The 243793-nt window shown below is 32.7% G+C and overlaps 6 protein-coding genes and 2 long non-coding RNA genes across 14 annotated transcripts; 7 read left to right on the forward strand and 1 right to left on the reverse strand.

Annotated features, from left to right (window-relative positions):
- The first annotated feature begins 578 nt into the window (after window positions 1–578).
- LOC140443579 (sister chromatid cohesion protein DCC1) lies at window positions 579–13127 on the forward strand. Of its 2 annotated transcripts, XM_072534916.1 has the most exons (4): window positions 579–735; window positions 800–1858; window positions 10613–10685; window positions 12953–13127. In XM_072534916.1, the coding sequence occupies exons 1-3, from the start codon at window positions 716–718 to the stop codon at window positions 10644–10646; spliced, it is 1113 nt and encodes a 370-aa protein (XP_072391017.1). In that variant the 5' UTR covers window positions 579–715; the 3' UTR covers window positions 10647–10685; window positions 12953–13127. The 2 variants fall into 2 exon arrangements, with proteins under 2 accessions (XP_072391017.1, XP_072391016.1); XM_072534915.1 differs by lacking the exon at window positions 10613–10685.
- Window positions 13128–20110: 6983 nt separating this feature from the next.
- On the forward strand, window positions 20111–66863 carry Pms2 (mismatch repair endonuclease PMS2). Of its 3 annotated transcripts, XM_072534918.1 has the most exons (9): window positions 20204–20360; window positions 21563–21733; window positions 38178–38337; window positions 43021–43366; window positions 47817–49046; window positions 53069–53169; window positions 59412–59509; window positions 63481–63627; window positions 66716–66863. In XM_072534918.1, exons 3-9 carry the CDS (start codon window positions 38202–38204, stop codon window positions 66782–66784), a joined length of 2127 nt encoding a protein of 708 aa, XP_072391019.1. In that variant the 5' UTR covers window positions 20204–20360; window positions 21563–21733; window positions 38178–38201; the 3' UTR covers window positions 66785–66863. The 3 variants fall into 3 exon arrangements, with proteins under 3 accessions (XP_072391018.1, XP_072391020.1, XP_072391019.1); XM_072534917.1 differs by lacking the exon at window positions 21563–21733 and having other exon boundaries at window positions 20111–20360; XM_072534919.1 differs by lacking the exons at window positions 21563–21733; window positions 38178–38337 and having other exon boundaries at window positions 20190–20360.
- A 12502-nt stretch (window positions 66864–79365) lies between these two features.
- LOC140443581 (uncharacterized) lies at window positions 79366–103419 on the forward strand. The gene is made up of 2 exons (XM_072534921.1): window positions 79366–79768; window positions 101067–103419. Exons 1-2 carry the CDS (start codon window positions 79525–79527, stop codon window positions 102890–102892), a joined length of 2070 nt encoding a protein of 689 aa, XP_072391022.1. The 5' UTR covers window positions 79366–79524; the 3' UTR covers window positions 102893–103419.
- Window positions 79786–83494, forward strand: LOC140443583 (uncharacterized). Of its 2 annotated transcripts, XR_011951238.1 has the most exons (4): window positions 79786–80612; window positions 80807–80976; window positions 81347–81572; window positions 81657–83494. It is a non-coding gene; the product is annotated as an uncharacterized lncRNA (long non-coding RNA). The 2 variants fall into 2 exon arrangements; XR_011951237.1 differs by having other exon boundaries at window positions 79786–80976.
- Window positions 103420–122107: 18688 nt separating the features above from the next.
- On the forward strand, window positions 122108–153221 carry LOC140443582 (uncharacterized). 3 transcript variants are annotated; one of them, XM_072534923.1, is made up of 3 exons: window positions 122108–122398; window positions 122480–122608; window positions 145161–151358. In XM_072534923.1, the coding sequence occupies exons 1-3, from the start codon at window positions 122245–122247 to the stop codon at window positions 146096–146098; spliced, it is 1221 nt and encodes a 406-aa protein (XP_072391024.1). In that variant the 5' UTR covers window positions 122108–122244; the 3' UTR covers window positions 146099–151358. The 3 variants fall into 3 exon arrangements, with proteins under 3 accessions (XP_072391024.1, XP_072391025.1, XP_072391023.1); XM_072534922.1 differs by lacking the exon at window positions 145161–151358 and adding an exon at window positions 151389–153221 and having other exon boundaries at window positions 122114–122398; XM_072534924.1 differs by lacking the exons at window positions 122480–122608; window positions 145161–151358 and adding an exon at window positions 151389–153221.
- A 4342-nt stretch (window positions 153222–157563) lies between these two features.
- LOC140443584 (uncharacterized) lies at window positions 157564–160241 on the forward strand. The gene is made up of 2 exons (XR_011951239.1): window positions 157564–157930; window positions 158296–160241. It is a non-coding gene; the product is annotated as an uncharacterized lncRNA (long non-coding RNA).
- An 18010-nt stretch (window positions 160242–178251) lies between these two features.
- Window positions 178252–198525, reverse strand: l(2)09851 (WD repeat-containing protein 1 l(2)09851). The gene is made up of 5 exons (XM_072534925.1): window positions 197941–198525; window positions 192892–193110; window positions 186445–186736; window positions 179544–179758; window positions 178252–178417 (listed from the first exon to the last, which is right to left on the reverse strand). Exons 1-5 carry the CDS (start codon window positions 198391–198393, stop codon window positions 178280–178282), a joined length of 1317 nt encoding a protein of 438 aa, XP_072391026.1. The 5' UTR covers window positions 198394–198525; the 3' UTR covers window positions 178252–178279.
- A 223-nt stretch (window positions 198526–198748) lies between these two features.
- Window positions 198749–243238, forward strand: LOC140443586 (ubiquitin-conjugating enzyme E2 W). The gene is made up of 6 exons (XM_072534927.1): window positions 198749–198948; window positions 200148–200239; window positions 211856–211958; window positions 222235–222390; window positions 237356–237431; window positions 242979–243238. Exons 1-6 carry the CDS (start codon window positions 198925–198927, stop codon window positions 242990–242992), a joined length of 465 nt encoding a protein of 154 aa, XP_072391028.1. The 5' UTR covers window positions 198749–198924; the 3' UTR covers window positions 242993–243238.
- The last annotated feature ends 555 nt before the right edge of the window (window positions 243239–243793 follow it).

A 243793-nucleotide genomic window follows, 5' to 3' on the forward strand; every position in this document is an offset into this window, starting at 1 on the left:
ATATGTACTTTTTAAAACATCTGTAACAACATTAATTGCAAACATCTGTTGCAATTTGCAACAGATGTTTGCAATAATCTCGAGAGAGACAAATATTTATAGTAGACTCGTTCTACTCGTTATTGTTTCATATAAATTAAAAATTACAGAATTCATGAAATAGTATAATTGATATATGTACTTTTTAAAAGCTTTCTCTCTTTATATTTGAAGCATACAACACCGGCGCCGGTGTAATTTTATCTATGGCCAAACCAGCCAGAGAACTACGAACATAACACACAACTGCGTTTGTGTTCGTAGTTCTCTGGTCAAACCGAAATCATGAACCGAAATATTTTAATTCTTGGTTGATATTTTCGGTTTGCGGTTATATCATAGAATAACCGAACACACAGTTATATTCCATCTCCATGGTACCATGGTTATATTCAGTATTCAGCTTGTACCACAGGAAACTACACACTAAACCTACCAATTTTCCGCAGCAAGATGAATCGCTGTGAAACTTTTTGCATTCGGTTCGTGAAAGTGTCAGGAGTTCGATGAACAGGAATCATAATAACGTCGATGGTGGTCGTATATGTTGTTGTTGTATATGTGGTGACCAGAAGAAGAATTAGGTTATTAGTGGTCTGTGCTTTTGTACTTTCGGTAAACTCAACCGAAAATTGTTATTGTTTTATATAGTAAACATTCAAACTAAAAAAATAATATGATTAATACCAAAAAAGAGTAAGTTATTGTTACCATTTAATAATTTGTAAGATAAAATAAGTACAATTTTATATTTTTACAGAAGATGTTTAAAAGAAGTTGAAGACATTTTGTCTTTGGCAAAGCTCTCTAAAGATGATATTAAACCTTTATCCCAAGCAATATATTTTACAGAACAAAATTTATACAATCATAACTTTCGTTTATTACAATTGGAGCCACATTTATTAAAAGAAATAACAGAAGGCTCAGAACTGTGTTTTAAAGGAGAAAAAGATGAAGAACTTGTAATCTGTTCTGAAACACAGACATTTCAAGTAGTTGAAGCAGAAACTTCAAACAGTTTATTATTAGTAAATAATATGAAATTTACCAAAGATATTGATGATAGTTTGAGTTCAGCAGTTCATGGAGTAGCAGTAAAAGGGATATTCTATGAGTATTTAGAATCATCATTAGGCAAACCACATTTAAAGAAGTTAGATGATTTACTTAAAACCTTTCCTTACAAAGGTCCAGAACATGAGTTTGAGGTAAACAAAGAAAATCTTTACAGTTTTGAAGAATTGTGTGATAAAATTCAAGCATCTAAAAGTGAATTAAGGGAAGCATTAAGCATGATGACTATTGTCGAAATTAATGGTAAAATAAGAACTTTGGATATTGAATATCATTTTCGAATATTGTCCTATATGTTAAAATTATTAGAAGAAAACTCTTGGGAGACAGATGAAGTTGATTTCAAAGAAACAGTTGATTCTTTAAAAGAATTAGCCCCTAAAGAAGTTGTTTCACATTTATTTGATAAATATACAGAAGAGTCAAAGGAAATTGATGGTATAGCTTTGTATAAGTATAAGGAAGATGAAGTTTGCAAATTTTTTGCAAAAGTTTTACTACATGAAACTGGTAAGTTCAATTTAAATGAATTTTTACAAGCTTGGAGAGACTCTGTACCAGAAGGTATGGTGCCTTATGAAGAAATGCTGTATGGTATTGCCATTATAGACAGAAAGTCTAATCCTAATTTTATTTGGTCATTTGAAGAGAGTAATTTGCCTGAAAATATAAATGAAAGATTCAAAATTTTATTTGCTGCCAAGGAAAAGTGGAGTGTTCCAGAGATATCACCTTATATAAAGTATGTATTTAACTTTATACTTTTTCAGTTTGACTTGATGGTGGTAGTTATTTAATTTTTTATTAATTCATAATTAAAGTTATCTATCAAATGTCATAATGGTGTTTATACATGCATGAATTTGCTGGTGCCAGTAGTTGTTGACAAATAAACAGTTACTAGCGAGTAGTGTTGAAGAAGTTTGAACAGTGAATGCATTGTGTGAGTCAAGTTAGAATTTTCCAACTTTTCATGTGCCTGTTACCATTTTGTCATTTTAAATTGAACTTGCACATGTAAACCTTTGTGTTTTGTGGTTCAGCAATTTTAAGAAATATCAATTAAAATGAGCAGTTCACTAAATAAAAAATGGAGTTCTCAGAATATTATAGAATTTCTCAAAGTGTTTGTGGTATGTTTATTCTAAAAGTTACAAAGACAGGAATTCATAAATAGATGCATATCAAAATATTGCAACAACAATGGCGCTTGATGGATTTTTGTCGTCAGACAATGTTAAAGCTAAAATATGTTCACTGAGGAATGCTTACATCTTGCAACTAGTCTTAATTTCAAAAACTAGAAGTTAGGGATAGGTTCTGATGATGTGCTGCAAGTACCATGGTTCCCAGTTGCTGACAGAATTTTGCATAAAGTGGTTCAAATAAGAGCTACACAATCAGAAGAAATTGTAAGTATTTATCTAATTTTACATTTACATCCAATAACCCATCAGTTAATTTATCTCTAACTGCATCTGCTCTTTTAGAAAAATTATGACTTATTTGTTGTGGTTAAATTGAATAAACCTGTACCTCTTGCTTCAGTTTTCCATGAAACTGTCAATATCTTGTTGATCCCCTAGATAGACTTCCCTATTTATTTAAATTGTACTTGTTTTTCAAAGCTATTTGTGTAGAGCACAAGCTAATTTTAAAATAACATCAACCTTTTCAGGACACAACCTTTTGCAAATACATGAAATCAGGAAACAAGAATACTAAACATATTTTCCACAATTTGTTGTGTGTGTGTGATAACCTATAGTTACATATTTTTTGCTTTATGGTTAACATGGCATGATGGGAATAAGGTTTCAATAGTTACTCTTTTAATGAAAATGCATCATCTGCTAGAAAAACAGTATTATCAGGTATATTTAGTGTTTTATTTTCTAATGCGCTCCTCAAAGTTGACTTTGCATAAATGCCCTCATCAAGTGCTCTTCCATTTGTTCTAACATCTGTATAAGTACTGAAAAGAGTATTGATCATCCACTAATGCAAAAAGGATAATACTAAACAACCCTTTATAGCAGTGGTGCTCAGACTTATACTGCATGGGATCTACCATATAAACTGCAAGCGTCTGGAGATCAACAGTTATACCCTGATTTTAAACCAGGAGGAGTAATTCAAATTTACCTCACCGCAATGTTTGTTTGTAATTGGTCCAACCTCAGGCAAGTTTACTCCACTGTTATGAAATTTTGACACTAATGGCATTTCATAGCTTAATTAAATTATACCAGCGATTTTTTGTGTTTTCTGTGTTATTATTTTAATTTTTAGATTTTTAGTCTGCTTTTATATAGAAAACAGTTGTTTTTAGAACTCTTTAGCGACATATTAGTATAATATAATATTCTTGGATTACTGTCGAGGGTCGATATGATCAACCAAAAAAAAATGTATTTGGTAACTTTTCTAGTGACTTTCTTGGGTGTGAATATGTCTCTTTAGTTTACTCCTCCTGGTTTAAAAACAAAGCATAGTAAAAAAAACGGGTGTGGCAGTCCAGTGGGACTGCCGGTAGAAGTTATACTTCTATACACGCGTTTGTCGTTACAAATTTATATAGGAGTCAATCTGCACAATCATTACATAATGCTATAGGTAAGAGAGAGCAGAAAGAGAAAAAGAATTAGTTATATAGGTATATGGTGCATCGTTTGCTGTATATAAACATTTGACCTGTAATAGGAGTATAGTAAATGAAGGATTGTATCAATATTTTAATGAAAATATATATTTTTATTTTTATGTATAAAAGGAGTTGAATGCAAAAAAAATTTTTACACATACTCTGCAGTAAAATTCATTGTTTATTTTGTTATTAATATAAAAATTACAATACAATAAATACACTGCAACATAATTCAATATAATAATACAATAAATTAAAATGTAATATTCATAAGTATTTCAAACTGCCAATATACATAAAACTTACTTTACGAAGATAAAAATAAAAAACCAACAACTCGGATTATGTTGTAAATTTTCATTTTATTTTAAAATTTATGTTTTTTGCATATATTACATATATTTAATAAGATTAACGTGAGGTTTTTAAATATTTCAAAAATAAAAACGGAAATTCATAATTGGGATTCGAACTCACAACCACCAGCATATGAACCAAACACGTAAAATATTTGCCAATTAGACATAACACAAACGTATTTCAAAATTGACAGTTCTCGGTCATACAGTGATTTATTGAGATTATTATTTTGAAATACAAAGGACTAAAATAATTATGAACGTTTAATTTTAAATAATACAAAACATATCACATAAATAATAATATTAATACATATTATATTATATAATATATATATATATATATATATATATATATATATATATATATTATATATATATATATATATATATATATATATATATATATATATATATATATACAATATTATATATATATATAATATTAAATATATATACAAAAGGAACATTTTTATTCTCGAGAGAGGAAGAGAGAGAAAATATATCTTCTGTCTCTCTCTTACTCATTATCTTACATATGTAATGGTTTCACAGATTCACTCTCATGCAAATTTCCAACGCCGACCGTGCGAATAGAAGTATAACTTCAAAAAACAATTTTGAAAATTGCGCATTTCTAGTTAACAAAAAGTTGTAACTACAGTGGGTTGTAAATAATAATAATAATAATAATACAATGTTTTTCATATTATTTCTATTTGGATGTTGATGCGTGGCACTGCATATCATCCACAAGTATTTCATATGATGGTACGTAATTACGGAGCGCCAAACGCAAGCATGAAGAGAGATGTTCGTCAGTTAGCCGATTACGATATTTTGATTTCACTATCTTCATTTGGGAAAATGCAGACTCACATAAGTATGTTGATCCAAAGAATGCTGTGAGCTACCTGTCTCAAAGACGGATATTTCTCAGACGATATGAAAGACCAAAATTTCGTATCGGTCGCTCTGGATTTAAGTACATATATCCAAAATTATTTTCAGTACCTCATTTTGGACGAAAATGATCTCTATATTGAACGTAACGGATATTTCAGTGGCTATTTTTTCCACATCTTGACAAGAAAATGGATTAGACATGAATGTTACAATATCTGTCAGTTTTTTAAAATCAGCGAAACGTCTTTCAATCTCACCATGAAGTTTTTGCAGCTCCGTTTCGTAATAAACATAATTTAAATAAGCGGCTACCCTTTTTTTCAACGATGGAAAGTTGTTTAAATCCTTTCTGCTAATTTGCTTAATCAATAATTTCAATTTATTGACAAAAAAATGTATTGCGTTCATCATATCGATAATTGTTTTATTTTTACCTTGTAGTTCAAAATTAATGAGGTTCAAATGATTTGTTAAATCTGTTAGGAAAGCCAGATCACTGGGCCATTTTTCGTATTGAAGTAAATGAGTGTCGTCCCCTCGTTCTTCTAAATAAGAAATTATTTCGGAAAGTAGCTCCTGGAACCCATCTAAAACTTTTTCACGGCTCCACTACCTAACATCTGTATGCAGAAGTAAATCACTGGGTTCTGCAGAGTCGCTATCTTTGAATTGCGCTTTAAAAAGACGTCGTTGCAAGCTTCGCGCTCTGATTAAATTCGCAATTTTTGTTGTCATTTTCATGATGTCGTTCATATTTAAAATTTTGGAACACAACACTTGCTGGTGAATGATGCAATGAAATGAAAAAAACGATGGAAAGTCATCGTTAGCTCGACATAATGCAACAAATCCATTGTTAACGCCAGTCATGGATGGTGCACCATCTGTTGTAATCCACACACGAGTTTGTAAATCGATAGCTCGTATTGTTTCACAAAATTTATAAATACGTTGTATATATCTTCTCTGCGAGCTTTTTCTTTCAGAGGCAGCGTTTTTAACAATTCTTCCTTAGCCAACATGTCAGAAAATACCATCCGAATGAAAATACACAAATGGGTGGTATCAGTCATATCGGTTGACTCGTCAAATTGCAAAGAAAAGTACATAAACTTCATAATATAACTTTTAACTTGCTTTGCCCATGATTTCGATACGTCTAGTAACTGTTGGGCGTGATAACTGGACTTCTTTGATGGCGGACATAATATCTGTTTTATTTTTGAAGTCCTGAAATAACACATTCGCAGCCTCAATGAATGCTTCCTTCACTACCTCTCCATCTTCAAATGGTTTTTTATGTTGTGCCAATATATAAAAAAATTTAAACGACGCAATTGTTGCAGCTCTTGATTGTTTAACAGGCCTAGTGAACATTGATTGTTCCGTCTTCAAACTACTTTTCAAGTCTTGTACTTTCCGTTTTCTAAACAAACTGTTTCATAGTTTCTATGCAAAGATTTATAATGCTGTTCTAAATTTCCGCATTTGGACAGAGCAACGGAAGACCGACAAACAAGACAAACACACTTATCTTTCACCATAGTAAACAGGAATTCTTCTTCCCACGCATTATTAAAATGATATGTTTTACTCTTTTTCGCAGCACTCATATCGAGTTTCAAATATTAATGTAAAGAATAAATATAGTACAAAAATGTTTTACTAGTAATAACTTACTAATGAATGATTAATGCTTGACTAACAGCAATACAATGCCGATACAGCACACTCCCAGTTTAAATTTATTTGTGAATGCTGATATGCCGAATCAGCATTATCGCAACTTTCGGGTGAAGAGATAGCATCATAAATATTTCGATCATGCACGTGTAGTGAGTCAGGATATTAGGCATTATTTTAGTTTCGTTTATGTGGACTGTTATCTTCTTTTTATTCTTGGTATTTTCAATTTATATTTTCCCATTTTCTAATATTTGCGTCTAATACAGTTCTCGTATTTTCTCCGTGAATCGCGATCGACTTCAAAAACTTTGGCGATCGACTGGTCGATCGCGATCGACTCTTTGAGCACCGCTGCTTTATAGTTATAATACTCTGAGCCTGAATGAAAAGGGCTTCTTAATATTACATGTTTCCCATCCAGTGTCCATCACATTGTGGAAAGTTCCACCTTGTAGAAAAAGCTTGGATAATTTTTTGCCACTCTTCTTTTGTATTTGGGACCTAGATATGTAAAATTTAGTAGATTTTAGTAGAAAATCATAGCAAAATAAGAAAGAAAGTCGCAACAGTAGGTACATTATAAAAATTTAACATTAGATTTTTTAGAATGTCAGTTTCTGAGCATAGTCAACATTTAACAATATCAAGGAAACTACTAAATCTAGTATGGTTGATCCTACTTCACCAAGTATTTTCCCGACATTATTTCTGAGGCCATTCCTACTACTTTTAAAGGCACCACATCCAACTAACAAAAATACTGTGGAACCTGCATGAAAAAAGCAAAGACATGAACAAGAAATTGGCAAGGCAGTACAGAAAGAACCTTGTTAGAAATAAAGAATATTTCTGCATCATTAAACGAAACAATAGCATCAGTAGAGGAAAACGAATTTGATGTTATTGGAAAATCTATCGTGTGCCAGTTAAAAAAACTTCCAGAACTTTTAGCGTACCAATCAGTGCAACATATTCAGTAATATTTGATTCAGAGATGTTTGGGAAACACTCTACAAACAAAGTAGACCATATTCAGCAGCTTTAACATCTAGCGCTATGGAATATTCAAACCGTAATTCCTATAGTGATATGGATATTTATCACAACCAGTTGAATCCATCATTAGTGTGAAAACAAGTATCAGAATTTGAGAGGGATTTCAACACTTGATAATAAACACTATACTTAATACAACCATTTTATGTTTATGTTACTAGAAATAAATAATATTTCATTTCTTACTTGTATATAATCCTTTAGTGCATTACACATATCAGGTAAGAACTTTGATATTGAAATAGTAATTATAATTATTGAATTTTTTGTCCTTATCACAGTTTACATTGAGTTTTAGATGAAGCTGTAAGCCTATTTTCGTTTCTGTCACATAGTAGATATATTTGTGTTACATTTGCAGTTTTAATTATTTTCATTATTAAAACGTTTTATGACCTTTTCTGACCCGTTTTTTGATTTTTTTTTTATTTATTCCCTTACTATAATTCTACACCCCTGATATATTAAATTTTATAAAGTAAAAATACTTAAAAAATATATTTAATTTACTAAATTAAAAATAGTAAAAAAATTATATATATTTTTAATACGCCCCTGTCACGAAAAATACACTTATTACGTCCCTTAAAATAATTCAAGATTTTTTTACATGTATAATCGAATTATAAAATAAAAAATGGACCATTTTTTTACAGTAAACTCGAAATTAATGTATGCACTAAGTGGTTAAATCTAGTACAAATCTGGCGCCAGCAAATCCATGTATAAACCCACCTTAACGACACAAAGTCTACATAAATCAATCTGTCTCTACAATAGTCCAGTCGTCAGAGAGTTGACCCCTAAAAATCATACGAACAAACTGAATTTTGCAGAGAATATTAATTTTGGGACCCCAAAATAGATGCAAAAAAGTTTACCACTTTTACCCCTGGGCTTCATCAAAATCGTAGTTTAAAAGAATCTGTACACCGTAGACAAAAATGTTTTAAATAAAAAATGTAGCTGAGATAATTTTAAACAAAAATGTTTAGAAGCATTTTTTGTGTAGCATCGCGTTCTCAACCGTTCGAGATTCAAATTGGAAATCTTTTGATCCAAATGTCCTATCGACAAAAATCAAGATGCGTTTTAAAGGCAAATAGTGCAGCTTTCGTATGCACTTTTCGTATTTTGCCGAGAATAAACTCAGTTTTTATAAAGGTGTTAAATAAATTAACGTGGCGCGATTTTTGCCATTTTTTACGATTTTTGTGAAATCAATAAAATTGATCACTTTCATTGACCAGTTGTATTAAAATTTCCATTTTTAGAGATCAAGCTTTAAAACCTATGACGTTTAGAGACCAATGGAATTTTAATTTTGAGTTGTGGTTACAAATATGAGGCATTTGAAATGTGAATAAAAAACGCAGAATTTAATGTTTTACATTACAAACAATTACACGTTACGGTAATGCATTTAAGAAGACTGTTTTGGGTGTAGTGTATTTCATAAGTTTTGTTCTTTTGAAAAACGTACTAATGTAATTGAAAAAAAAAGTTTTAAATGTTTTAGATTGTTTGTTGTGTGAAAGTTTAAATCCAGCGTTTTTTAAGCATATTTCAAATGCCTCACATTTGTTGCCAAAACTCAAAACTAAAATTTCATGCTATAGATTTTAAAGGTTACGCTCTAATAATCGAAACTTCATAGTGGCCAGTCAATGAAAGGCATAGATTGTATTGATCTTGTGAGAATCATAAAAAATAGCAAAAATCGCGCCACGTTTATTTATTCAACACCTGTATAAAATCTGACTTTATTTGCTGAACTCTTTTCCTTTAAAACTGTTTTGTCAATAGGTCACTTGAATAAAAAGATATCGAATTTTTACCCTCGAGCTATTACAAATTTTATTGAACATTGATTTCGCGCTTGTAACTGCCATGCAAAATCGACGGTCGCTTCAAGCGTTGTTTTTAAGAAAACGGTTCATTCAACACAAAAAATGCTTATAAACATTTTTGTTTAAAATTATCTAAGCTACATTTTTTATTTGAAATATTCTTTTCTACGGTGTACAGATTCTTAGAAAATCGATTTTTTTGCGTTTTTACCCCCATGCGACGGGGGTTTTAGGGGGAGGCGCGGGGGTAAAAGTGGTAAACTTTTTTGCATCTTGTTTGGGGTCCCAAAATTAATATTCTATATTAAAATCATATAGAAGGCCAGGAGAGCGATTTGCTCAATGTTATATACGAGAAATTGTGCCATATGGAGACGGTTCTTGTATGTTTTGGGCATGCATTTTCATGGATGGGAAAATCAAGTTAGTTTTCGTGCCCGTTACGGGGGCAAATTTTTATGGGACTATCTTAATTTTTTACTTATTTACATGGGCGAAGCATACACAATAGAAATGGCCCCGGTAAGAATTTACTTCTGAGATTTTACATTGTTGCCCTTAGCACTTCGTTCAATTTGTAGATTAGTCACCTTTGATTGAAAATTGTCGGACTATAGGAACGTCAATAAATATCTGAATGGAGTCAGCAAATTTTATAAAACTGCCGTAAGACTAACTGTGATGTACTGTACTGAATATTGTACTATATTAGTCCAGGAAACGAAGCTTAAAATAGGACAAAACCTCGCAAATTTTTCGGAAAAGACCAATTTACGTAAAAATTTGGGATCAAGTTCAGATTACCCTCTACCTCAAAATCTATATTGTGCCGACGGGCGCTTTTATTTTTAAGGGTGAAACCACTTCTTATCCAAAATCTATAAAAATGCTTAAAAAGAGTGAAATTTGATTCATATGAATTAAATAATGATTGTCTGATACTCTAACTATAATTATTTTCTATTTCAAAACTTTAAATATTCATTTTTAAGGGTGAAAACTACCTCTAATTGCTCAAATTTATAAAAAAGCTTACGAGGATAAAATTTGGATCGAATGATTTAGGTAATAATAGATTGATATTCTTAATATAATTTCTGAGTATTTCAATCTTTCAAAAATTTATTTTTTAAGGGTGAAAACTACCCCTTATTCCGAACGCTACAAAAAAGTTTATAAACAGTGAAATTTGGTTAAGATGAATTGAATAATGATTTTTTTTTTGGTGCACCAAGTATAATTTTTAAATATTTCAAAATTCATTTGAATTTTCATTTTAAATTTTTTTTTCCTTTGAAAATTCATTTTTAAGGGTTAAAAGTAGCCCCTCATTGCCAAAATATATAAAAAATCTTAAGATAACAAAATTTGATGTTAATCGTGGTGGAGTTACGTAAGTATAATCGAAACATAAAATTAATACAACCTTTTAATAATATATATTTACCATTATAATAATACAATTTCACATACAAGTATTTGGAAATCATGTAGTATTTATAAGTCAAATCTCATATTATATTATACATTAATAAATTTCATTTCGCCATTCGTGTCGCTTCTTTCACCATCTTCTTCGTCATCTTCTATTATTGAAGTACTATTACTGCAATTATCACCAGAACAACCAGAGTAAGTCGGGTTACAAAATAACCCTAGTTTTCTGCAACTACATGAAGCATCGCAATCTTTCTTGCAGTGTTAAAATATCACTTTTAAATGTTCTCCATGAGCATGCGACTCTTCCATTTTTAATGGATGCAATCCATCTTTTGAAAACCACCCCCCACTCAGTAGGTTGAATATTGTAATTTCCAAGCCACTGCTGAACCTGAAGGTAAGTCCTTTTTGACTGCTCATCTAAAACATCTACATTAGACACGAGTGAACACAACTGGACAGTGCTATTTTTCATAGTAAAATTTACTGATGCACGCATACACAAACATGTATATATTCCTATCTAAGACGGTCAAACTTCCAGAAGACTGAACATGGCCAACGACTAATTTTAATTAGGATGGTAATTAGGAGGTTATTTCCGCTCACTTTCTCGCTGAAATAAATAGCGACTGAAGTTCTTTTCATCATAACTCACTCAATTTTTGTTCTAGAGACTTTTTTAACGATAGGTATTTTTAAATACTTTAAATCAGTTTCTATAAGTTATCCTCGAAAAATGCATAGTTTTCCCGTCATTTGATTTTAAAACTCTAATAAAATTAAAATTCAACGAAGAAGAGCCAACTTATAATAAAGTATAGCTTGGTTAATATTAGTCTTAAAGAAAATAAAAAAAAATATATTTTGTTCGGCTAATGGATTAAGTCCACAGTAAAAAGAAACCAACAATTATTTTGTTTATTTTTTCAAAAGAAACCAACAATTATTTTGTTTATTTTTTCAAAAGTTACAATTTTTTTATAAAACGAATAATTTGTGTGTTAGCAGAAAACTGTTTAAAAACATTGATTTTTTTGATATTAATCTAACACTTTCGATAGCGAATAAATCTAAAACTATTCATTTTATCAAAAAAATATATAGAACATTTTTTGTTGTAATGAATTTTTCTACCAATTTTTGCGGTCAAAATATAATAAAAAATTTCCACCCTTGAGATGGGGTGGCAACTACCGCCATGGTAAAAGCGCCTTTCGGCATAGATATCTTTTGATTTTCATATAAAGAATAATTTGCTGGCTGTCGTTCTTAAGGTATAGATGATTTAGTTTTCCCCTTTTTTATACTTATCTACCATTCTAACGACTGTTGTGGTTTCAGTCAAACTGGCTGAAACTTTGCAGAAAGGTAGCTTTGGCCATGCTGATCAAAACTTGTCATTGCGCCAACACTTAATCTAAGGCCAACACCCAGAAATCAATTGTTTCTGAGTTACAAAGGTTCAATGTGTCGGTTTTTAATCCTTTTGAATAATACGTATTTGTAAAATATAGGTACAGAGTTTTAGTAAATACGTGCAACTAACTTCATGGAGTGATTAGGCATGAAGAATAATGACAGTTGGCTATATAAACGTACGCTTAAAAATGCTTCCTTTTTCGAGATACGGGATGTTGAATTTTTTTTACAAACTAACGATTTATTTATTGCCCTGAAACTGGATGAGATATGCAAATGAAATTTGGTGGGTTTTAAGCGTTGGTTATTGCACATTTTTTGACATACAATTAGAAATGATACAATGATATTCATCATTGGCGCACATACGGGTAGTGGAAAAAAATTGTAATGAAACAGTTTCTGTAATAGTTATATTATAAATTTGAAAAACCATATAGAAAGATTTATTAATGCCTATATTTTTCTAGGAGATTGGCAACAGACAAAATCGATGTAAATGCACTATTGGCCAAACACGCAAGGGCGTCAAAAATTAATGGAATTAAGTATTACTCATCAAAACATGGAAAATGAAATTACAGGATGAGGATTAAGGCTTTATTAATTATAAAATATTGTTTAAATAAAACTATGGGGACTCTCTTTCATATTTTACATTGACAACAATTATACCTGTGCCACTTTACTCCAGTTCAAAACTTACTGCCAAATAATGATCTTTTAGCGAGAACACATTTCTGGCTTAAAATTTTCTGTCTCAAATCAATACTATACTGACTAGATCTCTTTTGCAAGTTAAGTTTTCTTTACTGATGACACCAGTTTTATGAGTAGAGAATTTTTAATAATAAAAATGGTCATACATGGATTAAAGAAAATTCGAACGATATGTCATTTTCTGTGTGAATTTAAATTAAACGTTTCGTTGATATAGTCAATAACCTTATATGACCTTTCGAATTATCTGAAACACTTAATGGAAGTAATTACTTACATCTTCTCAAGCATAATTTATTTGGTCTGCTATTATAGATGATGAGCTGGTATGTAGGTATGTGATATACACACAGAGTGTAGATCTAAATTATCTCAATTTTTATTTCTGAGGATCCATTGAGTCGCTAGCTAGAGTTCCAAATATTTTGCGGAGTATTTTACGCTCGAATATTCCCAAAAGTCTTTTTGCGTTAGAGTCCATGTTTTTGCCCCATATGTGAGGACCGGCCTCAGCAGTGTTTTGACTGCAGTACCTGAGGACCAAAAGCCAGATCTACTGATTATTTTTTAAAATACTGTGGTTCAAAAATGAAAGAAATAAAATGTCCCAGTATTAAAACTAAATTGGAAACCATAATTTTTGAACATATTCAACAGGCTGTAATGGAAGACAGAAATAATAAATAATTTGGTTGTAATAATTTATGTTTTTTTTTACAAATTATGTGTTTGAATGGCATGCTCTTGAAATTCTACTCTCTTATTTGGAGATATAATCACGAATTTTTAAAGCGGTTATGTATTGTTTTTAGTAATACATCTCCTCCTACTTTCAGTAGTTCCGATGCTATTTGATCCAATCCCTGTGATTTATTGTTTTTCAATTTGGCTACTGTTGTTCTAATCTTGGTTGTTGTTTGTGGGCACTTTTTTCTGATATCTGCTTGGTCTAATTGTATATCAAAATTCTCCTCCAGTCGCCATTATGACAGAAGTTTTACGTTTTTGCTTTTGGAGCTTTGCGCACAAATTGGCGCATTTCTTGTACAAGAAACTGCAGCGGACACAAATTCTTGTATCGTTTCTGGTATAAGAACTTATACGCTTGTATGACACTATACATTTTTTTGTTATATTAGAAACGATATAAGAAATGATACAAGAAAATGCATAGTGTCATACGGCCTTAATAATTTTAGTTCTTCTTTGGGTGTTTACTGAGTGAAATTGTTTTTGGAGTCCACAGTATGCCCTATTTGTAAGATTTATTCGTCTTTTAATTTCTTCGCTTGTTTTGTTGGTAGTAGTCACTAGCGAGTGAAGGTATGTGAAGCTGTCAACACTTCAAAGATATGACTTTCTGACAGATTTCTAAGTATTTGTATCGATCTGTTGTAAATAGTACCTCTCTAATTCCTGTGTCTCGGACTGCCTCTTACAAGGCAATATTAAATAGGAGGCAAACCAGAGAATTCCCTTGTCCGAGTCCTTACTTCGTCTCAAAAGTTCTAGAATTCTCTCACTAGTAAGGGGTCGTTTAACTAATACGTAACGCAATTTGGGAAAAGGTGGTCTTGTAAAACGTTACGGTGTGTTACAGAGTGGTCCAAACAAAGTGTGGAACGCTATGGAATTAAAATCTTCCAAATTGGCAATCCTTTTCGTTAATGTTTTACGGGCATCCCTCGATTGTACTGTACAATATTGTTATTTTGTTCTTTTTGTTTACGTTTTACGGGGAATACTTCGACTGTATTGGACGTCCTTTTTATTTTGTTTTCATTGTCAGTACTACACAGAAACACGTTGCCGTAGTCACTGTTGATAAAGTGAATTCATATTGTAATGTCATCAAAAGTTAAAAAAGAAACGTGAAAATTGACAACTACAATGTTTCGACAGATAGAAAGCCTGAAGATAGTTTGCAGGATCCAGCAGAACCTAATCTGGCATGTTATAGCACTCACGTTCGTGAATCACAAAATTTCTTGCAAATGATTAAATGCGCGGACGAATGCTACTGTTGCCGCTCGAGGAGAGCGTTGAAATCTGTCTTTTCGGATTGCCTGCAGCCATCTTGCCCAATCCTTCAAATCTCAAGCAAGCTCGTAGTACCCTAACCAGATTAAGGCTCATGCAAGTTTTCACAACTTCTTGTCATGTTGTGTTGATCTGTCACCTCCCACTGAAATGATATGTTCAGGTGCCTCATTATTTCTTTTTTCATCACTACAATGCGAACTCATGAACAGAATATGTGCACTCAGTACAATACTATTTCACATCCTAGAATAGTGCATTCCACAGAGACGTCTGGGGATGCCGACAGCCTCGACGAAAACGAAGTTGATGCAAGTGGTTTAATAATTCCGGAACCCTCTTCATTTGCTCTCCGGATGCCAGTATTGAAAGAATCTGAGTGGCTGACAAATCCATGGACAGTGGAGTAGTAACTCCATACCTACCTCTTCCATTATTTTCAACAAAAGATTTAGGAACTTCATCAGTAGAGTTACGTCATACTCTGAAGCAGATATTGGATCTGATCACAACCCTTTAGTCGCCGATGCAAGCTAACCTGAATAGAGAAAAATCATCAGTAAAATAATTACAGTATAAAATAATAAAAACAGTAAAAAAAAATAATTTTACTACTTTAGATGTCAACAAAAACTAAATATCCCTATATGGCTGCCTTCTCATACTGGAATTACTGGTAATGAAACAGCAGATCATTTTGCCAAAGAAGCTACCAACCATAGTACTGCAGTCACCCCAATTCAACTAGCTAACGATCTCAAACTACTCGTTTTCAAAAAGTCAGTAGAGGATACTTGGCAAAAGAGCAAAACCACTCTTCATGAACACCAACCGTTCATTGGTTATCTCTTCCTGGACTTCCTAACTAGAAGAGAAGCATCGATTATTAGAAGACTCCGAATCAACCACACCAAACTTACCCATAGTTTCTTGAAGTCCTCTGGAACTCGTCCAACTTGCCAATATTACAATGTTTACCTGACTGTAAACATTCCTCACCGACTGCAAACAATTCACCATCCTATCCTGTATAAAGCACTGGACCTGAAACCTACTCTTAAGGAAATGCTCAACAACCCTACAGAGATCACAAAAACTATAGTTTCTAAAAACCGCTGAACTCCCCCAGAAGATTTAACCTAATAGACATTAGTTAAAGTGATGTGATATAATTAGTATTTATTTTCATTATTTGTTATATATTTAATATTGTTCTTGTACCACTGGCAATAGTTGTAGAGTGTCGAAAAAAAAAAAAAAATAAACGTCGAAAAACATGAAAATTATTTCGTGAACATATGACAAAGATATTAGAAGAATATAGTGAAACAGATTCAATGGATGATCGAAGAAATACTAGACCTTTAGAACAAAGAAGGTAATACAAGGCCAAGGCAGACAAACAGAAGAAAATAAAGATAAATAAAACAAAAAATAAGAGCGGTTAAATTAAAGTGGATGGCGGGTAGATGTTCAGAAATAGAGAAGAAAAAATCATGACATGTTAACTATAAAATAGTAATTATTAAAAAAGGGATGTTTAATAGATTTTTATTACAAAAACTACATTTTATTTTTGGAAAAAATACACCTATAGGTGTAATCAGCCACTTCGTTGAAAATTTTTATTAGAAGTGCCGCGTACACCTATAGGTATATACTCATTTTTGGTGGTAATGATAAAAACAGTCTACACAAAAAACCAGGATTTCCATCACAAGAACTGCAGACATATAGCGTCGCCTTTCTTTTCTTCTGGCTTCTGCACACTTTACATTCTTTTCTCACAATCCTTTTAGTAAAATTTGAATCTTGATATTTTTCTTCCGTCGTTTTTTTCTATTTTTGTAAGTTTGTAAATTTGTTGAAAATTTTTGAAAGTCAAAATTTCAGGTAACAAGGCTTTCGTAATAGATCGGATATAATTATATAAGGACAATTTGCACTTTTTCAATTCCCCGGAATACATATTATATAAAATATTTGCATTTGTGAGACTCATTTGCAATATACAGTATACTCCCTCTATAGCGAACACGGTTATTACGAGGTTTCGCTTATAACGAGGTACATTAGATGTCCCGTGAAATTTCTATTGAACTATAACCCTCAATAGCGAGGTAAATTTGCTTATAACGAGAAAAAATAAGATTGAAAAACGTGTTTTTTACGTTTTGGCCCGGCCGTAGCTATAAATAAATATCCTGTTTAACTGCGGGCCGCCTGCAATAAACTTCTTACAATTTATGATTCTTAGTCGGAAATGTAAAATTTATGATTCACAAGTGTCATTGTACGGGGTTGACCATTCACACCTAATAATATGGGTCCTAATAGACAAGATGTGGAAAGTGTTTTAAAGGTTGTCAGAAACTTTGTCCAAGGAGAAAACGCAAATGAAGAAGCATAAAACTGTTTCACATCTTTAGAAAATATGATAGATAGAATACTGGACAATTTAAAGCAGCCAAAAATGACAAAATAACTTTATACGCTTTATACATATTTAAAGAATACAGATTTGTTGTTTTAACGTATATCATTGACAATAAAAGTAAACAACTTTGTTTTAAAAACACCATTCAAACAATATTTATTAGCATCTTATATTGCTCCGAATGGCTTCACTATAGAAAGTTAATGTTTTAGAATACTACATATTCATATGTATGCACAGTATTATTGTTGTTGGATATAACGAGATCCGCTTATAACGAGGTAATTAGTCTGCCATTTCAGTTCTCATTATAGAGGGAGTCTACTGTATTAACAAATATTTTTTTCTACCATCGCAAACTTTTACGCACGCAAGGGTAGTATGCCAACATTTGATCATGACGATCAATGCCAGACATAAACTGATTATATTTGTCAATTGCCACCGGCTTTAATTTTTTTTTTCTCCTCTTTTATTTGTCGTCTCTGTCATTTTATTACCAAATTCAATACTTAAATATAGGGCATCTCGTTTATCTTTACATTTTCCAATGTGCACGTTATTATAAAAAAGGGATTTATTCTCACATTTCTTTAATTTTTGTTAAATAATTTCCTTTTGATTCGATTTTCGTCGTTTATCTAAAGTACCGGTACAATAAGTTCCCTGTTCAAGAAGTTTCACTGCAAGTTCATAACTATTGTAAAATCGGTCGGTCCATGTATATCGAATGTCCTAAATTAAACTACTCAGCACGTATTGTTTTACCCCTTATTTATGACGTTTGTTTTTATAGTCGCCCTCGCCAAGACACCATCGACTCGTCCAAAGAAAATTCTTTACCAGGAGTGTAAATTCCTTGCATTTTTTCGTTGAAGTGATCCACTATCCGGCGGATTTTGCACAGGCAATCTATGTTGTTATCATCATCAACCTGTATGCGTCCACTGCTGGACATGGTCTCCCTCAGCTCTTTCCATCTGTTTGTCTTGTGCGGCTTACATCCAGTTATTGCTGGTCGTTTCAGGTCACGCTTCAGGTCGTTAGTCCATCTAGTTAGTGGGCGTCCTCTGCTCCGTATTGCTTCTTGCCTTGGTCTCCACTCTAAAATACGTTTGTCCATCGGATGTCTGATAATCTGGCGACGTGTCGTCAACGAACTTGTTTTTGTTCTACGACGTATTTCTTCGTTTGGGATTCGGTCTCTCAGAGAGACACCCAACACCTTGTTCATATTAATCTTTAGTCCGACCTCCAAGGAAGCGTGATATAATTTTTCAAACATTATTGCATCATCCATACGATCGGCTATAAGAACGATGCCATCTGCAAATCTCAAATGACTGAGCTTATTTCCATTTATGATGATACCATGCTCGTTTAGACGTGTCTTCTGACAAGTATGTTATAAAAGCGTCGTGAATAGCTTTGGAGAGACTGTGTCTCCTTGCCGCACTCCTCGCTGAATACAGAATTTATTTGTTTCTTGTTCAGATAGTTTTTCGCTAGCTGTGGCATTTTGGTAGATATATTTGATTATGTTAGCGTAGCGATGGTCTATTCGGCATTATGTCAACACTTTTAACATTTTCTGGACGTACTGGAAAAAGATCAACATAGAATTTTGTGTACTCTTATTTATAAATGAACGCAAACGCATGACGGAACGTAAGTGAAACGCACTGCAACGGAAGAGTTCGCCAACTTTCATCTTTTACAGTGCGTTAAGCTGGATTTATAGTTTGACGCACTGTAAATGTAGACGCACTGGAAAAAGATCAACATAGAGTTTTGTGTACTCTTATTTATAAATGAACGTAAACGCATGACGGAACGTAAGTCAAACGCACTGCAACGGAAGAGTTGGCCAACTTTCATCTTTTACAGTGCGTTACTTGCGTCTGGCCAATCAAAAGGAAGAATTTTGTGCTGTCAACCAAAGTGAACTGTCTGGTACGCTCACCATTTTGTAAAGTTGTTTGTCAACATATTCGAATTTTGATTTTGTTGATTATTTGTTACAATTAATGTTAAGAATTTATGAAATAATAATAATAAATAATAAAAGGATATTATAGTATCATGGTCACCAACTCTAGCCACTGTTTCTACTCATGCGAAAAAATTCTACTCCGTCGATTTATAAATTGAAATAATATTTACAGTGCGTTTGTTACGTCTGCAGTGCGTCTACGTCTACAGTCCGTCAAACTATAAATCCAGCTTTACTTGCGTCTTGCGTCTGGCCAATCAAAAGGAAGAATTTTGTGCTGTCAACCAAAGGTGGCCGTATGACACTATTCATTTTCTTGTATCATTTCTCACAGTTGTTCGGTGATACGGCCTTAAAAAGTGTCTGCCCTCGAAGTAAAGTGGGTAAATTGTCAAGGACATAACCCAAAAAGAAGAAGAAGACGAAAAACGTTACATTAGGGGGGGGGGTACCCTGACTGGAAAATTACAAAATTTCAGGTTATGTATGGCAATGGCAGTAATGTCAGTTAATATAAAGTGATATAAACAATAATAATTAAAGCCGATGTTGAGAAATACGGATTTTTAAAACAGTAGATAATTATATCGCGAAAACAAGTATGGAAGAAAATTATACTGCAAGCATTAATGACCAAATAATAAAACCAATAAATAAAGATACTGTACACAAAATATGCTCTGGTCAGGTAATCGCATTTTTTTAAAATTTAGTTGATAGTTAAATCACAGTTTAACCACAAATGTTTTCAAACACAGTTTCCTTTTTTATACTATGGTTAAATGCTTAAATTTTTTTATTAGCCGAGTATTTTGTTTACACTTTTGAAATAACTACAATGTTTCTTGTGATGTTGTTTATACACATACAAAACATTTTAGAACCTTGTAGTAATGTACTTTGCGGCACATGTTTGTTCTAGTGTAATTTCGTTAATTTAAGATAATTTAAGATAATTTAAGATTTCAGTATACACCTATTTTGGTTTGTCATGTGTATACTTCTCCTTCTGACTTTCTGAGCCGTGACCACCCTGACCGAAAACCAACTGTTGTTGAATAAAGATGGTACCAAGGGGATATGTTTATTTTTTAATATATATTTCTAGGACCACTCCAGCAATATTATTGTCTATTCTCTTCAAAGAACTACTAATATTGTACTTTGTACTGTTTCATGGATGTCCTCAGTTTACTAACTGGATCATTGCCTGTTGTGCATAATTCACATTTTTGACAATATCCTGTTATGTCTTCTTCATAGTTTTTTCAATAGAGAATGATAGTATCCACCATGTATTATTGAAAATGTGTGTTCATTATCATTGCTCAAGATATTTAGTAGGTCATTTTCTAAAGGTATCTTTCCTGCTTTGTGGAAAAAAGGTATATTATGTCAGTTTTTAAATCAGTGGAAAGAAAGAATAGAAAAAATTATAGAGGAGTTTGCCTACAATCTTCAATTGCTAAGGTGTTTGACAACTTAGTAAGTTCTCATCTGTTTGGAAATTTATGGAGATAATTGAGGGGCTGAAAGAAAAAGTGCTACAAGTAACATTTTGTGGAAAAGTGAGATATTTATGTGCAAGAGTGGCTAGAGGATGTTGATATTTATTAATGTAAAAATGGTACAAGTACAAAACACACTACAGTACAGATATCTGTATGTGATAAGTAAAAGCTTTTGAAAATTTCTGGTAATTATTTTTCTGTATAAGTGGTACAAGTGCACTATCCTGATTTTATTCTAAACCTTATGTAGTTGTTTGGACAGTCACATTTTAAAAGTGTGCAGGGATATTAATACAATTTGTAAAATAGTCTTAAAATAATGCAAGGTTAGTCTTCAATGCGTTTTATAGATTAAGCTAAGTCTTGTTTTCCTTTTCAGAATCTCACAGTTATTCCAAATATGATAATGAGGAGACAAAAATGATAGTATAAGACAAGATAGTAGTAGTGATAGTAATCATGATCTACAAAACGTTGCATATGCTGAATTAAATGTGCCATTAAAAAAAAAGGGTAAAAAACGTTTGAGATATAGCAATTTAAATAACAGGCAAGTAAGAAAAAAAGGAATGCATAAATTTATATACATACTAAAGGAAAGAGCTTTACTATCAAATTGAAAAATGAAGGGTTTGTAAAATGTTTTTCTTAAAATCCTTGGATATAAGCAATGGATGTTATTTGAGAAATTTATTGATAAGGTAAAACAACATATTGATATGTTTCCAAAATATACCAGCCATTACACCAGATATTACAATCCCCATAGACGGACCTTCTAACTTAGAGCACTGTCAAGAAAATAACAAAACTCCTGTCAAGGAATGGTGGTTACAGGACACTCAATTTAATCTGCTGGAACTGAATATAAAGAACGGCATGACTCAGTAGGAAAGATCCTTCATCAAGCAATAGCTTTCAAACTTGGACTACTCCAAACAAACCATCTCATGTTACCAATAGATTCCTGAGATTATGCTTGAGAATGACAACTACAAGCTATACTGGGATCATATTGTGCTCACAGACCAAACAGTAGCACATAATAGACCAGATCTCGTACTAGTTAATAAACTAACGAGACAAACAGCACTATAACATGCAATAATCTGCATGTTAAATATAACAAAAAGATCACCAAGTTCAGAGATCTAGAAATACAAATTAAAGAGACAATAGAGAATGGAAACTACCCAGATGATACATACCTATTATTCTTTCTACTACTGGACTAATTCCGAAGAATCTCCTAGAAAACAAAAAGCTGGGTCTAAATGAACATCTATATAAGACCATGCAGAAAGCTGTGCTACTCTCAACGTCCAATATATATATATATATATATATATATATATATATATATATATATATATATATATATATATATATATATATATATATATATATATATATATATATATATATATATATATATATATATATATATATATATATATATATATATATATATATATATATATATATATATATATATATATATATATATATATATATATATATATATACAGTAGACTCCCTCTATAACGAGAACTGAAATGGCAGACTAATTACCTCGTTATAAGCGGATCTCGTTATATCCAACAACAATAATATTGTGCATACATATGAATATGTAGTTTTCTAAAACATTAACTTTCTATAGTGAAGCCATTCGAAGCAATATAAGTTGCTAATAAATATTGTTTGAATGGCGTTTTTAAAACAAAGTTGTTTACTTTTATTGTCAATGAAATGCATTAAAACAAAAAAGAGTTGTTTACTTTTACTGTCAATGATATAATGTTAAAACAAAAAATCTGTATTCTGTAAATATGTATAAAGCGTATAAAGTTATTTTGTCATTTTTGACTGCTTTAAATTGTCCAGTATTCTATCTATCATATTTTCTAAAGATGTGAAACAGTTTTATGCTTCTTCATTTGCGTTTTGTCCTTGGATAAAGTTTCTGACAACCTTTAAAACACTTTCCACATCTTGTCTATTAGGACCCATATTATTAGGTGTGAATGGTCAACCCAATACAATGACACTTGTGAATCATAAATTTTACATTTCCGACTAAGAATCATAAATTGTAAGAAGTTTATTGCGGGCGGCCCGCAGTTAAAAAGGGTATTTATTTATAGCTACGGCCGGGCCAAAACGTAAAAAACACGTTTTGCAATCTTATTTTCTCTCGTTATAAGCAAATTTAACTCGCTATAAAGGGTTATAGTTCAACAGAAATTTCACGGGACATCTAATGTACCTCGTTATAAGCGAAACCTCGTAATAACCGTGTTCGTTATAAAGGGAGTATACTGTATATATATATATATATATATATATATATATATATATATATATATATATATATACAGACTTTTTCGCAAACCTGTATATATTTTACAAACATATCTGGTAACAAAGCTTTCTTACAAGAGTTTACTAGCGGTAGCAGTGGTAGTCTTGGGTTTGTTTCACTAAACTCTTGTACAGCGCGTGCCATTTCGTTTACCAGCATATCACGGAACTAGTTATTGTCCTGCTATTTATTATCAATTTGAGTTTCTTGTATGAGAAGCTCAGGAATCTGTTCATTAGGGACACAGTCTACAACTAGCTGTTGGTTACACATCTCCTGTTCTACTTCGCTTCTGATCATATCGCCTGTAGTGTCTGGGATGAGATTATTTCCTATAATTACCCGGTATTGGTCTGCTAGTCGTTGTTCAGATACTTCCATTTCTGAGTTATTTTAGCAAAATTCGGCATACAGCTGTTGTCGATAGCCGATCGTTTCTTGATCTAGGTTTGTCACCTTATAATAAAAGCGCAAAATATTTTCATTCATGGACATGGTCCATTTCATGCGCTGCCTAAACATAAATTATCATTCACCATTTTCATGGGTGTGCATTTTATACATACTGCCAGTTGTCAGTTTTTGTTCCACGGCAGGTATCCCAGCTACCCTCTGGGTATTCACGCTACGAATACCCAGAGAGCATTTCCCATAAGCAGGGGGCCGCGCCTGATAGAAGAACTGACAAAAAACTCCCACAGGTTGGATAAAGGTTTTTATTTGGCTTTCAATATATAACACCCTGACAAGAAGTATCCTGACATATGGGTCCGAAAACTGGACAATAAACAAGAGAAATAGAGGTAGAATAAGAGCAGTAGAAATGGAGTTCCTGAGGAGAAGCTGTAGACTTACAAAAAGAGACAGAATTGAAAACGCAGAGATTAAACGGAGAATGGGAGTGCAATCAGACATAATCGACTATATAGAGGAGAAGAGACTATCCTGGTACGGCCACGTCAGAAGAGCGGACAGAGGACGCTGGATAAACAAAATCACAGAATGGAGCCCGATTGGAAGAAGAAAGAGAGGAAGACCCCGAAGGTCATTCAGAGATGAAATCGACGAGGCTATGGAGAAAAGAACCCTGCGAGATGGAGACTGGAATGACAGGGAAAATTGGAGAAAACGGTTGAGTGAAGGAAGACAGTGAAAACTGTGGAAATCCTTAGTAGTAGTAGTATTTGGCTTTCAAATACATACAATACACAAAATATATAAAATATGTACAGGGTTGCGAAAAAGTCTGGCAACAAGGCTTTATCTTTGAAAGAAATAAACTTAAAATTATGAAATTTTGGGATACTAAATGGCATTATATTCTGCATGTTTTACAGGATAACTAAGTTTGTATGACGTCATCCAGTTAGTATCCCAAAAATTTCATAATTTTAAGTTTATTTTTTGTAAAGATAAAGCTTTGTTGCCAGACTTTTTTGCAACGCTATATGCGTATAATACTAATAAGAAAGAAAAAATGCAGAAGATCCTTAAGTAAAGTATTAAAAATAGTAATCCGTGCAAGAGGAACCGAAGGTTGGACATTTGATAGTTGACCTTTGGAAATGTATTGCTGGTCTTAATCAAAATACACGACATCTTATTGCATTTAGTGATTCTTGTTCGGGACAATTGATTTGGGAATCATTGAAAAGTACAAAAAGCAAGTACCTTATATTTTTGTACCCAGTGATTGGATGAAGCTGTGAGAAACAGTCTAAGAAGTTTAAATGTGAAGAAATTAAGATGGAGCACTTCATTTCACTTAAAAACTTCACCCAATATATCCAGGAAAATATTAAAAATAATGATTAGAATAGGCAGATAAAATGGATTCATTTTAAGAAGAAAGAATTATTTCTTTCAAGAAGAAGAAAGAACAACTTATACAACTGTATAGTTCACCTATGACCCTGAAGTACAAAAAATGGAAGAATTTACAAGACCTACTATGCTATGTGCCACCAATTTACCATCAATTTTACAATCAGTTCAATCATACTGCGAAATAGGGAAAACAAGGTCAGAAAAAAAGTCAATGCAATCTGAAGAAAAAAAAAAGAGAAGGACAATGAAGATGCTATAGAGCTAGATGACAAATACAAAATACTTTTGTGTGGCTATGATAATGGGGAAAATATCTAGCTCAGTGGCTAGCAAGTTTATAAAATATCATTTCGTTGTTATTTTTTATGCATTGTTTGTTTAATTTTACCACTTTTACTACATATATATATACTACATATATATATATATATATATATATATATATATATATATATATATATATATATATATATATATATATATATATATATATATATATATATTTATGTATTATACCACATAGTGGTGTAGGGCGACAATACATTATAATACAATTCAATATTAATATCAAACTTAATCTTATTTGTAAACTTAACCATATTCTACTGTATATTTACATTATGTACAAATTTAACTGATTCCTTCTTATTTCTGGCCAGCGTCCTTGCTTCTGTCTATGTTATTCCGCTTTTTTAGATAATGTTTCCTAGGGTTCTATCCCATGTTTTTCGTAGTCTACCTTTCTTCTTTCTTCTTTGGGATTTTTCCAGCCAAATTTCTGATAGCAGTGTGTTTGTAGCATCTCTTAAACATATTCTCCATCGGTTCATGATTTCATTTTCTTCTGTGAGAAGTTCGCCAGTTTTATTCTTTATGTCTTCTATTTTTTCTTTTCTCGTTGTGATTTTTAAACTACATAGAACAGTTTCTGATTCTCTTATTTTCTCCAAATTATGTCCATATGTCCTTTTTTTGCTTGTGTAACAAATTCTTCTGTTAATCTTCTATATTTTTTATTTTGTTTCATTTTGTAAGTATATCCAAGCAATTTCTTTCTTGTAATTTAATGTTTTACTTCTTCATTCCACCATGCAGTTTGCTTTTTTTTATTGCTCTTCTTACTTGTTCCACATACTTCTGTCGCTGTATTTATTATAACCTCTTTGAAGTAGTTCCATAGTTGTTCTATGTTTCGACCCTCTATCTTTTCTTTAGTATTTCCTAGCTTTTGATTTATGGTCATCTGGTACTTCTCAGTAATTTCTTTATTTCTTAATTGATATGACGTAATAGTTTCATATTCTTGTTTCATTTCTTGCAGTTTGTTAATGTTATTTTTATCTGACTTATTTTGTTTTATTTTCATTACTACTAAATAGTGGTCATTTCCTATTTCTGGATTCCTTCTAATTTTGTGTCTATTACGTTTCTCCTGTTATTTTTTTCTACTGACATGTAATTAGTTATCGATTTCTCTTCTCAACTTTTAACTTCTCTTGTGTTCCGTGACCAATGCTAATTCTTCCCAGAATTTATCCTTATTATAAGGCCGCTGGTACAACGGTTTAACGTCCGCCTCTGGTTATTTGTCAAAAAAGTTGACGTTTTTCAATCGTCTAGTTGTTTTTACTTTGATAAATGTTCGCAAAAATATTTATACAATTATACACAAGCAGAATGGTACGTATTCTAGCCGACAAAGTAGCAGCTGTCTTAATTTGTGAAATTAGAAATAATTTCCATGCAGTGGAGTGTCTTTTTATTGAGAGGTAACCCGATTGCTCTGTATCGAGGACAGTTGAGGGAGCTTCTTCTGAAGTTTGAAGAACTAGGTACAAGATGCCAAACGATTTGGTCGACCTAAAATTAGTGATGACAAAAAAATTACATAATTGCAGAAATGGTAGTGAACACTATTTCTTCTACAACCCAAGTTGCGTCTATCTGTGGAATCAGTCAAAGGACATTACACTGAGTGTTGGCTAAAAACAAATTTCATCCATACAAATTAAAAATTGTGCTCCAGCTTTCAGATGATGAACCCGACTAAAGACTAGAATTCTGTGAAAATATGTCCAATCAAATTAACCAATAGCCAGATTACATAAAATTTGTTTTAGTGACGAAAGTTCTCTTTCCCCTTAATGGAAATGTTAATACACACAATTGAGTTATTAGAGTGACACAAATCCTCACGTCTTTCGGGAAAAATATACTCAATTTCCAGAAAAAGAAAATGTTTGGGCAGGTATTTTGGGAAACCACATAGTTGGGCCTGTTTTCTCAATGCTAACTTAACCGGTGAAGTTTATCTGGAGATGTTACAAAGCGCAATTAAGCCATTAATTCTTTAAATTCCGGAACAAAATCCAAATGAATTCAGTAACTTGGAAATAACGTTTCAATAAGGTGGTGCTACTGTACACTACTGTACTGTATAAGAACTGGTTCTTAAATCATTATTAATTAAATCCGAAACTACAATTTATTCATCAAAATAAGCTTAAACCTAAGCAAAATTAGTATGATTGGATAGGTATTTTCAATACCTTTCAAACGAGATATCATTTGTCATACGGTCCCATTTAAAATTATCGGTCACAGTGGATCTGTAACGTCATCTATGACTATTACATCATCTGTTATGACTATTTGTGAAGCGTCTATGTCCGTTTATTTCCTCCCTCCAAATTTCACTACTATAAGCATAACCGTTCAAAAGATACGAGAGGGGGAGGAGACGTTTGGTTAGCACTGTATGTGCATATTTACATACATACATACACACATAAATACATATGTACCTACTATACAAAGATAACAGAAAAAATAAATCTTATAAGTGAAAACTACCTTTTAAATTTCATAAAAAGATACATAACAGAAAAAACAGATTTCTTCGTAAATAAACTTCTATACTACATAAGAAAAAAACTACATGGGTATACTTCATTCCCTTAGCTCGGACATATTTTGACAGATTCATTGTCGGAAACCTACAACACAACAATTCCTACTTCTCAGTATTAATAGCTCAAGTATCCTACTATTGCAGACTTCTTTCTTTAAAAAAAGAAGAATTATTCTAAATAGTGGAAGTGTATACTAAACCCATCAAATTTTGGGTAGTATATATTTAAAAAATATATTTTAGTTGTTATAATTTAACATAACTATTTATTATATGGTGCAGATAAATAAATATTGATTATCGGTAATTCACAAAGTTCTATTTTATTTACTATTTAGTTTGTTTACTATTAATATTGGCTAGGAGTACGTGTGCTTGGTTGTATAGTAATTTCCAGCCACTTTTAGTCTGTCAAAAAGTAACTAACTCGCAAAAAAATAATTACTAAATTCACTAGACAGTTCGGACTGGGAATAGCGAACCGAGTATATGTAGATTAACTTATATAACCTGTGTCCTTTGATTTTTTAAATCTGACATATTCTTAAGTTCAAAATGTCGACAAGGTCAACTGATAAAAATCACTCTATCACTTCAGCCTCCCCTGTAACCAGAATACCGTCGTTATTCTTTATAACAGTTCCAACTCTTGGTTGAAAACCATTTTTTATATTTTTTACTTCCCGAAAGAAATGGCCTTCTAACCTCTAACTCTTAGAGAATATTTTGTTCATATACATTTTTGGACCTTATTTACCTCCTTGGGATGATGCATTCAGCATTGCCGAGCTTGTTAAACTAATTTTAAGACACTCTCGCATTAGTCATCAATTCAGTTCTTCTTTTTAGTATTCTTGTTCTAAAAACAACCTGTATAATATTGTAATCGTATAGTTATTTTATCAAATTGTGCGCTCAGGTCGTCAGCTATCGTGTTAACGTGTGTGCGACTGATTTCCTACATCAGGGACCCGTCCTCCCCTCGTTATATAACTTAGGACAGACAGTGCCAATTTGCCTCTCGGCAAGTGAAGGCCGGGTGTGTGTGATCCCGAAAAGTGCGTGGTGCGTAAGTGATAAATGCGTTTGTAAACCCGGTGTTTTGTGTTAAACGTATATCAGTTTGTTTCTCTCAATTCTATGTATCTCTGTTACTGCCTCCCAGCACTGTAAAGCTAATGATATTTGTATAACTCTTTTTAGTATTATCAGAATTGCGATAATTATCAATGTTGAATTAGCCCTTAAGTTCACTATAAATAAATCAACATTCTTAGATTTATCGCTCTTCGCCGGCCGGTATCAAGTAAAATTGCTGACAAGAAACATGTGATGTGACTATGGATTTATGGATTTTTTACGATTCATTTCTATTTGGTGAGTTCGTTCCAAGATACAGACATTATTTTCCGAGACTCTTGTTTATTATACGGGGTGGACTAAGCTGTGTTTTAGACTCTAAAATTTTTTATTTCTCGTGTATCTCTCATAGATAAATATCTCGCAAAGCTTTCGATACACCTCTAACCGCAATGGATCAATTGAAGAAACAACGCAAACCATTGAAATCAAAAATCTCTCGTATCTCTAATTGGTTAAGGGATAACTCTGCTCAAGAAACGGATCCCTTGCAGTTCCAACTCCGTCGTACTGAACTAACGAATTGTTACGCCAAATATGATGACCTCATGGATCAGATTGAGGAACTGGACGAAGCAAACACTGAAGAACGCGATAGGGAAGAAATTGAAGAAAAATACTTCTCAACTCTAGCAGGTCTTCAACATAGAATGGAGATGCTCCAACCTCTTTCACACCAGTCCAGTTCCACTTCTCCACGTTTAGCTAGTGCTAAAGTGACTCTTCCCGAAATTAAAATTCAAACTTTCTCAGGATGCTTCTCAGAATGGAGTGCATTCTATCAGCTCTTCGAGACGTTAATTATTAATAACCCGGAACTCAACAACGTCCAGCGTTTTGTTTATCTCAAATCTTTTCTACGCAACGAACCTCTCCAGTTGGTAGAAAACATCCAAGTTTTAGAAGAAAACTTCCAAATCGCGTTAGACACTCTTCGAAATCGCTACGAAAACAAATTGCGCGTAATTAGTTTGCATATACAGCGTCTTTTGAAAGTTCCATCCTTAGTCAAAACTAATGCAAAGGCCTTACGTGAATTTTTGGTCACCGCAAAACAGACCTTACTCGCGCTAAAAAATATGAATGTACCCATCGAGCATTGGGATCTCTTATTAATAGAAATATTTTTGCAAAAAGTGGACTTTACTACTCACCGGTCTTTCGAATACGAATTAGGGTCAAAAGATATTCCCACGCTAAATCAATTCTTTGATTTTTTAGAAAAAAAGTGTGACATTATGGAAAAGTTAAACTCCTCAGATAATAACGATAAAAAAGTTATTAAAACTCACTCTAAAACGGTTCTCTTCTCTTCGGCAAGTAATAAAAATAACTCGTACTCCAAAACATGCGTATTTTGTAATAATGCTACACACACTATTTATGCATGCACAAAATTTGCTAATCTTTTCTTACAGGATAAGTATAAATTTGTTAATGAAAACAAACTATGTCGCAACTGTTTAGGAACTAAACACTTTTCTCAAAATTGTTCGTCTCAACGTTCATGTAGTATATGCAAGAAATGGCATCACACACTCTTGCACAATGACCATGAAAATAGCTCTTCTTCTAATAGATCTTTTCAACGACAAAATCACGCAACCTCTCGCAATGTACAAAACACTTGGTCTGATGGTGAAGCCGGTCCAAGTAATTCTGTCTCTCTCTCTGAATCTCAAACTTCTCAGGTCTCAAATGTGATGACTTCTCTCTCTGCTCTGTCAATAAAGCAGGATGTTCTGCTGGCAACCGCTCTAGTCACTATTTATTCAAAGCATGGCGTACCCATACACGCTAGATGTATTTTAGATAGTGGATCTCAGTCGTCATTTGTCTCTAAAGATTTGGTTCAAAAATTAAATCTCTCTCCTTACAGCAAAAGGTTACAAATCTCTACCATCTCTGAACATAGTTCATTCTCGAACAAAATGGTCGATCTAGAAATTTTTCCATACAAAAGAAATGGTAATGGTTTCAAAATCTCCTGTGCTATTTTAGACAACATAACTTGTAGACTCCCCCAGTTATCCATAAACAGAAGTAAATTGAATATCCCCTCTACAGTCACTCTCGCAGATCCCACCTACTCTGTCCCTGGAAATATAGATCTTCTTCTTGCCAGTGACATATATAGCGAGTTGTTATCGGATGGTTTAATACGTTTAGGTAAAGGACTCCCTGTTCTCCAGAACACACACTTAGGGTACATTATGTTTGGTTCTTTACCTCCTTACGCACTTCACAAAGGAATTTATCGCTCACAGTTGTCCCCTACACAGTCAAATGTCTCTTTATTTGTCCAGTCCATATCTGAGGAAGATAAGCTCGATAATATAATTCGACAATTCTTCGAAGTCGAAGAAGTGACCCCCTCTGTTAAAATCCCCTCCTCTGAGGATCTGGCTGAACAAATATTCACTGAAACAACTCAAATTCTACCTTCTGGTCGGTTTCAGGTAAAGCTTCCTCTCATTTCCGAAACAGCACATAAAATGCTGGGCAATTCTTACAATATGGCTAGGAAAAGGTTTATTAGTTTAGAAAATAAACTCTTAAAACACGAAAATGTATACTCTCAATATAAAGCATTCATCAATGAATATGTTTCTCTTGGACATGCCAAAAAGGTTCCTATTTCTCTCACAAATGTGCACTTAAAAAATAAATACTTTTTACCTCATCACTCTGTCATAAAAGAAGAATCATTAACTACCAAATTACGGGTGGTTTTTGACGGCTCCATGAAAAGTTCCAGTGGCTATTCTTTTAATGACATCCTGTTGAAAGGAAAAACTCTTCAGCCTGAACTTTTCGACATTCTCCTTCGCTTTAGATTGTATACCTATGTCTTCACTTCCGATATACAAAAAATGTACAGGCAGGTACAAATTCATCCTGATCACACATTCCTGCAGAATATCCTCTGGCGGGATTCTCCAGAACAGGACATCGAATGTCTTGAGCTTCAAACCGTAACTTATGAAACAAAAAGCGCAAGCTTTCAAAGTACTCGTTTGATGGAATTAGCTAAAACTCATCAAAACAACTACCCATTGGCCTCCGATGCTCTCTTAACAGGCTGCTATGTAGATGACATTCTATATGGGGCCAATGACACGCAAACTCTTCTTAAGGCTCATAATGAGATAACTGACCTACTTAACAAGGCATGCATTTCTCTTCATAAATGGTGCTCAAAATTCAAAAATGTTTTTGGAAAATGTTTCTACTCTCTCTACAAACTCTGCCTATGTTATTTCACCAGAGAATGCTTCTAATAAGGTTTTAGGTCTCTGTTGGAACCCCAGTACTAATACATTTTCAATTTCTGTACCTCAATTATCAATAAAGGATAATTACACAAAAAGGGAAGTACTCTCTATTATCGCTCAAATTTTTGATCCACAAGGGCTCATTAATCCCGTAACTGTTCTTGCTAAAATTATTGTGCAAAAAATTTGGATTTCTAAAATTAATTGGAATGACTCCGTGGATTCAAATATTTTAAATGAATGGTTGAAGTTTATAACTGATCTCGCTGCTCTCAAAGACATAAGCATACCCAGATGTCTTTTCTCATGTCATGAAATTTCTTCTATTGAAATTCATTCTTTTTCTGACGCAAGTTTGAAAGCATATGCTGCTTGTTGTTATATACGGGTTATCTACAAATCAAAAAATGTCTCGTGTTCTCTCATTACTTCGAAAAGTCGTATTGCTCCTCTAAAGACCATAACGCTTCCAAGGCTGGAACTTATGGGTGCTTTATTGGCTAGCAAGCTCACCACAAGGGTGGTTGATATCATAAAGGATAAATTGCCCTCTATTGCCTCTATAAACATGTGGAGCGATTCTGAGATAGTTTTGTCATGGCTCAGATCACATCACTCCAAATGGAATCAATTTGTCGCCAACAGGGTAGCTCAAATTCAAGAAAATTCTTCTCACTCTCATTGGATACACGTAAAGTCTAAAGACAACCCTGCTGACATCCTCTCCAGAGGAATGATGCCCTCTAACATACTCAACTCCACTGGTTTCACGGTCCTCAGTTTTTGCAAACATTTGACCTAAAGTTGTCTGAATATAGTCCGAAGTTTAATTCTGATAAATTACCTGAAGAAAGAAAAATTGTTCTTCACACTCGAAGTGCTCAATTTGATTTCTTTGTCATGCTTTCTGAAAGGTTCTCCAGTTTCACGAAATATGTAAGGACTATAGCTTATGTACTCAGATTTGGTAATAACGCAAAGGCTGGCACTCAAAAATTATCCGGTGCACTTGAAGTATCTGAACTTCAAAATGCCGAAATGAAAATTATAAAATTATTGCAAAACTCAAGTTTCTCCTCAGAAATTGCTGATCTCAAAGGCAATAAGATTATTTCTAATAAGTCTGTCTTACAATTTGCTCCTTTTCTTGACAAAAATGAAATGCTCCGTGTAGGTGGACGTCTTAGGTATTCCGAAGTTACCTTTGATCAAAAATGTCCTCTCCTCCTCCCCCCGAAAAATCATGTTGTTCGTCTAATTCTCAAAAAAGAACATCTTAGGCTCCATCATGCAGGTCCTCAGAATACTCTCTCTCAAATTCGCCTTAGATATTGGCCCTTGAATGGTCTACGGGAGATTAAGAGGATAGTCCATGAATGTCCTGTTTGTTTCAAGTTTAATGCCAAACCCTTAGCTCAAATCATGTCTGATTTACCTAAGGAACGCTTATGCTCTGCTCAAGTTTTTGCTCATGTAGGTTTGGATTTTGGTGGTCCCTTTCTAATAAAGGCCTCTACTTCGTAAAAGTCCCTTGATAAAGTCATACATAGATCTATTTGTCTGTATGTCCACACGTGCGGTTCATATAGAATTAGTCAGTGGGCTCACAACAGAAGCGTTTCTTCTTACTCTCAAGCGCTTTATCAGTCGAAGAGGTCTCCCTCAGACTATATTCTCTGATAATGCGACAAACTTTCTTGGGGCTAAAAATCAGTTATTCGAACTCTATAATTTCTTGAAAAATAAGGAAACTAACTCTTCTATTCAGGCATTTTTAGCCTCCTCTCAAATTCGGTGGAAAACAATACCACCTCGATCTCCTCATCATGGAGGACTCTGGGAGAGCGCTATAAAGAGCGCTAAACATCATATCTATAGATTGTTGGGCAATCTCAAAATTACATTCGAGGAATTCAGTACCGTGCTTACCCAAATTGAAGCCGTACTTAATTCTCGGCCCATTTGTGACCTCTCTAATGATCCCTCCGATTTCACATATCTTACCCCTGGTCACTTCCTAATTGGAAGGTCTCTCACCTCGCTACACGACCAGGAGTATACATCTATCCCGGAAAATAGACTTAGCATCTGGCAAAATCTCTCTAAGCTCCAGCAACTTTTTTGGAAAAAGTGGTCGACTGATTATCTGAATCGACTTCAAAATCGTCCGAAATGGTTTCTCCCATTCAAAAATTTAGAACCCAATGACCTTGTGTTAGTTAAAGAAGATAATCTCCCTCCTCTCTACTGGTCATTGGCACGAGTGATGGATGTCTTTCCGGGTAAAGATGGCCGAGTGAGAATTGCATCTGTTAAAACTAAGGATGGGATTTTCAAACGCACGATAACAAAATTGTGTCCCCTTCCTAGTGAAGGATTATGTTAATGTTATTAGGTTTAGTACTTTTACTCATATGTTGTTTGTATACTATTACTCATATTGTTTTTTTTATGTACTCTTTTCTTTTTAATGCTTTTTATAATGTTAAAGCTAGTGCTTCAACTGGGGGCAGTATGTTGTAAAAACAACCTGTATAATATTGTAATCGTATAGTTATTTTATCAAATTGTGCGCTCAGGTCGTCAGCTATCGTGTTAACGTGTGTGCGACTGATTTCCTACATCAGGGACCCGTCCTCCCCTCGTTATATAACTTAGGACAGACAGTGCCAATTTGCCTCTCGGCAAGTGAAGGCCGGGTGTGTGTGATCCCGAAAAGTGCGTGGTGCGTAAGTGATAAATGCGCTTGTAAACCCGGTGTTTTGTGTTAAACGTATATCAGTTTGTTTCTCTCAATTCTATGTATCTCTGTTACTGCCTCCCAGCACTGTAAAGCTAATGATATTTGTATAACTCTTTTTAGTATTATCAGAATTGCGATAATTATCAATGTTGAATTAGCCCTTAAGTTCACTATAAATAAATCGAAGGAAAAATACATTTTAATTGTTTTATTGCTTCAGTGGTCCTTGATATACCTTGATATGATATACTGGACCGGCACCTGATTTCCTTTTCTAATTGTTCAACGGTTCAAATTTGAAGAACTGTAAGGATGTAGAAGGAAATATCTTAAATGGTATGACCTCAATCTTAAACATATGGATTGCATTTTTCGATGCAAAATTTAATGATTATCATATCGAAAAAGCAGATAACACCCTAGCAGATCGAAATGATTGTAAATAGGAAAATCCAACTGTATCAACTGTAACTGTAATCACCAACAGGAAAATGAAATTTCTGTAGTTGGCTGAATATCATGAATCATAAAAACTTTTATTTAAAAAATCCTTTATAAAAGGTATATATAAATGATTGAAATTTATTTAACTCAAACGAAAGATTACCTACTGTTAGGCTAGAATTAAAGCTATTAAAAAGCTTAAAAATAATAAATCATCAGGAACTGATCAAATTTGCAGTGAGCTCTACAAGAATAATGGTGACGCCCTGCTACAGACACTGCATAAACTTTTTCTTCTTTTCTGGCGAAGTTCTGAATGGATTTAAGGCGTGGTATGCCCGTTACATAAAAAAGGCGACCAGCTCCAGTATGACAACTACAGAGGTATAACCCTGTTAAAAGCTGCTTAAAAAATACTTGCAAATATACTTTACGAAAGACTACAACTTTACACATTGGGCATAGTTGGAAAATACCAGCATCACTTAAAAAAAATCAACAATTGACAAGATTGATTCGATAAGACATCGCCGAGCAAACAGAATTTTACATTGAAACATCACCAATTCGTCGACTCCAAGGCCGTACACGACAGTGTCAAGAGAACACTACTAGACCAATTAATACGTGAGTTTGGTATACCAGAAAAACTTATCCGTCTGACGAGAATGACAATGTCTAACTTAAAAGTCAGTGTTAGGATACATGGAGAGAATTCTAGAACCTTTGAGACAAGGGATGGACTCAGACAAAGTAATGCTCTGGCTTGCCTCCTATTTAATATTGATTTGGAAAAAGCAGTCTAAGACACACGAATTACGAATTAGAGACGCGGTACTATTTACAATAGATCGATACAAATCTTAGCATACGCAGATGACATTGACATAATAGGGCGTAGCAAGCGGGATGTTGAGCAATATTTCGGCGAAACAGGCCTGTCTAGTCATCAACGAAGACAAAACCAAGTACATGGTTAATAGAGATCCTATACCAAATGAGGAACGACCAACAGTCTTTGGAAGTTATATCAAAGAAGAATTAAAATTATTATATAAAAAACGGCTGTCGTCACATATGGGACAAACATGTGGATATTTGGAGCTATAATTTGCATAAAGGGCAGTGGCGCAAAAGATATAATTTCGAATTATACCAACTCTTTAATGAACTAGACGATAACGTACATTAAAGGAACACCTATAGGAAGAAGAAGCAAAGGCCGACCGCGAATTAGGTTGTTAGATGGATTTGAAACAGACTTAGAGATATTAAAAATCAGATGGTAAGAGGTGCCCAGAAACCGAACAGAATGGGACACAAGGGATTGCCGAGCCAAAGATGATGATGATGACAACCATTTGCAAATAATGACACATTTTTAAAGAATACACATGTTTAAAATAAATTAACGAATATTGAATTTAATTCAAATAATATTTTAATAAAATCAATAGAAAGCAAATACCACTATTAGCAAGTCACTAACTATCGAGGATAAATCATTTATGTTTTAGAATAACATTCATATAAAATCGGGAGTTTGATATTAATCATATGAAATATCTTATAATAAAGTCGTCCCAGAAATACAAATGAAAAATATTGACAGTAAATTCATCTACTTTAAAATGTATAATAAATGTCTCTGAATCGTCCATATGAATGAGTCAGATAAAATTAAATTATTAGAAGAATGTTTTTACTAATTAACAAAAGTGAAAGTGGGGCTTATTTACAATAAAAACAGTAACTTGTATTGATATCACAAGAAAATAGCTTCAGAAGAGTATTATTTTTTTTTTATTTTAATCCCATTACCAGTAAATTATGTGGACTATATTTTTACGAAATCAATAATTTTGTAATTATTAAGAGCGTAGGCGCAAAATTTCGGGCCAAGGCTTTTTAAATGCATTCATTTTTTTCGAATCATGAGAAAACTAATAAGTATTGTTGAAAAATTTAAACGCAGAATGAAAGATTACATTATTACTGAGGGCCAAAAGTCCCTAAAAACTTCTATAATGTTTATTTTAATAAGTTACAGGGGTGAAAAAGAGGAGAAAATTTAGTGTAATTTTTAATTTCAAATATCTCATTCAAAAAAACTTTTTGTTTATTCTAAGGGACTTTCGGCCCTCAGTAATAATGCAATCTTTCATTCTGCATTAAAATTTTTTTAAAACATTTATTAGTATACTCAGGATTCGAAAAAAAATGAATGCTTATATGAATATTATTTATGCTTATACCACCCAGTGTTTTATTTTTTTAATATTTATATAGGTTGTGTTAAGTTTGGCAGTCGCCATGAAAGAATTAGTGGAAAACTCCCTTGATGCAGGTGCCACTATTATAGACATAAATTTAAAAGAATATGGCTCTGAATTACTTGAAGTAATTGACAATGCTAGCGGAGTTAAGGCTGAAAACTTTGAATCATTAAGTAAGTAAAATAGTTTTTAATTTTCTAATAAATTTCCTTAATTTTTAATCCAATCTTGAATTTAGTTGAAAAAACACTTTCGAAAACAAAATTACTTTTATATTCATACAACTTAAATTGTTTTTACCGTTCAAATTCAACGGAATGCAATCTCTTTTCAGATTCAGATATTATTCTTTTCACGAACAGGAACAAAGTGACTGTTCGCCGCTTTCAAAATTCCATCAAACATCCTACCATTCTCTTTTTCCAACGAATCACATTTTAGTATTTCAAACACACTAGTAGAATTCCCAATTCTTCAGAAATCCATCCAATTTATAATGTTCTGGTTCTCGATATATCTCCCATAAAAGACAGTTCTCCGGAAGAGTTCTCATTATATGATGGATTTGGTCGTTTTTTTCTAGATAGGTGGTGGGATCGTTTGGGACTCGTTTCTATTCTGTGGAATTGAGAAGTTCGCACATTTTGTCAAAATAATTAGAAGAGTTGAGAACGACGGTGGTATTACCTTTGTCGGCTAGATGGAACAACGTCTTGGTTGTTATAAAAAACTATTTCTTTCTAAGCGCGGTTCTTTCCGAGAACTTAGTTATTTTCATTTACCTGACCGCGGAAATTTATCCGAACATATATAATTATATATATATATATATATATATATATATATATATATATATATATATATATATATAATATATATATATATATATATATATATATATATATATATATATACAAGGTGGTCCAGAATTATGTACATTCATTTCTAGAGCTCATAGTACGTCCAAAAATAAGGGTACTTCTTTATGTACACTTTTTTATAAAACTGAATAATAAGGGAGATACAACCCTTTAAAGGGGTGAATTGAAATTCTTATTTTTTCAAATATCTTCCAAACGGTTTTGAATACGGAGTTCATATTTTGGGAGTGATTATAAGACATTAGGATAATTAATTTCATGTCACCACCTACCACATCCTATATTAATACAGGGTAGTTTTGGAGGGTAAGTGGGGGTTATTGCGTCACATGTTTTTTAATTTTTATATATTTTAAAAAAATATTTTAAAAATTGTTTCCTTAGACTTTTCTACGCTAAAAAGGTGCTCTTGTAATATTTCGATAGATATCACCGTTTTCGATTTATTTAAACTCGAAGGTATACATGTATTTTATTGTAATCATTACATTTCTTAATATTCATCAAGTATGCTTTGGAATTGACACTTGTGTTAGCAATAATATTACAAATTAATGGAAGACTTAATTAATACTCAACAATAATCAACTCTTAAAACTCACCAAATTTCATTTGTATATATCAACCGGTTTCAGCGCAATAAATAAATCGTTAGTTTGTAAGAAAAAATTCAACACCCTGTATCTCTGAAAAGGAAGCATTTGCGGGCTTATAAAAAGTTTATATAGCAAACTGTCATTATTTTTCATGCAAAATAACTCCCTGAAGTTAGTTGCACGTATTTACTAAACTCTGTAATTTTACAAATATGTATTATTCAAAAGGACTAAAAACCGATACTTTGAACCTCTGTAACTCAGAAACAATTGATTTCTGAGTCTTGGCGCACTGTTAACTTTTGATCAGCATGACCTGTAAATTTTCAGCCGATTTAACTGAAACCACTTTTACATATGAAAAGTGCAGGGATTTTTTGTATATCTGGGTTTCTTCATAATCAACTCTGCACCCAAGAAATCAAAAGAATATTAGCAATGACCAAGGTAGCAACGACAAAACTCACCAAAATTGAAAAATCACATCAACATACATACAATCATTAAGCTTGTAAAAACAATCATCTTCTCCATTTTTTTTATAAGTGTCTGAATGCTGCTCCTTAAAGGTAGTTGATAAACGCACTATAGAAGGTTTGGAAATGTTTTTCTGCTGAAGAATGTTGCGATTACCTTGGACTGCAAGAAGAACCAACTAGTCGATCCTTAGACAGCTGCTCGTCAAAAAGGGCTCCGAAACATTTGTTGCGTAAATATTTAATATTTTTATTTAATTTTGTATCATATCATCATATCACACTGTATATTAGTTTTAAATTTATAAAATTCCTTTGTACCATTTAATAATCTTTACGGCGTCGATAGCTTGCATTTAAATAACTTTCTATATATAAGCTTCTAAAACCGTCAAAGAATCATAACAATGAAAGGATTAGTAAATTCCAAATTATCGGTTTGAGTCATTCGAAAATTCCCAACAGTAAGGAAAGTTGAAAAATACGCTTATCAGGTAGTTTTATCAATGAAAGGAGAGTTGAAGGTAATTTTAAATGTAAACATATCCTTTATATACGTGGAGGGTCAGGGGACGATTTCTGAATTTTAAGAAACGATTACGAGCGGAGTGATTCAAGGGGGTGAGTGGACATCAGTTGAAATCCAGTATTGGATGAGCGCTAGGCTCTTGTTCGCGCTAGCCGTAACTTAGAAGGTTTAACACAGTCGGTATATTAATAAGTTTACTCAGTTCGTGTCAATATTGTATCACCGACAAGTTATCTAGTTTTTGCACATAAATTCAAACTAAATTTCATAAATCAGCTATCGTAAGCAAGTTATCGGCGTCCAAAATACGTTGTGGTAATTGTTAAAATAGACTTGTTAAAACTTTTTTTGCGAAACTTTCATTTGTCCCAATCTTCTGGGTGGTCCTTCAAAGAAGTATATAAAGTGAACCTGTTTCCCTAAGGACAAAACTTGTTCCCCAAGGGAAAAAACCAGCGTCCTATGACTGGTGCGTGAAACAAAGGCATCAGGACAAACACACCTGCATCTTTGCTCAACATTATTATCGAAAAAATCGCTGCTTACTTTGGTCATGTGGTGCGAAGAGATATTCTGGAGAAGATGACATTGCAGGAAACAGTGCAAGGAAGAACACCAACAAGATACGTGGACCACATTACAAAAGAAGTCGGAGTCCGACGAAACCATTGCTTCAGATTGCAGAATACAGAGAAAGATGAAAACAAATTACAAAACGTGATTGATAATTTAAGGTGGCAAAATGTCCGAACTGGACGACCGATTAGGATTAAGAAGAATAACTGCCAGATCTTTTTTCATACGCTGCATCATCGTGTTGTTTTGTGATGTAATGGATGTATGAAATTCTGATGTTGAAGATAACTCTTATCTTTTCTAAACTTTCATTCTTAATTTAAACTGCATCCTAGATATGTAACTTTGTTGACTGTGTACAAAGTTTCATTATTCATCCTCAATTCATTCTCGTTTCGACCAGAAAACTCCCACAACTCGATCTGTTGGCATCTCCAGATCGTCAGATATATCAGCCAACAGAACTGTATCACCGCATATCGTAAGTTATTAATGCTCTTGCCATTGATTCTTATTCCCTGTCTTTATTATACTGATCGCTTCTAAACAGTAAGAAATTTTATTTCATACTTTTACAAAAATTTTAGGTCCTAGTCTCTGACTAGGTGTTAATTTCTGTCGTCAAGTCCGTTTTTAAATTAAACGTTACTACTGTGTTCCTTAAGTTTTCTGTATATGCTAAAATGAATCACACCAGGAGCTCTGAAGCTGTGATTGGAACATCTGATGGCACCTTTTTCTTAGGAAGAGGAATGAAGATAGAAAATAACCAGTCTCTAAACAATCCACCGGTTTCGTACATTTTATTAAGGAGGCTTATTAAAGAGTTTGAGTCTGTATGTTATCTGGAACTAGTGCTTTATTGTTTTTTAGTCGTTTGATTGCATGTGTTACCTTCCAATTTTTACAGTTATTTATGGTCCCGATCATCCAACAACATAGCTTTCTATCTGTTGGTCTTCTTCGAATAATTATTCCATGTATTCCCTCTATTTTCCAAGTATTCTTCCATTTTCTCAAAGCAATTTGTTGTGTTTATCCATTTGTCTAGTACATATTGAGTTATTTATTCGCGAGTTGTTTCCTTCTATTAAGGCCTTGATTTTCTTATGTAGATTAAAAGTATTATGTACCTCTTCCAGGGATTCTATTTCAATGCATTGGTTCTGAAACCACAATTCTTTTGCTTCTTTATCTTTTGGTGGATGATTCTATTTACTTCTTCTACTGTCGTTCATCTTTTTTTATATATTTTCTTCGATCTTTCATGATTTCTAATATTTCTTATGTCATCCGCGATATTTTCCCTGTTTTTAGTTAACGGTTTGCTACTGAGTTACATACTTTTTTTATTTTATTCCCTATATGCTGCTGCACTATGTCATGTTTTTAATTGAATCGCTGGTTCTTGTTTTGTTAATCCTTCACATATATCCTACACCTAATCACCGTTTCGGCCAACACAAGACAAGATGGAATTTAAAAAATAATTCTAAAAAAAAAAAATAAAGAGAATTACTGTTTTAATACTAAAATTATTATTTATAAAAAAAATAATTCATCAGGTGATTCCTTAATTTTTAATTTCGGTAATTTTCAATTTGCGTTTTTCTAAATTTTGAGCTCTTTCTATAAAATTTGTTAGCGATATATCAATACAGAAAAAATCATATGGAAATAAAATGGCAAAAGAAGGTGGCCATTTAATCGTTTCGTTTTTTGGTATTATCCGTCGATGAATATTTTTATTAAGAAATAAATGTTTAATAAGTGTTTAATGGTTAAATTTTTGTTGCAGCCTTAAAACATTATACTTCAAAAATACGCGAGTTCGATGATTTACAATCATTAGAGACACTTGGTTTTAGAGGGGAAGCTCTAAGTTCCTTGTGTGCATTATCTGACTTGGTGATTATCACCAGGCACGAATTATCTCAATGTGGAACCAAAATTGTATATGATAGAAATGGCAAAATAGTTGAGCAAACACCATTAGCCAGAGGGAAAGGTACTACTGTTACATTAACTAAACTGTTTTCAACGTTACCAGTTAGACGTAAGGAGTTAATGAAGAACTTGAAAAAGGAATTTAATAAAATGTGTCAAATGTTATATGCATATTGTTTGGTATCCAAAGGTGTTAAGTAAGTTAATAAATGATGTAATTTATATTGGCTCACATAAAGTAGAACCCAGTAGAACAGTTTAGCTAAAAAGTTCAGTTTTATACATCATGTTGTTTTCACACTTTAGATTTTATTACTATCCATGTGCTTTACTTTTCTTCATGTTAGGAATAATCAACGCATTTTGTGAATAGGTATTCTTTGAGTATACATGTAACCACAGTTAAACCTCCTCGATAGTATCAATATATTTATAGTTGCAAAATCAGTATATTTATGTCATCGCCAAAGTTTATAATATTAATATGTTCATTATTTTTTACAATGTCTATTGCTAAGATGACTATTGCATTCACTTAAAAAATAATAAAGGGCAAATAGTACTGCCTTGTGTACTAGTACTACTAGTATAGTGTGTAGTACTATCTTCATAGTTATACTCCTTGAAGTTTTACAACTACTGTATGCTTATGTTCTCTGTTAAATCAGATTTTATCTAATGGGATCAAGCTATATACGAAACATCATATAGGAAATAACCAGCAGAAAACAGAAAAAGAAAGAAAAAACAGTGGTTCGACCAGAAGTATGAACAAAGCTTAGAACAGAAAACCAATAAAAGATTAGACTTCCTAACACAAGACCTACAGAAGAGACACGGAAGACTACAATAGAATTAATGAGCAAACTTTTGAGAATGAAGAAGTCAAGAGAGCAATTTTTTCTCTAAAACATCATAAAACTCCTGTCTCAGACATTCAGGCGGAATTACTTCGAAAAGGGGAAGGAAACTTAATCTGGAAATATATCATAAGCGAAGTTTGGCAAAGAGAGGAAATGCCGAAATACTGGTATGAAAGCCATATAAGAGGGTTGTCTTTTTAATTTTGATCGATACACTTTGCATACTTTCAAACCAATTGGTAAAACAGTTATTCCAGTCTTCAGTTGACACCTGCAAAATAGCTGTTTTCAAGGCATCGATGGTTTTTTTCTGTTGACTGGAATCGCTGTCCACACATTGAATTCTTGATCTTTGGGAACGTGAAGAAGTCGTTAGGACTAAGGTCGGACCTATACGGTGGATGGTTTAACAATTTGATGTTTTGAAGCTCCAAAAACTCTGTTGTCTTTTGGGCAGTGTGAGCACTTGCATTGTCCCGATGTAGGATGATTCGCCATTATGTGTTGCTTTGTCGGAGTTTCGCGATAACTTCCGGTAAACAAACGGTTATATACCTATCAGAAGTAACCGTTCTTCGATCTTCTAAAGCAATTGTTGCCACATGACCAGATTTTGACACAAACGTTGCTACACTTTTTCTATATTTTCATTTTCACTTTGCATTTTCTTTGACACACTTCGAGAATGGATCACTTTTGTTGGTTTTTCCTCAACGTGAAACACCCACACAGCGGATTAGCGTTGTTTGATGGAGTAACTCCGAGACTCATCGCCGCTAACAATATAAATGTTTGAGCTTCCTTTGTTGAACCGTTATAATGTTTTTCGACAACAATTGACACGAACCGCTTTTTTGCTCTTCTGTGAGCAAATGAAGGATCCAACGGAAAATTAATGCTCAAAAATGTTCTCGGCTAAGATCCATTTTTCAACCAACTTGCTAATTGCAAAAATTTACTGTATCTACACGACTTGTTGTATTGCAATGAAACTCTCGATTTATGTCAACAAAAGATTGAGAGTACCGCACTGCCACCATGCTCGTGTCAACTGCTTTTACAGTATGAAGAGATCAGTTTAAAATTCCGCACATTGTAGTCACGCAGTTGTTCTTCTGTTTTCCAGTGCTCACTTAAACAAAGAGCAAACCATTCATCATGATCTTCTAGGATAAAATTAATGGCATCAATACTTGTTTTAATTGATTGCGTGTTTAAGTTGATTACTGATCATTTCTTTTGGTGTGTGCTGTAGACTGTCTTTTGACACTGGGGTGCCTCTGTACATTTTGAAAATGGTTAAAAATTACAACGTTCGGCCATAATTCTTGCTGCATTAAATGAGGTATTTTTAGTTCTGGAACAGTAATTTTAAATAAACTTTTGTACTTATCTGTCCTGGTTTTCATTTTTTAGCAGATGTTTTCATCCAGTTTTTTTTCTTTTAGATAGTTAAGTATTTCTCGAGCTTCCGTTTTTGGATCGAATCCTAACAGGAAAATCGCCATATGTTTTGTGGCCACACGCAGGATACTTCCAGCATTCTCATTGGTTCCCTGGAGTGGATCTGGTCGTTCAATAAGTGTTGGACGAGTTGTTTTGTAAAAACCTCTTTTTTTGGGTTTCCCATTTATCATTTTCATCTTCAATCAGCTGACGGTTGATATCTTTAACAGGCGCCACAGGTGCAATTGAACTGAATGGAAGTACAATTGAAGACAAATCAACAGAACAAAGTGGCTGTTCTGTGACTGCGTCAACTGACCTTAGTCTCTTTCACAGCATTTTGTTTTTTTTTTTAATGGACGGATTGTTATTCTTAGTTTTGCAGAATTTTTTACCCCCATGGAATTTTTTGGTAACTTTTTCTCTATGCTTTCTATTTTTTCCCATAGCAGCTTATTATTTTCCTGTAGAAGTCGATTTTTCTTCTTAACTTCTTAACTCACAAATTAGTTGAATGATCGTATTTTCCATGCCATCCCCACTATTTAAGGTTATGTTAGAATCACAACGAATCACACGCGTTTCATCTAAAATTTGAATTTATTTGTGATCTTTTTATTGGTGCTGTTGAATATTGAATATTCAACAGAATGGAAACCATAAACCCTTTAATAAAGATAAGTCACGTCCCTGGTAGATGGTAATTACTTATCTATCACTATCAATTTGTCCTAATTGCTTCAAGTTTTTGTTTGAAAGATAAAAAACTAAAGCTATAAATCTCATTGCAGTTATTGCAATTTACAAACAAACAAATTGTTTTTTCAAAAAAGAAAGATGATCTTCATATACCTTGTACTAATTATGCATATCTTGATATAACTTTATAAATTAATTGTTAATATTTACTTGTAAAACAACAGTTTTTTTGGGAACAATTGCCAATGACATCCTTCGAGGTTGATTGATTTTTCTGTTTTTCAAGATGAGACAACAGGGAAGTGAAGAAGATAACCGGAAAATCCAGAGACTCTAGGTTGATGAAAAAATAGTAAGCTACATTAAGACAAACCGAATAGATAGGCGGGACATGTACTAAGATCGAGTGATAAAAGATTCTTCGAAATAACATTTTGGAAAAGTCCCGATGGTAGAAGGTCAGTTGGTAGCCCAAAGAAAAGATGGAAAGATGCAGTATATATATGCAATAATACTTCCTAAGTAAATCCTAAATTTTCCTAAGAAAGTGGCCGACGTAAATTCTAATGGTAAAAAAGGGCGTCACCATCAGAGTAATTTTAAAGTAAATGTTTGGGCTTCAATTGTCAGTAATTATTTAGTAGGGCCAGTATTTCTTTCCAATAATTTAAACGGGGAAAATTATTTATCATTGTTATGAAACGATATGTCTCTCAACTTGGAAGATGTCCTTTAGTGATCAGACAAAGTATGTGATTTTTGCAAGATAGTGCTCCACCCCATTACAGCGACAAGGTTAGGGCATTTTTATTTCAATAGTACTCAATACTACTTCAATAGCACGTTGGATAGGAAGGGGCCTGATGCACTAATTGGATTGGCACCGCGCGGTCCAGATCTTAATCCAATGGTTTTTGCTTTTGGGGATTTATGAAAGATTGTGTTTATTCCGTATAGTGCAGAACAATTAAGAAATCGAATTTTGGAAGTTACTAATGTATTTCGACGGAGACATTTACTTTTTCTAAATATTCGATATTATAATACAAAAACGTTGAGAGGGGAAAGAATTAGTGGCCCATTCTAAAGGGGCCTGCTTTTATTGGTCATGGCATGCTAACACTTAATATAATTTTTTTTTGAACAATATTAAAAAATTCGATTTTATTTTGTAACTTTAACACCCCGAACTTGTTCCAGCCTAACCTACCACCCCGCCAAGTGGTCATTTTTATCTCTAAAAATCGTAGTTTATTATATATTTATTTATTATATCATATTATTTTATACGCTGGACATGTAGCTAGGAGCGATCTAAACAAATGGCACAGATCAATTTTAACCTGGAGACCATACCAACACAAAAGGCCCAGAGGCAGACCTCCTATGAGATGGACAGATGATCTGAAAAGGACTGCCGGGAAAAATTGGCTACAAGTAGCGTACAATAAAAAACAATGGAAAGGAAGACTTGAAGAGGCTTATGTTCAGATGTGGACGTGAATGGCTAGACGAAGAAGAAGAAGAAGATTATTTTATTACCAATTTTATATATATATATATATATATATATATATATATATATATATATATATATATATATATATATTAAACTTTTAATCATAGCTTTTTTTTCCAGATTCACGTGTACAAATACTCTCACTTCTGGTTCAAAGAACACAGTTGTAGCTACCGATGGCAAAGATACAATTCGAGACAATATTATAAACGTTTTTGGTTCCAAACAGATATCGTCATTAATAGACGTAGCACTGGTTCTTCCAACAGAGGAAATTCTAACAGAATTTGGAATAAAACAATTTTTAGACGAACCTTTACCGTTTGATTTGGAGTTTTTGATTTCTAGCGTTATCCACGGCTCTGGTAGAAGCGCTAATGATCGACAATTTTATTATATCAATTCCAGACCTTGTGAGCCTTCTAAAATTATGAAGTTAGTTAATGAGGTATATAAATCTTACAATTCTCATCAGTATCCGTTTGTTTATTTAAATATTTCTACAAAGTCAATATTTGTGGATATCAACATAACTCCAGATAAAAGACAAGTTTTTTTAGAAAACGAGAAACTTTTGTTAGCTGCAATAAAGTCTTCATTATTGGCAGTTTGTAAACAGTTTCCTTCTACGTATAAAATGCAAAATGTAAATCTTTCTGTATTTACACCAGCAGATAAGGGTGTCAAGAGAAGTCTGACTGATAGTTCGATAAAACAAGGAAGTATTACAGAACGTTTTAAAAAACGATCAAAGACTGACGAAAGCTCCGAAAAATCTAAATTTTCAATAAAAGATTTTGCAGCCAAGCCCAAAGATAAAGGAAGTATAGGTAGCAGTATGGGTTTTAAAGTAGAAAAGAATATTTTAGACGAATCTCAAGAGAAGTTGGACGAACTTATTGGAATCGCTTGTAAACTTGTCAAAGAAGAAAAAAATGATGAGGGTGATCACAGTTCAAATTCTAGTGATTGTATAGTAGACAATATCGGAATAAGTCTTGATCAACCGGTGAATAGAATTCAAAGAAGGTCTAAAATATTTAATATAACCTTGGATGAAATAAAAAAATGCAAAGAAGTACCTGGTCATACTTCAAAAAAAAGTATTAAAGTTAAATTCAGATCTGAAATTAAATCTGAACAGAACAAAAGTGCAGAAGAAGAGCTGCAGAAACAAATTAGTAAGTCAGATTTTAGAGATATGGTTGTAATAGGTCAGTTTAACAAAGGTTTTATAATCACTAAATTAAACGACGATTTGTTTATTATTGATCAACATGCTACCGATGAGAAATATAATTACGAACAACTCCAGCTAAATACCGTTATAGATTCGCAAATACTTGTGAAGTGAGTATTAATTTGTATTTTAAGTTAGTAAAGTATATAAAAGAATTAGGCAGAGTAATAAATCAAATCACTTGAATAATAAAGTTTGTGCATATGTCACTCAGACATGCTGGAGTTCAAGCTACCCTAGGTACGTTGCTACGGCAACGATTTTGGATAATCAACGGTTTAAATGTGACCAAGAAGGTTATTAATATATTCACACACAGCAAAATTTTCTACTCAAATGATGGCCGATATGCACAAAGACCGAGTTCAAATCTGTAGACCATTTTTTAAAGTCAGTGTTGACTTAATTTTGTGCTTTCCGTATCTAACATTAGATCTTCTATTTCACTGTTTCCTACCACCAGATATTCACACTTATGTTCATGGTAGGACATGGTTTTCTATAATTAATAATCATGTAATTTAAATCATCTTGATCTCCGGCAATTATGATTTGATCGGCAAAGAATAAGAGGAAAAGCATGTCATCCCCTATTCTAAGTTCCGTGTTTCTGCAGTTTTTAACCCATTGGATTATAGCGCATTTAGGTAGATTAAGCGCATTGTGACAACTGTCATATGCTTCTGCAAGGTCTGTTAACTCTACAGGTGTTTCTCTATTCTGCTGTGCCCTTTTCCCAATGCAATTTTTAGTATAAATATATTATCTATAGTAGGCCTCCCTGTGCGAAATCTTGCTTATTCTTCGAATTGTTTATTTGAGTGTCTTCCTAGATAAATTCCTTTAAAATTTAGTATACTCCATTCCACGAATATACGACTGTTTTAAATTCGCTTTAAGGTATCGATTTAAATGGTCCAATGTGCTGAATTGTACAATAGTAAATTCTCCCCATTTTTAAAATACTGTTATGACAGGATATAAACCTTAGATTCTATGATTCGTCCCATTTTCGATTACAGTTGTCATTTATATGGAACTGCCGCAAACACACATTTAAATAAATTAGAAATACAAAAAAATAAATGCCTTCGGCTTTGTCTTGGATATTTGAATTCTACACCTGTTAATATAATGGAAGTTGAGGCGATAGAACCACCTCTGAAATTTCGACGGGAGTTTTTAAGTGATAAATTCATTACTAGAGCCATAGGGAAAAATACTAACTATCTACAGGATATTCATATTTTATCAATTTTAGATCTAACTCATAAATATTGGACAAAGAAAAAATGTTCTCTTCTGGTAAATAGTTACCTGAGGATATCTCAATACCGACATACTTTCTATACGTATGAAAATCAAGTTTCACCTATGTATTCCCATATATTAGAAGAGCTTTTTTCAAAACATATTAATACCTTTTTTATGGACAGTAATTTAGATCCAGTCGCTTTTCAATCATTTACACGACATAAATGGCCAAATTATCAGTTTTACTTTACAGACGGATCTAAAGTACAAAACAAAGTAGGATGTGCATTAATTAATGTTCAAAGTGGATTTAAAAAATTATTGAAATTGCCAGCTGAATCATCGATATACACTGCTGAAATGACAGCGATTCTTCTTGCATTAAGGCATATACATAGTAACGAACCCTACAGCTGCATAATATTTACAGACAGTAAGAGTGTCGTCGACAGACTAACAAACGTACATAGGTCCAAACAACTAAATCATATAGAACTAGAAATTATGACTATTTACAATAAAATTACAAATTTAGGGAAAAGCATTATTATATCATGGATAAAGGGACACGCGGGCATTAAGGGCAATGAAATAGCAGATAGCCTAGCCAAATCTGCCCTAGACATAGGCGAAGAACCTCCCTTGAACTTACTCCCCTTTTCAGACATTGATATAATTAGTAAACAGCATCAAAAAGAAAAATGGCAAACACATTATCGAAACACGAGAACTGGAAATAATTACAAACAAATGCAGCCTGAAATACCCATAAAAAGATGGTTTCATACTCTATCAAATCGCCATTTCATAAGGGTTATAAACAGATTAAGATCTAATCATGCTCTTACCCCCCTTCATATGTACAAGTTGGGTCTCGCGGAGTCACCTAATTGCAAGTGTGGAAAAGAAGGTAACTTATTACATATTTTTCTTGAATGTTCCCACGAATCAGTAAACATAAACAAATTTTATGATAATCTTATTATATTAAAAATTCCACTTCCCGTCTACCTGAATAATTTGATTTTCTCTAGAGATATCAATATATTAAAAACGATTTACGAAATCAAAAACTGTAAATATAAATTGTAGCTTAAAACTAACTTATATTTAAGTAAATATTGTATTAAAGCAAAAAAAAAAAAAAAAAATTAAAAAAAAAAATATTTATAAAATTAATAAAAAAAAAAAAAATCATAAAGAATTAAAAAAAAAAGGAAGATGTAAACCTCCGAGATGTTGAATCGGGTTATGTCTTAGCGCAGGAAAAAAAAAAAAATTAAAAAAGAAAAAAAAAAAAAAGAATTAAAAAATAAGTTGTAATTTATTACTAATTGCATGTTAGATTGTACGGATGATTATATGTTTATTCCTCTAATTGTAAAAAATTCCTCTGATTGTAAAAATTGTTTTTCTTTAAATTTGTCTGGCTAATTGGCTCGGCCAAGGCCATCAAACTAAATAAAAAAAAAAAAAAAAACCTTAGATTTAAATATGAAGTGATGATATAAATATAGAGTTACTAGTTTATAGAACAGTAATTCAGATTTTGAAGTATATAATTACTATCATTGAGTTTAGTATTGTAAACAAGTTGGTTTTTGAATTAAAAGTTATTTAAACGAAGTTTAACAATACTTAAGTGATCAAATAGTGTAATTTATTTAGTCGAATATTCAATTAGTATTAAAAAAAAAACAAAAAAACTTACTTATTCTCTTATTCTCCTAATCTCCTTAAAACTATCATCAACGATCAGATTCACAGCCATAATCAGTCGGCGATATATGAAACTGTATATAAATTTTCGTTACTTTTTAATATCTGTAACGACTTGTTACTTTAACTATCAATAGCCGGTATGTTATACCCGTTACTTTCGGAACTTTTAAGAGCACATCCACTCAAAAGCAAACAAATATTTAAAACTAACAAAGTGAAATATTAGATTCTTTTTCTGGTTTCTGAACCATCGATCTGCCAATTTCTTTTTTCATTTATATTAAAAATAGTATATTTCTTTTTATTACAGTTGTTGTACCTAATAAAGTAATAAAATAGTATAATATCAAAGAAACCCGGCACGCCTCTTTGGTGTTTACATTTCACGGAAAGTTTACCCAAATGTCAGTAATTATATTTATTTATAGTAGCGTTTGTGTAAAAATTTTTGTTATTTTCGGATTAAATTTCACAATAAATTTTGCGTCTATCTGAACATCTATTAACTGAAATAATTTTAGTTTAGATGTCATACTAGTAGATCCTTTTTATTGGAATAATGATTAGACCAATTTACCTTCATACTTCTACTTGCACAGTAAAATATTCGTTGTCGAAGTAATCTAAAACAGCCGTATATTCGTGGAACAACCTATATATATATATATATATATATATATATATATATATATATATATATATATATATATATATATATATATATATATATATATATATATATATATATATATCGATACTTGCGTAGTACATCGATATCATTGTGAGCTTAATTTAATAGAATTGATTTGAGCTCGAGTTAAGGAGTGAATTTTCCCGGAAAACTATTACTTTTAAAATATTCAATAAGTTCCATGTCACCTGAGTCAATTTTCTTCAATTGGAAGAAAATGTATAGTAAACTAGTAAACAGCATTTATTTTATTTATATACTTTATTTCATAATAATGCACATATCCTTTCAATACACCTATTACGATGTAAGACTATCTGAACAATAGAAAAATATGCAATATTAAATATGGAAGTTTTAACTTAAAATTTTTTCATACTCCCTGGAAATATTTTGATTACTTAATGATGATTTATTACTCTACGTCTTTTTTACAGCTTTTAGTTACTGTTTACTTCATTTTAGTCCCAAACCTTTGGAATTGACCGCAGGAAACGAATGTATATTGATTGAAAATTTACATGTATTTAAGAAACACGGATTTTCCTTTAAAATAGACCAGGACGGTAAGTTTGTACTTGAAATTTATAAAAGTTGTGAAATGTTTGCCGATGTCAGTTCATCTAAATGATGTGGAATGAAAAATCTACTCACAATCCTTTAAGTAAATGTTAAGTAATAATTGATGGTATGTTTCCGTGGCCAGTTTCGGGTTTTACAATATTTACTGCATCATGCCTATTTTATTTAATTTTATTTTATTTAATTATTTTATTTTAATCTATTAGTCCAATTTTTCGGATCTCCTCTAAAAAATATTCAGTTTTTTGGTAGATTCCAGTTTTGTTTCTACATTTGAAGGCATCGGACCTACGCCTTGTTTTCAGTGCAGTGTTTACCGATAGATACTAGTTCATAGCAATTATTAAAATGTGTTTTGGAGACAGCTCTATTGTATAGACTATAGACCATGGCAGGTAACGAGGGCGCTCCTGGACCACCCATGATTAATATAAATAATAATAACGCTAGTTCAATGGATACAATATCCGCCAAGGTAAATATTTATGACTAATAATAAATATCAACCAACTGATTCAGGCCCTTATCAGGTATTTTTGGAACATGCTGATAAAAACGTCGGTCGTATTTTTTCCATTATAATTGGAGTTTATTTATAACGGGTTATTGAATTTAAAAACGATGTTATTGATATTTATTTGAGGTTTAAACGTGTTAAGGTCATTAAAATACCGAAACTAAAGATTCCATCCTTCATTAACATCAATAAGGTTAATTTATCTGTAGTACTATACATCCATCCAGTTGTACAATGTACAAAATGTTGGTGTTACGGTCACAATATCTCCCAATGCAAAGGCAAATCTCGTCGTTCTCGATGTGCAAATGATCATTCTTCTACTGAATGTAATTCTGAATTGCAAATGTGCATTCACTGTAAATCTTCTGATCATTCATTAATATCACGAGATTGTCCAATGTACCAGAAATAACATGACATAAAAAGGGTAATGGCTTTCGAGTTTTAAGGATGCCGAATCAACGATTAATAATCCAGCTTATTCAAAATTAATATTCTTAAAAACTTTTCCGATTTAGCACCAGTAAACAAAAGAGTTTATTACGCTCCTATAAATAAATCCAATATAAAAGCATCTAATGCAATAAAATTAGAATTAAAAACAAATAAAAGGCGGAGAACTCAGGCTCCTCTCTAGACTACTAGCAAGAGTTATCCAGAATTTGAAAATCCCAATAAAAAAAGACAAATTTCTTTAATATGGAATTGTAGATCTATTTATAGTAACAAAGGCAGTCTATAAGTCATATTAACAATAACCATACAGATATAATTGTGTTTTCAGAATTATGGCTCACAGCCGGTCATAATTTTAGGCTTAAAGGATATAACTTTATTAATAAATGTCGTGAAGATGGTTACAGTGGTGTAGTTATTTTTGTCATACAGGGAATTGATTACCAAGAATCCGAAATTAATGATAATTTCGATGATGTTATAGACGAATGCGCAGTTTTTTGAGCAAAATGAATCTCTCATTCGTATCAATTTATAGACCATTAGATATTAGGATAGAAAAAATGCCTGGATCAACCTATCCCTTCAATTTAATTTAGCAAAATCTATTTTTCTCAAGGATTCTATCGCTCACGATATGGGGGGGGGGGGGAATTGCAGATGGCGAAATAGTAGAATATTAGTAGGGGCCATGGTTTATTTTGAATTAATTACCTTAGAAGCAACAGAAGGAACAGCAACAAGAATTTCTCCAAACTAGTAATCATTCAGCAGTTGACTTAACTCTCTCCTTTTAGCCGATCGTCTAGCTTGCTTAGTACATTCAGACACATTAGGTTCAGATCACTGCCCAATCAATGTAGAAATTCAAATCAACCTCTCCTCCTTTGTCATCGACCTAGCAACAAAATTGAATGACTCTTGTGCCGACGGGGTTGTTTTTGAAAATACATTTAAATTTGAAATTAGTGCGCTCAATAATTTAAAAAGACAATTTACTTCAATGGACAAAATCCAATTTTTACTCAATATAATTGATTTCGCAGTATCGAAATCTATGCCTATTAAGAAATCTTTTACATTTTCTGTATCAAGACCTTATTGGTGGAACGAGGAATGTTCTGCGATTGTTACAAAGCGAAAAGCTCTTAAAGAATTTAAAAAACAAGTGAATTTTATCAATTATGTACACTCTCAAAACATTTCCGCTAATGTACAACGTACTTTTAAACTTAAACAAAAAAAAACTGTGGGAAAACGTGTTTAAATAAATTAAATAAAAACACTTTTTTGACTGATATATGGAATACTGTAAAATTTATTTGCAATAAACATAATCAAAAAAGAAAACAACAATTAACCGAAAGCCTTGTTCAAAAAGTTTTTGATAAATTGGCTCCATCTGCTTCGGGTACAATTTTTAACGACAACATTAATCAATCACTTTTACCAAGACTCAGAAACTCTTTCAAAAATTTTTAGCCGTTCGGAATTAGAATTAGTCTTAAAAAAATCAAAAAATACCGCACATGGACTTAATGAGTTCACTTTGCAATAATAAATCAATGACCGGAAAATGGTAAACTTCTTTTATAAATGTTTAATGATTGGTAGTTGAAACAAAAGTATTCAGATACCTAGTCTTAAAAATATAATAGTGTGTCTCTAGTAAAACCTAAGAAACAACCTGTCTTTCCTTCGTCCTACCGACCTATTTCATTGTTATTGTGTATTACAAAAACTATCGAGAGGCTTATAAAATTTAGACTCAAATATTTTGTAGGAAGCTGATTATTTTTACCAAAAAATCAGTATGGATTTCGTAAAGGCATAGGTACAATTGAAGCTGTCTCCCATTTAGTTACAAACGCACAATTGCGTCTATCAAGAAATAATTATATGTTATCTCTTTTTGTGGACCTTAAAGGGGCTTATGATGTGGTAGATTTGGAAATACTATATTCAAAAATTGTGTCGTTTGGTATTCATAATAGAATTTCTATAAATATTTTAAATTTGTTTGCTAATAGAAAAATGTTTTTGCGAGATCATCATAACGTTTTACATGGTCCAAAAGTACTTTACAACGGGCTTCCACAAAGTTCTATTTTAAGCAATCTTTTGTTTATCTTAAACACTGCGGACTTGCGTGATTTGATGAGCGATGACACACAAATTATTCAATACGCGGACGATTTCTCCATTTATGTCAACCATAATACCTATAATCGCTGCATAATAGACTTTAGACATACTTTTGACAAGTTTCAAAACTGGTCCGATGATATGGGCTTTAGGTTTCACCAGAAAAGACAGCTGTAATGTGCCTCACAAGGTACACATATCACTTAGTCAATAATGGCTCTTTAGGTAAATACACTATCCGTATGGTAAACGAATATAAATATTTAGGTATCCACTAGCCACATTACGTATATCAAACAAAGATGTGGGAAGGGAATTAATGTTCTGCGCTTCCTCTCCAAACTGTGATGGGGCGCGGATCAACAAATTTCCTTAATGTCCTACAAGTATTATATTCGCTTGCTTTTAGATTATGGGTGTACTCTCTATGTTTCTATCTCTAACACGAACTTGGAGATCTTTTTTCTTATTTTCACCTAATTCTATTTTTTTCTCATATGCGCGTATGGGAATTATATCCTTCAAAACAGGCATTTTCTTTCTTTTGTTTCGTACGTTAATTTCACGAAAAGTATCATGTTTATACGACGTTTCATAAAACAGGCTAAATGGATTTCCTTTTTTAACCAACAGGACTATATCGTTCCACATTACGGTATTTCTTTAAGTATTAATATTGTAGTTGTATCCCCATTCTTCTTGAAGCTTTTTTAGATCCATAAACGACTCAAAAATAAGCTCATGAGCTGATAATGGAGGACTTGATTTTTTTGCAGTTTTAATTATAGACACGTACTGGTGGGGCGAATATATAGGGCCAGATTTCAGATTCCTTTTAATCCCTTTTTCAATTAGACTGTGCACATTGTCACTTTTATTTTGGCTATGACCCTTAATCAGAAACCTATGGGTTATAACTTTAATATTGTAGTGAGTTACTGCATATAAATATAAGATGGCAATAATTTTATTTTTATTTTTTCCACGGCAGCTGTTCGAGAAAAAGGTTACTTCCGGTTCTTTCTCTGAAAAGTTTTTGGATAATATTTCAAAATACTTCATTATAGAAGAACCGATTTCAATGCAACTACGTTTTGCATCTGTTTCGTTCCAATAGAAACAATGAATATCACTATAGGCTTGTTTTTTTTTCATTATTTGGATCTATTTTATTTAGTTCCCTGCACCGCCTGCAAGTCATAAATATCAATTTTTTTGTTGTCTTCTGTATGAAGGCGATCAAAATATTTTTCTTTTCTACACAACTCTTTTTCTTCAAGATGTGTTTCGTATTGTTTAAGTATGTTTTGTCTTGCTTCCCCATTTGTATTATTATAAGAAAGACACAGATCACACTAATCTTTGGGCTTAAAAAATCCTATATTAAAATAAGTCGTAAAAACCTTATAATATGTACAGTATTTGCCAAATGATCTATTTTTCTGTATTTGACTCTCTTAAAGTCTCTGAAGAGTTCTGCTACACTTTTCCCCTCATCGATACACTCACGTGAAGTATTAGCTCTGAGATAACGGGATTCGATATGTGATATCGAATCAATGTTACCTTTTATATCTTGTATAAGTTCTCCACTAATTTCGGTATGACTGCTATGCGTTCCTTGGATATCATCCTCTACGAAGCCATATTGAGCTACTTTTTTATAAGTTGTTCCCACCATACGATCCATAATACACAAAGTATTTAAAAAAAAAGTTTACATACTTTTCTTGGATCGTCATCAATAGTAAAGAAAAATACCTGATTGTTAATTCTTGGATTTTCAGCATTCATATATTTGTACCTTGATATGACATCTTTAGTATTAGAATGAATAAATAATCTCTGTTTATTAATATCTGCCAGGTCCCAAAATTTGTTAAAAATTGTATTTCTTGCATCCTCACTGATTTTCTCTCTGCTCTTTAGCCGACATTTCTCAACGCAAGGTGGTTTAATACTTCAAGCCTCAACAACTTTTTTAGATTTAGACATTGAAACATAAGACTTACTAGAATTTCTTAATCTTTTTGCTGTATTCTGTTTCCATTTACTTGGTTGGCGAATGCGTTTTTACTCTTTTTATTTTGTGTGGACGAATGCGGAGAACTTCTTCTTCTTCAGTGCCTTATCCGGTCCGGATGTTGGCGATCATCAAGGCTATCATGGTTTTGTTGACTGCTCTGCGAAACTATATGCGGAGAACTATAAGATGAATTGCATGATAAGGAATCATTACTGGAAGAGCTGCTATTGGATAACATCCTTCGTTGACCTCTCTGCTCGACTTTGTAGGTACGATCGTTGTCGCTTATATCAACATCACTGTCATTAGAATCACATAGTGAAATGTAATAGTTCACTATTTCCTTTCGGTTAATGTGAATCTTAGTAGGATTATCAGGGTTAACAGTACATTCAAATTGTTCAGGTTTTGTCACGTACTTATGATAATTTTCATTGTCGTTTGCATACACAAAATCCTAAAACAATATAAAATTGTGAACTTATAATTATGTTTAAAAAAATACAAATCACGATCATCAATATAATAATAATTATCTTACCTCTGCACATCCAATGGTTTCCACAGTCAAACTTTCTTTAGAAGACGTTGGGTGTGTATATGTGCTTTTTGTGTCGTCATGGTCTTCATTGTTTTCTGTGAAGACAATGTTGTGATTAGCCAAATTATTCGAACACAGCTGCAACGAAAAAGGAATTCTTAATACTAAAAAAGTGAAATTGTTTTGCTACTTACAATAATTTTTGAATCTTCTAATTCAGTCATTTTGTTCTGATTCGTGCTATGCTCCGAATCATTAGTTTTCGGTATTGAAACCATGTTGGTAATGAGTTTTCCTCTCCATGGCACGGTATTTGCATCCATGATAACTTTTAAATTGATTAATTTCTTATAAACCATACAACAGAGATTTTTTAATAAACTGGCATAATTTGTAGAAGTTTTACCACATTTAAAGTTTTGAGCAATAAAATGATACAACTACGAATATTACTGTTTATAGTTAAAATAAAAAAAATACGTACCTCATATAACATGCATATATAGTTCAGTCTAATTTGTCCTTATTTTTTTTTTAGCTCCTTGTACTAAGAAAGTTTCTTTGAGTGCTATTCCAATAAGTCGAAGTTTTGTATTTTCCAAAGAAGATATAATTGAAATGTTGTATATGTTGCAGGTAAGAATGATTGTATATATATATATATATATATATATATATATATATATATATATATATATATATATATATATATTGTTATTTTTTTTTGTAATGAAATGTAAAACGAGATATTCTACGCTATCTGGCAGATATTTGACATTTTGAGAAATGCAATTGGTAAAACGCACTATCATATACAGGATTCATGGTATTTTCACAAATTTATTTCAAAACAGTCTGTACCAATTAATCACAAACATATATTTCGATGTAAAATCATTATATACTAATATTGCAATTGAAATAACTTTAAAATGTGTATAACCAGATGGAGTAACATCCAAATACATCCTCTTAAAGAATTCCTGAAAAGTGTAATGTTCTGCCTCAGCTCTACATTTCTCCAACATGAAAATAAATAAATACTATTCTCAGATTTCCATTATGACTTCACCTATCTTAGCACCAATAGCAAACTTAGTGATGGAAATATTAGCGATCATACCTTTCAAATGTTCAATAATTTTCATAATAACATTCAATTTACTTATAACTTAAAAGAAAATTTAAAAAATTACCTACTACTACTAATACCTACTAGCAATAACAATAGTAACTTAACCGATTCAAACAAATACTACATATATAATATGCTTACCATACATTGTTATATACCATAATACATAATATATACCATAATACCATACAAATGTGGCTTCCTCTCATAGGCCTCCTCTCTTTGTATACAGAGTGCAAGATCTTGTGCAGTATGAATTGTTCGTCATCTTGCCATGGTGTAGGTGGTCTTTCTCTATTTCGTTTATATGTCTGTTTATATATAATAATAATAATAATAAATGTCTTTATTAACAACAGATTAAATTTTCTTTACAATGAAATATAATATCAGTAGGGCGAGATTCAGTTTGTTTACCACTGTGCAACAGCGGCACACAACTGCTCTTCCACCTAACCCCCCGAAAATAGGATAGATAGACTATATCTAAATAATGAAATTGTATTTACAATAAAACATAAAAATATTAAGTACATATTAAATTTATAAATTATAAACTATTTATTTATTTTTTAATTCTTAAATTTTTAAATTACTGTTCAGCTAACTATATATGTATAGTGAATCAGTGTTTCGAGAATCTTGCCTATCTCCTATCATTATAAGATACCACTCCTGAAAGACTGCACACCCTGATAAATAAATCGTCTGTACATTTAAACGTTGGTACTAAATTATTTTAATACTGTTAAGTTTTTCTGTAGATTCACTGATTGAGTGAAGCAAATGTGGTTTAACTAACTTTATTTTCACTTCAAAACTCACTAAATTACAAATATCATAAATTCTAATCACATTAATAATTATCGCCTACAATTCACACGGATATCGCTTACAAAACACTTCGCTAATACTGATCATGAAAGTCCGACTAGGCGGCTTATACACTCAGGTGCAAAAAATTCTAGCCATGCCTATTTTATGGAGAAGAAAGCACATTTTTGGAGATACCACTTATAGATCGGGCATACCTTTAAGGAGAAACGTTAAATGTAAATAAGAAAATCAATTTGTGCGAAAAAATTATTTATTTATAAAAATATATGGCGTTATTCGAAAATTGAAAAATTAAAAGAAGCTTTGTTAATAAAAACATTTATCAAAAATAATGTTTATGTCATTTATTAATGCCTACATACGTCTTTTTATTATTATTTTATTTATTTTTATTGTGGTAATTAAATTTTAAACGTAAAGTTGGTCAAATTCGTCCCATATTGTCCAAAGAGCCGCACTAAGCTCAGTCAAATCGTTTGGACGTAGTAGTCGAACTTGAATTCGTCTTCTCAGTGTGTCCCATATATGTTCGGTTGTATTGAGGTCGGGGCTGGAAGCTCGCCAATTGATAGGGACTATATAGGACTACATAGGAATTAAGTCAGTACGGGCATCGGAACGTATCAGCCCAAACCATAACTGGGTCTTCTCGATAGGTTATTCTGTCGACAATATTGCATCGTTCTCCTTGTCTTCTCCAGATTCTTTCGCGACCGTCTGGGGACCTCAAACAAATTCTGGACTCATCCAAGACTAAAACATTACTCCAGTTTGCCTAATTGCAATTTTCGTGTTCCTTTACAAAAGCAAGTCGAGCTTGCGGTTTTCCACGGATAGCCGGGACACAGTTCGCTTCATGAAGTCGTCGATGAACTGTCCACCTACTTACATCTACATTTCGGACTTCGTCCAGGTCATAGATAAATAATATATGGTCCAGGCGATTTGCCAGCTCAGTAGAAGTTAGACGTCTATTTCTTAAACACGAAGAAACCAAAAATCGCATGGGCGGCATAATATCTGGGCCATGAGATTAAATTAGGAAGAGACAATCAAACAACAGAGTTAAACAGAATAACAGGACTAATATGGGCAGCTTACGGAAAACTGAGGGAAGTCTTTAGATCAGACATTCCCATGTGCTTGGAAAGGAAGGTCTTTGATCAATGTGTACTCCCAGTTTTAACGTATGAAGTAGAAACATTGACCCTTGCGAGAAAAGTAATCAATAAGATACAAGTGGCACAGAGAACAATTGTTGGCCTATGTTGACCCTTAGAGACAGAGTTTCAAATCAAATGCGAGAAAAACTGGTGTTACGGCCGCAGTTAAAAGAATTACAACGCTAAAATGAAACTGGACAGGACGTGTTGTCAGAGATGGAAGATGGACCAAGAAAATTTTGAAATGGAGACCTAGACACTATGCTTATCGTAATCGAGGTCGTCCTCCGACAACATGGCCGGATGACATCAAGCGCATCGAGCACAACTGGATTCAGGGTGCTCACGATCGGATGCAATGGAATTATTTACGGGAGGCCTATGTTCAACAGTGGACTCAAAACGGCTAATAATGATGAATTACAAAAACAACGGTCGAATCCAGTTGATTTGACACAAATTAGACATAACTCGATGCAAGTGCAAGAAAATAATAAAAAATATTATTTGGGGAGAAGACAAGTAGAGTTTGTGGTGGGGAATATCGTAGTTCAAGATTATAAACACCAAAGTTTGAATATTTTACGAATTTTAGTCTACTTGAATTTTAGGTAGAAGATCATATTTCGTAAATCTTTAAAATAAAAACTACCTACGTGGAAAAGGTGTTGCAGTCAAATTTTTAATAATAATGATTTATACACAACTATAATTTAGAGGAAAATTATCATTTTCAAAGTAACCACGAAAATACTATCTAGGCCGCTACAAACTCAACAGGAAATATAAATAAGGAGCCTCAGGTACTATCTCAAAATGTTAATGATGATATCCGAGAGTCAGGAATCCCACATAGACGTCACTCACGTATATACTGTCATTGTTTGTATACCAAACATTTCACTAATAATGATAAAACTAATCACACATTTTTAACATATAATATGCCATAATATAATATATAATACTGGCATATAATATGCCAGTATTAAGTTTTAAGTTCACTTTGTTGTTAATACAGTTTTTATGGTATAACTACGTCACTTAGACTATGTAATAAACAAAATTTTGAGTAAAGTGTTTTTTATATATAGTTCATCTAGTAAATAAAAAACCAATAGAAAATTACTTTAATTTAGTGGGGTTATATACATATATCAATAAACGAACAATGCATTTTAAAGTAGATTTTTTTTTCTATAAAAAGAAAAATGTAGTAAAAGCATAGTATTGTACTCGCATCTAATTGCTTTACATGCCTGTTAAGAATATAGCCTACTATTAAAAAATGAATTTCCAATATTCGTGTATCATTGATTGATTATTTTTATCAATAACTCTGTTACCAAGCCCAAAACGTAAAATATTTGTTCTTACGATTTAATTTATTTTAGTCTAACGATTCATTGTCTGAAAGTACCGGCGTCAATTTACAAAATTTTCTTTTTAATCCTATAATTTTTATTTTTAAGGTTTCGAGTCAATCATGTGTACCTAGTAAACTTAAAAAGATGTTTGCATCAAGAGCTTGCAGAAAATCTGTTATGATTGGTACTGATCTCAGTAAAACGGATATGAAAAAATTGATAGATCATATGGGAGAGATTGATCAACCATGGGTAAGAGAACATTTTAACTATCATAGAGAATATTTAATCATTTCCGTATGACAATATCATCTTCCAGAACCTATAGTCTACTTGTATAGTCTGTCTGCTAGTTTTTTTTCACGTGTATAACATTATTCACAAATTATTTTTAATATACAGTGTCTGTCACGACGGGCCATCGAGCAAAAAGACAAAAGAGTAAATCTAATCGTTATGAAAAGGAGACCAAAATTTAGGAAAATATTTCATGTTTTTTTTAAGGTCATAAAATAGTAGCTATAAAATATTTTTCAAAATGTGTCTTAGACGAGAAAGTTTTAATTAAATAATAACGATAATAGTCTAAAATGTGACACAATTGTTAAAAAACTTGATTATAAATAAGCTTTCATGTGACAGTTGGGAAAAATAATAACATAAACCAACTAAATTTGATTTCTTAAACAAGGAAAGAAACTCTCTTTCCTTGTTTATTGTGGCCTCTCAAAATGGCACTTCCCGTCTAACAATATTTTTGCCCCCACTACCTTTACATTCCCTCTTCTGTCTTTTTGCTCGATGCGACGGTCTTACACCATCTATATATCGGAAACTAATTAAATGATATTTATGAAAATTTGTTTATGGGGATTTCAAGTTATGACAAACTTGAAAAAAAATTTGATAGACATACCACTTCCGGTTAAACCGGAAGTGAACACCAACTTTGCAAATTTTAAATGGAACACCATGTATATTATTGCATTTTTAGATTTTGCATAAGATTCTAGATAAAATTTGTAAACGGTATCATGGATCAAAATTTTATACTTTTTGAGTTAATTATCTTTTTTCAAAAATTTTGACAGATAGACAAACTTTTCAAAAGTTAATATCTCATCCATTTACAATCATAATGTGTTAAAAACCTTTGCACACAAAGAGAAGATAACGTTCTTTTAGGAATTTATATCAAAATCGAATTTATAAATACAAGGTGGTCACAAATGATAGGCTATTTCTTTAAACTTCAAACTAAAGTAAGTCAATAATTTTAAATAAAACACCCTCTATTTTATAATTTCTTTAAAAAAAGAAATAAGTTATCTTTCAAATAGTATTAGGCTTCCCTCTAACTAAAGTTATTACGTTTGAAGATAATTGTGGTTTAATGCTAAAGATAAGATATTTATTGTTTTCCAGAAGGAAAATGAATTTCCTGTAGTCGGCTGTATACAATAAATCACAAAAATGTTAATTAAAACAGTATACCTAGTAACAGCACAAATAATGGAATACTCATTTCGAAAACATTCTCTGGTTTAACCCGAAAGGGTTCTTTTAAATAAATATACGTTTTTATAAAGGATTTTTTATTATTGTTTTCTTCTAGCAGGCCGTGTATGATAATGTCATAATTGTCATTAATTGTGATTTTGTGAATTTACTTTAAATATATTGAGATATCTTTCACCTAAAACAGATAGTTTAAGTTACCATCATAAAAGTGGAGAGCTACAACCAGTTTGTCTATGATTGCACAAAAGATATTAAACTCCCATCGCTCCTGAAAACTACGTACTTGTTAAATGTTGATTTACTTCGCTCCAGTAATTCGAATTGGGCGTATTAAACATTCCGTTTTTTTGTAAATTTTGATTCGTTACACCATATAATATTCTTCGAAAATTCATTATCTTCTTGACGTTTTATCGTTACAAATTCTATTCTTTTATTATAGTCTTTTTTCTTTAAACTTAGAACTGTGGTATAAGAATAGGGATAAATTTTTTGTTTCTTTTTAAACCGGTTTTAAAAACGCTTGGGGATAAACAGCATAGTAACCAAAAACATTAATTGTATGCTCATTATTATCGACAATAGGCTTCGCTTTTAGTGTTGCTAAAAATCAGTCTTGGTCTCATTCTTGCGTTTTCGCAAGACCAAGACCAAGATCGCCTAATTTTAGCAAGACCAAGACTGACCGTGCTGAGCAAGAACAAGACTGAGCCTGCGAGACTCTTGCGTATCTATCTACCTTGATTAGGATTAATTTGTTATCTGAAAACAAAAATATTTACTCTTTATCTCTTAACCTGTCTTCCAAATTGTTATCTGCTTTATTACCACTACGTTCTATATTATAAGTTGCTTTAGAATTCATTTCTGATATATGATGTAGATTTGCTTCTATAAGTGCTTACAGTGAGATACGTACAGTTACCTATAGTTCCGTTCATCATTGGTATAAGATTCGTCATTATCATTATTGTTCTGGTTTTATGTATTTGCAAGTTCTTAGAGATTCGCAATAATCCGATTTATAAGACTGTTGTTTCACATAGTTGTACCCTTGGATTGGGTACTTCTAGAACACGCAATGAATAAACAGCGGCGGCCGGCCAGGTGAAGTAGGTGAAGGTGAGGTTCACCAAAAAAATATAATTAAATTGGGCAAATAAATAAAAAATTAAAGCCACATTATTATACCTAAATTCTGAAATCAATTATTTATTCTCTTTTAATTAATCTAAAAATTAAAAAAGACAACTAGCTTTATTTAACGGTACGTACTTGACGTTCAAGTCCTGACCTGTGTCACTAGCCGTGTAGGATTAGACTAGAATATGCTGGTGTCTGATCGGCCTATGGTGGAGCAGTACGGCAAGAGATAAGGGCTTGCGTCTCGGTGATACTCCTCCATAGATCCCTACCGGAAGGGCGTGGCGCCTAAATACCGGCGTATATATATATATATATATATATATATATATATATATATATATATATATATATATATATATATATACGTTTTTACTTAGTAGTTTATTTTGCAATTAATTTTTACATTATATTTTTGCATTATATTAAAATGAATACAAAATTCAATCAAAAAATCTAGCAAGAGTTAAATACAACGGACTCGAAAGGTTAGTTATACTTAACTCAGAGTACAGCGGCCTCTAAAGAGAGATGGAAAGACCACCGATCGAGTGCTCTCCGCGTTTCCTTGTTTTGCTCACAATTATAGTCTATTCTTATTATGTCTATAAATATATCTTCCAAATTAACAGAGTAAGTGTGAATAGTATATATTTAATTTTGTTGTTTTTTACAGAATTGTCCTCATGGTAGACCCACGATGCGACATTTAGTAAATTTACGTCTATTAGATCGAAATAAATGATTGTATAAAATCTGATTTTAATTATACTGTACATGTTTGTTTTGTATTATTTTTTTACTCGAATTAAATAATTGAAAATAAAGAAATGTTTACATTATACATACATATATATATATATATATATATATATATATATATATATATATATATATATATATGTATATATCTTATATATGTATATATATTACTTCCACAATCTTACCTATAATTCAATCAATTTGTCTCAAGCTGTATTCTCGTGGCTCAGTATCTCTGCTATTGTATTTACAAGTAAGAGGACCAAAAGGAATAATAAAATACACATAAACATCAACTGTAAATTTCATCAATATATTGTATCCCAAATAAAATCAAAAAGAAATATCAAATGTAAAATACATCAATATGTTTTATCAATACAAAATTTGTGTACCTGCTGTATATATATAATGAATAAAATTGTCTACCAAATCAAAATTATATCTAAATTGTAAAAATCCAAACATACAGATCGTATGTTCCTAACGTGCTCTTTAATTCTGGGACTCAGATAAGAAAACTGTTTCTATTCACAAAACTTTTCAAATCACCTCTATCTCGCTATGACTGTCGTTTGAAAATTTTAAATAAAAATTTAATCTGCAAATTGACAGGGCTTCATATTCTTCAAATTCTGCTTCTCCTAGGTCGAAGTACTCTCCTGCTGGGTTGATCTTTGCCCAAAGAAATTATCTCTTATCGAAATAAAATATTGATAATCAAATGCTGCTTACAACTCCAAATCTGGTGGCCCCCCAAAAAGACATCGACCGCCTCGCCCCAGATATTTTGTTGCATTAAAAAAAATAAACTTACACTTGTTTGAAAATATCTGCTTTGCACTGCTTGACTGCTATAGTATTTTTCATATAAAAATGTGTGCACGTCACAATTTATATAAAGTGACGTCACTTATATTTAAAATTTCCAGAACGTCAACGTTAGAGTTCAAATTTTCCTAACACAACTAATAATACGAAACTCATACGGAACTGCTCGATCTTTGATAGGCGTCAACATGGTATAATAATCAGAAAAATGTAATCATCATTATATTGGGAATTTTAGAAATATATTGATTAAATAACCAAAAACATTTGTTATTATTAATAATATAAATTTTATGAAATAACTCTTTAAATTTAATATTCCACAAAATAATAATTTTAATTAAATATATTAGACAATTATACGCAACTGATACGGGAATACTTCAAATTTTTTGACAGTTCAGCGTATGGTAAAATTGTTTAAAGTGTTGCCGCTTTTTTAGAGTAAGAATTTTGTTTATGTTTTGATTTCTTACACAATCATAATATATTATATATTAATAAATTGTATTTATAAATACATATTAAATTTATATTAATAGCGTTAAAAACTAATTATTGTTGTGTATTGTGATTGTGCTATGCCAAAACAACTAAATAGTCTGTAGAAAGTTGATAAGCTTTAGGATATAGGATAAATTATTTTGAACAAGAAATAATGGCGGGACGTTTTTATTATTAATGCTCTAAAAGTGGTAAGTTTAAAATTTAGAATATATAATTTTGTATTAAAATGTTTTCTTATGTATTTTAGTGTGTTGCAGTAATCTTAAAACTAAGTGTATTTACTGTTAATATAATAGTTTGACAAATAGTTGACATTTTAAAAATTCCTCACTTACTAACTATTCTGATGTTTTGGTAACGCCGTAAATCTTGAATGACGTGCACACATTTTTATATGAAAAATACTATACCACAAAAACTTCACGAATTTTCCTACTTTCACTTTTTATCCAACCGGTAAAAACACCAAAATGTATTTTTCTTTAATAATTTTACGAAGAAAATCAAAGCAACCTTTCTCTTCCAAATTTCGTATCAAACTCCTCCGTTTCTTTTTTCAAAAACCCTACTCGGCTTTCTTTACTACGCATTCCTCAAATCTCTTCATTGACCAATTAACACACTCCAATAAAAAAATGTATTTCCGACTTCTGGGCGGAAAACAAAATCTACATCATACAATCATTTGGAATACCCCGAAGTCAGACTGTATTGTTGTCAGATGTCTTAGAAACCACTTTCTCTTTATTTTTCCTAAACAAATTGTGTAAATTACTGCTTAAAATCTTTACTACTTATATCTAGTTACAATCGCTTACAAATAAATGTTACTATTAGGAAAAACCCGAAACCGTATTTTATTCATTGTTTTGTAACTCTTATACCCATATTTGTCCTTTCAAATCTATTGAGGATTAACAGTTCTTGAAATCACTCTAAATACTATGAAGCACTTTTCACTGGAGTACAAATATATCCTTATTTATATCTTAATTCTAAAACAGATCTGATGCCAGCATATATAATTTTTTTAAGATTACATACATCCTGCTATCATTTTCGCATCGTTGAATATTTTATGGTTCCCTTTGGGTTATAAAACGGATGATCGACTTTTACCCGCACAGGTGCAACCTATGTACCTTTATAAAGGGAGTCGTTTTCTGGGTATTAAAGGTTCTGAAACTGGATAAGGAATATGAAAAACAAAGACAAATACGGCAGCTCAATGTGGAATTTCCAGAAGAAATTGTTAAGTTGCAAGATTAGACAAAATAACTAACAGAGAATCATATGGCTCCGAAATAATCTAGAGGACCCATTTTTTTCGGAAGCCGTCTGTTAAAAACCGGTCATATTGTTGTATATCTTATATTCTTTCATGATACTCAATCCAGAATTCTTGAATTGCGACCAGCTTATACCGATCTAGTGGATGGGTACCGTAAGTGTTTGTCATCTGAGATCTAATGTCTCACAGTCATGCAAGATATGGTTGACAGTTTCATGTTCTCTGCTACTGAGTGTGGAGCTTAAGTCTCCATGAAACATGTTCATTGTATGCAGGTGTCCTTTGACTGGCGCATGTCCACTAAGGAAGCCTGTTATGACTCGCATCAAACAGCGGCATTAAATTGATCTGACTTTCCCTTCTCCCGCTACTATAGGTAACATACTGATCTTCAGTGTTCATAATGAACGTATTAATAACAGCCAAATTCCATACCACTGCGACAAGGTTGCAGTATCACCGCTATTATTTAATCTGTATTCGGAATCTATATTCAGAAAAGCATTAGACGAGGTTTAAGGTTGAATCAATATTAACGGAACCAACATAGACAACATCACGTATGCTGATGATACCGTCCTAAAAGCAAGCAAGGCACAAGAAGTACAAAATATAATAAATGCGGTAGTTCGTCATAGCGAAATGTTCGGTTTACATCTAAATGTTTCTAAAACTAAAATTCTAGTATTTTCAAAGATACCAACAAACGTACATCTGTATACCAAGGGACAAATAATAGAACAGGTAACTTCCATAAAATACTTGGGAGCAAATAGCAACAGCCAGTGTAACCCAAAAAAAGAAATCCTATCAAGAATCGAACCAGCCAAGAAAACACTCATGAACATGAAAACATTTTTTTTACAAGATCAGAATAGATGCCTTCGAAATGTATATATACAGACGGATGCTGAGAATTCCATGGATACAAAAAGTTACCAATTGTGAGGTACTTCGGCGCATGAGTAAACAAAAAGAATTACTCAACATAATCAAAGAGAGAAAAATACAATACTTGGGTCATGTGTTGAGAGGTGAAAGATATGAATTACTCAAAATCATATTTGAAGGTAAAGTGCAGGGCAAAAGATCAGTTGGAAGACGCCAGAACTCGTGGCTGAAAGGCCTAAGGAGATGGTTTGACTGCCCATCCACAGAAATCTTTTGTTCAGCAGTTTCCAAAGCCACAATTGCCATTTGGATTGCCAATTTTCGAAAGGAGACGGCGCAATAAGAAGAAGAATAACTAGGTTAAAAACTATTCGAAATATTTTAAGATCGTCACTGTCGTTAGCAAAGATTAGAAAGTTACTACTACTACTTTTAATGACTGATGATATGTCATTAACAAATATATTAAATAAGAGAGGCCCAATTTGAGACCACTGAGGTCACAGATACTCGCTGAGATAAACAATTTCCCCATTTTACATACTGATACCTAACAGGCACATAAATACTTTATTAAAAAGTCTTTTATTAATTATTTACCTTTTATAAAGGATTTTTTAATAAAAATATTTGTTACATGGTATACAGCCAACTACAGGAATTTCATTTTCCTTGTGGACATCACTATTTATCCACTCAAGTTTTAGTGATGCAGATATCGTAAAAACCATCAAAATAAACAAAAAAACAAAAGATGGGTGGGTCACGTTATGCGGATGGATGAAAGTGATCCTTCTAAAATAGTCATTCTAAATAGACCGGTAGGAAGAAGGGAACGACCTAAACTCAGGTATCTGGACGATGTGCATGACGATTTAAGGGAGATTGGAGTATGGGGATGGAGAAGACAGACACTCGACAGGGAAGGATGGAAGAATGTTTTGAGGCAGACCAGGGCTCACGACGAGCTGTAGCGCCAAATAGTGATGATGATTAACACTCTGCTGATAGTTAAAAATTGGGATCTGATTAGTTTTAGAAGTAGAATATGTAGTTAAGAAAAAAATACTAAATAAATTAACTATGTCCTGATCATTATCACCTGTACTACCATAGAACATACTAGATGGCAGATTGTAACTTTTTCTAGAAGTTTTATTCTATTAGATAGAATTCTATTCTCAATATTATTCAAATAGTTACTATAACATTGAGATGAGACCTGTTTACGTTAATTTCTTAAATGAGAAAATCTTTGGAAAAAAGGACTATTTGAAACAGAAAACTGTTCATTTATTGTAAATTTCAGAAGCATGTTATTTATTTAAGTCAATTCAATACATGTTTTTTTAATATATTTAAAAAGATTTTTCTATTATTATAATGTTTAATCTTCTTTATATGTAAGGTCAAAGTAAAAAAAATCTTTAGTTTTTCAAAATAAATGTAACATTTACAGGTATAATGCTGCAAATAAATTGTGATACATAAATTAGAATAGTTAAAAAATCGCAATAAACCTCTCTGAACTGCAATATGTTCTCAGTAAAAATGCAAGGAGAATGGACCATGCGATAGATTTGTGGGTCACATTAGAACCAGGACTGTCTTCTGCAAAGGTTTAAAGCTGATTCTGTCATATAAGTAGCTTATGATTACGGTCATGGTGCTCTAGGCACAGTGCATGGGGACTCGTTGTCAGTTGTCACTACCTGTCAGAGGGATCATTGAGAGAATATGGGTTTTTGGATATTGTTATTGTTGATTCTTGCAGATTTTGTTAAAAAGTACATATGTTTAAATAAATGTATTAAACACAATGAAATATTATTACTGATTCCGATTTCTATTCAGAGAACTTTCACATAATTATGTACATTACATTTTATAACAAATAGCTTTAACACATTTATATGGTTTTTCTTCAATATGCTCCTCCAGTGCGATTTTCATGTAATCATTGAATTTATATTTTTTTAGTAAATTGCTCCAAATTTCACATCAGAACATTATTTCTAAGATGTATTTTAATATGCCTTTTCAACCTACTTGCAGGAGTAAACAATACTTATAGGGCAAACTTGTGAGGTTTTTGTCCCATTTATGTCCTAAAATGTATTTTCAGCTCACTTGCATAATTTCAAATTTGTGTGATTTTAAAATATTTGTGTCTTCTGACGGTAGTGGTGTGGCATCAGTGTGGGAAATACTAGAAGCTGGAACCTTCATTAACTTCTGTTTTGTTTACGGATACTATTTAGTTTGGTAAATGTGAACCTAGTTTTTTGGGCAAATCAATATTTTTATTAAATGCCAAATTAAAAGCTGTGTGGATATTCTTAAAATAGCCTATTAAATTAATGGTGTTTCCAGCTGAACGTAGAGTTTTTTGGCATATTTACACTTGGCAGTTTTCTCATCCAGTTTTTCAAAATAATTACAAACTTGACTTTTTCTGTTAGGTGCCATAATATCTGAAACGAAAATTAAATTTGTTATGTTTTATAAAAGTAATTATATATTAAAGATAAATGTCTATATTGATACAAAGATCGTGTCTCATTATTATAAACACATAAAGAAATTATGTTAGAATCAAAAAACTTCATTTCAGGAATTAAAATTACTCACTATGGAATTAGAATGTCACTCATGTTAAAAACAAGCTACACAGAAAACCAAAACTACTAAAAATATAAATTAATATAAACTTGACTTACCTATGCCCAAAAACTTGTTTAAATAAATAATTCACTTAATTTCAGGACAAAGAATAATTATTGTGTCGATTAAGTTATATTTTATCAATATTCACCAAAAAATGTAAAAAAATATAACAAAGAACATAAAATCTCAGCCAAAGAGCCAAACCATAGAATACACCACCCAACAAGAAGCGAAAGCTTTGTCGTCGGTACCACAGAAGATAAGTCACTTGTCAAGATAGGTACGCGCATCTCGTTCGGACAGAATTGAATCAGCCATGTTTTAAACGGAACCAGTGCTGTTCAGATTTTATCTGATGTGCATAGAAAAATTAACCTGGTTTAATTTAATTACAACAACCATAGACATAATATGCACTATATTATTCGTACTTTTAGTTGAAGAATAGATTAAATTAGTTCAAATTTACTAAATTATTAATTTCTAAAAATTTAAATTACAGTTCTGTCGTAGCTTGTAACAAATTTCTCAATCCGAGTCTTAAGTATTCGCTGTGGATGTAATATTTATGGCTCAAACCTCCCACTGGCTCAACCCTCCCCAGTCTCCCCTACTAAAAGTATTTTAGTACGTTAAAAAACGATAAAAAGCAATTGAATGTGAGAGTTCATTTCAAAATAGAGATGAAAATCAGTCGATTTCTATTACTTTTTATCGATTTTTTAAAGTATTAAAATATGTATATACAAAATATGAATAACAGTATTATTCTTTGTTTACTATTATATTATACTTTTTTAAGGTATTAAAATATGTATATGTTACAAAAATATGTATAATAGTATTATTCTTTTTTTACCATTAAACAACACACACGAAACAACACTTCCCAATACGTAAACAAACTTCAGTTTTTATAGGTTGACAGATGAACTACTTATTTAGAACATGGCGGATCTCACAGAAATTTGGATTGCGAAAAAGCCCTTCGTTTCGCTTCTTGTTGGGTGGTGTATTCTGTGGCCAAACCAAAAACGAATACAATCAAAAAAGATCCGATATCACATGGGAAAAATGGCGTCAAGAAAATTTCAGGAGATAAAATTATATTATTTATATTTTATTTATTTATATTATTGTTGATGTTAGTATTAACAACCCAAAAAACAGCGATGGAAATTTTAAATCATACCAACATGGTATTACGTGAAACAAGACTAAAAAAGAAGAATGCAAAGGAAATTTGCTCTTTCATGCAAAACCAACGTGCGGCAAGGTTCGTCGTAATATTGTCCCTAAATCAGTTATGTTTTAAACCGAACCAGTGCTGTTCAGTGAAATTTTATCTGTTTATTTAATTTATTTACGCCAACTATACACATAATATGCACTATTTTATTGGTACTTTCAGTTGAAGAATAGATTAAATTATTTCAAATTTACTAAATTATTAATCTTTAAAAATTTAAATTACAGTTCTGTCGTAGTTTGTCATAAATTTCTCAATTCGAGTCTATGTTTCCGTTTAAAATATGGCGATCGCGTGCTGACAAACTTTAAAGGAGGCTTCTGAGAGTAGGCATTTTGATTGTTATTTATTCCGTGATTTAGGAAAGTGTTTTTTATCTTTGATTTAGCTATTTAGACAAGCCGCCAACAAGATATGAATTTGCTATTTTATAGTCAATATCCGCAATGGATAAGGCAGGAGAAGAAAAGATGACTAAAAAACTCTGTTGCGCTAAAACAGTTGTTACCTGTGTCACCATAGGGAGGTTAGGGTCTTCACAAGAAATAACTCCATATCTTAATTTGGTAGGTTGGTTAAAGAAAACTCGGTTTGGTGTCGAAAAAGATCCTTATGAAGTCTCAGTAGAAGCAGGGAACAGAATCCCGTGAAGGAGGCCCCCAGGTGTAGGAGACCCTACATGGGGACCGGTGTAAGGCTAGGCTTGACAACCCATGGATTGGAAAATGCATTCTTTTTATACACTTTATTACGTATCGATATATGCATTTCCAAGTCCATCGGCCAATCGTAAATTGAGTATGAGGTAGAAAGGCGGGGTGATGCGCATTGACGTGCTCATTGGTCCACAGAATAAGGCACGCGATGACACGGTTGTTACGGAACAGCAGAGTGCGGAACAGGAACACAGGAAGCGTCTCTTTATGGTCTCTTTACTTTGGTCTATCCGTCTGTGCTGTGGACAGACATTCGTTTTTGTGTTTTGTGTGGTTTTGTAATTATTGTAATTAAAATTTATTGATGATCTTAAGTTAAGAATTTATTATTCCCATAATATTCCCTTTTAAATAGTAATTATCATAAGGTTTTATTATGCAATTTGCAATGGATTGTTTATTTTATTATCTTTTATTTTGCGATATTGACGATTTATGTGATTTTAGTAAATTTTAATTATTATTGTTATTTTTTTTTTACTTTTTGTAAGCTTTGTCCATAAAATTGTTAAATAGAATGTTAACATGAAAAATGTTAAATTATTTTAATCACATGAACTCTTCATCTTCACAAAATGCGGATTAGGAAATTTTATTTGAAAGCGTTCCAGATGTAAATTAGTTTTATTATAGTATTTGATATTACATATATTTTGTTCATGTTTTTTTTTTATTAACAAGTTGAATAAAATAATTTTTTTCTTAATGCCTTTTTATTGCCTTTAGAAACTACCAAGATAAAAAATTTTAACATAATTTTTGGCAAAATCTGATAATTTTAACAGCGGCCTAACATAGTTTCATATCGTGACATCGGCAACACTGCTCGGGACTCGGAAATATTATATATTATCATACCTGTGTGTACCATGAATTGTGATAAAGTATGAATAAAGGCCGTATGACACTATGCATTTTCTTGTATCATTTCTTATATCGTTTATGATAAAACAAAAAAATGGATAGTGTCATACAAGCGTATAAGTTCTTATATCAGAAACGATACAAGAATTTGTGTCCGCTGCAGTTTCTTGTACAAGAAATGTGCCAATTTATGCGCAAAAACATAAAACTTCTGTCATAATGGCGGCTGGAGGAGAACTTCGATAATACAATTAGACCAAGCAGACATCAGAGAAAAGTGTCCACCAACAACAACCAATATTAGAACAGCAGTAGCCAAATTGAAAAACAATAAATCACAGTGATTGGATCAACTAGCATCGGAACTACTGAAAGTAGGAGGAGATGTATTACTAAACACAATACATAACCGCTTTAAAAATTCGTGATGAGTTTAAAGATCATTTTATATCTCCAAACAAGAGAGTAGAATTTTAAGAGCATGCCATTCAAACACATAATTTGTAAAAAAAAGAACAAATAAATTATTACAACCAAATTATTTATTATTTCTGTCTTCCATTACAGACTGTTGAATATGTTCAAAAATTGTGGTTTCCAATTTAGTTTTAATATTGGGACATTTTATTTCTTTCATTTTTGAACCACAGTATTTAAAAAAATAATCAGTAGCATCTGGCTTGGGGTCCTCAGGTACTGCAGTTCTATTTTTATATTTGTGGAAATTTCGACCAATCATGTGCCGAATCACATACAATTTACGATAACAGAACTTGCAGTGTCATACAGAGCACAAATGTATGTGCAAGAAACGATACAAGAAAACATAAATAACTTTCTATATCAGAAAATGCATAGTGTCATACGGCCTTAAGAATAGACGCTTTTGTCTTATACAATTTTGTCTATGCAAAGACTATAAACGCTAGACCGCTAAACTCCATTCGCTTAGCTCGGGCATATTTTGACAGATTCATTGTCGGAAACCTACAACACAACAATTCCTACTTCTCAGTATTAATAGCTCAAGTATCCTACTATTGCAGACTTCTTTCTTTAAAAAAAGAAGAATTATTCTAAATAGTGGAAGTGTATACTAAACCCATCAAATTTTGGGTAGTATATATTTAAAAAATATATTTTAGTTGTTATAATTTAACATAACTATTTATTATAATATGGTGCAGATAAATAAATATTGATTGTCGGTAATTCGCAAAGTTCTATTTTTTTTTTACTATTTGTGTGTGCTTGGTTGTATATTAATTTCCAGCCACTTTTAGTCTGTCAAAAAGTAACTAACTTCGCAAAAAAATAATTACTAAATTCACTAGACAGTTCGGACTGGGAATAGCGAACCAAGTATAATGGACAGTGGAAGTGTGACGTCACAACTGTCAATTACTTTCCAAACAAAAGTTGAAATGTCCAATCTCAAGACTTTTTAATTTCTATAAAGTTAACACTTTGCTTCCTCTGCTACTTTTTCTTTTAAGTATAGTGTTTTTTACGATAATATCATCATAATTCAGTGTTCTATTTCTATGAAATATAGTTTAAAAGTTTAAATTAAAGACATTCTAACCTTACTTTATTGATACATGCATTTTATTGCTATTTTTATAAAACAACATGCTTCATTATTTACACAACCTTGTAAAATTGTTGTAGTAACTATTAGAATACTTAGATATTGCAAAAAGCGGAAAGATTCTGTAAAAAAAATGAAAAAATAATGAAAAATACAAATTATCCATACTAAACAAGGTTTGTTTGGAAAGTGAAACTGACAGATGTCAATAAAATCTACGTCATCACTTCCACGGTCCATTATTTTTTTGCGAAGTTAGTTACTTTTTGACAGACTCAAAGTAGCTGGAAATTACTATACAACCAAGCACACGTACTCATAGCCAATATTAATAGTAAATAAAATAGAACTTTACGAATTACCAACAATCAATATTTATTTATCTGCACCATATAATAAATAGTTATGTTAAATTATAACAACTGAAATATATTTTTTAAATATATACTACCCAAAATTTTATGGGTTTAGTATACACTTCCACTATTTATACTAATTCTTCTTTTTTCAATAAAGAAGTCTGTAACAAAAGTCAATAAATGCCCGAATTGAGCGAAGGACCTTAAATAGAAAATATTTATAAATATTTCTTTATAAATTTAAAAACCAGCACAATATGACGTTTTGGTATAATATATAATATACGTCATTGTCATCTGTCTGTACGAAAAACATGTCGGCTGATAGAAAGTCCTTTTCTGAAAGTCGTTTTTGAATGCTATCAAAGAATATAGAGGCATATAGAAGGACAGTTCAATGTGGTTCAATCGTTCAATATTCAATCAAATCAAATGTGCGATTTGGTTACAGTTATCATACTTCAAAACAATCCTTAAGAGGACGACTGCAATTAACTAAAACTGTGGCCACAGTATATTGCTAAAGATTGCTAGAATATTCTTTATAAGCAATATACTGTGCCGTGGCCGTCGACTTAAAACATGGGAATTTTGACGATTTTTACTCACTTCGGAGGAATAAGTAGTTTTAAACATAATTTTGTAAAGAATTTATGTCCCATGATTGCCATGATACAAAGTCCCTTTTCGTTATACTATGAAGAGGTCATTTACATATTGTAAAGTACTTAAATTCAGGTACTAATTTAATTGTATATAAGGAAAACTATCGTGATAGTCACTCACTAAGCATTGAAGCGAATGAGATCATTCAAAGTACAAGCCAAGTAGATAAAGATATTTTAGAAATGGTACAAATTAACTGTTTAGATTTTTATATCGAAAGTGTTAAACAAATAACAATTAAGATTTACTTGGAAAAACTCCGTATCTGAAAAAATGCAATTTTTTGACGCCAAAATTAAAAAAATAAAAAAAAAACAATCATTTCTGATGTGGCGCTAAGTTTTTTAACCTGGTTGGTCCAGAAAATTACCAAGATTTAGATAATGAGTGGAGAATGTTATTAAATTTTTCACTTGATTTTATTTCACTTTCAAATAATTTTATAAGATTTTGGAAAAAAATTTCATTTGTAAAAATAGTTAATGATTACTTAAAATTTCCCCCTTTAGTAAAATTCGTTTTTTATATAAATTAAAAATTGCAGAATCCATAAAATGGTACAATCCATGATACTATGACTAACAAGATAGGATCTTCCCGTAGTACAAAATCGGTCGTGTTCGCGCATGCCGTCATTGGAGAGTAGAATTTGAATTCTTGTTAAAGTTAAATGGGATTTTTATGCATTCTGTGATGAAATTATTCAATTAGCAAAATAATAACATTAAATAAAGATTTAATAATTACAATAATCGTACACAAAAGGATATCTCCAAACTATTTATTAAAGATTATTTATTGACACATACAGAAAACTGACATTACGAACGTGCAACTCTCCAATTACGTCACGACTTATGAGCAATATCTTATCTTCTTAATCATAGCAAAGAATATAGACGCTTAAGCGTCTATATTTCTTTGATCATAGTATCATGGTAAAATCAAAATGTACTTTTTTAAATCTTTCGAAATATTTTATTTCATGGTTGACATTTGCGGCTATATTCAGCCTGTACTTTCAATATGGTTTGTGGTAAACTCATGCGGAGTGATTTCACTTTTTGGATGTAAAATTATTATTGAAAATCATGTGTAGTGAAATGGAAGTAAAACAAGACATTAGCGAGGAAACGTTTAAAATAGAAGAGTATAATGACTTGGAATATGCTGCTTTGGATGGCTTTAAATGTGAAATTCAGGAGGAATCCAATAGGCAAAGTACTCATTTGGCGTATGATTCTTTAGACTTAAAGAAATGTCCCATAAATACTGAAATAGAACAACATGAAAATAAACATAAACCATTTGAAGAAATGCAAAAAACTGAAAAAGGTTAGTAGTAACAAATATTTAAGTCCTCCGGCAAAAGTATATAGAAAGTGCCGGTGAAGTTAGCTACAAATGAAGGAGAAGGAAAGTTTTGTGTTTGACAGTGTTGCCATGTCGTTTTAATAAATGACGATATTAATTAATTTTATGCATTATTTTAAATTGAAATTTTGTTTACCGAACACAAAAATTCACACAGTTTAAATGTAGTGACGATCTGAATAAGTTGCTGTAACTAACGAATACATTAACAAAACGGTATTCAGTCAGGTACCATTATTTCATCTCAAAATTATAAGAAATCGTCATAAAATTGAAATCTGCTGAACATGAACATCTGTTGCAATCTGGTAACTAGTATTTTGAAAGTTTTGACAGTATTGCCAAGTTTATCCTCTAATTTACCAATAACCAATTATAATTTTAAAAACTAAATTTAAATAAATTTAAAAAACCAGAATTTCTAGTAATAAATCCATGCATCTTTGACCCCCTAATTGATATAGAATTAATATGATCGCCAAAAGTTAATTTCTGATCGAAAATTACACCCAGACGTGATAGATGTGTTTTCAGTGGTTGGTTATCAATAAAGTAACTTTATTAAAACCAATGACGTATAATATATAGACTCCGTGAATGCTTTAAAAAGTGTCGGTAACATGAATACCTTTGTTATTGTTTATTGTTTTGATATGAAGTTGTGTGTTTACATATTTTTTGTGACAAGCAAATTTTATTTAAAATTTTTGAGAGTCATTTTTAGCTACTATTTTAGTTAAATGCCATTTAGGTATCTTGTTTGTGGTCGCTGAAGTTCGAAGAGCGAAACGTTATCACTTTTCAAGTAAGTTATTTTTTATATGTATGTTTAGGTTATGTTTTGATAGCCAGTGGAGGCGTTTAGTTGTTATTTATTTAATAAATAAATAAATTATTATGCATTATAAGGAATAATAACAATTTCCATTAAATTTTTTGTCTTCTTTTTTTATTAAAATCATTTAAATATAATTTTTCTAACTAATATTTTTTTCATAGTTTTTTGAGGAAGAAAAACAGGAAATTTGGATATACATTTTGCAATTAAATAAGAACAAGCTTTCCAGATGGTCACGTATTTGTTGTGATCATTTTGATCCAAATGATGTTATCATGAAATCTAGCTTTGTTAGTCTAAAAGAAAATGCAAAACCATTAGCTATACCAAGGTGGGTAATGTTTTTATTAAATTTTTACATTGGTATTTAATATCTATATAAATTTTCTGTTTATTGTTTCTTCTATATTGTTTTTCTTTGCATACAGGTCTTCTAAAGACGTTAAAGAGGTGGTAGGAACTAAAGCTCTCCCTAGTCCATCAGACACCCACAATTTAAATTTTGAACTGCTAGCAGTCAACTAACTTTGTCTGCCTCAGAAACTGAGGAACTCTTAGGCAAGGAAAATATTGAAGGGCATGCTGCAGACAGAATTAATAGATAAAAAAATAACAAGAGGCAATATTCATTTAATTTTTCATTTGCATTATTATATCCTTGAATAAGCAATTTTTCTTTCATTAAATCTTTTTATTTTTAGGAAGCATTATGTGGAGGATTTTTCCATGTCAGACTTAGACATCCTAAGAAAAAGAAAAGGATACATGGAATCAGTAAATATGTATATAGCAAAAAAAAAGAAACAAATTGACACCCTAAGAAAATCTACTAAAAGATGAAAACGACAAGCAGCATCATTAAACGCATTGGTACAATCATTAAAAGAAAAACTGTATGTTACAGAAAATGCTGAATCTGTGTTGTTGGTAAGTTTTCTTTCACATATTCTATAAGGAACAAAATTAAATTATTATTATATTCTTTTACTTTTGTATTTTTTATTGTTTTAGGCCTCTTTACCAGAATCAGCCAAAGCTTTGTTTCAACGATTTTTAAAGGGTGCCAAATGTGCCAAATATTCTCCAGAATTAAGGTCATTTGCACTGGCTTTAAATTGTATTCAGCCAAAGCCTATGATTTTGTAAGAAGAGCTTTTAATAATGCATTACCACACCCATCAACCATAACAAAATGGTACCAAACTGTTGATGGCAATGCAAACGAAATGTCTATTCATAAGCTAGTAAAATGGGATGGGAAAAAATTTATTGGCTCTGTAGATTTTGGTACAGATATAGAATCTGATAATATACCAGAAGCATGAGAGGCACTGGTGTTTATGTTAGTAGCCTTAAATGACAATTTTAAAGTGCCAGTTGCATATTTTTTATTTTGAGAGTTTTTGTGGATAAGAAAAAGCATCCTTAGTAAATCTTTGCTTAAATTTTATTTATCATTCAGGCATAAAAGTCTATTCATTAACTTTTGATGGTGCTGCCAACAATTTATCAATGGCCAATGCATTGATTTTATTTAACTCCTATTTGTATCTTCCTATAAAGAGGATGGTAAACGACTTTTCGAAATTATATTTAGGTTGCATTGCATCTGGTACTATTTCCAAATCTAGGTAATTTTTAATTATCTCTCTAGATTTGATCCAGGTATCCTTTTGCCTTACTTCCTGACATCTTATCCACCTTCTGTATGCTCCTATCCTTCACATCCTTCTCCATCCATATATGTAATGAAGAGAGATCAAGCATGACCTCCATGAGGCAGTTAAGGTAGTCAACATTGCTCGTGTTATGATTAAGCATGCTTGTCTTTGAAGCTTATTCAGCTTCTATTAAGTGGTCTTTTGTTGTTATTTAAACTACCATATAAGTGCGCCATATCTAATCATAGATCTGACTAGTCATATATAGCCAGTACATCGGTTTGGGTTTCAAACCCCAAATTTTCCCACATACTCTATGACATGTAGAAAGGGAAACCTTTGCTTTGTAGATTATTCTTTCCCACTGGGCGTTACATGTAAGCTGCTTATCTAATATTACTCCTAGATGTTTTACTAAGATTGCTAGAGAATTTTTCCATGTCATACTACCTACTAAGGATATTTAATGTTCTTTGAAGTGTGCTGGAATGAAAATTACCATATTTTCCTCTTACCATAATTACTAGATCATCCCTATAGGCATGTACTTCTTCCCCTGTGTGGGTCAAGAAGTGACATCAAGTAATCCACCAGGAGTGACCAGAGGAGGGGAGAAAACACTCCCCCCTGTGGACTCCCTTAGCAGTTTTGGCCAAAATCTCTCCTTGCACCTTTGTGACAATCTTCTATTCACTCAACAATATATTTTCCAGCATTGCTTTGATCCAGTTACACATAGTAACATACGTTGATAGTGGATCTATTTAATAGGGCAATATTAAATGTGCCTTCTAAATATTCTCTCCATTATTAATTGAGTGACTGATTTTCTGAACTACTTTGTCCACTGCTGTTTCTGTTGATTTCCTTCTTAATATGCATGCTGGTTCCCATTGAGAGTATGATCCCTCAAAGGTCTTCCCTTAATATGTCTATCAAGAATTTTTTCTGTTGCCTTCAATAAAAATGATGTAAGACTGATCAGCCTGTGCGATCTAGGCAGGGCATTATCTTGTCCTATTTTGTATATTCACACCACCATTACAATTATAGAAGTCTTTGGTATACAACTTATTTATTATTGTAACATATTGTATCTTTATATACAACATATTGTATGTCTTAGAATATAATTGAAACTGTATTTATTACGTTGTGTGCATTAATGCGTTAATTAAATTACTAATTATGTTGCAAAATGTTTTATGATTTATTTCTTTTGTATGTTTTTTGTTAAAAATGTATAATTGATTTGATGGTTTTTTTTTGTTTGTTTTTAATTCAATACAACAAAACACGAAATTAGAATTCAAAAGTTTGTTGTTTGTTTGCACTCAAGTAACCTATTAATTTTCTTCCTAATTCCTTAATATAAACTTCAAAAGTTGCTTTATACAAGGAAATTATTGCAACAGTGAAAACCACCAGGAATTAATAAAAAATTAATTAATCAAAAATTAAGAAGACAATTTGATGCACTGGATTCTTAAACTAAAAAAAAAAAAACAGGGAACTCAGAAAGTATACTGATGTAGTGGAGAAAGGGTCATCTAATAACGATATTAAAAAAGGAGACCAAAGGATATCAGTAACTACTGAGGAATCACGTTACTGAACACCACATACAAAATATTGTTAAGCATATTGGGAAATAGATAAATTACCGAAAATACACTAGGGTAATATCCGCCAGGCTTCAGAAAAAGAAAATCAACCATAGATGCCAACACAGCTGATTGAAAAGTGATATGAACGTGATATAAATTTTCACTTACTATTTATAGACTTCTAGCAATCTTTCGACTCTATAAATAGACTCGCAACACTTAATAAAAATGCAAACCTGATTAGATTTATTTATCAAAATTTCCTTCACACTAAATAATAATCAATAGTCCTTAATACAATTTAAAAAATGAGAATTTTTAATCTTTAGGCGAAACTTCAATATTTCCTGTTGGTAAAATGATTAAAATTCAGGTAATGTACTTGTACTAATGTACTAATTAAAAAAATAATTATTGCCATTAAAATAGAAATGAGCACGCCGCTGTTCTGGTAAACATACCTTGAGCGGAGATCTTTAGGACACCCGATTATATAGGGAGAATACGGGACTGCTTAGTCTATATATTATACGTCATTGATTCAAACCTAGTAGTTTTTCGGTTAACTTTAATTTTCGTACAATGAACATAACCTATATGTAGATATGTTTGACGCATCGAGTTAGAATCTATGCAGAGGGCATCACGTGACTAAAAACGACCTCACTTCGGCCATATTGTTTTGACACTTTTGACAGATCGTATATGTTTATTTACGTTTGTTGTTTTTCGAATATTTTTAGTTTTATAATACTTTTATAGAAACTGTAATGATATATTGTGATAGTGCATAATAATGGTTTCTTATTTTCAACGTAGTTGCAGTGGCAGAAGCAATGTTAATAAAAAATCTTCAGGAATAACGTTCTACAGATTAGTATACAAATATGTAAACAAAGTAATGGCCCGTACTTCAGAGAATAAATTAATAGTATTTGACTGTATTAATTTATCTTTTTGTGTAATATATCGTGTTTTTAGTGTTTACCGCGGGATAAATAAATCATAGTTTATTAAAAATGTATTGCACTTTGTAGATTATGATTAAATCTTTTGGATAACTAGTCATATTTTTATAGTAGTTTTAATATTATTGAGTCCGTCCATGATCCCACCGCCATATTGATATCACAGTTAGCCACGCCTACCTACGCCGTTTTTAGTACATAGGTTAATATGCTCATAGCTTCTCCATAGATTCTAACTCGATGGTTTGTCGTTAAATGTAAGCTTAATATACGTCAGTGTTGCCATATACTCAATCATTTCACACTCTCACATAAAATTGTGGGCAAGATTTATATTATATTAAATGAAAATTTAAAATTGAAAAATACATATATATAATTAAACAAAAACGTGAAAAATACATATATAATTAAAAGCATTAAAATTATACCTATAAATATTATAAAATAAAATTATATCTTACATTTAAAATACTTATACCTATAAATATTATAAAATAAAATTATATCTTACATTTAAAATACTTATATAATAAAAACCATTAAAATTATGCTTAAGGTAAAAATTAATACATAGTTTGGAAGTTTTAAAAACTACAGAATAAAGTAAAGTTAAATGAAAAAAAAAATAGGTTAAAGAAAAGAATACACTAAATATTTAGCTATATTTAAGGTAAAAAATACTATTTTATGAATACTTTTTAATATGAATTCAAAAATTGTGGCTTCTCATAACAAAACAATATATAAAAATTAATGGAAAATCCCAGTAGTTGGTTGTATACCATCGTTTAAAAAACTTATACAGAAGTAAAACACTTCACATTTACCTAAGTATATACCTAAATACAAATTTGAAGCATTTTACTTCTGTATAAGTTTTTTAAAACATTATATATAATTTCGTCAAAGTATCTTTCTATTTTAAAAACTTCTATACTTTATACAAAAAAATGTGGCAACACTGTGACGCACAAAGATATAGTTCGATGCCAAGGTTATGTTCATTGCACTCAAATTAAAGTTAACCAGTTTTTCTAGAGAAACCTATAAAATTGCATTTGTTCATATTCAAATATAGCTTATTTTTTGGCACCACTCTGACAAACGATTTAAGTCCTCCTGAGACAGTTCCTGAACTTAAATACTTTCAATGGTTCTCCAAAATTTGAGATCATCAGCAAATTTCACACAGCCGCAACACAAAAAACATGTAACTATATCATTCATGGACAGGAGAACTATGGCGTCACTTTGGATTTGGAACCCCAGATGTGACCACAATTTCCTCAGAAAAATAACGTCCCATTTTAACTCTTCGAATACAACCAGTGAAAGAGCTTCTCCACCAAGAAAAAAAGTTTGGGTCACAAACATATTCAAAATTAACTTAGTATACAGTATTTCCTGATCAACACGATCAAACACCCCTGCTTTCAATCTTGTTTAGAATATCATGTTGATAAGTTAATAGATTAGTCAAAGTTGATTTATTTTTGAAGAAGCCATGTTACTCCTGACTTATAAGACATTAAAGAAATCTGCTGGCTAACTAGACAATCAAATAATTTTGGTATTGCAGATTTGATACAGATGCTGCAATAGTTGTCAATGTTATTTTTTGTCAGGTTTTAAAAATTTTGGAACAACATAGCTTTCTTTTCAAATGTTAGCAAAAGTTGAATATGAAAAAGACTTGTTAAATAGTAGATACAATGGCAATACAATTGTGCACACACATTTTTTTAGCGCAACATGTTGGAAGAGCCACAATTTCCTTAAAGATTTGCTTGAAATTGAAATTTGTGCTTCAACTTTGAAATTTGTATGCACTTAATGCAAGAGTAGACCTCGTCTATAACGAGAACTGAAATGGCAGACTAATTACCTTGTTATAAGTCAATCTCGTTATATCAGACAGCAATAATACTGTGCATACATATGAATATGTAGTTTTCTAAAACATTAACTTCCTATATTGAAGCCAGTCGGAGCAATATAAGATGCTAAATATTGTTTGAATGGCGTTTTTGAAAAAAAGTTATTTACTTTTATTGTCAATGATATATGTTAAAACAAAAAATTTGTACTTACATTTTTTTCCAATTACATAATGTATAAAGCGTATTTTCAAGGATAACATAAACTATTGCTTCTGCAATTGGAAGAAGTATGTCATTTTTGACTGCTTTAAATCTATATATCATATTTTCTTAAGATGTGAAACAGTTGTATTCTTCTTCATTTGCGTTTTGTCTTTGGATAAAGTTTCTTACAATGTTTAAAACACTTTCCACATCTTGTCTACTAGGACCTTCTTGTGTAGATTCACCGCGATTGTCTTCTTCATCTTCATCACTTTCTTCACTGACGATAACGCGCTCCGCTGGCGGATTTATTACTTCCGTGATAATTTCAATATCTGTCGGAAGATCACAAACAATGACGTCATCATCAATGACAATGAATTCAGCAAACTCGTCATCATTGTTCAGTTGGGTTAGTTCTTGACCTTACTGTTGTAACCTCAACCCCTCTGCTACAGGATATTCATCTTCTTCGTTTTCTACCTCAGTCTCTGTCCACCCCGCATGACCTAAACATTTTCTGATGTTTTTTTTTTATCTACGAGTGTGTTTTGTGGATGAAATTTATGGCATCTAATAAAGTAACAGGGGATTCACTACGGTTTTCCACATTATTCAGGATCCGCTTAACTAAAAGTTTTCTGTAGTGAACTTTAAAGGACCTTATGATGCCCTAATTCATCGGTTGCAGAACAGATGTGCAATTTGGGGGTAAAAAAAAAGAAGTTGAATGTTTTTAAACCGTTAACTTTCGGATGGGCTGGACAATTGTCAACAATTAAAAGAATCTTTCAATGTCCCACTCTCAATGTCCCAACTCTCTGTCCCACTTCAAAAGTTCTCCACTAAAAATCTCTGCTGTCATCAACGATTTTTTATTAAATTTTTATGTGACAGAAAGCTGATTCACACCTCTGAAACATCGGGGTTTTTGAGATTTCCAAAGACGACTAACTTCCTTTTTTCGGAACCGGACATGTTGGCACACGCGAGTGCAGTTACCCTTTCATTTGATAACTTGCTACCTATGCAACGTTTATTTTTGAATTTGAGGCTCTTATCTGGAGTAAGTTAAAAAAAAAGGGCCAACTCGTTGGCATTGAAAATATCGTCACTGTAACTTTGTCTTATTGTAGGCCATGACTTCAACCAATTGTCGGTGACTTCTTTGGAAACACTCTTCGCTTCACCGCAAAATTTTCCACACGTAATTTCGTGCCTGGCCTTAAAACGGCTAAACCCACTCGATGCTTTAAAATTCTCATCACCACCTAGCGCCTGCGAAAACTGTGTTGTTTTTCTTGAAGAAGTGGTCCACTTATTGGAACATTCGCAGCCCTGTTTACGGTAAACAATTTGACCATTGCAGTATCGAGTTCTTTATTAGTTGCGGCACGTAGTTTTTCCGATTTACCGGAAAAATACGAATCTGCTTCGAAAATTGTGTGTTTATTTTTGAGCACAGTAGATAGAGTAGAACTTGAAATTCCTCTTTCACGACAAACTTCTGCTGTCTTCTTGGTGTTCTCAACATCTTTAAGGATGTTAATTTTTTCTTCTAAAGTAAATGCTTTTCTTTTAAGAGTCATAGTGTGTAATCTGGGTGACTATGTAATCTACAACACAAACGATAAACATCTACGACAAAAACAACTGTGAAATGAAATTCTGATGAAATTTGATTCATTTGTCATGGTTTTAAGCCTGTTTACGTAGTTTATTAGGTGCGAATGGACAAACCCCTACACTGACCCTTGTGAATCATAAATTATAAATTTCCGACAACACAGTATTGATCGGTAGATTAAACAGAATAAGTTTATTGCCGGAGGCCGTTAAGTTTATTGCGGACGGCAGTTAAAAACAGTATTTATTTATAACTACGGCCGGGCCAAAAAAACGTAAAAAACACGTTTTTCGATCTTATTTTCTCTCGTTATAAACAAATTTGCCTCGCTGTAGAGGGTTATAGTTTAATTGAAATTTCACGGGACATCTAATGTACCTCGTTATAAGCGAAACCTCTTAATAACCGTGTTCGTTATAGAGAGAGTATACTGTATTACTAATATTCGTGACTTTATTTTCAAGAAAGTACAAAGTGTTTTGATTGTCAGTATAGACAGATTGAAAACATTTATCATTTTTATACTTCTAGAAAGACTTAGGATTCTCCTTTAGTGCATATAGTTAGAAAAACAGATATCTGCAAGTCTATTACATTCTAAACGCAACTTTCTACATTGAAAGTTTCTTTTATATTATACGTCTTCTTCTAAATGTGCTTATCTTCTAGAGATGTTGGCGACCACATTGACCCATCTTGTTCTATTCACAGCAGCCCGAAATAGATCAGTTGACGTTAGACCAGTCCATTTCCTAAGATTGGCCAGCCAGGATATACGTCTACGTCGAGGGCCTCTCTTACCCTCAATCTTGCCCTGTAGAAATAACTGTAGAAGTTGGTATTTTTTATCATTACGCATGATATGGCCGAAGTAAGATAACTTTCTCTTTTTTATGGTGTTAATAATTTCTTTGTCTTTTCTTAGCCTGTGGAGAATAGTTATGTTACTTGTGTGGTGTATGTATGAGACCCTCAACATACGTCGGTAGCACCACATTTCAAATGCCTCCAATCATTTTATGACATCTTGTGTAAGGCTCCAGCTTTCTACTCCATAGAGGAGGACACTAAAGACGTAACATCTAAGAATTGTTATGCGTATATTGATTCTTAAAGATAAGTTGCAGAGAATCTTCCTAAGGCTGTTGAAAGAGCTTCTGGCTTTTTAATACGAGTTTTTATTTCGTAGCTGTGATCCCAAGTATCCTTAATATTGCAACCCAAATATGTAGCATAATTTTCCACTCTTTCTAACGGTGTATCGTTAATTGTAATTTGGGCGTTTATGGCAGTGTTCTTACTAATGATCATTATTTTTGTCTTCTTGCAATTTAGTTTTAGGCCGTATTACATGCTTCTACGTTATCCATCATCCTTTGGAGCCCCTGCGCATTATCTGCCAGCAACACTGTATCGTCTGCATATCTAATGTTGTTTATAAGTTGGCCATTTACAACAATCCCATCTTCTGATTCGTCCAAGGCCTCTCTAAAGATGTTTTTGGAGTAACTGTTAAATAATGCCGGTGACAATATGCAACCCTGTCTAATTCCTTTTTCGACTGTGAAGATCTCGGACAGTCATTTTCTAATCGTACTATTGCTTTTTGTTGGAGATATAAGTTTGAGATCAGTCTTATATCCTTTCCTTTGTTCTAAAACAGATGTTTTATTATATAAGCCGCCAAGGCGGCCTTTGATGAATCAGTATTTACCGAAGTATGTTTGTAAGTGATACCCATGTGATTGTAGGCGATAATTATTAATGTATTTGGAATTTATCATACAGTTGAAATAAAGTTAGTTAAACCACCACGTTTACTTCACTTAATCCTTGAATCCACAGAAAAAAAACATAACAGTATATTAAATTATTTTGCTTACTTAGTTCTTGTAATTCTTTGCTCATATTTTCTCTAATCTTTCTTGAGTGGTTTTTTTTTCTTTTTTATATAGGAGCTGTAGCTGGCTATATTCTTCCTCTGCTTGTTGGGTCCCGTGCTTTTGTTACTGTGCTGTTTATGTATATATATATATATATATATATATATATATATATATATATATATATATATATATTGATGGCACACTATATACATTATATATAATATATATGCCTCACGTCGTTTGATTTGATGTGCCATATGCTAGAATTAGAATGTTGTTTATTATTTTGTAATCAGTCAGAGGCCCTTTTCAGGTCAATAAAGCGAATTTACCTTAGGCTTTATATATAAAGCAAATATGTCTATTATCATCCATAGTGTCATCTGATATGTCGTATGTCGAAATATATACAAGAATATCTAGAAAGAATACTGCCCTTTTGGTAGTCTCTTTGTTTGTTTTCTGAATATATCTAAATATATTCGTTATATACTCCCCTTTTATTTTTTATGTCGCATGTTAGGATTATTTCAGTTGTTTATTTTCTACTTAGTCAGAGGCCTTGTTTAAGTCAATAAATCAAAATTTGTCTTTTAGTTAAACTATTTTTATGCATAGTGCCCTATGACATCTCGTATGGAATTATGTGTTCATTAATAATGAAGACACTGTAGTGCCCTTTTGGTAGACGCTTTGTTTGTTTTTTCTAATTTAATATATTCGTGATATCCTTCCCTTTCATTTAACGTATTACACGCTCCAATCGGACCAAACACAAAGGAGATATGATGTAATGCCCTCTTAGCAATGTCGCAATGTGTTTTTTCTGTCTCAACATATTCGCTACCGCCTCTGCTGTCCAAGAATGTATCATACGTCACGATTTGATGAACTATAATGAATGATGAACTTAAATAACTATTAACCAACAAGTGTATTAATAAGGGCGATTAAAATTGAGATATTTAAACGCGTGAGCGGAGCGACCGTGCTAATGTTCGGGATTGTTAATCGCCATTTTAATTCACGAGTTCGTTACAAAACTTTTCCGTCGGCCGTACTTTTCAGAAATAAAGATATGTTAGTTTAAATTTTTATTTATTTAACGATAAACAACAATTTTTTCAGTTTTCATTCTTCTTCTTAGAGTGCCATATTTCTACGGAACGTCGGCGACTACCATGCTTATAATATTGTTATACTGATCTCGGTCTTGCGCTACGTGTAGCAATTGGTCCGCTGTCAAACCTGTCCTCTGCCGCAAATTCCTCAAACAAGAGAGTTTCTTCCGTCCTATCCATCCATCCCAGCTTTCATTACCTTAATTCAAAGTTTAATTTATAACAGCGGCTACTTCATTTTAAATTTTTTAGTGGGTTTATAAATAGGTATATTAATAGAAAATCATTCATTAATAGGGGTCATTAATCAATGATTTTGATGGTGTTAAAATTGATCATACATGGACGGTCGACGGAAAAATTAATTATTAATTATATTAATATGTAACTAATACAGTATTATTAATTAAACGTATCGATTCAACAACAAAATATGATTGAAATATTGTAGTTCATATTTCTTTCCTAAATGGCGCCGTTAGTTTAACTGGAAAAACAGTGTGACCTGCCATCATAACCTTTTATATAGATAGATTTCATAAACAGTAAATTATTAACACACATCTATAAACAATAATGGGCTACGAATCGTACCTTGCGAAACATCTTACTTCACCACTTTTCTCCTACTAAAACTTTCATTGATTTTTACCCTTTGTACCATATTCTCTAAGTAACTTTCAAAAAATCTTGAAACGTTATCTCTGAAACTTGCGTCAAAGTTTCCAAGAGTTGCTTATGGCAATAATGTGGGCTTTCCTCTATTGACTGAATCATAAATGCGAGCCATTAATGAAGCAATTGCATCATATGTACCTCTAAATTGTCAAAAAAGTCAAATTGAATATCAGAAATTATTTTATGTACCTAAATCTAAAAATGTTTCTATCCTAGTTTAAATCGCTTTTTCCAAAATTTTTGCATGGCTAGAGATTAGTGAATTAGACAGTAATTTTGTACAGTAATTGCCAGCACATACTCAAAAAAGCTATAAGGAAAACACTACAAAAATATACACAAAAGCACCTGGAAATCACGAAATGGACTTAAAGTAAATATAAAAGATCATGTTATTGTAGACTTGTATTTAATAGATCAGTCAAACTCTAGCATATGCTGATGATGTAGACATTATAACAAAAACTAGGGCGAGAACCACGGAAATCCTAACTGAGCTAGTAGCAGCAGCAGAACAAATGGGATTACATATATATCAAAATAAAACCACATTCACGGCGACTAATACAAACACAAGACCTGGAAATGTTGATGTAGATCTAATTGTCAGTGACCAAAACTTCGAAGGGGTCAATGGGGTTCCTGTTCTCACATGTAGCATGGGTCCCAGAATTGAACATGATAAAAAAAGATTATAACATCGCAACCAGTCGGAATGAGAAGACACGGTATACCAACGCTGAGGTAAATAGACGGGATTCACAGGATGCTGAGAAGATCGGTAATACCAACTGAAAAATCCAAACAAGAGACAAAACAGAATGGCACAGAAAGCTTGAGAAGGTAGAGACCCTTTAAAGTCTGTAGCGCCATGATGATGATGATGTTATTGTAGAACAAAGACACCAATCGAATATATAAAAAAGGAAAGAGATTCGAAACATGAACGATACAATTTAGAACTAAAGATATGAATAACAATAAAGAATATAAAGAAAGTATAAACATCAAACTAAAAAACAGACAAAACATGGAAACATACATGAGTAGTGGGAATAGTGCAGAAATATCATAAAAAAAGCAGCTGAAAAAGTAGAAGTCATGCAAAGTAAACAAAGAAGAACAAAAACGAATAACTGGTTTGATGAAGAATGTCTGATTACGACACAAAAAAAATAGAACATATTTACTGATGTAACAAAAGCACAGGACCCAACAAGCAGAGGAAGAATATAGACAGCTACAGCTCCTATATAAAAAAGAAGTAGAAAATAAACAACTGAAATAATCCTAACATGCGACATAAAAAATAAAAGGGGAGTATATAACGAATATATTTAGATATATTCAGAAAACAAACAAAGAGACTACCAAAAGGGCAGTATTCTTTCTAGATATTCTTGTATATATTTCGACATACGACATATCAGATGACACTATGGATGATAATAGACATATTTGCTTTATATATAAAGCCTAAGGTAAATTCGCTTTATTGACCTGAAAAGGGCCTCTGACTGATTACAAAATAATAAACAACATTCTAATTCTAGCATATGGCACATCAAATCAAACGGCGTGAGGCATATATATTATATATAATGTATATAGTGTGCCATCAATATATATATATATATATATATATATATATATATATATATATATATATATATATATATATATATATATATATATATATATATATGTTCGGATAAGTTTCCGCGGTCAGATAAATGAAAATTACTGAGTTCTCGGGAAGAACCGCGTTGAGAATTTAAAACTCGACGTTTCGGTTCCCATTTTGGAGCCATTTTCAAGAGTGATGATACGGTTCCGTTCGAGTTCGGGGTCTCAATCTGCCTACTCCCCTCACTCGAGACGTACCAGTATCGTGTTCTGTATAAATACAAGAACTGTCTCTCGGCACTGAGGTCTCAATCTGCCTACTCCTCAGTGTCGAGTGACAACCGGTCTTACCCTGTGTGGCTGCTTTTATACCATCGCGCGTGTTTAAACTGTTTGGCCTTTTTTCCATCTCGATGGCTTCACGAATGATTCTCGCTTTTAAGGAGCGGATGGGAGCGATGGTTTTTGCTTTTTCGAAATCTGTTTTGTGGCCTGTCTGAATATGATGTTGGGCTAGGGCTGAAGTGGTATCGGAATGTTTGACTGATAGAGAATGTTCGTAAATACGGTTATTCGTCGGTTTGTCTGTCCTACGTATGTACGTGGGCAACTGGAACAAGGTATCTCGTAGACACCATGGTCTTCATTGGGGATTTGGTCTTTTACGGATCTGACGAGATTGGACAATTTGGAGTGAGTGGTGAAGATGGTTTTGATATTAAGAGGGATAAGAGTTCTACTGATCCTGTCAGTGACACCTTTAATGAAAGGTAGAAAGATTTTGGGTTGATCCGGCGGCAAGGTTTCTTTTTTGGATGGAATGGGGTTTAGAAGTTTTTGAATGCTTCTATTGATTTGAGTTTTGTGGTAGCCGTTTTGTAGGAGTGTTTGTCTTATTGAATTGATTTCGGATGACCTGTGATTGTTGTCGCTAAGTCTTATGGAACGGGAAATAAGAGTGTTAATGACTGAATTAAGTTGGGCGGGGTGATGATGTGACTGGGCATTGAGATAGCGGTTTGTATGAGTGGGTTTCCGGTACACGGAATAGGAAAAACTGTGAGGTGGATTTTTCTGAATAAGGACATCAAAGAATGACAAAGACGCTTCAGACTCAACTCTTATCGTGAATTGAATGCTGGGATGTATTCCATTCAGGTGGGAGAGGAAGAGATCTAATGTGTCTTTACCATGGGGCCAAATGACAAAGGTGTCATCAACGTACCGTAACCAGCAGGTGGGTTTGAGATTTGACGAGGACAAGGCTACTGTTTCGAAATGTTCCATGTAGATATCTGCTATTACGGGAGAGAGGGGCCGCCCTAAACCCCATTCCATCCAAAAAAGAAACCTTGCCGCCGGATCAACCCAAAATCTTTCTACCTTTCATTAAAGGTGTCACTGACAGGATCAGTAGAACTCTTATCCCTCTTAATATCAAAACCATCTTCACCACTCACTCCAAATTGTCCAATCTCGTCAGATCCGTAAAAGACCAAATCCCCAATGAAGACCATGGTGTCTACGAGATACCTTGTTCCAGTTGCCCACGTACATACGTAGGACAGACAAACCGACGAATCCATAACCGTATTTACGAACATTCTCTATCAGCCAAACATTCCGATACCACTTCAGCCCTAGCCCAACATCACATTCAGACAGGCCACAAAATAGATTTCGAAAAAGCAAAAACCATCGCTCCCATCCGCTCCTTAAAAGCGAGAATCATTCGTGAAGCCATCGAGATCGAAAAAAGGCCAAACAGTTTAAACACGCGCGATGATGCTAAATGACTGCCGGCAACATGGCGGCCGTTGCTGCAGCGACCCCCCACCCCAACCCACACCGCTCAGGCCACGTCAGCGCATACCGTTCCCGCGCATACGGATGGTATAAAAGCAGCCACACAGGGTAAGACCGGTTGTCACTCGACACTGAGGAGTAGGCAGATTGAGACCTGAGTGCCGAGAGACAGTTCTTGTATTTATACAGAACACGATACTGGTACGTCTCGAGTGAGGGGAGTAGGCAGATTGAGACCCCGAACTCGAACGGAACCGTATCATCACTCTTGAAAATGGCTCCAAAATGGGAGCCGAAACGTCGAGTTTTAAATTCTCAACGCAGTTCTTCCCGAGAACTCAGTAATTTTCATATATATATATATATATATATATATATATATATATATATATATATATATATATATATATATATATATATATATATATATATATATAAATTATATATATATATATATATATATATATAAATTATATATATATATATATATATATATATATATATATATATATATAAATATATATATATATATATATATATATATATATATATATATATATATATATATATATATATATATATATATATACATTTGGAATTTTATTTACGGAACATAGGATTTTTAATACAATTATTAAGATTCTCTGATTTGCAATTAAGCAGTGTAAATTTCTATATAATGTGGCGATGTTTTATAACTAATTTATTTGTTCCACTGGTTTGCCTCTCCTCTTCTGTTAATAGTAGCGTATGTGGCACGCCGACAGTGTTGCTCTGTCTACCGATTTTTCCTGAAAGTCCGGTTTTGTGCAGATAATAAATAATGTTTTATTAACATCAATTTTATTTGTGTATTATTTGAATTATTAAATTTATACTTAAATACATTTATTATTCCAAATATTGTTTATAATTTCAAATTAAGAGTGTGTTATTATTATTTTATTTTTGAAATTCATTTTTATTTTTGTTCTTAGAAATCTTTTTTTCAATCCGCTTTGGCAATAAAACATAACCATTTTTTTAGTTAAATAATATTTTTAATTGCATATCTGCATTTATAAATACGTACTTTTTCGGCGAATTGACATGTACTCTAACTGTGTTCCGTTTTTACACTTACACTGGCTGTATCGCGGAATGAATTGCGACTCCAGTCGAATAAATGAATTAATTATAAAACATCGCGACGTTGTATTGAAAATTACACTGGTTAATTGCAAATCAGAGGACATGAGTTATTGTAATAAAACTCCTATGTTTTGTAAAAAAAATTACAAATCTGTATATGGTATAGTAAAAAAACCATGACGTCAAGTCAGAAGTGCACCAGATCATACTTTATATTTACTTGGATTATATGTAAAAAGTTTATTATTTTAAATATTTAATGACTGTAGATGACAATTGATTGGATCTCCCGTCGCATGCGACGGGCAAATTTACTAGTTAAAAGATAAAAGTATTAGTTATGCAGATGACACAGCTGTACTGTACACTGGAGATAATTGTGAGAACCTAAAATTATTGGCCGAAGATGATTTAAAAAATTGTTTTGATTAGTTTGCACACAAACAACTAACTGTTAACTTCACAAAAACGTTCTTTCTGCTTTTTGTTTGTTACAAAAAGAGTGTGCCTAACTATGAAGCACTCATAATACACTATCGATGAAGGACTTCATGGTCAACATATTTTGTCTGATTTGTTTTGACATTTAAAATGGAACCTACTTATTACAAATGTGACAAAAAACTTTCGAAGTTTACTCTATAAATTTAAACACTTAAGCAATATTTTAGAATCGTCCCTTTAAAAACAATGTACTTTGCCTTAGTAGAATCAAGATTATGCTATGGCATTCTTATGTGGGATTGGTCGTATGTCAATCATTTGGAACAACTAAATATTGTTCAAAGAAACATTTTAAAATAAATTGCTTTATAGGCAGCTTTATTTTAAAGCGGTTACTTTATACCAATATAAAAATAAACATACACTACAGTTTTACTCACATGAGTACTCTACCAGAAACAGGAATAAAGCAATGCCACAGTATAAAGAGGTTCCACAGTAAAACCACTCGTCTGTCGGCGCTTTGATCTCAGGAAGTAATACCGGCAAAGTACGAAATTGGTAATTCACCAGTGGTAACCTTACAGAGCCGTATTAAAACTTTCTGAGCCTACTACTATTATTTATTAAAATAAAAAATGCGGCTTCCCATATTTAATTGTCCAGTTGTTCTTACTAAATATTAATATTACAAAGACAAAGGGTTTAATAAATGAAAAACAACATTACAATTCAATGTTTATATTTTTTAACGGTATTTAAAATATCAACGCTATTGCGCAAGTTTTAAATCTCAATGGTTTTTAATATAATGTAACGTCATACAAACGTCAAATAAAAATGACGTTAATTTCGAAGCTCTCACGGGATTACTATACTCTGTTTTTAAACCAGGAGGAGTAATTCAAATTTATCGCGTCATAAAGTTTGTTTGTAATTCGTCCAACGGTAGGCAAGTTTACTCCACTGTTATGAAATTTTGACATTATTGACATTTATGAAATTTTGTCACTATTTACATTTCGTAGGTTAATTTGGATATATCGGCGATTTTTGTGTTTTCTGCATTATTCATTTAGTTTTAGTTGTAGTCTGCAAAAAATTAATTAAATTTTGCAATAGTCTTTTCGTCAAATCAATCGCGTAATGTGCAAGAGTACATCAATTAAAATTCAAACTGCTGAAAAGATAACCATTTATTCTATATATTATGTAAAAGTTTTACATGGTTTTACAGTAAAACCAAATCTTAAAATCACCGTAAATGAATGGAAAAAGTTTTTTAATAGTCTCGAGAAGCTTTTTATATTTTATGGTGATTTTTAGCCACAAATTTAAATAAAAAAAAATTCTCTTCATCCTTCTTATTTTTAACAATTTCAACAATTTCTTAATAAATTAAACGAATATCAACTATTCTAATTGGGAAATAAGCCACTATTTAACTTGAAAAAATAATTTTATTAACGTTTCGACTTCCAATTCAGACGTCGTTGTCAAAACACAAAAATAAATTAATATTTATTAATATAAAACTAACTCAGTTTAAGCAAAATACGGCACTGTTAACCCGTACGTTTCTACGCGACTAGCAATGGAAGAATGGTTCTCGAGCGACTAAGAAATAAGCGCAGTCGCCCTGCGCGTTGACAGATTTTACTTCCAATTTTTTGGAGAGTGGTTCTACTGTGGAACCTCTTTATACTGTGGCAATGCCCTCGGAAAGTAAAAAAACAATTGGACACCGTTCCACTTACGTAGACCTTATAGGTCATTTAACGTTTTACCAACTGATATTCAGAATGTCAGGCATATAAAACAGTTTAAAATTAAGTTAAAGAAATATATTACAGACGTGCCCCTTACAGTTATCCATGATTTAACTGACATTAAGAAATAAAATAAGAGTGGATATTAGACTAATAATTTTAATTGTTTTTTTATTTCATTTATTGCTGTTATTTTTGAGTAAACACGTCGTATGGATGATGCATTTCTCTTTTGCATTTGTATGCAAATTTGCATTTTGTAGTTGAAATGTAATTTTTTTTTTGTTTTTCTTCTCTTATTAATAAGTAATAAATATTGTTTTCGATTGTGAAAAAACAGTTTATGTTCAGGATATTTTTACATTATAATGAATTCGTTTAACCACTGCACAAGCATTCTGCTTCAAGTTATAGGCAGATGATATTTTCTTTATGAGAGGTCTCTATGTTGAAGGTAAACGTATACCATTATCTCTTACACTCCATTTGCTTAGCTCGGGCATATTTTGACAGATTCATTGTCGGAAACCTACAACACAACAATTCCTACTTCTCAGTAATATAGCTCAAGTATCCTACTATTGCAGACTTCTTTCTTTAAAAAAATAAGAATTATTCTAAATAGTGGAAGTGTATACTAAACCCATCAAATTTTGGGTAGTATATATTTAAAAAATATATTTTAGTTGTTATAATTTAACATACTTAACTATTTATTATATGGTGCAGATAAATAAATATTGATTATCGGTAATTCGCAAAGTTTTATTTTGTTTACTATTTAGTTAGTTTACTATTAATATTGGCTATGAGTACGTGTGCTTGGTTGTATATTAATTTCCAGCCACTTTTAGTCTGTCAAAAAGTAACTAACTTCGCAAAAAAATAATGACTAAATTCACTCGACAGTTTGGACTGGGAATCGCGAACCGAGTATATTGGGAAAATTTTGCCTTTTTTCTATTTCTATGGTTTCTTGGATAATTTTTGGTTTATAAAAGCGAATGGGGGCTATAGTTCTGGAGTTTTCAAAATCAACTTTGTGACCTGTACGAAGATGGTATTGACATATAGCTGAAATTGAATCCGAATTGTGAACGGATATGGACTGTTAATAAATCCTATTTTATATTCTACGATTTTTTTTTTGGCCTATATAAGATCAATCTGCACATGGAATCTCATAAACGCCGTGTTGTTAATTTGGAATATTAATTGATCAGACAAAAGATAAAAGTTTTTGTTGGGGGGTAAATATTGTCTTTATTCTTCTTGATTTAAGAATTATGTCGATTTTGTCAGTGACACCTTTGATGTAAGGAAGAAAAGCTTTCGTATGATGAGTTTCTGCGTCTTTGGGTTGAGATTGAGTGGGAGATTGATGTCTGTGGATGCTCCTATTAATGTGATTTTCGCAGTAACCGTTTACTTACATCATTGCAAAGGCGTCTGGAGACAAGAGTATTAATGACTGAATTAATTTTGGAAGGTGGATGATGAGAGTTGGCATGCAAGTAACGATTGGTATGGGAGGTTTTCTATAAACAGAGTGATAAAAACCGTGGGATTATTTTTTCTTTGTCATAACGTCGAGAAACGGTAGGGATGAATCAGTTTCCACCTCCATCGTAAACTGGATACTAGGATGTATACCATTTAGATGGGCCTGACAAGGTACTAAAGCGTCCCTGCTGTGAGGTCAAATGACGAATGTATCGTCAACATTTCGTAGCCAACATATGGGTGGTCGGGTCTCGAAGTCTTCGAATTTTGGGTAGGCCATATATTCGAGGGGTTCTAGAAGACTCTTCGCGAGGAATTAGAGATTGTTTTATGTCAACAGGAAGAGAGGTTTTATTGGTGATGGCTTTTGTTGGTTTCTCTAGATAGCTTATTGGACTATTTGGAATGTGTCTAAATTTTTGTATGCCTAGTTGATCTGTTGTTGTAACATTCATTCTCACTCTTGTGTTCATATGTTTATGTATATTAAAGACACTTTGATTTTAGGTTATTTCCAAAGGAACAAGATGGAAATTATGGAGACAATAACTGAACATTCATCTCACGAAGAAAATTATACGAACCCACATGCTGAAGGAAAACCATTAAGTAAAAATATGAAAGTTGTGACTGGAAAAAGACCTTACAAATGTGAAATTTGTTTTAAGCAGTTTGCTCAAAAAGTTTATTTAACTGAACACGTGAAAGGTCACACTCAAGAAAAATCTCACAAGTGTGAAATTTGTTTTAAGCGGTTTAGTACAGCAGGTAATTTAAAAGTACATTTGACAGTGCACACTGGAGAAAAACCTCACCAATGTGAAATTTGTTTTAAGCGGTTTAGTACAGCAGGTAATTTGAAATTACATTTGACAGTGCACACTGGAGAAAAACCTCACCAATGTGAAATTTGTTTTAAGCAGTTTTCTCTAAAAGGTATTTTGAAACAACATTTAAGAACGCATACTGGAAAAAAACCTTATATGTGTGAAATTTGTTTTAAGCAATTTACTACGGCATATTATTTGAAAATACATTTGAGAATGCACACTGGAGAAAAACCTTATCAGTGTGAGATTTGTTTAAAACAGTTTGCTCATAAAGGTAATTTTACTGATCACATGAAAGTTCACAGCGGAAAAGATGCTTACAAGTGTGAAACTTGCTTAAAGCTGTTTTCTACAACAAAATGTTTGAAACGACATTTAAAAACTCACGCTGAAGAAAAACCTTGCAAGTGTGAAATTTGTTTTAAGCAGTTTACTCGAATGTGTAATTTGAAGGATCATTTAAGGTGGGTGCACACTGGAAAAAAATCTGACAAATGTGAAATTTGTTTTAAGCGATTTACTACAGCAGCTTATTTAAAAATACATTTGAGGATGCACACTGGAGAAAAACCTTATCAGTGTGAGATTTGTTTAAAACAGTTTGCTCAAAAAGGTAATTTTACTGATCATATGAAAGTTCACACCGGACGAAATACTTACAAGTGTGAAATTTGTTTTAAGCAGTTTAACCAAGCACGTAATTTGAAAGTACATTTAAGGGAGCACACTGGAGAAAAACCTCCCAAATGTGAAATTTGTTTTAAACGATTTACTACAGCAGCCCTTTTAAAAATACATTTGAGGGTGCACACTGGAGAAAAACCTTATCAGTGTGAGATTTGTATAAAAGAGTTTGCTCAAAAAGGCCATTTAACTAATCACATGAAAGTTCACACCGGACAAAATACTTACAAGTGTGAAATTTGTTTTAAGCAGTTTAACCAAGCAGGTAATTTGAAAGCACATTTAAGGGTGCACACGGGAGAAAAACCTTATCAGTGTGAGATTTGTTTAAAACAGTTTGCTTATAAAGGTAATGTTACTGATCACATGAAATGTCACACCGGACAAAATACTCACAAGTGTGAAATTTGTTTTAAGCAGTTTAACCAAGCACGTAATTTGAAAGCACATTTAAGGGTGCACACGGGAGAAAAACCTTATCAGTGTGAGATTTGTTTAAAACAGTTTGCTTATAAAGGTAATGTTACTGATCACATGAAATGTCACACCGGACAAAATACTCACAAGTGTGAAATTTGTTTTAAGCAGTTTAACCAAGCACGTAATTTGAAAGCACATTTAAGGGTACACACTGGAGAAAATCTTCATAAATGTGAAATTTGTCTTAAGCAATTTACTACAGCAGCTTGTTTAAAAATACATTTGAGGATGCACACTGGAGAAAAACCTTATCAATGTGAGATTTGTTTAAAACAGTTTTCTCAAAAAGGTCATTTCAATAATCACATTAAAGTTCACACCGGAGAAAATACTGTTTAATGGAAAATACTTATTAAGTACGAAACTTGTTTAAAGCAGTTTACTGCATCAACTGCACATTTAAAACTACGTTTAAGAACGCGCACTGGAGAAAAACCTTACAAATTTGAAATTGGTTTTAAGCAGTTTAATCAATCAAGTAATTTGAAAGTACATGTAAAGGAGCACACTGGAGAAAAACCTCACAAATTTGAAATTTGTTTTAAGCAGTTTTCTCAAACAAATATTTTAAAAAATCATTTGCGAATACACGCTAGAGAAAACTTTACGAAGAATATCTGTCTGCATATATGTAGATTCATCCTGGAATATTTATTTTAGTGGGTGTAGTTTAAGGAAGTCAATCATTTTCCTGGTCAAAATAGCGTTTCTACAGTAAAAAAGAGCATATAAGTGATGCAATGTGATTCATTCGTGAATGTGAAAAAGTGTTATTGAAAAATAGTACAAACTTGCGTAAATTTGTATTATAAAAACAACAAACTGTTCATTATATATTTTAAAACTGTAGTAGTTTTTTTGTTTACTTTGTGCATTATACAAATTTCATAAGGTTTTTATTTAACATTTCGAATTGATTTTAGATTTTTATCCTTATCCTATCCCTATCCATTTATTTCTTTCGTGTTTCCACGTTCCGCTTACATAGAGTTAAAATAAATATCTGATCAATCAATATAGGCGAGAGAATGTCGAACTCTTTTTGCGTTTCGAAAAATAAACCCTCAGATTACCCGCGCTTGGGATTAAAGGTCAAGACAACTCGCATCGAGAAAAAACTCTATATCACTTTTCGTTCTAGAGATCATTGCGGAAATCAGGTCGAGATTTTGGCAGTGTATGCGGCCATTTGGTGATGCTCAGCATCTCGGCGCGAGCAGTGCCTCACATATGGAAGAACATCGCTTTGCCTACGTTTTTTAGCAGTGTTTTTGTTTTTATTTTTGTGGGCGTATTATTTTTATTTTGTAAAGATGATGAAACATGGCCAACTATCTGCCTACTGAACAGAGCTGAAACAGTTTGTCTCCCAATTCAATGGTTTCCTATGGCAACTTTAGTCTAAAACTCCTTGGAAGCAGTTAATCTATGTATTTGTCATTAAATGAATATCGATGTACTACGAAGTGTGTATGAAAACAGCAGCATTCACTGCAAGTCATTTTTTATCATTTTTATTATTTCTGCTAAAGGAAATTAACAAAAGCAGAAATCTTCAAAGTGCCTAGTGACATGCTAAAAAGTTCTATAATAGTATATTTGAGCGGGGTATAATTTTTACTTTTTTATTTTAATGAATGTCTAGTAGTTTAATAAGCAATGTATGTATATTGTATTCAGAGGTAAATTCTTCTTCATGATATTTTCTTATAAATTCTTTTTTTTTATTTTCATCTTTTTCTTCTGAAACACACTTCACTAAACAGTCCTATGTAAAATTTAGGGGGTATAGAGTATATTCTACTACTACATACACCCAGATAATGCAGTTAAAGGAGGAAGCGCTATCATAATTAAAGATAACATCTTGCATCATGAGGAATTAAAATATGCAACTGAGCACATACAAGCTACACCAGTCTGTGTGGAGACGAAAACACATACCGTAAATATAAGTTCAATATATTGTCCTCCTAGACACTCCATTAAAAGAGAACAATATAAACAGTTTATGAACACTTTAGGAAAAATATATCATCATGGGTGGCGACTTCAATGCAAAAAATACCCACTGGGCCTCTAGGCTAACTACAACTAAAGGAAAAGAACTATTGTCAGCTGTTAAGGAACAAAAGGGTGCCGATAAGAACAAAATTACAGATCTGATGGATTTCTTTATTTACAAAAATATCTCAGCTAACTATCTAGATATCAATGACGGCTGGGACATGAACTCTGATCACTCACCGATAATTTTAAGTATGAGTGATACATTGATTAAAAAAGAGTTCAATCCAATATTGACTAATAAAAAAACTGACTGGGAGAGCTTCAAAATAAACCTTGAACACAAAATTAATCTTGCTGTGCCATTGAGAAACACGAGGCAACTTGATGACGAATTAGAAGTTTTTATAAAAAATATCCAACAGGTAGCTTGGGAAAATACTCCCACAATAACTTATAGAACAAAAGAGAACAACTATCCAAAAGAAGTCAGAGAACTCAGAAGAAAAAAGGAAGTTAAGAAAAAAATGGCACAATACAGAGCTCCACGAGACAAAACTAGTCTAAATAATGCTACACAAAACCTAAAAAGGGAGATGCAGAATATTAAAAATTTAACAATTAATTCTTTTTTAAGGAATTTAACAGCTGACCAGAACACAGATTATGCGTTATGGAAGGTAACAAAAAAATGAAGAGATCAATTATTATTCATTCTCCTCCTATCAAGTTTGAAAACGGCAACAGGGCTAGAATATCACGATATGGGATGTAAGGGCTTGTTAACGTATACAATTACACGGTGCCTTACAGAGGGTCGTCGACCAGTCTATTCGAAGAACCCTGCATATCTTCCATCTTTAGTTGTAACGTAAAATTTCTTATACAGGAAGTAAATAAAACACAGGAGTGGCAGGTGGACAAGGTCCAGTCACAGAGTTTAACTTAGTAAAAGCCGGAGCAGAGCCCCGACATCGGACTCCCAGGGTACGGCGACTCTATTTGGGAACCGAGACCAGACTGAGGCCGACAGCAGAAAATGTCTCATATTTATATGTTTATTTATATTTATCGGCCAACTTATGCACCAGGATGACAAAAAATAACGAACAAAAAGCAGAACGATTTGCAGATCATTTAGAAAAGCACGTTCAAACCCAACGACAATGATGGTGACGAACTGAGATGGGAAGAACCATTCCAAACTGAAGAAAGAATAACGTTGACATCATTAAACTACTAATAAAAAATCTACCAAAAAAGCCATAGTTAAGCTGACACACCTAATAAATGCTGCTTTTAGATTGAGATATGTTCCCAGAATTTTGAAAGTAGCCGAAGTCATTATGATCGCCAAACCAGGTAAACCTCCTAATGAAGTGACATCTTATCGACCAATATCACTCCTTCCGGTGATGTCAAAACTAATTGAAAAACTTCTATTGAAAAGATTAAAACCAATAATAGAAAGAAAAAAAGTATTGAGAAACATTGTTGATGCTCCACCAGACCTGGGTATGGAAACTGTGACCGAAATAATCAAGAGAATAGCAACAAGTCACGAGCAGAGGCTGCATAGTCATAGGAATGTCGAGGCAATCCAGCTTCTTGACAACACTGAACTAAAGAGAAGACTCATAAGCACAAAACCATTTGAGTTAGTGTAAATGTGTAACAGTTTAGTGTAAAAAGCAGAGTATAGTGCTGTAAGGCGCATACATGTTGGTTGTACTGCATTAGTTGATAGATAAAATAAGATTAAACCATAGGGTAAGCCCTTAGATTTAAGTATTTGCTGTTTATTAAGTTAGGTCAGAAAATAACTGATAATTGGTCATATTTTTTCCTACAAAGATATATGTTTTAAAAGTCATCTTTTTATATGGACATTTTTTTTTCTGACATATACGGAAGACTGGTGAGTTTAATATTAATTTTTATAGTATTAATCTTAGCTCTAGGTTTAATATATATATATATATATATATATATCAGAGTTCTAAGAAAAAACAAAATAGAAACTATTTTTAACACCGACAGAAAAATCGCAACCATATTACCATCAGCAAAAACAAAAGTTGCATTGGAAAATCAAGGCGTATACAGGATCCCGTGTGAAGACTGCGATAAATCGTACATCGGACAAACAAATCGAAGGATACAGGTTAGACTCGAAGAACATCGAAACGCCATCGAAAGAAAAGAGAAAACTTCATCCCTAGCACAACATGTCATAAACACAGGACACAAAATAGACTTAAATGGAACAACAATGCTAGCCAACATCGAAAATAAGGCCAAACGGGTAATCAGGGAAGCCATAGAGATCGAAAAACATCCAAAAAATTTAAACATCAGAGATGATGCCCAAAGACTCCCAAATACGTGGAAAACAATTCTGCAGAAAAACGTAGAAATTAAAATAGCGAAGAAGACCATGCCCACTCTGCGCACAGGACCAATGACAAGAAGCGCAACAAGATATTTAAACTCAGCGTGCAGCGACCGAGAAATCAGTTCGCGTGGAACATCAAGACGAAGCAGAACTAATCTGACTTGACAATGGCAAGTGTGACCTTGCCGAAACGTCGCCAAAACAATGGTTATTACAAGATTATACTTGGCAACCCTGTTAACCATTGTGACGTAGGATGCTGTCAACGGTTGTCTGCTATATTTCATTGGCATTTTCATATTGTCTCAATCAACATGTGTGTATCTGTATAATGTAGTTTTAATTGTTTTATTTTTCATCTGAATACACCACATCAAGCAATGTGTTTTATTATCATTTACATCAACCTGTACGTTGCTACCTATTTGCAGTGAGGTTATTACGAAATAAACCCTTCTTTCTGGAGAATCACATCCCCACCTAACCATCCCCTTAAACCTGGCGCCCAACGTGGGGCTGAGAATGAACATTATTTCGTAAGTGTTAAAGTGCTTTTGATACCATAGATTTCGCTGTAAGTATTTTTTTTTTAATCATTAACCCTACCTTCACAGCATGGCACCTTCCATTTCGCGCGATTTTACGCTTGTCCATGCCGGCATATCGATTTTGCTTCGACATCGACGTTATCCTGACAGGAAATCGATTTATTTCGATTATTCTAGCGAATACTTGTTTTCGTTTGCCGTTCTACGCAGTGTTGCGTATGTCTAACATAATTTCGTAGTTCTTCAAATTTTTTCAACATTTTGTTGCCAAATGTAAAATTTTATCCAATTTGTTCAGATTTTCTATTAACATATATAATTATACAACTTTTTCAATAAAATAACTTTTATTGCGTATAATTATACAAGTTTTTCAATAAAATAATATTTATTGCGTATAATTATATAATTTTTTCAATAAAAATAACTTTTATTGCATATAATTATACAATTTTTTCAATAAAATAACATTTATTGCGTATAATTATACAATTTTTTCAATAAAAATAACTTTTATTGCGTATAATTATACAATTTTTTCAATAAAATAACATTTATTGCGTATAATTATACATTTGTCTCGATAAAATAATTTTTATTGCGTATATAATTATATAACTCTTTCAATAAAATCTTTTATTGCGTATATAATTATATCCCATTCTCAATAAAATAACTTATTGCTCATAATTATATATCTCAAGATCAGTTTCAATCTTTACTTTCAGTACTTACTAATTCTAATAAACAAGTATCTGAAGATCTTTTGGTACAAATCAGAGATCTTATGAGAACTCCTACACATATGTCAGGTGGAAATTTCGTTAAATGTACTGCTCGTTTTGATGGTACTATTAACGCTGATGTTGAAGCTTTTCTTGACAATGTAATCACTTTTAAGGACTGCTCCCAAAAAAGTGATGAGAATGCTCTTCGTGGTTTATCCATGCTGCTTAATGGTTTTGCTGCTACATGGTGGCAAGGTATTAAAAATACAGTTCTCACATGGGAAGATGCTGTACAGGCCTTAAAAGATGCCTATTCGAAAAAACTTCCGCCTCATTTAATATTTCGAGAAGTATTCTCGCGTGAACAAAATTCTAGTGAACCTACTGAATTATTTGTTTCCCATATTCGAGCTTTGCTTGCACAAGTACCTTATACCCTAACTGAAGAAGTTCAGTTGGATATGGTTTATGGCTTACTGGTACGCAAATTACGAAAAAGGCTACCAAGAAATAAATTTCAAAACTTTAAGGAACTTTTAATGGAATCTCGAGAAATCGAAGCATCCTTAAAGGAAGGTTTAGTTGCTACCGGCTCTGATCGTCGACAAAAACCTCAATCAAATTCAGAAAAGGACCCTTGCAAAATAAAATTCAAATCGAAGTATACGTTTTGTAAACATTTTGGCCATATTCAGTCAGAATGCAGAAAATTTAACAATATTAGTCAAAAGACTAAGCAATCTAATTCTAATGATTCAGTTAGCACGTATGTACCTCCTAGTCGTCTAAATACGAATCCTAGCAATTCAAATGTACCTCCTCAACGTTCTTCCAGTGTAGTTTGTTATGGTTGCAATACTCCTGGTTATGTTCGCACTAATTGTCCTAACTGTAAAATTTCTGTAAATCCTATTACTACAGAAGCAGCCTCTTCTGTAGAGCTTCTTTTAGCAGAAACTAACAATTTGAATAATCGCCCCCTCTTACCAATAAGTGTCTTAGGTTTGAGTGGCTGCGCATATGTTGATACTGGAGCAAAATGTACTACAGCTGGAATTAAGCTATACAATCATTTTCTAAACAAAGGTCTACACTATGTTTCCAAGGAAATGAATTTAGTGGTTGCTGACGGCGTAAGCCGCACAGTAAGAGCTCATATTTTTGAATGTTTGGTTCTCCTATTGGATAGATCCATACCTATAACTTTTGTTGCATTTCCTGAGCACACATCAGCTAAAACTCTTCTTGGCATAGACTTCTTAAAAAATGCTGATATTATTATTAATATCCCTCAAATGAAATTCTCATTTGCTAATTCTCCTAATGTTCAATATAAATTATTACGGGAACCTAACTCCTGCAATGTTTCAATTTACCTTCTTGAACTCACTTTACGACAGGACGAAGCCTCACAGTTAAATACTTCTGATCGTAGTACCTTACAATGCTTGATAAATCAGTACAGTGGTGTTTTTATGGAACATAATGAACCTACACCATTTGCTGAACATTGTATTAATTTAACCAGTGATATTCCAATCGCTGTGCCTCCTTATAGGACAACTCCTCAGAAAGCTGAAATACTCAAAAATGAAATCCATCATTTATTGGAAATGGAAATCATTGATGAATCCGACTCAGCTTATGCTGCACCTACTGTGCTCGTTCCTAAAAAAGGCGGTACTTTTCGCATGTGCGTCGATTACAGACGCCTCAACGAAATAACTGTACCAGATAGGTATCCTCTGCCGAGGATGGACGATCTGTTGCATGCGACAACACAGACACTATTTATGACAACACTAGATTTGAAAAGTGGTTATCATCAAATAAGTGTTCGTCCATCAGATCGAGATAAAACTTCTTTTATTACTCCTTTTGGTATTTTTAGATTTAATCGTATGCCTTTTGGTCTCCGAAACGCGCCTGCTACTTTTCAAAGGCTTATTGATCGTTTTCGTAGCGGATTACCAAGTGTCACTATTTTGGCATATTTAGATGATATTATACTATCTAGTTCGTTTGAAAATCATATCAACGATCTAACTAATGTGTTTCAAAGATTGCAAGTATTTAAATTGTGTGTAAATATGGCGAAATGTACTTTTGTGCGCTCTTCTGTCAAGTATTTAGGGCACCTTCTGACGCCCAATGGGATCGCTCCTGATCCAGGGAAGATATCAGCAATTGCTGGCATGCCTATACCACGCAATGTTAAACATGTTTTATCATTTTTACAAACTTGTAGTTGGTTTCGACGTTTTGTGCCAAACTTTGCAGGTATATCCAAACCTCTTTCAGACTTAACTAAGAAGAATGTAGCATTTGTTTGGGGACCAGCACAAAACCAGGCTTATGAAACTCTTAAAAGATTGCTTACGCAAGCTCCTATTCTGCAACAAGCAACTTTTACAAACTCTTTTATAATAAAAACAGACGCAAGTTCATATGCACTTGGCGCATGTCTCCTCCAGGGGGAGGAAGAAAATGAAAAGCCCATAGAGTATGCAAGTCGCTTACTCAAAGCCGCTGAACGTAACTATAGTACGATAGAGCGAGAAGCTTTAGCTATAGTATATGCAATTGATTTAGTGGGTCCACTACCTGTAACTGAAAAAGGAAACAAATGGATTTTCGCAGTGGAAGATACTTCCACGAAATGGATAGAAATATTCCCGTTAAAACAAGCTACTGCGGAGGAGTGCACAAAGGTACTAATAAGCGAAATATTTTTACGATACGGCACCCCTCGTAGAATAATAAGCGACAACGGAACCCAATTCGTTACTAAAATAATGCAGCAGTTTACATCCTGCCTAGGTATTCAGCAATCACTCATTCCTGTTTATCACCCTGCCTCAAATCCGGAGGAACGTAAAAATCGCGATCTAAATTTTTAGATTTCTATATTAGTGCAAAGGGACCATACTAAATGGGATGAAGTGCTACCCAGTATTCGTTTTTCCATGAATACGGTACCAAATTTAGCTACCGGTTACTCCCCGGCGTATTTGAACTTTGCACGTGAGCTACGTACGCCCACAGATTTGCATAAAGACTTACGAGCTATTATCGCGAGTGAAACGGTTATTCCTGAGATAACGCCGTACTTGCGCAGACATACAGACATTTTACTAAGTGCGCGTGAGAATAATGAGTTACGCCAAGACGCTTCGAAACTGTACGCAGATAAACACTTTCGCGAAACTGTTGTGTTTAACAAAGGACAGAAAGTTCTCGTAAAGACTCACATCCTTAGTAAGAGTGATGCAGGACTATCTTCCAAATTTGCGCCGCGTCGCGATGGCCCATACCTTATCCTCAACCAACTTTCTCCTACTTCGTACGAGTTAGCAAGAAAGTACCATGTATCGGCTCTCCATCCTTTTGTGGAGGATGATTCCAATTCGCCTATAACACCTCTACATGAGTCACGTAGTAGAGGACGACCTTCAAACACGTTGCAGAAAGGTGTTCCAGATGAAGCCAAAGGGGCTATCCCAAAACGACACCTAAAGCCAACGCCGCAATCCGCAAGTTCTGGTGTACCTGAAACCACAACCCGTGACCCCAGAAGTACCTCTTTGCCTGCAAAGACTAATGGTTCTATGCAGAGACCCAGGCGTTCCAAGCACCGTCCTAAGCGTTACCAAGACGCCCATAAATGATGCCCGAGGTTTGTCCCAAGCCCTCTCCAACAATCAACAACCATACATGTTTTGTATCAACCATACATGTTTTGTATCAGTCATCTACGTCTGATCCAAAGGGGGACGATGTAACAAGATTATACTTGGCAACCCTGTTAACCATTGTGACGTAGGATGCTGTCAACGGTTGTCTGCCATATTTCATTGGCATTGTCATATTGTCTCAATCAACATGTGTGTATCTGTATAATGTAGTTTTAATTGTTCTATTTTTCATCTGAATACACCACATCAAGCAATGTGTTTTATTATCATTTACATCAACCTGTGCATTGCTACCTATTTGCAGTGAGGTTATTACGAAATAAACCCTTCTTTCTCGAGAATCACATCACCACCTAACCATCCCCTTATATATATATATATATATATATATATATATATATATATATATATATATATATATATATATATATATATATATATATGTATATAGTAAAGGTAGAAGGTATCGGCATAGCTCGCAACAAAGGAATATATATATATATATATATATATATATATATATATATATATATATATATATATAATGTTCGGAAAGATTTCCGCGGTTAGTACAAATAAACCTAGAGGTAAGATTAATACTATTATAAAAATTAATATTAAACTCACCAGTCTTTCGGGTTGAACCGCGTCGATATCCATTGGGCCGAGCTTTCGACATCCTCTCTGATGTCTTCTTCAGGGCTTCCGAGGTCTCAGTCTCCCGAGCCCCCAGACACTACTACACTCACTAGTCACTGAACTACTACGGCTGGGACCAGGGGACGGTTCATTTATACCGTCGATGGTGACGTGGCCTAGGTGGGGATTGGCGCGAACATTTCCGACAATGGGATTTTGATTCGAGGATGGAGGGGGCGATATTTTCTTTATGAAAGGTCTCCAAGTGGAAGGTAACCGTATGACGTCATCTCTTTTGTTAAGGCAATTTGGTATTTTTTCTATTTCTATGGCTTCTCGGATAATTCTTGGTTTATAGAAGCGGATGGAGGCTATGGTTCTAGAGTTTTCAAAATCAATTTTGTGACCTGTATGAAGATGGTGTTGACGAGAGCTGAAATTGAATCGGAATTGCGAACAGAAATGGAATGTTCATAAATGCTATTTTGAATTATATGATTTGTTTGGCCTATATAGGATCGGGGACAGTCTGCACAAGGAATTTCATAAACTCCGTGCTGTTCATTTGGAATATTGTCTTTGATTGATTGGACAAGAGATGAAAGTTTTTGTTGGGGGGTAAATATTGTTTTTATTCCCCTTGGCTTAAGAATTTTGTCGATTTTGTCAGTGACACCTTTGATGTAAGGAAGAAAAGCTTTCGTATGATAAGGGTCTGAGTCTTTGGATTGAGATTGAGTGGGAGATTGATGTCTGTGGATGCTCCTATTGATGTGATTTTCGCGGTAACCGTTTTGGATGAGGGCTTGTTTTAAACAAGAGAGCTCAGCGGATCTACTTGCATCATCGGAAAGGCGTATTGATCTGGAGACAAGGGTATTAATGACTGAATTAATTTGTGAAGGTGGTTGGTGAGAGTTGGCATGCAAGTAACGATTGGTATGTGTGGGTTTTCGATAGACAGAGTAATGAAAACCTTGGGATTGGTTTTTCTTTATGAAAACATCGAGAAACGGTAGGGATGAGTCAGTTTCCATCTCCATCGTGAACTGGATACTAGGATGTATACCATTCAGATGGGTTTGAAAAGACACCAAAGCATCCCTGCCATGGGGCCAAATGACGAATGTATCGTCAACATATCGTAGCCAACATGTGGGTTTGAGCATTGATGTGGATAGTGCTCGGGTCTTGAAGTCTTCCATAAAGATATTGGCAATCACTGGAGATAGAGGGAGCCCATTGGGGCACCATTTACTTGTCTGTAGAATTGATTTTGGAAGATGAAATAGGTGTTGGACATACAATGTTTAATGAGAGATAAGTGGTCTTGTTGGATACTGTATTTAGTTTTCAGAATGTTTAGAGTTTCATCTATAGGAATGTTTGTAAAAAGTGAGACAATATCGAAACTTACTAGAATGTCTGACGGTGATATAGGGTATTGTTTAAGAAGTTCGATGAAATGAAAAGAGTTTTTGACGAAGGACGAAGCATTTTCGGCGAAAGCTTGTAGAATTTTGGCCAATGGTTGTGTAGGGCAGTTATATGCACTGACTATGTCAAAGTTATTATGAATGTTTATAAGCTAAAAGGGTAAGTAGAGTATTAAAAGTTCAAATTTTTTACGACGTAGTCTATTCCCCAGGATACTTTTGCTCACTCATATGCACAAGATAGTGTAGGATCACAACGGTAATTGTATATATAATGTAATAAGTGATCCGTGTTTGATTTTGATATCATCGGATTCTCCTGCCTCTGTACGGATAGACGATATTTGATTCCAGTAACAGTAAAGTTTGCTAATAATTCTTAGATCACAAGTATTTATTCCAATATTTGTTAATATCTCCATCAGCTTGTCGTGTTCGACTGTATCGAATTCATAAATATCGTAATTAACATTAACACAGTATTAATAACTTACCTAAGATATATTGATAAAGGACATTATGCTGAAGAAATGTTGCTCTGTAAAAGATTGGAAAGCACCACTACCTCCAAAGATATGTATAATAAGCTAAAAAACTACTAGATGTCAATGATATACCAGTGAAAAATATAACATCTTGTGCTGCAGATGGTGCTCCTAATATCATAGGCAAGAAAAAAAGCTGCTTAAAATTGATGAATTGGCGAATCCAGAAATGATTCTTGTGCATTGTGTTATTCATATGGAAAACTTGGTAGCTAACAACATCTCACCTATTCTAAATGAAGTACTACTACATTCAGTAATAAAGTACATTAATGCCAAATGTGGTCTTCTGTTCAAGCTATTTTGTAAAGAACAAAATGAAGACGACGTGAGACTTTTACTTCATACTGAAGTAAGATGGCTCTTTAAAGGAACTGCTTGAAAAAAATTATGGAACTGTTTGATACCGTTAGTGATTTTTTAAACGACACACCTGAAATGAAATATCTGTAACATCATCATCAAGCTGTATGCGTCCACTGTTGGACATAGGTCTCCCTCAGCTCTTTCCATCTGTCTCTGTCTTGTGCGGCTTGCATCCAGTAATTGCTAACACGCTTCAGGTCGTCAGTCCATCTGGTTGGTGGCGTCCTCTGCTCCGTATTGCATCTTGCCTTGGTCTCCACTCCAAAATACGTTTTGTCCATCGGTTGTCTGCTAATCTCGCGACGTATCCTGCTCAATTCCATTTCAACGACGCGATTCTTTCGATAGTATCTGTTGTTTTTGTTCTAGGACGTATTTCTTCGTTTGGGATTCGGTCTCTTAGAGAGACACCCAACATTTGGCGCTACATAGCTATTTGAGTCACGCGAATCTTATTAACTACCTTTTTGGTGAGTGTTAATGTTTCTGCTCCATAAGTGAGTACAGGTAACACACATTGATCATTTTTGATGTATATTGGTAGATCCGATTTAAATACATAGTTTAATTTACCAAACGCTGCCCAGGCTAATCGTATGCGACGTGGGAGCTCAGATGTCTGGTTATCTCTGCCCAACCGAATTTCATGTAATAGGTACTTATATGATGCAGTCTGCACAATATTCCTTCCATTAACAGCATTATTTCGATTTAGCACCAGATTAGTCATTATTTGTGTCTTGTTCATATTAATCTTTAGCCCGACCTCCAAGGAAGCGTGATATTATAATTTTTTAAACATTATTATTGCATCATCCATACGATCGCCTATAAAGATGATGTCATCTACAAATCTCAAATGACTGAGCTTCTCTTCATTTATGTTGATACCATGCTCGTTCAGATGTGCCTTCTTACAAGTATGTTCTAAAAGCGTCGCGTGAATACCTTTGGAGAGACTGTGTCTCCTTGCCGTACTCCTCGCTGTATACATAATTTATTCGTTTCTTGTTCAGATAGTCTTACGCTAGCTGTGGCATTTCGGTAGATATATTTAATTATGTTAATGTAGCGATGGTCTATTCGGCATTCCGTCAATGCTTTTAACATTTTCTGATAGCTTATGGTATCGAATGCTTTCTCGTAGTCGACAAATATCAGTGCCAATGGTTTGTTGTATTCTGCAGACTTCTCTATCAGATTCTTTATCACTAGTAAGTGGTCGTTAGTGCTGTATCCCGATCTAAATCCAGCTTATTCTCTAGGCCGATAGAAGTCTAATTTAGCGTCCAGTCTTTTTTTTGATAATTTTTGTGAAAAGTTTATATATGTTGGAAAGCAAACTAATAGGACGGTAGTTTTATGTCTCCTTGCTTGTGTAATAAAGTAATGACTGCATTACTCTATTGAGAAGGAGTTTTTTCTTGGTAGATGCATTCGGTGAAAAACTTAGCCAAAGTCTGGATAATTTTATTTCCACCTAGTTTGATCGCTTCGATCACTATTCCGTCATCGCCCGGGGATTTGTTATTTTTCATTTCTAAAAGTGCCGTTTTGATTTCGTATGGAGTTATTTTTGGAATTAATTCTGATCCCTGGTTTGTGATTTTGGGCAGGGTTTGGCAATGTTTCCATCTTTTTTTTTTATTTTGTACATATTTTTGTTGCCTATGTTGTTTGTATTTCGCCTTAAAACTTTTAAACTTTTGTTCTCTTGAATTATTTTAGTTTCTCTTGTATTGTTTTCTCTTACGTCTTTTCTCATTGAATGGTGGATATCTTTATTTAATTTCTTCATTGTTGTGTAGTTGGAGCCGTATTTTCCGTCAACTGTCTTCTTTTACCTATTAGCTCTTTGGTATTTTGGCTAAGTTTTTCTTTATGGGTCAGAACGGTCGGGAAGCACTGCCTTTCCGTTTCTTTTTGAGCCTTCATTTGCTTGATCTACATCTTCTATTTCATTTTCCAAGTCTTGTATATGTCTGGTTAGTGTATCTTCATACAGGTAGTTGTTTTCTGAAGGAATCCATTTTTTTTTCCTGTTTTTAGGATCATCTTTGTTCTTTCTAATTTGACATTTAATAGTATTTTAGCTCAGATTAATCTGTGGTCGCTTCCTATCGAATATTTGTTGAGTACTTTGATGTCTTTGATTATTTCTTTTCTATTTGTTATGATATAATCAATTTCATTTTTGACACTGCCATCTGGGCTGATCCATGTCCATTTACGCTGAGGCTTTTTATCGACAATTCATCATGAATACATTTTCCTGGTGTAAGAAGTTCAGCAATCTTTGCCCTCGTACATTTCTTTCGCCGTAGCTATACTTACCCATTGCTACTTCTGCATCATCTTGTTTAAACCCCATTTTCGCATTAAAGTCGCCCATTATTATTGTGTAATATGCTGGTGTGGTGTGTAATGCTGTTTCTAGGTCTTCATAAAATTTTTCATTTTCTTCATCCGAGTGGGTAGTCGTTGGAGCATATGTCTGGATTTTCTTAAGGTTATATCTTGCATTTAGTTTGAAGATGAGATATACAATCCTGGGGCTTATGCTGATAATTTCAACTATATTTTGCGTGTGCTTTTTGTGTATAATGAATCCTACTCCACCATTTGAAGTATCTTCTTCACTTCTAAAATGAAATAAGTGTCTTGATTTAACAGTAATTTGAGCTTCTCCTCTTCGTCTTATTTCACTGATGCCGATGATGTCCCATTTTATGTTTTTCAGCTCTTCCGCCAGTTCCATCATCTTCTGGTCTGATATAAGAATTCTAACATTGTATGAAGTAATATGTATTATATATGTAACAATCGATGGTAAAGCACAATGCACGGAGCCGAGTATGAACTACTGCGTCTAGTGAACTTTCTGCTGTTTACTCTACTTTTGGTACGTTTTATTGTTTTTTACGGGCATTAGTCCTCCTTCCATAGCTTCTTTGCGTATTTTAGAAATAGTACTAGAACCTACTCCCGTCATATATCACTTACTTTATCGATTAAAATTGTTAAACTCTTTACAACACCACTCTTTAAATCTGGATGATAATTAAATACATTTAAAATAAATTGTTTTACATGGATCTCCAAAATATTCCCTTGGCGTAATTTTTGAATTTTCATTTTCAATGAACATTAAACTGTGAAGTCAGAATAACTACTAAACAACCACAAAGCCTTGTTATCATTATAGGTACGAGGTACGAAGATAATTAGTTTGTAATGATCATGATTCTAATGGCATTTTGTATTCTCACCAAAAAACAATTAACCTGTAGTTTAATATAATTAAAATAATATAAAATAAAATTATTATTTGTAAATAATATGTATTTATTTAATTAAAATCATTTTCCCTACTTTTCATATCTTTGTTGGATGGGAATTTCTGGTCAGTTACGTTAGAAAAAATTCATTTTAATTAATTTCTCTGGAAAAGAAAATATAACCCTGAATCGCGGTTGTACTTGTCTTGGCACCGGTGCACTTCTATCTTCTATTCTGTCCATAAGAAATAAGTAGCCCTATCTACGCAACGTTCGGGTGTTACAATTTATTTAAGCGAGGTGTATTAAGTCAAGTAAAAATAGGAGTCAATCCACCGCGTTCCAATGCTTCAGACCACCCCTTTCCCCCCTATAGCACTCTGATGCGCGATAGGGGCACAACTATCAGCCAAATGCTCTTTATGTGGGAGTCATGGGAATAGAGGAGTCCTTGGGCCCTACGTGCCCGGGTTTTTGTTAGTTTTTTTTTGTTGGCTTGCGCCGGTTTTTGTTAGTTTTTTAATTTTTTTGGTGGCCGAGTCCGTTTTTTGTTTATTTTTTTGTAGGTTGCCTGAAACAAAAAAGTCATAATTACTACAATGTCTATACTATAATATTAAAAAATATATGCAAATATGTGACAATATAGAGTTTGTCCACTTAAGGCAACTGGGCCCACGCTGTACTTTGCGATTGCCGACGAGTTTTTTGAGCTACGAATTATCTTTTTTGTGCTTTGTTGTTTTTTGTAGTGTTTTCTCTCTGGTGTTTTGTTTTCTCTCTGGTGTGTTTATTGATTTTCTCTCTAGTACGTTTGATTTTATTCTACTATTTGTTGTTTGGATCTTTTCTGCTTCCATCTGTGGAAAGCGTTGTACCTCATGATCTCTCGCAATATGTGACTTGGATGGTTCTCTATCTCCGCGAACTTAGTCCTTGCTTTTTCCTTCATTATTTCAATCACTCTAATTTGTTGTAATTCTCTGAAGAGAAATCTTTCTGCAACATATTGTCGCTGGCCTGAACCCTCGGGAATGGCGGAAGGTGGTCCAGTCGCACTATCCATAGCTGAAATGGACCGGAGCAGGTAAGGGTTACGGTCCGTGGACATATAGGCCGTATATGCCCAGAAAACTAGAAGGAAATACCTTTTTAAAGAAATACAAATGAATGTTTACTAAAACTAAGAATCTGCAAATAAAGTGTTATAGAACTAAGAATCTGTAATAGAAAGTTATTAGTTATCACACCTAAGACTAATTAATGCAAAAAAGTAAAAGTCCCAAAAATTTCGGAAAAATTTGAAATGTCTACTAATTCGATTTCGTCCAAAATGTGATAGAAGTGTTCGTCGTGGTGACTTCGGGACGAATCAACAAACACATGTAACAAAATATCAATACAAAGCAAGTTATTGGAAATGTTCGACTATCGAAAATTTCCTAAAGTCGATGAGACCTAAAGTTATTTTTTATACCAAAATATTTTAAAGTCCAAAAGTAAAATAAAATGTTTGAAAAATATTCTAAGTTATTTTTATAACGAAAATATTTCAAAGTCCCTAAAAGAGAAATAAAATATTAGTAAAATTATTCTGAGTTATTTTCGGTCTGAAAATATTTCAAAGTCAATAAAGATAAATAAATTATTAGAAATATTTCAAAGTCCCTGAAAGAGAATAAATATTAGAAAAATATCCTAAGTTATTTTACATCCGAAAATATTTCAAAGTCCCTAAAGGAAAATATTTGTCAGAAGGAAAAGAAATAAGTGGCTGAAAGAAATATTATAAAATTCTTCTAAGTTCCGTTCAAGAACTGAATCTGAATCTGAACCTGAGAGAATCTGAAAGAGAAATAATTTTACAAAATTATCCCAAGCCTAAATTCGTCGAAAAATACCAAATAAATAAATATGAAAAATTATTCTAAGTTCGTTTATGAACTTAAAATTAAAATAACAATAATTTACGAAATTATGCTAAGTTAAAATTCCCTGAAAATATCGAATAAATCAAATAAAAAACTATTCTAAGTTCGTTTAAGAACTGTCCAGACCTGGAGCCCTGTCCAGACCAGAACGAACTTTTGGCCGTCGTGCACCTATACTTATATGAAGTTAAGTAGGTCAAGTGCTCCATGGCGTTCTGCAATTGGAGCTTGCACGACAGCCAATGCTCAATTTTGGGCAATACCATTGGCAACAATTATGGTTGCAATTCGATCAATCTTAAAGCCGGAATTGGGCTATTGGCGACAGTATCTCGGTACATTGACTGTTTCTCTTAGGCTGCTGTTATCTGCCGCTTGTATTTTCTTTTTTGCCGTGTTACATATGTGTCCCCATGCGAGAGATGCATATGTTAGTATAGGAAGAAGTATACTATTTATTAATCATTTTAGTTTTCATTCTAAGTTTGCTTTTTCTTCCTGCTAGGCCTCTTATTGATGCTTTTGTCATGTTGGCTTTTTGTATTGTAGCGTCTACGTGTTTATTAAACGTTAAGGCTTTGTCCATGATTACTCCGAGGTATTTCGCTTCGCTTTTCCACTTGATGGGATTGTTTTGCAAAGTCACTTGTTCTTCTGGTCGTTGGTGTCTCTTTTTGAAAAATACAGCCTGTGTCTCTTCGGAGTTTATAGCGAGTTTCCATTTTAAGCTCCATTCTTCTATGTCATCTAGCGCTGTTTGTAAGTCTTTTACCGCTATGTCTACGTCTTTGTGTTTGGCCGCTATCGCTGTGTCGTCGGCATAGAGGCTTAGGAATGTACCTGGTATTCTAGGTATGTCTGCTCTATATATTGTGTACAGTAGAGGTGACAGTACCTCTCCCTGTGGCACTCCAGCCTCCGGGACTTGTCCTATCCGAACTCTGAAACTACGATTGCTCAATTACGAATAGATTAGTCTTGTCATTACCCGCTGTAACCGTATCTTCTCATTTTGTAGATCAGTTCTTTATGCCAGGCTCTGTCGAAAGCTTTGCTTACATCTAGGAAGGCAGCAGTATACTGTTTATCATTAAATCCAGCTACTATGTACTCTGTTAATCTGAGTACTTGTAGCTCACTGGAGTGTTCTGATCTGAAACCGGATTGAGCTTCGGGTATTATATCTAATCTGTCTGAATAAATAGTTATGTTAAATTATAACAACTAAAATATATTTTTTAAATATATTCTACCCAAAATTTGATGGGTTTAGTATACACTTCCACGAATAATTCTTCTTTTTTTTTAAGAAAGAAGTCTGCAATAGTAACATAGTTGAGCTATTAATACTGAGAAGTAGGAATTGTTGTGTTGTAGGTTTCCGACAATGAATCTGTCAAAATGTGTCCGAGAGTCCGAGCTAAGCGAATAGAGTTTAGACGCATTTATGTCGCATATACGGACGTTTTACACATTTGGTCCCAGTGAAGATAGCCTCAAACGGGTTTGACAGAATGAAATATTGGTGTTTGGCAGTGTTGAAATTTACATTACAAATGAAATATACGCAATCAAAAGCAATAGGATATTTAAAAACTAATACTTAATAATTACCAAAACAAGAAAAAGGTAATAGTTTTAAAAGTAAATATTAAAATGTCATTATAAATAATAAAGTTAAAAAGACATCTGTTGCAATTTGGCAACTGGTGGTTTGAAGATTCTGACTCTATTGCCAAATCTATCAAAAAGCAATTGCCAAAAAAAATTTCTAGTAATTAATTAATTGCAAATAATATCAAACGAAACAAATACTAATTCACAAATGTTTTATATAAGGTATACAATTGCAGAATCAATAAAATAATAAAAATGTACATTTTAGATTTTAAAAGCTTTCTCTCTTTGTATTTGAAGCATATAACATATACATTATAAGGACATGGCAACACTGCCAAAGCAATACGCAATATTTTGTTCTGTGAAACTTAATTGACACCTAATTTGAGGCTAACTTCACTGGGACCAAATGTGAAAAACGTCCCGCCCCGCCGCATATGCTTAAGTGTGCTTAAGGGCATAGTAAATAATTTTCTTTCTACATCTACATTTCCAATATATTTATGCAGTTTATAGTTTATATGTCAGCTTCAGCTATGGAATTTAAAGTTGAAATTAAGGAAGAGTTTGTTGAATATAACCAAAAAAATATAGAGAGTCAGCTATCGACATCAATAGATCTGAAACACTTCAAAAATGAATCCGAAGATATCTCAGGTAAGCCAAGTAGTAAAAAGCGTTTATATTCTTTGGTAAAAATTAATGATAAATACTGTGATCTAATTGGAAATTTATTAGAAATGGAACTAAAAGCTACAATTAAGGAAGAGTTTCTGGAAGGTGCACAAGGATATAATATAGAGAGTCCGCTATTTACATCCCCAGATTTTGAAGACTTGATTAATGAATCCGATAAAGATAACTTAGGTGAGAGAAGTAATAATGATAAGTAGGGAGAATTTATTTTTATAGCTTAAATGACATCACTTATGAGAGAAAATAGGTTACAGCTTGGTTTTTACCATAAAATTTACTTTAATTTCTATTTTCTCCTTTTTGCTCTTGTCACATAACTGGAATTTACTTTTTATTTTAAGGGCTATTAACTTGTTAGAGGTTATATTGAGTTGTATTCATTGATAAACATATAATACAAGATAGACTGATCATTGCAATACCAGCCTGTTTCCCCAGTGCGCCAGAGAAAACTAATATAAAGTAGTCCCTACATATTTCTAATTTGAAAGGTTTATTAAATACATGACCTAAATGACCAGTAAGAAGGTAATGTGGTAGATAAACCTGACCCTTAGACAGAGATGCAGAGACTGCTTTGTTTCAGTTTTCTCAGTCGCCCTGAGAAACCATTTTTTATTAAACATCAAATTTTAACTTTCTACTGCCTATATATCTATAAATGTTTACTTTATGTAAAAGAGGAAATCAATACATTTCCAGTAAATTCAGACAATCACTGTTATAATACAAGAAGTGCCGAATCTTTATGAGTTCCTAAACACAGAACATCCAAATTTCAAAATTGCTTCAGATATATGAGACTGACCTTATACAATCATTTGCCAAAAACTGTGAAAGAAATACCACTTTCCTCTAATTTAAAAAAAAATATTTTACTTTAAAAAATGTTTTAAATTAAAAAAAATATTTACTCTTAAGAAAAGCATATTATTGTATAAATGAACATCTTGAGGACAAACTGCAGTAACTTCATATTTTACTTGTAAAAATGTTATTTATATATTTTATGTTTTGTCAATTTTGTTACACTGTGAATATTGTATTAAACACATTAATGTTTTTTATACTGAATTCTGTAGTGATGTATCCTATACATTTATTTTGTATGTCTTAAAGGATTGGTTACGGTCTATACTTCAAAACACTCCTCCTGAGGGTGGCTGCATAAACTCAAAGCGTGGCGCCGTGGCCGTCGGCTTAAAACTATCATGAAAATTTCATAATGAAATATGTAGTTAGGGGGAAGTGGGAAAGGAGTATGAGCGGGTAACTTTGCATCTACGCCTAAACAAATTTCGATGGCATTGAGTTACAAACTGTCTTTTTTTTTGTTTTTTCACAATAAAATCTTTATTTTTAATATATTAAATTGTTAAATTTTTAATTTTAAAACTTAAAAATGTATGATATTTACAATATTCAAAGTATTTATTTTTTTAATTGTATAACTTTGAATTCAAAATAGGTTTGTTCCAACACAACGAAAAACCGTCACATAACTTTTTATTATACTGTTTTTCTGCCCAGAAATTAACGAAACATTTTTAAAAAATTTCGATTAAAAAAAAAGTATTCAATGAAAGTTTTTACTAAATTATGAAATTTTCCATTTCGCCGAAACTTCCAAACTTCCATTCCATCCATAATTTTTTAATAACAACAAAAAGCATTCCTGATTTATTTTTGAAATATTTAGCAGTACCTTTTAATGAACAGTATAATATGTGAAAATTTTTACGCTGTATGGGTACTATTTAATCTTGTTTTAAAATAACAACTAGTAGTATCTAAAACAATTTTCACAATGAATGAATATTGGTGAAATTATTACAATATAGTCTTAAACGGATTTATACTTAAGATTTGTACATATTTCAATTAAAAATTTGAATCATAATAATTTTTCTAAAAAGATTAATTTATTAAAAGTTAAAATAATATTATTTTCTCTAAAAAATTTTATAAAACGCAAAAATTTAATCCTATTCTACGACCACGCAGCATCTACATATAAAAATATCTAAAGTTGCATTGCATTGGAAATTTTGGATTCGGCATAAGAAACACAAGAGGAGAAAAACTCATGGAATTCCTGGAACAAGAAAACATGTATTTTATGAATACCTTCTACAAAAAGAAACCTAACAGAAAGAGGACATGGGTCGCACCTAACGGAACTACCAAAAATGAAATAGACTATTTTCTCTCAAAGAACAAAGGAATATTTGAAGACGTTACAACAATAAACAACGTAACAACGGGTAGTGACCATCGTATAGTCAGAGCAAAAATAAATATTAACATGAAAGAAGAGAGAAAAAGGATTTAAAAAAAAAACAACAAGGATAGATGCCTTTAAACTAAGAACAAATGAAGAGCAATTCCGAGAGGTCTTAGCGGATAAGTTCGAATCTGATCCTTCACATAATCAAGATCAAATTGACGAGATTAATAAAAACCTTCTCGCAGCAGGACTGCAGGTCGCAAAGAAAACTAGGACTAAAGAAGACAAAATAAGCAATGAAACTAAACAGCTAATGACGGAAAGAAGACAACTACTAACGCAAAACAAACGCCATACTCAAGAATACAGAGAACTTAATAAAACAATTAGAAAAGAACTAAAACGCGACATACAAAAATGGAACGAGAACTTAATAGAGCGAGTCATTGAAAACAACAGAGGCTTAAAATGTCTAAGACCCGCACTGGGAGTTCAAAAAATCATCAAAATTAAAGACGCCAGCAATAAGGTAGAGAAGGACAAATATAAAATAACAAATATTGTCGAAAACTTCTACACATCCTTGTACAGCTCGCAAGGCCAGCCTAATGAAACAACAAAGGAGAACGTTAAAAGAATAATAAAAAACGTGGGATCAGAAGTACTACCAAATATAAAGGGATTCGAAATAGAAAGAGTTTTAAAAGAACTAAAAAATAATAAAGCTCCAGGACACGACGGTATAATTGTCGAGCTCTTGAAAACAAGCAAGACATTAACAATCCCTGTACTAACAGAGCTATTTAATAGATGTCTCCATAATAGCAAGATCCCTAAAGACTGGAACAAGAGTCTAGTAATAAATACTCTTACACAAAAAGGGAACAAATGTGAACTACAGAATTATAGACCTATATCGTTGCTCAGTCAAGTATACAAACTATTTATGAGAATTATTAACAACCAGTTAACCTACAAAATGGACAATTACCAACTGGTTGAACAGGCCAAATGAATACCAACTACCCGTATTTCTTGCCTTCGTCGTCTATGAAAAGGCTTTTGATAGTATCGAGATGTGGGCCATAGAACAAGCTATTAATAATTGTAGAATAGATTCGAGAGATAGGCAACTAATACATAATATATATGAAAATGCAACTATGATAGTACAACTAGACGAAAATACAAATCCCATCCCCATTAAGAGAGGAGTGAGACAAGGAGACGTAATATCGCCAAAGCTTTTCAAAATAGCCCTAGAAGGTCTTCAAAACTACAAATTGGTCAACCTATGGCATTAACATTAATGGGAACAAGTTAAACCACCTCAGATTCGCTGACGACATAGTGATTATAGTGAGCACATTTGAGGAACTGCAAATTATGATGGGGGAACTAGCAGCCAGCTCCCAATACGTCGGCCTAAAAATGAATATGAAAAAAAAAAAAAACAAAAATAATGACAAACACAGATGACCCCAGACATATAACTATAAATGGCAGTGACATAGAACAAATCCAGGAATATATCTACCTAGGCCAAATCCTGAGACTTGACAAAGAGAACCAAAGTGCGGAAATTACTAGAAGAGCAAGACTAGCATGGGCAGTATTTGGAAAACTTAGTTGGATAGGTACTTAAGAACCGCAAAATACCCCAATACTTGAGGAGCAAAGTGTTCAACCAATGCATCCTTGGTTGCATTGGTTGAACACTAAACCTGGACCCTAACCTAGGCTAACAGAAAGAACAATGGAAAGAGCAATGTTAGGTATATGACTGTCAGATAAAAAGAGGAACGACTGGGTAAGATCCAAAACAAAAGTCGAGGACATAGCAACAAAAATTGCCAAACTTAAATGGAGCTTCTCGGGCCACACTGCTAGACAAAAAGATCAACGTTGGAATACTACAATACAACATTGGAGACCTTACGAAAGTAAACGACCAAGAGGAAGACCACAGATGAGATGGGTTGATGATATTAAAAGAATAGCCTGAACAAATTGGAAAGATGTTGCTCAGGATAGAGACCGATGGAAGGAGTTGGGAGAGGCCTATGTCCAAATATGGACGACAGAAGGCTAAGAAGAAGAAGAAGAAAGTTGCATTTATTGCCCCACTCTTTCATATTTTAGAAGCAATAATAGAGCTGACATGACCGCTCCTTAGTGGTACCATGTGCGTCCCACCCTGTCTAACCTTTGCCGACTTTCAAAAATAACAGTGAACAATTCTTCTATAAGCGTCTATATTCTATGGTATGACTATGACTATGACTGGGGAACATCTAATATTATATGACTGTATTCATTGTTTTCTATTATAATTATTTTATATACAGGGTGATTGATTAGTGTGATAAAGCTTAGTAGATCCGCTGTAATAATAGATAGCAATAAAAGTTAATAACAAAAGTTGTAGGCAAGTTTGAAGTTCATATTATAAAATTAGTTAGAATGTTACAGGTTGTTTGATAACATAGTGGCAGACCAAACTTATATTTTTTTAAATGGAACATCCTGTATTTTATTTTATATTCAAAATCTTCTTTACTTCCCCATCGCAACAATATGAAGATTTATTATGTTATATGGGATAAATACAAAGATATAATCAATTTTCTATGAAAATCATAACAAGTTCAACCCCCTGTATAATTAAAAAGAAACATAGTAACAATTATCTATTGCCGCCACATTTTTTTATTGATTGTCAAAATTTTTAAACATGATTTATATTGCTAATTTTCTTTATATTGAATACAGGGTGAGTCAAAACGCAAGTACATTATTTTCTCAGTAATTTTAGATAGTACTCCCTGTATTTTATGTCACTGCCACAAAGTACCAATACCATATTTTTATTCAATGTTCCTTATGTCTAAATTTATTATATTTTGAGGTATATAGATTTTTCAAAGCAAATTATTGTCTAAATTTTTACAAATTTTATGTAAGTCATGACTGAATTGTTTAAAACTGACAGTTTATTATTACTGATTATTAATCAAGTAATCAATGTAACAAATTAAGAAAGAAAAATAATTTATTATTAGTAAAATTTACAAATAAAACACAATAGAAAATACAGCATTTATGGAAAAATTAAAAACTACTTTTAATATTTAATTGTATAAGGTGTTCAAAATAACCTCAGTAACCTAATAAAAGATTACGAAGCATTTGTACACTAACACTTCAAAATAGATTTTGTATTCTACTACATTCTTAATACCACCCTAACAAAATGAATAATTTTATTAAATTCTGGTGATCTTAGTGGCTATGCTGTTGGTCCATTTCTTCCAATCCATCTATCAGGAAACTGATTGTCAAGTTTACCTTGAATCAATGCATTAGGGTGAATAATATGGATAACTGATTTACTAAAAAAATCTAAATACATCTCACCATTTCCATTTTCTTCAAAAACGACATGGTCAACAACAATACCTTCCCACACATTCAGCGACTCTCTAGTTTGACTGTGTGTAACTAGGTGGTATTAAGTAGTTGTGACATAATAGTTAAAGTTGTGCTTATTAACAGAACCGTTTTTATGTAATGTAGTTTCATCTCAAATAGTACTGAAGACATCTCTCTGATGATTGATTTTATCTAAGACCCATTCACGAAATACGATTCTCTTCTCAAAATTCTCATGAATTATTTGTTGGTGAAATTGAATATGGTAAGGGTACATTTTATTTTTTGCAAGAATTCTTTGCACAGAGTAGCAAGTTAGTTCTTTTTCTTTGGAAATACTTGTATATGGATTTTCAGTAACTGACAGCAACACACTTATTTTGTTTTCCTCTATCACAATACTTTTCGTTCACTCGTATTTTTTATACATAACTGAACTATTGCGGTTTAACCGATCCTTCAATCTTTCAAAGCTTGCTGTTGTAGGTTGTCCCCTCTCAGGAAACTGTGATAACTTCTTACTGATAATAACACATTTTTATTGCATTCCTCCAATATCCAGATCATATCTACCATTTCATCAACAGTAAAATTCATCTTATCTATTTAGTTAGTTTAAAGACAAACAATTATGGTGAACTGTTTTAGACAATTCAGTCATGGCTTACTTAAAATTTGTAAAAATTTAGACACCAAATTAATAATTTGCTTTGAACAATGAAAATATCTCAAAAACTAATAAATTTAGACAAAGAGAATATTAAATAAAAAATTGAAGTATGGTAATGGAACTTTATGATAGTAACATAAAATACAGGGTGTTTTATTTATAATTACTGAGAAAATAATACACTTTCGTTTTGACTCACCCTGTATTCAATATAAAGAAAATTAGCAATATCAATCATTTTTGATAATTTTGACAATCAATGAAAAAATATGGCAGTAACAGACTGTTGTTATTGTGCTTCTTTTTAATTATACAGGGAGTTGAACTTGCTACAATTTTCATATAAAATTGGTTATAACTTTGTAAATACCGTATATTAAGGTAACACAATTTTATATTGTTGTAATGGGGAAGTAAAGAAGATTTCAAATATCGAATAAAATACAGGGTGTTCCATTTTAAAAAACATAAGTTTGGTCTGTCACTTTGGTATCGAACACCCTGTAACAATTTAACTAATTTTTTATTGTAAATCTCAAAGTTGACTAAAATTTTTGTTATTAACTTTTATTGCTATCTATTAATATAGCGGATCTACTGAACTTTATCACACTAATCAATCACCCTGTATTATACTGGTTATAGTAATATACTGGACCACTGGACTGATAAATACATGTCATTGATTATAGAATAATCAAAGTTACTCACCGATATTCAATTACACTAATGTCGTCCTCTACAACCGAGATTTCGGATTCGGTTTCGCAACTCTCCCCTGTTTTTGCGTGTATAATCAATTTATCTACGTCATCTTGCAGGTAGTTCGCGGTCCACATCTCAACGTCTCATCACGGACTTCAACCAGGGATGCGTTTGTTAAGGGGTTGTCAACAGGCGTAAAACAGCCGACACAACGATGCCCCCGATTTGTTATAGTGCATGCGGGTAGCGAATTGGGCTTTGTGGAAGGTGCTGCTATTTGGTTTTTACTAAAGAAAAAAAACTTAGCGGACTATCATGACGAGACCGATGGTCCTATATTTCACCACTGGTTTAAGGAAAAGCTGCTTTCTAATCTTCCTGAGAAAACTGTTGTGGTGATGGACAACGCTTCATACTATTCGAGGAGAGAAGAAGTGATTCCGACACAAGCCTTCAATAAAGATCAAATTAAGACATGGTTGCTGGAGAAAGACATCTTTTTTGAAGAAGATTATTTAAAATCGGAGCTCATGGAAGTCGTAAACACATACAAAGAAAAATACATAAAATGTAAAATCGACGAGATGTGCAAAGAGAAAAGTGTTGCCATTTAGAGACTACCTCCATACCATTGTGAGTTAAATCCAATTGAAATGGTATGGAGTCAAGTCAAAAGACCTATTGCCTCACACAACGCAGAGTTTACGACCCCCGCTATGGAACAATTAATAAGAAATGCATTTGGTGTAGTAACAGTGGAAAACTGGAAAAACTATTGTAAACTTGCTATTAAGGAATAGCAAAAATTTTGGGTTATTGACGGGTTGATGGACGATATTGATCCTGTGGTAATAAATGTGACGGTTGACAGTGACAGTAATGAAAGTAATAGCGATGATAGAGAAGATGAGGATAATGTTATTATGCAGAATAAATTATGTGATAGTGTGCAAATCGACGGACACAAAGTGCCATAACCGAAAAGTCTGTAAATAATAGTCCGGCAAAAATGAAAATTAGGTAATAGTGCGAAAAATTTCATATAATATAACATTTATTGGGACACCCTGTATATTTCAAAATAATTTTAAAATGTAGCATTTATCAACTTACAAAGTAATAATTTAAAATTTTAAACATTTTTTTTATTCTTTCGCTGTAATCGTCCGTTCCGTTAGTGGTGATTCACCCTGTATTCAAGGAAAATTTTTGTGTATGTAATTGTTGTTATTACTAACATTAAAATAAAATTAAAGCTGCACTTGTTTTTTTTAGTTACATCTTATCTAAAGCGTTAATAAATAAGTAATGGTAAACAATAATTAAATGTAACTATTTTTATTAGACTTATAATAATTACATACCTATATCTGTCAATTAAAGAAACAAGTATTTATAATGCATTATTTTGTATTCATTTATACATATCCTTTTATTAGTGAAATTAATTAACTACAACTACACGGTGCAGAATACGGCTATGATTAGAATGAATCATATATCGACAATCTAATAGCAACATGTGAATGAGAGTTTTGGCAACGCTGATTATGCCCATCCGTAATTACAAATTAGATGCTTGGAGGTTTTTATATCCTAATTAAGACAAACAATTTGATAGCCATACTTGGCTGATTATGTTAATGATATCTAGTAATTTGCAGCGGAACTTTTTCAAAAGAAATGTTACTCTTCGAATAATATTTAATTTTGCATAAATCGAGAATTATTTATTATGACTTTAATCTGCGCATTTTATTTACTTTTATATTATATATCATGCTGACGTTTTATACGCAAAATTCATATTTTTCGTAGTCAATAATTCATCAAAATGCTTAGGTATATATTTTCAGGAATTATTCAAATTCGTTTAATGATATTACTTATAAACAATACGATTATTTTTTTGACATCACTACATAATATTTTCACAATTTTTGTATAGTTTCGTAAATCTACTTCGAAACTTGTATAAAAAAATCGCTACTTCAAGTACAAAACATTCGAAAAAAAAATTAGTACTTTCCAAGCTATTTATTTATTTCGTGGAGTGTTCAATTATTATAACTTTTACAATACTCTTTTATTCTACTGTATACATAATATAAAATATTATACTCGCCCTGCCGAGAGATGAATTTTATCCAAGCCGGTCTTGTGCGACGCTCAAAAGTGAGCAGTCAAAAGTGAGCAAGTCAGAAGTGAGCAATCAAAACCTGGCGAAGGCCGACAACCCTGGGCGTTTATTTTCCATAAGAAAAGCATTGCCCTATCTTAGCCGTACTGGACTCCCAGTGTGAATATTACTATAGTACATTCGAGGAAACTTCAGCTAACGGGTTATTAATATATAAATATAGACGATTTAGACTTTTTAGTTCGTCTTAAAATAAATATTGTATCGTGCAAGTCATAATAAATTAAGTAGTTGCGTTCTAGTTTTTTTAGTGTTAGTTGTTTGTAAATTAAACTAAGTGTAAAATAAAATAACTGTATAAATTAAATAATAAAAACTCAATAAATTTGACATTAGTAAAATCGTTACAAATTGGTGTTAAGAAGTGGAATATTGACATAAATTGTGTGAACATGTCGGAGAAAAGGCTGAACTTATACAACGACTAAAGGATACCTTGAGGCTTTGATCCAGAAACTTATGTATTTGAAGATATGTTCTGCTGTGATTCCATCGATCACATCGACAGAAAATAAAATTTCTTATATTTTAAAAGTTTTTTCCGATGTGGCCAAAGTTTCTGGTGATATAACATCTTAGAAAAACAAAGTTTCGGATGATATCTTCAAAGTTTTGACGGACATTTGTTTCTCTGGAAAGCAAATTTTTAACGAAATTCCGTTTCTGGAAATCAAAGTTTCCGCTAACATCTCTTTAAGGTCACTTCTGACCTGTACGATAAAATATCTTATTAAACATCTTATAAATCCACAAGGAAAATAATTCCTGCAGCTGGCTGTATACCACGTATAACAAAAAGAGGTTAATCTTTGTATGTGGGTATATTTTATTTTATAAAAACCCTTAAAAGGGCAACATTAAAAATACGAACGTTTTCGGAACAACTGTTACATCATCAGGTTAAAATACCTAAAATAAGTATAAACCATTTAATTACAGCAAACGTGGTTTAAAATTTTGACTAAGGTTAAAAAAAGCAAAATGGTTATACTTACAGGTTACCATGCCTGAGCCACCAAAATATTTGGGTAAAAACCAAATATTTGGGTTTCATGGTACATTGACATTTTGTTTTTGACACCGTTCATGGGTATCTTATCAATCAGTTACCAGCTGAAGTCCGTTTGAAGAGGTTTACTCTCTGGACACTGGAACTCACTTAAGCATGGGTGTATGTTACCTGAAGTAAAATTTAATTAAAATATTAAACATCATATAATATTATCAACATCATGTACAATCTTTGGTAACACATTACATTTTAAAGGGTTTTTACCCAAATATTTTGGTGGCTCAGGCATGGTAACCTGTAAGTATAACCATTTTGCTTTTTTTAACCTTAGTCAAAATTTTAAACCACGTTTGCTGTAATTAAATGGTTTATACTTATTTTAGGTATTTTAACCTGATGATGGAACAGTTGTTCCGAAAACGTTCGTGTTTTTAATGTTGCCCTTTTAAGGGTTTTTATAAAATAAAATATACCCACATACAAAGATTAACCTCTTCTGAACTTCAGAAAGGTTAGACATTCTGAAATTTCAGAAAGGATTAGCCAAACTTTAACACCAGCTAGAGAAGGTGTCACGGAATTATAGCTTCGAAACTGGTAACTGGACAAGAATATACTGTATGTTGCTGATCAACCACACAGACTTTTTAATGCTGGTGAAACAGCATTTTTCCTTCAGTCAAAGGGAGATAAAGTTTTAGCAAAAAAGGGTGAAAAAAAATGTTTACAGTGCAGGAGGAGATGGGAAGGGAAATCTAACTGTACTGATAATCGCTAATACTGCTGGTCAGTTTGCTCCTCCAATGGTTTTATTTAATTACATAAGAATTCCGAGTTATATATCATCAAGTGTTCCATGGGCAATTGGTACTTCAGAAACCGGGTGGATGGGTGGACACACTTTCTATGAGTACATATCCAACATTCTTGTGCCTTGGCTTCATAAAGAGAAAATTGAATGGCCCGTTTTGTTCTTTGTCGATGGCCATGTGTCCCATATGACTTTGCATCTGTCAACTTTTTGTACTAAAAATGGAATAGAATTGATCGCCCTGTATCCAAATTCTACGCATTTACTACAACAAATGGATGTAGGTGTATTCAAGCCGCTGAAAAGACCTGGAAAAATGAAGTACAAAAGTGGAGGTTTGATAATTCTGGAAATAAGTTACAAAAACAACATTTTGCACCATTATTGAAGAACGCATTAAAATCTATTTCTCAGCAAACCATCACGAATGCGTTTAAAGCTACCGGCGTGTGCCCTTTTACTGTTGAAAATTTCAAATTTGACAAAATTTCACAGCACCAGGTTGTTGTGAGAAATATTAGGAGCAACACAGCAATATTTATAACGGCACTCCAAGGAAGAATTGATAAAGACAAATTACACAAATTTAAAGATTGTCTTTCAAATTTCAGATATATATATATATATATATATATATATATATATATATATATTAATATATATATTATATAAAGATATATATATATATATATATATATATATATATATATATACATATAATATTATATATATATATATATATATATATATATATATATATATATATATATATACATATAATATTATATATATATATATATATATATATATATATATAATAAAATATTTATTAATTTTATTATTTATGTGATATGTTTTGTATTATTTATTAAATGTTCATAATTATATTAGTCTTTTGTATTTTAAAATAATAATCTCAATAAATCACTGTATGATCCAGAACTGTCAATTTTGAAATAAGTTTGTGTCATGTCCTCGGTACTATAGTAGTCAGTATCCCCGCCTGTCACGCGGGAGACCGAACAAAATATACAATGAATTTGACTGCAGAGTATGTGTAAAAAAATTTTTGCATTCAACTCCTTTCATACATATATGAAAATAAAAATATACATTTTCATCAAAATATTGATTCAATCCTTCATTTACTATACTCCTATTACAGGTCAAAAGTTGTTTATTAATTGTTAGTAAGTTGTTATTAATTCTGTTTCTCTTTCTGCTATGTCTTACCTATAGCATTACATATGTAATGATTGTGCAGATTGACTCCCAAATAAATTTGTAACGGCGAATGCGTGTATAAAAGTGTAACTTCTGTAACTTCCACCGGCAGTCCCACTGGACTGCCACACCCGTTTTTTTTATTATTTAAACGTTCCATTTCATTAACAACATTGCAAAATACTCCCTGAACAAATTTTGATTTCAGCAAGTATGATAAATGAAGAATAGAAATATTTTAATGAAGTTTTCCCTCTAAATGTGTCAATAACTGGTAGGTTTACCTTACTTGTCTATTATTTGTCTTTTTATATCCAAAACCTAAATGTTTCAACACTCTCCACAAACTTGTTAAGCTAATATCACACAGCTCCTTGTCTTTTATTTTTTGCAACACAGCACTAACTGTTACATGTTCTTTGGCTTTATATACATATTGTTACGTAAAAATATGAGTCATAGTTTTAACCTGTAACATGTTTTTATTCTAATATGTTGTAGAGTTTACGAGAGGCATCTATTTACCTGAACGACCTTTCAGAAAAAGGTCGAACCGATGCGAGGGAAATCCAGTTTGCCCTTACCGTTTCGCCGTCTACTCAAGAATGATTTGGACTTTTCGAGATAACGGCGATTTATGTATAAAAATAAAACATTTTTATATGGAAGGACAGTTAATTCTGAATCCGCGCTCGCGAATTTGTTACGTACGGATATATATAAATTATTGTCAGATAAGTTAATATAAATAAAGAAATAAATTAAATCCGTAAGTGTTATAAATATTGAACCTTTTAATAAATTCACAACAAATGGTGTCAGAAGTGGGATCAAACATAAATTAGACTTATAATAATAATACAAGTGAATATAAAATAAATTGTGAAAATGGCTACGATTTATGAGCTGACAGTGACTAATTTAAGAAGACATCTTGAAGACAGAGAATTAGCTTCTACCGGAAAAAAGGCTGAGTTAGTCCAACGACTAAAGAACGCTTTGCTAGAAGAAGGACTAGATCCAGAGACTTATATATTTGAAGACAAACATGATGCTGTCCTCTCGTCGATTTCGAAAATTTCTGGTGACATCGCATCATTAGAGAACAAAGTTTCTGACGATATTTCGAAAGTTTCTTCTGATGTAGCCAAAGTTTCTGGTGATGTAGCCAAAGTTTCTGGTGATGTAGCCAAAGTTTCCGGCGACATCGCTTCGTTGGAAGACAAAGTTTCTAACGAGATTTCTTCGCTGGAAAGCAAAGTCTCTGCTAACATCTCTTCGGAAATCTCTAAAGTCACTTCTGAGATGTCTGCCCTGGACGATAGAATATCTTCATTAAAAAACCAAGTTGCTGCCGATATGTTAGCCTTCGAAGAAAAGATATGGAAAGAGATGGAAAAGAAGATGGAGGAAACAGGGACAGCAGAGAGAGGAAACAATCCAATTACAGTGGAGATAAAAGAAGACCAGACGAAATTTAAGTTGGAGACACGGCCGAAATTTGAAGGAAGTGGAGGTTCTATTCATGTTAAAGTCCCAACTTTCGACGGAAAATCATCATGGAACAACTACATGAAACAGTTCGAATCAGCCGCAAGAGCAAATGGATGGTCTGAAAAAGAAAAGGCTGTGAACCTGACTATCGCTCTTCGAGGAGATGCCTTAGATGTGCTTTAGACCATAGCCGTAGAGGAGACCGATGATTTCGAACAACTGAAGAAGAGGTTAAATATGCGATATGGCCACGAACATTTGGAGCATGTATATCAGTCGCAGCTTAAAAATCGTAGACAGAAGAAAGATGAGGCTCTTCAAGAATATGAGGTAGATATTGCCAGATTAGTACGATATGCTTATCCAACAGCTCCCGAAGACATGATGGAAAAATTGGCCGTTCAAACGTTTATTGATGGTCTTCGTGATCATGAAATGCAGAGAACACTACGATTAGCTCGTCACAAGACGCTGGTTGATGTCTTATCCGCCGCTCTCGAATACGAGTCAGCTACGCAGGCCTCTGGCGGGTACAGTAAAGTTAGGACTGTAAAAGAGGAAGGAGATGAAGATAAACTTGACCAGCTCGTTAATATGATGAAAAGTATTACATGCAAGAAAACGAAGACCATAAAATCAAGAAACTCACCATCAGGAAAACCAGAACGAGTCGGCTTTAGGGGAGCAGCTTCGACCCGGAACTTTTCCAAAGACCCTCTTATACTAATAGCTTCTTTGAAATGTCGTGAAGATAGTGTATATGTAGATGGAGAAATAAATGGTAAAAGACATACGTTGTTGGTGGATACCGGAGCGACCAGAACCATTATACGCCCAACAGTTATAAACAGCCGAAAGAAACTGTTACCAACGAGGTTACGACTTCGGACCGCTACAGGTGAAAATGCCAACATTCATGGAGAAATCCAGGTACAATTGGGAATTGGGGCAGAAAAGTTTGTCCATACTGTTATAGTTGCTGACATCGAAGAGGATGTTATATTAGGAATGGACGTAATGAATATGCATGGATTCCAATTGGATTTTAATAATAAGGTAATCAAAGTTGGCAACGAGGAGGTATTTCTCCATCCACATAATGACAACACTGTGCAAGCAGCCATTACAGAAGATACAGTCGTGCCTGCGAGAAGCGAAACGATCATAGTAGCGCGACTACAGGGAATTGTAGACGAAGGGAGACCTGTTATGATGGAGCCTTGGAACCACGACGATGAGGTTGGCCGTGGAATCATAATTGGAAAGGAATTGGTGACTTCGGCTAAAGAAATTCCTGTGAGACTTATCAATGTCAACGACTACCCAGTGACCATAAAGAAAGAGACAAAAGTAGGAACTTGTGTACCTGTGACATCCATAATCCGTCAGGCGACAACATCTGATAATTCCAACGACAAATTCGACCAAATGGTTGCAGTTGCAGGACAGTCTCTAAATCAGATGGAGAAAAGGAAATTAAGGGAATTTCTTCGGCAGTATCGTGATATTTTCGTACCGAAAGGAGGAAAGACGGGAAGAACTACCGTTGTTAAGCATAAAATTGATACTGGTAATGCTAAGCCAATTCGTCAAACAGCTCGACGATTACCACAGGCGAAAAGAGAGGAAGCTGAAACGATTGTTCAGGAAATGAAGAAAGACGGGGTGATAGAACCTTCTACGAGCCCATGGGTCTCTCCGGTGGTCCTGGTTAAGAAGAAAGACGGAACGACGAGGTTCTGTGTGGATTACCGTTTGCTGAACAACGTTACCAAGAAGGATAGTTATCCTCTGCCTCGGATCGATGACACATTGGACACATTGGCTGGAAGTAAATTGTTTTCTACTTTGGATTTGAAGTCTGGATACTGGCAGGTAGAAATGGACCCAGTCGATAAAGAAAAGACAGCCTTCACCACAGGATCTGGATTGTGGCAATTCAACGTTATGCCATTTGGACTCTGTTATGCTCCTGCGACATTTGAGAGGCTTATGGAAAATGTGTTGAGAGGGTTATCTTGGAAAACATGCCTGGTTTATTTAGATGACATAATCGTCTTGGGGGAGACATTCGAAGATCATTTGAGGAATTTAGAAAACGTTTTTAATCGACTTAAAGCTGCCCAATTGATGCTAAACCCCAAGAAGTGCCAGCTATTTCAAGGTAAAGTCAATTATCTGGGTCATATAGTCAGTAAAGAAGGAGTGGCCGTGGATAAGGGAAAAATCGATTCCATTAAGGAATGGCCAAAACCAACTGACAAACATCAAGTGAGAAGTTTTCTTGGACTATGTACTTACTACCGGAGGTTTATTAAGAAGTTTGCAGATATCGCTAAGCCATTAACGCGACTTACGGAGGAAGCAAGAGATTACCGCTGGGATACAGACTGCCAAAATGCCTTTGAGACCTTGAAAAAGCATTTAATAACAGCACCAATTTTAGGGTATCCACTGCCAGAAGGAGAGTTCATCTTAGATACAGATGCAAGTAATGTGGGAATTGGAGGAGTGCTGTCTCAGATTCAAGGAGGACAGGAACGAGTCCTCGGATATTTTAGTAAAGTTCTTTCAAAACCTGAGCGGAATTATTGCGTCACGAGAAGAGAACTTCTGGCAGTAGTGAAATCAGTAGAGCACTTCTATCAATACCTCTATGGCAGAAAGTTTCTAATCCGAACCGACCATGCCGCCCTTAAGTGGTTGATGCAGTTTAAGAATCCAGAGGGTCAGATAGCCAGGTGGATCGAACGACTCCAAGAATACGATTTTAAGATTGAGCACCGGGCCGGAGCTAGCCACAGAAACGCTGATTCTCTTTCCAGAAGGCCATGCCCAGCAGAGTGTTCCCACTGCAACAAAACGGAATCCAAGGAAGCAGCAGTGCTAAGAACGACGATTGTCAACAACGACTGGACGCCTACTAAGATCAGGGAAGAACAAGAGAGAGATCCAGTTATACAAAAAATCCGAAAATGGAAAGAGGAAAACCGTCGACCACCTTGGCAGGAAATATCAAACCTATGCTCAGTATTTAAGACGTATTGGGCCCAGTGGGACTCATTTATCATCGAAGATGGCTTGCTTAAACGAGTCCTGGAAAATGATGACGGTTCAGAGAAGAGAAGACAGTTGGTGATCCCAAAGAGCAGAATAGCCGAAGTACTTCGTCAGTTACACGACAGTCCATCGGGAGGGCATTTTGGTGTAAGGAAAACCCTTCAGCGAATTCGGGAACGGTTTTATTGGATGAACAGTTCCGACGACGTAAAAGACTGGTGTAAGAAATGTACTATTTGTGCTACGAGTAACGGGCCTCACCGAAAAAGGAGAGCTCCTATGAGACAATATAATGTTGGAAGCCCGTTTGAAAGAATAGCTTTGGACATCGCTGGGCCATTTCCAGAAAGTGAAAATGGAGGCAAGTACATGCTGGTAGTAATGGATTACTTTACTAAGTGGGTCGAGATTTACGCACTTCCAGACCAGAAGGCCGCCACCGTTGCAGATAAGTTGATCCAAGAATATATCAGCCGATTTGGAGTGCCTTTGGAGATCCATAGTGACCAAGGCAGGAACTTCGAAAGCGATCTATTCCAAGGAATATGTGATAGACTAGGCATGAAGAAAACAAGAACTACCGCGTATCATCCGCAATCGGATGGTATGGTAGAACGAATGAATAGGACAGTTGGCAAGTATTTGACAAAGATGGTGTCCGATCATCAGCGAGACTGGGACCAATACCTTCCGTTCTTCACAATGGCCTACAGATCTGCTGTTAACGAATCAACAGGCCAGACACCAGCCAAAGTCCTATTCGGACGCGAAATGCGACTACCTTGTGATCTCGAGTTTGGATGTAAACCTGGAGAAGATGTAGCAGGTGAAGATTATGTGATCGAATTACGAAGAAGAATGGACGATGTACATGAGTTGGTCCGTTCCCACCTTCAGATCGCTAGCGACAGAATGAAGAAACGGTACGATACACAAGCCGAAAAGGGTTGCTTTAAGAAGAACGACAAAGTATGGCTGTATAATCCCAAGAAGCGAAAAGGTTGTTCTCCCAAATTGCAGCAGTTTTGGGAAGGTCCATACCTCATTATGGAGAAGATCAACGATGTCATCTACCGAATAAGCAAGATTCCGAGGGGAAAGCCGATGATAGTACACCATAACCGGTTGGCGTCTTTCGAAGGTGACCACAACGTAGATGAAGAAGTGGAAGTAAACCAAATCCACGATGTGTCTGACCTCACGTTTGAGGAATTCATGGGTGCCTATGGAGGTACCGGTAAAGCGAGACATGGTGTTACCACTGAAGAAAAGCAAGATCTACTCGCGCTCCCCGATGACTACTCGCTGGCCCTTACCATCCCGGCCAGTATCAAAGACGCACCAGGGTTGGCATCCGTCTTTCGAAGGAAGTTTGGTCGAGTTGCAGAACTTCAATGCCAAGTGCCAGCTCCCGGTAAAACCTTGAAACTCCAAGATGCATCACGTTACCTTTTCTACCTGGTAACAAAAGACACTGCCCGTGACCAACCTACCTACCGAGATGTATGGGAAGCCCTACTTCAATTGAGAGAGCACGTACTAGAGTCCGACGTGCAAAAGTTAGCCATGTCAAAGTTGGAGTGCCGCCAATTAGATTGGAGGGTTATCCGAAATATGGTGGAGGAGATCTTTAAAGACACCGAAGTCCAGGTGTTAGTCTGTTGCAATCCGCATAGTTACTGGTGCGGAGAGAAAACCGTCCCTTGTCATTTTTATACAACTGGAAGTTGTAAAAGAGGGTCCAGTTGCCGATACCAGCATACCGTTCCAGTTCTAGCCCCGACAAGGTTCCAGGAGGAACCATCTTTTGAGAGGGGGGCAATGTTACGTAAAAATATGAGTCATAGTTTTAACCTGTAACATGTTTTTATTCTAATATGTTGTAGAGTTTACGAGAGGCATCTATTTACCTGAACGACCTTTCAGAAAAAGGTCGAACCGATGCGAGGGAAATCCAGTTTGCCCTTACCGTTTCGCCGTCTACTCAAGAATGATTTGGACTTTTCGAGATAACGGCGATTTATGTATAAAAATAAAACATTTTTATATGGAAGGACAGTTAATTCTGAATCCGCGCTCGCGAATTTGTTACGTACGGATATATATAAATTATTGTCAGATAAGTTAATATAAATAAAGAAATAAATTAAATCCGTAAGTGTTATAAATATTGAACCTTTTAATAAATTCACAACAATATTATATATAATATTTTTAATTGCATGTTTAATTGACTGGTGCAAATCTAAAGTTTTTGGACGTTGACGATTTCTCTTGCTTACTTTATTTATTTCATCCTCACTCATGTTATTAATTCTTATATATTATTTTTTTCCAAATTGAAATAACTTTCGACTTTTAGAACTAAACGCCGTTCTTCTGGAGATAACACTCATACGTTTCGACTGTATTTTATTTTCTTCCAAATGTTTTCCATGTTTTAAATAAGGTTTTTGCTGATTATGTATTTTGTTAAATTATCAAATAACATAAGTACAACCCACGACCATCAATTAATTTTTAACGATAAACAGAAAAGAAATATGACGTTTGAATTTGATCTACTTTGTCGATGACAGTCTCGTTAACAGAAAGATATTTTGAACAGCATGAATTATTTTTCAATGATTGTGTGGATTTAAGAAATACATTACTAACAAATTTTTTAAGTGTGTATAAAATCTGAACTGTCTTTTTTCCTGAGATTACAATTATTGTGACACATGGTATTTACTCCCCTTTTTTCCAATATGTTGTAAATGCATAACTTTGATTATTGGGTAAACCTACATTATACGATAGGTACGTCAGAAGAAATTAAAACAAATTAACATGTAATAAATTCACTGTTTAAATAAATCTTCCGCTCTCGTACTATTGCAATAAAATATTAAAACCAATAAACGATAACTTGTTGAGCAGTGCTAATTGAAACAACAGAGCAGTAAAATGTTATTCATAAAGGTAGTGTAAAATATATCGCCGCTTATCTGGTCCGCTAGTAATAAAGTTACCAGCATTGAATTGCAAAGCGGTCTTCTTAGGTGAAAAATATTTTAACTGCATTAATATACATTGTGTCCGTAAAGTATGGGACAAAATCTTTTTTAGCTAAACAGAGCATTTTAAGAAATAATCCCAAAACACGTCGATTTTTGATTTTAATTTACCGCATTTTAAAATAATATTTTAATATACAGGCTGAATTACTTTCGAGTAATGACGTCACCGTCATTTTTTTTTTAATGGAACACCCCCATTTTGTCTCAATTTTTGGATTACTCTAGCTGACCTGATTCCAAAAATATATCAAATGTTGATTCAAATTGGTACAGGGTGAACAAAAATACAATAGTTTTGTGTGTGTTCATAAAGTAACGTGTTAGTTAAATTAACAATATTATCAAAAATACTTATTGTCTAGCGGACAGAATATGATGAAATACATGACTTTATAAATGTTCGAACTGCAGCCCTTGCTGTATTTGACAGTAACCCAAACGTTGTACAAATTCTTGTTGAACCTTGTTTATTGCGTCTTGAGAAATATTGTTTATTGCTGTCCGAATTCTCTGTTGTAATTCTTGAATATTTGCTGGGTTCGTTTGATACACAACATTCTTCAGATGGCCGCACATAAAATAATCCAAAGGATTGAAATCTAGTGACCTCGCTGTCCATTCAATAGGTCCACGTCTACCAATCCACCTGTTTGGAAAAATTTCATCTAGGTACCTTCTAACATCTACAGCATGATGTGGACCAGCAACCATCCTGTTGAAACCATAAGCTTCCATCAAAACCTCCAGGATTACGTCTGCTGGGAAACAAATTACGTAAAGTAGGTACGAGATACCCCCTTAAAAACTCAAGGTACGTTGCCCCGTTTAAATTACCTTCGAAAAAGTAGGGTCCGATGATTCGATTTCTTACAATTGCAGCCCATACATTTACCTTTTGCGAGTGTTGTGTATGATGCTCACGCATCCAGAGGGGGTTTTCTTTTGCCCAGTATCTACAATTCTCACGGTTAACCTCGCCATTTAACGTGAAAGTGGCCTCATCAGAAAAAATAATGTTTTGCACCAAGAGAGGGTCTCGGTGGCAGTTATCCATCATTGCTTTGCAAACTTGCATTTTTCTATCGGGATCATCTTCGTTTAATTCCTGCACAAGTTTGATTTTATAAGGATGCCATTTTTCAAGCTTTAATAGTTTGTGTACCGTTGTTTTGCTAACACCGATATCGCTACTAACTTTACGCACAGAAGTGTGCGCATCTTCTTTAAAACTAAGTAAAACATCTAATGCTGTATCAGCATTTGCAGAGGGACAACCTGATTTCCATGCATTTTCAACCGTACCCGTTTCTCGAAATTTCTTTTCAATCTTACTACTGACCTATTGAATGGCCAGCGAGGTCACCAGGTTTCAATCCTTTGGATTATTTTATGTGGGGCCATCTGAAGAATGTTGTGTATTAAACGAAACCAGCAAATATTCAAGAATTACAACAGAGAATTCGGACAGCAATAAATATTTCTCAAGACACAATAAACAAGGTTCAACACGAATTTGTACAACGTTTGGGTTACTGTCAAATACAGCAAGGGCTGCAGTTCGAACATTTATAAAGTCATGTATTTCATCATATTCTGTCCGCTAGACAATAAGTATTTTTGATAATATTGTTAATTTAACTAACGCGTTACTTTATGAACACACACAAAACTATTGTATTTTTGTCCACCCTGTACCAATTTGAATCAACATGTGATACATTGTTGGAATCAGCTCAGCTAGAGTAATCCGAAAATTGAGACAAAATGGGGGTGTTTCATTTAAAAAAATGACGGTGACGTCATTACTCGAAAGTAATTCACCCTGTGTATTATAATATTATTTTAAAATACGGTAAATTAAAATCAAAAATCGACGTGTTTCAGGATTATTTTTTAAAATGCTTTGTTTAGCTAAAAAAGAATTGTTCCATACTTTACGGACACAGTGTATATAGACGATTTAGATTTTTGAGTTAGTCTTAAAATAAATGTTATATCGTGCAAGTCATATTAAATTAAGTAGTTGCGTTCTAGTTTCTTTTTAGTGTTAGTAAATTAAATTAAGTGTAAAATAAAATAACTGTATAAATTAAATATTACAAACTTATTAAATTAGACATTAGTAAAGTCGTTATAAATTTTTCTTTATTAGTGCAAGAAATCATTATTATTGCTACAAAACAGGTTAAGAAATGGCATGTATAACTTTAAACTTTAGTTTTATCATTTAAACACTTAAAAATGATTTATTTTCAAAAATATAGCAAAAATGACAATTGTCAACCCTTAAATTGCTGAGTTTATCACAAAAAATACATGTTTAACTGATGAAAATGTTGCCAATGTGAGTCCATAATACTAATATATGGGAAATGAGTCAATACTCACAATCTTAAGTAGTTTTTATTTAGTGGCAAATATTGTAAGCCTTGAAACCTGTAGCCCAAAATTCACTAACTTTATTAAATAAAAACTATTTAAGATCGTGAGTATTAACTCATTTGTCATATACTAGAATTACATCTTTGGTAAAAGATCTTTTAAAGATAATTGTAATATGAACAGTAAAACTGAACTGACTGTTCAACTATCAATATTTGTCTCGTATATTATGGTAAATTCTTGATATCACTATATTGCTAAAGCTAGTCATTGGATCGTTTAAAAAAAAACATATTGTTTTCTTGAATGTCAGTAGGTACCTGTCGTTTAGTACGTTTCAGTTCTATTTATTATTATATTCATTCTTACTAAATTGTATTACTCTTTGTTTTACTCTATAGTTTCTACATACATTTTTTCTTATAGTTTTTATTTTTATTTTAGGTTTTTCTCAGAAGGGAATGGAAATAATAAAAACTGAAGTTGCATGCATTACAAAACAACAAATAAGTGCAAATACTAAAGAAACAACGTTAAAAAATTCTATTTATAAATGTAAAATTTGTTTTAAGCAATTTAATCATGCAGGTTCTTTGAAACGACATACAAAAATGCACACTGGAGAAAAGCTTTATAAGTGCGAAATTTGTTTTAAACAGTTTACTAGAAGATATGAGTTGAAAAATCATTTGAGAGTGCACACTGGAGAAAAGCCTTACAAGTGTGAAATTTGTTTTACAAAGTATACTAGAGCAACTCATTTGAAACGACATATGAGATTGCACACTGGAGAAAAGCCTTACAAGTGTGAAATTTGTTTTAAGCAGTTTACTTCCGAATATAATTTGAAAACACATTTGAGTGTGCATACTGGAGAAAAACCTTACAAATGCGACATTTGTTTTAATAAGTTTACTACACCAACTCATTTGAAAAGCCATATAAGATTGCACACTGGAGAAAAACCTTACAAGTGCGAAATTTGTTTTCTGCGGTTTACTTCCAAATATAATTTGAAAACGCATTTGAGTGTGCATACTGGAGAAAAACCTTACAAGTGCGAAATTTGTTTTAAGCAGTTTACTCGAAGATACGATTTAAAAGGGCATGTGAGTCTGCACACTGGAGAAAATCCTTACAAGTGTGACATTTGTTTTACCAAGTTTACTAGACCAACTCATTTGAAAAGCCATATGAGATTGCACACTGGAGAAAAACCTTACAAGTGCGAAATTTGTTTTAAGCAGTTTTCTCGACTAGGTAATATGAAACAACATATGAGATTGCACACTGTAGAAAAGCCATACAAATGTGAAATTTGTTTTAAACAGTTTACTGGAGAATACGACTTCAAAAGTCATTTGACAGTGCACACGAGATAAAAGCCTTACAAATGCGAAATTTGTTTTAAGCAGTTCGCTAAGAAGTATTCTTTAAATTATCACAGGAAAAACCACACTGGAGAAAAACCTTATAAGTGTGAAATTTGTTTTACCCAGTATACTAGTGCAACTCATTTGAAACGACATATGGGATTGCACACTGGAGAAAAGCCGTACAGGTGCGAAATTTGTTTTAAGCAGTTTGCTCGAAAAGGTCATTTAACTGAACACATCAAAATTCATATTGAAGAAAAAGCTTATAAATGTGAAATTTGTTTTAAGCAGTTTGCGACAGTAACCTATTTGAAAAAACATTTGAGACCGCACATTGTGGAAAAACCTTATAATTGTGAAATTTGTTTTAAGCAATATATTCAAGCAAGTGATTTGAAAATACATTTAAGAGTGCACACTGACGAAAAACCTTACAAGTGTGAAATTTGTTTTAATCAGTTAACTACAGCAAGTTCTTTAAAAATACATGTGAGAGTGCATACTGGAGAAAGTCCTTACAAGTGTCAAATTTGTTTTAAGCAGTTTGCTCGAAGATACGTTTTGGAAAGAATTTAAGGGTGCACACTGGATAAAAGTTACAAGTGTAAAATTTGCTTTAAACAATTTTCCAAAGCATATCATTTGAAATCTCATTTGAGAATACACACTACAGAAAAAGTTAAGTTTGTCTAATACTATGGAATTAAGTAGTTTGAAACGGTATCTAATAGTGTACACTCGATATCGATCTTAAAAGTGTGAAATTTGTTTTAAACAATTTTCCAAACATATGAAATTGCACGCTTGATAAACTTTAATGCAACAAAATTCAAATTTTTGGTTATCCACAAAGGATCATTTTTACTATCTAGAGGAGCTTTTTTAAGTAGATAATCAGGATACTTGATGACCGCGTATACAATGTAAAAAATTACGAATATTGTGTAGTGTGCCTAGGCGTTGTATTTTTTTGGATCGGTGACGTTTTAATTACTTCAAATGTTATTTCTCTAGTTTTCTTTATAAGGTGCCACTGGAGAAACACTGGGTCTTAACTAGGTGGTAGAACTAGACATTTACATCAGAAAATAATTGAAGAGCCCATTTCCAAAATGTCTTAAATTAATGAAATGGTGAAACGCGGAAATCATACATTTTTATTAAAAAAAAAAGTAATTAGACGTTTTGGGGGTAACAAAGTATTTAATACAATTCATATGTAAATTTCAATTAATAAACTCAAATATTGGATAATTATAGAAAATTGTGTATTTATTTTTAGTTTAAAATAAAAATCGCGTTTCTGTTAAAAGTTGTTCAATCATCATCATTAGAAATAGAGTTTTCAGCATTGCTTGTATCAGCTGATAAAACTTTTTACCAAAATGACAGGATTCTGTTCGAAAATACTTCTTACATGAAAGTAATTTAACATCTTCCAACTTCTTAATTAAATGGCCCAAGGCTTCTGTTTGGATTAAGAAATGACCATTTTCTCCCCCTTTTTAATACTGTATGAAAACATATATGGAAAGATCCGAGTAGCTGCAATTGCTTTATTTATCTAGTTAAATTGTTCGGTAATTTTTTTTTAAAAGATCTTATAATAATTGTAATATGAACTATAAACTGTGAGAGAGACTGTTCAGTTTCTCAAATTTTTCTTTTACATTAGCAATATTAGTACTATGGCAATTCTTTCCTTTTCCTCTTTCAATCAGCGTGAATTCTTGATCACTATATTGCTAATACATTTGAACGTTTTTCTTCAAAAAATCAAATATCTTTCTCCAAAATGTCAGTTGATGCCTGGCGCTTTAGTACGTTTCAATTTTATTTATTATTATATTCATTCTTACTAAATTTTATTACTCTTTGTAACCCCCTAGTTTCTACATAATTTTTTTTTATAATTTTTATAAGTTTTTCTCAGAACGGAATGGAAATCGTAAAAGCTGAATTTGCATGCATTACAGAACAACAAATAAGTGCAAATACTGAAGAAACAACGTTAAAAAATGTATTTTTAAATGTAATTTTTTTTTAAGCAATTTAACCATTCTTTGAAACGATATAGAAAAATGCACACTGGAGAAAATCTTTATAGGTGCTAAATTTGTTTTAAGCAGTTTACTGGAAGATACGATTTGAAAAATGATTTGAGAGTGCACACTGGAGAAAAGCCTTACAAATGCGAAATTTGTTTTAAGCAGTTCGCTCAGAAGTATTCTTTAAAGGATCATAGGAAAGTTCATCATCATCAGTAGCATTACTGCAAACTCTATAGTTTGCGCATTTGTGTACCGATAAGTATTATAACTATTAACTCACGAAGTTGGTTTCGTAAAGCCTCTCGTCCATATTTTAAGTTCTCTACCACAATGCCACTCTCTCCGGGGCTCTTTTGATTTTTCATATCGTTTATTTATTCAATTTCTTCTTTTGTGGGATTTGGTCTTTCTTCTACTACTATTTGTGGTTTAGGAACATTATTGTTGGGAATTGTACAGCCAGCAATTGACGGATTTATAGTAAACAGTTTTTATTAAAAAACAACTCAAATTCCTACAATATATAAAATTAACAAATATAAAAAAACTAATTAATTCCCATTACTTACTGTTCTCTTGCTGTCTTCTAAATTATTTAAATTTTTTCCCTAATCGGTGACATTTTTTTTTAAGTTTTAATATTATATCTCACAGTCTTTAGAACAGTAGCAATGGAAAATTTTGGGTAACATGATAAAACTAAAAAAATTAACTAAAATACAGGGTGTTTAAATAAATATTGGTAACACTCCCAACCGGTACAGTTCTATCCGAAAGAGAAACTGACTTTCATCATCTTTTTGGTCTCCATTTATTGGTATTATTGCTAATTTTATAACACGACGTTCATATATTTCATGTTTTGTTTGAACTATTGCTCGTCGCACTTGCCCATCAGGTGGTTTTTTTAACTTCAATTACCTTACCATTTGCATCTTGGTAAATCTTTATCACATATAATTACAATATCGCCCTGTTTAATTGGTACAACTTGTTTATGCCATTTTGCCTTAAGTAGTAGTTCAGGTATTTATTTAGAAATAAAGCATCGCCGACATTTATTTGCAAATTGCTCTCTGTATAAATGGTTAAATTTAAATACTTTGACATCTTCGTTTAAAAATCCAATTGGTTTATCTCCGTTTGAAGATCCAATTAAAAAAATGATTTGGGGTTAGAGATTCAGATTCTATTGGAAGATAACGAAGTGGTCTTGAATTTACTATATTTTCTGCAGCTATGAGACAACTATAACGAAATCTTAACCGCTTTCACTAGGCGCTCCCAGGCCCCACCCATAATTGGGGAAAGGGGTGCGTTGAAGTGAAATTTTAGCCCTGGGCTAATCAGTGAATTGGCTATTAATTTACTGTCAACCTTTTGCAGCTCTTCTCTCAATACTCGTTCAGCTGCAATGAAATTCGTACCTAGATCACAATAAATATGCCTTGGTCGTCCTCTTCTGTTAATAAAATTTGTCAAGCATAGTATAAAACTGTCCACATCTAGTTTGTAAGCTATTTCGAGATGGACTGCTCTAGTCGTGAGACACGTAAATAAAGAACCCATCTTTTCTCCGTCCGTCTACCAACAGTTACATTTATTGGACCAAAATAATCCATACCAGTGTGTGTAAACGGAGCAGTAAATGTTGCAAGTCTACATGGCGGTAGAGGTGACATTTCTGGTGGTTTTGGCTTAGCAAATTTGACCTTGCAATTTTGACAATTGGTCCTAATCTTATTGACCAGTTGTTAACTAAGTTTTGATATATAAAATTTTTGTCTTATCTCATTTTCTACAATTTCATGATTTCTATGGTGATATCTTTTGTGATAGTCTTCAACAACTAGTAAAGTTAAGCGATTTTCTCCCGGAAAAATTATTGGCCTTTTTTTTTCTGAAATAACATATATAGCTTCATCTAATCTTCCTCTTATACGAAGTAAACCATCTTCATCCAGATATGGCGATAATTTAAATACACTGCTTGATTTATTAACTGTTTTCTGTAAACTACCAGAATTATTAGTTTTGAATTGTTTTATTTCATTTTTGAAATATTCACATTGAGTTTGCTTTATTAAAATATTCCTATCATCTAAAAGTTCTTCCGAAGTTAATATTTCTTTAGGCTCTTCAGATTTCATCAATTTTGCATAAACAATTCTTAAAAATCGAAACATATATGCAGTTGCTCTTAAAATTCTATTAAATTGACTGAATCTTTTAAAATCCATTAAAAATGGACTATTAAATTTTACTTCATGAGTGGTTAAGATTTCATCAGCTTTTTCCTTTTTAAGGGTGGTGACTGGAGGCCAACTGTTTTCTAATTGATACGGAAAATCAGGACCTTTAAACCAACACCTCGTGTTTTTAAAATTGGGACGTTTTGTCCATTTAGTAGCTTCGTCGGCTATGTTATTCTTAGTAGGTACATATCTCCAATTATACCATTGAGATTTGTTGAATTTGGGCCACCCTGTAAGCTACATATTTTGGTAATTTTCTTGGGCCTTCATTTCTTAAGCAGTTTAAAACTGTTGAAGAATCTGTCCAATAAATAACGTTGTGCACAATTATAGAAATATATTGACAAAGGTTTTTAGCAAACCTTGAACACATTATCGCACCATTAAGTTCCAATCTAGGAATAGAATAGTTTGTGGTTTTAATGGTGCTACATGTGTTTTCGCTCCAATCAAAGTACACTCTTTGGCATCTTTTTTCATTATTCTTAGATATGCCACACAAGCGCTTGCGTGTTCGCTGGCATCTACAAATATGTGCATTTGCGTATTGGTATCCTTCCTGTTTTCAAGTTTATTAAGAAAATATCTTGGAATTGAAACCTTCTCTATTTCTGGAAGCTGTTTTAACCCAACAAGCCATTTTTGAAACCGTTCGTTGGTTATTGGTTGATTCCAATCTTTCTTTAATTCTTTTAGCTGTGACAGACACAATCATTTTTCTAATATATTAGCAATATAGTGACTATGGCAGTATGCTTTAACACTTTCAATTAGCATAAATTCTTGATATCACTTATATTGCTGATACCAATTATTGGTTGGTTTCTATTAAAACAATTATAGTATCTTCCCTAGAATGTCAGTACCTGGCATTTTAGTATGTTTCAGTTTTAATTATTATTATATTCATTCTCACTAAATTTTATTAATCTTTGTTTTATTCCCTAGTTTCTACATAAAATTTTTTTATAGTTTTTATTTTTATTTTAGGTTTTCCTCAGAACAACATGAAAATTACGAAAACTGAACTTGCATGCATTACAGAACAAGAAATAAGCGCGAACACTAAAGAAACACCATTAAAGAATTCTATTTGTAAATGTAAAATTTGTTTTAAGCAATTTAACCAGGCAGGTTTTTTAGAACAACATATAAAAACGTACTCTGGAGAAAAGCCTTACAAGTGTGAAATTTGTTTTAAACAGTTTAGTCAAACAGGTAATTTGAAAAGACATTTAAAAGTACATACTGGAGAAAAGCCTTATGGGTGTGAAATTTGCTTTAAGAAGTTTACTCATAAAAGTCGTTTGGATGAGCATATGAAAGTTCACACTGGAGAAAAGCCTTATAAGTGTGAAATTTGTTTTAAACAGTTTAGTCAAAAAAGTCATTTGAAAACACATTTGAACGTACACAGTGAAGAAAAACCTTACAAGTGTGAAATTTGTTTTAAACTGTTTAGTCAAAATAGTAATTTTAAATCACATTTGAGAGTACACGCTAGAGAAAAGCCGTACAAATGTGAAATTTGTTTTAAACAGTTTAGTCAAAGAAGTAATTTGAAAACACATTTTAAAGTGCACAGTGAAGAAAAACCTTATAAGTGTGAAATTTGTTTTAAGCAATTCAGACATAAAAGTTCTTTGGATGAACATACGAAAGTTCACACTGGAGAAACGCCTTACAAGTGTGAAATTTGTTTTAAGCAGTTCAGACAAAAAATTTCTTTGAATGAACATATGAAAGTTCACACTGGAGAAACGCCCTACAAGTGCAAAATTTGTTTTAAACTGTTTAGTCAAAATAGTAATTTGAAATTACATTTGAGAGTGCATACTAGAGAAAAGCCGTACAAATGTGAAATTTGTTTTAAACAGTTTAGTCAAAGAAGTAATTTGAAAACACATTTTAAAGTGCACACTAAAGAAAAACCTTACAAGTGAGAAATTTGTTTTTACCAATTTAGACATAAAAGTTCTTTGGATGAACATACGAAAGTTCACACTGGAGAAACGCCTTACGACTGTGAAATTTGTCTTAAGTGCTTTTCTAAGAACGTTTATTTGAAAACACATTTGATATTACACACTGGAGAAAAACGTTACAAATGAGAAATTTGTTTTAAACAGTTTAGTCAAACAAATAATTTGAAAAGACATTTAAAAGTACATACTGGAGAAAAGCCTTATGGGTGTGAAATTTGTTTTAAGGAGTTGACTCATAAAAGTCCTTTGGATGAGCATATGAAAGTTCATATTCACATATATATGGAGAATAGCCTTACAAGTGTGAAATTTGTTTTAAACAGTTTAGTCAACAAGTAATTTGAAAGCACATTTAAAAGTACACAGTGAAGAAAAATCTTACAAGTGCAAAATTTGTTTTAAACTGTTTAGTCAAAATAGTAATTTGAAATCACATTTGAGAGTGCACACTAGAGAAAAGCCGTACAAATGTTGAAATTTGTTGTAAGGAGCTTTTTCAGAAAGTTCATTTGAAAATACATTTGAGAGTACACACTGAAGAAAAGCCTTAAAAGTGTGAACTTTGTTGTAAGCAGTTTACAAAAAGATGTCATTTGAAAACTAATTTATGAATACACATTGCAGAATGGGTTAATTTCGTCTCATACTATAAAATTATGTAGTTTGAAAAGGTTTCTCATACTTCACACTGGAAATCAACAATTATTAAACAATTTGTTAAACGTGAAATTGCTCACTTGCTTACAATCTGAGGAGATTTTTTTGTAATTTAGAAAATATTGGTCAATTGTATGTTAAAAAGTAATTATAGACTGACAATACTGATAAATAAACTTCATAAAAACATTGTTTTTTTTTAAGAACTTTTATATGCATATTTTTCACTTATAAATATATCTGGCATGTTTTATAAGTATTGTGTAATATTTCATAAAAATCAGAATACTTAGTGGCGGCGTATATAGAGGTAGAAACAATGTAAAAGTTTACAAATATTATGTAGTGTGTAGTGGCATTTCAACTATTATAATGTTATTTATGTAGTTCTCGTAATAAGATGAAATATTTCAGTGCTGTTGTGTGTGTTATAATTGCACAAGGGATGTAGACAAGAACATATTGCCTATCCATCAATCATCTGCTTCTCGCTGTGAAACGATACAGTCTAGTCAAGTACAGTCAAACAGATATCCCGTGAAATTAAAAAGTTACCGCGCAGAAACAAATTTGAAAGTGGGTGTGGGGATTCAACAAATAATGTACTATTACGAATTAATAGTAATTAAATTAACCAGAACTATTCCTTCGATAGCTCTGGCAAGATAAATGAACTTTAACTCAGAGGTGCAAATAATTATCAAAATTTAAATGGTTGCAATAAACAATCAAAAAACAATTTAAAGGTTGAGGTAAAACTAGGTGAAGAACTTACCGCTAATTACCATGATTTGCACTACTTTACGAAACAACGAACAAAACGAATTCAATATGAATGCGTCGATCACTAGCGGGTTGCGTCTTTTCTTCTCAACGACTTACGCTCTTGTGTCTTTAGCAAGATGTATTCCCGAACCTCAGCGGTACTATGGAATATAGGAATACAGTGAGGACAAATGTATTGATTAGTTCACACAACCATATTTGAATTTGAACATTCTACTCCCTTTAAAGGCCATAAGGTCTTTAAAAACAAAACAATTCTAAATACTATCATTACTTAAACAACAAGAAACAATAATTAATACAAATAATTCCTATATAAATGTTAAAAAAATATTCAAAACTTAAACTAAAATAAAAAAAATTAAAATTAAAATGGTGGTTTCGTCGCGGTTATATTGATAAAAGCCGAACAAAACAAAATTAGTAAAAAATATTGACTATCTAATCTTCGTCTATCGGCAAGGGACAGATTCGGACAAGAGGCCGTTTTAAGGTTCCGGTGATCGTACGCACGGTAGCCACTCGAACTACACCGTCTTTACCCTCATGTAATTCAACAAGACGCGCGAGAGGCCACTTACATGGAGCCAAATTATCCTCCTTTAAAACACCTAAGGCACCGATTTTAGGTACAAAGGCAGAATCTAACCATTTGGACTTTTGTTCCAAGGTGTGCAGATATTCTTTTCGCCATCGAGCCTAAAAAACTCTATGGATGTGTTGTAACAACTGCCATCTGGACAAACGATTAAAGGATACCTCCGAAAAATCAGGCACAGGCAAAGAGGTCAAGGGTTCAAGAGTCAGGAAATGTCCTGGGGTCAAAGCATTGAGATCTTCAACATCATTGGTTAATGGGGTGAGAGGGCGGGAGTTTAAGACGGATTCAATTAAGGTTAAAACGGTATAAAATTCTTCGTAGGTCAAAATTTGTGCCCCGACTATACGAACAATATGTTCATTTACAGAACGAATTCCGCGTTCATAAATACCGCCAAAATGTGGAGCAGCAGGAGGAGCAAATGAAAATTTAATATTTTCCTTATCGAGAGCACTCTCCATAAAGCTACTATGCTATCGATAAGCAATATGAAAATTAGTGCCATTATCACAAAATACTTACGATACTCGACCTCTTCGAGCGACAAAACGTAAAGCGGCCAAAAAGGCTTCCGCGGTCAAATCACTAGCTAATTCAAGATGTAAAGCCTTTGTAGCGCAACATACAAATAGGCCTTTTGAGTTCTAACTCCCCTGTAACGAGACATGGTTATCGAAAACGGTCCACCATAGTCTAACCCACAAATCGAAAAGGATTTAATGGCACCGAGACGAAATTTAGGCAAATTACCTATAGGGGGTTGTAAGTTTTTAGGAGATTGTTTCCAACATCTAATACATTTGGACAATACCGGCTTGTTTAGAAGACATTATCCAAAACCTTTCACTAACCAAAAACTGAGTACTCTTAAATCCAGCGTGTAAATACTTCTCATGATAATGACGAACTAGCAGAGTAGTAAGGCGAGATTTTTTTGGTAACAAAAACGGGTGTTTTGCTTCATACGATAACGAAGACTGAGTTAGACGACCACCTACTTCTTAACACATACTATCATCTAAAAATACTCCCAACTTTTGGAAATGGTTTTAGAAACGAGTTTGATTGAAGATGTTCTTCAAAATACTTTTCCTGTGTAAACCTGACAAGAATAATCAACGAGTCTACTTGTACAAAAAGGGTGTACATATGTGAAATTATGAATATAATTTCAGTTGATGAGGACTGTATTACATAGGGCTGGTTCAAATAAATTAGGATATGTGGTAAAAGGTTATACAGATTATAGCAAATAAAAAGTTTATACAAAGTCTTACCAATTCTTCTGCTGCACATACAAACACTCGCGGTATTTAGAGGCTTTCAGTCGCGGTTGTTCTTCATACGGGGAAACTGTCCGGTTACCGGTTTCTGAAGACGTGTTTCGCGGTACTAACACTTAGATCACACGAGATATAGCACATTTGCGTCTGTACACGATTTAAAATAGTACTTGCGGTATTTTTCGCGTAACTATAAGCGAGAGAGATAATTAGAGTAGAGAAAAAGCGTGGTAAGTCTGTACCAAGCGATAGGTAGCGATAGAGAGATAATACGTCTGCCTAGTAGGACTCAGCAGACGAAAGAGAGGACGACTGTCTCTAGCAACAGTCAGCAGTCAAGAGAGAGTGTCTGTTATCATCGAGAGACAACAGGGAAGAGAGTGTGACTTTCTTTGCTATCTTACAACTGTCTGTATTTCTAATGGAGTGGGGTTAAAATGTGAGTAGGAAGGGTTGGAGAACGGGAAATAATTGTAAAATTGTGGTAGAATGGTAGCTAGTAATACAGCGAAAAAATGACATGATTTTTCGCATGTGAAAAAATTGAACATACTGGGGGCGGGCGAGAAGAGTTACGCCACTGGGATAGGGTATCAAATAGTTACTTCGAGAACGAGGGTAAACCAGTATATATTAGGGGTACTGTTGTAATGAACTAAGATAACTAGAAACTATTTAAAATCTAGAGAAACTAAAGTCTATAGAAACTATATACATGTTTGGCAGAAAGTACCACTATTGGTTAAAGGGTAACCTAGCTACTTTCTTTATTGACCTAAGATATTCGCCATTAGGTGTGGATACCCTAACAGTTCGAACAAGAGAGTCTTTGCCTGGGAGCACTTCGATAATCTTTGCCAGAGGCCAGAGGAGTGGGGGAGTCTCTTCATCTTTAATTAGTACAACATCACCTATCTTTAAAGGATCAGTAGCGATGTTCCACTTACTCCTACTTTGGGTCATATGCAAATATTCCACCGACCACCTTTTCCAAAAGGTTTGATGAATTTTCGAGATATGCTGAAAGAGGGAAAGACGGTTCTGTGGTATTTCTGAGAGATCTGGTTCTGGTGGACTTGTGAGACTTTTTCCTACAAGGAAGTGTCCGGGCGTTAAGACTGAGAGATCGTTTGGATCATTTGAGAGCTGAGTGATAGGTCTTGAGTTTAAAATGGCTTCGATTTGACAAATTATTGTATAAAAAACTTCAAAGGTAAAACGAAGATTTCCTACAAGACGATAAAGATGGTATTTGGCACCTTTAATCCCTACCTCATGCAACCCAAATTGAGAAGGGTTACGAGGCACTCCAAATTTAAAATGAATAGAGTTTTCAGAGCAGAAATTAGTAATCCTCTGCGAGAAGTTCTTACTTTTAAAGAGTTCGTTTAACTCAAGAAGCTGATTGCGGGCACCATAGAAATTAGTAGCATTGTCTGACCATATAATCTCGGGAGCACTCCGCCTTGCAATAAATCTTTTAAGGGTGAGAATAAAAGCATCAGCTGTTAAGCCGGTGACAAGTTCGATATGAACACATTTGGTGGTCATACATATGAAGAAGGCTATGTATGCTTTGTATAATGGAGCCTTTCTAAGATGAGAGGATCGGATCATGAAAAAACCTCCGTAATCTACTGAGACCTTTTGGAAAGGTCTTGTCGAGAGAACACGATCGGGATGGAGATCATAGTACATAAAAAGAAATAGTAGTGCAAGAGAGATAGGGCAGCGGGGAAGTTTGTTTGGACGATTCCAGTCGTACGTAATGGCGGCGGCGCTACAGTCACTCTAGGTGGGGGTATGAGACGCATGTGCCGTGGAAGAATTGAAGTTGAAGAATGAAGGTTGGTGTTGTGTTGGTCTGTTGGTATTGTATTATTTGTATTGTACGCCATTGAAATATTGCAAGTTGAATTTTGTTTTGTTTTGTCTTTGTTGTAATCATCTTATTGATTGTTGATGATTGTTGATCGTTAAAATGGAACAAAATAAAAGAAAAGAAAAAGCCAACCATGTTGTGTTCCTGGTTGTAAGGACCACACAAGCAGTAGATTTCGTTTTCCAAATCCGAAAAATGAAATGGACACGTTGGAATGGTTGAAAGTAATTAAGAGAGGAGTATTAAACAATTATACACCTCTTACTGTTTACAATAAATTTCGTGTTTGCTCTAGACATTTTACAGACGAAGATAAAGTGGATTTTTACCAGCAATAGGTAAGCACTGTACCTCATAGCAAATGTTTGTTAGCAAACTTAAATTAAATAATATTTTGTATGTTTAAACTGTTATTGTTTAAATTAATGTTAATCCTATCATATGAATCTTACTTATATATTTTAAAATCATCTAATTGTACTTAATTGTATTCCGCAAATATGAATTTGATTTTTAATATAAGTATTATGAATATTAATTGTAGTTAATTATTATAAATTTTGATGGGCCTTCTGGGCAACATATTATTTGGGTTCATTTCTGATGATGATAAAGATCAAGATATCTAGTACTTGTTTATTTATTAGTCCAACAGATTTATTTATTGGTTATGTTCTGTTAAAATATTGTATTTAAATTTCAGGCTCTCAGAATGCAGCAGATATTGAAGAAGAAGAAACTCAAACTATAAGGTTTATTGACGTACATGGTAATATCAAATATTCTATATTCTTTGGTAATATATTATAAAAATATGTCTTTACATTTTTCATTCAGTAAGTGTGCCAGATGCTATAACCACTTTCAAAGCTTTGCTTATAAATAATTTTATATCTTTTCATTCACCTGAAAGCAATTGTGAAAATGATGTTAGTGAGGGAGCATTAGATGCATTAGGTTTTTTTTAACAGGTGAGGTATTACCAGGTTGTAAACCTTTGGCACCTGAAGTGAATGTTTCACTTCCTCTTTCAGTTTCAAATGTTATGAGAACTCAGGTGGGAAGGTGTACTGTAACCTATGTTGCAGGATATGTAGCAAAGAAAGTATTGAAGGTTTCCTGTGAGCAATGTAAATATAATATGTTATTTAGAGTAAAGAAAGAGGATACAGATTTCATTGAAATTGAATTGTTTAAATTTTTCACCATTCAACTGTAAAATCCATTCAAATACAGGTATAAATATATGTAAATTTATTGTTAGACTTTCTCTGTATATGTGGTGTAAAAGTGTAAATGCAATTGTAAATGGCAGAGACCAGAAGTTTATTAACTTACTTAAAAATAAACCAGACTACACTATGATAGATCCTATGAAATTAGTAGCTCACAGAAAATATGAAAGTAGGAGAAAACAATTTTGTAAGTACAGGTCATAAGTGTAATTAAATTATTTCCAGTATAAAACTGTACAATTTGTATGTTATTCATTCTTGTTTACAGTTTCATATTTCCATTTTGTTGTAAACAAATAAAATTGTGTTTTCTATTTACTGGACTCATATGGAATCTTTAAAATTCTTTTTATTGTTTTACATATATCTTCATCATCAAACATTTTCCATCTGCTCCTGAATCTAGGTCTTTCACAATTGCTTTCATCTGTATCTACCTTGTCTTATAGAACAAGGGTGAACAGTTTGGGAGAAATGCTATGTCCTTGTCTCGCTCCCCATTGTAGTACATAGTTACATATTTTACTTTAATTATACATAATCACATATTTTCCTTTTATTATACATAGTTACATATTTTACTTTAATTATACTTAGTTACAAATTCATGAAATTCAAAGAAATTGCATATAATTTGTGAACACTGTATTTAAAAATTCTCCTTTGATGTAAGTTCTGGAAAGAATGTTACTTACTCTTTGTTTACAAAGGTTTTCAAAACATTTTAATTGTAAATGAATGAGATATTTCACTCGCCATTGTAGTACATAGGTACATATTTTACTTTAATTATACATGGGCACATATTTTACTCATAAACATAGTTTATTTTTTATTTATATATGTTTGTGTGTAAAATACATTAGATACATAATAAATCTCTAACATATACACACACACACACACACACACACACACATATATATATATATATATATATATATATATATATATATATATACAAACATACAAATAGCATAGCAAGACTAAAGAGCCTCATGCTGCTCTGCACTATTCAGTAAATATATAGATGAAACTAGCCTCCCATAGCACATCAGCGTGGTATGGGGGGGAGGGTGAGGAAAGCCTGGGGAGCATTGGGGCTCGAAGGAGTGGTCCCTAATTTACTAGGACCAATCTTTCTCACCTCAATGAATTGTATGCCTGAATGTCCATATGGGTATGCAAGTCTCCGCAGGTAGGGCTTACTTATTTCGGTTGCTGCTTGTGTGTAATTCCATATATCATTTTGCAGGTTGCAGTGAATAGATGGTTAAGTTCAGAATGGAGCCTAGTTTCGTGGATACAGGTGAAGACCACCACAATGGCAGTGATGACGATCTTTATAATTTATTATATCTCTGTGATTCCTCAAATTTTATAAATTACAGAAATAAATAAATTTTTAAGAATATCTGTTTTTTATGTTGATGTTTTAATGTAATGGAAAACAGATATAGTCACAAAATAATAAATAAAAACTTTTCCTGTGCCAAAACATATTATGTCTCTATCTGATATGTTATACATTTATGGTATACAAAATTGCATAAGTGTATACTACATTTTTGGACAGAGAATATATTTTGGCATAGAATAAGTTTTTATTTATTATTTTATGACTATATTTGTTTTCTATATAATATTCGAAACATTTTGAATTTCCCGCCTAAAATTCAGAAATTTATTTTTTGAATTTCCCGCCTAAAATTCAGTATATCCTTTTTGAATTTCCCGCCTTAAATTCAGAACCTACATTTTGAATTTGCCGCTAAATTTTTAGTTCCCGATTCCGAACTTATTTGGCGCTAGAAACTCTCTCCCCACTTTTTCTCCGGCACTTACCTTACTAGGGGGGGTATATACTATGATGGAGATCTGCCATAAGTTGTGTTGACTTGGGTGTCATGAAACGGAAACATTTCACACAGTCGTGTATTATCTTCTTTGTTTGTCTTAGTCCAGGGCCCTGATTCTATTTCATTTCGATGTCGAAATTTAAAAGCGACTACGCCATGACAGTCGCAATCGCTAGCGATTCTCATTCATTTCGATTGTAGTTAAAACTGGGGATATTTACTTTATCATTTTGACACTGCTGAAAATTTAGGTTGGCCCTGTTGTTTATTGGCTGCACTACGCTTGTTGAATGTTTGTTTTGTTTACGTTACGTGAACGTCTTTTTTTTCTTGTTTGAGTTGTTAAATCATAAATATTGGCCATTCTCAATTATATTTTGAATTGAAAGAAAAGATGGCAAGAAAAAAAAAAGGCGATGTGGGAGATCCTTAAGTTATAACCACTAAGATTTGACTTAGTGGTTATATTCTAATATATTTTTAAATTTACTGCAGCTTAGTAATACTAACCCTAAACATTTTGGGTATCCTAGAGGCATAAACACCTTCTTCCAAATATGGTTCTAATACCCTTATTAAATAATTTGCAGCTTGTTTATTAATCCGGAATTGTTGCCTAAATTGAGCATCACTTAGTGAAAAAGAATTTTGAGTACCCCGTAACATTCTTCTTATCCTCCGTTATGAACGTCGGATATCTAACCTCTCTAATTCCTCCAAAACTAGCAAATGTCCGTAAAACACAGCCATATTGATACTTTTTGCCTCAGTTTTCCTTGCAAGGATCAAAACACCGCCTACTTAAACTGAACCTAAGTTCACTTCTCCCAGTCCAGTCAGTCATGTCAGATTAATTTCGACTCGAAATGAAATTTCAACCACTTTCTTGAAGTTGAAATTAATTTCGATAAGTCGAAAACTAGTGACGTCGTTTGGTTAGTTCAGCTGAAATCCACAAGGTTCGCAAAGTCTCATTTCGACGTCGCCATATTAATTTCGACATGTTTTGAGTCGAAATCTCAATTAGAATCAGGACCCAGAGATAGGCCAATATTTCGAACGAAAATTTGACAACGTTGTCAAGGCACCTGCATGTCCCAATTTAACATGCATTTGTTTTATCATTAATTTGACAACTGAATGATTAGATGGTAGTAGCAAGGGATGTTTCTGTTCGAAAGAGATAGGGGCAAATTCTAATCTACCACCTACATGAAGAAGTCCAGTTTTCTCAGAGAGGAAGGGGTTTAGTGCCCTGATAGTTTTATCAGAGATTATTTTCCGATGTTTTAACTCATGAAATTCTTTAGGAAAGGCCTGTGATTGTATGTACTTAACAATCACAGTGGTGGAGGAGCTTATTTCACAAACTTGCAGTGGTCCTAATTCTAAAGGTGAATTAGTATGTCTTTTTCTTAGATTTGAGAGAAAACGAACAACATATGCCAGAGTTCTCTGAATTTTTGAAAATGACGAACATTTATTAAAAAGGGTTTCAAGCGTATTATTCACTTGAGATATGTCAGAGGTTGTGCTTAAAGTAACCTGAGTGTGTCTGAGTTCCAGTAAATCTCCCGTCCATTCTTTTATCCTGAATTGAGAGTAGTCTATTACACTGCAAACTAAAAAGGGGGGACCTTCGGTCCACAATTTTTTTAAAATTGACTGAGTGATATCTGAGGCTCTAGAGGGCAAATCTGCTACGTTTAAAGAGGAACTTACATGATGAAATAAAAAGGATTTACTTAATTCTTTGATTTGACTGACACGATGAAGTACAAATGGATTCCATGTAAATTTAGTTGTTAAAATCCATGTTAAAGCGATGAGGCTCTCTGAAAATATGTGAACTTCAGATATTGTGACGTTTTTTGAAAGAACCTCAAGTACCTTTCTAGTAAGAGTGACACCTAATAAGATACCAGACAATTCTAACCGAGGAATAGTTAGTTTATTTTTTAGTGGAGCTATTCTAGTTTTCGATGCTATGAGGCGTGACGTGACTGTGTTGTCACTATACACGACTCGAAGATAGACACAAGCAGCATAAATGTCCTGAGAGGCATCGGTGAAACAATGTAATTGCATATCCGATTTAGGCAGTGGAAGTGTCAGGCATCTGGGAAATGTAATTATTTTAGATATTGATTGGAATGTATCCAATAATGATTTCCAATCCGGGATCAATAGGTCATCCAGTATATCACTGTACCAGTCTAAGGGCAATGACCAGATAAGTTGTAAGAAAGATTTAGAGTGTACTCTAAAAGATAAGAGTTTTCCTAAGGAGTTATACATTCGAGAAACATAGGTACATAATTTTCTTTTTGTTAAGGGAGGCGCCTCTTCACAAATAGGCAACTTAAAAGAAAAATCGTCTTTATAAGGTGACCTGTTAATACCTAGGACCTTAGAGAAGCTACTAAGTCAAGATTAACTTCTGAAGTGAAGATCATATTATGCTCATTTGAAAAGGCACGAGAATTTAAATATATTTTATAGAGTTGGAAACCGTGAATGTTCAGAAGCGAGCGTAGTTGAGAATAAAGTATGTGTAACCTTTCCAAGTTATTGGCGCTGGTCACGATATTGTCGATATTTGCATAATTTTTTATAGTATGAGAGGCTACTGAGTGTGTGGTTTGGTTAACAAAAGTTTGAACCTGAGGGATAGTAAACAACGGAGTAGGGCACGTTACATTAACGTTCACCATATCAGGAGGTGGCAATGCAGACTGGGCCTCCAGTAACAAAATATTGTTGGGCACTGCAGGAGCTGTTGTTACTTGGCCCTCTACGAATGGTAGGGCCACGGTAACAGAAGAAAAGGCAGGTTCTACTGAATCTAATGAATTAGATTGTGAGGTGGTATAAGTAAGAACAGTTTGTATTGAGAGAAATTTGATGACATCCGTGTCAATACGAGGCTGTGAGAGGAGTATTTGATTTTCGTGTGTTAGTGGAGGAACAATGGATTTATTCCGAGAAGGGATAATTTTCAAAAAATTGACATGTACAGCACCTTCACAAGGTGTTGCAATTAATAGTAAATCAATAGATTTTTGTGTAGGAATTTTATTGAAATGTAAGAAAGTGGGAGTGAATATATTCTGAGCTTGAATAGAGAGTTTATTAACCTGTCGTATATTTAGAGCATTTAAAGTTTCATGTTGAGAGATATCTTGAATTTGTATACGAGTTTGGGGAGGTATATTTGCCAATTCCGCTTGCACACCGCAAGAAGGCGGTACTTGAGTTAAGTTTTCAATAACCAATGGAGACAAATTGACAGTTTTTAGAATAGGAGCAGAGACTAAAACATTTTGTGTATGTAAAACTTGACTTGAAACCAAGGTATTGGATTCTTGTAATATTTGTGGGGGAGAAATGTTAAGAAGCACGGGAGATGCAGATATTACAGTTTCAGTAATCAGATTTTGTTCTGGAGTAGTTTGAAAAGTGACTGTTTGTGCTGGTAACACATTTTTTAAGAGAGGCTGGCCAATTACATCTTGAGTATTAATGTTATTAGAAGTGTTTTTATAAGTCGGCTTTTGAAGCTCTTGCGTCTGAGCTTGAACAATTGCAGAACTAAACGAAGTACTTATAGTTATTTCTTTCATCTGTTTGAACTGATTGGGGAGGGAGTCAGAGTAAAATGTATTTTTAACTTCTTTTTGGCCATTTATATTCAAATCAGTACTTTTAACAATGTGTTTACTGGAAGTATTCGCCTTAAATTTTGTATCAAATTTAAAAGCCTGTTTAGCTTCCAGTTTTTCTTCTAAGAAACATAAAGCATCCATATATTTTTCATAAGTAATATCTACTTCCTCACTTTCGAGAATAGTTTCGTCGTCAGCCAGGTTTTCCAAAGCATCCAAATACGATTTATAAGCTGCCCTAAGCTGAGTAATATATTCCCTAATTCTACAATTAGAGAGGCCTTGTTCATTTGAACTAACAACGTTCGCAATTCTGGCGATATTTCTTTGTGAAACGTGCATTGCATAAAAATATTCTGCAATTTCTGCCATTTTGAATTGGAGTATATTATAGTATATAGAGTGTAATAAGAGTGTACAAGTCAGAGATGAATGAGAAAGAGAATAAAACCTAGCGACTCTTGGAAAGAGTACAAAGAGCAGAGAGAAAAATATGTATATATAAGAGTGTAATCAGATTATCAACTTCTTGTTTCTTTTTTGTGTGAAAATTATATTTGGTGTCGTGAATTTAATTTAAATTAACACTGAGATAATTTTAATTGATTTAATAAAGCAATTAATATGCAAATACTTTCTAAGAGCAGAGATTATTGTAAAAATTTAGTTTGTGTCATCAAGCGATTTAAATAAAGCGATTATTATGCTAGGGATTAATGACAATAACAGCGGAGAATTCTTGTAAAAATTTATTATTCAGAACAATAGGACAAAATCCCAAATTATTTACCTAGATATGTACCTATGGCGAAACGTGTCAGAGAACAATACAATTAGTTGGGATTATAATGAGTATCTTTGGTTGACAAAAGGGCTGGAATTTTTACTACGTCACAGGTATCTATCAATGGGTATTTTTACCTGACTTTCTAACGTCCTTTAACAATAGAATCATAAAATTGGAATTTACACAGATAAGAATTATTAAACAACGATCTATCAATATATCGATTTATCAATACATACGTATGTACATATATATCAAAGAACATATACACATATATAGAAATACATAATTTCGAAGGACCAAATCTAATGAGATTTACAGCAGAGATAAGATTTATCTGAACCTAATTGGATCAAAATATGTTCAATTGAGCATGAGATAAAACAGAGAGAGTGAGGATTTACATATGACTCAAAAGTGTACCAAACTATGTAGAATCAAGATGTGAGACAGAGAGATAGAGAGTGAGAGAGAAATTATGATATTATGATTTAAATCCGACTCGAATAGACCACAATATGTACAAAAAGGGTGTACATATGTGAAATTATGAATATAATTTCAGTTGATGAGGACTGTATTACATAGGGCTGGTTCAAATAAATTAGGATATGTGGTAAAAGGTTATACAGATTATAGCAAATAAAAAGTTTATACAAAGTCTTACCAATTCTTCTGCTGCACATACAAACACTCGCGGTATTTAAAGGCTTTCAGTCGCGGTTGTTCTTCATACGGGGAAACTGTCCGGTTACCGGTTTCTGAAGACGTGTTTCGCGGTACTAACACTTAGATCACACGAGATATAGCACATTTGCGTCTGTACACGATTTAAAATAGTACTTGCGGTATTTTTCGCGTAACTATAAGCGAGAGAGATAATTAGAGTAGAGAAAAAGCGTGGTAAGTCTGTACCAAGCGATAGGTAGCGATAGAGAGATAATACGTCTGCCTAGTAGGACTCAGCAGACGAAAGAGAGGACGACTGTCTCTAGCAACAGTCAGCAGTCAAGAGAGAGTGTCTGTTATCATCGAGAGACAACAGGGAAGAGAGTGTGACTTTCTTTGCTATCTTACAACTGTCTGTATTTCTAATGGAGTGGGGTTAAAATGTGAGTAGGAAGGGTTGGAGAACGGGAAATAATTGTAAAATTGTGGTAGAATGGTAGCTAGTAATACAGCGAAAAAATGACATGATTTTTCGCATGTGAAAAAATTGAACACTACTAATTCTACGAAAGTCACGGGTCCTGACCGTTTCGACCTTTTATAACGAGAGTTGTGCGCGAATCGCAACATAAAAGCCAAAATTCTTTGGATCGAGGTAAAAGACAATTTATTTTTCAGCAAACAAGACAAAAAAAATGTTCCTCACGAGTGGAAACAAATACTAAAGCTTTCTTTATCTCTTCCAAAGAGGATGTTTCCTGCAATGAGGGAGGAACCTCTGGAAAAATGAATGGAATATTATACAAAAACGAATGACCCGTTAACCAGTCTAATTTTGATAGAAAAGCGGCCGGTAGCATGCCTCGCGAAGGCGCATCGGCTAAGAATAATTTTGACTATGGGACTGGATATACGAAATGCGATTTGCGACGAAAGTTTTGAATCGCGATGGGGAACTTTTAATCCAGTGCAATACGATTTGAGAATCTAACCAAGCATACACATTTTGAAATATATGCTTCCACGACTCTAACACAAACAACATAAGTTTTACCAAATGAACAGCAGCTAACAATTCTAATCGAGGTATAGTAATCTGTTTTATAGGAGCTACTTTCGATTTGGCACACAATAAATTAACTTGAACTAGGTTACTAGTATCAATACTACGAATATGAACGACATAAGCATATCCCTTTTCACAAGCATCGACAAATCCATGAAGCTCTAAGATGGGACATGAGGAAATATTCAAAAAACGAGGAATTTTGAACTGTGAAATAAGAGATAATTCACTCTTATATTGCTCCCATACATGAATTATTTCCGAAGGAGGGCGATCATCCCATTTAAGACTGGTTGCCCAAAGTTGTTGGATTAAATGTTTAATAAAAAGGTCATAGGTGTTAAGTAACCACAAGGATCATAAATTCGGACAAAAACGATGTTTTGGTACAAGGGACGTCTTGCAATTTGACTGAAAATTGAAAGACGTCGGACTGTGCAATCCACTTCAACCAAGGATTTTTAATGAAGGACGATTTGCTTCTGGATCAAAATTAATGGAATGAGGATTAATATGGGATTCAGGAAATTGCGACAACAATTTGGGTTCATTCGAACACCATTTCCGTAACTCAAAGCGACTAATTCTTCAACTAAAGTTTGTGCTTCTTCGAGAGTCGAAGCACCAAAAACAAATCATCAATATACGAAGCATGACGAATAAGCGAGACGGCTTTGGGAAAACGAAAGCCTTCGTCTAATGCTAATTGTTGGAGAGTTCTTAAAGCGAGATACAGCGAAGATACTATTCCAAAAGTAACGATTAATAAACGATATTCCTGAATTTCCTCAAGGTTAGAAAATCTCCATAACACGCGTTGATAATCCGTGTGTTCAGGAGCGACTAAAATATTGCGATACATTTGACGAATGTCCGCGCACAGCGAAAACGATTAAGTCTAAAATTCAATAAAAGCGAGACTGTGTTTTGTTCTAACTTAGGACCGACCAGTAAATAGTCGTTCAAAGATTTGTCAAGACTGGGACTTTTCTGAGACGCATTATACACAACTCGAATTTTATTTGAAACACTATCTGGTTTCACAACGCAATGATGTGGAATATAATACTTTCCCCTTTTCTTTTCGGCATTAGGGACTAACTGCATATGACCTACATCAAGATACTCCTGCATATGAAAAGAATATTCTTTTTTCAAACTTTTGTGACGAGATAAGCGCCGTTCTAATGATAGCAGTCTATTTAAAGCAATATCATAGCTATCTTGCAGACAAGGTGGCGATTCACGAAAAGGCAAAGACACAACATATTTACCCGAGACGTCCCGATTATGCGTCTCCCGATAAATGTTCTCGCACAGAGCGTCTTCTGGTTCTGAAACTGGCTTTTCCGGTATGTTTTCCAGTTCCCAAAATTTCGATAACGAAGAATCTAATGGGTCTTCAATATTTGAAAGACAAACAAGCGAAGTCGACGAAAGGTTAGGTGTGCTAGTAGGTCCTAACAAAATATAACCAAAACCGGTATTTAGGGCATCTGGTTGTCCCGCTTTACCTTCAATTTTACCTTCTAACAACACCTTCGAAAATATGCTACAACCAATTAACAAATCAATAGATTAACTACAGTTAAATTCGGGATCGGCTAACTTCAAATTTTTAATATAATTCCACGTCGATATGTCAATTTTGGTACTAGGCAAATCCGAGCAAACCCGATCTGTAATAATAGCCTCCAAGTGAAACACCGGTGACTCCTGATGTCGAGGTTAAATCAGTGGCGGCTGGTGTGGTAAAATTTTGGGTAGGCCAAGCCAGCAAATTACATATAGCTATGTGTAATCAGTGACGGATCCACAGGGAGGGGTCATGACCCCCCCCTAACCCCTAACTAACTAATTTTTTAATGATTTCTCTGTTTATTTTAACTTCTGCGTTGTATCTAATTTTTGCGATTTTTGATTTTTCATCTAGCAAATCCCGAACAGAAAATGCCCTCTTCTGTACATCCTTAAAGGACAGAAAATTACTTAAATGTTCCTTGCAACTGGAATGTTTTTTAAGGAGGCAGACATATTTTTTAAATCAAAGTATCCTTCACAATTCCATACACATTTCTTATTAGAAAATAATAAACACGGCCAACAATATAGTCTGTTTTTCGTAATACTTCCAGACAACCATTTGCAGACATCATACCAAGAGAAATTAAAAGTACGCACCTTTTTCCCATTTTTTTGGTCCATGCGCAATGTTGGAGTAGGCCTTTCATTCATAATAATTTTTTTTTCTATCAATTACAGTCATTTTTAGAAATCACGCAAATGTGATTTTTTTCTTCGAATTTTTTTAAATTTATTTAGGCAACCGTGCACTTGTTTGCAATTGTGTTGTTTGTTTAAAAATATGTTACAATTATATATTATGTTGCATATTTTTTTATCATAATTTAAAAGAAAATTTATATTACAATTTGATAATTACGTTACAAGTGACAACGATGGTCGCCGTAGGCCCGATCGTCTGGTGCCTAAACAGCAAGCATAAACACGACAATAATAATCGCTGTCCGGCAAGCTGCTTAACTTCAAACGCTTTTTGTACGGGGATCTTATGTGAGCTGGGTCGGCCAGTTCCGATCGGGCCTATTAATGATATTTAAAATGCCTAATACGATTCGATGCTTTCTGTGGTAATATAATAACATAGTTGTTTTAACTGACGCTAATGTATTGAGTGATTTTTGAATATATGTTTTTCAATTTTGAAGCTCTTAAAATTATTGGGTAGGCCCGGCCTATCTTGCCTACCCCCAAAAGCCGCCACTGGGTTAAATAGAAAAACTTATTTGACCTTGATTCAGTTTCGTTTGCATCGAATTGAGTCCGTTAACTTCAAATGAACAAGGAGTTTTAGGCCTGTCTAGTCTACTGGCAGCTTTTCGACTAATGAACGAACTCATTGAACCCGAATCTAGAAGACATCTCAAGGGCTGTTTACACCCCTTACTATCAATCGCGTGAACTAAAACGGTACCGAGCAAGATTTCCTTTTTTGTTTCGTTTTTCTTCACTACAAAACTAGCAGCACAATGTGATATTTCAGGCGAATTTTGTTCGACTTCCGATGCCTCTAGGTTATTAGTATTTTCTGTGGACGACTGACTATTGGAACGATTTCTATCGAAGTGCAACAAACTGTTATGAAGGTGACTATTACATTTACAGGCCTTTGGACACGACTTGACAAAATGATTAAGCCTGATTAAGACACCTAAAACACGAGGAAGATTCTTTACAAAATTGGTATCTTTCTTCTGGAGATTTTTTCAAAAACAACGAGCACTGGTTTAGAAAATGACTTTTTTTACATACAAGGCACAGCATATTGACGACGAATTTGTAACAAAGGATGAATTACGATTATGCCTCATTAAAATATTTATAATTACACTTTGGCTCTGTATAAGTTAGAGCTCGTGACGACGATTTCTTAGATTCACTTAAGCTACTATTCAAATTATCGTAAGCAATGTACTGAGTTTCAATAAACTCTACCAATTTTTGAAATGACGGAATTTTATTCGATTTATTTTCTAACTCAAATAACTTTACTGAATCCGCGTCTAGTTTGGACAAAAGTAAATTAAACATAATAAAGTCCCAATGTTCTGTCGGAAAACCTAATGTTTTCAACGCGGCTAAATTTTCTAAAAACTTGTCTACTAATTTACCCAGATTTTTCGAATTAACTACTGATATTTTCTGTACGCCCATGATCGCATCCCAATACGCGGTCGCACAACGACGAACATTTGTGTACCGTTTAACAATTAAATCGTAAGCAATTTGATAATTATCGCTATTTATTACGAATCAAACTAAGTGGAGTCCCTTCTAAACATCCTTTCAAATACTTAAACTTTTCTACGTCTGCTAGTCCTGCGTTATTATGTACAACCGAATTAAATAAGTCTAAAAATTAACTAAACTCCTTAAAATCACCCTTAAATTTAGGCAGCTCTATTTTAGGCAAGCGAATATTAGATTGTGGAATTACTACCGATCTAAACTGTTCTCGAGTTTCAAATTGTGGCTCAAATAATTCCGCACTAAATAGTTGTATTTTATAAAATTGTTCCAAAAATAATTCCCGAACATTTTCTTCAACCCTCGTATCCGCGTCTGGTACATAAAGAATATTACTAATGATATTAGTGTGATGTTCTAAGAATTCTTTACGAATTGAATCTAATTCTTCTACTAAGGTCGGATAGAAACATCACCTAAAGCTTTAAAACCTAAATCGAAAATTACCTGAATATCATTTAAAGTTGTTTTTCTTAAAAATTTGAGTTTCTTATTCTTTTCTTCAAGTTTTTCCATTTTAAATTTCTAACAAATTCCAATAATATTATACAAACGAAAATGTACAAGAATGTGGTCTAAAACCCCAAAATTACCGATTTGAAATTTGATACTTTATTAAAACGACTATAAGGTTATAATTTATTCTCGAGCCTCGAATTTAATAGCTTTCGACAAGAGACGCAACTTAATCAACCCGGTTTCTTAGGATAAGAACCCTCAAAACGATAAAAAATACAACATTAGACGAAACCGGCGAATGAGTTCAAATCCGGCTCGAAGGACCAATGTGGAGATTCAACAAATAATGTACTATTAAGAATTAATAATAATTAAATTAACAGGAACTATTCCTTCGATAGCTCTGGCAAGATAAATGAACTTTAACTCATAGGTGCAAATAATTATCAAAATTTAAATGGTTGCAATAAACAATCAAAAAACATTTAAAGGTTGAGGTAAAACTAGATGAAGAACTCACCGCTAATTACCATGATTTGCACTACGTTGCGAAACAACGAACAAAACGAATTTAATATGAATGCGTCGATCACTAGCGGGTTGCGTCTTTTCTTCTCAACGACTTACGCTCTTGTGTCTTTAACGAGATGTATTCCCGAGCCTCAGTGGTACTATGGGATATAGGAATACAGGGAGGACAAATGTATTGATTAGTTCACACAACCATATTTGAAGTTAAACAGTGGAGGTCTAGCAAAGCCATTCGTGCATTGAACGTGATGCAGTGAGGAGCTGGATATTTTTACACTATTGCATTATTTCTTTTACTCGCGGTATTTAAATTTAATTTTGTTGTGATTTTACGTTTTGTATTTGTGTATTTTGTTTTACCCATTTTCTGCAAAAGATCTTTCAGAACTCTGTTAAAATTAAAAACTGTAAAGGTAAGGAAATACTTGTGATATAAAAAAGTAGATATACCTAAATTAGTGTTATTTAATATTTTAACATGGAGTTTAAGAGCAAATTACCCGGACGGGCTGTTAATTGTCAAAGTCGGGAAATAATTGCTAGTGTTAGCCTTTATCAAAAAGGAAGTTAAAGAAGGTGTTACCATACCTCATCATTGCATAAAAAAGCGTGTGGCAGCAGCCACAGGTGTTTCCGAAAGTACAATTTATATAGTCTCAGTTGAACAAACGAAATTTGAACAAGGTATGTCTTATAGAAAGTGGTAAAAAATAACTTTATTTAACCCCTAACTTTAAATACATTTTTAAGTTTTGAAATATCACATTTTTCATAACTGACGTTTTATTACATCACTAGTGATCTAATTAAATTTTACGTAACTACCTAGTCCAGTAGTCAGAGGTTTGGTCTCTAAAAATCATACGAACAAGCTGAATTTTGCTGAGAACGTCAATTTTGGGACAAAAAAAAAAGATACAAAAAATCAAGAATGTATTACTTGTAAGAGTCCATTTCAAATAGGTAAAAGAAATAAAATTAGACTCACTCACAATAAATTTAATTTTACTATCAAACGACCGGTTTCGCTTTCTACACTTTGCAAAGCATCTTCAGGTCTAACGGTACAAAGTAAATTAAATGCTGAAATTATAAAAAGCCTATATTAGGATGCTCTCTTATAAAGGTAAAGATCAAAAAAGGTTATAGTAATTATGCCAATATGACCTGTCTGTGTTAATTAATATTATTTGGGCCTGGTCTGAAATTAGATAAAAAGTTTCTTGGGCCCTATGAAGTTAGAAATGATAGATACGATGTTATTAAGGTAGGGGTTCATAATGGTCCAAACAATACGTCTACTTGCGCCGAGTATATGAAGCCGTGGATCGATGAAGAATCGGAAGAATTCGAGACGTATTCTTGTCAGGAGGGCCGAGTGTAGATATTTTACAATTTATTAAAATATTAATGAATGTTTTATACGTGCAGATATCCGTACCCCACATATTCGCTCATAACGTTCATACCATGACGACTCTCGACAGTCGAATTATATCACCAGCAGCCGTAAGACGTAAAGTATTATTACGACGAAGACTTGTAGATTTTAAGAAGATATAAAAAATCTAGACCTACAATATATATATATATATATATATATATATATATATATATATATATATATATATATATATATATATATATATATATATATATATATATAGGTGCTCATATTTACAGATGGGAATTTGCTAAATGAATGTACTTTACAAGCTTTTAAATAGGCATCCGCCCACTGCTTCGACTCGGCTAAGATATGATCGGTTGGCTTAGGCCGGCAACAGGCAACACCGGCAATTAAATTGCCGATAGCTGACACTCTGTATCGAGAATTTGAGTGTATAATTTAGTATTTAGTTTCTTTCAGTGGTGTGCCCAATCTCTCAATTATGTTTGACGAATTATTAATTGAAACTGTGTGTAAATCTGGAAACAAATCGTAAAATTCTCCGTATGTTTCCCTTTTTAGATTTATTTCATAAACCCAGAACCTCGGTTTTCTTTTTTCTATTTTATTACATACGAACGCTACGATGACATCTTCTTCAGAATTCATTTTTAAAGACGGATATATATATATATATATATATATATATATATATATATATATATATATACATAAACATAAATATATATATATATATATATATATATATATATATATATATATATATATATATATATATATATATATATATATATATACATCCCGCTATCGTTTTAAGCTCTTTTCACGTTGCAGTAATTTAGCAGGCTTGGCACCGTTGTCGATTTTTCAATTATCCGATTTTTTTATAAATTAAATTTTTTTACATCAAACCATCATTTTAACATTGGGAGGTAAAATTACTGTATTTGGTATCATTTTAAAGCCAATAGATGTTGCCAGTGTTAATACTTAAATAATATTTGAAAACATAAAAATATCGATCGGTTTTTGGGTCAAGCTCAAATGAAGACATTGAAACTACCTGCCGGCCGGTTGGGGTCAACCAACAAGTTTTTTTATATCAATGTTGTGTTGAGTTGTGTTGGGGAATATTTTACATATTTGAATTTCCAAGCTGTTTAATCGAAGCTATCAGTGAATAGTTTAAGATAAATATTAGGTTTTTATGGGATTAGGTCAAAAATATTGGTTGTGATTGGGATTAGAATCACATTTTTAATTATTTAATGTTTAACATTCTGATTTCCATTCAGGAAATCGTTCTCAAAAAACGTTTTTTGTACAAAATGTGTATACACATTTTTACATAATTTGTACAATAAACAAGGTTAAATATTGGAAATCGTATCGTTAAATATTAGTTAATTAAAAATGTAATTATATTTGATGTAATGTAATAATATTTGACTTTGACCATGCCATAAGAAAGTAGTTCACGAACCTCGCTAAATAGTTTAAAAAAATCTTATACAGAAATTTAAATTCTAAATAGTATGAGAGATAGCCGACGAAAAATTCGTAAAGACGTACAGTTGATTTTGCTTTTTTTTTAAACAATCATAAATGGCAAAAAAATTTTTGCTTATAAAACGTTTTGTATACATTCTAAAGAAAAATAATTTAAATAAAAGTTGTAGACCATAAAAAGTTTTCTATGTAGAGAAATACCAAATTTAAATACATAAATAATTGAGATAATTCCAAAAAACCATAAACTCTAAGATATTATGTTTGTAGTAATTTATAAATGTTAATAACTTTGTTTTTTGACTAACGACAGGTAATATAGCTACTTGAAATCATGGCAATTGATGAGTTATTAAAGTGTGCTAAATATCAAGCAGATCAAAAAATATTTTACAATTTATTCAATTTGTTTATCACAGAAAGCGATTATTTAAACAACTGTACTTGTCCAAACTCGTATAACTCTACAAGTATTTTGTAACTTGCAATCGATTCTTTGCGCTTTAAGTTTTAGGGTATATTAAAAAAACTTTTAACATATTATTAAATTTTTTTACTTTTTAGTTTTTAGACCACTTAACGTTTTTTTAGTTCCTTTGACAAGTGAGGATTCGGTTATTTTTTCATATGGGCTATGAACAATTGTGTAGTCAAGTCAACACTATTGTAGAAGTTACCCATACTTTTTCAGTAGTCATGCAGACGGTTCATCTTAATTGTTCCCATATGGAACATAAGCCCGAGAAAAGTCTTAAATTCTGTTTGTGTTGTCTCTTTCCAAAACGCAATCCTCGATTTTTCTGAACGACTTTGTGCAAGTATTTCGTCAGAGTCACTTCCACAATTCATTTAATCTACATCGTCCTCGCCAGATGCTTCTAACAATGATTGTAATTCAGCAGTGGTCAATCAACGTTTATCTTCACATCTAGCTTTTTTAGATGTCGAAGGCATATTATTTACATCCATTTCTTTATAAATACTATAACTCACTTTTACGGAGGTAATTAACAATAAAAACGTTCTACTGGAAACTATCAACTTACGACTTCCAATACTATAAGACCACTTGAGGCACAATACGTTTTTACTCAATAATAGTTCCTGTATAAGTATAATTGTTTTTTAATGTGCTTCATTGAAGCACACTAGATATATTTCAGTTTTGCAATCACATTCTTCAGAGTATGTTTTACCTTTTTTAACTTTTCTATCGGCCTTTCTACTAGTCAGGTTTCTTCTTAAAACTTTGTAACATCTTGTACACTTTCTTCTCTTTGTATTATCTACATCGCTTTGCCTTAAATGGTATTTTTGGGTGTAACTGGTCGTGAGGGTTACAACATTTCTTTATTTGTAAATGCCTTCGCGAATTCCAGTCTGAACTCAAGGATAGGTTGTCGCTTTTTTTACGTTTTCTATTATTTGCCAACTAAGCATTGACTACTGCGGTATTAAATATTATTTCCATTGCCACTTTCCGGTACCACTTCAGCATTTTGCAGGCTTTGGTAAGAAGCCACTTGATCACTAAAATCAACACTCTTTTTCACCAAGTTATAATCGAGAATAGTTTGTGGTTTTAGTACTTGTGTATAATTTTTCTCTTCATTTGATTAAACCCAGATACAACTATTATGTTTAAATGTTGCAAGGATTAAAACTGGTCTTTTGTCGACCCATTTTATCACTCGTAAAATCAATAATGGGGTTAAGTTTCATCGAGAGTAACTGGTTGCAACTTTTTTAATCGAGATTTTGGTTTTACATGTTTTTATAGTAAAACATCTGCACATGAATAATTCGTTTCTTGAACAATGATTTCAATTCCTCGACCAATATTCTAAAATAAGGTGGTATTACGTCGTCCGGAATATTATAAACTGGTTCTATTTCATAAAGCATTGGAAATATGGTTTACACTCTATATTATTATCTCCGTTAAATCCTATCATTTTAGGCTCCATATGTGATGATTAGACCTATAGCACCGGGGATACGCAACTAAGGCTCTTTTGAAATAACATATATAGGAGCAAAGATATACACCTAAGGTTCTTTTGACGTGTTGATGTATTTGATTTCTACGTCGTAGTATTCTATTGTTTAAATGTTACCATTTGAGGTACTGTACGCCACAATTGGACTAATAGGATCGAAGATACATAACTAAGGTCCTTTTGCCAGGCTACTCTATTTAATTTTTGTATCTCATTGTATCCTATTAGTTTAATTCTATCATTTGAGGTACGAAACGTCACGATTGGACTAATGGGACCGCAGATACATAACTAAGGCTCTTTTGACAAGCTGATGTATTTTATTTTTCTATCTTATTTTATTCGATTGGTTAAATCCTATCATTTGAGGTACTGTACGTCACGATTGGGCTACTAAAAACGAAGATACGTAACTAAGGCCCTTTTAACATTTTGCTGTATTTGATTTCTATCTCATTGTATTCTATTAGTTAAATTCTATCATTTGAGGTATCGCACGTCACGATTGGACTAATAGGACCGAAGATGCATAACTAAGGCCATTTTGACATGCTACTCCATTTAATTTTTATACCTCATTGTATTTTATTTGTTAAATCCTTTCATTTGAGGTACTGCACGTCATGATTGGACTAATAGAACTAAAGATACACAACTAAGGCCCTTTTGGCATTGTTCTGCATTTGATTTTTCTATCCCATTGTATTCTTTATATTAAATCCTATCATTAGAGGTACTATACGTCACGATTGGACTAATAGGACCGAAGATACGTGACTACGGCCCTTTTGACATGGCTGTATTTAATTTTTTTATTTCATTGTTTTCAATTCGTTAAATCCTGTCATTTGAGATACTGTACGTCACGATTGGACTTATAGAAACGAAGATATATAATTAAGGCCTTTTTGACATGCTGCTATATTTGATTTTTCTGTCTTATTGTATTTTATTGGTTAAATCCTATCATTTGAGGGGCTGTACGTCGCGACTGGACCAATTGGAGCGAAGATACAATAGGTAGTTGCAATATATTATAACCCGTTACTTTTAACCAAACATGATGCCAGAATGATTTGTGGATGAAAAAAAAAATATATATATTCTTAAATTTACTATTTTCTTGTGGGTAATATTATATTCAACAGCGATGCCAAATTTCTGATGCTAAAATGATTGATAATGAAAGTGGGATATACATTTTCATGTATATAATGGCAGCGAGTAGACGGCAAAACCCTGAACTAAATATATATAATATTTTCACTGTAGCATCATTTTAGACTCAAACATTTTCTGGAATAAACTTATATAACTCAGTAAGGGATAAAAAGAGAAAGCGGATATTTTAAAATATCAACACGGTATCAACACTCTAATCAATGAGATGGTTAAAATTTTTGTAACAAGTACAGAAAAAAAGTTATTAAGGTCTTGTAAAGTAGCGTCGATATACAGATGCTACTTTGCAAGACGATGCTAAAGTGATGGTAAAAGCATAATGTATCGATGCGAAAAGTAGGATAGGATGATAGTAGGATGTATATATATATATATATATATATATATATATATATATATATATATATATATATATATATATATATATATATATATATATATATATATACAAGGACAAATAAAACGAAATTTTTAATATAGGAAATTTTATACACTTATCGTTCTAAATATATTAAAACCACTTTCTGCTGTACTAATTATAACTCCAGGTATTTGGGGATGCCAATGTAATTCCTTAATATTGTTTTGACCTTGGTGAATAAAGAGTAATTGTGGTGGTACTCCCTAGAATAAAAATAATGTTAAAAATGAAAAATTAAAAAATTAACAAAAGACACAATAAAAACAAATTGATACCATCAAAACAGAAGACGCAGAACGAAACTTCAGGAGAGTTTGTATAAACTATACAAATTGTTTAGATAAATATAAAAGAAGAAAAGTAGGAACAGCGAAAACAGCTCAACAGATCTTACTTCCATGAGTTAAAATGTCACTACTGTTTTTCTCTACTTTCTTCTGTCCGTTTCTTATTCCCATTTTTCATGGTCGTCCTCTTCTCATGTTCCATTGGCCACCCAGCCATGAATCCTTCTTTCAATGTTTCCTTTTCAACTGTCCTAAGTTCTCTGAATATTTGCCTTAAAACACGTAACATATATTTTGACTTTTTGTTCATAAAGCAGGTTTCGCTGCCATAAAGGACCATGGATAAGATCACTGTTCGATACCGTTTATTTTTTGCCATATAGATGTTTTTTCTTTCCATAATTTACGAAGGACTCAAACAGTTTTCGTTCCATTCGCCATCCGCTTCTCCATTTCTTGAGTTGGTTCTCTTTATTTGTTACAGTAAACTATAGGTACTCAAACTCTTGCATTGCATCTTGTTAAATCAATAATCATTAAGTACCTTTATTGTTTGACAATCTTTAGTTGTGTGTTTCCTACTCAGCAGTTTCGAAACAAGCATCTTTCGTAGTTGAAAATCATTATATTTTCAATTAAAATTAGATTGTGATTTATTTGCATTAAATACAAGTAGTAATTAGTGTATAATTATGGAATTAATTGGAGTAGAATTGAAGATAGTTACAGTGGATTTACAACCAGTACAAATATATAGATTCGAAAATACGAAGGCAAGAAAAAATTCAAGCCACCGTTAAATGAAAATGAAAGCATTATTATAAGACAACATAATACTTATAGGTAACAAAAGGGATACACAGAAAAGCAAATTAATATAACCAAATGATGGAGACAGAAAACAAGGCTATATATGGACTGTAGTGCCATTGGAAAAGAAAGAAAGCATGCAAAAAAAATAGCTCTATATTGAGTTCCGTTTAATTAGTATAATAAGAAATTCAATTCGATAATTAGAAAATTAGTTCAATACAAATCTTACCGTAACTTCTTCATTATTGCTCTCTGAATCTTTTTCTACTGATAAATCCCATAAAGCAATTTGATTATCTGCGCCTGCTGATGCAAAAACGGCCGAATCTGTATTGTGCCATTCTACACTAACAACAGGATCTGTATGATGTTTAAAGATGGCCAACGGAGTATTGCTCTTAAATTTCCTTAGATCCCATATGTGTATAACTCCATCATCTCCACCTAAAATATGTTTTACATTTGTTTACATACTCAAAATTTAAATTAAATATTTGATTTTTTAATTTTAACAAAAATAAATCTTTTTTAAAAATAATTTTTCTCTATGGCACTGTACCATACTGTTCCATAATAATAATAATAAAAAAATCACAATTTTGTAAATCGGCTTACTAGTTGAAAATAGGTCTCTACTAAATCAGGTATGTCTGGGAATAAATGTTATACATCATAGTATTGATATCGATATCCTATTTAGATGCAGACTACTTTAAGATTATAGTTGATCAGCAATTTTTAAATTTCGATATCCTCTCTGAATATGTTTGGCTAAGATGTTACCAATTTGATCAGTCGCTCGCTCATACAAACGAAGCAATTAATAGGTAGTTCAAAAACTATGAAACAGAACAACTGTATGAAAACTGGAAATAGAACAACTGGTAGCATTTATTGCCGTTTTTCCGCTTTTAGAAAGACAACCATCTAAATTTAATCAACTAGAAAGTCAAAAAAGTATTTAATGAAAGTTTAATTAAGAGTTGCAATTGCTTTCCATTTTTACTGAATTGTATCAGGTTTGATGATAAATCTACCACGGATCTTTGACGATCTTTTTGCTGCATTTAGATAAATTTCTTCTTCTTATGAAAACTAGCAGAAATTATTACACACCTTCTATCCATCTTACAATAGATGTAGAACATCTTAGTTTTTGGGAGGTAAGTGCCCATTTAAGATGTACGTTCTTAATAATTCATGCCGGTTTTACTGTGTGGAAGAGGAGCTTTAATATGAGTATGGGTACTTCAGCATTTGAGAGAAAACAGACTGGACGGGAAAGTTACCAATCCCGACAAATCGCTTCCCAATTACTAATAGTAAAGAACTATAGATCTATAAGACAAGTATAAATAAGGTTTTAAGATAAGACCAGGGCCCTGATTCTATTTCATTTCGATGTCGAAATTTAAAAGCGACTACGCCATGACAGTCGCAATCGCTAGCGAATCTCATTCATTTCGATTGTAGTTAAAACTGGGGATATTTACTTTATCATTTTGACACTGCTGAAAATTTGGGTTGGCCCTGTTGTTTATTGGCTGCACTACGCTTGTTGGATGTTTGTTGTTTGTTTTGTTTACGTTACGTGAACGTCTTTTTTTTCTTGTTTGAGTTGTTAAATCATAAATATTGGCCATTCTCAATTATATTTTGAATTGAAAGAAAAGATGGCAAGAAAAAAAAAGGCGATGTGGGAGATCCTTAAGTTATAACCACTAAGATTTGACTTAGTGGTTATATTCTAATATATTTTTAAATTTACTGCAGCTTAGTAATACTAACCCTAAACATTTTGGGTATCCTAGAGGCATAAACACCTTCTTCCAAATATGGTTCTAATACCCTTATTAAATAATTTGCAGCTTGTTTATTAAGCCGGAATTGCTGCCTAAATTGAGCATCACTTAGTGAAAAAGAATTTTGAGTATCCCGTTACATTCTTTTTATCCTCCGTTATGAGCGTCGGATATCTATCCTCTCTAATTCCTCCAAAACTAGCAAATGTCCGTAAAACACAGCCATATTAATACTTTTTGCCTCAGTTTTCCTTGCAAGGATCAAAACACCGCCTACCTAAACTGAACCTAAGTTCACTTCTCCCAGTCGGCCCAGTCCAGTCAGTCATGTCAGATTAATTTCGACTCGAAATTAAATTTCAACCACTTTCTTGAAGTTGAAATTAATTTCGATAAGTCGAAAATTAGTGACGTCGTTTGGTTAGTTCAGCTGAAATCCACAAGGTTCGCAAAGTCGCATTTCGACGTCGCCATATTAATTTCGACATGTTTTGAGTCGAAATCTCAATTAGAATCAGGGCCCTGTATAAATAAGGTTTTAAACGAATAAAATCCCGCGGATTAGTCTAATATATAGTTTTGTTGTTACTGCATCAAAGTATTCATTGAAGATTATTCCTCTATAGTTTTGGTTCATATGGGCACAGCTGATACTAATCACATATTGATTCAACCATCTGTGATGTTGCAAACTAACATGGCATAGGAAAGCAGCTCTGCTATTACTGGGTCGTGGATATGGGAAGAAATTTAATAAAGGGTCGATGTCGGAAAATCTTTAGCAAAAACTGTCTCTCTCACTTCTCTCAGTATGTATGGAAGTTTTGCAACTTCCTGTGATCTAGTCAATGCATCTTTGAGATCTTCCTCGTGGTCTTCGGCCTTCTACCTTCCCTTGAATAATGACTCTCTTCATATTATCTATGTATGACCTCATGACATGTCTAAAATATTTTAATTGTTTTAGTTGGACTTTGCCGGAGAGTATCTTACTGATCTTTATTTATCTTAGAATAGAATTATTTGTTATATGGTTGGTCAATGGGATTTGCAACATTCTTCTCCGGCGGAATATTTCAGCGGTGTCTATCTTTTAGGGATGCCGGCAAGATTAAAGACTTCCGAGAATCTCGTCTCGTCTCGAATTCTAGACGAGAGCGAGACAAGATTTTTGTATTGTTTTAAGACGAGACAATACATTCTAGAATCTCGAAAAATTGTAGAAATTATTTTTCAAAAATGCACCACCCACAAGGGTGGTCTGGGGCTCCTTCAGGCCAATAGCTCATTGCATTTCGGGGATTCACCAGCCGAGCCTCACGGCGGCGGAGCGATGTAGTTCGGAACCGCCGATCCCGACAGTTTAGTACAGGATCAGACTTTAGATATTATTAGGTATCTATCTATTATTTAGTAGAATAATAGATCAAATATTTTCAATTAATATTATATTTAAGAAAATATGATTTAAATAATGTGTTTTTCTACATACATATAGGTACATATATTACACATTTTACATTTTAAAGTAGATGACTGTAAAAGGATATTATCAATATTTGTTAGTTGCGTTTCTGGGACGACTTCATTGGAAGATAGTTCATTCGATTACATGAAATCAACTTTTACCTTAAGAATAACCGCCAGAAAAATCACAGCATGTGATTTATCTTTAAAAAGACAACCACGTGCAATGATGACAGTAAAATACTGTTAGTGATCTAATAGTAAATCATGAGAAAAAAAAAAACAAGAAAAAAACCTCATGATACTATCCCGACATGGTAAGTATTTGGTGTTACATGTAGTTTACTCTCAATATTAACATCAAAGTCTGAGTTTATATGTATATTATTTTAAAACATAAATGATGTATTCTCGATTAAGTTATTAGTGGTATTTGGTTTCTATTGATTTCCTATTTTATTAAAGGTAACTAGATCCTACTGCATTCTTCCGAGGAATTTGTGACGCAATCGGTTTCATTTAACTTTTTTTTCTCTTTTTACCATATGTTTCTTTCAGAACTACCTATATTTAAATCTTTCCACTGAACTCTATATTCATTTTCCCATGCGTACTTCAAATTCTCTAATTTTGATATAAGATTGATGTTTATTTATTAATATTTAGTGGTCTTGATATTAAGATATATTTATTAACCAATATGTAAACACACATGAGAAAATGAACATAGAGTTCATCAGAGAAAAACATCAACGGAGCAGATCTTATTGTGATAAATAAAACCAATTGCGTAGCAAATTCCTTGACAGAATGCAGTAGGATGTGGTTACCTATATTAAAAGAGGAAATCAATAGAAAGATAATACCACCAGTAAGTCAAGAACACATCGAGTATACATCATTTATGTTTTAAAATAATATACACATAGAGTTCGGTGTTAATATTGAGAGTAAAATAAATGTAAGAGCAAATACTTACAATGTCGGGAGAGTATCATGAGGTTTTTTTCGTCATGATTTACTACTATGATCACATGCGATGATTTTTCTGACGGGTATTCTTAAGTTAAAGTTGATTTGATGTATCCGAATGATTCCTTATCTGTCAATAAAGTCGTCCCAGGAACGCAACTAAAAAATATTGATAATATCAATTTAAAGTCATTTACTGTAAAATACATGTCTGAATTGAACATGAATAAAAACAAAATGTGTTTAATTTATATTTTGTATATTGGGAACGATTTCCGAAGTGAAAATCGAAACGTCAAAATAAACTTGTTTTAAAGTAAAACAATTGTGGCTATGTCCAATAAAAATAGTAAATTATACATGAACTAATAGTGAATATATGGAATAACAACTGCCACAGGAATGAAATACTGGAGTGATCATTTCACTACACAATAAGGAGATTAAATATAACGCAAGAACTATCGGACAATTACAATGCTGAATATAGACTATCAAATACTATCAAATATTGTATGCGTGCGACTAAGACCATATTCTTCTTAAAGTTCCATCTCCTATCGGAGGTTGGATATCATAACGGCTATGGTCACTTTGTTGGCTGCTGCTCTGAAAAGTTGTAGTGGACTACAGTTAAACCATTCTCTAAGGTTCTTCAGCCAGGAGATGAGTCTTCTTCCTATGCTTCTTCTTCCTTGGATCCTTCCTTGCATAATAATTCTCAGCAGCTCATATTTTTCTCCTCTGGTTATGTGACCCAAATATTCTAGTTTTCTTCTTTTTATGCTGTTCATAATTTCTAACTCCTTATTTAGACGTCTTAGTACCTCAGCATTGGTAATCCTTTGAACCCACTGAATTTTTAATATTCTTCTGAAACACCACATTTCGAACGCTTCTATTTTCCTTATGTGTTGTTTCTTCAATGTCCAAGCTTCCATTCCGTATAGTAAGATAGAAAATATGTAACATCTCAGAGCCCTCAATCTGAGATGCAACTGAAGGTCTCTGTTGGTAAGCATTGTCTTCATTTTCACAAATGCTTGCCTTGCAGTTTCAATTCGGACTTTGATTTCTCTGCTTTGGTCATTTTTGTCATCAACCCAGGTTCCCAGATATTTATATGTCTCTACTTTTTCTATTTGGGTTTGCTCTATCATTAATCTTTCATTTCCATGTTGCGTTTTTGAGACAATCATAAATTTAGTTTTTCTCTTATTTATTTTTAGTCCGTATTTAATGCAATAATCGTTAATTCTATTTACCAATTCTTGTAGCGATTCCAGGGTGTCTGCCATTATAACGGTGTCATCAGCGAATCTTATGTTATTTACTATTCTTCCGTTTACAGAGATTCCATCACCCAGATCCGCTATCGCTTCCTGGAATATGGCTTCACTGTACACGTTAAACAGTAATGGTGACAGAACACAGCCCTGTCTTACTCCTCTCTTTATATCTATATTTTCGGACTTTTGTTCTTCTATCTTTATATTGGCCTTTTGATTCCAATAAAGATTGATAATAATTCGTAAGTCTCGTCTGTCTATATCTTTGTTTCTCAGTATTTCTATTAGTTTTTCATGTCGGACCCTGTCGAATGCCTTCTCGAAGTCAATGAAACAGGAATAAGACCATATGCTGAACAAATAAAATACAACAAATAGTTGTAGGATAAAAATTCTGTTTCCACAGGCAAAAATCCATGATAGATCAGATCTTCGCCTTGAGACAGATCCTAAAAAACTAATGAATTTTATAGAAACATATACCAACTTTTCAATGATTTTGAGAATCTCTATGACAACATCAATAGAAAATTTCTGATACAGACACTGGAAGAGCTTAACCTTCCAATACAACTAATTACGATAGTAAAAGAAATACTAAGTACTGCAGAAAATTCGAATTCAAAACGAACTAATAGATATAATCCATATTAGAAAAGGCCTAAGACAGGGAAATACCTTATCCTGTGTATTCTATTTAATATCACATTAGAGAAAATAATCAGAGAGTCAGAAGTCAACACCAGAGAGTATACTATAATAACAAATAGTGTACAAAAAACAAATTTGAAGATGACGCCGATATCACAGCTAGAAATAGAAAAGACACGATAAAAGTATGATAAGTTGAATGAGAGGCACCAAACAATGCCCTAAAATGAATGAAACGAAATACATAAATATTATTGAATCAACAGGATTTAGATACACAAAATTTGGTGTTTTATGCGCGGAAGTCAAACATTTTATAATTACTTTTCACTTTACACAAAAGTGCAAACATTTCTTCAAACGGCATATCTAACATATTGATCGATTACAACCAATCTACATCTGGAATAGATGCATTTGATCAGATTTGTAACTGGAAAACATGAAGCGATTCAGAATATTTTTGGGAACAATCAGTATGGCCAGTATTACTATTTATGTGTCATACACTGGCACAAAAAATACAGAATTAATGCAAAACCAACTTCTAAACATAGACATAGAACTCGGCAAGACTCTTACTAAGACTTGACTGTACCACAAACTGCCAACCCCTTTGAGGCGTTTCATTCACACAGATATTTGCGAAATTTTGAATATGTGTCACAAACCCATGATGCTTTCGACTTTTGAAGGGAAAACACACCATATATTATATTATTTTCATGCAATGTTATAATGCATGTTTAATTGGTTTTACTTTTTTTATATGTTTTTAAATAAAATTTCACATGTAAGTATATTATTTTGGAAGAGGTCTATGCCCAAAGATGAACGATAGAATGCTAAGAAAATAATATTATATATGTAAAATATTGGAAAAAGCTTACCAATATAAAAAACACATGATCTACTTAACATTAAAAATAAATAATGATAGTATACATACCACTAACTATAAAAGGTTCATTTTTATTCCAATTAATAACATTCACATCACTTTCATGAGCCTTTTCAGCAGTTAACATACATGCTTTACTAGGAGCTGCTCGAACATCCCATATTCTTATACTTTTATCAACAGAACATGAAGCTAGAACATTTTTTTCATTGGGAGACCATTGAATGTCTTCTACTGAATCTGTGTGACCAAATAATGGTCTCTGATCTACAGACCAGGAACCTGCACTAGTTGGTTTCCAAATGTGTATGTCCCTTTTACAGTCACCAGTAGCTAACATCTAAAATTAATCAGTATTATTATACTTAATTTGGACATGCGCGGTGGCAAAGTTTTTATAGCGAAGATTACAACAGTATTTATACAGGACTGCTTAAAGAAGAAAAATTATAAATATCAGTATCTTCTTGTCTCAGTTTTGTACAAGAATTTATAAAAATAATTGCACCCTCCCCACTGACTGACCCAATGAATTGAATCATAAAAACTGTGCTCTCAATAATTTCCAAACAGAGAATAGTACCTTATTAATTATTCATCACTATTTTATCATATCATTAACATTGTAGATTTATATACTTGTTCACCCCAAATTTTTGCTGTCCTTAAATCAACATTTCATCATTTTACTAAAAACAATAGCTTAAAATAATGATAGGATGTGACACTATGATCTGCAAGTCTTGCACTATTGAACTGACAACAAATATAGTCAAATTTATTGACAGGATTTAATACCAGGATATACCAGATAAGTATGTGTATGTATTAAGATGGTAATTTATGTCTTCAAAAACATATTTAAATCCCTGTTAAAATGACCAAAACTTAATAACCTATTCTTAAATGTAAACACGTGTTTTTTATAAGAGTCCTTTGTTCCTCTTTCTCAGACTTGCAGAACCATTTAGAGCGAGTGACTGGTGCAAATCTAATTTCACATTTTATAGACAATATGTTTTCTTAAAATCAATAGTTCGAGTAATCGAGATATAATACATGTTAAAAAATGTAGTTTTCTCCATTTTCACCCTTATAAAACAAAACAAGACTAGTGTCCTCATCATATATAATATCCAACAATAAATCCACAGGATATAAAATTGTTCGGAAGCTATTTTCTTGTGGTATTTTAATATTATTTACTACTTTTAATAGAAATTATCCACAATTTCAGTTGAAAAGACATTTTTCAGAAATCAGTGTTTGCAGTTTTATCAACTTGCAACATACATATATTGTACAGCTAGATTTTCTAAATTGATATGATCTTGAAAATATTTGCCCGTCCAAAATTATTAAAATTTGTAGTGGAAAGTGGGTCACCTTAAGGCCACCATGAGACAATTTTCAAATTACGCGCTAGAAATACCATTCAGTTCTACAGAGTATTCGCCGTTAACGGTCAGTCGTTCTCGTGTTGTTTAGGTACGTGCACGCATCTTTTTAGAGTTTTTTTTGCACCTAATGTTTGTTTTCGAAAGAGGTAAGTTTTTTATACTGAATACTTTTATACTAAAGGAGTTATAAAATATTCCAGATGTGATATTTTTAAAATTTTATTGTTTTAATTGACCAAGGAGACCTTCTAGTTTCTGCTGTGATTGTCTGTTTTGTTTTTCCACGATGTTTTATAATATTAACGATTGTTGTTTATAACGTATTATGGGCGTCCTTGAAACAAAAATTTTAGGCCACCATGGCCAGTGTCCTAACACAATATAACCTAAAAGAAAATCTAACAAGGGATTGTTTAGTACAGATATTATGAAAAGTGCTGTAAATGATGATGTATGTATTAAACATAACTTTAATCTCAGAATAGCAGCCGAGAGAAATGGCATTAAACATCAAACATTAGCGCGATACGAAAAAAACCATAGAAGCTAACAACAACGTATTATTGTATAAACCCCACTACGATTCTCGAATGGTATTAAACGATTAACAAGAAATATTGCTTAAAAATTACGTAATACAATGCAGTCTAATGTGGAAAGTCAACAAAAGACGTAAGGCAACTGGCTTACGAACTCGGTCTGTATGAAAAAATTCATATGCCTCAGAAATGGGAAGAAGTGAAGTCAATCCCAAACTCAGTATCCGCCAACCGGAAGGTTGCAGCTTATCAGTGCTACATCATTTAGTAGTTGTAATATGGATGCATTTTTTGAGAATTAAAAATATTTGTGGCCACTTTTTGACTGGCAACCCATTATCAATGTATTCTCCTAATTTTAAATGTATGTACAAATGTGAGTTTGATTACCTACGTTATGAACGTAATGATCCTGCAGTGGAATCTTAGGCTATGATATTATTTGATTAAAAAAAAAAGATTTCCAACGTGGAAATCAAAGAAATCTAAACGTCAAAATAAACGTATTTTTAAATGAAATTAATTAATTCTCATTAACCTTCGAGTGGTAACGTACGGTCCCTGACACCGACGTAGTAGATTTTTTGCGCTAAAACTCAAATGCGCATATTTTGTCCGCGCGTCCAGGTAGCTTTCGAATCCTCATCACGCTATTCAGTCTTGAAAAATCTGTGGCCAAGTGCGGATAGTTCATGTTATTCGACCTGACGCGACGGTGTGAGCGACCGAGGTTACCATTTATGTTATACTCAACGGTAAGTTTTTATCGTTTTTGGTCCATAGTCAGTTTAAATAATAGATATTCATTTTAGGAGTTGTATGTGAATATGGCTTACGAAAGAGAACAAATCAGGTTGTAACAACTTTTTGACGAAATTGTTGCTAATTCCGAACCGGAACCAGAAGATGACGACGCAAGTTTGCAAGATGATTGTTCAGAAGTTCTAGAATATGATATCAATTCAGAGGAGGATTTCTGTGATGAAGAATATGTCGAAAATCATGTATCAGTAGAAGTAATACCGCGCATACCACGTTTGTTTGGGAAAGATGGAACAAGGTGGAGGAAACATCATGAATTTAATCGTAAAGTTCGAACTCGTACTGAAAATCTTCTACCCAATCTGGCAAGACCAAAAGGTGATATTAGGCGAAAGTTGGCGATAAAAGAGATTTGGGAATGTTTTTTCACTACAGATATTCTAGAAAAAATAGTAGAATGCACCAATAAGTTCATAGCATTGAAACGCTATGACACAGTCAATAACAGAATGGCTAGGATAATTGATCTTATAGAGTTAAAAGCTCTGTTTGGGCTGGTGTACATATCTGGCGCTAACAAAAGCAATCATCAGAATACTGATGATTTATTTAGAACAGATGGAAGGTCAATGGAGATTTATCTCCTTACGATGGCGGTAAAGAGGTTCCAGTTAATTTTAAGACACATTCGATTCGATGACAAAAGCACTAGAGTACAAAGGCAAGAATTCGACAAGTTGGCCGCGATACGTGAGATTTTTGAAGCTTTTAATTCTAGTCTACCGAAGCATTACAATCTTTCAGCATATACTATAGTAGATGAAAAGTTAGAAACCTTTCGCGGCAAATGTTCATTCAGGGTTTACATACCGAATAAACCAAATCGTTACAGTATAAAAATATATGCATTAGCAGACGCTGAGATGTATTATACGTCCAAGATGGAAGTATATGTTCGTAGACAGCCAGCAGGAAAATATTTTGTTGATACGTCTAATATATCACTTGTACCTCGTCTGTGTGAACCGATTTGGTGAACGGGAAGGAACATTACGATGGATAATTTTTTCACAAGCGTTCAACTCGCGCGATTACTTCAACATGAACATCGTCTAACTGTTATAGAAACGTTACGAAAGAATAAACCCCAAATTTCTCTAGTGCTAACACAACAAAGGCCAGAAAAAAAACAGTATGTTCGCATTTCAAGAGAAGTGTACCCTTGTACGGTAGCGGGTAGCACTCCTCTAGGATCCCGGTAGAGGATGGGCTGCTACAGGGAGCTGGCTACTGACTTTCTCCTATGTGCAAGCCTTTAGGAGAGACCAGGTCCCCAACCTATCTTCCTACCCATTTTCCAATCCTTACCACATCCCGATATATCCCGCTACCAACCCGCACTGGTCAGCGTGGTAGTGAAATGGCTAATTTTCCCCGTAAATGACACGACAAAAACTAGAAAAGGGCCCTTAGTCCCCGGCGGCTCAAAACTCCCTGGTGACGGTAGCCACCAGATTGGAGCAAGGGCAGAGGGTGCAAAGAATCACCGGGATAGACACGGCTACCATGGACAACGAACATTGCATATCGCCACTTCAGTTGCATAACGTAAGAACGCTTGCAACTGAAGATAAGCTCATTGAAGAACTTAACTGCATAAAATGGGATGTATTGGGACTTTCCGAAATACGAAGAAAAGGAGAAAACCAATTAGTTTTAAAACCAGAGCATCTGCTACATTCCATTGGTGAAAACGATAATGCAATTGGCGGCGTAGGCTTTCTTGTGCACAAGAAACACCTAGATAAAATTATAAAAATAGAGAGAGAGTTGCTTACCTCATATTAAAACTGAACGAGAGACGCTCTATTAAAATTATCCAAGTATATGCACCCACGACGAGCCATAGCGATGAAGAAATCGAAAACTTTTATGAAGACATAAATAGAGCTATAGAAAAAGATAAAATCCACCACCTAATCTTAATGGGCGATTTTAACGTTAAACTTGGATTTAAAGAAGATAACGCAGAAGTGGCTATGGGCTCATTTGGATACGGTGAGCGAAATGATAGAGGAGGTGTGCTACTACATTTTTTGTTGTATCATCGGCTCTATGTGATGAACACATTTTTCAAAAAGAACCAACAACGTAAGTGGACGTGGGCATAACAAAAAACGAAATGGATTTCATCATCACAAACACAAAAAATATTGTCCAAGATGTTACAGTAATTAATAAAATCACTGTACAATACACTGATTAAATACTTTTCTTTTCAGACACATTGGAATCTTAGACCTAAAAATATCCTTCATATTTCCAAATGCAGCCCAAGCGAGGTTTATGCAATAGGTAAACCAGAAATAATCATGGATTATAATAAGAATAAAGGAGGCGTGGATGTCGTAGACAAACTCTGCGCGGCATACAATTGCGTTAGAGCAACCCGTCGCTAGCCAATGGTCATTTTTTACAGTTGTTTGAATGTCGCTGGGATAAATTCCTACATTATATACAAATCGAATACAGACACATGCATTCCTAGACGAAAGTTTTTATAAGACTTAGGTTTTCAACTTGACGAACATATTCGCAGACGAGCCCTAGAACAAAATATTTCAAGGACAATTCGTATGAGGTTAGTGAAAATTTGTGGCATGCAGACAAGAAATCGACCTATCCAGAATAATGTGTATGGAAGATGTATGTTCTGCAGTAGTGAGAAAAATCGCAAAACTCGGTTTCTTTGTAGGCAGTGTGGCAAATATATGTGTTTGGAACATTTAACCGGACTATGCGTTGTGTGCAGTGTAGAAGAAAATGAGGAAGCAAAAGGACAATGGTTTCAGTTTATGTTGGACATCTGTTGAATAATTTTATTTTTTTTTGTGACATTTCAACCCTTGTCTTTATGTTTGTTGATATTTTGTATTCAAAAACTTGACATGTTTTTGTAAATTATTTGTCAATTATGTTAGTAACTAAAAGAAGCCAATTTTTTTAATGTGCATTTTTTCTCGAAAATAAATAAATATTGATCATTTCTTACTATATTGTTATTTAAATATAGTTATATTAAATATTTAGTCACATGAAAATATTAACAGAAAACCACAACCTTAGATAGTCATTATTACAAAAGTCCATGTCGTAGACCGACGTTACCAACTATGTTACAAGAATTCACGTTACCGGCGGAAGGTTAAAGATAGTAGCTAACACAGGCTATAAATTATTGTTTGATATTAACCTTTTCTGAATAAATACTTTGTTTACATATTCTAATCATAACAGCAAAATTTTCTTATTAGTGACTATTAGATATAAATCTTGACGAAACAAAAAATAATATAAGTTAAAATCCAATTTTAAACAGTACTAGAGATAAAATGATCAATAAACATTCCATTGGAGTTTTATTACTATAACAACAGGAAAATGATATAGAAAGCCAAAAGTATATCCACTATGATACAGATCAATGATTGATTAGATTTTTTAAATGAACTTATCTTATCTTTCGACATGGACAATTTTTATAGTTCACGCACATTAATACAATATTTATCCCTATTTATTTATAGAATTTATCACCAAGCAATTAATATTTAATAACAAATAGCGAGTATGAAATTGAATTGCTGACCCTCCTTTATATAATTTCTTTTTCACTTTTGTGTTCCTACTTTTTTGGTATAGGCAAAATTGTTAGAGTATGAAAATTTTAACCTAAATTATCTCTGCATAACAATAACTGAAAAGGCAAAATCCTTTCAGTAATGGACACTTACTCCTTGTTCAACAGGACACCAATCTATTGCAAATCCTTCTTTCTGGTGCCCTGTAAATGTAAAAAGAGGTGAAACGGAACTTGCAGTATTTTCTTTATTATACTTTGTCAAGGCAGCTTCATCGTCTACAGCTTGTAACTGAGCAGAAAGGTTCCATATATTAACTCTGCCTAGTTCACTCCATGATGCAGCCATAGTAACTTCACCCATACAAGTAGCCTAAAACATGATATTAAACATAAGTACAGAACTGATGCGCTAAATTTAAAATCATTTACATGTAAAATACTATTTCTGATCACTACACTTTGTGAAAATAAAAAGTAATATAAGGAAATACAAAAAAGATAATTCTATTAATATTGATTTTAATAAATTATTGATCTATGTAAGCTTTTGTAACTGGCATAAAGTATATTCAGTCACCAATATTAAGAAGTTATTCAACTTTTTTATTTCAAATGTTGAAAACTGTATAGTTGATGCTAATAATAATAAAAAAAAACAATTCAAGTGTAGAAAAAAATGTATAATTAACGAAATCAACCATTTATGCACAAGAAAAGAACAAATGTGTTAGAAACTCATGGCAGATAAAAGTAATACTGAATTAAAATAGGATATAAAGAATGCACTAGCAAGAATTTATTAAATAAAACTTTATTTCCAAAAGTTATTTTGAAATCACTCTTATATATTGTACCCATTATGCTTAAAACATTTTACATAAAGGAATATTGAATTTTGTAAGAGAGTGTAAAATACATTGAGTAATATGGATTTATGAAACATAGAAAGTTGTGGCTAAAGGTTCCAAACCAAAGCAAAAAAATATCCACAAAATATTTACAAGACCTTTGATAATCATAAAGATATTTTTCCTGAAGGAGTAGAGATTAAAATTAAATACCAACACACTGAATATTATTATTTATTTTATTTATCAACACACAATATCCAATTTAAATACAATATTGCAATATTATAATACTATAATATAAAATAAAAATAGTAAAATTTAAAACTTAGATAGACAAAAAAGAAAGAAACAAAACAAAACAAAAACCACAGATTTTTACAGATTTATCGAGCATGTGACTTAAATGACCAATGGGAAAGAATGTTTATGGGCATTCTTGAATCATGTTTCTCAGAATCCTTTCCTCAAAAAGTTTATAAAGTAACGTCAGACCAGCTGGGCAAATTACATGGTTCTCAAACAAACTAAGAGCAATAAGAGAATATGTCAATTTTTTAAGTGAGTACTACAAACAACATAAAAACAGACAATAACTTACAAATACTAAATGATTAAAAAAAACTGTATAAAAATGAAATAAAAAAGGCAAAGATTAATTCTAATGACAGAGTAATCTTGACTTCAAGAAATCATCCTAAAACCATGTGGAATATCATAAATAGACAAGGAATATCTCAGGCTCTATGGCATGCTAATAACATCACTCCAGATGAGTTTAATAATCATTTTTCTCAAATTGCCCACAACTTAATAAAAGATATACTTGAATTACATATGGATTTTTTAAAGAACATCAATTTAAATTTCTCAAAGAGCTTTTCCTTTTCTGAAGTATCATTTAAACAGACCTGGGAAATCATAGACAGCTTAAAAAACAAAAAAGTTGTGATATATATGGCTTAAATGTTAGCATTATTAAGATGATAAAAAATAATAAATCAATGCTTTAAAGAGAATACATTTCTCTCAGTTCTAAAATGGGGCTATTATAACACCCATATTTAAAAAAGGGGAAATTGATGTCCCTGAGAATTATAGGCGTGTAGCATTGCTCCCAGTGGTCTCTAAAATAGTAGAAGAGCCCATGGCTTTGCAAATCACAAGCTTTTTCGAAAGTATCAATTATTTTTCAGGATCAAAGTTCAGTTTCAGAAGGAAAGGAGCACAATTGGTGCTCTTGACCTAGTGTTCTAAATCTTGGAATCCTTTCATAGAATGCAATTCAACACTGTTGTGTTTTGTGACTTGAGTAAGGCATTTGATTGTATGGACCATGGGATACTCCTGAAAAAACTACAGAGGTACAACTTTTGTCCACAGACTGTCAAGTTGATCCACTCATACCTCGAGAACAGGGTACAACCTATGTGGGTGTCTGAGGTGCTGTCAGGGGAGAGTGTTGTTAATATTGGTTTTCCTCAGGGCTCTGTCCTTGGACCCATACTATTTCTAATATATATATATATATATATATATATATATATATATATATATATATATATTAATGACTGTACAAGCATTGAATCAAATGCTACATACACACTCTTTGCTCATGACACCACAGTCTCCTTCTCAGCTGACACACTTGAGGATTCCCTTAGGGGTTCCAGGTCTGCACTGTTGGATACTAAATAGTGGTTTTGTGTTAACAGGCTCCTGATTAATGCAGCAAAGACCAACAGGGCTGTTTGTGCTCTTAGGGACACCTAGGCTGAAAACACAAATGTGACAAGTGTGAAGTTCCTTGGAGTACACCTAGACCCCAAGCTTCAATGGGGTCAATATATCGACTATCTGAGCAAAAATCTATCAAAGAACTTATATGTGCTCAGAAATCTAGCAACAGGCGTTTCACACAAAGTCTTACAAACAGTTTATTATGCCATTTTTCACTCTCATCTAACATATGCAATCTTGGTCTGGGGGCATTCGACAGGAATGCTGAGAGTCTTTGGTTTGTAAGTAAGGCTATAACAGTTCTTGCAGACCTTGGATTTAGGGACAATTGCAGATTGGCCTATGAGACTCTAGGAATTCTTACTATGCCCTTCTTGTATATTTATGAGAACCTTATGTTTGTTAAGAGAAGCGGGGGGCACTTTGGGACCCATGAAGAGGTGCACGATCATACTAGACACAGATGTGATCTTGTTCCAGCCTACTGGAGGCTAAAGAGGTGTCAAACTGGATCAGGGTATTGGGCAATTAAATTTTATAACAAATTGCTTGATAACATAAAGGATCTTCCCCAAACTAAGTTTAAAAATAAAACGAAGGAAATTTTAATAAAAAATGTATTTTATAGTAGTGAGGAATAGCTTAACAATTTTAAACTATTTTAACTCAATCTGATATGTGTTTCTATGTGTTTTATGAGAACTTGTTCTGCTTTAATTTTGACATGTGTTAGGCTACTGGCAAAATTACGTCAATAAATGAATTTGAATTAAAACTTTATGGTTTACAGGATCAAACGTCTTTGTAAAGTCTTTATACACAGCATGCACTTCTGTACCTTCCTAAAAAGAAAAAGCAAACCAGGGACAAGAGGATGAGGAAAGACAAAGTCTCTAAGACCAATAAGTCTGATGTTGTTCCTACAGAAAAAATTAAAGAATCTACTTGACAGGTATATTAAGGATGAAACATTGGTACACACTCTAATACATCAAGAACAACATGCCTATAAAGCAGGAAGTTCGACTGAGACAGCACTCCACACACTTGTAAAAAAGTGGGTAACACAACTAACCATCATATTTGGAAGGTTGTTTATTTAGACCAAAAAGAGAAAAGGCCTCAAGACGCTCCCCTATGGTATGCCTAATTTTAAATTGATTGCTTCACAGTAAACCTTATGTCCCTTTTTCTCCAAGCACTTTTTGTGACCTATCATAATGATGTAATTTTTGTAATAAGAAAACATGATCTAGGCTATTGAAAGCCTCAGATACATCCAAAAAGAGCACCTAGTGTTTTCATCTTTACATCTAGTTTTTCTAAAATGTTTGATATAAAATCATAGGTAGCTGTCTCAACAGATTTTTCTGCGAGAAAACCATGCTGCGAACTACTAATAAGTTGTTTGCAGTAAAAAAGTTTTGTAGTCTAGAATATATTGCTTTTTCAAATATATACCATTATATAAAAATTCGAAATGTACCTTATTCTATACATGAAATTAAACAAATAATTACCTCTTGTAAAATCCGTACAGAAATTAAACCCAGATTTTATAAGAAAGAAGATGATACACATTTAATCAAATCAACAGCTTCATTTGAAAGATTGAATATTCACTTTAAAGGTACAATATCCAGTTCTTCCAGAAATTCCTATATGCTTACAATCATTGACGAATTTTCAAGATTACCATGGGCTTTTTATTGCTTAGATACATCTAGTCAGACAGTAATTAAATGTTTGAATCAAGTATTTTGTTTATATGGAATGCCGGAATATATACATTCTGTGGGGGGACTAGTTTTACTTTACAAGAAATTATTAATTATTTACACTCTAAGGGAATATTTTCAAGTAGAACAACACCATATAGCCCTGAAGTAAATGGTTAAGTAAGTCGAAAGATGCAATGAAGTTATATGGAAAGCATCAAATATAGCAATGAAAACCAAAAATTTAGACATCACTAAATGGTAAACTGTTCTACTAGATGCTCTGCACTCTATTTGAAGTTAACTAAGATTTAGACAAAGTATTACTAAGAAAATTTGTACAAAGAAGTAAGTTTAATCTATTAGTTGAAGAGGTTAATCTTTTAGAAGCCAATTCAGATTATGCCTTAATACAGTATCTAAATGGAAAGAAAAGTATAGTTGCAATGAAGCATTTAGCTCCTAGAGGTGACCCAAAATTATTGAATTACAATAGCGATGAAGATCAAAGTCCAAATAATACACTAGAGTACCAATCGAATCAAATACCTGATAATAATCCTAAACCTAGATAAAATTCAGATTTTCAATAAAGCTAGATATTTGCAAGATTTTGTTCAAAAATAGAGCCAGGTGAATGTAGTATAATTTAGTGTTCTTAATGTTGTGACAATTGGCAGTATTAAAATAATTGTTTTGTCATTCTAATGTCAAGTTTTATGTGAATAAAAGCCTAATTCTGCAAAAAGGTATTTTACTACACTAGTACCAAATATTTATGCATTACAATTATTACAAAACACAGACTGTCATATCAGTTTCCTTAAGTTTACCTTTACTAGTTGGCAAATATATAACATAACTGTGTAATACCTATGTATTGAATGTACTCACCCTTATCCTATTAACTGTTCCTTGATGTTTAATTAATGCACCAGCCATTTTAGGATTCTGGTTGTTGTCTTCTTCATCATCATCTTCATCCGATTCATCTTCTTCCTCATCCTTACCAGTTTGATGCATGTTGGAAAGCTTCATAACAATCACATGATTGGCATGAGATTGAGGAGCCTGGGTTCCGGCTACTAAATAAGCTGTCAAGGGAAAATTGTTCCTATCATTTCCTAATTTATCTTTAATTATATCAAAACTTAGACATGGTGAACTGGTTTGTGCTTGATGATACATTACATATACAGATGGATCCATCACTAGTTCTTCTCCTTCTTCTAAAGGTTTCCCAGGTAAATATACTTCAGAATTGGAATTGTTGTGAGTTTCACTACTTTCTGCCATTTCACTGTCGTTAATTTCGTTGCTTTCGGCAACGTCCATTTCTTCAGACATTTTGGTATTTTGTGTTTATTTTTTATGGTAATTTATCTTAGTTTTTTTGGTTTTTGTGTAAAACATAACCTACACGTGTTTTCAATATTTTTAATATAACCTAACCTAACTTCTTATATAGCCTTTTGGCCTCTTCTTTTTCTGTCTTTAATATTTCATATTTGTATCACTTTTTGATAAGATTTTCAAAAAGTTCAAAAATAAAATCAAATTAATACATACTATATAAGAAAAAACTAAATATAAAAATTAATCGATGCAGTAGGTCTTAAATTGAGTTGCACATTGTAGTCTGTGCTAGCTAGATATATCATTCGTTATTCGCTAAAAATATTTGAAAAGAAGAGAACAATAAACTTCAAACTTCAAACTGACAGTGACAAATAGGAGATATTTTGTTATTAACAAAATCAGATTTGATTTTTCTCTAATCTATTTTAAATGTTTTATATACAGTTTAAGTGATTTAGGTTTTTTGAATGTTTATCTAAATTAAATCCGTCTTTTATGCAATGAAAGTGTAATTTCAAAATGTCAGGAATGTCACCATCAGAGGTATTTACTATTTGTAATATAATGTAACATCTTTAATCTGTATGATTTACTTAGTAGAACTATATCTGAAAGTAATACATATCGTGTTGCGTATTTGAATTATTTTGTTGGTATTATATCCCGCTAGAGGTTTTAATCTTGCATGATGATTTTCAATTCAATGGTGTTCAATTAGTTCACAGTTGATTCTGTCTGTATGTCTGAATTTTCCCCAATATTAGCAACTCTTAGATGCGACTCCTCTTGCTATTTTCTTTTAATATTTAAACTAAAGATTCACATGCTATTATAAATGATATAGTTTGGTATATTTTATGCCTAACATATTTTCCTATTTTACTAAATAACCATATGTGTACAAAATTCAGTTTTTATTTTTAAGTTTCTTGCTTGAGTATTACCAATCATATTCTTCATCTTTGAGTCTCCTTTGTGTTGAAATTTGTACCACATATTGTCAATCAATTATTTTGGTTTTGTTATCAAACTATCTTCTACTAAGATAGTTTGATAAAATTTATGACAAATGCTGGTGATTTAATCAATCCATGGAACTGTATTCCAAGTACAACTTACAGAAAATTAGACAAAAACAGTTTAACTTTTCAGTATCATGAGCACCAGAAAGATAACACTGTTAGCGGAATTTGATAACTTATCCTATGAAGAACAATATTTCATTATTTTTTTTCACATGTTTCTATTTGATAATATTTTGCCTTTTTTAATATATCAAATTGTTACAATATTAATTAATTAAGTACTCTAATAATGTAATGAGTAGAATGTATGATAAAACTGACAATAGTGTGATAAAACTTTAAAAATCAAAATATTATTTCAAGTTTAAAGTAAAATTTTCTATTTGTTTTTACAAGTTATTTTCAATAATCTTTTTTAAATTATGTTTTATCAACTTTAAATTATTTTGACCAGTATGGAATGATACCATAAATCTGCTCAAATAACTTGCTTTTTACTTGCTCTATATGATTGAGAGTTACATAAGTATATGTCAATAAACAGTTCAGAAAACAAATCACTAACAGTTTATTTTTGAACTAATTTCATAGACATTTTGTCTCTCTCTCTCTCTGTCTCTTCCCCCCCGTATTCCATGTTAAATGTAACAATTTTATATTTCTCTTAATATATGGAATTTGTAGTGGTTAACACATTTTGTTTTATTTATATTTTAGAGGAGATTGCAGAAGGAATTGATGTCTCTCATCAAAGAACCTCCACCAGGAGTCTCTGTAGATACTGACATAACAGAAAAGAATTTATTACAGTATGTATTTTTAGAATAAGTAAAATAAATTTACAAATAATTGTTTCTGGTGCAAGTATAATAAAATACAGTTGAAGACACAAGTGTGTAAGGGATACATGTAATATTCACATTGAGAAAAGTGAAGCCTAAGTTTTTTATTTCAAAACTGTTTAATAAAGATATTTAAAAAACCAAAATTAATTTCTAACCAATGACAAGCAGTGATGACAATACACACCCCCCCTATTAGCGTGACCTTGAGCTTATCTTGGGAATGAATATAGTATAGTATCTTTGTAAATTATACCCTTAAAGAATATTTTATTATTAGATGAAAATATTAAATTATAAATTTATTTAGTTTCTTTATCTACCAAGTGAAAAATGGGAATGCTTTTGATGTTTTATGCATAAGAGGTTCATTTAAGACATTATTGTTTTATGAAAACTATGCCTTTAATATGGTACTATCAATAAGTGTATAATTTCACAGCTAGTGTTTTTTAAAAGTACATTGTTGTCAGGGTTTATAGGCAGTGTTGTGAAATTTTTCCTGACAGTTTGTGTGTAACTGGTTGACATCAATCATACAGTAGTGGACATAGAGGTGGCTTTTTAACCATTGCTAACAAAAATGTAGGTCATAAATTAGATCACATATTCTGGGATCAAAAATAGTTTGATTGAACTTAACTTACCTTAGTACAAATGTGCACATAAAAAAGTTACACCCCTATTTGTTCACTCAATAGAAATTTTATGGGGCTTTTGTTACCCTAATCCCCCCAAATATTTGTGTATGATCCAATTAAATTATTATTGTGGCACCATTAGTTAAACATAATGATTTTAAAACTTTTTTACCTCTTAATACATTTTCGATACACTGATTTACTGAAATGGGGCTTCATTTTTATTATGTTTCAAAAATTCTGTAGTTGTAATTCTGTTCTATAAGCAAAACATGAACCGACTAATTTTTTTTGCGATTCAACCACACCAAATCTTTTTTATTAGGTCTTATATATTTTTTCAAGTTCAAATGTATTTTTTTTATTTTTCCAAGTGGGCCGGAAATTGTTACTAACAAATAACTTATAACAAAAAACAATTTCCTGAATCACTTTGAGTAAAATTTTTTTAGGCGTATCTTATCAAAATAAATAATTTATCTATCTTGGTACTTTTTTTAAAAATGCTTCCTTATCAAGTTATTTGCAATTTTTTGTTGAAAAAATGCCATTCATAAGTTTGGATTTTTGTATTTTTTTTTTTTCTAAAAAACAACTCCGAAAAAGCTTTATAATCCTTAAACCGTCAAGTACAAGTAAAAATATTTTGAGAAGGATAAATAGATTCTATCTTGCTCAAAACATGGAACCACATATTTCAAATATGCAATATATATCGCAATATATCGCTATATATAAACATACAGGTGATACACGTGATTTGCAAACTCACAAAAACTACACAGTAATACTAAAAAAGTATATCAATGTAGCCAGAATGACATATGAAGAATCTATTGTAGGTTGCAAAGACTCTAAAAAACTGTATAAATATGTTAGGTCTGCTATGTCTTCTAAAGTATCCATTCCATTGTTAAAAAAGAACGATGAAACCATTTGTCAGAATACATATGAGGTCGCTAATATTCTTGCAGATACATTTTCTAAAGTTTTTGCTATTGAACCATCTCAAAATCAGTTTCCTATAATCAGTCACTCAAGGGTTATTCCCAAAATTGATTACATCGATTTTTCACCTGAAATCATTAAATGCCATATTGACAAATTAAAAAACAACTCATCTCCAGGGCCCGATAAAATTTCTACATTATTTTGTGAACACCTATATTTAACAAAGGAAATAAGTTAGATCCCAATAATTATAGACCAATAAGCCTTACACCTGTTATTTTTAAAGTTATGGAATCAATTATCACAGAGTCTCTTTCAGAATTTTTGCTTTGAGAAAAATTATTCCTCTACAACATGGATTTGTGAAAAGTTTATCAACCATGACTAATTTACTGTGGTGTGTTAATGAATGGACAGCAGCATTAGATAAAAAACGACCTATAGATGTTATATATTTAGATTTTGCAAAAGCATTTGATCAGGTACCAAGAAGAAAATTGATATATAAACTAGAACACTTTGGCATTCACAGAGAACTTCTTGAGCGGATTAATGATTTTTTAACAAATTGGGAGTTTTGTGTTAGAGTTGGCAAATCGCTGTCATAAAAAAAAACAGTTTTAAGTGGTGTGCCACAAGGATCTGTTTTGGGTCCACTACTATTTGTTTTGTATGCTAGTGATCTTGATTCTCATATCATATGTAGGAAAGCTTTCTACGCAGATGATACAAAAATATTTACTGACCCACTTTTAAATCAAGACTTACAAAGTGACTTAGATTCCCATGACCATTTTTCACTAATTTATTATCACCCTAATAATTTTTCACTACTAGGCTTTTCACTTTTCACCACTTAATGAGAGCGATTCTGCTGGATTAAGGTTCGAGCTAACAGAATTCAGAAAAAAGACTTTTTGCAGATGGTATATTTTTTTACCCATTTTTCACTAATTTATGACCACCCTAATAATTTTTTACAACCAAACCACCCTTAAGGTGAGCGATTTTGCTGGCTTACAGTTAAAACTAGTAGAATTAAAAAAAAATGTTTTTTAAATGTTTACTATACTTTAACCACCCTGATAATCTTGCACCCCTAAACCAATCTTATTTGGAAATGTTCCTGCTAGCTTAATATTTGAGCCAGGGAAATAAAAAAAATATATTTTTTAAATATCACAGTGTTCTGCTGGGTTTTAACAGATTTTGTTACCACCCTAGTAATTATTCACCCCTCAACTGCCTCTTATGGAAAGCCAATAATTCTGTTAGGTTAGCATTTAAGGTGAAAAAATATTCTTTTACAATTTCATTCTCCTCTACTTATAACTGAAATAAAAAAGTGTTCTGTTAAGTTTAGACTAAGCTTTAATCACCATTATAATTTTTCACCCCTAAACCAATCTTATTTGGAAACTTCCTGCTAGCTTAATATTCGAGCAAGTAGAATTAATGATAAATATTTTTGAAATACCAGTGTTCTGCTATGTTTTTATGAATTTATTACCATCCTAGTAATTTTTCACCCTCAACTAACCCATGTGAAAAGTCAACAATTCTTAGGTTAAAATTTGAGGTGATGAAAAATCTATTTTTACAATTTTACTGTACTCTATCAATCAATAATTTTGTTAGGTTAAAATTTATGGCGAATTTTTTTTATATTCCACTGTACTCTGCTTATAATTGAAATAAAAAAGTGTTCTGGTAAATTTCTGCTACAATTTTACTACCCTGATAATTTTCCACCACTAAAGCAATATTATTTGGAAACGTTCCCCCTAGCTAAATATTCGAACCAGCAGAATTAAAAAAAATGTTTTTGAAGTATCACAAGTATTTTGATAGGTTTTTACAAATTTATTACCACCCTATTAATTTTTCACTTCTTAACTACTCCTTGCGGGAAGTCAATATTAAGCTATTAAGCGGAAGATTGAATATTAAGCTAGCTAAGTCAAATAAAAAATTTGAAATACCACATGACTCTGCTCGATTTTTACTAATTTTTCGCCTCTCAACTAACCTGTGCTGCAAAACTTTTCAATTCATTTACCATATTCGTAATTCTTTACCCCTCTATGAGAAGCCAATAATTCTGCTAGGTTGAATTTTGAACTGACAAAATAAAATTATAAAAGGTATTTTTAATAATTTTTTTGTATTGTACTTTTACTTCAACCTTTTACTATTTTTTGCTATCTTCATATTTTTCACCTAACACACTGTGTATAAATTTCGCACTTTACGCTCTAATTTTGGGGGCGTAAAGTTGTACTTTTTCGTCCGGTATAAAAAATGCACGTTTTCACATTTCAAGAGTTAAAAATCAACTATAAGACGTGATCGTGCGTAGATGAATGTGCACTCGCGTTTACTATTAAAAATTACTCAAAAACTATTGTACTCAGCATAAAACACATTCAGGGACAGTAGAGAGGCGCTATATTTACCATATTTATTGCCAAAGTTAAATAATAGTGAAAAGGGCGGTATCAATATAACATCCGATTAAGACTGCAGACCCCACTCCTTGATTGGCGGTACACTTCGCTCAAGTCTATGGATGTACCCAATAAATACAAATCTTTTAATATTTTAACAATAGGTACGCAATTCCATTGTATTTACTAAAACTCAGCTTGATTTCAGTTGTTTTATATTCATAAAATGGACTCACGATTCGATTTCTCTTAGACATGTACTCACTACTATCAGAGTCAATTTTTTAAAACAGTTAAAATTTATAATTTTTTTATATTGTCAATGTATAAACATTTAAAAAATAAATATTAGTAAGCACAGATTAACATTTTAGAATGTTTTTAATTAGGGTAGTTGAGAAAACAATGACTATAGAGCGTTCCACGTTAAGAAAATAACATTGCGGAGATAGGGCCATGTATTTCTTATGGACGATAGACACCGCAACGATGCCACGATGAACACAAGCACGATTGAGGGTTGTACTATTTGTATTTTCGTTTCCACAGACATGAATTAAAATTAATGTTTTTAACGTAATTGACCAAAATGCCTATTCGAAACATGAGATGAAAAGTAGGGAAAATGATTTTAATTAAATAAATAGTATTTACAAAGGATAATTTTATTTTATATTATTTTAATTATAGTAACGACAGCTTATTTATTTTTCCGTGAGAATACCATAGGCCATCAATAATGGAAATCAGTAGAAAATATTTCTTAGCTAAATCATGCTATTAAAAATAAGCAATTAAACGGACCGCTTTGTATATATCTATTTACTAATTGCAACTTAAAATAATACGGTGTACGTATGTCAGCGATTTTATGTCGTTGTCTGACTACATAATGATAATAAGGCTTTGCGGTTCTTTAGTTGTTATTCTGACTTTGCAGTTAAATGTTAATTGAAAACGGAAATTCAAAAATTAAGCCAAGGGAATATCTTGGACATCCGTGCAAAACAAATTGTTTTAAATGTATTTAATTATCATCTAAATTTAAGAAGTGGTGAAAGAAGTTTAACCGATAAAGTAAGTGCTATGACGGGAGTAAGTTTTAGGACTATTTCTAAAATACGCAAAGAAGCTGCGGAAGGAGGACTAAGCCCCATAGAAAACGTACTAAAAGTAGAGTGAATAGCAGAAAGTTCACTTATGATGCAGTAGTTCGTACGCAGCTACGTGCCATCGTGCAAAGTTTTTTCTTTAAAAATTTACCCCTGAGATTGAACAAAGTTTTTGCACTTGTGTAAAAAAGACATAAATGAACTTTGTTTTTTTCAAACGAGGAGTAAAGTCAAGCATGATTGAACGGCCCGATATTCTAAAAAAATCAGTATTTGCGTGAGATAAAAAAATTTCGTTCTCAAAGATACACCGTCGTTTATTTGGACGAAACTTGAATGAATGTTGGACATAGTGTTTCCAAAGAATGGAAGGACCTCTCAGTGACTTCAACCAGGGATGCGTTTGTTAAGGGGTTGTCAACAGGCCTAAAACAGCCGACACAACGAGGCCCCTGATTCCTAATGCTGAAAAGCTGCTTCCTAATCTTCCAGAGAAAACTGTTGTGGCGATGGGCAACGCTTCGTACCATTCGAGGAGAGAAGAAGTGATTTCTACACAAGCCTTCAATAAAGATCAAATTAAGACATGGTTGCTAGAGAAAGATATCTTTTTTGAAGAAGATTATTTAAAATCAGAGCTCATGGAAGTTGTAAACACATACAAAGAAAGATTTATGTAAACACATACATAGAAAGACATATTGCCTCAGACAACATAGAGTTTAAGACCGCCGCTATGGAACAATTAATAAAAAATGCATTTGGTATAGTAACAGTGGAAAACTGGAAAAACTATTGTAAACTTTCGATTAAGGAAGAGCCAAAACTTTGGGTTATTGACGGGTTGATGGACGATATTGATCCTGTGGTAATAAATGTGACGGATGACAGTGACAGTAATGAAAGTGATAGCGATGATAGAGAAGATGAAAACGATGTTAATACGCAGTGAGTAAATTATGTGATAGTGTGCAAATCGGCGGACACAAAGTGCCAAATCCGAAAGTCTGTAAATATTCTTCTTCTTCTAATGGCGCTACAACCCTTTGTGAGTCTTGGCCTTAACATTGCTTAACAATGTTCTTCCATTCTGCCCTGTCGGATACTTTCCTTCGCCACTGCCTGATGTTCATGGTTTTAAGATCCCTCTCTACGTCGTCTATCCATCTTTTACGGGGCCTTCCTCTTGTTCTGTTTCCTTGGGGCTTCCATCTCTGGACTACTTTTACAGCTCGATTATCTGGCATTCTTTCTAGGTGACCAAGCCAGTTTAGTCTTTGTGACTTTACAAATATTACAATATCTGCGCTCTGCATTAGTTCATCCAGCTCGTGGTTCATTTTAATACTCCACGAACCATCGCTGCACTGGGTTTGTCCAAATATCTTCCTTAGTATTTTGCACTCAAATATTCTCAGTTGATTATCATCAGTGGTTGTGAGGGTCCACGTCTCACATCCATATGTGACCACTGGTCTAATTACTGTTTTGTAGATTCTAAGCTTAGACTCACGATTCAGTAACTTACTTTTTATTATTAAATATATATATATATATATATATATATATATATATATATATATATATATATATGCGAATAGAAAAAATAATGAAATAATCACATAAGCAGAATGGGGGAGACACGTGTGGTCAAAATAGCAAGAGAAATCATTAATCGGTAGAAGAAGTATCGGCCGGCCGACCGCGCAAAAAGTTGGAGTGACAACCTTTCACAGAGGAATTAAGCCGCAAATGAACAAGCAAAATTGCTTATAAAGAGGAAGAAGAAGATAACTTGTATATATAAGTAGCTGTATATGTATGATATTAGATAAAACTAGAGGTATCAATCCACCAATGAACAAGCATGAAGAGGAAGAAGAATAAGAAGATAAAATATAACTTACGCGTATAGATACGCCGAAATTTATTGGACACCCTGTATATTTCAAAATATATTTAAAAAGTAGCTTTTATCAATTTACAAACTAATAATTTAAAAATTTTTTACTCTTTCGCTGTAATCTTCCGTTCCGTTGGTGGTGATTCACCTTATATACAAGGAAAACAATTTATGTATGTAATTGTTGTTATTACTTACATGAAAATAAAATTAAAGCTGCACTTGTTTTTTTTTTAGTTACATCTTATCTAAAGCGTTTATAAATATGTAATGTTAAATAACAGTAACATTTAACTATTTTTATTAGTCCTATAATAATTACATACCTATATCTATCAATTATAGAAACAAGTATTTATAATGTAATATTTTGTATTCAACTATACATATCTTTTTATCAGTGAAATTAATTAACTACAACTACACAGTGCTGAATACAGCTCTGATTAGAATGAATCATATCGACAATCTAATAGTAACACTTGCCTGAGAGTTTTGGCAACACTGATCTCCATGAGCACAATGTAATTTTCTTAACTTGAAACGAAGTATAGGCTGGTAAAAATATAGTAAAAATCTAGCAGAACACTTTTGTATTTCCAAAAATATTGCGCATTTAGCTATCGTGAATGCGTAGCTTGTTGAATGTTTCCCATTAACTGTGGCTTAGAAAGTCTAAAATTATGAGGGTGGATAAAATTATAAAATGAAACCAATTGCATGCCAATTTCCCCGGCAGAATGCAGTAGGATTTACCCATATTAAAGAAAAAATCAAGTGGTCAATTAGTAAGTCAATAACATATCGAGAATACATCATTTATGTTTTAAAATAACATAAATACTTACCATGTCGGGATAGTATCATGAGTTTTTTTTTAATATCTTTTTATAAAGACAAGTGACATGCTATTATTTTTCTGACGGCTATTCTTAGGTTAAAGTTGATTTCATGTAATAGAATAAACAGGATCGCCTAACTGGCGTACAATATTCCATTCATTACGCATGCTTAACAATTTCATTAATTTTGAAAGCGCGGTCTTATTTGAAATTTTAAAAGGTAAACTTTTGTTTTATTATCCGTTAAAAAATAGCAGGTTTTATATAAAATCTATCATAATAAACATTTTATATTTCATTTGAGATTAGGTTAGGTTATAGTAATTGAATGGTACACTGGATTATAAAATTAAATATATTCATGATCATATTATTTACAATCCTTTGAAATAATTAATTCATTATTCACAAATTTATTTATAATAACATTTTCGCTTGTAGAAGCCTTTGAATAGAAGTTCTTTTTGAGACACTTTTTTTTTGTTGAACAGAATGATTTTTGTTTAATAATTTTTTATTAGCAGGTTCATTTAAACTATCCTTACTTGTTTCAAAAATATTGATTGGCTTTCCAGAGGCTAAAGCAATCACTGTATTCGAGTGTTTCAACATTAACTCTAGTTGTTCTTGGCTTAACTTATCTTTTTCAATTCTATCCATGATTTGTAGACAGTTGTTTTTAATGTTTTCTTTAATATTATCACTGCTATTGTTAGTGGTACCCAATTGTGATGATAATTCTACAATGTCTGTTTCTATTTCTGGTATATTGTCATTTTCCTGTTTTAGATAGATTTTTACCTTTCTTTAAATAAATTATTCTCTCAACAGTTTTATCACGTATAAAGAGCATTAATTGGTTAATAGTTTTGTCTAATCTTTTTATTTTTTTTTTACTTCTAAATAATGATATTTAATTGTTTCATGAAAGCTTTCCAAGTGCATATTTGTATTTAAACAACCAATTCGGTGGCAATATGCCCATTGCTTAGTAATGGGTAAGTAATGTGTTTGGATATATTTTCCAAAAACTTTTGTATCGTTATCTTGTAAAAGAGTTTGAACAAATTCATTGAATTTTAGATTAAAAATATCCATGTTTAGTAAATTTTGAAAATATTTCAGGGTTTTGTAGACCCAAGACATTTTCTCTTTATTTATTATTTTTAATAAATTTGACTGCCATGCTCTGCCTACGTGCCATGAGCACAACATTATTTTTTCTACGGATACCATAACAAAGCACCAGGCATTAAAATAAGTATCAGTTATTTATATCTGACATGAAAACCTTAGAAGTAATTTTACCTGTTATTTTTTTTTATTTCCAAAAAAATGTGACATAAATAGCTGTGTTTTTTTTTATTTGAAAACGTAAAGGCTACAGGAAAACCTCTTTTATTCTCATCCAAGACAAGCAAAGTCGTGAGTTCAAAATCATAACTATTTAAGCCATGAGTACCATCTATTGTAATTGTACTAAATTATTTCCAAAATCCAATAAAGTTTTTCTCTGAACATCGTTCATAATTATTATTAAACAAAAATCATCATTTTCAAAATCTATACATTCTTGTCCTTGAGGCTTATAAAATATAACTGGATTATTTTCATTTTTTTTGCATTCTGCAACCCAAATATCCACACTGGACTTGCATCATCATGATGGAAGTAGCCGTCTTTCACACTAACTTTATAAGACATCTTAATATTGTTAATGTCCTTATTCGTAAGAAGATCAACTCTTTTAAGATCCTTATATATCATATCTCGTGTAGAAGTTAATATCCTAAAAAATATTTTAATTTATACAAAAAAAACATTAAATGTAGAATACAAATAAAAATATTAAGCAAAACAAATATACCTGAATACATATTATTTTGTTGATGATACCTTGATAATAAAAAAGACTGTAGATGGGTACATTTGTTTATCAATATTACTTCCACTTTCGCAGGAACTCCTAAAATAAGTTTAGAACAATTATATCCTTATCTCCCTTTGTAATCTGCAAATGTTGTATATCTTCACCATATCTTCACCATTGTAAATAATTTGACTTGTAATATGTAATAAAACACTCATCCGATTCCTCATTTCTTTTTAAAATAATTTGGCTTACACATGATTTTTCCAATTTACAAGATCCCTGTGATTTCAATTTTCTTTTTCGCTTCATTTTTAAATCATGCTTCTCTTTCCTGTTTCTATGTGAACGCCTACACTCATAATATTGTTTTTCAAATTTGTTTACAGATCTTTTCCCAGTAGATTTGACATACTGAACTTTATTTAGAGTTTGTACTTCCAAAAGCCATTGAGTGAAATCTAAAAAATTTTAACATTTAGAAGAAGATTCCTTAAAAAAAGATGATAATTATACATACCCATATGAGTTTTAAAATATAATTCTTCCACAACATTCTCGAAATTATGATTATCAACCAAATGTTTTCTCAAGTCATTATTAAATTTAAAGTTAACATTACAATCAACACAAGAATACATATATTCATCACACATATATTCAATATTCTCAGGTTCCTTATTATATACAGTTCTGGAATGTTTATTCAGATTGTATTGAAAGGAAAAAGTTTTCCCGCACTCAAAACAAAATACTGGCATTTTATATTATTAGATGCCAAGTACAAGATAAGAACAAGAAATATTTTAATCGTCGTCAACGTTACACGTTACTTACTTTACAAAAATATGTTGTTTACAATAATGAATCTGATGAATTCGCGCCAACATATAATTTGACATTTTGAGGACATGCGTAGATCATGGAATGTTGTACTCCTAATAGGCGCTCCTGAATGAACTATCTTTCAATAAAGTCGTCACAGGAACGCAACTCAAAAGTATTGACAATATTATTTTAAAGTCATCTACTTTAAAATGTATAATATGTATGATTTGTCAATTTGAATGGGTCAGATAAAATTCAGTTATAAGAATATTTTTACCAAGCATCAAAAACAAAATTTGTTGAATTTATTAATTTTGTATTGTATTTTTAGAACAATTTACGAAGTGGAAATCGAAACGTCAAATTTTAAAGTAAAATTGTGGCTTATTCCCAATTAAAATAGTAAATTGGTTGAATGTAATTTGCGTTTTATAAAAATATTCAGTACAAACTGTATCTCTGTTTCTAATTATTAAAATAAGTCGATTAGTTTGTCTTACCGATATTTAAGTGTGTTTAAAAAAAGTTCCATCTTGGACTTTTTTTTCTGTGGTTAATAATCACTTGACCGGCGAATTAGACCGGACATATTTCTTTGGTCTAGTCTTGTTGTTTTTATTCCTATAGTAGTCGTGAACAATAATGCAGGTAATACTGCATTTACCCGTCCACAACATTTACTCTTCACCCTGTCAATATTTGTATTAGAGTACGTCAGAGCTTTGTTTACCAGTAGCAAGGTGACTTGTTTATTACAATATTATTTCAGTGGTTTTAACATTCTATTTGGCGAAGTAAGGAGAGATAATCGTATTAATTTCTTAAACAAAAAGTCGCTTTATTTCTTCTATACGTTTTATTAAGAGTGTTAATTAATAATATTCTAATAAAATAAATTTATTAACAAAATCATATGATTTTCTTAAGATTAGTAGATTTATTAAGATTTTTTAAACTTTAATATTAATGGTAAATTTTAATTGTTTTAGTTGGGTTATAAACATGGATGGAGCCGCAGGTACCCTGTATGAAGGTGAACATTTTCAACTTCAATTTAAATTTAGTAATAAATATCCATTTGATTCCCCCGAGGTAAGTGCTAAATGTTTTATGAAGTTATAAGTTTGAACATGCAAGTATGAGTTTTCTTTTAATTTCTAGCGTTTTTGTGGTTACCACTCTTTTTTATTATATATATATATATATATATATATATATATATATATATATATATATATATATATATATATATATATAATAAATAATCCTAGAGCTAAGATTAATACTTGCGCGGAACTTTCGACATCGTCTTCGATGTCTTCTTTGGGGCTTCTGAGGTCTCAGTCTTCCGAGCCCCAGACACTACTACACTGATCACTATTCAATGCATTACTGGTGCTGGGAATAGAGGAGGGTCATTTATACCGTCGATGGTGACTTGGCTTTGGTTTAGGTTGGTGTGGGGCCAGCGTGGGGATTGGAACGGGATTTGGCGTAAATATTTCTGAAAGTAGGATTTAGATTGACGAGTGGGGCTGACAGTATTTTCTTTATGAAAGGTCTCCAAGTCGAAGGTAACCGTATACCGTCATCTCTTTTATTGAGACAATATGACATTTTTTAATTTCTATGGCTTCTCGGAACACAAAAATTTATTTTTCTTTAATAATTTTAGGAAGAAAATCGAAACAACCTTTCTCTTCCAAATCTCGAATCGAACTCTTTAAAATTATTTTCTTTCAAAACCAAACCTCTTGTTTTATTTCATATCATTTCCTAAAATCTCTTCCTTGACCAATCAACACACTTCAATAAAAAACATTTCTTTCTCACTCTGGCTTGACAAAAAAATCTACGTCATACAATTATTTTAAATATGAAGAAGTTAAACTCTATTGTTGTCGGATGTCTTAGAAACCAATTTCTTTATTATTCCTAAACAAATTATGTAAATTACTGCTTAACATCCTAATCTTTACTACTTATCATTCATTATCATACGTTCATTGTTTCGTAAAACACACTTTCACTGGAGTACAAAAATATATTTATTTATATCTTAATTCTAAAACGGATGCCTGCATATATAATTTTTAAAATATTTTTCTAAGAAAAATCCAGTTGAAGGTGGATTTAGCTTAGCCATAATACTTTGGCCGAAGTAAGATGCTTCTCGGGCGCCATTTAGCAAAAAATGTTTGAAATTTTGTAGGGGTATTCTGTGGGCTATTGATAGCCGGGTGTTATGACCAGTAACCTCTATTCCTAATCTTTCCTCTATTTTCGACCCATCAGTATAATATGTCAGGACGTTTCTAGTGATATGAGCAATTTATTTTTGAGTTAACTCATGTAGGTTTATGATGATATTTACTTTGATACTGATACTGATATTGAGTTCGAAATCTTGTTTTACAAACATAATGCATAGAGTGTCAATTTCAATCCTTAAAATGCCCACAATCCTTAAAAAATCCGAGTTAGTAAGCCTAGGGGAACTTTCTAGAGCGACCCTCCTTATATATAGTTTATATGGAAGGGAAATATCTAGCATTATCTCTAAGGCTGTACTGAGGCGCAGTCTCGTTGCACTCGTGATTCTTACACAACAAATCTTGGCACTTTTACAAATATGTTATTGACTTTGACTGTGTGCTTTTGTTCTATCAAACCAGCACAGCATAAATAATGAAGGGTCTACCAACCATTATATTATATAACTAACACCTAGATACTTTTAGGTTTTAAACTCTTGTTTTTCGATAAATCCTGTGACATGTCCATAGAACCCTTCTTGCTTTTGCGTGGAGATATTTTTGAGATGTACATTCCACGAAGTTTCCTATTTAAGGATAATTCCCAGATACTTAACTATTTCCGATAATGATAGTGTTGTTTTATTTATGATCGGCAGTTGAATTTTTAATTTCCTTCGAATGTTGAATGAAATCAGTGTCGTTTTATTAGGAGTTACTAAAGTTCTTCCTTCGAAACCAAATAGTTACTAGGTGTAGGGTATCTTGCTTGATACCGGCAATAATATACTATTATGTCAGTCAAATAAAATTGTAATACATGTAAAAAGTAAAGTAATTCGTTTTAGAACGAATCCTTGAAAAAATTGAAGTTTTGCTATGAAAATATGGATTTACGTCAAAAGTATCAGTTTAAAATAATGGCGTCATTGTTTAAACATTGATTTTATAGAAAAAATCACTGAAAATCACTTATTTTAATTTTTTTACACATTTATTTTCTAATTAGAAGTTTTTAGTTTTGTTTACTTGAAAAGATATGAAAAACAATTCACTTGAAATTTGAAATTAAATTTGGTTGATAATTTATTTAAACAATTGTGAAAAACTGCAAAAACTTGTAGGAGCAATAAACATAAAAAAGAGGCATAATAACAATAATAATAAAATATTTGCAATAATAGGCAAATAATAATAAAAAATAGGCAATAATAACAAAAGTTACAAAAAAATATGTCTTTTGACAGACTTAAGGTACACATAATTTTTGTTGAAAAATATTTATTTATTTAAAAGTTATTCCAATTGTTTATTAGAAAGTTATTTATTTGTTAATGAAAAACGCGGCTGTTTTCGTCATGTTAGAACACTTTATAAAATCTAATTTTGTTTGTTTTTATCTATATTTTCAAGATATATAAGTTGAAATACCATTTTCAAAATTATAACCCTCCAAAATTAAGTTTTAATAATGGCCTAATTTATTTATTGCCTAAGTTTTTTGTTAATCACTTTACGAGAAATGAATATGAAATAATGCCATTGCTATATTCGTGTAGCTGGCAATTTTTCACAAATTAAAAAAAAGGTTCTAGGAGCATTTGTGACCGAGATAGCCAATTTTTTTTTTCAAAAATTCACCATTTGTTTATGTATTAATATTAAGAAATTAAACTATTCGAACATAACATTCAATACTTACACTTGAGAATGACTATTATAAAAATTGAAAATAATTTATTTTATTATTATAAATAACGATTTGAAAAGTGCGAGTTTCAAATAATTCCAGATATGAAAAGTAGTGTTGAGAAGAATGAACTCGTCTCTTTTAAAAGTGAAATTGGAACTTAAAATTGAATTCGTCTGAACATGTTACAATATCTCGGGAAGTACTGGGCCAATTTTGATGTTTTTTTTTTTAAATCTGAGCTATCGCAAGAAAATAATAATACATGCAGGGTCAGTTTTGTAGTAGCCACACTTGAAAACCATTGTAAAGTAGACGTTAGAATATAAAGTGTGCACTGTGCACGTGGTTTATTTTTCATAATTGTAATAATTATTAGTGTTGTATATTAATCTGCATATTATACAAGGGGTAAATAATTATTTTTCCTAAAGAGCTGTTATTAATTTATATCTAAGTATTATTTCTAAATATTAGATTTTATAAAAAAAAATTGGTAAATTATGTAGAAAAAAAAGTTGTGTACTGCTAATGCACTATAAGAATTTTTATAATCATTAAAATCCCTAATTAACTAAAACCACAATACTACGTGATTAAATTTATTGAAAGTACTTAATATATTTGTTTAAAAAAAGTTTTTAAATACAAAAAAAATAAACTATGTATTCTATTTGATATGAACTGCATTCCTCAATTAACAAGGTTAACAATTAACAATCTATCTAGGTTCTTTTTATTTTAATTTTTTGTAAAATTTTTAACCATTGTTTATACTTCAATAATTTTTCATTTATTTATTATAACAATTTTTAATTTTAAACGTAATAAATCGATCTTATAAGTTATTTTTATACAGTTATATTTTAAAACCTTTAAAATTAATAATAAGTACACTCGAGTGCAAGACAATCGACTCAAAAACGATATTTGAGATAAAACCTTCTGTTTCAATGTAAAAAGTATGAAAATAAAAAGATTTAATGTGCAAACAATATCTTTATTATTTATCTTACAAAAGTATTATTGTATTATTTGGAAGATGCATTATAAAAATAATATGCAATACGAACAGAGTTTCCTAAATATTCATCATTGGAACTAACGCAAGAAAGACGTTATGAACAGAGAAATCATCAATTACATAATTAATTTCTTTATTTTTGGTGCTCCTTGGTGCATGATTTCTATCCCGGACCCTTCGTCGAAGCTCATCTCAAACATGTTCTATTGGATTTATGTCCGAGCTCAACGCAGGCCAATTTATTGTAGGTACACCGATATCAGTCAGATAGGTGGTGGTGACTCGTGCGGTGTGACGTCATACATTATTGTGCAGTAAAATAAGGGCATCGCCAATAAATCTCGCGTATGGAACCACATGTTCCTCCAAAATGTATCTGATGTAACGATTCGCGTTAAACCTCCTCCACGTCCTTTACCAGTCACGAAAACTAACTGGGTTTTCCCATTCATGGAAATGCCTGCCCAAAACATACAAAAACCGCCTCCATGTGACACAATTTCTCGTATATAACATTGAGCAAGTCGCTCTCCTGGCCTTCTATAAACTCGACGCCTCTCGTTGCCATGTAGCAATCCTATTTTCGTCGGAGAATAATACCTGACTCCATTAATAGTCGTCCCAATCCAGTTGTTCGCGAGCAAATTCTAATCGCGTTTGCTTCTGGGCTGCAATTAGCTTGGGACCCGTAGCTGCACTTTTTAGTGTCAGGTTGGCTGCCTTCAGTCTCCTTCTGACTGTACAAATGCTGGTAACTACACCTCGGACCTCTTCAAGTCGATTTCGATACAAGAAATCAATCATCTCTCTCCGTTGTTATTCGTTTACGGCCTCCTCCTTATCGGCGGGCATAATCACCAGTATCTTGGTATCGACGATACACGCGAGACACAGCAGATTGGTTAAAATTTAGTCGATTTTCCACGGCCGTCTAGCTCAGTCCTTCTCTCAATAAGGCTACTGTTTGAACTGCTTTGAAGGATGTGGTATCCATTTGTATTGCAGTTGCGAACTTTAGTGACTGACATGGTACAATGAATACACAAGGTATGATACATAATGTTCCAAAATCGGTTCGCTTTCGCGCATGACGTAGTCAAGAACGCTTATTCCCGCAACATTTGAATGTAGTTGTATAGGAAAGACTTTTAATTTTAAGTTTTTTTATATAATTTGGCTAATTTAATTATAGTAATTATAAAGAGATAATAAAATTATGTTATTATAATATTTATCCTTTATAAAACATAGATATCCTTTATAAGACAAGTTTTAATTATCTTTTATTACACGTAGGTACAGGTTAATTAACTTATACTCCAGAGTTCGATATTTCAGATGTTTAAAAAGATACAGAAAAGTGGTAATGGAGGTACACAAAATTTGTACGTACAAAATACCTACTGAACTAAACACAAAATCAAAATAAATAATGACAAAGTCAACTTTATTTATATCGAATGAGCTAGCTGGCCATCAAATATAAGTGTAGTGAGGGCACACAATATTGCACAACATTTAAAATGACATTTTTGTAATATTCACACCTAAAATTATCTTGGTATTGTTTATAATAATGATAACATTGTATATTTTAATAATGATAACATGATTTAACAAAGAAAAATATGTTATTTTGGAAGATGCTAAATTGATTTCCTCCGAAACAGTTCTTATTGCAAATTGCATAGCAGGCTGAGGCTAGTTTCTTACTTAACAAATCGATATGAAAAAACCATTTAAGGTTTCATGACTAATAATTAATAAAAATAAAGATTTAGACTTACGTCGTTGACCTAGAAGTAGTAAGAAGCTGCTCAACATACTTTTTGGACTCTCTGTGTTCGCCTCCTTGTACGCGTTTCTTTTGGTTGGTTAAAAGGGTAGCCGATGTTGATTTAGGCAAATAAAGACTAGGTACTGCCTCAGGTTTGAGTTTTAGACCCTTTTTAGAAACGTAATTTAAAAGTTCCTGTTGTAGATTTCTTCGGTAATCTTCAGTTTTAAAATGTGTATAACAAATTCTTGCAGTATTACAATTAAAATTATCCTTTATACAACAAGATATAATCCACAGTTTTCTGGTCACACTATCTTTAGGAAATGTATGAAACCTAAAAATTTTATCTTCATTGTTACTATTGCAACAAGCAATTGCACAGCGTACTTTGAAAAAGGTACAAAACCAGATATACAATGGCAAATAAAAACTTTCAGTTTTACAAAAAAATACTATACAGTATAAATAAATAGTAACTAAACACCATTTGTATAAAGACACATATATAAGCATAAATCTAAATTATTTTTCTATTATAAAATACATGACTCAGTCAGTATTGAGTTACTTTAAAATATATTTATTATCTCATAACTTGCAATTTGCAATAGTCACCATTGATAACCGATATTATTGTTGAACTTTTGTTTTTATACAAGCTTTCTGTCTTGCCGGTGTAAAGTCGTCTGAAGTCGATATTTATTGTGTTTTGCGTTTGAACTAATTTGTGTCTTATTTTCATATTATTATATTGTTTGATAAGTAAATTTTGCATATAGTAATCGGTAGGTTATAGTAATGTGTATATTTTTTATTTTACTAAATTTCATTATAACTCATCTAAAATACCATATTGAATTGTAAAACAGATTTTTCTCTATTGTACTCTATTTTGTTTTTATTTCAGTAAAACTGCTTGGAAGTAAGTGACAGTGAATCAGAATAAGCAAATATACTACTATTTACCTATTCACAGTATTTCCTCTGCAGAAAATTTTTAAATTTCAAGGGATTTGCATACAAAAAGAGTACTTATATTATTAGTATATGTGTGAAAACAAAAACAAATATTTCGCCTGAATCTCTAGGAGAAGTAAAGGTTTTACGCTACTGAAAATATATTTTTTATTCAATTATAACCAAAATAAAATATTTAAAAAAAAAAATTAGATCACTTTTTAACCATAATTTCAAAATTAATGTGTACGTTAAGCTGTAATAATGGGTTCGAGGTTGTTCAGGCGATCTTAACTACGTCACACTCCTGGGCCAGCTGTCAAATGTCATGCGCAATATCATACCTTGTGTATTCATTGTACCATGAGTGTCCATGAGTGACTGATATATTAGTGTGTGCTATGGAAAATGATGCGTACAATGGAAATTGAAACGTCAATAAATTTACTTTAATCTTTAATTGTGGCTTATTTCCATTTAAATAGTAATTCGTTTAAAATGCCACAAGAAAATAGCTTCAGAACAATACTACACTGTCTGATCTCGTAAAAAATGTTTTCATAGTCATGAGTGTTTTCCTTGCTGTTAGATTCTTGATAGAATTTCTTTTTTTGGGTTACGCTGGTTGTCGATATGTGCTGCCAAATATTTTATGGAAGTTACCTGTTCTATTATTTGTCCCTTGGCATATAAATGTACGTTTATTGGTATTTTTGAATATACTAGAATTAAAGTTTTGAAAACCTTTAGATTTAAACCAAACATTTCGCCGTAACGAATTGCCCAGTGGCGGCTTTTGGGGGTAGGCAGGATAGGCCGGGCCTACCCAATAATTTTAAGAGCTTTAAAATTGAAAAACATATTTAAATATTATGTTAATGCATGTAAATAACTTTTAAATGTACTAAATCACTCAATACATTAGCGTCCGTTAAAACAACTAAGTTATTATATTACCACAGAAAGCATCGAATCGTATTCAGGCATTTTAAATATCATTAATAGGCCCGATCGTAACTGGCCGACCCAGCTCATATAAGATCCCCGTACAAAAAGCGTTTGAAGTTAAGCAGCTTGCCGGACAACGATTTATATTGTCGTGTTTACGCTTGCTGTTTAGGCACCAGACGATCGGGCCTACGATGACCATCGTTGTCACTTAATTGTCACGTAATTATCGAATTGTAATATAAATTTTCTTTTAAATTATGATAAAAAAATATGTAACATAATCTATAATTGTAACATATTTTTAAACAAACAACACAATTGCAAACAATTGCACGGTTGCCCAAATAAATTTAAAAAAATTCGTAAAATTCGAAGAAAAAAAAATCACGTGACATTGTTTTATAAAAATGAGTTTTTATGACACTTTACCAGGTTGCAGTAATAAATAGTAATGTTGATAGTGAGTCTTTGGACATTGTTGTTTTACTATTGGAATCGTCATTATCTAGAAGAACTGAAATTGATAGAAGAAAAATTATTATGAACGAAAGGCCTAGTCCAACATTGCGTATTGACCAAAAAGATGGGAAAAAGGTGCATACTTTTAATTGCTCTTGGTATGATGTCTACAAATGGAAGTATTACGAAAAACAGACTATATTGTTGGCCGTGTTTGTTATTTTCTAATAAGAAATGTGTATATAATTGTGAAGGATACTTTGATTTAAAAACATGTCTGCCTCCTTAAAAAAACATTCCAGTTGCAAGGAACATTTAAGTAATTTCCTGTCCTTTAAGGATGTACAGAAGAGGGCGTTTTCTGTTCGCGATTTGCTAGATGAAAAATCAAAAATCGCAAAAATTAGATACAACGCAGAAGTTAAAATGAACAGAGAAATCATTAAAAAATTAGTTAGGGGGGGGTCATGACCCCGTAACCCCTCCCTCTGGATCCGTCACTGATTACTCATAGCTATGTAACTTGCTGGCTTGGCCTACCCAAAATTTTACCACACCAGCCGCCACTGGAATTGCCTAATTTCCGTTAATCTTGAGATCACTTTGGACCTCGTCTAATGCTTCCCTGAATATAGATTCCGAATACCGATTAAATAATAGCGGTGATAAGTCACAACCCTGTCGCATTCCTCGTCGGATTCGTATATCTTCAGATGTTGTGTGCTCTATTTCAATTGTTGGCGTTTGGTGCCAATCTAATTCTAAGATAATTTGCAAGTCTTGTTCGTCAATTCCAGTTGTTATCAGAATTTCGATCATCTTTTGATGGTTAATGCAACCAAACTCTTTTCGATAATCTATAAACATGCATATACATCTACGTTCATGTCTTTGTATCATCGGGTTAACACATTAACACATTTAAGGTAAAAAGAGGCTTCGCGTCCAACCGAACGCGGTAAGTCGGTGCGTGTCGATTTCAATGAGTCAAATTATGACCCCCTCTCTACATGTTATATTATTTATTTGTAACACGTCATTAAATTCACCAAAAAACAAAACTTTTTTAAAAATCAATAATGAGTTTAATAATTTTATAAACTAAATATTTTTAAATTTGCACTTTTTAAATTGAAACAGGAGATAATTCGCAAAATAATTTTAATAAAGTGTAGTTGTTACGCTAATTATAATAATGTATAACGAATTGAAAAAGCTCGTTATTTATCGAATTAAAATATAAGAACCGTTGCGAGATAGTTTAAAAAAAGTTAAAAAAAAATTAAATTAAATTTTTGAAAAATTGCCATCTAAGAATATCGAAATGGCATAATTTAATAATTATTTCTCACAAAGTCATTAAGAAAAAACTTTATAAATAAATTAGGCCTAAACTTTAGAGGGTTATAATTTAAAAAATGGTATTTCTACTTACTTATCTTGAAAATATAGATAAAAACGAATAAAATGAGATTTTATAAGATATTCTAAGGCGACGGAAAGGTGTTTTAAGGGTGTTAAAAGACATATTTTTATGTAACTTTTGTTATTATTTATGCCTTTTTTGTTTATTGCTTCTACAAGTTTTTGCAGTTTTTCGCAATTGTTTAAACAAATTATCCACCAAATTTAATTTAGGTCTCAAATGAATCGTTTTTCCATAACCTTTCAAAAAAAAAAAACAAAAATGAAAACTTCCAATTAGGAGAGAAGTATTGAAAAATTTAAAAATAGTGATTTTCGGTGATTTTTTTCTATAAAATCAATGTTTAAACAATGACGCCGTTATTTTAAACTGATACTTTTGACATAGATCGATATTTTCATACCAAAACTTCAATTTTTTCAAGGATTCGTTCTAAAACGAATTACTTTACATTTTATTTTTTGTTTATTGGACTTTATCATGACCACTGTTCACTCTAACTAGATAGTTTTCATAGCTCATAGCACGAAAGTCTTCTATTTGGTTTTGTTTTGTGTTGTTAAAAGATCGTCAACCACTATCGACCAAAGTAGAGGTAATTTCTACGTTATTTACTCATCACTTATTTTTTTCTTTGTATAAAATATAAAAAAAAATAAATAGAATAATAATTGTTGCATCTTTTAATATGATCGTAATTACGTATTACTAAAAAAATAATGTAATGTGTTTTGGTCTAAACAATAAGAAATTAACAAAATAATTATTATTGCATATTTGAATATAATTGGTAATCATTATTACGAAAATGATGTAATGTTTATAGGTAACCTTCGTAGGAACAAACATTCCAGTTCATCCACATGTATATAGTAATGGGCATATTTGTTTATCCATTTTAACGGATGATTGGTCGCCTGCTTTGTCCGTTCAGTCAGTATGCCTGTCAATAGTGTCTATGCTAAGTAGCTGTAAAGAAAAAGTAAGTAATTAATAGAGTGTAAATGTCAAGGTTAATATTGTTGTAGTTCATTTAGTCAATTTTTATTTAAATAGGAGATGATTAATTATAAATGAACATTGTCTATGCAATTTAGCATCAAGTTATAACGTATCATTTCTTTAATAGGTAACTCGTTCTTATTAATACAATTTAAAAAAACTTTACTTATGATTTCTTAAACCTATTAGGTCTGCTGGTATCCATAAGTTGATTCAGATGTCGAATGTACATTGGATTTAATACAATATGAGACAAATACGCGGAATGCTTGAATGATTTCAAAAACCGCTGAATTCTTATGGAATTCATTTTACAGAGATTGTGTAATGTAACTGATCTCATCTTCGTCACATCTACTTTGCACATATGAACCCATTTGACTTTATATTGTTGAAACTTGTATTTTGTTAAACTTTTTAACTCTTCGATCACCCGCGCGTTTTCTTTTACTTCACGGGCACTTGCGGGATGCTGTGGCCTCCCCATAAATTAAAACCAGGTTTTCGAAGAAATGGTATCTTTAAGCATAATTTTGAAAAGCTTTTATTAAATTGTGTTATATATATATATTAACTGATTAAATAAAGAACAAACAATTGAAAAATAAAATTTAATTAGGAACTATTAAACGTTATAAAGACGTTACTTTTAAAGAAAAAATTTGGTCAATACACTACAATAAACTCAAATATTTTAAAAATTTAGTACTGATACTACAAATTAACTCTTTGGACATCATAAAATAAAAACTTTCTAACCAATTAAAATTTATTGATTACAGGAAGTTCAAATAAACCTAATATGTTTCTGGCACATAGTTCTTCTTTTAGTATTGGCAACCAAAGCCTGTTACATTCTGGTGATGGGTTTGCTCTACATTTTTTTAATAAGTAGGATGAGAGCTGCTTCTTTGATTTTTCTTTTTTTTTTTTTCATGTCTGTTTCTTTTATAATTATTGATGCATATCTCCATTGTGCCCTGTGTTCATTGTCCCAGGTATGTTTACATATCTGTCGAAGTCCCTGTTTTTGACGTATGTTTCACGGTCGTTTATTCTGACACTTATTGCTCTTGCGGTTTCTCCCATATAGAAATTGTTGCATTCACAGGGTATTTTATATATGCAGTTCTTCCATCTCTCTTGTGTGTTTAGGTATGGTTCTGGACTGGATAGATCTGAGTGTATTAGTTGTTTTAAATCTTGTTATGATGTTGCACTTATTTTCTATCCTTTTTAATTTTTCTAACAAGCCCTTTACATATGGTATTGATATCATTCTTGAGTCCCTTCTTGGGAGAGTTTCTGGGTTGCTTGTGATATTTTTTGTTTTCTTTCTTCTATCTTGTGGAATTCCTTGTTTCTAAATGACAATGTGTAGCCATTTTTTGTTAAAACCTTACCCTACATAATGGTATTCATATCAGCCTTGAGTCCTTTCTTATGAGAGTTTCTGGGTTGCTTGTGATATTTTTTTGTTTTCTTTCTTCTATCTTGTGGAATTCCTTGTTTCTAAATGACAATAGGTAGCCATTTTTTCTTGAAAATTTTGTTATCAAGTTTTTTTCCGCTTGAAATGTCTTTTCATTAGAGCAGGTGTTTTGGGCTCTATCATATAATGATTTGATGATTCCTTTTTTGTTAAACGTCAAATTTTTAGTTAAAATGTAATTTTCATTACAATCAATTGTAGCTTAATTCCATATAAACACAATGTTTGATATTATTATGGTTTCATACTTTATTCCAACCCTTTATTTTAGGTTTAATTTAACAATTTATTTTTTACAATTTTTATATATGATTCCCTTCTGCCTTCTTTATCAGTTGATGATTATTTAAGTTTTATGATTTCAGAAATTTCCTTTTTAGAGCTGCTTTGCAGTCACTGTAGATCGCACCTTCCATTGCGAATATCGATATACTGCGGGCGTAAGAATTATTTAAGAAGGAAAACTACAATACAATTATTAATATTTTTAGAGTAAATTTTTTATTTAAACCACGACGAACTTTTGCGATTAACAATTAAAACACGTGTTTTTTTACGATAGTTACGAAATACGGAAAATTATAATTTTGCAATAACATGTGAGTACTGTAAAATATTTTTACTGCTATAAATATGATGACATAAATTGAATAGTAAATTTTATTTACAATAAAGATTATTAATAAAAACCCATTAATATTGTATTATTTTTTAAATAAATACGAGTTTAAAAATAAATTACAAAACTTTCTATTTCTTAGAAATTGCAAATTTCAATTTTTTAGAAGTTACAAAATTTAAGACGGAAAATTCGGTTCTCTAAATTTCGATGCCCTTGGAGGAGTAAACCTTATGCTTGTAAATACCCTTAAATTGTTAAAAACCCATTATCCTTTATATCTCGGAATGTCATCATTAATGGAATTATAACCCTGGTTGGTCTAAGACCTGCTCTAATCTGTTTCGCTAGTCTTTCTCGTCCTTTGCCATTTTGTTGCGCCAATCTTCTTCGTGTCCTCCTCTACACCATTTTTCTGTCTCATTCTGGACATGCCATTCTCACAGATGGAGACAATAGGGTTCTTTATTGTACCTATGTATTTTTATTTAGGGTATTAGATCTGCCATTTGCTATTTGTATTTCTTATATATTTCAAACCTATATTCTTCTTTTGGTGCCTATTCGTTATTATAAGCGAATTATATATAATATTGGCGATCATTCTGGCTATAATTATTTTATTAACTGATGCTTTAAATAGATTAGTTGTTATTGTGGAGAACCATTTCCTCGGGTTTTTTAACCATAATATTCTTCTTCTCCCAATTCCTCGTTTTTCGAATACTTTGTCTTGAAGGATTATTTTCAGTAATCTGTATTTAGTGCCGTTTCTCATTATATGTCCTAGATATTCTAACTTTCTCCTTTTAATGGTATCTATCACTCTCTTTCTTTCCCCATTCTTCGCAGTACAGTCTCGTTGGTTATCTTGTCCGTCCATGATATCCTTAGGATTCTTCTGTATAGCCACATCTCGAAGGCTTCAAGTTTTTTCTCCATCGCTTCAGTGAGTGTCCAGGATTCAACTCCGTAGAATAATATCGAGAAGATATAACATCGTAGGAGCCTTACTTTTATCTCCAGATTAAGGTTGTGGCTTTTAAAGAGTTTGACCATGTTGTTGAATGCATTCCTAACCTTCTCCATTCTACATTTTACTTCTTGTAAGTGATTCCATTGTTCGTTTACTATATAACCTTCTTTAAATACCGTTATCACATATTCTTCTTTTATGGTTTACGTTGCCAAAATTGTAATTCTCCACGCTAAAGTGTTGACCGGTGTTTTTGCTTTTAGCTCTGCTCGGGATGTATGTCATTACTTCTCTTCGATTGTTTTGAGCCCTACTTATTCAACAGCCCTCTTATTGTATAACGCGGCGTCTTTGACAATATTCTCCTGCCGTAGATGTGAGTGAATCCTGGATATCAATGGTCAGCAAACACAGTACCCATCGACAGGATACTTTTTTCATCTTCAAAATTTCGTTTAAAATATGACTAGTACGCTCTTTACTAATTATTCTTGCAACTACCAATTTTATGGACTTTCTTCATATTTTCCGGTGTAATCGTATCGGAGGACTATCCAGTGCGTGGTTTATCCAATGTGGATATACGGTTACTATGAAATTCACGGAACCAAAATTTGACAGTGTAGTCTGTTTTATTTCTCAAATAATAATGTTAATGAAAGATCCAAAATACTTTTCCCATACACGTCATTTTTCCAAACACGTTAACTTTATGCAGCTGCCAAAAATATACTAATGGCTGCATCTCGCTAAAATTTGACATGTATGTATACTTAAAAACGTTCCACATTTTTAGAACTTATGTTTTTTTTGAGATCACAGCGCCCGAATCCGCGAAGGAGGTTACTTATCAGACCACCAGATATGTCATATTTTTCGTTGATTTATTAAAGATAGCTACCATATTATATAACTTGGCAGTTTTATGAATGCCGATATTGACAACGAATTCTGGATTATTTAGTATTCGCTCCGTGCAGCTGAACAAGTATCGCCCTCTATACTACTTACACCATTGAAAACATTTATAAATCTGCAGTAATAAAATCAAAAATTTGTAATTAAGCTGGATTTTCACAGATCCGATATCCGATGACACGAAATAAGAAATTTTTTGTACATATTTGATTGTCGTATCCGAAATTTTTTGACATATATGTCATATAATGTATCATGTGTCAGATTATTGGATGGATTAATACATAGATAAATAATATAGTATAAGATTAATATTTATTTCAATTAATTGTCAATAAATGTTAGCTGTTTTGTTTGATATAATATGAGCTACGTTCTCGTCATTTTTGCCTCACATAGTATAGAAGACCCAAAAGCAACACTTTATTCATTTCATTTATATAATAATTAGGTCTTTGTTCCATTTTAAATATATTTCAAATAGTAAACATAAACACTCCACAAAAGTAAGGTTAAGGTTCAAGTTAGAATGTCAACAATGTCAAAATTCATCCGATTTTCGTGCAAAAGTTAAAATATTTTTAACTTCTTCCGATGACTTTTAATTTCGTACGAAAAAACCACCTGTCATTTTTCAACCAATGAAATTCGCTGAAATTTATATCGTATCATCGTACCGTCGGATGTCGGACCTGTGAAAATCCACCTTATTCGTAAATATTGTCTATATATTAATTATTTATATATAAATAACATTATAAACTCCATTCGCTTAGCTCGGGCATATTTTGACAGATTCATTGTCGGAAACCTACAACACAACAATTCCTACTTATCAGTATTAATAGCTAAAGTATCCTACTATTGCATACTACTTTGTTTAAAAAAAGAAGAATTATTCTAAATAGTGGAAGTATATACTAAACACATCAAATTTTGGGTAGTATATATTTAAAAAATATATTTTAGTTGTTATAATTTAACATAAATATTTATTATATGGTGCAGATAAATAAATATTTATTGTCGGTAATTCGCAAAGTTCTATTTTATTTACTATTTAGTTTGTTTACTATTAATATTGGCTATGAGTACGTGTGCTTGGTTGTATAGTAATTTCCAGCCACTTTTAGTCTGTCAAAAAGTAACTAACTTCGCAAAAAAATAATTACTAAATTCACTAGACAGTTCGGACTGGGAATAGCGAACCGAGTATAGTAGTATTTATATATTACAAATAGATTTGTTGACTAAAAACGAATTTCAGTAATTATTTTAATATTTATTTTTTGAGATCCTAAATCTAACCTTACTTTTGCAATTGTAAATGCAGATTCACTGTTGTAAATATATAAATTATATTTATATATTATTATAATAGTATTATTGTTTTATGGAAACGTTTTATAAAACTAGTTAATACGTTGTAACAATCTATGGAATTTAATTTAGAGTAATCATTACATAAAAGATTCTTTCTATATAAATTAGATGTTATAGTTGCAATCTAGCAGTTTGAGATGCAACAAAGATTACCTACTATCGTTTTGAACAATTATAATGTATAATTATAAGTTATAACAACCTTATGTCTGCTTGCCATTATACTAAATTCAGTACTGAATTTAATACTAAATAAAATATTGTATCTACAAATTAGATGCGCGCGCCGATACAGTACTAAAAATTAGAGCAAGTTCTAATTTCTTGTAATAAAAACATGGACGTATAAACATATCTGTGTTTATACGTCCATGAATAAAAATGATGAAATATTAACTAAAAGTGAGGTTATTGTTAACTGGTGGTAACAATTTTTTAAACAAATTGTTATTCATTTGTAAAAAGTTTTTATATGCCAAACGGTCTTCTCCTAATAATTCTTCATTCAACATATTTAATATTCCTTTGCATAAACGCTTTTTTTTAAGAAGTCTATGATTTTTTTCTTAAGCATCATTATTACAATTAAAGCTACTGCACATAATTTTAATTTCTTTTTCACCATCTTTGTTTACCTGTGTTTTGTTTACTCTAATCATAAAACAAACTTCATTGTTAGGTTATCAATACAAAATTTGTAGAGCGCATGCCTACATGCTAATTAAAATTAAGATTTTAATTAGCATGTAGGACAAACCCACATTTTTCATACTAAATCGACTTGTAACTAATATTTTTAGTACTGAAACAAGTACTGAAATACCAAGCGGACCTTACGGTGATAACAAATTTTGAAGATATGAGCGCTTTAAACATGACGTATATCCACTCCCGTCCGCTGCACAGAACAAACACAGTGATTCCGAAACAAACAGGAAAATATATGAAAGATTCACAAGAAAAATTCAGGCATATAATAACTATTTTCTTTTCTAATTTACTACTTTCCTAATAATAAAGTGTCCGAAAAGTGATAAATGAGGTGAAAGCATAGATCTGATAAATATTTGTATGACTATCATTCTATAAAAATACATAAACTTTATTGTTATAGATTATATGTTATTATATTGCATCGACGTCAAAGGTTAATTAAAATATGAAATATTTTCTATTTTTGTTACTTATATTTTTTCCGAAAATTTGTTTTTACAACTTTTATCTAACAGTAGATATATTATTAAAACTTAGAAATTAATTATTATATAATCGTTTCCTCGGCTAGTCTAATGTATTATTGTATTTCGTATCAATTTATTAATTTCGTGGAGATTAGATGGAATTATACAATAACTATTTGGTTAAAAATACAACATTATAAATAACGAATTTCCATTTTTTGTAAAAAAACATTCATTTCCAAAATTAAAAAACAATGAAAAAGAAATTAACGAAAATTTTAGACATTAATGAATAATATTGATGCAATATACTTCGACAGTATGGCTCTGTTAAGGCTGTTTTATCGGTGCATCAAAACCTAGGGACAGTGTTTTCTCTGTTATTTACTGACAAAATGTCTCGAAATTTGGACACGTTATTCGAAATTATGTTGCCTTTAAACTGATGGTTTTACTTTTTTTATTTTTTTGAAACTTCTGTTGAAAAATTGGAATATACTGTTTAACGTTCTATTATAACCAAACTTTTTACGCCCATCACTCGAAAGAGTTTTTTTTTCTGTAATCGTTAATTTTTGTTTCACCTTTCTGTGTCCAGTAATAATCGAGAAAAGCGTGTTCCAACTTTAAAGAAAATTGCTAAAAAATACTGAAATCTAATAGTGAAACGTGTTACTCATCATTGGGCTTAGTTTCATCGTTATCGCCTTCGTGGCGTCAAATCTCATGAACGTACGGTCAGTTAGTTCGTGTTAAAACTAATTTGAATGGAGAATAATGTATTTGTTGTCATTAAACTACCCGTCGGCCGGCGGCACTGAGTAAAGATGGTCTCGCGTAAGCAGTGTGGAAAAGTAAGTGATACGCCCATTTCAAATCGCAGTTGGCTTGAACTGCTAAAACAGCCTTAAGCTATATAGTTTTGGTTTGTATGGTTTTGGCAACATCCTAGGGTATGCATATATTACTCTTGCGCGTGTTTGTTCTGTCTCTTTCTAGCACATTGTATCGAGAATCTTTACGTACTTCTACTTCTCCCCACTTCAAAAGATACTGTCGTAGCTTTACTATTTGTAAGAGTGAGACAGAACAAAAACGAAAAAAAAAAAGATCGTGTCGTCACTTATCTCCACAGCCTACTCAGTCTGTTATTATTATTGTTATATACATCTATGGGCTGGGCGGATGATCGGTACTTATAAGGTTCACCGTGTCATAAAATCTGGTGGCGACAGGATGTTGGTTAATTGAGAAAATGAAGTTAGTCGATTTTTCGTAATTTTGATCTAATAATTGTATTTATTAGGGTAAATATTATTATCAATACTGTTACGATTTAATAAAAGAACGGATTATCAGTCGTTTTTGTCACTATTTAGATTTGTTTACATATGATTTCATTGTGTTTGATATGCTTTATAATTGTTGTAGAAGCAATTTATTTAAACACTCCGCTAAAATTCAAAGTCTCTTGCCTAAATTACTGTATCTAATCTAGTTGCTGCTTATTCGTGCGTTACTGGCAAGAGGTATATCCATTAGACAGGCCGCTAAAGAAATAGGGTTTCACAAATCGATTCTTAGAGACCGACCCAAAAAAGGAGGTGGGCACAAACTCGAGCCATTTCCAGCACCATTCTCATCACATCACGAAGCAGAAATAGTACACCATTATATTGATCTCGACAAGCGATTTTTAGGAAAAAAAATTGTCAGAATAATGGGGTACAACAATATTTTGCTAACTAAGAGGCTGCTATAAAGAAATTTAGCTTTAGTTTAAGTCAGATTTTTAATATGAGCGAGACGGGTGGTCAAAAGGTTCCAATTATCGTTCTAAATCATGTAACTCCAACGGGAAAAAGGGAAGTCGCTAAGACAGTAGCAGCAGCTGGGAAAGGTCAAACAGTAACCGTTGTTTGGGTAGTCAATCCTTTGGGAAATGTTGTGCCCCCTTTTTTCATCTAATCAAAAAAAGAGGAAACAAGCTTTTAATTAAAGGGCTGCCCATTACAATGCGACATGGCTCTAACCGATAAAGGAGACATGAATAATTCTACATTTATTACGTGGTGCCCATGTTCAAAACTATACAAATGAGAGCAAAGAGGACGAAACTTTGCTGATTTTAGATAATCATGTATCGAATCTGAATGTGGTAAATTTTGCAAAATTAAATAATATTGAGCTGCTTACCTTGCCGCCTCACAGCAGTCACAAACACAACCTCTAGATCGGTGTATTTTCTGACCACTAAACACTTATTATGATGCAGTTGTGGATTCCTGGGATGCTTTTAATCTAGGAGAAAAATTTAGTGTTTATGATGTTGTTTAAAGTAGCATTTGAATAAGCGAACTCTCTTGAAAATGCAGCTCAAGCCTTTCGAGCTACTGGGGTCTATCCCTTTAACCCAAATACTTTCTCGGAGGTTAATTTTCTACCATCAAATGGTATACTTTTCATTCGGTTAAGACTGTAAATATTAACACCGAATGAAAGCAATGTGATGATAATCGACAGTTAATATTTAATAGTGACGAAAATCAGTTAGAAGATTTGCCTTCTGTTTCACAACATATTCTTCATGATCAACCGTCCGCTTCATGTTTAATTGCCCCTGGAGAAGATCACCAACTTGAAAGTACACTCTCTACAAGGGGAGATGATTTTCTTCCTCAAACTCAAATACTTACCAACTCCCAAAGATATTTCTTTAAACATTCACTAAACCTAAAATCAAAAGAAAACGTATTAGAAAAGGATTGAAATCACAGTTACTGACTTCAACACTTACTAAATAGCGTGTGTATAAGGAAGATGCTTGTTTCTCCACACCGCAGCTAAAAATTCAACTGCAGTTTTTGATACGTTTCTGACTTGTTTGGCTGTTGGCTCCACTCCCAAATAATTGAAAGGCATAACTCGTTATATCATTTTCTCTTCACTCTATAGTTTGCATCTGATTGGTTTGGATATAGTTATACACTACATTTTATCTGTTAATATTGTCATCTAATGTTCTTTTGCTGTTTTATTACAATTATGTGATATCGTCTGGAGATCATATTTGCCACTGGCCAGCAATACAGCATCGTTTGCATAGCCTATGTCTATGGTATTGATATATGTCTCTCAGTCAGTGGTTTTACACTCTATATTATTCTATTATTCCTTTACTCATACATTATAACTACTAATTGTCCCTCTGACACTGATTTTTCCAGATATATCTTCATTTTTTCAGCACCGTGGCCAGATTTATGAGTTAGTAGCCTTTATGATAATGTGGCGATAAGTTTCTCGATATGGTGCGGTAGGTAACAATTTATCTGATAATAAGTCAGTCCATTGACGAAGGTGCCGGAACCACGAATTACCCTGCCAGTTATGATTAAAAGTTTATGCTTCCACCACCCCCTCTCTCTCCAATGACACTAAAGCCCAAATCGAGCCTTGGCCTCCTCCAAACTATGCCTCCAACCTTGTCGGTCCCGCGCCGATTTTCTCCAGGTTTTCACGTCTAGAAAATTTTGCGCGTCCGCTGCCACTTCATCCTCCCACTTTTTCCGTGGTCTTCCTTTTGGTTTTGCGCCCTGCATTTTACTACCTAGGGCTCTTTTTGGCAATCGTTCGGTTTCCATTATATCTACATGACCAGCCGATCGAAGTTTTTGAACAGTTGTTAGAGAACTGATAGTAGTAATGGAGACCCTGGTTTTCGATTTCTAGTGTGTGTTTTTGGATCGGAACACATGGGCGAGTGAAAACTAAGCTTTGTTTCCCTTTACTATTCTTCTTTGAATTTATGGTTCTTTAATGCAACTCCCAGATATGTGAAACTTTCAATTTCAATGTCGTCCTTTAATTCAACTGTGCGTCTGTTTCCCCTAGCTCTTGCCTGTGTTAGCTTTTTTGTCTTTTGAATATATATTTCTAGTCTGGTCTCTTTTGCCCTCGTTTTTAATTATGAATATATTTCTGCCGCCCTTCTGTTCTGCGAGACATAATGCTAATTTCATCGGCATAGGCGGCAATCTGTATTTATTTATTTGTTAGGTGATTACCTCTTCCTATATTCAGCTGTCTTATCACATATTCGAGAGTCAGGTTGAATAGTGTCGGTGTCAGCCCGTCTCCTTGCTTTAATCCTTTGACTATTGAGAAGTTCTCAGTGAGCTCATTTTGTACTCTGACAGTTGCTGTTGACGAGTCCAATACCAGGTGCCTTCTTATTCTTTTATGCTCGTATTGCTTGTTTTACCTCTTCCATCGTCGGAAGTTCTACATCGTTGTCTCCGTGAATGTGTAACATGTCCATATACTCTTCATTTTCTTGCGTCCCTAGGAGAGTTTGGAAATAGGTTTTCCAGACTGATTTTATTTCTCTTAGATCACTGGTTATTTGCCTTCTTAATTTCTGCCTAGATTTGTTAGGGGTTTGTATCCTTATCTTAAATTGCGTAGATATCTATACGCTTCTCTTATATCGTTACTTTGGAGATTTTCTTCAATTTTCTGTAGATTACCATTTAGTTCTCTCTGTGCAGCATATTTTACAGCCTTTTGTCTTGCATCTTCCTAGCTAGCTCCTCTTTCTCCGGTTCTTCTTTCCATATATTTCTTGTGTTCTTCATTTTTTTTTGTGCGGCCTTTTTACACTCATTGAACCATTCTCTTTTTGTTTGTTTCTTTTTTTTTGCGTATTATCTTTTGTTTCAATTTATTCCCAATGTTCTTCGGTATCTATACTGCCTGTGTTTGTCAGTGTTTGTGTTATTTCTATCTTATAGTTTTGTTTGATATCTTGTTGTCTTAATTTTTGTATATCTAGTTGTTCTGTTGTTTTGTTTCCGTCTGGCGCTCCTGTTTCTCTGAATTCTGCATCTGTATTTTATCACTACTAGGAGATGATCAATTCCGCAGCATACTGCTTTGACTCTTCACATCTTGTATGCTTGTTGCGGCCCTTTTGTCTATCAAGACATGATCAATTTGGTTGGCGATTGTTCCACGAGGCATAATCCATGTCGTGGTGTGGGAAAAAAGTCTAACTTATGATCATGTTTTTTCTACTGGCAAAGTTGATGAGTAATTTTCATTGGTGTTTTGATTGAGTGAACGTTTACCAATGGTTCCTAAGGAAATATCTTCTTTGCCTATTGGAGCATTCATATCTCCTAGTACGATCTTGATGTCATTTCTCGGTGAACTGTCGTATACTTCCTCTAGCTGTTCGTAAAGATCTTCTTTTGTTTCCATGCAATGTTCTTCTGTTGAGCAATGTATGTTAATGATTGAGAGTTTAACGAATTTGGTTTTTATTCTTAGTTTACATATTCTCTCTTCTATAAAATCTAATATAGCATGTTTCATCTTATTGCCAAATATGAAGGCTACTCCGAACTCTTTTTTTTTGCTTCTATCCCACTATGACGCTGTATTTGCAGCTAATCAGTCAGTGGTAAACTGAAGACACTCTGGAAGACAGACAGGCATGCTATTTATATTGAATGGTAGTAAAAAAGTTTTTTGTGGAAGATTTGAGATTTAACTCTAATCCAACTAACCTATTAGCCTAAGCAGGTCGTTAGAAACTTGAAATTTTCAACCTTTATATATTTATCGACAAAATCGCTATAAAATGAAAAGTATAGACCAGAAATCAAATCATGTTGCGCATAATTATTAAATTAAATCGAAGATATAACGAAAATTCATTTTTTTTTCTAGCCAATTTAGATATCAGACACGAATATTTGCATATTATGATGTTTATGATCAACAGTAAAAGGCTCTTGGTACACAGCCCGACAAATAGGCCCGATAAAATCTATTATACATTTGTGAGTCAATTTAGTTTTGTTTAATTGTTTTAAACATTCTAGTTATTGTTGATGACCATTGTTTATTTCTCTTCATCATTCTTTTTGTCTTTATCTCCATGCGGGGAATCTGTATAATTTTCTATCTTGGGTCACATAAATATTAATCCCTTTCATGGGCATGTTCTGACTAGCGTCTCCCACCAAATCTTCTTTGGCTTTCCTTTCCTATTGCTTTCAGGAACTGACACCTTACTAATTTTTCATTTTGACGTTCAATATGTTCTAAACATCTTAATCTATTTTTATCCTTTTTAGCTGTCCAACATTCAGTTCCGTATACACAAAACATCTTTCGTCTCTTGCAATTTCATCAATCCCACTCTAATTTTACTCCATATATCTCTATCTATTTTCTCATTACTTTGTAGTACCGATCCTAGATACTTAAAAACTATTACTTTTCAAAATATTTTTAGCGTCCAAAGTAATCCTCTTATTTGTATAATGGTAGTAAGTCCATCTTTAAGTGAACATTCTATATGATAAATCTATAATAGAAATAAAAAAAAAAGAATTAATTATATATCTTTGTAAAATTAGAGCCGAATTATGGTTGTATACCTACCTAACAAACGAGGGCGAAAGCAAGGAGCACTCCTTTAGAGCTTCCGCATAAAAATACAAAATAATCCCATAAAAGTAAGATGGCGAATGGACATTGACTCTATATCCACGGAGTCTGATCTGATCCAACACTAAGGAGTAAGCACTGAGCTCTGGTGCACTCCTACTTTCACATAAAATTCATCAGTTTCTCCCACACGTGCCATAATAATAGTCGTTACTCCCTCGTACATATCTCTTTAGTACTCCTCACATATTTATCTCTGTACTACCCACATATATACTCACCGGTGACTGCTTTCTCACTAAACGCCTATTACAAAATCTCTGGGGGAACTCTATAATATGCTTTCTCAAAATCAATGAATACCATATTAGCGTGTTTCTTTAATCCTATATTTTTCTATCATCTGCCTTATATTGAAAATTGCGGTGGTTGTAGATTTGCCTTGCATAAATCCAAACTGATGTTTCGATATTTTGGTTTTTTCCCTACTATCTCTATCAGTTACTCTCTTCCATATTTTTATAGTACTGCTAAGTAGGTTTATACCCCATATTTTCATAATATAAGTAGTTTGTACATTGTTGTACATCTTCTTTGTTTTTGTTAATAGGTACTAATATACTGCTTCTTCATTCGTCTGGTATTTGTCCCACTTCCATAATTCTATTAAGCAAACTTGTTAGGTAACTTGTTCTTGTCTCTCTAAACACTGTTCACACTTGTCCAGGGTAAGGTAGACCAACTGCTTTACCTTTTGTTATTTTTTGAAGTGCTTATACATACAACTTCGTCTCTTGTTATTTTGGTGACAATTGCTATTACTGTATTCGTTAGTTCAACTGGTTTTCTGTGAAATTATTCTTGAATAAACTGTTAAAGGATTGTAGCAAGGATAAAGGACTACAGAATTCTTAGACCTGCACCTGAGAATTGAAACAAAATTTGAGAAAGTACGAACACTGACAGAATATACATGTCTGATAGAAGTAGAAGATGTTTCTGAGAAAGAAAAAATAATGCAGAATACAAACTAAAAAGCATGAAATACTGTCGAGTTTATATCAACCACGATTTGAGTAAAAAAGAGAGGAAAATGCAGAGCATGATAAGACAAAGAGCAATCGAAGAAAGAAAAACTAGAAAACAATTAAAAATGGGCTTTAGTAAGATCACAATAGAGGAAAGGAAGGAAAGCAAAATGCTCAGAGATATGGAGGCAAAAACACGGTGGAAGTTTGGGTGCGACGAACAAACACGGAGCTAGAGAAACTGTATAACGAACCAAGCATCCGTCAGGGAGTGAGATGGATGGAGCACGTGATGAGAATGGGAAAGAAGAGGATGCCAAAGATGATTTTAAAACGGGGCCCAATGACGAAAAGAAGTAAAGGACGACCCAGACAAATACGGCTTAATAGCGTACAGGAAGATATCATAAAAGAGGGAATTTATAGTTGGGAAGAAAAAGCAACAAACAAAAAAGAAACAGGGATGAATAGGGGAGAATAGTAAGTCAATTTAGTAGTCAAGGAGCATGATTGGACAAAAAGCCACCCCAGTTGATACAAGTTTTGTAAAATATAAGTTTTATATTAATTGTATTTTAGCCCTAGGCCTTTAAGCTTTAAGGTTGAGCTTTGTAAATAAATAAACTATTTAAGGATGTTGTCACTATTTAGGTATATTAGACCAACCATTAAAAGAACAAAAGTATATCTTGAATGATATATATCTGGCGACAACTGTTTCCCACTAATTGCACAAGTTACTTCTAGCAAAATATATACTGTATATATTGATATCTTGAAGCTCAAAGTAGAATTGTATTAATAATATTTTGTTTTAATAATAAATTTTAAATTGATCGTTATCTTATAATTTTTGCAGTGCCATTGTTAAATATTGTTTATATTTCAGCAACGACCACCGGATAACTCCTTTTATATAAAAACTTGCAGTAAAAATCCTAAGAAAACCAAATGGTGGTACCATGGTAAGTATTTAGAAATTTTCATGTCATTAAAATATTTTCTGGACATTACCATTAATAATATACAATGATAATAACAACTGTTAACAAAGTCATATACTATTGTCTTACATTATTAACGTCGTGCCTTTAAAGTCTTTTCAATTTCATCATTCCAAATTTGATTGTCAAACCATATTCAGCTCCTTTATAGATTGACGTATAATCCCTTAAAAAAATAAGTTAGTCTTACCACAAAACTTTGACTTATCAACCATGATTAGTTGGTGATTTAATTTGTCTAATTGGGGCCATATAGAACAGCAGACCCAAAACAATTTTAAATTCTTTCTCTTCTCGTAACCGACCAATACTCTTTTTTTTTGCTGTGTTGCACTAAAAACTTCAATGGAATACGCATTAGTGTCTCTGATAATAAAATCATAAAATTTGTAATTGAAGGGCACTGAAAATGTATATATATATATATATATATATATATATATATATATATATATATATATATATATATATATATATATATATATATATATATATATATATATTCCAGCTGGTCTAGGTTGTGCTTTTTATATTCCATCTAAAAAATAGAATAGACCTACAAACTTACTAGCTCATTTTCCATATTTAGTGCTGAAGCTATTGATATCTGTGAAGCTCTGATTTAGGTAATTCAATCCACCATTGATTCTGCAGTGATTTTATAATGTCATGAAATATCGTAAAATTTGGAAAGAATACTGGTTGCGACATACATTTATAAACTCTTCCACATATTCCAGGTTACAAAAAAAATGCAGAACAAATGTTATTCCAGATAATTTATCATGGAAATATATTGCAATGATAACACCTCCCCAATTTGGTCACCCGTTCTATTCCGTACATAAACATAAAGATAATATTTCGATATTAAAGGCCATCAGAACCTATTTTTTCGAATGTTAAAAGTATAAAAATTAATCGGAGTAATTAGTTCGTCAGTTAGAGGACTACAATATCTAGTCTCTTTTAACATAGTCTTTTAGCAAATGGAAATCACAAAATTTTCCAATACGTTAGTAAAGTTTCTATAAAGTACCAAAATAACTCTGTAGTGTCTTGGATTGATTAGGTTAATATCACTACTTTTGTTTTCTATCCTATATGTGTTTTGACCTCCTTATCATGGCTCAATGTAGTGTGTTGAATAAAAAATATCTAGATGTGCCTCTAAATAAGAAGCTAGTGTGCCAGTTCTGTTCTTTTGTGGAAATATATACATATATAATAGGTTTATTTATATCAATCCTACCCTACCCCTATGCGTGGTAGGGTAGGATTGATGAGTAAACCTATTTTAAACACATAAATGATGTCAAAGAAGAAGCTTTGACTTAATTATCAAATATTAGACAAAAATGTATACTACTTTCTTGTTGATATTTCTTGGCTTCAGGTTATAGTTTTCGGAAGTCGTCTATTATAAACCGGTGGCATATCTTCCATTCATTCATGATACTCATTACAGAGTCCTGGATCCCCGTACTAGCCAAAACAATTCTAGTGAATGGGTACCATAAATTTTTGGAGTCACTTGGTAGTCTCCAAAATGTGTTTGCCGCCTGTAATCTAATGCCTTGCGGTTAACTGTTTCAAATTCTCTTCTACAGACTCGGCAACTTAGGTCTCCATGAAACAGGGCTGGCACATGTCCACTAAGGAAGTTTGTTATGGCTCTGTGTTGATTCCTACTTATTTTCGTAGTATTCTTCTTAACGTACCGTATTCTATCGAAGTTTAATATCAACATGGTAATTTTCACTTTATTTATATTACTTTTTTGGGTGCCATCTCTAATGGAGGTTGACGATGACTTCTGCAAATTCGTCTCTATCCTGTGTCTTTCTTATTAGGGTTTGGAGGTCTGGTCCTATCCAATTCTTGATGCTACTCAGCTAAGTCATTTGTCGTCTGCCGGGACCACGCTTTCCTTCCATAACTAGTTGAAGGAAGTTATATCTCTCGTGTCTCTATATATGTCCAAGATAAGATGTTTTCCGTTTTTTAATAAGTCCTACAAGCTCACGATATCTACTCATAGTTTTAAAACTTCTTCATCTCTAACATGGTCAGTCCAAGGAATTTTTAGAATGCGGCGTAATATCCACATCTAAGTTTTCCAGATGTCGTAACGAGCTAATTGTCAGCGTCCAGGCTTCCAGTGCAATTTAGCCAGGATACTGATAAGATCTCGGTTGATGAAAAATTACGATTGGTTTTGTTTTCCCTGCATTAATTTTAAAACCATATTTTTCACCCTCGCTCACTACCTTGTTTATTTTTATTTATGGCAGCTCTAAAAGTTGGATGAAGCTCAAGTTAAACCATTCTCTCAGATTTCGTAACCAAGTGTTCGCCAAGTTTGCCTTCTTCCTCTATCTCTTTTATCTTCTATAACCAACTGCAGCAGTCTGTATCTTGATCCTCTCATGACATGTCCGTCCAATTGCCATGTTTTTGACCGAGTATACTGTCACACAGAGAGAAAATTTGTCTTCGGATCCAGGCTTTTTTCCGTTCGTGGACGGTACTTTTTGATACGTTTCGGGCAAGTTAATCAGCTGTTTTATTGCTGTATATTCCACGGTTGCCTGGAACCCATACCTTTGTTCCGCCAGTATATCGAGTTATTTTTGACATTTCGACACTAGCCTAAAGTCCACTATCTGTGCATATATTGATCCTCTTCAGTTTGAAAGCCCTCATATTAATCTCTCTGCTATAGTGCAAGATTATTTAATCTTTGCCCGGAATACAGTGGGTGGTAGCTCAATTATTTCAAAAAAAAACTGGCGTCATCATAATGATACTGAGTGAATGACTCAAACTCCAAAAAAACGACTCTTTATTTTACGTAGGTATAATATTAAAACTTTATACAGTGTGCCCGTAAAGTATGGAATTAATTCGATATTTCCTAAATGAAAAGCCTTTTTAAAAAAAATCTAAAACACGTCGATTTTTAAATTTAATGTACTACATTTTACAATAAAATTTCATTATACAAGGTGATACACATTACAGTGATGACGTCATCTCTTTTTTTAAATGTAACATCCTGTATTTTAGGACATTTTCAGATCGACAAAAATGAGCTGATTTCAAAAAAGTATAATACTCGGGTCTAATGGATATAATTTGAAAGATATGCGCTTAGAAAATAAATTATTTATTATCAATTGCAAAAAAGTAGCCTACTTCTAGTTTTTGGTAAACTAATTATTTTTAGTAACGTTCAATAACAATTAAGTAGTACAATAATTGTATTAATTCGTGAATGATCGTAAAGTGCAGAGACTTAGATGTGCTGGACACATTGCTAGGATGTCAGATCACGAATACACGAAGAGATTAACATTTTCAAAACCAGAAGGCACAAGAAGCAGAGAACGATCACGAAGAAGATGGATTGATGATGTGGAAGAAGACCTACAGATTGTAATGGTCAGAAGATGGAGGGAAGTTGTCAGGAATCGACAGGAGTAGCGACTTCTTTGTGAGCAGGCCAAGATCCACAACGGATTGTCGAGCCACTTATGATGATAATGATTTACAAATGGAAAGTTTTTAATGAAAATTAATTAATATACCCTCACATTATTCATGATTATTTTTAGTAATCTTTTGCATTTTACCTTCCAATACGATTCGAAGTAATTGATTTCTTTCATCTCGTAACACTTGACATAAGTATTGTATTTTCCTCTTTCATTATGCTTAGTAATTCTTTTTGTCTACTCATACGCCAAAGTACCTTCGTTGGTAATTTTTTTGGAACCATGGAATTCTCAGTATCCGTCAGTATATATACATCTCGAATGCATCTATTCTTTTTTCTGTTTTAGTGTCCAATGTCTTTCAGAACTATACGGCAAGACAGAGAAAACGCAACATCTGATCATTCAAATTTTGAGCTCCAGACTAAGGTCTGATCTTGTAAAAATGTTTTCATGTTCATGAATGTTTTCCTCGCTTGTTCGATTCTTGATAGGATTTCTTTCTTATGGGTTACACTGGTTTTTGATATTTACTGCCATTTAATTTATGGAAGTTACCGCTTCTATTATGTGTCCCTTGGCATACAGATGTACGTTCATTGGTATCTTTGAAAATACTAAAATTTTAGTTTTGGAAACATTTAGATTTAAATTGAACATTTCGCTATGAAGAACTACCAAATTTATTATATTGTGTAGCTCTTGACTGCTCTTGTTTTTAGCGTCTAGTTTGTGAGCATTTTTTTCTTGGCATTCTTTTTTCTCTCAAATCTCTGATTTTTCAAATGATAAATTATTTGAAAAACTCATTAAGAAAAGAAAAAGCTTACTTAAAATTAGTTTTATTGTAACTTGGTCGACTGATTTCGGGCTTTAGAATATTCAGTTCATCGTCAGATCCGCGATTAAGGATTAATTAACGACTACAAAAGAGATTTAAGAGTTGTTATAGATTATAAAATATAAATTATGCCCATAGACATATAATACCTGATAGACTGCTCATTGGTCACATAGGTCACGTGGTCGATAAACCTGGCAAATTAGAAAGAGATGCAGGGACTGCTTTGTGTCAGATTTCTTTATCGCACTGGGGAAACGCGACTGTATTACAGCAATCAGTCTATTTGTATTATATGTCTATGATTATGCCAATACAAAGTTTATAGTGAGTATATTTAGATTGTATGAGTGTATTGCATATATACTTACATAACGGAACAAATAAAATGCTCCTAAGTACTATACTATACTAGTAACTATTTTACCTACCAACACTGCCCTGGCTTGGTTATGCCAGGGCAGTGTTGGTAGGTAAAATACTTTCTGTACATCGTGGTTGGGGCAGTTTCTTGAGGAGAAGGTATTCAGAATGGCAAACGGAAAATTGTGTGATGTGTGTGATGAGAGTGTTGTATTTTTTTGTTATATTCACGTTACTTGTTGGATATGAACAGTTCTACTTCATCATCGAGTTTTTCTGAATCTTTCAGTGCAGCAGCCAGGCTAAATTTGTCTTCTAGGCTTATTTTGAAAGTTTCTGAACCTAACATTTTATTAGTTAAACATATTTAAAACTATAGGTGAGCGATCAGAGTTCCTATCCCAGTCATCTTTAATGTCACAAGTATTTTGTTGAGATATTCTCGAAAATAAAAAACCCATCAGATCTGGAATTTTATTTCTACCAGTAGGCCAGTGTTTTGGTCTACCAGTAGATATAGTTTCACCTTTATGTTCTTTAACAGCTCATAATAAGTTGAGTTCAGTAATAACACTTCTTTCCCTTTAAAGTTAGCGTTGAATTCCAGCGCGTATTCGTTGCATACAAATCACCACCGGTGATGTATGTCGCGCGTAGAGTATTAATAAATTCCATAAATTGATCTTTTTTAATGAAGTTTTTAGTAAGACGGTATAACGAGATTATGTTTATGTTATGAGTTTTAAACTTAGTACAGACTGTTCTAGCTTGTAGCAAAACTAATAATGTTGTATATTTTTATTTCAGATGATTCCGTGTAATGGTTTGTCCACGCAATGAATGGAACTTAAAAGTTATGTGATTATAATATATTATTGTTTATTTATAGATTGAAAATTTTATATTTACATAATAGATTTTCTGAATGATTGAAATTTTCATGTGTTAGACTCTAAACAATAAATATAAACTTTGTCTAGTGCCTATCATAAAGTTGTATTATGCTTTCCTTTAAACTTAATATTATAATAGACGTTTAACTTGTTGCTAATAAATATATGCAAAAAGCACAACATACTTTATTCATCAATTACCTGAAAAGCTTTTTACGATTTATTCTTCTTCTCCCTCAGCTTTTCCATTTTCAGGGGTCGCTGGTATTTACTCTTCGTCGCCACTCATTTCTGTCGACCGGGTCTTTTTCACCTAAACCTTTCTCTCTCAAGTCCTCTGTCACACAGTCCTTCCATCTACTCGGTTTTCCTTTACCTCTTCTTCGATCAACTTCTAACAGCTCTCTCCTTCGTCCCACATAGTTTTCATCTCTACGTCTGACATGACCAAACCATTGCAGCCTTTGTTCTTGAATTTTTTTTGAGACTGTAGTCAGGCTCTTTCCTTAATCAAGTTGCTTCTGATCCTGTCTCTCCTGGTCTTACCCAACATCCACCGTAACATTTTCATTTCAGCTACCTCCATCTTCTTTTTCTGGATCTTCTTTACAGGTCACACTTCACCGCCGTAGACCAACGCAAGTCTCAACACACTTTGGTATATCCACAAGGAAACTAAATTTCTGTAGTTGGCTGTATACCATCACAAAAATTTTATTTTAAAAATTT

This window comes from Diabrotica undecimpunctata, chromosome 6 (genome assembly GCF_040954645.1).
Source record: "Diabrotica undecimpunctata isolate CICGRU chromosome 6, icDiaUnde3, whole genome shotgun sequence".
Lineage (NCBI taxonomy): Eukaryota > Metazoa > Arthropoda > Insecta > Coleoptera > Chrysomelidae > Diabrotica > Diabrotica undecimpunctata.

What these genes read in the sequence shown, in the direction of transcription:
- LOC140443581 (XM_072534921.1), top strand. Translation starts at nt 79,525, where the DNA reads ATGTGTAGTGAAATGGAAGTAAAACAAGACATTAGCGAGGAAACGTTT. An exon ending in AATGCAAAAAACTGAAAAAG is followed by an intron (nt 79,769 to 101,066) that starts GTTAGTAGTAAC and finishes CTTTGATTTTAG; the next exon opens with GTTATTTCCAAAGGAACAAG.
- LOC140443582 (XM_072534922.1), top strand. Translation starts at nt 122,245, where the DNA reads ATGCAGTTTATAGTTTATATGTCAGCTTCAGCTATGGAATTTAAAGTT. An exon ending in TGAATCCGAAGATATCTCAG is followed by an intron (nt 122,399 to 122,479) that starts GTAAGCCAAGTA and finishes GAAATTTATTAG; the next exon opens with AAATGGAACTAAAAGCTACA. An exon ending in ATCCGATAAAGATAACTTAG is followed by an intron (nt 122,609 to 151,388) that starts GTGAGAGAAGTA and finishes TTTTTATTTTAG; the next exon opens with GTTTTCCTCAGAACAACATG.
- Pms2 (XM_072534917.1), top strand. Translation starts at nt 20,274, where the DNA reads ATGGAAGAAAATTATACTGCAAGCATTAATGACCAAATAATAAAACCA. An exon ending in ACAAAATATGCTCTGGTCAG is followed by an intron (nt 20,361 to 38,177) that starts GTAATCGCATTT and finishes ATATTTATATAG; the next exon opens with GTTGTGTTAAGTTTGGCAGT. An exon ending in CTTTAAAATAGACCAGGACG is followed by an intron (nt 53,170 to 59,411) that starts GTAAGTTTGTAC and finishes TTTTTTTTTTAG; the next exon opens with CTCCTTGTACTAAGAAAGTT.
- LOC140443586 (XM_072534927.1), top strand. Translation starts at nt 198,925, where the DNA reads ATGTCAGGAATGTCACCATCAGAG. An exon ending in ACAGAAAAGAATTTATTACA is followed by an intron (nt 200,240 to 211,855) that starts GTATGTATTTTT and finishes TAATTGTTTTAG; the next exon opens with TTGGGTTATAAACATGGATG. An exon ending in ATCCATTTGATTCCCCCGAG is followed by an intron (nt 211,959 to 222,234) that starts GTAAGTGCTAAA and finishes TAATGTTTATAG; the next exon opens with GTAACCTTCGTAGGAACAAA.
- LOC140443579 (XM_072534915.1), top strand. Translation starts at nt 716, where the DNA reads ATGATTAATACCAAAAAAGA. An exon ending in ATGATTAATACCAAAAAAGA is followed by an intron (nt 736 to 799) that starts GTAAGTTATTGT and finishes ATATTTTTACAG; the next exon opens with AAGATGTTTAAAAGAAGTTG. An exon ending in GAGATATCACCTTATATAAA is followed by an intron (nt 1,859 to 12,952) that starts GTATGTATTTAA and finishes ATATTTTTCTAG; the next exon opens with GAGATTGGCAACAGACAAAA.